Source organism: Taudactylus pleione, unplaced genomic scaffold, assembly GCF_031769625.1.
Source record: "Taudactylus pleione unplaced genomic scaffold, aTauple2 ptg000333l, whole genome shotgun sequence".
NCBI lineage: Eukaryota > Metazoa > Chordata > Amphibia > Anura > Myobatrachidae > Taudactylus > Taudactylus pleione.
Window position 1 is genome coordinate 9,736,566 of NW_028284734.1, and position 288,358 is coordinate 10,024,923.

At 43.9% G+C, this 288,358-nt stretch overlaps 2 protein-coding genes and 1 long non-coding RNA gene across 4 annotated transcripts; 1 reads left to right on the forward strand and 2 right to left on the reverse strand.

The window, feature by feature from the left end:
• The first annotated feature begins 2,763 nt into the window (after positions 1–2,763).
• FAM151B (family with sequence similarity 151 member B) lies at positions 2,764–70,599 on the forward strand. Its single transcript, XM_088443783.1, has 7 exons — positions 2,764–3,006; positions 10,281–10,406; positions 12,057–12,216; positions 41,146–41,363; positions 68,170–68,305; positions 69,913–70,097; positions 70,178–70,599. Exons 1-6 carry the CDS (start codon positions 2,769–2,771, stop codon positions 70,076–70,078), a joined length of 1,044 nt encoding a protein of 347 aa, XP_088299909.1. The 5' UTR covers positions 2,764–2,768; the 3' UTR covers positions 70,079–70,097; positions 70,178–70,599.
• Positions 70,371–115,287, reverse strand: LOC148509041 (uncharacterized). 2 transcript variants are annotated; one of them, XR_015869502.1, is made up of 4 exons: positions 115,038–115,287; positions 100,960–101,138; positions 79,692–79,843; positions 70,371–71,145 (listed from the first exon to the last, which is right to left on the reverse strand). It is a non-coding gene; the product is annotated as an uncharacterized LOC148509041 (long non-coding RNA). The 2 variants fall into 2 exon arrangements; XR_015869501.1 differs by lacking the exons at positions 70,371–71,145; positions 79,692–79,843 and adding exons at positions 79,979–80,076; positions 81,822–81,949.
• A 59,420-nt stretch (positions 115,288–174,707) lies between these two features.
• ANKRD34B (ankyrin repeat domain 34B) lies at positions 174,708–176,282 on the reverse strand. Its single transcript, XM_088443710.1, has one exon. The coding sequence runs from the start codon at positions 176,280–176,282 to the stop codon at positions 174,708–174,710; it is 1,575 nt and encodes a 524-aa protein (XP_088299836.1).
• Between the last annotated feature and the right edge of the window lie 112,076 nt (positions 176,283–288,358).

Consider the following 288,358-nt stretch of genomic DNA (forward strand, 5'->3'; position numbering starts at 1 on the left):
TTGTCTCCCTGTGGACTTCGAAGAATGAGTTAACCAAGGTAAGTTTTACCATAACTTTCCTTTTTTAATTAATGCTAAAAAATATGACAAAATACCTCAAAATATAATTGTGTATAACACATTTCTTCATCTCAACATAACCCAGTTAAAATCAGGATAATCCCTACCACCAATGTGCACACTCTTGCATAACCACTCCCATTTTCTGATGTCACACCCATTTCCTGGTCTGCAATCAGAGTGGTCATGTCTACATCGGGACAGATGGGAGCATTATTCCAACCTGTGCCCAAAGGACCAGCAAGAAAACATTACAAGCCATTGAGCATAAGGGAGACTTTTTCAAACAAAGAAAACAGCAGACTTTTTAAAGCTTATCAACACCTTACAGTAGTTTTTGCATGATTTAAGTATCACTGCAATTTACCAAGTATCAAATATTTCTCCTGCATTCAGTTAAGTAATTCAGGATACCATCAGGTGCAGATTGGGATGGAAAACCAGTCTGGTAAATTTCTGGAAGCAGTCCTAATGGAGATGAGGTTTATCAAAGGGAGTGGGGTATTCCCTCCTCAAAAGGCCTAATTCTGAGCTGAACTCAGTCATGGTCTTCCTGACATCTTTTGCTGCAGTTGTCTGTGACTTTGTGCTAATGCTGCTACAAAGCTCTTCCCTGGTGTACATCCGTGTGTCCAGCTGAGACGTCCAATTTCATTGTCCACAGCTGCTGCAATCATGCTTTGTGCATCTTTAGACCCCATTGTGGGTTACACCACAGGTTCTCAAACTTGGTCCTCAGGATCCCAAACAGTGCATGTTTTCCAGGTCTCCTCACAGAATCACAAGTGAAATAATTAGCTCGACCAGTGAACCTTTTAAAATGGGTCAGTGAGTAATGAATACACCTCTGCACCTGCTGGGTGACCTGGAAAATGTGAACTGTGTGGGGTCCTGAGGACTGAGATTGAGAATCACTGGGTTACACCATTGAAACTTGCACCAGCCCATTGCTGACTTATGTTACTGCATTATTCAGGTATTGCAGTACTTTTTCAATAAAAACAGTTGTCAGAAACTTGCACCAGCCCTATGCTAGGTGCAGATCATCCGTCTGGGTATGTGTGGCCTCCAATGTGAGTGATTCAGCATCTCTGGAGGCAATCACTCTCAGCAACATGTCTGTGTAACTTCAATAACATGCCCATACTACATTACATCTGCTTCTGGTTAGCCAACCCTCTCCCAGGAACGCACAACACATTTCTAATAAACTTTGTGCATCCATCTGAATCTGTACTGCTACTCTGTTTGAACGACATCTGGACACATGTGCGGTGCATACCAGACTGAATCAGTATGTAATACCGCCGGCCGCATAGTTCTAATCCCGACAGCGGAAGCCCGGCAGGGGTGAGGATCCCGATCGGTAATTAAGGTAAGTGCTGCTAACCCTACTCCCTACCCAAAACCTCCCTTAGGGGTGCCTAACCACCCCTTCCCCTAGCCTAAACCTAACCCTCCCAGGAGGGTGGCCTAGCCCTAAGTTCCCCCGGGAGACCTAAATTCTAACCCCCCCCCACGGCTGTCCTTGCTATGCTTACCTTCAATCGGCATGCCGGACGTCAGGCTCCCGACGTAGGTCTAATAACAGGCTTCGGGATTCTGACGCCTATCATTAGCATACCTCCCAACATTTGATGGGAGGGAGTCGGGACCTGTGTGCGCGCCCGAAAAGGGTGTGTGATCTAAACGTAAAGGGGGCGTGGTCAGATGACACGCCCCTGTTTACATCACTAATGGGGCGTGCCCAGCATCTCCGAGATGCTGAGCAGCCCCTGGGCTTCCCCCCGTACTCTCAATAGGTGATCATAGCTCCTAATCTACCTCTGCATACACACTGCTCTGCATAGCAGAGCAGCGTGTATGCTTCCCCCAACTTTCCCCCCACCGTGGAACACTGCAGCCTGCGGGCGGGACAGTCCCAGAAAAACAGGACTGTCCTGCTAAATGCAGGACAGTTGGGAGGTATGCATTAGTACCTTGCCGGGATTTCACAGTCGTGAAGCCAGCGGTCTGCATTTCGACCGTCGGCTTCCTGACTGCATCCCTACCAGACACGTGCAGGCGAAAAAAAATCACACATGGCCACACGTCACGGGGGCATGGCCTTGCGTGGTTATGCTCCACCTAAGCATGCAGGTTGAGCCGAATGCCAGGAGGCGAAGCATAACCAGGTCATTTGCCCGAATTGCCAAAGGGCCAGTCTGGCCGTGCTGAGCATATGCACAGCCTTCTGGCAGTCTCAGAAAACACAGTAATGTAATAGTAATACCTATTCCTTCCAGACAACCTCTTTGCTGGGACAGGTTCCTATCACAGCTGCTGCCCTAACTCTAGTTTTTGATAAATAATAGCCTCAAAACATAATTAGTAATTGCTGCAGCAATATGATACTCTCCCAAGTTGTATAAATCTACTCTAGTAAACATTTTGTTAATTTGCTTACAAATTAGTCATGTATAAATAGAAAGTTTATGTCCACAGTGCATAAAACCAGCACTACTGATAAGTAATAATGGGTTACATGGTGAATTTCTGAGAATTTAATGAATAACTTTATAAACATTGTTTGACTATCACTAGATTGTATGTGGGGGAATTACATGCAGCAGGTACTATGTGTGCACAGCAGGGGGCGTGCCTCCATCTTACCTGTACATTATGCTTGCTGCGTCTTGCTGGGACAGAAGCTTCATGATTGGAGCCTTATGCTAGGGAAGCAGCTCGGCTCCTCTCTCCTCCTTCCTTCCTGGTCATCCTGTCACATGTGTGTTGTTAGAAGAAGCCGAGTGTGTGTTTGTACTTGGATGAGAAAGTCTCTGACATGCAGAAAGTCCTGCACTTGTGTCACTTGCATTGTGATCACTGCAGCAGTCGCACTAATTACTTACTACCAGCTGTGCTGTGCAGGTCCCTCGGGTGTAAATATGGACAGGAGGAGACATGGTAAGCAGTATATAAATAGCTAGTGATCTGCACATTCACACTACACTGCGGATGCTGTCCTGCTGCCGTGCAGATAGATATAAGCGGCTTCTGCCCTGTTTCTGGTTCAGCTCTTTCTAAATATATAAAAAGCCAGAAATAGAATGCCCCCTACACCTGGTTCCTGCAGTATTGCTGCATAATCTCCAGGCAGTGCTGTGCTCCATTCCAACATTATACTTGTGGATTCACTCTATATACTCACTCCCAGTATACACACTACACTACCAGTGCTAAATGTTTGTTTCCAGCTTCTCTGGGGCTCTAGAGATGGCTACTGAGTGAGTGTCTCGCCACAATGACTTGAATCATTTAGATGTTTGAATTATTCGAGTCATTCAATGTTTGAAGTGTCAAGACAGCCACCCCTTTAGCCTCTGTCAGACACCGAGGGAGCCGGGCCGGGGGTGACTCAGTGAACTAGCCAGTATTATTATTTTATTACCAGTTATTTATATAGCGCACCCATATTCCACAGCGCTTTACAGAGAATATTTGGCCATTTACATCAGTCCCTGTCCCAGTGGAGATTACAATCTATATTCCCTATCACATGCGCACACACACATATACACTAGGGATAATTTGTGTTGGGAGCCAATTAACCTACCAGTATATTTTTGGAGTGTGGGAGGAAACCAGAGTACCCGGAGGAAACCCACGCAAGCACAGAGAGAATATACAAACTCCACACAGTGGGTGTGGAGTGAGTATCGAACCCACGACCTCAGTGCTGTGAGGCAGTAATGCTAACCATTACACCGTCTGTGCTGCAGTAGAATGTATAGCAGCACGTGTGGGTCTGGCGGGGGGTGGAGCTGGCAGCGACTTACTGAGTCACACTGCTGGGCCCTGTAGGATGTTCTGCAGTGTGTGGGTCTGGTGGGGGGCGGAGCTGGCAGCGAGTCGATTCACTCGGAGTCACACTGCTAATGTCGGGAGAGGTCGGGTCTGTGATTGTGCACTGATCTGCAGTGCTGGGCTGCGGGGTGGAGGAGCTCACTTCGAGTCAGCGGCTCCCCTGCTTCCTATTGCTGCACTGTATGTAAGTGAGCCCTATCTCGAGACACTTGACTGAGCTGAGCCATGTGGCTCAACTCAGAACACGGAGTCACTCTGCCCATGACGATAGGGCTCCATTTACTAACGAGTTTCAGGGGTGCGAACTCGTTTGTGAGGTAAAATAAGTGTGAATGTTATTTATTTTTGCATGGAAAGTGTCCTACAGAATCGCTCTTTTTTTTTCCCCGTTTCTCCCTGCAATCCAGTTGGCTACCCTTATTTATGAATGAACGCTATTGCTGACTTACGTTCGTTTCCTTAATTTGAACTCTCCATCTGCAGGCTTCTGTTAAACAACGCTGTGGTCTCCCCAGTGTACAGCTGCAGCACCCGGCGCCCCCTTCCTCCTCCGTGGATAGCACCGGCGCACTTCCTCCCGCAGCAGCCAGCGTACCCCTTCCTCCCGCAGCAGCCGGCATACCCCTTCCTCCCTCCTTCCCGCTGCAACAGATGGCCACTTCCCCCCCTCTTCTCCCTCCCGCAGAACCCTAACATAGAGACCTCTCCATCCCTGCGACCAGCCTCCCTCCCAACTCAGCAAACAACACGCTGGGCTGGGAAGGGAGATTGGTGCCGCTGCTGGGAAAACAAGAAGGGACCCAGGTCTCACGGTGCATGCACCCATTCCAAAAAAACACAAAAACTTCCATTTGTCAGCGCTGTTTGGAGAGAAAATACAACGCTGACAGGATCTTTAGCATTACCGTTCGCCGGGGTGCAAACAATTGATAAATTCAAGTAAAGAAAACCTAAAAGCCGCGGTGAGCGGTAATGCTAAATACCATTGCTGCACAAACTTGGTAGTATACACACTTCCAGTGCTAAATATTTACCAGCATCTCTAGTATACACACTTCCAGTGCTAAATATTTACCAGCATCTCTAGTATACACACTTCCAGTGCTAAATATTTACCAGCATCTCTAGTATACACACTTCCAGTGCTAAATATTTACCAGCATCTCTAGTATACACACTTCCAGTGCTAAATATTTACCAGCATCTCTAGTATACACACTTCCAGTGTTAAATGTTTACCAGCATCTCTAATATACACACTTCCAGTACTAAATATTTACCAGCATCTCTAGTATACACACTTCCAGTGCTAAATGTTTACCAGCATCTCTAGTATACACACTTCCAGTACTAAATATTTACCAGCATCTCTAATATACACACTTCCAGTGCTAAATGTTTACCAGCATCTTTAGTATACACACTTCCAGTGCTAAATATTTACCAGCATCTCTAGTATACACACTTCCAGTGCTGTGTGTTTGTCACCAGTATCTCTAGTATGCACACTTCCAGTGCTGTGTGTTTGTCACCAGTATCTCTAGTATGCACACTTCCAGTGCTGTGTGTTTTTCACCCTCATCTCTAGTATGCACACTTCCTGTGCTAAATGTGTACCAGCACCTCTAGTATACATACTTCCAGTGCTGAGTGATTGTCACCAGCATCTCTAGTATACACACTTCCTGTGCTGAGTGATTGTCACCAGCATCTCTAGTATGCACACATCCAGTGCTGAGTGTTTGTCACCAGCATCTCTAGTATACACACTTCCTGTGCTGAGTATTTGTCACCAGCATCTCTAGTATACACACTTCCTGTGCTGAGTGATTGTCACCAGCATCTCTAGTATGCACACATCCAGTGCTGAGTGTTTGTCACCAGCATCTCTAGTATGCACACATCCAGTGCTGAGTGATTGTCACCAGTATCTCTAGTATGCACACTTCCAGTGCTGAGTGATTGTCACCAGCATCTCTAGTATACACACTTCCAGTGCTAAATGTTTACCAGCATCTCTAGTATACACACTTCCAGTGCTGTGTGTTTGTCACCAGCATCTCTAGTATACACACTTCCAGTGCTAAATGTTTACCAGCATCTCTAGTATACACACTTCCAGTGCTAAATGTTTACCAGCATCTCTAGTATACACACTTCCAGTGCTAAATGTTTACCAGCATCTCTAGTATGCACACTTCCTGTGCTGTGTGTTTGTCACCAGCATCTCTAGTATGCACACTTCCTGTGCTGAGTGATTGTCACCAGCATCTCTAGTATGCACACTTCCTGTGCTGAGTGATTGTCGCCAGCATCTCTAGTATGCACACTTCCTATGCTGAGTATTTGTCGCCAGCATCTCTAGTATGCACACTTCCTGTGCTGAGTGATTGTCACCAGCATCTCTAGTATGCACACTTCCTGTGCTGAGTCATTGTCACCAGCATCTCTAGTATGCACACTTCCTGTGCTGAGTATTTGTCACCAGCATCTCTAGTATGCACACTTCCTGTGCTGAGTGATTGTCACCAGCATCTGTAGTATGCACACTTCCTGTGCTGAGTGATTGTCACCAGCATCTCTAGTATGCACACTACCTGTGCTGAGTATTTGTCACCAGCATCTCTAGTATGCACACATCCAGTGCTGAGTGTTTGTCACCAGCATCTCTAGTATGCACACATCCAGTGCTGAGTGATTGTCACCAGCATCTCTAGTATGCACACTTCCTGTGCTGAGTATTTGTCACCAGCATCTCTAGTATGCACACTTCCTGTGCTGAGTATTTGTCACCAGCATCTCTAGTATGCACACTTCCTGTGCTGAGTATTTGTCACCAGCATCTCTAGTATGCACACTTCCTGTGCTGAGTCATTGTCACCAGCATCTCTAGTATGCACACTTCCTGTGCTGAGTATTTGTCACCAGCATCTCTAGTATGCACACTTCCTGTGCTGAGTCATTGTCACCAGCATCTCTAGTATGCACACTTCCTGTGCTGAGTCATTGTCACCAGCATCTCTAGTATGCACACTTCCTGTGCTGAGTCATTGTCACCAGCATCTCTAGTATGCACACTTCCTGTGCTGAGTCATTGTCACCAGCATCTCTAGTATGCACACTTCCTGTGCTGAGTGATTGTCACCAGCATCTCTAGTATGCACACTTCCTGTGCTGAGTATTTGTCACCAGCATCTCTAGTATGCACACTTCCTGTGCTGAGTATTTGTCACCAGCATCTCTAGTATGCACACTTCCTGTGCTGAGTCATTGTCACCAGCATCTCTAGTATGCACACTTCCTGTGCTGAGTCATTGTCACCAGCATCTCTAGTATGCACACTTCCTGTGCTGAGTCATTGTCACCAGCATCTCTAGTATGCACACTTCCTGTGCTGAGTCATTGTCACCAGCATCTCTAGTATGCACACTTCCTGTGCTGAGTCATTGTCACCAGCATCTCTAGTATGCACACTTCCTGTGCTGAGTATTTGTCACCAGCATCTCTAGTATGCACACTTCCTGTGCTGAGTATTTGTCACCAGCATCTCTAGTATGCACACTTCCTGTGCTGAGTATTTGTCACCAGCATCTCTAGTATGCACACTTCCTGTGCTGAGTCATTGTCACCAGCATCTCTAGTATGCACACTTCCTGTGCTGAGTGATTGTCACCAGCATCTCTAGTATGCACCCTTCCTGTGCTGAGTATTTGTCACCAGCATCTGTAGTATGCACACATCCAGTGCTGAGTGTTTGTTGATTGCTCCCCTAAGAGAGTAGTGAAAGAGAGTTCTTAGGATTTGGGTACTGGAGGCCAACCGTGATTATAGGGCCCATTTCTTAATAATCACATTTGCAATTCGATCTGGGTGCAATCTTGGCACCCATGATAGCATTGCAGAATGCGATCATAACACCCGAGTGGACCAAATTGCAACCCCAGGGACAGGGGCTCTTAAAAGGAGCCCGTCCCGGCGATGTGCTCTGAGTGAAGCAGTGTCTTCACTCCTGTGCCGAGACTCCAGCGCATTTGTGAACTACTGACCCCACATGTGCGGCGGCCATTGCTGGGGTAGGTTCCCATGGAACCCTCTCCCGGTAATCTTTGCAATGTGTAGCCCATATGCTACAGCGGGCTACCACCATCTTCACTGGCGTAAGTTGCGAAGACCAAGTTCCGGAATGCTGCAAATTTCGAACTTGATAAATCTGCATCGCATAGAAACCTACTATATGGGTTTTTTTTAGCTGTTGGCGGCAAAGGAGGGACAGCAGCAGATAACTCCAATATCTGCTCCGTTCCCTCCATGATACGTACATTAAGAGGATACTAAATATTTGCGGGTATCCCCAGAAAACGGGTGTCCAGGCATGGCTGAAATGCATCTTACAGTCTTTCACCTGTGCAGATGAAATAACTTCAATCATACCGGTAAGCATTTTAGCCGCGTTAGGATCCCAGCTCCGGCATAGTGCGGTCGGCATTGTGACTGGTGACATAGTCCTCCTGACCACATACCGTTCTTAGAACAGGGGACCTGATGCTACATTAAATGAAAATTCACCATAGATTCTCTCCCTTTACCTGGATGGAAGTGAATGCAAATTCGCCCGTATGTAGAGTTGTGAACACTTTTATAGTTCGCCTCATCCTTACGCTTGGATTGCTACTCGTCATCCTCAGTGCAGAGTGTCGCCAGTCTATAGTTGGTGCAAATGTTATCCCTGGAAACAGGAATATTTTTATGCTTCCGTACAACTCTGCATGGCTTTCAGCTGACATGACAATCCCTCATTGAACTATACCTACATGAGAACTCATTGTGCTAACCCAGTTTCGCTTTTGCAGTCTCATGTGGAGATATGACTGAATTGTGGACCACACTGCATTGCCTACATTTTCATACGCCCAGTCCTGGTGCATGTGCAGTGCGAAAACCAGCAAGTTACGCTCTGCAGACTGGGATATGTCCAATTCAGTATCCGGCCCAAAATGTTTATGCCACGGTTTAGGAGCAATGGGCCTGATTCTGCTGGACGCAGATTCCTGATTGACAGGCAGAAGCATTTAAGGGGCTGTGCGTGGGCGGGGTTGGCCGACATTCCCAAAAAATGGGAGCGTGTCCGCCCCATATTCTGAGAGTGACTAGCCCAGGATCTGCATTGATCAACGCAGTGCCCTGGGCTCGCAAGCTGGCCAGTCTGAGTAAGCTGAGGCTTACTCAGCTGGCTGGAGGCCCGGCGCCATCCACCATCACGACCACCAATGGTCGCTATGGTGATCCCAGCTCGCAAATGCAGCAGGGGGTGTCATACACCTCCTGCTGTATTTGCATAATAGCAAGTATCGCAATTGCAAAGCTGCCTGCGTACACTACAGTATATGCCTCCGTGCAGCTTTGCAATTGCGATCCTTGCTGGATCAGGCCCAATATGCGGTGCTTTCAGTTAGCTGCATGGGATATAATTTGTTATAAAAAAGGAGCAAAAGAAAGAAGATGAACTTGGAATAGATTTGCATCATTGGGAATTTACTAATTGTGCAGTTCTAAATTGTGGTTATTTTTGTGTTCGCCAATGTCTGCCGGAGGATGATGATGATAATAATAATAAATAATAATTTATTTATATAGCGCTTTTCTCCTAAAGGACTCAAAGATACATATGAATCGTGGCTGGGGCATTGCTGATGTGTTGAAGAATACACGTCCCTGATTCTGATGTTCTGTCGGTGTAATTTTTTATTTTCTACTTATGTTATTTTGTGCTGTGTACATTAAACTCCACATAAGTTAAACCATAGTATGGGCAAAGGCCGATATATGCATTTTGATGAGCACAAGTACTCAGCACATTATAGAACAGACCAGTTGCTGTTTTGTTAGGATAACTTAATTGTATATAGTTTAATTACACTGGACTTTTGAAATAAAAAATCCTTTTGTTCAATGTATATATTTACTATTTAGTGAATATTAGGTAAAATCCAGTCATTATGAATCAGTGGAGGACATGAAGTGGGATAGGTTTTTATATAGTTTTTGTAACCGGTTTAGCTTCCTCTGTAGACGTTTTGGACTAAATGTAACAGGTGTGGTTTGGCAAAAGTGTATATATTTTTTTTTTATAAAGGCAATACCAAATTGATTTGCCTTTTAAAAAAATAAATAAATAAATCCTGTGATTTAAATTATGCTGCAAAATCGCCGAAAAATCAGCAATTTTGCCGAATCGCACCCTTTTACATTAGGCCCTCTACTTTTTTTTTTTAATGACTCTCACACCCACTGACTGGATAATCGCTGTTCCTGGCTATTGCTGTGTGAGATATCAGGGCTGGATGGACAACTCATTCTGTTTTATGTTGCATCAGGTCCATGGACTGAAAATATATTGGACTATTTCTTGAGCAAAGGTCTCATAAAAGCCAGAGATGGAAGCGAGATAGTCTGGGACCATGCTGTAAACAGCCAGGAGAAGTTACATGGAGCCTTGCAGAGTGAGTATAGTGACATGTAATATCATTACACACCTTTAGCCTCCTATATCTGTAACTAGAATAATACAACCCTATTCAAAATGTAAACTTACTGTAACTTACACCTTGGAAAAGCTGATCTAGAAGTAGGTGTAACACAGTTTTAATGACTTAACACCGTTATAATTGCAGACACTTGGCAGAAATGAGAAGTACCAGAATCCCCACAGCACAGATTAACCTCTAATGTGTAATGTGTAACTTTGACTTAATACATTTTTTTTTCTTTGTGGCTTCCTTATTCTGTGTGCTGTCTTTATAGTCAGTTACTTGTTTGTTTTAGTTACCCCTGGAAACAAGGTAGTTGTGTGCAGTCGCATTTAGAGAGCAGCTTTGGTTCCTGTCTCAGGCGCCAGAATTAAGCCACCCTGCATGATCACATAAGTACATGACTAAGATGCACAGAAGGAAGGTAGGAAGAAAAAGACTGGGTACACAACAGAACGACGGCCAGTCATGCAGATGATCGGGGCGATTTCCCTTCATCACGGACCATCACAGATTGGTCATAAACACTACACGGTTTAATGAACGACGGAACAATACCATGTTCCGACCTTCATTAAACTGCACAGCCCCGCATACGATATCGTCTGATTGGGCGTGCCAAACAAAAGATCTTGTATGCGACCTGCGGGAGTGCGCAATTGAGGGTGCACACTAAACGATGTAGATGATTTGTTATTCCAATACAGCAAATCGTCCCGATATCGCCCTAGTGTGTACCTGGCCAAAGTGTTAAGTAAAAGTTGCAGGAGGGTGAACATAGAAAAAAATAAATAATACAAGGTGGCATAGTCAGAATCATACCTACCTTGGTTTGGTATAACTGCACAAAGAAAAGTCCGTTGTATTAAAATCTCTTCCTGGTTACCACAGAGTTTCAATGAATCCCTTTAACGTGAATTACACAGGTTCTGTAGCTGTTCCGGGTCCTGTAGCTGTTCCGGGTCCTGTAGCTGTTCCGGGTCCTGTAGCTGTTCCGGGTTCTGTAGCTGTTCCGGGTTCTGTAGCTGCACGATAGAGGCTTGGGGATAAATTTACCAAAGATTGGTCAGTTAGAATCTACCACACATCGCTGGCAGATCTGACCAACAAACCATGGAATGTGTTATTGAGCCCTTTAGTTAAATTCCTGTGTGATGTGATGATTACCTGAAGTGTACATCTCTCCAAGTTATGCAAATTAATTGGTATGGTTAAAAAATGTATTTAATTAGTACGATAATATGTGTTTCAGCTTTAAAATGTTATTTAAACACATTTTAAATGAACGTAAAGTATACAAGTAATGATGAGCTGTAGGGCATTTTGTACCTTTGTGTTGTCTACCCCCTAGCTGGCACAACAGTATTATACATAAATATTGATGGCATGAGAAATATTTGGCTAACAACTTACCCATGTTGTATAACTGTCACAGTTTAGAACTCCAATCACTGCTGAAAGCTGCTCACTAGGTGATGAAATAAACTGGTGAGGTCCATACCCACATAAAGAGTAGTTAGGAATATTTCTTTTGGGTATATCTTTAAAAAAAAACAGTTAAACATAAGTCATAGATCCCATGTTCCTTATAATTTGTAATCTGTTTTTACGTCACACGCACAGGTGATGTCCATATGATTGAGGCGGATGTCCTTCTCCGCGGATCAGCTGACAGAGAGCCAATCATGGCGCATCCTCCGGAAACTGACAGTGACATAAGTCTAAAGGACTTTCTGGCTGCGATCTCTGCATCTAATAAAGGCATAAAGCTTGATTTTAAAAGGTAAAATGTTCAAAACAGGCATATATAAGCTACAGTATATTCTTAGACACTTACTGACTATTTGGTAACATATCCCCCCTAAGCAGCTGACCCAGGCCCCTCCATCAAACCCAAATACCCAATCCCAAGCCCCCTTCACTCCTTTCTGTGCCCCTGCATACAGATAGTAATCCCAAGACTGGAACTCATTTCTAGATTTCTATATTATAAGACTTGAATACAGTCAGGTCCTTGTGATGTTTGCTTAGAGCATAATGGCTGTGATTCGGAATCCTATGAACATAAAAGGCACAGGTCTAGCACTGGGCACACTCTGGTTCCTCTGTGGTTAGATTAGGCAGACGTGCCCTCGTACGCTTCATCACACCAAACATCCCCTCTTTGTGTGCCAGGTCCTAGGAGACTCAGCCGGGCCGAGCATCTCTTACGCTCAAAATCTGTATCGCTTGCACCAATAAAACAACTGGAAGTGACAAACCTACTTTGCTAGATGCACTGATCACTTTGATGTGTGACTGTGGCCCTGATTCAGAGCCGCTCGCTCTGACCAGAGCGCTCGCTATGAATCAGGGCCCTCCTCCATTAAAATGGAGCGGCCTCCTGGACGCTCGTATAGCTGTGGGTCACCACCCACAGCATATACGAGCGTCTAAAAAGATGATCGCGATGGTCTTGACCATCGGACTTGCGAGGGAAACTGTGCGGTCGGGTTTCCCAGCCACAAGCCCTGGAGTGATTTTGGCTCTATCAGAGCCAAAATCACTCCCACTGACATCACTAGTGATGTCAGTGGGGCCGGCTTCAGACGGTAGGCATTCCCATGGGAACGCCTCCGTCTGGCCGCCAGGCCCCCGTCACGCCCACCAAAGGGGGCGTGCTGTCAGTCACCATCGACAGCACGCCCCCTTTGGTGCGAGACCCGGAGCGACAGCTTGGCTGTCGCAGTCTGGGTCTCGCGCATTCGCATGACGGAGCTCCCTCCGTCGTGCGCATGCGCAGTGGGGACCATCGACCCACTTGCGAGCATACTGCCGCTTGCGAGTGGGTCTGAATTACCCCCTGAGTCTTAATCTGTATACAAAGTGGTACGATACAGCGGCAGCAGCTTTCTCTCACGCCAAATTCCATTGTGCTATGACAATATGTTTATCTATGTTTTAAATAATAATAATCACATTTTGTCTGTTCTATTTTGGCCCAAGCTTGTGTCACATACAGTGTGTCCCCCTGAGTTCTGCTCTCTGGAATAAAATTACAGATAAGTTACATTGAGGCTTCTGTGTGCCGTATATCTTTTTCCTTGTGTGGTTGTTGTCCCCTTTCTTATTTTGGAGTGCTGATTTAATTGACCAGTTTTCCCTTCACTTATCTCTTACTTATATATATTTATGTTTCTTCACTCCCATAACATATATATTTTTTAGCCTAGCAGCAGTACCTCCTCTCAAGGCCTGTTTTTAAGTGTCCATTCAGTAGATTGAGATACTATAGGTTTATCTAAAATTCTGCAGTCTTCAGATCATAACCTTAACCTATTTCCAAATCTCAGGATGACCTAATCCACACTTATTCTATGCTTTACATATATTTACAGCATTGTTAAAGAAATATTGATACGTCTCTGGGTCTCCAAATGTACTAGGTATGTGGTTGATGATGCTACTGTGGTAATCCTAATAATAATATTATGCAGTGTACATAATGGGAGTAGTACTGTGCAGTACACTGGTTATGCACTACTGATACCCAGAATTCCATCCAGCACAGAGAACAATAGAAGTGGTAGTGGGCAGAATTTTATGGGTTGGGTACGCGATCCTGACGTCGGCATCCTGACTGGGTTAGAATGCCGACAAATACTGGTAAGTGCCCTACCCCTAAACCTAACTCTCCTTCCCCACAACCTAACCCACACCCCAGCAGCCTAACCTTCCCCCTAACCCCATTACTTACCGTCGGGATGCTCGCGCCGGGATTCCTGCACCAGCATCCCGAGCACCGGGATCATCACTACATCCTGTATTTTATACAGTTTGAGAGAGTTTCCAAAACTAATTGTCTGCTAAATTGTTTTTTAGACACATTGAATTGTACAGACGAGAGATTAATTTATTTTATTTTCTTTATGTAACAATTAAGGTGTGTACACACAGGGCCTGATTCAGAGCCGGACGCTATTTGCGCTCGCTCATTCAGAAAAAGGGGCCGGCTATTTAAATTGAGCGCTCGCTCTTTGCGGTCTGTTGACACCTCTATGTCTGAGCGAGCGAACGAAACATGCACTCGCTATTTTGTAAAGATGCCCCCTGGCCGCTCGCATCATACGTCATCGCCGCTATTTATTTGATTAATCGAGTACATCGAAAGGCATCTGAACTGCTCGCAGTGCTTGTGGTAGGATTTTCCTACCGCAATCATGCGAACAGTTCAGGCTAAGAAACAACCAAGTGACGTGGTCGATGACTCTGCTTTGTTAATTATGCACACCCTTAAAACGCCCGTTTTGACCCTTTTGGCACGCCTGCGTTCGGATCACCACTCCCCGTTTTCAAGCACCTTCCCCTGTTACCACCCACAAACGCCTCATCCTGTCACTCAAATTAGCAGGCACTCGCTATTTTGCGAGCGCTCGATTTCCGACCGCAATGACTGGTTGGCGCATGCGCATTACGACCCATACGCATGGGCAGATGTGCGAACATCGCTCGGAGCGAACGAGCGGCTCTGAATCAGGCCCACAGTACGATATCTATGAACAATAACGATATCGTTCAACGATAAATCGTTCATACCGTTCATTTTTATGCCGCGAGCGACCAACGATGCGCGTTCCGTACATGCAGGCCAACTTGGACGATGTCGTCAAGAATTGCCTGTTCAGAGATGTGGCAGGATGACTTCACTGAAATATATATATATCATAAGTTTCTTTCAGTGTGTAACACCCAATTTCTTCTTCAGAGTCCATAGGCTCCACAGGGAGACCTTGGGGGGTATAGCTGGATCTGCATCCCGGGCACTGTTTTCGCAGTGGGGCTGATTAGAAGCCCCAAAGCTGATTTTATTTTATTATTTAGTAGTTTTTTTATCATTTTCAGAGCAGGCAGCAGCAGACTGTCCATAGGATGTCTGTGCTGCCGCTCCATTACCCCGCCGGCGCAGCGACGCCAGTACCGATCTGGGGATCCCGACGAGACCCCGGGGTCTGTGCTAGCCGGGCCCCACAGGACATCCCGGACTGCAGCCGGACGCATGGGGACAGGTAAGGCGGCGGTCCTAACCTCCGGTCTCAGGGGACAGACTGGAGGCACTGACGGAGGAGGCAGGCACACAATACCCTACGCTCCACTAGACCACCATGGACTTGCAGTTGGTAAGGGAAGCCTTTCCTCTGAGGTCTGGCTTTGCTGAGCTGTTTCCTCCTGTCGACCATGCCCCCTTTGAGGTCTCTGGTGGCCATTTTCTTTTGGTACATCGCAGATCTCTCAGGACAGCGTGTGGTCCAGTCCCCCTGCATACCTCTCTCTTGGGTCAGTGTTTACAGCACTATAGCCATCCCAAACACTGAATCTGGGCAGTTGATAGTGCCAATTTGCAGTATAGGATATATATTTCTGCATTGTATGTGGCTCATGCTAGCGCTGACTGTCTGTGTATTTTCTCTCATTTGTCAGTTTATATCTATCCCTTTCCTTTACTACCAGCCCTAACAGGTGTAGTTAGGGTGGTTCTCTGTTCTCACATATATAAATTACAGTACTTGTGAGGTCTGTCACATACGGTTGTGTGCTGCATGGTGCCATATTGTTGGACCAGTGAGTTGCATACATTGTGAGTGCCCAGTATAGCGCTTCCTGATTTTCCAATATATATTGTCAGACATGTCTGACAAAAAGGTCGAGTGCAATGCTGCACCGACTCTGCTCTCCTGCAGGCTATGTGCTGCAGGGGTGAGTAAGGAGGATTTAACTCAGGGTGGGGTATGTGTGAGGTGCTATCAGTTGCCTTGCCCCTCAAACCCCCCAACAATGGGACGAGATCCCCTTGGGCATTTTTTTCTCAGATCCTGGCCTCTATTGTGGGTCGCCTGGCGTCCCGGCTGTTTTACCCCATATGGGGTTACCTCAACAAACCATCCCTCCCTCTCAGGGTATCCCATATTGTTTGCAGTCTATTCCTGTACCACAGACTGTCTCTCCCTACCAGGGGTTACCGCAGTATATGCAATCCCCTTCGGTACCACAAAAGTCTGTCATTCCCTTGCAGGGACTAACGCAAGCTGTACAACCACCCTGGCTGGATGTTTTATCTAGTTCAGTTTAGAGTTTGGCAGCTTCATGTATGGCCTTTCAGACCATGTTGCGGAATGAAAGACCTAAGAAGGCATCTAAATGCCCTGTATTGTCATCCCAGTCTACACAACTATCAGACACAGACGTGTCATTGGTTGATGGGGAAGTGGCTGATGCTTCTGATTCCCCCTCTCAGGAGGAGGAATCAGGAGCCTAAATCAAATATTAATGTTCCAGCCTTGGTGCTGGCAGTCCGATCCATACTAGATATAGAGGATGACGTTCCTGCCCCTAAATCCAAATACCCTCAGTTTAAACAGGTTAAGGTTACTTCGGCAGTTTTTCCTCTTCCTGACCAGCTGGTAGACCATATAGCGGAGGCTTAAGACGTATCCGCTGCAAAAGCGTTTGGCCTCATGTTATCCATTCCCTGAAGGGCACTGTAAGAAGTGGGAATCCCCTCCTGCGGTGGATTCTCTTGTTACTCGCGTAAAATGTGAAACATTACCCATGCCTTCCATTTTTTCATTGAAGGATTCCACGGATAGGAAGGTGGAGACGTGTGCCTGAAATCTATTTACTCTCTCACAGGAGCAGTTGCCCATCCATCCATGGCTATATCAAGGCAATTGAAGGTTGGGCAAATATCCTGGAGGACACTTTACCTGAGGAGGCTCCTGAAACTTAGAGGTCTTTGGTGGGACACATTAGAGATGCGGCTGCTTATACTGGTGAGACTTCTTTGGATGCCAGTCTGCTGACCTCTAGAGTCTTGGCCTCGGCTGCGTCTGCTCAGCGCTCCCTGTGGCTACGCTCCTGGAGGGCGGGCGCTGATTCTAAAAAGGGCCTAGAGGCCTTGCCCTACAATGGGGAGATGTTATTTGGCCCGCACTTGGACAAAATTCTAAACACACTGGCAAATCTAAATCCGCATTTCTACCATCAGCATCTGCACCTTCCATAGCTAAAACCTCTTCCTTTCGGTCCTTTCGTCCGCAAGGAAAACCCAAAGGGCAGTCTTTCCCTAGACAATCGGCGACAAAAACTACCACTAAGCCTAAGAAATGCAAGACGCCCTGCTTCCTGATGGGACGGGCCTCCCTCTGGGGCATTTCCAGAGTGGGAGGCCGACTTCTTCAGTTCGCCCAGTGCTGGTGTCAAACCACCAAGGATGCGTGGGTAAAAGAAGTGGTCTCTCAGGGGTACGCTCTCTCATTCCGGCAAAAACCTCCCCACCAATTTTTCTGCACATGCCCTCCTTCCGACAAGAACAAGGTCTTGCAGATCCAGGAAGCCATAGAGCCCTTGCTGAAAGCAGAGGTAATTGTGCCAGTTTCGCTATCACAACGTGGGACTGGTTATTATGCTACTCTCTTTCAGGTTCAGAAGCCGAATGGGTCTCATCGGCCTTTTCTCAACCTCAAATCTCTGAAAAAGTTCCTCAGAGTGCCCAAGTTCAGAATGGAAACTTTGCGTTCCATCATACTGGCTATGGAACCCGGGGATGACATAGTATCTCTGGACATTCAGGATGCTTACTTGCATAACCCCATAACGTCTTCTCAACAGCTTTATCTACTACATAGTGGAATATGCTCAGTTTCATTCAAGGCCCCTGCAGGGGCTGATCCTCTTCAAATGGAACGGCTTAGCCCTCCGAATCAAGGCTGAGACGATGGTGCTCTCTCCGGAGGTGCGCCTGTCTCTGTCTTGGTGGCTCCTGACACCTCCTCTCCCCAACGGTCACCCCTTTTGGATCCCGGGCTGGGTTCTCCTCATGACGGACGCCAGTCTTCGGGGCTGGGGCGCAGTGACCGGTCTGCACTCATTTCAGGGCCGTTGGACAGCAGTCGAAGCAGCCCTGCCCATCAATGTATTGAAACTTCGGGCAGTGTACAGGGCCCTCAGGATGGCAAGTCACATTCTTCACGGAAAATCCGTGCAGATTCAGTCCGACAACGCCACCACAGTGGCTTACATCAACCATCAGGGAGGCACTCGAAGTCTGGCAGCAATGACAGAAGGGTCACGCATTCTGACGTGGGCGGAGTGCCACCTCCCTGCAATTTCGGCAGTGTTCATTCCAGGAGTTCTCAACTGGGAAGCGGACTTCCTCAGCCGTCACAACATGCATCCGAGGGAATTGTCTCTTCACCGAGAGGTGTTTCAACTCCTAGTGAACAAATGGGGCCTCCTGGAGGTGGACCTTATGGCCTCCCAACACAATCACAGTGTACAGGTTCAGAACAAGAGATGCCGAAGCAAGCTTCGTGGACTCTGTCAGTAAAGTGGATCTTCCAGTTTGCGTACCTCTTTCCTCCAATATCCCTGCTTCCAGTCCTACTGGTGGCTCCAGCTTGGCCTAGACGTCATTGGTACTTGGATCTTCGAAGACTTTCCATCGACACTCTATTCCTGCTGCCTCAATGTCCAGACCTATTGTTCAGGGTCCTTGCCTTTACCCGACCCTGGATCTTCTGTCTTAGACAGCGTGGCTCTTGAGTAGAGATGAGCGGGTTCGGATTTTACTCGGATTTACTTGGTTCTCAAAATGGCATTTTATTGGCTATCGGCTATCACGTGTTTTGGATAGCCAATAAAATAAATCCGAACTAATCCGAACTTGCGGTAAAATGGCGATAAGAACCGAGTAAATCCGAACCCGCACATCTCTACTCTTGAGACATCCATCCTAAGGTCCAAGGGATTCTCTAGTTCGGTTATCGGCACTTTACTCCGAGCACGTAAGCCTGCTTCGGTCAGAATATACCACAGGGATACATATTTCCAGTGGTGTCGCTCTCGGAATTACGACCCTCAGGTGTTTCGTGTTTCCAGGATTCTGGCATTCCTTCAAGCAGGATTGGACCTCGGCCTTCTCCTGGCTTCATTGAAAGTACATATCTCCGCACTGTCAATGTGGTTATGAGGAAACATAACCACACTGACGAAGGATAGCTCCGCTCCTGGATATCCACACCTTTCTACAGGGTGTTCTCCGGATTCAACCTCCCTTTGTCCCCCCGGTGGCTCCTTGGGATTTGGCGGTTGTTCTTCAGGCCTTCCAGGGTTTTCCATTTGAACCACTAGATTCGGTGGATCTCAAGTGGTTAACGGCTAAGACTCTCTTTCTCCTGGCAACTGCTTCTGCCAGGAGGGTGTCAGAATTGGGGGCGCTCTCCTGTCATCCTCCCTTTCTGATATTTCACCTGGACAGAGCTGTGCTTCACACTCGCTCTGAATTTCTTCCTAAAGTGGTTTCTAATTTTCATATTAATCAAGAAATTATTTTACCGGCATTTCAGTCACCTGCTTTCTTGGCAGGATGTGGTCCGTACTCTCCGGATTTATGTGGACTGGACCAGTTCTCTTCGGAAATCAGGCTCCTTGTTTGTGCTCTATGGATTTCACAAGAAAGGATGGCCAGCCAATGAACAAACATTGGCCAGATGGCTTCGTATGACTATCTCAGAGGCTTACACACAGGCAGGCTTGCCTGTACCGGCTTCTGTTACAGCTCATTCTACTCAGTCTGTGGGCCCCTCGTGGGTATCTCGCCGTCACGCCTCGGCTGTTCAGTTTTGTAAGGCGGCCACGTGGTCTAACATTCAGACCTTTCTAAGGTTCTATGCATGTGATGCCTTCGCTTCTCAGGATGCTTCCTTTGGGCATCGGATTCTCCTCTCAGCACAGAAGTGTCCCCACTCTTAAAAGGACTGATTTGGGACATCCCCAAGGTCTCCCTGTGGTGCCTATGGACCCTGAAGAAGAAAATGAGTTATGGTAAGAACTTACCTTTGTTAACACTTTCTTCGAAGTCCATAGGATCCGTAGGGCACTCGCCCTAACACACCTGGCTTCATAAGTATGACTATATAGTGATATTTACAGGGTTCATCTAGCCTTCGTTAATATCTCACTATTCTAGTCCAAATTAGACAATTTGACAGGTTTCTGGTCCTTAATTTAATATTGGAAATAAAGGTGGATCATTAGGGAGAGAGTGTAATTCTTGTTTCTTAATCCTTCATTACTATTCTCCCTGAACATAATAGAACCATTGATTGCATTTGTTTACATAAGGGTCCCATTATACATTTGCTGCTGTTACTCTTTTTAATTGTGTGTGGTTTTAATGAAATAGTTATTAGCTGAGGGTGCATTGAATATTTTTAGACTCGACTGAACGTAAATAATATAACAAACATATCAGTTTATGCACTGTTGTGTATTGTAGCATATGTGGTGGTCACGTTTAGAATGATGTAATATTTAAATGACTTGCATCGTCGCTGATAGTCTGATATTAAGGTTAGTGTTCTGTCTACAGTTTCAAGTCTTGAGATGATGTACTGTATATACAGAGTAACTGCTAATGAGATCCAGTAGCTGTTTCCCAGTCTTTATGGGCCCCCTGCCAGTGACTGCCCATAACCTTGTAGTTGAAATTATTTGATTTTTCTCCTCATCCTGAATCCGTGCTCTACCAGGGCCTGTACTAATCTGATGCTATTATACTAGAGCTCCCAGGTGTCCTGGTTTAACAGGTTAAATTTTTTAACTTGCACATATTATCTCATAATGTAAACTGATGACCCCAAATTAAGATGAGACGTTGCTATGGGACCTTATTTGAGACTTCAAGGAAACCATGGGGTACATTTACGGCCTGAACCAGGACACGTGAAGGCAAATGTGGGCAAGACCAAGAAAAAGCAAGACGTTAGTCCAAAATAAGTGGTATCTAGGTGAAATGCGAGATGAACTCATAAGTGCAATTTACCCATGTTATCATAGAGATTTCTCAATGGCCATATACCAGAGGTTTACCCCCCCCTCATGCCCCTTATGTGCCATCAGCATCTCCACATGCCCCTTATATGCCATCAGGTGTCTTCACATGCCCCTAATATGCCATCAGGCTTTTACATATACCACTTATGTTGTCAGGCATCTCCACATGCTCCTATGTATCTACACATGCCCCTTATATGCCATCAGGTTTCTTCACATGCCCCTTATATGCCATCAGGTTTCTTCACATGCCCCTTATATGCCATCAAGTTTCTTCACATGCCCCTTATATGCCATCAAGTTTCTTCACATGCTCCTTATATTCCATCAGGTTTCCACATACCACTTACGTCATCAGGCATCTCCACATGCTCCTATGTAATGTATCTGCACATATACTTATATGCCATCAGACGTTTCCGCCATGTTTATGATGTACATATGTGCTTATTAGAATCCACCTCATCCCTTTCCCATTTTTTGAGACTTGAGCCCATTCAGGGAGATGGGACAACACATTTCCATCATCTGGCCCTTACTGGAGCATACTGGCTCTGAGACAGATGCTGTGTGCTGAAGTGTTCCGCACGCCGCGCCTGCTTGCCAACACCTGCCTTATACAATGAGAACATAATGAAATAATAAAATTCATATAAAATGTGTTTTATTATTTAATGAGACAGGCTAAACAAGAGTCCTCCCATTGCGTAATTTAATCACTCATGGCAATATCACCATTAATATCAACACGTTATGTGGTCAAGGGGTCACTTGATGTATGTAGACATTTTAATTTAAAAATGTGTGTTTCCCAATTTAATCTTCTTGAATATATTCTTTTAATTATAGTCCTGATCATTGCTAATTCTAGATGATTATTCTTTTTTTTCTCCTTATTTGCATTGCGTGTAATGTAGATCTAAAACTTGGAGCCAAGGCAATGAGATCATTGGACCAGACCCTCTCATTCCCACTCGTTATTGTGACGATCAGAATGGAGATCAGCCCACGTTAGGAAGTCTGTCCCACAGGCAAGATAACACAGATGCTGCCTGTAATAACAGCTGAGGCATTCTAGGAAAGCGGTGAGAGTGGCAGCCAGAACACGCAGATCCAAGATACTATACATACACTAATGGTTTTATCTACAGAATGCAGCACATTCATTGCCCAGAAACCCAACACTGTCACATTTACAAAAGATTGTTCCTGAAAATGAAAGAAAGAGGTAGTTTTGAGGTAATCAATTTCTTATGTCTCTACACTGAACATTTCACGGTTGTTACCACCAATACATGTCATTATACCGGGTCTTAGAGGCCTCCTATCCCCATTGCGGTCATGTGACTCATCCAAGTGCAAAGCAATTCTGGTCCTTGCGGTAACAGGGGCGAAGGTGATCATATAATGAGTAAAGAAAGCCCCGACAGCAGATTCAGCACTAGTATCTAATTGGGGCTTATAGCAACTATTATTACCAGTTATTTATATAGCGCACACCTATTCTGCAGCACTTTACAGAGTATTTGCCCATTCACATCAGTCCCTGCCCCAATGGAGCTTACAATCTAAGTTCCCTACTATATGTACACACTAGGGGTTAATTTTTGTCAGTAGCCAATTAACCTACCAGTATATTTATGAATTGTGGGAGGAAACCCACACAAGCACGGGGAGAATATACAAACTTCACACAGTAAGGTCTGTAGTGGGCATCAAATCCTGGGCCTTAGCGATGTGAGACTGTAATGCTAACCATTACACTATCCGTGCTGCCCAAACTATTAGACCAATTTCCATGTGTATTGTATATGTATATTTATATAGGTTTGCATGGCAGGCCTGATTAGTTGATTCTGGTCTCCCATGTATTAGATAGTATCTTTCTACCCTGTGAGGAAATGATCATGGGCCCCTACTTCCATTAACTGCAGGGATACTGGCTTCCATGATGACCCTGCAGCATGTGACCACCGGTTGGTTGGCAACATGTTACAGCATCCTTGGACCAAACCACTGCTCAAGCCATCGGCCTCAACCACAGTTTTTCATTGAACATTTTTGTTTTATGTTTTCAATAGAACACAGAACCTCATACGCCACAGCTCCCTGCAGTACTGTGCAGTGAGGAAAATAGTATGTACATAAAACAAGGACATTCAAAATAAATGCAGATGTGTATATTGCGAGCGACTGATTTTATTTCCCTCCAACTGTTCTATTTCCTCCAAGTGCATTGAAGCATTCAAGAATACTGTCACTGAGTCTGAGGTACACGGTTACTTGCTCTGTCTTACTCTATTCCCAAATCTCTAACTGGCCCTATGTAAGGCGCTGTGGGACCCCTTTTGGCGCCATATAAATAGAGGCTAATAATGCTTCTCATAGTGAAGCACCACCTGTATTTTATAATTTATATTGACAGGGTCCCGATTGTAATGTTGATCACTGAAGTCTGAGTTCTGGGCCGCTAAGCTGGTTCTGTGTTTGGAAAACTGGTACCATGGTGTTTAGGTCATCAATTGTGACTCTGCATTGTACAGTGAATTGTGACTCTGCATTGTACAGTGGTTGAATTGTGACTCTGCATTGTACAGTGGTTGCACTCTGTACTAGTCAGTTGGTGCCAAGTTGTACAGTATTTCGTTATAGCTATTTGAAATTGCACATTTTTCTAAATTTCATTGATTGGCCCCCTCATCACACCTGAAGTTTGCTCACATGCCAGGTTTGAAAAGCCAGAAGACCCCCTAACTTCAGTACTGCTACCTTGATGTACAGTCATGTGCATAACTATTGGGACATTGACAGAATTTTCATATTTTGGCCTCTATTCACCACCACAATGGCTTTGAAATGAAACAAACAAGATGTGCTTTAACTGCAGACTTTCAGATTTAATTTGAGGGTAATTACATCCAAATCAGATGAACGGTGTAGGAATTACAATGGTTTCTATATGTGCCTCCCACTTTTTAAGGGGCCAAAAGTATTGGGACTATCAACTCAAAAGTTATCTCATGGACAGGTGTGGGCTATTCCCTCGTTATTTCATTATCAATTAAGCAGGTAAAAGGTCTCGAGTTGATTCTAGGTGTGACATTTGCATTTGGAATCAGTTGCTGTCGACTCTCAATATGAGATCCAAAGAGCTGTCACTATCAGTGAAGCAAGCCATCATTAGGCTGAAAAATCAAAACAAACCCATCAGAGAGATAGCAAAAACATTAGGTGTGGCCAAATCAACTGTTTGGAAAATTCTTAAAAAGATAGAACGCATCGGAGTGCTCAGCAACACCAAAAGACCCGGAAGATCACGGAAAACAACTGTGGTGGATGACAGAAGAATTATTTCCCCGGTGAAGAAAAACCCCTTCACAACAGTTGGCCAAATCAAGAACACTCTCCAGGAGGTAGGTGTATATGTGTCAAAGTTAACAATCAAGAGAAAACTTCACAAGAGTGAATATAGAGGGTACACCACAAGATGTAAACCATTGGTGAACCTCAAAAACAGGAAGACCAGATTAGAGTTTGCCAAACAACATCTAAAAAAGCCATTACAGTTCTGGAACAACATCCTATGGACAGATAATACAAAGATCAACTTGTACCAGAGTGATGGGAAGAGAAGAGTATGGAGAAGGAACGGAACTGCTCATGATCCAAAACATACCACCTCATCAGTGAAGCATGGTGGTGGTAGTGTCATGGCGTGGGCATGTATGGCTGCCAATGGAACTGGTTCCCTTGTATTTATTGATAATGTGACTGCTGACAAAAGCAGCAGAATGAATTCTGAAGTGTTTCGGGCAATATTATATGCTCATATTCAGACAAATGCTTCAGAACTCATTGGATGGCGCTTCACAGTGCAGATGGACAATGACCCGAAGCATACTGCAAAAGCAACCAAAGAGTTTTTTAAGGCTAAAAAGTGGAATGTTGTGCAATGGCCAAGTCAATCCCCTGACCTGAATCCGATTGAGCATGCATTTCACTTGATGAAGACAAAACTGAAGGGAAAATTCCCCAAGAACAAGCAGGAACTGAAGACATTTGCAGTAGAGGCCTGGCAGAGCATCACCAGGGATGAAACCCAGTGTCTGGTGATGTCTATGCGTTCCAGACTTCAGGCTGTAATTGCCTGCAAAGGATTTGCAACAAAGTATTAAAAAGTGAAAGTTAGATTTAGGATTGTTTAGTTTGTCTCATTACTTTTGGCCCTTTAAAAAGTGGGAGGCACATATAGTAACCATTGTAATTCCTACACCGTTCACCTGATTTGGATGTAATTACCCTCAAATTAAATCTGAAAGTCTGCAGTTAAAGCACATCTTGTTTGTTTCATTTCAAAGCCATTGTGGTGGTGAATAGAGGCCAAAATATGAAAATTCTGTCAATGTCCCAATATTTGTGCACCTGACGGTATGTGTACTGTTTACTAGTTATAGTATAGTATAAATTATATTATAAGATATGTAGCTCATGCGTGGAGGTAATGTTCTACACCCATGATATTGCTTATTAATTTAAATATCATGTACAGATCAATACACTTTAGTCCCCTAAAAAGTAAATACTAGGGGCCCGATTCAGAGTTGAAGCAAAAATGGAGCAATTTGCACCTTGGCAAAACCATGTTGCACTGCAGCTATGATATTTAAAATGTGCAGAGAGGTTTATAGTTGGGATGGGCATGTCCTGCCTTAATTCTAAATCTCAGTGTAAATACAAAGTTACACAGTAAGTGTTCGCTGCATGCAAATGCAGCCATTATTTCCCCTGCATGCAAAATAGCAACATGGTTTGTTCTGGGAATTTCTCTTTTGGTATTTGCTCTTGAATGAAAGGAGCTGTCCATGCACTGCAGTATGGAGAGGAAGAGACGGTCCCGGGCCCTGCACAATGGATCTGGTGGGTGCCGGGACAGGTGCATGCGCAAAACACCGGCTTTTAGGGACTGATTCTGCTGCAGCCCCTAAAAGTCAGGAGGGCTGCCCGAAAGGCAGAGGAGTGACTTCCCACTGAAAATGCTGTCTGCTACTCGCAGCCTGGACTGGCGGTCCCAGGAGAAGAAAACTCCTCCCCCTGGGACTGCCTGACCTCTGTGTGATAACCAGTTAAATGCTTTCAATGGGAAGCCTCACTGGGGGAGGGGGGACTGCACAGGATGCTAGTAGACCTGGGGCCGTTCCTGGTTATGAGGCACTTTCCAACCCCAGGGCATGACAGTGGGCCCCCTCCCCTTGGCCTCTGCTGCAAGTGTACGTGCGGTTGGCTACGCAGCAGTGCTGACGCGGTATGTCTGTGAACGACGTCGTTCACAGACATATCGCTGGTACACACTGGCCAACGGGCGCCCGATATATTGGCCAATCAATTGATCAGCCAATATGTCTGTCAGTGTGTACCCAGCTTAAGTGTGCTGCTTCCGCCAGCTAAATTAATCCCATGCCACAAATTGCAGTGCAGTTTTACAGCTTGTGCTCCTAATTCAGTAAGATATGTTCCCTGCCACGCCCTAGTTGTTACAGCTGGCGGCCCTTTGTGTACATACGCTTCTCTACTCTTATGTTTCCACGGAAACAAGTGGGATTTTATTTGCAACCCCTGTCTTTTTTTCCTTCCATATCCCCCATATATCTTTTTGCTGAAAATTCTAATAAAAAAAACATTTCCAGAGAGCAGCATAACTGAGGAAGCATAAAACTGTAGTAGTCGTTACGCAGTATCTTTATCAAAAAACGGTAACATTCATTTTACCGTACACAATTTATTGAAATATGATATATTGATGGTACTTCCCTTTTACCACAAAATACCAATAATCATCATCGTTTATCTGTATCGTCCTACAAATATTCACACAGATGCAGAAAAATCTTGATAAAAGAAGTATAGTAATGGCACAGGGTAATTATTTCATTATTATTTGAAGCCACTAAGTTGCGCTATTTTCTTATCTTGTCCATTCATAAGAGGCTCTCTGGATCCGAAAGCTGAAGTGAAAGATGAAAGGTACAGCAATCTCAATAAAGAGTTCTGCTGCTATTTCTAATCATCGCAGTGCCTTGACAGGTTCCTCAAGTAAAGAATATGTGGGCTGAACGAAATCATCTCGCAGAAAGTGTAGGCGTTTTGTGAAAGTTTTTTAGTCAAAAAAGCAAATGTCACTTTTGAAATTAATCTACTAGAAGTTGCCTAGCGCTCTTAATAGACATTATGCAACTCCGAATTATATAGTGTTTAAATTTTGATCAAAACTGCAGCCCACATTCATCAGAGCCTTGTAGCTCAATATATAGCACCACTGGCTGTACTAAAATATAACTAGTGAGCGTCAGTCTCTGATTGTGTCAAACATCTGAAAAACGTGTGTTATACAGTCTGAATGGGTTTGAGGTTGTCTACGCGATTTCTCAGACTGCTATTTATTTTTATTTTTTTACCTTTTCCTGGATGTCGTAATTTTTTTCTTTTTTAGATGTCCTGTTGATGATAAACCTTATAAGACCTTCATACCTTGTGGTGGAGGTTGCACACCTATAGATTGCATTATTGCATCGTCTTTTCCAATCTCTCCTGCAACTGTTACTAAATACACAGTATTCCTCTGTGGTTCTTAGCTATGCATTTAAAGCATCCCTCAGTACTGTTTAGTGTCGTCTCCCTGGGATAGGAGACCGTTTTGCTGTTCTCGCTGATTTGTGTTGTATATCTGAGCAACATAGATTAACAACTTTACATGCTGAAATGTAGACATGACTGAAAAGCACAGAAATATACTGCAGTGGATTTAGTAAAGGTCATAAGCGGGCATTTACATTCCAATAAGTAATCATAAATTAGCAAAACCATTTAACAATGACAAGTCTTTTTATTATTATTTTATTTACTTTATTATCAAAGAGCATGTTCCCTGCCTGTGCTGGAGTTACTGACCCTTACCAAAGTCATTGGCTGCTTCTTTTCAATCGGTAGAGCTGGTCGCACCCTGCTCTATAGCAGCCGATCTCTCAGGATGTGGCCCTTTAATGGCTGCTGTGAGGATGTCCTGGTAATGTTTATCTGTTTGTGACCTGCCAGACAGCTAGGTTAGAGTTGTGCCTCACCTCTGGCTTTCCCGGTTTCTCGACTTGGTTACATAAATCACATAGACAAAGAGTGGGTGAAAGATGCATCCTTTTATTGTATAATAACACACAACACAAAACAATAGCAGAAATGCGACAGTACCAGGGGGTTCACCACAATGCAAAATACACACACTACTAAACCTCAGCAGGAATGTATTATCCACACTCAGGGCCGTAATTAGGGTGGTGTGACATGTGCCAGGATACAGGGCACCGCAGAGCAGGGGGCACTGTTCGGGCCTGTACATTTTTTTGTTTATATTCATTCTCATTTGTATCTTCCTCTTCTTTTATCCCTGGCATCCCCTGGGCACCCCTAGCTCCTCTCTGGCCACAACCCCAAGCACCTTCAGTCACATCCTCTTTTATTTAACACACACAGCTTTCTGCCCCACAATTTCTGATGGTAGCCCTGAACAGAGCCACTGATTTCTGACCCAGGAGTATCCTTGCCAGTGAGTTCAGCTGCCGCATGGTTGTTCTGATGCAGGTGCAGCTTCACCAGCGCTCTCCTACCTCTACAGCTGGTGAGTTATGCTGCATAATTATTGTGTATCATCACTGCAGTCATTCTATTCACAATGTATTTGGCAGTGACACCTGAATAATAGTGCTACAACATGATCAGCCCCCCTTCATCATCGTAAGGGACAAATCAGATATGTCATGGCCATTACCCATGAGGCCACACCCCTTTTTCGGGCTTGCATCTTATGTACCTATTCTATGTTTGGGTTGGCGCAACATTTGTTCCGGGACCTGCCTCCCCCCCCTCTTCCCTCCTCCCTCTACCTGAGTGGCAGCCACGGATAGTTAGGGGCTGTGCTTTATAGCAATAGGCTGCATGGCCCATGCACTGTGCGAAGGAGGAGGTGTAATGTGCAGTGCTTGGGCAATAGCCATCTGTATACAAGCACCGTGACTCCCTGGGCCATAGCCCTCTATGTATACAAGCACCGTGACTCCTTGGGCCTTAGCCTTCTGCATATACAAGCACCGTGACTCCTTGGGCCTTAGCCCTCTGTGTGTCCATAACACACAAGTACTGTGACTCAGTAGTGAGTGGCAATGTTTCATAGATGTGCTTTAAACTGCGGTGTCTGTCGCTTAGTAACCAGCCAGCTCACTGCAGCCTTTGGCCAATAATGGTGAAAACAATATTGTGAGGTGGTCTAAATTGACTGTAAATGACTGGAAATTAATGTTATTGGGGCTAATAATACTCTAGGAACAAAAAAAAAAGATCAAACCATGTGATTTTAGCTTTTTTTAAACCAAATTTTGTAAAAACAATCCAAAACCAGTCACGGCAGGTTTGGCAAATCCAAAGCCAGATGACAAATCAGAAATGGTCCGCTGCACATCCCTAATTCCTATAACTAGGGTACATTTGCCCTTTAACGTCACCCCTCGTAATTTTCTCAGGCGTCAGTGAACCCTTCTTAGACATTACCCCCAGGGTAATTAAGAGCTGTCTTACTGTACAATAGTCTGTCAAAATCAGAGAATTTCATGTAGGGTTTTCAGTCCCCTGTGAGACCTTCAGTCAAAGTATTTGCATATTAATGTGTCTCTTATTTCCTTTATTTATAGTCCTATTTACTTCTCAGCAAGTGTGGAAGTGTAATGGGAAAACATTTTAGGCTATTTATTAATGGAGTGTAAAGGTCTGCTGGCTTTCAGCAGCCAATCAGAATTTGCTATTTGTACTAACTTGCACAACCTCAGTCAAAGCTAATTGCAGATTAGTTGCTGTTAGTTACCCAATACTTTGTTAGTAAATAATTTTGTAAACCTGCGCTGGACAAACTGCATTTAGGTGGATGCTCTGAATAACTGTCCATACTACTTATAAAAAAAAAAAAATCAGTGTGTTTAGCAGAAATTCTGGAAAGCTCCCATTTTAAAAACTTCCTACCTTTCTATGACTCTCTTTAATCTGCAAAATAACAATACTGATGTATAAATGACAGGTTCTGGTCAAATATTTTGTTTGCAAGAGCTGTTAAATTGGAATATGGTTGACACGGTTGGTAAAGCAAATTAAATGCTCTTTACTGTTCTAAATATTTAGATACTTTTCTCCTTCATCTATGGCAGGGGTTCCCAACCACTGTCCTCAAGGCACACTAACAGTCCAGGTTTTAAGGATAGCCATACTTGAGCACAGGTGACTTAATTAGTACTTCAGTTATTTTGATCTAACCATGTGCTTAAGCATGGATATCACTAAAACCTGGACTGTTGGTGTGCCTTGAGGGCCGAAGTTGGGAATCACTGATCTATGGGGACACTGGAGAGACACTGAGCATAGGCGGTGCTGGAGAAGTCGGGGCAATAAATAGGTAAAACTTGACAGCACAGGCTCCTCCTCCCCTATCCCCTGCCCTGGGCAGACAGTTCCTATTGCCCTAATATGTTGGGAATGTTTTTATCAGCTGTTGCTTCTTTTTGTTTTTTTTATTTTGAAAAAGGGTTCATTATATTGTACAGATTTGACACCTTTGCCTCTAGAGACGCCTGCCTCGGGCGAAGGGTCCTACACACAACACTGGACAATTCCCTCCTCTAGGGGGCAGCTTTGGGATGTTCCAGTGTCTCTGTAGTGTCCCCCATAGATGGAAAAAGATTGGAATTTGGTTCTTGCATGATAAATTCTTCTTTTCTAAATTCCATGGGGGACATTGGTTGCCGACCCTTACGTTCCTGTCTTTGCGTGGGATTGTTTGTTGGGTTTTGGTTCCAGACCCACTGGCTTTATTCTGTATGCATGTTTGTGTGTCTGGTTCGCCTCCTCTTCTCGTACTACTGTGGATGGCCATCATCCATCGATAGTTAAGAACCTTCGCTGGTCAACTACCAATGGGCGATGGTTTTTTCATCGATGGTAAAGATGCAGTGGTTCCCTGCCATCGATGGCAGACTGGAAACTGATGTTATTTTTTCTTGTTCACGACGGCACAGAGCTTAGTCCAGCCCCCAGGTGCCCCTCCATCCGATTCTCATTGGCCTGCAGCCCACCGTGCCCCCCCAACAGCGGTGGCCATCAAGGGTGCAAACCATTGATACTTCACCGTAGATGGTTTTGTGACATTGACGATAATCACCAATGGAACCATCAATTACTGTCATCGATGGGCAGCCCACCGACGGCTATCCCTACCTACTACTGTGTGTCCTTTGGGGTTGTTAGTATTAACTGGCTGTTCAGAGCAAGGGGTGGGGTATAGGGGAGGAGGAGCCTGTGCTGTCAAGCTTTAACTATTTAGTGCCCAGACTCCTCCAGCGCCACCTACACCCAGTGCCTCTCCCATGTCCCCCATGAATTTAGGTAAAAGGATTTATCAGGTAAGAACCAAAATCCCATATTAATGACGATTATTACTGTATGGTCTTTAATTATATTATCTTTGTCTCTAGAATGGAGTGAAAACATGCAGATTATTCCTGACTTATCCCTTGTAGCCAAAGCCATCGGATAATTGTTGTGTATAGTTTTGAAGGTGTTAAGAGTATTTAAGCGAATGTATATAATGTATAAGTGTATATAATCCCAGAAAATATATCAAAGTTTTTTAGAGCGATGGAGAAGTACCAACCAATTAGCTCCTAACTGTCACTTTAAAGGCTGTGTTTGAAAAATGACAGTTAGGAGCTGATTGGTTGATAATTTATATCCGTCCACTTTATATATCTCCAAGGCTTAGTACAGGGGTCTATGTACTAAGCTTTAAGGAGAGATAAAGTACCAACCAATCAGATCCTAACTGTCATTTTTCAAACACAGCCTGTAAAGTGACCGTTAGGAGCTGATTGGTTGCCACTTTATCTCCGTCCACTGTTTCTCTCTCCATGGCTAAGTACATAGACCCCGCAGCTTGTAAAATGACAGAAGCTGATTGGTTGGCCACTTTATCTTTCTCCACTTTATCTCTCTCCAAGCTTTGATAAATCTTCCCCTAGTTGTTGTTTTAATGTTCTGGTAAGATGAGATCAGAGGCTGATATATAACACTGACAATGGATGGAAAAGGAGTGATTATACATTTTGGGAGTATCAGAAGGATGGCAGAAACCTGTTATGATTTATATTTTTAGTGCAGTTATAATCACATATTTTAACCATCTGCGCAAATCACTGATTAAATAGAATATGACCTATTAACAATTCGTTACCGTAAATATCAATATCTCTTGGAGTCCTGTTCTCACTTAGCAGCCAACGTACTTTAGATTTTATGATTGGACTGTTTGGCTTTCTGTTCCAGGACTGTCCCTGCACAGACGCTACATCATGTCTACACTGTGCATGGCCCCACCTGGGAACCAAAGCTGGATGATGTGGGTCTTGCCTTTCTAATTGAGATGTGAAGTAGCAATGTATATTAATTTAATCTGATATTGTCCTTCTATATATACACAGAGCAACCCCCAGACTTTTGGGGAATTAGCTCCAGATATTAGTGCAGTTTTAAAATAACCTTAAGAGATCTTGGGAGAGATGTACTAAGCCTCGAAAAGTGATAAAGTACCAATCAATCAGCTTCTGTCAGTTTTCAAACACAGCCTGTAAAGGTTAGGAGCTGATTGGTTGGTACTTTATCACTCTGCATTTTATCACTTTTCAAGACTTAGTACATCTCCCCCCTTATTCCTTAATTTTACAATCTTATTGGCTTAACTGGCAAAATAATACCTCAGATAAGGTCAGATATACCAAGCCAAGCCATATGGACAGTTGTATGCAGCTAATGATTCTCTACGGAAGAAGGATGGGGGAGTCTGGATATCAGGGCTGGAGGTCTTCTTGGCAAAAGATTTATAGGGGTATTCAATATGGGAGCGAAAACATCGTTTTTGCGTTAATATCGCACTTTTGACGTCATTATCGCAGGTTTGACTTTTACACCGTATTCAGTTTCAAAGACTTATCGCAGGTTCGAAAAGTCTTTGATAAAAAACGGGGATAACTTTTCACCATTGAATAGGTGTCAAAAAAAAGTGCAGAATTGGGGTTTAGGGGTGCAGGCTTAAAAAAAATAGCCTGCACCCCTGGGAATGACATTTAAAAAAGAACTGTGTCAAAAAAGTTAAAAAAAAAAAAAAAAAAATAGGGACACCCCAAAAAGTTAATTTAAAAATTGTGGTGAAAAAAAAAAAAAGGGAAAAAATTGTTTAACAATAGGGAAATAGGTTCAGGGCTATTCTGCATGTATGCGGCAGGTGTTTTCTAGAATAGATTTATAGCGGCAGGTGCACAAATTTACTTTAGGGACTTAAAAATATGCTAGTACCCATTTTCATGTACCCCAAATTTGATGGGACCACTTAAAAAAAATGAAAAATATAACCTAAGTGCTCTTCTGCATCACTTCTTCAATGTCGGGAAAAAACTCCTGCTGCGGCTATTTAAATCCCCGACTTTCAATTACAGGCTAAAACGGGGGTACCCATAGTGATCCCCCATGTTTTTACAACTTTAGGGGGGTCCTACAATTATTTTAAGGAAAAATTCGTAACTTTACGCAAATCCAACTGCGGAGTCCCCGTTTTCGTTAATTTCATATTGAATACGGGGATAAGCGGGCGCGCGCCCGATACTTTAAAGCAGGTAAAAACTCCGATATGAAACGTAAACTTCGACAGCGAAGTTTACGTTTCATATTGAATACCCCTCTTAGGGGTCTACTTACTAAGCAGTGTTAGGAGACAGAGTGAAAAGTGAAAAGAAAGTGATAAGGTGCCAGCCAATCAGCTCCCAACTGTCATCTCACAGGCTGTGTTTGAAAAATGACAGTTGAGAGCTGATTGGCTGGCACCTTATCACTTTCTTTTCACTTTTCACTCTGTCTCCTAACACTGCTTAGTAAATAGACCCCTTAATGGTGATCAGGCCTCAAAATGTATGTACAAACTATAAGAATTATTCCTCCCAGCTTCCGTTGCTCCACAACTATCTCTTGTTAGCATCACATTCCATATAGATCAGATAGAGTAATATTGTTTCCACTCAACCATGTGATGATTTCTACACCTTATCAAATCCTATTATACATTTTGGATTTATCACACTTAAGGGCGGCATCCACTTAGCAATTTAAAAAAGCGATTGCACGATAACGACGTCGTTATCGTGCAATTGCTTGCAAATCGCGCATGTTTTGGTCGGAAGCGACCAGCGATGCGGTGTGCCCGCTGGTTGCTTCCGACATCGCCCGTACATGCTGGCCAACCTGACGATCTCGTCAGGTTCAGCATGTTCGGGGATGAGGGATGTGCCTGGACTGAACGAGTGAACGTTCAGTCTAGGCACATCACTAGATATACAAACGAGAGCACGATTGCAATGTCGTAATTGTGCTCTCGTTTGTATATCTATAAGTGGATAACCGCCTTTACTATTATTACTTCAAGGAAATACTCAAAATACTTGATGCCTGAACTATTGTGAACTGTTTCTTTTGTAAAGCATTTTGTTTCGTTCTTTCATAGGATAATAGATGAATTATGTAGCAACAAATGGGTTTGTGACTGGAGATGTTTTAATAAAACTATAACGAATACTGTAGATGGTGTTCTTTAAGGTGTACCCATAAATAACAGTACAGTTGTTGCTTTAGAATGTCGGTAGAATGGAAATGTTCCCTACCATTTGCTTTTAATGTGCCAGGATCCATATAATCTTTCACTGTGAGGTTACGGAGATGCTAGTGGGCTGTCCCAGTGGCATCACTGGGGTCGGTGACACCTGTTGCGCCAAATAGTCCCCCTGCACACACAAGTGGCCTCGTGGGGAAGGGGCATGGCCTCGTGGCACACCTCCGGTTCTATCACTTTGGGGGCGTGCCAAGCACTTCCGGAGATGCCGGACTGCCCCAAAGACTCTCCCCGCACGGCTGGCTCCTGAGTTATTCCAAAGTCTCTCTACTCGCTACATCTAATGCTGTGTGACTGGTGTTGCCATGGTAGTCAAGAAACATAAATTAATAGCTGCCTAAAGGGAAAAAAATCCCATGGGACTGCTGCTTTAAAGTTTAAACTAATAAATAATGAGGAATTTCTGTATTTTAATCACAAATATGTTATTTTGTCGGTGATGTTCATGTTAAGCTGCCTTGAATTTGAACAAGAGATGTTTCAGATTATTAGGATGGGGCACAACAACACAGTATTCTATATTTGTTCTGCTGGAAATTCTTTCTCATTACACTGCACTGAAATGATCACAGTTCATAAAGGTTAATGCATGTATACATTACTGTAAATAAAAACTCTACATTTTTAGCAATTATTCAAGAAATGTCATAATCTTATCTTGCACAGACTGTTAACTCCTCTGAGTAGCATACGGTTTATGCTCCCGGGATGCTGCTTGTTCTCTGTCAGGAATGTCCCTCTCCAATTAAAAACTGTCATGTTACTTTATTTTATTGATTTATAACTGTGTCACTTTGTATGTTTAGAGTTTTCAGAAAATGGATAAAGTCTGATGTGTTGCTCAGGGTTAGTAGATGCCAGACAGAGGGGATCATTCACACCCGGTCGCAAGCACTGAGCGATCGCAACCGGGTCGATGTTTTCCCACTGGGCACGCGCACGTCGGAGCCGACTCCGACGTACGAATGCGCGAGACCCGGCTAGCTACGGGCGCTCCGTCGCTACTTGGTCTTGCAACAAAGGGGGCGAGCTGTCGATGGTGAGTGACAGCTGGCCCCGTTTGGGAGGCGGGCAGGGGGCGTGGGCGGCCAAACGGAGGCGTTTCCGACGGAACGCATGCCGTTTGGGGTCGGCCCCACTGACATCAGCAATGATGTCAGTGGGGAGCTTCCTGCTTGATCAAAGTAGGAAGCTCCCTGGGGCTTGCGAGTGCCGAGACCCAACCTTAGGGTCTCGTCGCAAGCCACCCGATGGTCGCGATGGTCTTGACCATCACGACCATCACCCTGGTCGATTGCAAGAGCTGTGGGTGGTAACCCACAGCCTAGCGATCGACCAGGAGGCGGCACTTAAAAAAGTAAGCGGCCGCCCTCATTCAGAGCGATCGCTTGCAGCAAGCGATCGACTCTGAATGAGGTCCAGAGTCCTGTTCATCTATAGCTATAGAATGATCACTGCTTTTTCAATTTCTTAAATTCATGTACAGGGCAGCAAACATCATTAATGCAAAATTATCTTTCCTTCCATATAAAATGCAAGTTCCATGTTCTTCTAAAATGTGTAAGTAACATTAGTGCCAATACATGGGGGTAACTACCATAGGTGCAAGGGCTGCAGTTGTTATGGGGCCCAGAGCTGAGAGAGGCCCATTTCTTCCCTCCATAGGAGACACAGGCTTTACGCTGGGTATAGGTTGGTGGAAAGGAGTCTGGGCACCACACAGTTAACTTTGTCAGGCACAGCCCAGGCTCCTCCTTCTCCCTATATCCCACCCCCAGGCCACCTCAGTATTTTGTGCTGGTGCCTGCGATGAGGTACACTGTGGAAACTGTACTAACAGCTTCATAGGTTTTTACTTTTCTTTTTTGCTATTGAGTAAGCAGCGCTAGGCTTCCTACAGGACGCCCGCACTGCTACTCCATCACCCCAGCCAGCGACGCTGGCGACGTGCCAAGGTCCACCGGATGCTCCAGTCTCGGTGGAGCTCCAAGCCGCAGCCGGCGCAGTAGGGGAAAGGTAGTTGCGGCTCCCTGTTTACAGGAAGCTGCGGGATCGTGGCTTATTGGTATAGGAGACACCAGCGGTGCAAGCAGGAGGGACCCAGGTTATTTCCGCATCCTCCCTAGACCACAAGGGCAGCGGGGCCCTAAGGTGGCCATTGCCCTGGGATCTATGTCTGAAGGGGGAAGTAGGTTATTGCTCCTCCTCTCTCTCCTCACAGACACTGGGCAGCCATTATTTTAGTGCCTGCAGTACGGCTGGTCTTTGAAGAGTACAGGCTCCCGACCTCCCTGTATTCCTCACCCTCACTGATCAGGTTATACATATTGCTCCTGCCTCCCATGTTGGGGCTGGTTTGTTGAGGGTTTATTGCCTTTTATTGTCTATATTGCATTGAATGTTCTGTACGTTTCACTATTAATGTATTTTGCATAAGTCAGTCTCTGCATAGCTCCACTTATTTGTTATCTGTGGTGCATTTACATTCTCTGCTTTAAAATGCTTTTGTAAAGTTTGTGCTGCTGTGGTTTCTACACCGGTTCCAGACCATGATGGTCTCTGTGTTCGATGTTTTATTGCTTCACAGAAGGGGGCCCTCTCAGCTGTGACTGCTAGAAAGGAACCTACTTGGATTCCTCACTGTGATAGGTAATGCTACAAGTAGTGTATAGATTCTCAGCTCCTGAGGCCCAGGGTTTTAATGCGATGTTGTCCCAGTTGCTTCCTGCTGCTATGGAACCTCCTTGAATGCAGTCCTTTACGCAGTCCATTCAGGGATTAGCACAGGTGTCTGAGTCCTTTAAACAGATGCTGGATTTGGAGCGCACTATTAAGCATAGGCCTACTAATAGGGACAGGTTTACACCATTGTCTGATATTGAATCTGACTCCTATGTTCCTTCTGATCTGGAGGAAGATTTATCGGTGGTTTCTGTTGGGGAATCTTCGTCTATCCCAGAGGATTCCCAGCCTCAGGTGAATGTGGTTTCCTTGATTAAAGCAGTTAAATCTGTTTTACTAATCAAGGATGCGGAACCAGCCCCTTTATCCAATGCTCCAGTATTTAAACGGCAAAAGAAGGCAGTTGCAGAATTTCCTTCATCAACGCAGCTTGGGGATCTTTTGGCGGAAGCTTGGTTTCACTCTCACTCACCGTTTCCCAGTTCCAAGCGCATTCCTACTTTTTATCCTCTGCCGGCTGCTGATCGGACTAGATGTGAATCTCCTGCCCAGGTTGATGCGCATGTTGTCAGTTTGGTTAAGAATACTACCCTTCCTCTTCCTAAATTGGGATCTCTTAAGGAATCCGACGGATAGGAAGTTAGAGAATTATCTGAAGTCTATTTACTCCAATGCGGGCGATATAGCTCACCCAGCCCTTGCTTCTGCATGTTGCTAATGCCATTAGTAGCTGGGTTGACGCCCTGGAGGTTGGCCTTACCTCGGGTGCCCACAGGAATGATCTTTTGTTTCTTGTGGATCATGTCCAGGAGGCGGCTTCTTATCTTGGGATGGCTGCTATAGACATTGGTATATTTACCATTCAAGGTGTCTGCCTCTTCAGTGTCCGCCAGGAGGGCTCTTTGGCTATGTTCCTGGTGGTGAGAGTCTAAAAAGGCCCTTGAGGCTCTCCCCTTTTCAGGGGATGTCTGCTTTGTTCCAGAATTGGACAAAATAGTTGCTACAGTAGTGGTCGCGATCTTCTCATTTTCGGTCCTTTAGTCTGCAGGGTAAGACCAAGGGGTGGTCGGTCTCTAGGTCCCAGGGTTCCTCTGCCAGGGATTCTAAACCAGCAGGTAGGCAGCCCTGGGCCTCCTAAATTAGCTGACAAGCCTTCTGCATGACAGGAGATTCTAGCCCGGTGGAACAAATTCCATCTTCAGCTCAAGTCCCAGATGATTATTCTTTCTCATGAGATTCATCATTCCCTGTTGTAGTGGCTCCAGGAGTCCCATCTGGTCAAGAGACATCCCTTTTGGGTTCAGGACTGGGTCCTCCTCACCACCGATGCAAGTCTTCGAGGGTGGGGGGCGGATTCCTCTCAGCAAACCTTTTAGGGTCTATGGTCTGATTTGAATAGTCGGTTGCCGATCAACGTTCTGGAACTCCGAGCGGTTTTCAGAGCTCTTTGTCGGGCCTTGCCGCGCCTGCGGGGTCGCCCAGTGCAGGTACAGTCCGACAGCACAACGACTTGTCGCCTACATAAATCATCAGGGAGGCACTTGTAGTCGCGCCGCCATGAGGGAAGTCACTTGCATCTTCCGTCGCTGTCAGCAGTTTACATTCCGGGAGTGCAAAATTGGAAGCGGACTTCCTAAGATGTCAAGACATTCATTCGGGCGAATGGGCCCTACATCCGGATGTCTTTCAACTCCTGGTTCTTCACTGGGGTTTGCCAGACATCGACATGATGGGGTCCTGGCACAATCACCAGGTTCCGAGGTATTGCTTTTGCACTAGAGATCCAGAGGCCTTTCTGGTAGACGCTTTGGTGGTCCAGTGGACCTTCCTGCTCCTGTACATCTTCCCTCCAAACTGATTCCTCAGGTCCTCCACAAATTGAAGTTGGAGGGAGGCAAGGTGATCCTAGTAGCTCCCAATTTGTGGAATGCAGACCTACAGAGCCTCTCGGTCGATGCTCCTCTGCATCTTCCACTGCGGCCAGATCTTCTGTCTCAGGGCCCTTGCTTGCATCCGGATCTGACCCGTCTCGTTTTGACGAGGTGGCTCTTGAGACATCCATCTTAAGAGCTAAAGGATTCTCCAGGTCAGTCATTAACACTATGCTTAATGCCCATAAGCCCTCTTCGGCTAGAGTTTACCTTCGAGTTTGGAGGACTTAGATTGACTGGTGTTCAACTAAAAATCTTAACCCAAGGTCATTTTGACTTTCTCGAATTCTTTCTTTTTTGCAGGCAGGCCTAAGGTTGTTTCCAGGTTTTACATCAATCAAGAGATTGTGGTTCCTGCTTTCCAGGTTCCGGATTCTTCTGCGGAGGAGGCCTCTCTGGATGTTGTGTGGGCCCTTCGGATTTATGTAGATAGGGCAAAGGACCTGTGTAGGTCAGATGCTCTCTTTGTCGTGTATGACATTCGCAAACGGGGCTGGCCAGTGACTAAGCAGACACTGGCCAGATGGATCTGTTTGACTATTCGCCACGCTTATGCTGTGGCGGATATTCCTGCACCGTCCATGGTGAGGGCTCAGTCAACCCAGTCAGTGGGAAATTCGTGGGCAGTACGATGTGGTGCTTCTGCAGAGCAGCTGTGTAGGGCAGCCACGTGGTCTTCTGCCAATACGTTCCTGAAATTCTATTCCTCTGATACCTTTACCACACCTGATGCGGCATTTGGACAAAGGGTTCTTAGTGCAGCCCAGGAGCATCTCTTCCATTAGGGGATTAGCTTTTCAACGTCCCAGTGTAAAGCCTGTGTCCCCTATGGAGGAAGAAGAAAAGGAGCTTTATGTGCTTACCTGTTAAATCCTTTTCTTCGATTCCATAGGGGACACAGGGCTCCCACCCTGACGCACCTGGCTTGTGGAGCTTGCTCTGTTTTTGGTTGTCTTTTGTGTGCCTGAACCTAAGTGCGTGCCGGTCTTCCTTCTTCTCCTCCTTGTTATGGGTGGGATATAGGGGGAAGGAGGAGCTTGGGCTGTGCCTGACAAAGTTAACTGTGTGGTGCCCAGAAGAACAGGATTTAACAGGTAAGCACATAAATATCCTTTTTCCTTGTCAAAGTTATGTTTTCTTATATATTTTTTCACCATTGGGTGGTACATAGGGGCCCTTACAAACATTTGCTATAGGTCCTTCAAATACCTAGTTACGCCCCTGTGCCACTATGATAACATTTATTGTATTGTCATTTATTTAATCAGAAATAAAATATTCAGGACTGCAAAGTTTCATTTTCATTTCAACTAAATGGTCTCTCTGTTAGTACAGATATGGAGAAAATAACATTCCATACATATTTTCCTCTGGTTATTTGCTCTGGTTTAGGACTGTAGACCTATATATTTATTATTCCCTGCCCCCTATTTAGTTTGGAAGCTGTGTCACCCTCCATGAAGATCTTGGATACGATGAAAAATAAAATTGAGCAACCTGTTTGGATAAATGCTGACATACTCTCAGGGCCCGGAGGAACCGCCAAGGCAGTGGATGCTGGAGAATTTCTGCAGATGGTTACTTCATCTATCCCAGATGTGACTTTATCATTGGGGTGGACGACTGGATGGCATCTCAACAAAAGTAATGAAGGTAAAATAATAATATAATCCACACTGCTATTTCCCTTTACCAGTATCCAACTATATACATATTTTCTTCACTCTCCTGCAAGTTAGACTAATAAATACAGAATAGGTAAATTACAATAATCATGCTATTGTCATGTGCAAAGCAATATAGGTAGAAATGTTATAAAATACAGTAGCTATATAGACAAAAACCCTTGAAAAATATGTGCCCCGGGTTTCTGGCTTCTGTCTGGCGGCCTTGATTGTCAGACCACTTGTGAGAGGCTGATAAAGGGTGTGTCAGTATTACCATACTTGCCGACATTCTGGCAGCCCCCTCCGGGAGGGGGCTGCCAGGTCAGTGTAGCGGGTGGTGTGGGGTTGGGGGGGTTCTAATTACTCAGAACCACCCATCCTGCCTGCACCACTGAATTCCAATGTCAGTTTTTAATATAGCTAATATTTCACTGTTGACCTTTAACCATCACAGCACTAGAGAAGTGTGCATTTGAGATTTTGTCTAGACTTATTATTATTAATAATAATCATAATGTTTATTTTAATGTCTCTTTTCATCAAAAGTACTGAATTCACTTTGACTGTATTTTATTACACACAGCTACTATACTATGGTTCTAATAGAGTGTGCTGACATGTCTGAGTTTATCAGTGTACTAATAGCAGGGGTTGACCCTTCTTGAGATCTGCATTCCTGCCTTTCTGTGTATCTCCACCAACTGCTACTGTCTTCTTAGTGACTGTCATTTGGATGACCCCCAGTGTCATGGGCTTCTTGACTTTTGCTTACTACATTATGACGCATAATATTTTCATATCCATCAGTGAATGGACACCGCAACTCCAGGATTTTTTAAAATTAGCATCCAACAGAGTCCTCTCCCCCTGTCTATCAGAGGCATAGTATACTATTCATTATTAACAGGGGTCAATACTACTAAGGCTCATTTACAAACTCTGGATCATCACTGGACTTATATTTGCCCAAATGTATGTCTTGATCTGATAAACCTAGTTAAAGTTGGACACACCACACATCTGAAAATTCTGCCTTCAGTGGAATTTAGTGAGCATAAGAATATTACTGAATACTAAGTACCTATGGTCTGGTGTACATTGTGCTCCGGCATACACACCATAAAAGTCCACTGACCCTCTCCTTTTTCTACAAAACACACTTTGATGTCAGTGCCTAGTTCCTGTGACTTCCCGGTAACAAGAATGGGAAGCACATACACAAAAGGGACTTTAACAACAGCCTGGTGCATCCAGAAAGTATTCACAGCACTTCACTTTTTCCACATTTTATTATGTTACAGCCTTATTCCAAAATGAAATAAATTCATTTTTGTCCTCAAAATTCTACACACAATACCCCATAATGACGATGTGTAAAAAGTTTTTTTGAGATTTTTGCAAATTTAATTAAGAATAAAACTAAGAAATCACATGTACATAAGTATTCACAGCCTTTGCGTGAAGCTCAAAATTGAGCTCAGGTGTATCCTGTTTCCACTGATCATCCTTGAGATGTTCCTCCTGCTTAATTGGAGTCTACCTGCAGTAAATTCAGTTGATTGGACATGATTCTGAAAGGCATACACCTATCTATATATATGGTCCCACATTTGACAGTGCATGTCAGAGCACAAACCAAGCATGAAGTCCAAGGAATTGTCTGTAGACCTCCGAGACAGGATTGTGTCGAGGCACAAGTCTGAGGAAGGGTACAGAAAAATATCTGCTGCTTTGAAGGTCAGCAACCGTACACAGTGAGCAATTTTTAGCTGTGTGTGATGACTTCAGACGTCTTCAACGGGATTGGGAGGTTGGGACCGAGATAGCATGTGTAGCACATCAGATCCTGTCCTCCCGATCTGACCGCTGCAGGAGTAATTATGTCACCACTTATTTTGGGAAGTAATGACTCCTGTAAAATATATATTTCTATTTAACTGAGCAGTAATGTCAATTGTCACCTAAGTATAGAAAGGTCAGTGCAAGTAGAAAACCTGATAATATGGGTAACCTAATACATAATAGTATTACGTTCCAAATTGACACTAGTGTATTATAAGTTATTTAGTACAGGTTGAGTCTCCCATATCCAAATATTCAGAAATACAGATTTTTTTTTTAGCCTGACTGAGATGGTGAAATTTTTGATGGTTCAATGTACACAAGCTTTAAGGCACAAAATTATAAAAAAAATATTACTAAAGAAGTTGTCCCCTCGCGGGCTCGCTGCGCTTGCCAATCTTCGGGTTCGGTGGCTCGCTACGCTCACAACAAGGTTATATTCCCCCTCTATACCCACTTCAATGGTAGGGAATGATGCTGGACACTGGGTATGACGCTGGACACTGGCTGATGACATCAGGGTCCTCTCCGTGAAGGGGATTTAGGCATTACCATGATTGATAATAATGAGTGTAGGACACTTGGGTTCTCTCTGCAATGAGTCCGTAAAGTACACAAGTACCTAAAAACCTTCTCTTGTTTCTGCCTCTCTAACCATCTGCTGCACAGTTCTTCTCACATTCACTTCCGAATTTCAATAAAAAGGAACTTTTGGGTTTCATGCCGATTGTCCTTGTGCTATTATATTGTGGATATAGTTCCCCTGCACTATATATTATCCTTTCTTTACTCTATGGGGGAGATGCACTAAGCCTTGAAAAGTGATAAAGTGGAGTGTGATAAATTACCAACCAATCAGCACCTAACTGCCATTTTTCAAACACAGCTTTATCACTCTCCACTTTATCACTTCTCAAGGCTTAGTGCATCTCGCCCATATAGGAGTCTACTGTTCCCATTATAGTGACTGAGCACTCATGTGAATTTCCTGTTTGGCGTCTAGAGAGAAGTGACACAAATACAGTAATTCTGACCCTGAACATTCTATTCACGCTCTGTCTTTCAATACTTCCATCAGGGATTAATTCAGAGAATTCCATTATGCTAAAAGAAAGACTGTACATATTCACTTGACACTATATGTATTATTGAGTCTCCTAACAGATGCAAATGTATGTTCCCTGTTACTGGATGCAGAACGGCCTTGATATAAAGAGCAGAAAAGGTTGAAATGACGTTAATGATGATGATAGGAACATGGAACTTGCATCAGCTGAAGGACAAACATTCTCTCTTTCTCCAAGTTCATAGTTGTCAAAGTGAATCGCTTTCCTGTGCATGTAACCATGGGTAACAAGGAGAGGTTTAATATTTCAACTCATGAACCTCCTGAGTCCAGCAAAAAAAGCAAATAAAATGGATTCTGCAATTTGTAACATCTAGTTGATATATGCTGTGGCCACAGTGAAGCATATCTGTCTCTGTGACCTTTTGGGGTGTGCCAGCTCTCTAACACCACAACTAACATCCCTCTCTGACACTGCAACCATCCATGTGACTAAATTAGAGTGCTGTTGCAGTGTCCTAAGTAGAAGGCCCGTGCTGAATAAAAGTTAGGTTCATTGTCTAAAACCACCTGTAATTGCATTAGATGAAATTGTGGAGCTATTGACAATCTATGCTAGTGTCTAAGCCGGATAATTGGCTGAGACAGGATCGGTTTAAAATTAAATCTGCGCGACGCCATTTTTGCGAATGGCAATGAGACGCCATTTTAGTGAATCTCGCCCATTATAAGTACATACGGCGATGCTATTATTTTGCGGCGTGCGATTCCCACGCAATAGAAAGAAGTTAAAAGTCCTCACCATGTAAATACAGACAGTCATTAAAACATATAAAATTATTAACCCTGCAAAACACGTACCATGGTGTAATCCACAAAACACATAGTCGCACAGCGCTAACTAGCGTCTTTTCTCAATTCCCCAATACTTACACACTGCACACTTACATAAAAGGTTCCATAGCATTAAAGTGTAATATTCAAGGTTTAGTCAGTAATTATTAATGTTGTGAAATAAAGGTTATTTGATATCTAAGGTTTAGTACATGGTAAGCAGACCGTGTTTGGTGTTGTACTGATCCACTGTGTCTCAACAGATTTCCGGTATCATCGGTGAGAAGATCGCAACATGCGTCTGCAAACTATGGACTATAGAGAGTTAAAACATTAAAATGTACACTGTAATGTTATCAGGTTAGATTAACATGCAGCGGGAAAAAGGACACAAAGGGCTGTTGGAGGCTGACTTGTGTCCATTTGAATTGACCTATGAACTATCCTGTAATAGAAGCACCTTTAAGAAGAACCAATGGAATCATGCCAAACTTGTCTATTTATTGCCTATCTCTGTAAAGAGTATATATGTGGGCTCTCTGAACTCAGACCTCAGTCTTCTTGCTGTGATGTTGACTGAGTTTTCTATTGCTGATGCCGGTACCTGGGTCCAGAGCGCGTGCGTATGTAACAACTGTACCTTGGGTCTGTATGATTTACTTGCGCTAATTGTATTTAGATCACAGCGTGTAACCATCTGTTTTTTTATATTGAATAATATCTTTTTGTGCTTTGGAGCCACACTCAAAGTCTGAAAGCATTTATTTCTTGTGCGACTTATAACGCTGAATAGTGACAAATTTAGAAGGTATAGGAAGGAATATTGTTAGAATGTATAGGCAGGAATAGATTGTTAGAAGGGATAGACAGGCAGGAATCGATAGTTGGGGGCTCGCAATGTGAAATCACGCTACCGGTCACTAGGTAACACTCTGTAGCGATCTCTCAGCAAAAAGGTGCAAGCGCCATATCAGGGGAAAGCATTGTGCCTTCGAAATCTGCTACCACTTTGTTGCTGAGAGTCCGCTACCTGATATTGTGGCTTTAGGAGCGCTGATTAAGAATCCAGGGACGAGGGAGAAAAAAGTTTTGTTTTCCTTCGATAGTTTTTGTGTGTTAAAAAGGGGAAGTCGCACTATTGTGTATGCGACCAGTTGCACTATAGCGTAAAAGTTATAATACGTTTTGTGTAGTGGTCGCATTATTGTGTATGCGACTAGTTGCACAATAGCGTATACGTACTTCTGGAAGTGCTGCCACGTGTCTTGAACGAAGCCGTTGAGAGTGCATTGATAGCATTGTTGTAAGCATCTTGATCAGTGTTGCCATAGTCTGGGAAAACGTGTATTTTTTTCTGCGCAGGAAAAGGGTGTGTAATAGTGAGTATTTGTTTGTTAGGGGTAACTTGTTCCCTAGTTAAGGGTATCGTAGGACCCTTAAGTGCTAGGCGCCTGTTGTCGGCCTAGTGGCTCGGTAGTAGATACAGTTCTATACACATAAGCAGGTGTAGTTGTTGTCTTTGTTGTAGTTTCGGCTCCCAGTGTGATTACAGTATTCAGTGACCAGTTAGGGTTATTTGAGCATTGTATTTGAACCGCATAGTTTTGGCTAAATTGTGATTGTGAACTGAGTAGAGGGTGGACGAAATCACTGAAAAGAGTAGGTGTTATTGGAATGCCTACATGCTAGCAGTTGAAAAGGGATTAGGTGCGTGGAAGCAGCCTGGTTATTCTTCCATGGGTGTGTGGGCGCATCCTGTTAATATCGTCCGCAGGTATTGAAAAGCTTAGGGTTCTCCCAGAATGGGGGCCAAGCAAACGGTAGAGAAGTTAGGTAATGTGCTGCTGTTGGAAGCGCCGCTTGGATCGGCACGGCATATTATGCATACTAAGTACGGTGCTTATGCAACTAGGTACTGTGATGTATGGTTTAAAATGACGATGAGGAGTGTTAGACCTTTCCCCAGAATTGGTAGCTTTGATAAGGAGGTATTGAACAGTGTCCGAGATAGTATCTGTATGGTGCGTTCTCGAATGAAAAAGGTAAAATATAACGAGTGTTTAAAGTTATGGCACCATGAGGGGAATGCGTGGTTTAAAGGTGTGCACGTGACGCAAAGTAGCGTCACGAGCACGTTACAGGAGAGTGCACCCGCAGTGCTAAACTGCGGTGCGTGCGCGCTGCGAAATGGCGCGCACGTGCAGCAAGGTAGCGTTGTGGAAGGTATTGCCAGTGGCTCAAGCGCACCACCTCCGCCCTATGCGGATGGGGGTGCAGGTACAGTTGTAGTAAAAACCCATAAAAATTTAACAAGTAACTTGTACCCTCTCTTAAGTAATCACAAAGAAAATGTTTATGATGTGGATGATGAGCCTATTGTTATGTCTGCCATTTCCCATGCTGTACACATGTTAGATGCTGCATCAGAACAAGCACAAATGGTGGCCCCATCTTCATCAGTGACAGTACAGGAAGTGTTAACATCCCCTGCACCCGTACATGAAGTTGTTAACCATATACGTAGCAGTAATAGACTGAATCCCCCAGCCAGGTAACAAGGTCAAAAGTAGCAATGCGGATGCGAATGGTGTAGTGCCCACAAAGGAAGTAGCAATGCATTGTCCTTGGACAAGAACGGAGCTAAATTCCATAATACATGATTTCCCTGACCCTAAAAAAGAATTAGCCAAATGCCAAAGAGTTTTAAAGAATTTGGGTAGTACTCACGAGCCAAACAAAATAAAGATTGGCGAGTGGTGTTAAGGGCTTGTCTTCCACGCAATACAGACGTAAAAAAGTTTATCACGGATTGCGTATTGGATGGAGATGTTCCCTTAACAGACGAAATTAACCAAGGTAACATTACCCGCATTATAACTCAGTTGGGTGTATATTTTTCAGTAATAGTTAATTGGAGCAAAATTTTCACCATAAAACAAAAAGAGTGAATCTGCAGAGGATTATTGTTACCGAGCTTTGCAGGCTATCACCCAGTACACTGGGTTAGAGGATATTAAAGATAGCACTCATCACAGGGGAATGATCATCACTGTACTTATGGATGGTCTAAAAGAGAATCTAAACACCCAAGTTCAGACCTCACTACCTGGCTGGAGGGGAGTCACAGTAGACAACCTCATAGAATCCGCTATTGAACATGATAAAAAATCCTTAAGAGACCCAGAGCGAGAAGCTAATGGCTATTAGTATTCAAGCTCTAGAAGGAATGACTGTGACATCACAGCTAACAGACACACCTGTACCTGTACAACTACATGTTCTCACCAATCCTGTGCCACCACAAACACAGCCCTACCCCACTTATCACACACAGCCAAAAAACCCATACTACCCACAACCACCATATTACCCACAAACTCCTTATCCACACCCACAATCTTTCCCTACTGCTCAACCCACACAACAACCCTTTCACCCACCCTACTCACGAAGGTGCTTCAACTGCAACCAAGTGGGACATATAAGTAGGAGCTGTAAGGTGAAGAGGGCAGGACCCCCTAACCAGGGAGTACCTGGATATCCTCATAAGGGATATACACAGAGTACAGGGAATTTCCTGCAGTCACCAGCTCCAATTGTAGCCGTAAATGCTGTATTGGAGGGTGAGAGTCAATGCTAGGGGTCAGGTCATACCTGTAGTCTGCAGATAGTCAGGTTAACGGGAAGTACTATGGAAGAACCGGTGATGATGGTTGATGTAGCTGCTACTAAATATCCTTTTCTTGTAGACACAGGGGCGACCAGGTCAGTGATAAAATCTCCCGCTAACTTACAGGTGACCAGCGAAACAGTCCCAGCAATGGGTGTAATGGGTAAAGTGCAACATTATCCTTTAACAAAATCCACAGAGGTCACTATCGGGCCACTGCATTCCAGGCATTCTTTCCTCCTGGCAGCAGCGGCTCCTACTAAATTACTGGTAAGGGATTTGTTATGTAAGATGTAAGGCTATTGAATTAGAACCTCTATACACTCCTGCCTATACCTTCTAATATCCTGCCTATAAACCTCTAAGGATGACGCTATTTTGCGTACGCAGTCATATAGTAAATAAAGACTCCAGACCTTGTGGTTCCAAAGCACAAAGTGATATTTCAAGTAAATGTACAGTCAGTTACACGCTATGATCTAAGTACAATTTAGCGCAAAGAATTATACAGACCCAAGTACAGTTATACATACGCAGCACTCTGGACCAGATGTAGGCATCAGTAAGAAACCCCTGTCAATCAGCATTCAGCAAGAAGACCAGACACCCAGGGTCAGAGCACACATATTTATACCCCCCAGAAATAGACAACACAATAGAGAGGCTTGTCGCTGATGCCATTGGTTCCCAAGGAGGATGCATCTGTTGCAGAGCATTTAACAGGTTGATTTAAATAGACACAGTCCAGCCTCTAACAACTGGTTGTCTCTGGTTTCCTGCCTCATGCACATCCTAACAGTTGGTCATATAATGTACATTTCGGTGCTTTAAGTCTCTGTGGTCCATAAGTTGAGAATGCATGTTGCGATCTTCACACCGACGATACCGGAATGCTGTTGAAAGAGGGCAGATCAGTATAATATCAAACATGACTTACTTATCATGTATTAAACCTTAGCTACAAAATAACCTTTATTTCACAGCAATTATAATAAATGAACAAACTTGAATCTTATACTTTAAAGCTTATGAAACCTTTTATGTGAATATGTACTGTGTAAGTATTTGGGGTTTGATATAAAGGCGCTAGTTAACTTGGGGCAGATGCATGCACATGAAGCTAATAAACAGCGTTTTCATACAGGATCTTATGCATTCACTAATATGCGACTAGTTAACAGCGCAATTGTGCGTATTAATGTGTGTATGAGAAATGGTGAAAGATGCAATCGCATGATGCTAATAGTAATATCGCCATATGTACTTAAGTGTGAGTTTACCTAAAATGGCGCTTGGGGCGGCCACTCGCAAAATGGCGTCTTGCGATCTCATTTTCTAAAATGGGGTCTTGCGGCCTGTCGCAAGATGGCGTCTTTGCGATCTAATTTTAAGCTGATCTTGTCTCAGCCAATTATCCAGCTTCGAAAGATGGGATGTGTCATATATGGTACCCCTGATGGTTTATTCCTAGATATCCCAGAGAGAGTTGCGCACGAGGTGAGGGATATATTGGACGCTCCCCAAAGGATACTGTATCACTCTACTAATACAGGTAAAAATCCATCTCAGGTAGATCAAATGTTATCCCAAATTCCAGATTCACTTTGGACCAAGGATTGACAGGACACTGGATTAATGGCAAACGTAAGTCCCATAATGGTAAATCAAAAGTGGTAGGCAAGCTCCTAAAATTCCCCAGTACCCATTAAAACAGGAGGTAGAATTAGGGGTTTATCCCATAATTGAGCGATTATTACAGCAGGGAATTTTAGTCCGTACAGTAAGTGTAGCCAACAGTCCCATCTTTCCTGTAAAGAAGAGTGGTGGGAGAGGCTATAGGCTGGTACAAGACCTTAGAGGGGTTAATAAGGTAGTAGAGAGCCAATTTCCCGTAGTGCCAAATCCAGCTGTCATTCTTATGCAGATCCCACCAAATGCAACCCATTTCACTGTCATTGACCTCTGTTCTGCTTTCTTTGTACCTCTTCATCCTGACTGTCAGTACCGATTCGCTTTTACATACAGGGGTGTATAATACACATGGACACGATTTCCCCAGGGTTTCATAGCCACAGTATCTTCTCCCAGGGTATACACGACTGTTTACAGTCTTTTCAACCTACCAATGGATCTGTTCTAATACAATATGTGGATGATTTATTGTTATGTTCTGCTTCGTTTATGTCATGTTTAAATGATACTAAACTGTTATTTATTCATCTCTCACAAACAGGGCACAAGGTTGCTAAGGACAAACTACAGCCATGCCAGTCCAGGGTTAAATACTTGGGACATTGCCTAACCCAGGGGTTACGACATCTCACAATTGACAGAATCCAGGCCATACAGAACATGACACTGCCGCAGAATCAACAGCCAATTCGTACCTCCTTGGGAATGTGGATCCCAGGTTTTTCTATTTTGGCCTTGCCATTACAGGACTTAGGACCTCATTCAGAGGCGGTCGCTCGGGAGCGATCGGTCGCACCCAAAGTGACAGAGAATATGCAAAACGAGCGCTCAGTCGCAAAGCACATCGTATGCATGGAAACACCCACAACAATGAAAGCACACCTATCTCTATGGCCTAATTCAGAGTTGGTCGCATGTGGCAACCTACGTCAGCATGATTAACACCTGTTACATTGTTAATTGCCTACAAACATCGGTTGAGGTAGTAACCATCGCCAGCACTCGCAATGCTTAAGGTAGACCCTGGGCTACCCTTAGCTCTGCGAGCAGTAGCGTCGTTATTGCAGTGAGATGACGTATGTGATGACTCGCTCAGTAATATATGCACACCCTTAAAACACCCTTTTTAACGTCAACCACGCCTGCGTGCGCACCACCACACCCCCGTTCACAAGCACCTTCCCCTGTAACCACCCACAAACGGCACGAAATGTCAATTACAGCTACGACCTCGTAGTGACTAGCGAGCAAGAGGATTGCGGTCGGGAAGACAGGCTTGCGCACGTGCACTGCCAGGTACATGCATGCGCAGTTGAAAAAAACATCGCTCGCTACGTCCAATCGCTCCGTGCGACCGCCTCTGAATGAGGTCCTTAGTCTCTTCCTCAAAGCCCGATCATGTCATACCCACAGAGGAAACAGAGCAGGCTTTCCTTAATCTTAAGGATAGTCTGACAAGAGCACCTGCATTGGGAATACCAGATTATGAAAAACCTTTTGATTTGTATTGTACGGAAGCCGATGGTTGTGCAGCAGGTGTCCTCACACAAAAACATGGTGATGCCAGTAGGCCCGTAGCATACTACAGTGCACAATTGGACACTGTGGCAAGATCACTCCCAACGTGTTTAAGAAGTGTAGCAGCGACTGCTCTATTGGTCAGTAAAAGTGAGGATGTGGTACTAGGCCATGATATGATTGTCTATACCCCCATGCTGTATCTGCTCTGCTTAACTCTGCCCAAACCAGACATGTCTCCTCAGCTAGGTTCACAAAATGGGAACTGGCCTTAATAGCACCTGCAAACATCACCATAAAAAGGTGCAGTACGTTAAATCCAGCTACGTATTTACCATATGTGCAACAAGATGCACAAAGGGTGGAGAGAGGTGAGCCGTTGGCGACAGGTGAGTTCTGCAGGTATATTGATGCACATGATTGTATAGAATATCTGAATCAAACCTTTACTGCAAGACCTGACATACTGGATACACCTTTAGAAAATGTAGATGTGACATTTTACACAGATGGGAGTTGTCATAGCAAAATTGACACTGGAGAGTTATGTACAGGTTATGTTGTGGTAAATGACGAAGACATCATGGAAACCGAACCATTAGGCCCACCACACTCAGCCCAAGTGGCGGAACTGGTGGCACTAAAGAGAGCGTGCAAATTAGCGGAAGGTAAATCTGCTAATATCTACACTGACTCTAGGTACGCCTTCGGGGTAGTACACGATTTCGGTGCCCTGTGGCATCTGAGAAAGTTTATGACAGCAGCAGGCACACCAATTGCACATTCCAAACATATAAAAGGACTATTAACAGCAATCCAATTGCCAAAGGCAGTGGCAGTAATAAAGTGTAAAGCCCATACATTTCAGGATGATCCGGTGTCACTGGGCAACAACAGGGCAGATGAAGCTGCAAAATGGGCAGTAGGGTTAAAAATGAATGTACCAACTGAACAAATTATGACTTTTCAAATAATTGACATGCTGAAATTAATTGAGATGCAAAACTTGTGTTCTACCCAGGAAAAGGCAGCCTGGAGGTCCAAGGGATGTGGGCAAGAGTCTTCTGGACTCTGGAGAGATGGACAAGGTAAGCCAGTGGCTCCCAAGGCATACTACCTAAGCCTGGCTGAGGCAGCGCATGGTCTTACTCATTTGGGAAAACAAGGTATGTGCAAATTGGTGAGCATACTGCTGCACACCAGGTTTTTCTTCTCAAGCAGAGATGAGATCAATGTCCTGTCTGACCTGCTTGAGGAAAAACTTTGGAAAAACGATCCCTACCGAACCATCCCACATTCCTCTGACTGATGGACCTTTCCAGGTAATACAAATTGATTTCATCCAATTACCACCCTGCAGGAATCTCAAGTATGTATTGGTGTGCACTGATGTATTTTCCAATTGGGTTGAGGCATATCCAGCTGCCACTAATACTGCTGCGTTTACTGCCAAAAAAATTGTTCAAGAGTTTGTATGCAGATACGGTATCCCTGAAATTATTGAGAGTGACACGGGTACCCATTTCACAGGTAATGTTTTCCAAAATGTGTAAACTGATGGGTATTAATAGTCGACTTCATACCCCCTACCGACCGCAAGCCAGTGCCAAGGTGGAGAGGATGAACGGTACTATTAAAAATAAATTAAGTAAGATCATGGCAGAAACTGGACTAGGATTGCCAGAAACACTACCGTTGGTCCTACATAGCATAAGGACCACTCCTAGACCCCCTCTAAATCTGTCCCCTTTTGAAATACTGTTTGGTAGACAACTTCATTTGATTATAAGTCCGCAGGAAGATTTGAAAAGCAACAACGAGGTAACTGTAAGGTATCTTATATCAATGAGTAAACAGTTAAAACAGCAACAACAGAAACTGAAATTGTTTTCCCATGATGTGCCTGAAACAAACTGTTATGATGTTGAACCTGGAGAATTTGTTATGATCAGAAATTTCTTGCATTCAGGTTGTTTGACAGATCGGTGGGAAGGTCCGTATCAGGAGTTACTGACGAGTACAACCTCATTGAAGGTGGCGGAGAGAGATACCTGGGTCCATTCCACTCACTGTAAAAAGATCAACCAACCGGTGGAGAAACAGGGCGGAGACGAGGCAGATAACGTGGTCCTGTTGATCGCGAGCTTGTTTTTCCGGGAGAGTTAAAAGGTTGCAGTGAGATATCTGAACTAAAGAAATTTGCAGGTCCTTGCTACGGCAATGGACTGGTCTGCTGTGCTAATTTTTGTATTCTCTTCCAGAGTTTCCATCATCCTGGTTTGTTTGGGGATTTCTGGTTTCTGTGACGGGAGACCGATGGAGGAGATGGGAGCTAATGGCAGTATTGATGGAGTGGAGTTGAGAGGAGGAGTGCTATGCCTATCAGGGGAGTGTCTGACCAATCTTAGTACAGTAACTGTTAAGAGATCTGCTATTTTGGATACTCGGAGACAGTGTGAAGGTTTATCGTCTGAGGATTATTGTATGTGTGAGTTCTATGGGTCCGTATTTGATGAGAATTGCATCCAACGGTGTCAACCTAAGTTTAATCAATATTGGGATGGGTATCCTTTTGAGGACTATCACACCATGGTGGGCAAAATTTTGAACCAAATTGATTGTTGGGTGTGCTCCCACGTACTTCAAGGACAGCATAATGTAGGATTAGTGCCATTCCTATTAAATGTCTCTGAAATTTTAGAATCACAGAGAGGGCATGCACTAGATGGAAAATTTCTTAATACCAAACCACCCCATTTTAAACTCCACCAGTACCAAGTAGATAAATCACTTTTATGTTTAAACATCACCAACTCCAATGATCCAGAAAGTTGGAAGGTGACTGGGAATAATCAGACGAAGACCTTCTCACAAAGAGCTGACCATGAGCCTATGAATTATGAACTGTTACACACAATTAGGTCGAGTGGAAGACACTACCGGTATAAATATACACTGAGTTCCACCAAAGAAATGATTGGTATGGTTCCAGAAAGGTATTGTGCCAAGATATTACAACGAGAAACTTGTATGAGTCAAATGGGATAACCTGAAGTAGGATCACTTGCCAGGGAGATGTGTAAGACGATAATGATGTTTACTATTCATTATGTTCTCCCCGATGATGTATATTTTATATGTGGAAGGAAAGCGTATAAGTGGCTCTCTCCGAGTTCCGAAGGTTTGTGTTATTTGGGAAGAGTAATTCCAGAAGTTATGACCCTTACACATGGTGAAATGCTTGGAATTCATAAAGACACAACATCACCATATCTTCACACACAGTATGAACACAGAGACAAAAATATGATACCTGGTGGCGTGCATAAGGCCACACAGTTAATTAGTGAGACAACTAGCTTTCAAGTTTTGGTAGCATTGGATCCCACCAGGATCGCTCGGGGTACGCTAAATTTTAGATAGACATATCCGCTAAATTAATAGATAATATCACAGAGATGTATGATGACACATTCAGGTATACAGGTAGGGAATTGCAAGCGTACAAGAAAGAATTGGTGCAACACAGACTAGTCTTAAATTCTTTAACAGCTGTCACTGGAGGGTATTGCGTAACTTTGGCCACCCAATTTGGAGTAAAGTGTTTCACTTACATTACAAATGATACCAGCGATGCCAAGGAGGTAATAGACAGGAAGATGGACGATATTCTGCAGTTAAAATGGGAATTTCGAAAGAACCATACTGCTTCAGTGGCTGAAGTAGAAGAGAAGGTAGAGGAGTGGGTTTCATGGTTGAACCCAGTGAAATGGTTCTCAGGTCTAGGATAATGGGTCCAGGAAATGATTGCGAGCATAGGTAAACTCCTGATCCTCATACTGGTTGTCATCATAGTAATTGGCTTATGTGTCAGGTGTGTTCCTACTGTGTTGAAATGTGGAAAATGTAAAGATAAGGTGAATCAAAGGAATGAAATTATGATGGTGGTCAGTAGTAACAATATGAATACTGAGGTAAATGTAGGACTGCATTACAACCCTGGACTAGAATGTACCATCGTATAATGTATAAGATTTAGACATGCATAAAATGTATTATTAAAACGTAATTTTAAAACATCTTACATAATGTAAGTCCCTATACCCCGCCAAGACTTTCTTTATAGGATTGGTGCATCCCCACATCTTTCCCATGATCTTCCAAGATCCGCGGTGTGTATAAGGGTAGTTTTATGTCCCCTCCTAGAGACACATTATTGATGGTTTAAGAATCACCTTGTGCCATCCCATAATATAACATTAAATAATATGTCATAACGTAAACCTAAATTAATTTTAAAATCAAAGTATGATAGCATGTTGTTTGCAATGAAAGGGTGGACTGTCGAAGTCGGATAATTGGCTGAGACAGGATCGGTGTAAAATTAAATCTGCACAACGCCATTTTTGCGAATGGCAATGAGACGCCATTTTGCGACTGGCCGCCCAGCGCCATTTTAGTGAATCTCGCCCATTATAAGTACATACGGCGATGCTATTATATAGCATCGTGCGATTCCCACACAATAGAAAGAAGTTAAAAGTTCTCACCATGTAATAAGTCATTAAAACATATAAAATGATTAACTCTGCAAAACACGTACCATGGTGTACTCCACAAAACACATAGCCGCACAGCGCTAACTAGCGTCCTTTCTCAATTACCCAATACTTACATAAAAGGTTCCCTAGCATTAAAGTGTAATATTCAAGGTTTAGTCAGTAATTATTAATGTTGTGAAATAAAGGTTATTTGATATCTAAGGTTTAGTGGTAAGCAGACCGTGTTTGGTGTTGTACTGATCCACTGTGTCTCAGTAGATTTCCGGTATCATCGGTGAGAAGATCGCAACATGCGTCTGCAAACTATGGACTATAGAGAGTTAAAACATTAAAATGTACTCTGTAATGTTATCAGCTTAGATTAGCATGCAGCGGGAATAAGGACACAAAGGGCTGTTGGAGGCTGACTTGTGTCCATTTGAATTGACCCATGAACTATCCTGTAAGAAAAGCACCTTTAAGAAGAACCAGTGGAATCATGCCAAACTTGTCTATTGTATTGTCTATCCCTGTAAAGAGTATATATATGGGCTCTCTGATCTCAGACATCAGTCTTCTTGCTGTACTGTTGACGGAGTTTTCTATTGCTGATGCCATTATCTGGGTCCAGAGCGCGTGCGTATGTAACAACTGTACCTTGGGTCTGTATGATTTACTTGCACTAATTGTATTTAGATCACAGCGTGTAACCATCTGTTTTTTATATCGAATATCTTTTTGTGCTTTGGAACCACACTCAGGGCCTGATTCAGAGCCGGACGCTCTGACAGAGCGCTCGCTCTGAATCAGGGCTTGCCTTCTGTTTTTTTAGAGCGGCCTCCTGGCCGCTCGCATAGCTGTGGGTGACCAGCCACAGCTATAGCGAGCGGCCAGGAAGATGGTCGCGATGGTCTGAATCAGGCCCTGAAAGCATTTATTTCTTGTGCGACTCATAACGTTGAATAGCGACAATTAAGGAATATTGTTAGAAGGTATAGGCAGGAATCGATTGTTAGAAGGTATAGACAGGCAGGAATTGATACTAGCAGTAAGTTCCATCAACACCACCAAAATAGGAGAGATTAAGGTAGCCAGCATAGAGGGTTACATTTCATCTGAAAACATTATTTTGTGGGAAACCAGTGATCCCCACTGGGGAGTGAGACATAACTGTATGATACATATGTTAGGCACATGTACTGAGTATGGGCCCACAGTAGGTTGGGCATGTACTGGCCACATGTCCATATGTTGGGCATTGGTCTGGTTATATGGGTAATTGAATGGAATTGGTATGATTTACGTCCAGCCGTTGGAATCCCGCAGTGGCTGCCCGACATGGGTGAAAATCCCGATCGTCCCTAAGGTAAGTATAGACTAACTAAATCCTTCCCCTAACCCTCCCTTAGGGGTGCCTAACCCTAATCCCCCGTCTAAATACCTAAACCTATCCCCATCCCTACCCCGCCGCCTAAACCTAAGTTCCCCCAGGGGTGCCTAACTCTCCCTAGCCTAACCCTAACCTCCCGGGGGGGGGTGCCTAACCCTAAATCCCCCCGGGAGCCCTAAACCTATAGCCCTCCCCCCCCCCCCCACCCGCGGCTGTCCGCGCCCAGCATCCCTTCAATCTAGATTTAGATGCCTGTCATTTAACCCTCACCGATATAAAGCAGCTGGGAAGCCGGCTATAGGGATTAGGTCCGCCGGCTGCCCGACTGCATACTAATTGGATACATACAAGAAGCATTGGACAGTGATAGGCATGAGATTGTTACGCTAGACATGGCTGAATATCTTGGTAAGGATGATTTATGCCATTTATAAAGTTTATTCCTTTTTTTTTTTTCTTCGGAGTATAGAATTTATAAGCTGGCCAAACACCTACACGACCAGCATAAGATCCAATTCATCATACGATTTCCCTCCGACTCCCCGGAGCTCCCTGGCAGTCCCGGCAGCATGTTTGCTGTTTTTCTTAGCACAGGATCTGTCGTATGATCGATCCTGTGTCTCACAGGCTCATTGGGAAACAGTCATTGAAATGACTTGAATTTCCACATGATGGATCGCATGAACAAAATAAACGGCACGATCTGCGCACGATACGATGGACAAGATGTGTTGCACATCTGATCAAAAGATCCGATTATAGGAGCTGCGGGAGCGCACATCGGATTTTATCTTACTAAAATAATACACGATTTTCACAAGATCCTTATGACCCTTCGAAAATCGGGCAGTCGGCCCAAAATCGTGCAAGTGTATGGCCAGCAATAGGTTGCTTGTATTGGGCCTTATACATACAGATGTGGTATGTGAAACTTGTTCTGTGTGCGACTGAGTCTATAAACGAAGCTCAGTGGAACTGGGCGTGGAAAGAATCTGCGGCCGCTGCATTGTAGTACTTCGTATACAGATTTAGAGTCAGTCACACACAGATATACGTATAAATGTTGCATATCTAATTAATCAGTGCAGCCACCTGGTGCATCCTGGCTTAAGAAGAGCCGCACAGGACCTGGCACGTCAAGAGGGGATGTTTGGTGCAACTGCAACAATTGTACTCATCTGTACATGCATGTTTCAGAATATTATGTATAAAAGAAATTAAAAGTTGTAATGGCTTTTTCTATCTTCTTCACAAAGTATGACATGCACTATATTTTTCCTTTCTCAGTTACTAGAATACATGTAATCCTCTAATCCTGATCATTCAGCCCGTTTGTTGAGGGAGTATGTCAAATGTAAATGGTTAAATTAGCTCAGCACTCCTAAAATAACATTTGCAATTGAAGGAAACCACTGTAGGTGCAGGTGTGGCTGCTTATAGGTGTAAGAACTCTGCCGCTGTCAGGGAATAGTCCATGCCCGGATCAAGAAATACAAATGTGTAAATAGATTAAGACAGTGCTGAGTTATTTGCACCAATTTAAAATACTAAGTAATAGAAAATAAAATGCTAAAAATGATTAAGTAGACTTAATCAATAATTAATAACTTTTAATAAACACACATTAACTATAAAAGTTATTAAATGGAAATAAACAGGTAAGTTTAAAAATCTACTCTCTCCAGTCAACAATTTTTTGCCAATATTATGACTCATATAAATGTTTTCTTTTTTCATACTAGCGAATCCACAGCAGTTAAATTAACAGAGATACTACAAAGTCATGTCCTAGAGGTATCCTCAGTGGTTAAGTAATATCGTTATTGTATACAAACACAAATCCCTCAGTGCATGGAAATGTACAGTGGGTGGGTTAGCAGAATTGGCTGCAGTATGTATGCTAGGAATATTCACAAGTGCTTAGGAATTAGGTGATTTATGTTGAGGCGTGGACATGATAAATCAAGGGAGTATGTTTTCCGGATGGCGAGCAATTTGCAAAATGTTGTAATAAAGGGCACACAGTGGCACAATTAGCTTTAGGTCGCTGCCATTGTTTGTTTACACTGGGCTTCATCCTGGTTGTTCGGTTTCTTTAGACAATCCATAAGCATGATAGTTTACTCATAACTAGGTTTGTGCTGCATAGAATTTAGATTTTATGATTCACTGGTTAGTGGCAATAACACTCCTCCTTGCTCTCGATCGCTTCCTCGTTTTTCCTGGCTAGTACTTGGGTTGTGTACATAAGGGACTAGGGTCCCACGCATGCACGGCTGACAATAGCTGAACACTGGTGTGATAATATGGTTGTGCAGAGCAAACACAAATGTCACAATGACTGAGTGCCAGACCATCTCTTGTATTCTTGTATTCTTTTGTATTCTCTCCTGCACTTAACTTAAGTAATGGATGCATTAAAGAGTTAAACAGAGATAATAGGATAGGTCCATCCCCTTACCTCCTGCACAGTAGCTAAGTTGTAGTGATTGTATAGCATATAAGTGATGTACTTCTCACTCTCTTGGTGTCACAACCGGGAACTAGGGACTCCTCTGTTGAGGCCAAGAACTGGAGGGTTAGGGTGGTAGAGCAACAGCAGACGAGGTGACAGTTAAAATGTCTTCTTATTGCGGCCAAACCCAGGTTTGGCTAGAACTGCCCAGAGGCGCAGAGTCTAATCCACTAGGTGGTCTTCACCAGTGACCCCTCCTATTGGGATTTGGGTTTTGCCGCACCAAGTGAGCAGGTCTCGACCCTCTGGACAGGTACTTGGGAGTGACAGAAGACAGGGATATAATACTAGTAAATAACACTGAATTATTGGAAAATGTAATAACACTGGAAGTTACTGAAAGCTGTGGTAACACTGGAGCTTACTAGCAATGAGACAAACTGGAGATTATTAGAAATGGGATGGCACTGGGAAACACTGGAAATAGAGTGGTACTGGAAATGAACCAGATGCAGGCTTGCTCTGGGAGACACGGAAGATCCTAAGACTGACTCGCTGTAAGGAACACAGGGAATGCAGACACAGGGATGCACTGAGAATTGATAGAGATCTAATTGCAGGCTTGCTCTGTAACTATGTGAGAGGTGAACATGTAACTCAGGAAAATCAGCATGAGAAAGGAAACTCTGAATACTGTTAATCAGCTTGACAGCTGAAGCATGTAACACAGGAAGAGAGCTGGACATGTGACTCAGGAAAATCTGCATGAGAAGTGAAACTCCAAATACTGGTAATCAGTTTAACAGCTGAAGCATGTAACACATGGAGAGAGCTGGAGAGCACACCTGAATTCAGCATGAGAGCAAATACTTATAACTCAGGGAATAAGCATGAATAGCTGAACTGCACACTGGAGAGAGAATCGCTGGAAAACACTGGAAGTTGAAAACAATCGGGAGCCTGGAGTGAAGAAGTAGTCTCTGGAACACTGAAGACTTGAAGTGATTGAAGAGATTAAGTTGATCAAGCAACTTCCTGTTCCTGGAGTCAGACCTAAATACCCTTAGGTAGATGGTCATTGGATCAGAGGTTCAGCTGAGTGACCACAGGACTACCATTGGACGAGACTAGTCGGGTGATATTGACCAACATGGCTGCGTCCATGCCCGCTACCACGGGAACCAGGATGCACGCATGGAAGCCCTTGGAGTCACTGGGGAGAATACTCAGTCACCACTCACCTCCACTGTCAGCAACTGAATACCTAAGCCCAAGGTCGCCGGTGCAGAGGTGAGTAGCGGATGATCCCAGGCTGCATCCTGACACTTGGGTTATAAATAAGCTTGACCAGTGATGACACAAAGGGCCTTCTGCTCAGTTGGATGGAGGTACGCCCAATTACATAGCAGAACTCAGATTTGTTCTGGTCATGCACACTAACCAAGCTGTGTGTATGCAACGTTACAGGCACCTACACTTGGTGGAGAGGTGACGGGTCAGTCTTTCTGCACGTGAAGAATGGGATTTTTGAACATTGAAATGGCTGCTTCTTTAAGATGTCATGCTCTGTATTGCTCTAATACATAGTTCTATGGAACATATTTTCAGTGAAGAATTTATTGGCGAGAAGCTCTCTGCTTTTTATTGAATCTACCTATTGCATTTGTGTTGGTTTGAGGAGACACAGCCCCTCCTGTAGGGAGAATGTGACTGAAAGTCTCTATAGCCACACTTTCTCTCTTTGGGCTGACAGGTGCTTCTAAAACACAAAAAGGATACCTAGCGCTTAATAAAGCAGGGGGATCAGACAACAATGCCGCAGAAAAATAAGGTAAATGTCAACCTTACAACACAAATAGGCAAAGGAAAACTGCGCTTTAAAGTCTGTGCTGGGACACCAGAAACGTAAATAAAAAGAAAATTATATAGATATGAAATAAATTTAATAAGCTGAAAATCAGCACAAAATGACACATGGATACATAAGTAGGAGTTGATCAGACTCATAATTAAAAAGCCAAAGGGATAGCATAAAAAACATACAATAAATGTATCAAACGGAACAACCTTGTACCAATTGAAGTATCCTAATTGAACACTGAAGGATATTGGGTAATGACCCCGTAGATTCTGTTTACTGCAGTAAATATATAAAAATAAACATACATAAAAAGGAGTAATTTGAGAGGTGGTGACGATCTCACTGTCACATCGGTGTAAATGAATAGACTGTTTAATGGTGGTCGCTTATATAACAAACTGTTCCTTGTAGTATAAAATTAAGAATAACAGTCTCGTAAATAGCACCTGCTCAGAAGGGATAATATAGGGTCAGGGATTGGACTGACTCCCCAAATTCTAACAATACATCAAGGGTAACATGTCTCAGTAGTTGGTAGAGGGAATCACTTGTAAAGTCAGTGCAATGATGTAAGAGTTACCTTATAACAGGTCAGGACGCTGCAGGGGAAACACAGCTCCAGATGGTGATGTAGCCACTGAGCGCCTGCTAGAAGCCGTATCCAGAACACGGTGGCTAGATGGCAAAGGGGTGAACGGTGGCTCTAATGTGTAGAGCACGGAGATGGATTCCTCTCCCGTACCTCAAGTCGCCGGAATGGTGCAGGACAGGAGCTTGCCGTGAATGAAGGCTAGCCACAACGATCCAGCCGCTGAGCATCTCAGGTGAGCAGCGTGGGTGATGGAGCGGTCAGTATTAGGACCGGAAAGCCAGGCGAGCAGGCGAGGTTAGCTCCCGTCTCCAGGTGGTTGGCAGTGGACAAAACTGCAGCAGATGATGATAATGTCAGCTGTCCAATGGTGTAGATAAGTGGAACAAACGCTGACTCCAAATACACTCCAGTGTTCAAGGGGAAACAGCAACGCGTTTCGGCTACCACTGTAGCCTTTTTCAAGCCAGAATCTATGGGGTCATTACCCAATATCCATCAGTGTTCAATTAGGATACTTCAATTGGTACAAGTTTGTTCTGTTTGATACGTTTATTGTATGTTTTTTATGCTATCCCTTGGGCTTTTTAATTATGAGAGCCTGATCAACTCCTAATTATGTATCCATGTGTCATTTTGTGCAGATTTTCAGCTTATTAAATTAATTTCATATCTATATCATTTTCTTTTTATTTACGTTTCTGGTGTCCCAGCACAGACTTTAAAGCGCAGTTTTCCTTTGCCTGACAGGTGCTTCTAGCCAGGGACCTTTCAGATGATCTAGTTATAGGTCATTTTCCTTTCTCCTCAGGGACTTTGTATGATTATATATGTTAATATTCAGGAAGATTTGGGGTCTATTCTATTGGCATTTATTATTGGTACCAATTAGTTATTACTATATTGCTACTTTTTATTCAAATTTATTAATATATATTCTTATATTTTAATATTGACATTCTATTGGGTATAATATATTTTTATTATGTTTTTTATATATATATATTTTCTATCTTTTTATTTTTTATAGTTATATATTGATTACCTCAGAGCTATCAGGTCCTCCCCTTTAGATCCTTTATTCAAATGGTTTAAAAGCAATGTATTATTCATTATTAATTGCGATTTTATATTGTCATTTATTATTATGTGTATTTTTTATTATATATCTGTTTGACAGTTCTACATATATATATTTATTTATTTTTATTTATATTTATTTATTGTTTTCTGTGTCTTAATATCTCCAATTGACAAATTAATCAAGTTGGAGATATGTGCTTAATTGGTCTGGATTGTAACCTGCTGTTTAAGCTCTCTCTCTCTGACACCATTGGCCAGTTAGCACTTTAAAGAAGAGACACTTACTATAGACCATTATTGCTTTTTGAAGAAACCGCTTTCTTGCTGAGAACGCGTCAAGCAGCACTACCTTCCTACACCAGCCCAGGACGTGCAGTCACGCTGATTCAGTGATCCTTCCTACTGCTCCATTGGGAGCTGGACTCACCTTTAGCGGCATACACAGACTGGTCTGCTCATTGCCGCGGCTTCCGCCTCCAGAAGCTGGACACCGCACAGTATACCTGTGGGAATCTCTGTGCCTCTAGTCCTCAATTTGGTGCATTGGGAACACCAAGGTTTATCAACCTACATTGCATCGGGAGCTGGGCCCGCTAACTAACAGCGTCTTCAGACCGGACAGCCACCTACCGGGATCTCTGCACTCCGGCAGCTACGGATCATCCGAGGGATTCCTCCGTGCCTCCAGCTCCCTATTTGGTGCACCGGGAATTTGTATGTCTGGCGGCATTTACCCGGATCCTGTAGTCATTTATGCCTCCAGCTACACTTGTTGCTTATTGCTGGATACCGAGGACGCTGCGGAGGTGCAAGCTTGCGGGGTCTCCTTTGCCACGGCTCCATCTGTAAGGTACCTTACATACACATAATATCAAGGTGGAGATTCAATTAACTTTTGTACTGTCTCTACATTTACTGAAGGAATCGCTCCTGCATCTTAAAGAATTGGAGATCTGCAACTACTAATGTGTCAGTACATATGGTCACCAAATTCTGAATATATCAGATACATTGTACTTTTTAGAGACTGAAACTAATGGTTACATCTCTGAGTTTCCTACATGGCACTTTTTTGATTCAGTCATGCTGCTTAAAGTGATATATTTTAAAAGCTGTATTTAAATGCTCCTTTCTAGAAGGATCTGATCACTGGTATATTCAGCTGCATATCCTTGGCTGTTATTGTTTATCATTTGCTCCATAACTTATTTGGTTTTTATTGTCGATTTTCATCCAATTATTTATTTTTATTGCCTCTATATTTTATGATTTTTTTCTACATTAAATTAACCAATCAATTTACCAGTTGTACTGCACTTCTTTTTCCCTATTTTCTTCTGAACCTTCTAAGGTTTTTTTGTGAGGCTCAGCACCTCATATATTGTTATTTATATCTGTATCTCAGCACCCACAATCCATTGGCGCCCCCTTTTCTGATTTCTCTTACCTTTCAGATGTGAAGGACATGAAGAGTGACTGAAATAAATGCTCTGACCCAGGAACATAGGAAAACAACTGTTCTACTCCAGTGTGGTTTTCTATGGCATAACAGTTGCCTATAGGGTGTGATAGTGAATCTTAGTAAATATATATATATATATATATATATAAGAATGCAATGTTTGCTTTTGAAACACCACTGTACTCCCAATACATTTCTGTGGTGCAGTATTCTCCACTATCTGGCAATGTTTGCGTATATTATCACAGGAAAACAAGACATTCTTGCCTAATGACTGCTTGCTACACAATGCCTATTTACTCTTATTTACGTCAGTCCCAAGGACAACACTTGGCTGTGTCAGTCCTCTTCATAATCTATTCTATGTATTTGTTGAGCCAGGTGAGAATAAATGTAAAAATACACACAGAAAAAGTAGGCGGCACCTTTTAACACATGTCGGGGAGTATTAAATATCCTTTATTAAAATATCATAAATCTGAGTGTGAAAATCATCCAAAAGCATATAATAAAACTCCCGGGGGTATAAAAGCATATAAACAACATGTACTAAATAGAACACAGAATATCAGATCAATAGTGTCTATACACAAATGAACAGATTAAATAGAAAGTTCTCTAATAGTTCTCAGCTGGTGGGTATACACCTAACTAATGAATCTGCACAAACGTGTCTTAAACCAAGTCAAAAAGGACCCAGTTAACAACAATGTATCTGGTCACCGAGAGTAGGCAACAAATGTAGCAATAATGAATTGAGAGATGAAAGGCCCAGTGTAACTAAATGGCTTACAATGTTCCACAGTGCACTTTGATGTACACTTCCAGTATTTGGCTGTGTAATGATATAGAGTGAAGATCACTCAGTGCTCCGCTGTACTCACTCTCCTCCTGTCAGTCCCGCTGCTCCAGCGGCTTTCAAGTGCTGATGGCTCCTGCAATATAAAATTGGTAACCGGCACCAAGCAAAGCCATCCCTCTCTGTGAGCGCTCCGTCCACAGCCCTCCAAGTGTCTCACTCCCAGGAATCTGCGCGGGTCACATGGGGCGTCAGCTGCTGTAGATGTGCAAGCCGGGAGAGTTTGTGAGCATAAATCCCAGGGAGTATTGATAACTGGGCTCAGCTCTCAACTGATGGTCTATGTCCTCAACGCGTTTCTCCGCATATTGGCGGCTTTACCAAGAGGCGGAAATGTCGAGAATAAATGTAAAAATGATGTTGGACACAATAATGTTAACCCATTCCTTGCCACGGGACTTGGCACTGGTATAGTGTGATGTGAACTTATCCTTACAGCAAAATGGACACTCTTTGAACTTATGACCCCTCTCCGTGGCTACCCGCAATGTGTGGGAACATTTTGTCCTATAATGTATGTACTGACATACATGAACATGCCAACGCTTCCATGGCTTACATACACATGTTAACCTTCTATTGAACAAGATTACTGAGATACTGAGGTAATTTCTCATAGTCGCTGTGTATGGCAGCTGGCATCAGAGGACCCCAATGCAGGTATACTGCCTTTAATCTCTCCATGCAGAGATCCCTGGGCAGAAAAACATTCTGGTCTCTGATTTTTGTAAGAAGGGGGAATGCTGGGACAAAGTGAGGTGCAGTGGAAGAACCAGGAGCCGTCCCTCTCTGTGAGCGCTCCGTCCGCAGCCCTCCAAGTGTCTCACTCCCAGGAATCTGCGCGGGTCACATGGGGCGTCAGCTGCTGTAGATGTGCAAGCCGGGAGAGTTTGTGAGCATAAATCCCAGGGAGTATAGTATAGTATTTCAGAAAACACATTTTTACATTATTATTACTTTCTTTTTATACTGATCTGCCCTGTGTGTAGCTCCAACTCTGATGTTGGTAGAAACTACAAATGAACAAATTTAGAACCAGTTTATCATATTTCACTGGTCAATTGTCTCAAACATGTATGCGGCATAATCGGCAACGGACTTCAATTTGAAATTGTGGTTCAGGATTTCCTGTGTATGCTAGAAGTGACTTGTATACGTATATATCTACATCAAAGTGCATCATTTCAGTAAGGCTAATTATTATTTCACCTTCATGTTTAAGAATAATTACTGTATATCTGCAACTTCATATTTGCATATTGTTAGTTTTTTTTTCTCCTGACTATTTTAATAACTTATGCTGGGTACACACTGGTCAACATATCGGCCGTATCAATTGAACGGCCAATATATCGTGTGTGCGTCGGTCAGTGTATATAGACGATATGTTTGTGAATGGCGTAGTTCACAGACATATCGCATTGGCTGTGCTGCACATCAGCCTATGCCCTATATATCTGAAGATATATTGCTGCATCGTGCTGCATATACTGGCTGCCAGATGACCGTCCGTACACTTGCTGTACAGGCTGGTGGGGAGTGGGTAGGAGGAACTCCATGCGACCCCCCGGCCAGATGGCAGTGATGGTTGTTTAGTGTATATGAACAACCATCATCTGCAGATATATCTTTCAGTTGTGTACCCAGCTTTAGACTAGAAGATATAATATCTGTATCCTCACTTTTCTTGGTATACAAATAGGACTATTCTTTTATAATGTTTCCATTGCTGCCCGTTGCCTGAAACACATTTTTTAATCTGATGTTTTTGTAATTTTATATTCATTTGAAATCCTGTCCAATTGTGAATGATTCTAATTATTAAGGTTTCATTGATATCATTTTGCATTACATATATTACCACCCTCACATTTGTGGCTGAGAAGGGTGTTAGCGGCAGTATTATATCTAACATTCGTTGTTCTTTCAGGCTACAGCTGGGAGATGGTGCAGGAAATGGAGAAGATCTGTAAAACTTTAAGCCAGCCAGTAACTTTCCCAGTGAGAGCGGCCTTAGTAAAACAGTCGTGGCCTCAGCTCCAGTGGCTGTTGCAGACATCAGAGAGGTAAATCAGTGATAGACTATTAATATATCTGTAAGAAATATTGTCTATCCAAATCATTGCAGTAATGAGAAGTAGTTATTTTATCTACAGTCAATAAGTCGGCAGCATTATACCGACGGGAGAATGCCTACACAGTTGCAATTCTATTTAAAGCATTTTAACCGTGTCGGGATTATAACTGAAAACATGATTCCTTACGACTATGTTTTAAGTTATAATACCGACAGAGTTAAAATGCTTTAAATAACATTACAACTGTGTCGGCATAATGCTGTTGACAACATTAATGTCGACAATCCGTGAGTATCCCAACAGTAATTATCAGTACAATTAAATATCTTACTCTAACGTTTTATTTGGGGATATAATTTGTTTCTTCTGTCATTATGCATTTTCGATTTCTCAGATATTGTAAAAAAAAAAATAATTAAAAAAATAGCTGAAAACGTCAAAGATAAACTAATTTATGTCTGGTAATATGGATACTGAAATCCATAGCCTTGACTTAGTTTTTAAGTCACATATCGCTGTCATCCAAATGCTTATTTCCTCTTTTTGGGAATGTGTATAGAGGACTGAAGGTGCGTACACACTAGACGATGTGCTCATGATGCGATATTATGAACGATTTCCCTTGAATTTTTCCCCGGCAGCTCCCCTGTACTCCAGGACAACATATGGTGCTAAAAAGTGTCCCATCTGACCAATGATCTATCGTGCTCCTTAACGATTTCCAGTGCATCGTGTAGGAGATTGGCAGAACTTGCCTGCTTTAGGCAAGATCTGAAGATGCGATGTACGACCCGCGGGTACGCGCATCGACATTGTTATCGTGAGTGGACACTCACGATTTGCACATATTTTGCACGATTTGTCTTTCCGATTCATGGAAATCAGGCGAATCGTGCAAAATATCGTCTAGTCTGTACGCACCTTTACATTACAGCCTCCATAACACACTGTTTTACTGTTGTATTCAGTACACGGGTCTCTTCAGTGTTATTAATATCAGTGCATTAGCTTTGCATGTCTTTTTTACACTTTCCAATCAGTATATCTAGCCTTGGGAGGAATTCAAACATCCGCACTTCCCTCATTATCCTACTTATCAGACTAGCTTTGTCTAGCATTATACCACAGTGAGCAGTGGCTGTTTCCAGTACACAGAAACTTAAAGCTTCATGAATCTGAATAATTGGTACATTGCCTTTTAGACAACCAACATTACTTTTACAAATGAGAGCAGGCAACACACAGTTCAGGCATCCGTTGCATCCAATATTATTTACATGGGAGAACCAACATTGGCGTCAGAGTACAGGATGGGTTAAAATGAATTCTGCTTGCAATAAGATTAGTTTGGCATTTACCAAGATTAAATAGGCATGCCTTGCGTCATAAAGATCAATTGTTATGCACCTGCAGTGAAAGTCTCCTTATCTGTCGAGTGAAGTCACTAATCTGCAATCAGGGTGCTTACTGCGTTTCAGATTAAGACCTATCGAACAATGTATATTTTTAGAAGCAAGTCATAATATGGTTCACTCACTGTCAACAGCTCAACTTCAGCTCAGAGACTGATGATCAATAATATTGGCTCATTGCAGGTACAGTCTGACTGTCTGGGCAGGAAAAGACGACATCTATCCTGTGGGTGACCTGTTATATATCCGAGAACATTCCGAGGAACACAGGATATTTTATGATGTGTTTGAACCTCAAAAGAGCGAATTTAAAAAGGCTGTGTATCAAAAACATACCGCAGAAAAGTAACACAACATATGTGATAAAAGTATGTTTAGGGTCTAAGATTTGTGTGTATTAAATTAAGTAATTTGTTTTCCGACCATTAACGTATTTTTCATATTTTAGATTCAGTAGAATGGTCCTCAAGATAATGAAAAATATTGTGGTGGCCTTATCGGGCACCCCATGCTTTACACGTCCTTGCTCTGCGAATGGGAGCAGAGTGTCGCCATCTGTGATCTAGAGAAGGCGATGTTCCACAACCGAAACAAGAACTAAAGAAATAGACACTTCTAAAGGAAAGCTTTTTATTCAGGGAATAGGCATGGGAACAGGTGGGCAATGGGTCTGGGTAGGTATAGGGTCACGATTGATAATATACATTTAATTAATTGTACTGCATAAAAATGAGTTGATAATGGTCAATAACTGACAATACGTTCCATTCTCAATCTCAATTCTTTAAAATTCCATTAAGGCAACTAAATAGTCTTTGTCCATGTTCATGACTTCTAATACTGTTCTTTGTATTTCATTTTTGGTTAATAAAGGTGAATTAAATTCTACTCTGTGCTTGTATAAATTTGCAGTCACAGGGAATTAAGGTGCAGGATTACAAGAAGTACCAGCTATTAGCAATGTTGGAAAGTAAGGTTCAAATTTGAGCTCAGCAGTAAAGCGGTCCCATTTCAGCTGCTTAGACTTGCATAACAAGTAATTGGTTTGTGGGGTGAGCACAGCGGTGTGATTAGTTTGTGCACATTTATATATCTGTTCATCTGGCCAAAGTCTGGTCCTCCTGAAATAAGTGGCACCTTGCATATTCCAACTTGTGATTATTTCCGTCTGTCTCTTTTCCGCTTGCTCCTGTAAGTTTTCTCTCTCACTGCCCTTCCCTTACTCCAGTGGTTCCCAAACTGGATGCCGTGGCGCCCTGGGATGCCTTGGGGTACTTGCAAGGGAGCTTCGGGTTGGTGGTCCAGAACCATATCAAAATATACATGGTGAATGTGATAGGAAAAACCAGTGCTGGTGGCCGCCAATCATATGTGGGCAAACAGAGCAGAACCCTGTCCACCACCACATAACTGAGCCTAAGAGTAACCGGTAAACACAATTTATTGAATTTGAATAATTTTTGTTAAATTTCTCAATAAGAAACTATTAGCTTAGGGGGTGCCGTGAAAAATGTTTATGGGGCACCACGATTCAAGAAAGTTTAGGAACAACTGCCTTACTCCATTTCCTATGTTCCCTTGTCAGCTCATTATCCCTATATTTCCCACTTTATCTTTCCTGATGCTGCCTGTCTCCATCCCTTCTGCCAACCCTCTGTCCATACCACCTTCTCCCCTTAGCCTCTCCTCTGCTCCTTCCTCTCCTATTTCCTTATGTTCTGTTCCTCTCTCCTCACTTTCCTATCTAAGGGCCTGATTCAGGGGTGGAGGCAAATCCCGTCGCGGCTGCGATCCGTACGCAGCAGTTATGTGGAATTATGTAAATGTCTCAGCTACCAGGATTTGTATTGAGAAGCCCATCAGCTGCATACAAAGAGGCGCCATCGGTCGCAGCATCGATGTTCTGAGCAACCCTATGGTCACTCAATGTCCATTTCAAATAAACCGTCGGAGCCTTAACCACTTCGTACAAATTTGCAGCCACAGACACGCCCCCAAAAATGGTCGCAACATGCCTGCGATTCAGTCGCCACCCTTCGCCCATTACCTCCCACAAACACTCCCTGAGAATCACACTGCAACCTCCATGGGTAATGAAACTTGGCGCATGCACAGTGTGACTCATATGCATGCGCCAACATCGGCATTGCCTCCACCTGTGGATCAGGAATGAAAGACTCCTCACCTTTTCATTGTAGTTATGACGCCTCCTCTATGGCTGTCCTACATCTCCTTTACTTCACCGTTACTTCCCCAACCTGTCCCTCTCCTCTCTCTTATTCCTTGTGCCCCAGTTTTGGTTGCCCTGTTGAATCCCAACAAATGTGAGATATTTGGGGTCACCTCCCCACTTCATTACAGGTAATTTAACACATGCCCACTTTACAGGAGCAGTGTTATAATAGTATATGAAGATGTCAAAATGCTGATACTCTAGTATTTTGAGTTGCTGTAACATTAGTGCCCCCTCACCCCCATGTATGAATCAGTCTATGCACACAGTGGGGGCAATGCTGTAACATTAGTGCCCCCTCACCCCCAGTGTATGAATCAGTCTATGTACACAGTGGGGGCACTGCTGTAACAATAGTGCCCCCTCACCCCCAGTGTATGAATCAGTCTATGCACACAGTGGGCAGTGCTGTAACATTAGTGCCCCTCACCCCCATGTATGAATCAGTCTATGCACACATTGGCGGCAATGCTGTAACATTAGTGCCCCTCACCCCCATGTATGAATCAATCTATGCACACAGTGGGGGCAATGCTGTAACATTAGTGCCCCCTCACCCCCGTGTATGAATCGGTCAATGCACACAGTGGGGGCAATGCTGTAACATTAGTGTCCCCTCACCCCAGTGTATGAATTGGGGCTGAGCGGGTTCAGATTTCCAAAATCCGAGCTTCCCCAAACTGAGTCAGGCTCGGGTTTTCCCACCTGACTCGTATCTGAAATCAAGACAAAAATTGATCATCCCGCTGTCGGATTCTCGCGGGTTTTGGATTCTATAAAAGGTCCCGTGATCGCTGCCATTTTTCATTCCAGCTGTGAGTTAGGAGGGAGCTGAGAGCTCATTGTGTTAAAAGGACTGTTATAAAAATAAAAAATAATAAAGTATGTCTGGCTACTGTGAAGAGGGAGGGAGCTCTCGCTGACCATAGGGGCTGGCTGGCTACTGTTGTCTTTGTCCATATAGGGGGCTGGCTGTTGTCCTGTCCATAGGGGCTGGCTGGCTGTAGTGTTGTGTTGTCCAGGGAGTGCCCTTTGTGCTGTAGTGTACGCTCTTACAAATCTTTTTTACAGGGGGTGCTCTGTCTACTGTAGGGTACACTCATACAAATAATTTTTACAGGAGGTACCCTGTCTGCTGTAGGGGTACGCTCATACAAATACGGAGTGGCAAGGAACGGCTAAGGTCCTTCCCTATGTTCATGACTAGTGGTTCAGCATCACATGACGATGAAAGTCCTCCTACTCCCACTAGAAAATGAAACGAGTTAACCTGGCAAAAGCACAGCAAAGAACTGTGCGTTCTAAGAAGATATCACAAATCCCCAAGGAGAGTCCATGTGTGGTGGCGGTTGCGATGCCTGACCTTCCCAACACTGGACGGGAAGAGGTGGCTCCTTCCACCATTTGCATGCCTTCTGCAAGTGCTGAAAGGAGCACCCACAGTCCACTTGCTGATATGCAAATTGAAGATGTCACTGTTGAAGTACAACAGGATGAGGATATTGGTGTAGTTGGCGCTGAGGAGGAAGTTGACTAGGAGGATTCTGATGGTGATGTGGTTTGTTTAAATCAAGTACAAGGGGAGACAGGTGTTGTCCATGGGATGAAAAAGCCCATCACGGTCATGCCTGGGCAGAAGACCAAACATTCCACCTCTTTGGTCTCTAAATATTTCAGTCCAAATCCGGACAAGTACTGTCTCGCCATATGTTGCGTATGTAAAGGTGTAATAAGTAGGGGTAAGGATGTTAACCACCTGGGAACATCCTCCCTTATACGGCACCTGCAGCGCGTTCATAAAAAGTTACTGCCAAGTTCAGAAACTGTGGCTAAGACCATAAACAGTCCAGGGACACCTAAATCCCTTTGTCCTGTTGTATCCAAGCGCCTGCAAACCACACCGTCAACTCCCTCCTCGTCAATTTCCTCCTCAGTCAGGATCGGAAGTAGTCCTGTAGGCCATGTCACTGGCATGACTGACTTCTCTCCTATGCAGGACTCCTCCGGAGCATCTTGGATTGCTACGCCTACTGCTGCCGCTGCTGTTGTTTCTGCTGGGAGTCGTTGATCATCCCAGAGAGGAAGTTGGAACACCACTACTTCTTTTACTGAGCAATTGACTCTCCAACAGTCCTTAGCGAAGAGCATGAAGTACGACAGCAGTCATCCAGTTGCAAAGCGGATAACTGAGGCCTTGACAGCTATGTTGGTGTTAGACGTGCGTCCGGTATCCGCCATTAGTCAGTGGGATTTAGACAATTGATGGAGGTAGTGTGGTCCCGGTACTAAATCCCGTCTAGATTCCACTTCACTAGGCAAGCGATACCGAGAATGTACAGAAACGTCAGAAAAAGTGTCCTAAAAAATGCAGTTGTACCCAATGTCCACTTAACCACGGACATGTGAACAAGTGGAACAGGGCAGACTAAGGACTATATGACTGTGACAGCCCACAGTAGATGTATCGCCTTACGCAGCAGCAGTAGCCGCATCTCAGAAACGCCAGCTCGTTTCAAGGCAGGGTACGCTGTGTATCACCGGTTTCAGTAAGAGGCACACCGCCGACAACCTCTTAGAGAAACTGAGGGAAATCATCACCAAGTGGCTTACCCCACTTAGGGTTAAATTTACGAAAGTGAGAGTTTTAAAAGTGATGTTGCCCATAGCAACCAATCAGATTCTAGTTATTACCTTCTAGGAGGTGCTAGTTAAATGTTAAGTAGAATCTGATTGGTTGCTATGGGCAACATCACTTCTAAAACTCACTTTTAAAAACTCTCACTTTAGTAAATTTACCCCTTAGACTCTCTTGGGGATTTATGATATCTGACAATGCCACCAATAATGTACGGGCATTACATCTGGGCAAATTCCAGCACGTCCCATGTTTTTCTCACACAATAAATTTGGTGGTGCATAATTTTCTGAAAAACGACAAGGGCGTGCAGGAGACGCTTTGGGTGGCCCGAAAAATTTCTGGCCACTTTCGCCATTCAGCGACTGGGTGCCGAAGATTGGAGCGCCAGCAAACACTATTGAACCTGCCCTACCATCACCTGAAGCAAGAGGTGGAACTCAACCCTCTATATGCTTCAGAGGATGGAGGAGCGGCAAAAGGCCATTCAAGCCTATACATCCACCTCTGACATAGGCAAAGGAGGGGGTATGCACCTGACTCAAGCGTAGTGGAGAATGATTTCCGTATGGTGCAAGGTACCACACGTGAAGTCAGGTCAGACACTGCCAGCTTGAGTCAGGTCATTCCCCTCATCAGGCTTTTGCAGAAGCAGCTGGAGAAAGTGAAGGAGAAGGGAAGACAGAGTGATTCCGCTCGGTATGTGGGACTTGTGGATGCAGCCCTTTATTCACTTTGCCAGGATTCCAGGGTGGTCAATCTGTTGAAATCAGACCACTACATTTTGGCCACCGTGCTCGATCCTAGGTTTAAAGCTTACGTAGTGTCTCTCCAGCGGACAGAAGCCTGCAGAGGTGCAAAGACCTGCTGGTGAAAACACTGTCAGCTGAAGTGGAACGTGACACGTTAACAGCTCCTTCATTTTCTCCCGCAACTGGGGCTGACAGGAAACGACTTAGATATCCTAAGCAACCCGCTGGCGGTGATGCAGGGCAGGCAGGTCCAAGTTTGGACATCTGGTCCGGACTGAAGGACCTGCCAACAATTTCTGACATGTCTACTGTCACTGCATATGATACTGTCACCAGAATGGTGGAGGATTATATCAGTGACAGCATCCAAGTAGGCATGTCAGACAGTCCGTACCTGTACTGGCACGAAAAGAGGCAATTTGGAGGCCCCTGTACAAACTGGCTCTATTTTACCTAAGTTGCCCCCCCTTCAGTGTGTACTCTGAAAGAGTTTTTAGTGCAGCCGGGAACCTTGTCAGCGAAAGGCGTAGGAGGTTGCTGCCACAAAACATGGAGATGATGTTCATCAAAATGAATTATCAATTCTTCCGGGAAGACCAACCTCCAGAACGTACAGAGGGTCCCGTGGTGGTTGATTCCAGTTGGGACGAATTAATACTCTGTGAGGATGAGGATGTACACAACACTGACAAGGGTGAGGAATCGGTGGATGAGGACGACATCTTGCCTCTGTAGAGCTAGTTTGTGCAGGGACAGATTGCCAGCTTGTTTTGTGGGGGCCCAAACGAACCAATAATTTCAGCCACAGTAGTGTGGCAGACCCTGTCGCTGAAATGATTGGTTTGTTAAAGTGTGCATGTCCTGTTTATGCAACATAAGGGTGGGTGGGAGGACCCAAGGAGAATTCCATCTTGCACCTCTTTTTGTTCTTTGCATTATGCACTCTTTGGGGCCTAGTTTTTTCTGCCACTGCAGTGTCACTCCTAGATGCGCCACGTGTTTGTGCCGCCCACTTGTGTCGCTTAACATAGTCATCCAGCTACCTCGGTGCAACCTTTTGGCCTAAAAACAATATTGTGAGTTTTTCAGAATAGATTGGAAATGAGAGGAAATGAATGTTATTGAGGTTAATAATAGTGTAGGAACAAAAAAAAAAAAACTAATTCTGTGATTTTAGCTGTTTTTATGCTTTTTTCCCAAACCAATCCAGATATAAAACACGAAGAAAGATCCAGATCCAAAACCAAAACACAAAACACGAAAAGTGGCCGGTGCACACCCCTAGTATGAATTCATCTATGCACACAGTGGGTGCAATGCTGTAACAATAGTGCCCCCTCACCCCCAGTGTATGAATCAGTCTATGCACACAGTGGGGGCAATGCTGTAACATTAGTGCCCCCTCACCCCCGTGTATGAATCAGTCTATGTACACAGTGGGGGCAATGCTGTAACAATAGTGCCCCCTCACCCCCAGTGTATGAATCAGTCTATGCACACAGTGGGGGCAATGCTGTAACATTAGTGTCCCCTCACCCCTGTGTATGAATCAGTCTATGCACACAGTGGGTGCAATGCTGTAACAATAGTGCCCCCTCACCCCCAGTGTATGAATCAGTCTATGCACACAGTGGGGGCAATGCTATAACATTAGTGCCCCCTCACCCCAGTGTATGAATCAGTCTATGCACACAGTGGGGGTAGTGCTGTAACATTAGTGCCCCTCACCCCAGTGTATGAATCAGTCTATGCACACAGTGGGGGTAGTGCTGTAACATTAGTGCCCCCTCTCCCCCAGTGTATGAATCAGTCTATGCACACAGTGGGGGCAATGCTGTAACATTAGTGCCCCCTCACCCCAGTGTATGAATCAGTCTATGCACACAGTGGGGGCAATGCTGTAACATTAGTGCCCCCTCACCCCCATGTATGAATCAGTCTATGTACACAGTGGGGGCAATGCTGTAACAATAGTGCCCCCTCACCCCCAGTGTATGAATCAGTCTATGCACACAGTGGGGGCAATGCTGTAACATTAGTGTCCCCTCACCCCCGTGTATGAATCAGTCTATGCACACAGTGGGTGCAATGCTGTAACAATAGTGCCCCGTCACCCCCAGTGTATGAATCAGTCTATGCACACAGTGGGGGCAGTGCTGTAACATTAGTGCCCCCTCACCCCAGTGTATGAATCAGTCTATGCACACAGTGGGGGCAATGCTGTAACATTAGTGCCCCTCACCCCAGTGTATGAATCAGTCTATGCACACAGTGGGGGTAGTGCTGTAACATTAGTGCCCCCTCACCCCCAGTGTATGAATCAGTCTATGCACACAGTGGGGGCAATGCTGTAACATTAGTGCCCCCTCACCCCCGTGTATGAATCAGTCTATGTACACAGTGGGGGCAATGCTGTAACAATAGTGCCCCCTCACCCCCAGTGTATGAATCAGTCTATGCACACAGTGGGGGCAATGCTGTAACATTAGTGTCCCCTCACCCCCGTGTAGGAATCAGTCTATGCACACAGTGGGTGCAATGCTGTAACAATAGTGCCCCCTCACCCCCAGTGTATGAATCAGTCTATACACACAGTGGGGGCAATGCTATAACATTAGTGCCCCCTCACCCCAGTGTATGAATCAGTCTATGCACACAGTGGGGGTAGTGCTGTAACATTAGTGCCCCTCACCCCAGTGTATGAATCAGTCTATGCACACAGTGGGGGCAGTGCTGTAACATTAGTGCCCCCTCACCCCAGTGTATGAATCAGTCTATGCACACAGTGGGGGCAATGCTGTGACATTAGTGCCCCTCACCCCAGTGTATGAATCGGTCTATGCACACAGTGGGGGTAGTGCTGTAACATTAGTGCCCCCTCACCCCCAGTGTATGAATCAGTCTATGCACACAGTGAGGGCAATGCTGTAACATTAGTGCCCCCTCACCCCAGTGTATGAATCAGTCTATGCACACCATGGGGGTAGTGCTGTAACATTAGTGCCCCCTCACCCCAGTGTATGAATCAGTCTATGCACACAGTGGGTGCAATGCTGTAACATTAGTGCCCCTCACCCCCAGTGTATGAATCCATCTATGCACACAGTGGGGGCAATGCTGTAACATTAGTGCCCCCTCACCACCAGTGTATGAATCAGTCTATGCACACAGTGGGGGCAATGCTGTAACATTAGTGCCCCTCACCCCAGTGTATGAATCAGTTTATGCACACAGTGGGGGAAATGCTGTAACAATAGTGCCCCCTCACCCCAGTGTATGAATCCATCTATGCACACAGTGGGGGCAATGCTGTAACATTAGTGCTCCCTCACCCCAGTGTATGAATCCATCTATGCACTCAGTGGGGGCAATGCTGTAACATTAGTGCCCCCTCACCCCCAGTGTATGAATCAATCTATGCACACAGTGGGGGCAATGCTGTAACATTAGTGCCCCCTCACCTCAGTGTATGAATCCATCTATGCACACAGTGGGGGCAATGCTGTAACATTAGTGCCCCCTCACCCCAGTGTATGAATCCATCTATGCACACAGTGGGGGCAGTGCTGTAACAGTGCCCCCTCACCCCAGTGTATGAATCAGTCTTTGCACACAGTGGGGGCAATGCTGTAACATTAGTGCCCCCTCACCCCAGTGTATGAATCAGTCTTTGCACACAGTGGGGGCAATGCTGTAACATTAGTGCCCCCTTACCCCAGTGTATGAATCAGTCTATGCACACAGTGGGGGCAATGCTGTAACATTAGTGCCCCTCACCCCAGTGTATGAATCAGTCTATGCACACAGTGGGTGCAATGCTGTAACAATAGTGCCCCCTCACCCCCAGTGTATGAATCAGTCTATGCACACAGTGGGGGCAGTGCTGTAACATTAGTGCCCCCTCACCCCAGTGTATGAATCAGTCTATGCACACAGTGGGGGCAATGCTGTAACATTAGTGCCCCCCCATCCCCAGTGTATGAATCAGTCTATGCACACAGTGGGGGCAATGCTGTAACATTAGTGCCCCCTCATCCCCAGTGTATGAATCAGTCTATGCACACAGTGGGGGCAATGCTGTGACATTAGTGCCCCCTCACCCCAGTGTATGAGTCCACGCACACAGTGGGGCCGATACAGAGTTGAATGTAAGACAGCTGTAATTGTACCTGCCCTGTTTGTATGTACAGATCTAAATGCTTCTGTTTGCCTGTATACTGAGTTGTACACATCTCTTTAAATGGACCATCCCTTTTCATACCATAGACGTCCTCATTATCAGAGCACACTTACACCAGTCCTAAATCTGGTGCACAATTTTGCATTATTTATAATTGCTTACGATCAGCTCTGGAGCGTGAACATTCTGAAAACACATAAGATACATCTCCAAAAGTGACTTGTGTTTAGTTTTGCATCAGCCCCAGTGTATTTCGGCAGAGCAGGTTTGCAATCCTGTAAGTCATTCTGTAACTGCTGTCAAGTTCCTAGATGCTGTAGAGGAGGGAAAACCAGCATTAGAGATATTCAGTGTGTAGTTAGATATACACACAGATGTATGCCATTCACCTCCAAAATAAACAACTTTTATAAATAACATTTGTACATATTAAAGAATCTAACCTTGTGTATCGAAACTAATTAAAAATGTGAAAATATGGATTCCAGTTCAGTAATCCTGAAGAGACCAGGTCCTCATTAATACAGAATGCTGATTCTTTTTTGCACTGGGTGCAGAAGAGACGTAAGAGTTGTTACATATTTTGTTTCTGCCTAATACACACATTTCTTAAACTGTCATCCATGCAAACATAATATCTGCCATTGACTATTACTTTATACTGGTCTTTTCCTTGACAGATTTGTATCCCTACAATCTATTTTCACAGCAGCAGATAGACTCCATATTTAGTGTCTGTACTTTAACAAAGTGGAATTAATTATGTCTACAAACACAAGCCATTATGAGAGGAGGCTCTATGTTTGCTGCACAGGTATCTGGATCCAATCTTAGAGGGTCTCCTCCAGATTCTGTTCCTAAAGGGGGGAGTGTAATTTAAAGACCTGCTACAAGCAGGCAGGGCTGGCAAGAGCCGGCACTGGGTAAAGGGGTGTGGTTTACTTGTGGGAAATGTGGCCATGCCCTCTTTAAAAAAAAAAAACATTGTGAGCCCCCCAGCCCAACACATATCGCTCCCCCCCACAGGCAGAGGAGACTGCTGCTCTGCAGCAGCAAGCAGTCTCCCTTTGCAGCCCAGCACACAGCAGACTGTGCTGAGCTGTTCAGCTGACAGGAAGGAGGGGGGCGGCGGCGGACCTGGGCCTCTGCCGGGCCTGGGTAATTAATACCCGCTCCCCCACTCACGGCGCCCCTGGCTACAGGCAGGGGGCAGTGCATTGTCAAAACTAAGGACAGCAACATGTGAGTATAAGCTGCAATACCAGCTCCAGATAACAGGTGGCAGTGCACCTTCAGCAATGACAACTGTATTTTCACTTACTGCAATAGGTAATACTAAAGGTCCAAGTCATTTAGGACTATGGGCTCTATTTAGTAAAATTATTTTTACTAAAATAAAGTGAAAAAGGGTGTTTTCACACCCTTTTCACATTATTTTAGTATCACCTATAGTTATTACAGGGCAATTGGAGTAGAATTCATAAAATTCTACTCCAACCCCTAAGTATCACTTATTTTTAGTAAGCAGATCGCATTTCCCATAATTGTAAAGGGAAATGTGATCCGACCAAAGTTACTAAAAATAAATAGTAAAAAAATACTGAGGAAAGCCCTGTGATAATAATGCCACCTGGAGGTGGCGTTATCCAGGGTCTACCCCGATTACCGGGCTCCTACTCTGCTCTAAAAGGCAGAGCAGAGCCCGTAGCCGGTCACAGTGATCAGCTGTGTGGTCTAAACAGACCGCAAGCTGATCTCTGCTAAAATAAAAAAAAAAAGTAAAAAAAAAATTTACTTACCTGACTCCATGGACCAGTGATCGGGACTCAGGTGATGTTCTCCCTCCGGTCAGCTGATCTCCCATGGTGGACTGCGGCCCGGTCATCAGGTGATCGGGTCCCAGTGCAGCATGGGATATCAGCTGACTGGAGGCACGGAAGACATCACCGGAGCACCGATGACTGCAGGTAAGTGCTATTATGGGATGGGGGTCACAGGAGAGTCCGCAATCGCGGGGGGTGGTGCTTAGCGCTGGGGGAGTAGCAGCGGCGGCCGGTTGGCGCATGCGCGGGCACTTTGTCACGGTATTTTTTGCGAAAATACCGTGACTAGTGTGCGGAGTGGATTCGCAGGGACAGAGCTTTATCGCAAGCTCTGTCCCTGCAAGGGATTTGTAGTAAATCCCTGTGATATTGCCTGAATTCGCAATGCGAATTCAGTCGATAATATCACACTACAATCTGCATACAAATGCGGATTGTAGTAAACAGAGCCCTATGAGACCTTACTCACGTGTATGCAGCCTTTATAATGTCCTCATTCGTACCGATCTTTGCACAAACAATGTTGAAATGTTGTTTCTCTGCTGATACTTTCTTTGTTTTGTTCGTCTGTTTAGTAATTTTTTTTTTGTAATCTATCTATAATTTGATAGAAAATACAACACGAATATTATCATGCACAAAACTTATTTGAATAATCTACATTTCAAATATATCAAATATTTTTTTCCCAGAAAAATAAACTACACAAAAAAAATACACATCCATAAATTTTTTTGATTTGTAACAAAAATACAAAAAACAATAAAAAAGAGAAATAAAAAAATATATCGGGCAACTGTCTATGAAATGCAGAATACCAAGGGTCCCAGGTAGCATGAAACTTATTCACTGAATCATGGAGGAGTGCAGTGATGTATTCCATAGAAGTCAAATACCAAATTTTATTCAGCAATGAGGCTATTGCCTGGGCTTCAGTTTGTGGCGATCAACAGTTTAGCAGCATTATAGATATGGCCACAAAGTTTGTTCTGGGGTTTAGTAAGAGAGCCAGTGGGTTTACATAAAACCATGTGTAGAGGGTCTCTAGGGGGAGAAACACTGAGCACATTAGACACCAAAGACATAACTACATTCCAGTATTTGGATATCATAGGGCAGTCCCACCACACATGGAAGTAGGAACCTATTTGGCCACATTGTCTCCAACATAGGTCCGAAGACCCTGGGAAAATCTGGTGTAGTGTTTCAGGGACCATGTACCAGTGAGAATAAACTTTAAAGGAGTTTTCCTTAATATTAGTGTTAATGGAGGACTTAGCCACCCTTTGCCTGATATCTGCCCAGTCGTCGTCCTCCAAACTGATCCCTAGGTCTCGTTTCCAGGTCTGTTCAAATGGTTCCCTAAATTCAAGGGAAGGGGGAGCTAACATTGAATACAAAATAGATATCAATCCCTTGTTGCCAGGGTTATAAATACATTTACGCTCGAATATGGTAGGTTCTCGCAATTTGTGAGGTTTACTGAGTGAGCGGATGAAGCTACAAATCTGTATATGCAAATTGAGAATTAGGGGATAAACCATGTTTTTCACTTAGGTCTGCAAAATTTTTGGGGGCAAAGTCACCTAGAACATGCATAAGTCTAGTTAACCCAGCCGATATCCATGGATGCATATAAGAGTACACGCACCCTAATGGGAAGTGAGGATGGCGTCATAGTGGCATCAGAGGGGATGGGTATGGTGTAGGCGTTTATTCAGTTTGTCCCAAACCTGTAGGACAGCTCTTACACAAGGAACTTCTCGAACCGAGGCTGGTCTCAAGTTAGGGGGTAGCCAAGGAAGGTAACTAGCCAGGTGCGTGCCCACCAGTTCAATTTCAAGTAATGTTTAGTAATTTTAATGTAGTCCCAATATTTTGTATTCTCCAAACCATTGACTTCAGCTTTGTTCCTTTCAAGGTTACAGCTTGTGATGTGTATCTGATAGCTATCCCAGCCAAGTTCTCTACAGCCAGCAATGTGCCAGACACCATGGGGGGGATTTCAATTTGTGGTACTTTACACCCGGCTAATTGATTCCCCGTGGCCACACACCCCTAAAGCTGCATACACACACACAATGATTTTGTTACCAACAATTTTATGAACGATTTTCTGTCACATTTTTTAAAGTGTAATGAACGATTTTTTGAACTACAAACGATTTTTGCATATTCCCTTAATGAAAATCGTTGAGTTGACAAGTCTGACTAAACTACAAACGCATGAACGATTATCATTCATCGTTTGACTCACAAAGTGAACAATTTATTCAAACGATATCGTTTAACGATAATCGTTCAAAAAATCGTTGCGTGTGTATGCAGCTTTAGAATTAAATAACGCACTGAGGAGGGGGACTCTAAGACCCTTAGCCATGGGCAGATCCAGGAAGGCCACGATCAGTGTGATCGCACCCCCTCACCCACGCAGAGGATGGGAGATAGCTGCTCAGCGTCAGAAGTCTCCCTCATCCCACTGCAACCCAGCACACAGCAGTGTGTGCTGGGCAGCTGACAGGAAGCCGGAACCAGTGAAAATATTTTGCTCGCTGGAAACAAAACCCTCAATAATTGCCATTTTTTCCCGGCCGCGATCTGAAAAACACATGGATCCTATGTGTTTTCGCCTGAAAACGGGACATTTGTTGTGCTGTAAAAATGGAGGGTAATTGAATTGACCTGGAAAAAAAATTGTGGTAGAGTCCCGTTTATACAGCACGAGAAATTAGCAATTGAATTCCCTCCTAAATGCTAAGTCAAAACTGGGGTAAAATGTCATAGTAGCTAGCTGATAATCCATCTGTGACTATTTCAAAGCTGACATCATTGTGGCTGTAACTTCTGAATTTAAACCGATCAATTTTTCATGTGTAAAGGCACACATCCACTACACGATTAAAATGAGCGATTAAACAATGACGTTATCGTTCACTAATCGTTCATTAAAATATATAAAACAACCAGCGTTGCGCGCTCCCGCTGGTCGTTTTAGACATCTCTCATCGGGCAAACATTCTGAACAACCTGACGATAACGACAGGTTGAGCATGTTAGAGGATGATTGATGTTCCTACACTGAAGGACTGCTCCTTCAGTGTAGGTACAGCACAGACTGACAAACGACTGCACAATTACAACTTTGTAATCGTGCAGTCGTTTTGAGGTCTGCTAGTGGATGTGTGCCTTAACACGTGACAGCTGACAATGTGAAAAGTAATCCTTGCACTTCCCTACATATAGGAAGAAGCCAACAGAATACAGCAGAGGTTCTCAAACTCGGTCCTCAGGACCCCCACACAGGTCACGTTTTGCAGGTTTACCCAGCAGGTGCACAGGTGTAGTCATTACTCTCTGGCACATTTTAAAAGATCCACAGTTGGAGCTAATTATTTCATTTGTGATTCTGTGAGGAGATCTGGAAAACATGCACTGTTTGGGGTCCTGAAGACCAAGTTTGAGAACCTGTGGAATACAGCATGGTATAATAGGCACAAAATTCTTTAAAAATGTATTCCAGATATTAAACAATCCAGAGCTGGTCTTAGTAGCCTTGATGCACTCTAGGAGTAATTTGTCAATATTGAGGATGCAAACGTGTGTCACTAATATCATTATCTTTTAATTCAGTAAGAAGTTGATGTAGTTTTGTAAGTCTGTTTTGTTTGCATTGTGAGACATATTTAATTCCCCTCTACTACGGTTTTATATGCTGCCTAGATTATACCAGCAGCGAGATCTTCTGAAAGAATTTTCAATAAAATATGTCTCCAGAGTATCATTAATAGCTGAAATCACAGAGGAGCCTGATAATGGTGACTCATTTATAGCCATGTTATAGGAGGATGAATCTTCATTAAAACTTATTTTGCAATAAGGTATTTCGCATTCCTACAGTCAGAGAATAAAATGTAATGAGTTTAGGATTTGGGTAGAAATATCTCTAAGAGTTCATTAAGTTACATTTACAGAATGTGTAATAAAAAGCTCTGAGGGACAGCTAATACACAACTGTGTGTGGGGAAAGAGCGACTGAGACTCAGATAGCGGAATGGAAAGCCCACCATATAACCCGTTATCACACAGCGCTGGTGGCAGTATTTGCAAAGCGTTCTGAATATCTGACAGAAGGAGTGGATTAGTTTAACTTTAGTATCAAACTACAAATCGGTGGCGTATCTATAATGGGTGCATTCATTAGCATAAGGACGCAGTCAGTGAGTTTGCATTCATACAAGCATTAATGACCAGATCATGAATAAGACAATGCATTCATATAACCAAACACACAATTTTTAATCCCACTATAGGAGACAAAAATAACAACAGTGAAAGAAATCAGTAGAAAAATCCTGATCACAGTGGAAAAAGTCTGCTAAATCTCCACAAAATGAACAACGCTTGTGTCTTGATAAGCTTATGGATGGGGTTGGAGTTAGCATCTGAGTAATATCTACACTATGTAGACAAAAGTGATTGGACACTGACAATCAACAAGATTTTATTGACATCAGTACTTTGTAGGTCCACCACGTGCAGTGATTACTGCAGACGCCCTTCCTGGCAAACCGGCCACAAGTTACTGGACAATAGCAGGTGGTATGTTTTGCCATTCCGCATTAAGGGCCTGATTCAGACCCACTCGCGAGCGGCTGTCCGCTCGCAAGTGGGTCGATGTTATGGACTGAGCATGCGCACGACGGAGGGAGCTCCGTCGTGCGCATGCGCCAGACGCGACGAGCAAAGGAAAGTCCTTCGCTCGTTGTGTCCGATCAAAGGGGGCGTGCTGTCAATGTTGATTGACAGCACGCCCCCTTTGGTGGGCGTGCCGGGGGCGTGCCTCCCTGACGGGGGCGTTCCCACGGGAACGCCTCCCGTCAGAAGCCGGCCCACTGACATCACTAGTGATGTCAGTGGGAGTGATTTTGGCTCTGATAGAGCCAAAATCACTCCGGAGCTTGCGGTTGAAAACCTCAACCGCAGGCTCCGGCTCGCAAATTCGATGGTCGCGATGGTCTCGACCATCGCGACCATCACAATGCACGCTCGTATAGCCTGTGGGTGGTGACCCACAACTATACGAGCGTCCAGGAGGACGCTCCATGAAAATGGAGCCCGGCCCTCATTCAGAGCGTGCGCTCTGCTCAGAGCGTACGGCTCTGAATGAGGGCCTAAGTACAGTGACCAACTGTGACGCTGAAGAAGGTGGAGTCGGAATAGAACGCACCCGTCACTCCAATTCAACCCAGAGGTTCTCAATGGTATAAGAACTGGACTCTGAGCTGGCCAGTCCGTCCGGGTTACCGAATTTTCTTTATACCAGTCCAGCGTCGTCCTGAAAACATGACATGGCCATTGTTGTCCTGATAAAAACATTTGTTGTTTCCGTAGAACTGCAGGTTCATGGACCTCCCTACGTAGTGTTCTTGTCGAAATCGCCACATTAGTGGCCATTTGGAACTTGTGTGCCATGATATGCATGGTATGTATTTTGCTGGCACGGTGGTGTCCAATCACTTTAATCTACATAGCGTTCAAACAGAGAAAAGCGGTAATGCAACTTGGAGTAGGTTTTAAGATGCTAGCTGCAGACTCTTCTTCCAGCCATTCCCCACTGCTTAATTCTGGGATCCCATCATATTGCACACTCAGCAGCTACACAGTGTCAGAGATAATGTTCAAAGACTCATTGATAGTATACATACCCCTAAAATGATGACTTACAGGGAAAACAAGCGTTTGCTCCGGGTTCCCAACTTTTTTATTTGCATTTTATCACAGCCGTGACTCCAGCAACAGACTCCCTATGTCATACGGAAGTGAATGGAGACTTAAAACTAGTGCTTGTAGAGTGTACAAAAGCTAGTATCGAGTCTCCATTCATTTCTATACTTCAGTGCTTTATCGATATAAGCTCCATTTCTTGGAAGCCAGCATTTTTTTAATACCTTTTTATTGAAGCATCACATCACATTACACACATCAAGCATATAATCAAAGACTTGAACAATAAAAATAATAAATCAATTAGGGATGAAGTCGGCATCCTGGCTCCAGAATCCCGACCACTGACATCCCGAGGGTAAGTATTAGGGTTAGGCAATAGCCTATTGCCTAACCCTAATACTTACCGTCGGGATTCTGGCGCCGGGATGCCAACTTCATCCATAATTGATTTATTATTTTTATTGTTCAATTCTTTGATTATATGCTTGATGTGTGTAATGTGATGTGATGCTTCAATAAAAAGGTATTAATAAAATGCTGGCTTCCAAGAAATGGAGCTTATAGTGATAAAGCACTGAAGTATAGAAGGGTTAGGCTGCAGCAGGGGAGGGTTAGGGTAAGGCTGCGGGAAAGGTGGGTTAGGGGTTAGGATACTTACCTAATCCTGTTAGGATTCTGTACCGCTGTCAGTATTCTAACCGCTGGCATCCCAACCGCCGGGAACATGTACCCACCGCATCAATTTAATGTCTACAATTCCTTGTAGTAGCGTAAGTAATTATTGACAATATTAGCACACCTTGTTTACATGTCGAAAATCGTGTATTATATAGGTAGTCATTCAAAAGAAATAACCCATTTATAACGCAAAATAGCAGATCCCCTCTTTCAAGGATAGGAAGAGCCCGGAACTGAGAGGAGCCACAGTATTCTAAAGCATCATTATCAAGTACTATGGGAGGCTCACCACGTAGTATCCTAGTCTCATACCATTACGTATTTTTCAGGGATTTCCTAACCCGTATCTGAAAGTCCACTAAAAGAATGGTCACATAGCTTTCCCAAGAATCAAAAAATTTAGAAGCTAGTTTCTCTTTGTCTAAAGTCGTTTCTAGAAGCCAGCATTTTAATCACGTGTATGATATTACACTTAGGGTCCTATTTATTGATCAATTCTCCCTTTAAAATTCATTGGAAACTGCTTTTCTGCATGTTTAAGGGCAGAATTCGGAAACCCTAAAATGTACCAATATAGATAGCAGGAGATATCTGTTACCATCCGTCAGCCCTCCCTAACTTTTTTATGTGGATGGTATTCAACAAGATCCGCAAAACAAAACTTTACGGATCTTGCATGCATGGGCTAACGTCGTCTTGAGATCGTATTAGCCCATTACCTTCAGTGGGGCCACCCTGCCAGAGAGGGAATTTGAGCTCCCTCTCTATAGGATTGCAGGTGATCCCCTTGCGTGTCTCATCGTCTTCATTGTCCATGAGCAGCTGTAAAACTGTGCAGAAACCCGCTTGTTATCCGAACGTGGACATAATGGGGCATATTCAATTGGGGGCGAGAATAGCAAAAATCCCACACCCGCAGGTTCGGGATTTTTGCTATTCAATTAGGAGCAGGGTCTTTGATTTTGTTTGAGCACCTCCAGACTACGATCATTTTTTCCTAAAATCCTCAATTTAAGGAAAAAAGGTTGATAAATGCTCTGGGACCCCGGCGGCACCCCTCCTAATGACTAATTAAGCAATTGGAAGTTTCCAATTAGCTTACTTAGTCCTTAATTACTTCTGCAGTGCTGCATTCTGCATCCAGCATTGGGTCTGCAGCAGCGGTGAGTATGCAGTGTGTGTCAATGTTTGTAAGTGTGTATGAGTGTGTGTGTGATCCGCGGTCTGTGTGTACCTCCCCAAGTGTATGTGTACCCCCCGTAATGGGCGCTGGGAGAACTTTATCTCCCAGCAGCCCTTGTGCCTCCCTGGAGCCTACCAGCAGCCCCTTCCCAGTGAGAAGATGGAGGGGAGGCCACCAGGAGCCATGGAGACCTGGGGGCAGGTAATTGTGATTTTTTTTCTTAAATTCTTGTATATGCTGCGCAGGGTTTTCAGAGCTGATAACCCAGCGACCACTTTTTTTAATTGGATACCGCGGATATCGGGAGCGCGCATACCCATGGTAATCCAAAATTGGGGCAAGGTTTTTTTCTGCGCTAAACCATGCGCTCAATTGAATATGCCAATGTGATCACATATGCCGGTGTCCCGGCGAAGTACAGTAAGTTAATACATTTGAACGAAAAAATAATCTTTATAGCTGTGATATGCCTGGGACTAGCCACGAATTATAATAAATATGTTCAATAGAAACAATATTTTCTAGTGCAGCTTTATTATTAAATAATCTCTACTTACATTATCCAGTGACAAATTATGATGCTTTAACTAAACTCTTATAGATTTTCTTTTGCTGTGAGATAAATACAGTAGTTTTATTTATTTCACACCAGTTATGACAATATGCAGCGTAACTTGGGTAAACCAGTTCATATAGAGCAGAATAGGGTTGTGCACAATTAGATTATCCTTGCTAAGCAGATACATTTTAATTGTACATAGACATTCTAGGATGGTAGCCATGGTTACTCGTTCTTATCCAGTGTTTTTTAAGGTTTGTCAGTTGATAGTAACTCTGCATTAACACATAAATGATAGCTTTTTTTCTGATACTATTGTGCAGTGAATAGTTTAGCACTGCAATCCTATTGAAAAAGAGACTCATTAGAAGACTGGTCAATGGTAATTTCTATTCTGTGTCCACGATGGCACCACAGTGTTGTATTTTCATAATAAAAAGGGTTTTTTTTTTATTTGCATACATACAGTAACTAAAGTGTTTGTGTTTTTTTTTTTTGTTAGGTTTTTCTAAATATATTGCACAATGGTTTATAGACATGAAGCTTTAGCGGAGATGTATCAAACCTTCTAAAGCAGGGATGGGGAACCTCAGACCCGGTGGCCGTATAAGGCCCGCGGAATCATTTGGTCTTGCCCTCGGACCTCTTTTCTGCTAGCCTCATCTGGCTAGCAGGGTGTCTAGAATGGCACCCTGCAGCCAGAATCTATGCAACAGTGCCGCCTGGAGCATCCTTAGGACGCTTCAGACGGTCACACCACTGTCCTTACAGCTCCCTGGAGCATCCTCAGGTTGTTCTTGGCATTGCTGTAATCACTGGCGATTGTGGTCCCGCCCCATCTGATGTCACATTGGGGGGTGTGGTTAATGTTATATATCATAATGGCCTTCGGCAGAAAAAAGGTTCACACCCCTGTTCTAAAGAGTGAAGAAGTTGTCCATAGCAACCAATCAGCTTCAACCTATCATTTTATACATTGTACATAGTAAACGCTACCTAGAAACTGGTTACTATGGGCAACTTGTCCATTATTTTGGAGATTTGATACACTTTGAACTTACTAGAGTGAAAAAAATTAGTATACTCACTAATAATATTTTCATTTGCATTTTAAACGTATATCCCACTTGTCTCACTTGGCTCAAGATGATCAGATGCCTGCGATTTTCACCATCTTCATGCTATTTTGTGAACCAGTTTCTTTGCACTGGAACCTCTGAGGAGGCAACATAACCCCTTTTATACCGCAACTAAAACCCGGGTTATTGCCAAGTTAACATGGGTTGCTGCTCAGTGTAAAAGGGGCCAGGGTTGGATTCCCGGGGCGAGTGACTCGGCAATCCATCTAGGGTAACTTGCAGGGTTTAACACAGGAAGGACCTGTGTAACCCTGCAGCGTAATTGGGTAACCTGAGTCGTCCAACCCGTGTCCCGTTTACAGCATGGGGAGATCCGGATTTCCCGGCGCTTGGAGATGATGTCATCTGCAAGCACCGGCGTGCAGTGTGGACGCCACCAACCCGGGTCCAAGTTTGGAATCATGGGGGTAGATGTATGAAGGAGTGAAAAGAGTGAAGAAGTGTGCCAGTGGTGAAGTCGCCCATGGCAACCAATCAGCTTTGAGGTAGCATTTATCAAGTACATGCTATGAAATGATAGGTAGATGCTGACTAGTTGCCATGGGTAACTTCTCCACTGGCACACTGCTCCATTCTTTTCACTGCTTCATACATCTACCCCCATGTTCCAAATCCCGCATCTGAAACTGGCACTTAGGGGTAAAAGGGGTAAATTCTGTACCTATATGGCTCCTGCACAAATACCCCGTAATTCCTCCCAGCTAAGACTACAAGCAAAGCTAGTCCTGACTAGTGGCAGTAACTTCGGGGTTTCTGAACCCAGCGCTCTTATCTCGGCACTTGCATTAAAATGGTCGATCAGTCAGCTTTAGGCTGTAACAAGGGCTGACGCCTGTACATTAGCTAGAGTCTTCCTCAATAAGAGACATGTATGTGTTTGTTTCTTACTCACAACCAGGGCCAAAGACAATGAGGAGAAATACAGTCCCTGCGACCTTTGCTGTCTCTTCCCTAAGCTAATGTAGAGGAATGTACAATAACACCAGCCTGTTCATTGCCAATAACGTGTCCCTTCTTAATCTTCCTTCCCCATGGGCTTCTCATGTATAAGTTACACACAGTTGTGCTGAGGGTGTCCAAGGGATGAAACTACATTTTTTTAATTTTTTTTATTATTTATATAGAACTTTCCTCCCTATAGGTCTCAAATCACTTTACATACAATATTTACAGTTGGTGAGTCAGCCATTTTGGGCACGCTCATTTGTATTCATTCTTATCAGTGCCTGCCCCATTGGCAATAACGTACCTAAAATGGCTGAAGGGTGTGCAGTGCACCCGGGCCCACACCGCACACCCTGCACCCATGTTCTTCAATATTTACCTCCTGTGTCAGCACAACTGGCCGTTGTGGACATTTTCATGGCAATTTGCACCTGGACAGTAAAAAAAATTATAAAATTATCATTAAAATGGCCACTGCGCAGTTTTTTCAGAGATCGCATCCGCAGTACATTCTGGCATAGCGACAGATTCTACTCACTTGCACCGACAGTTAGAGAAGAGGGGTCCAGATGGAAACTGCACACGGGCCCCTTCCTGTCTTAGGGGTCTATTTACTAAGCCTTGGATGGAGATAAAGTGATCGGAGATAAAGAAACTTATTTATCAACGAGTTTTATCACCCAAAGCGAGTGAGATGTGTATTGTAAATGATGCTCCAGCCAATCAGCTCCCAACTGCCACCTGTTTGAAAAATGATAGTTGGGAGCTGATTAGCTGGAGCACCATTATTATACGCATCAAGTTTTATCACTCGTTAATGATAAAACTCGTTGATAAATGATGCCCTTACGGTTTAGATTGCCAGCCACACACTAGGGTTACTTTTTGTCAGCAGCCACTTACCTAGAAGCATGTCTTTGGACTTTAGGGGAGGAAGTCCAAGCAAACATAGAGGTGAACATGCAAACTCTACACTGAAATGGTCTCCTTCTGAGCTTGCAATGTTAACCACTATGGCACAAAGCTGCTCATTTGTGTGGAGAGAAATGAATGTGTTAAGTGAAAACCTTATAATTTCTTTGGCAAAATTCTGTTCCTTTATTTTGACAATAAACAAATTCTCCTTTGATGTAATTTCCTATACTAGAGTTTTCTTTCTTCCTCCCCCACAGAGGTTATATGAGACTGACCTTGCCAACCCCCTCAAGAAATAATCACTCACAGTGCCATTCTACGGTGCTTCTGATGCATTAAACATGTAATTGATAGAAAAAAAATCCATGCCTTATGACTAAGTCCCTAAAGAAATCACAGGAACGTCACGCTGCTTTTCTAAACAAAATGCCAGGCTAACACCTGCGAGCCTTGTGTTGATTTGCTATGTAATATAATGAGCTATTACAATATTTATGGATAGCACTCACTATAAACCCAGTGACAAGTGATTATGGATAACATAAAGTGCTGGATAGGATTTAGATGAAACAGCGACTATAGGCAGACAACCATAGCCCCACACCGTCCATTAACTCTTTCAGGGTTCTGTAACAGGACAGTATAGCAAATCCCAGGACGTTTGAAGCCCATATGTCATATATGCTGACCCACAATTCCTCTCATTAACATTTTATGTTATTATGAGAACTTACCCCATTCAACCACCGAACGACACCACGTATAATCTGGTGTGAGTCCTGCCCATATCTACAGTATTTCACACTGCCAGGAGGATACCCTGTGATGGCCTCAGGGCCCTGGATGACTGCACCATTGTGTAGAGGGAACAGACAGTGGAACATAGACACCTCCATCTTCCACCAACATCTTCGGAGGGTGCACAGTTGGATTTGGCTCAATGGCAACTGTGTTCTTGCCTGCAGTGAGGCACATTGAAGTATCTATATTGGGTGCAGAGTGTGTTGTGCCCACTCTGGTGCAATGCCAGAATCTACTGCACCACAGAGAGGAAAATGCCCGTGCTGTGACAGCTGCCACTTTGCATGACTGTGGCATACTTGACAACTCTCCCTCAATGGGTTTTTTAATCAATATCTTCTAGTGAGAAGATCAACTATCTCATCTGTGATCGGATATAGTTTAAATTATACGTCTGTTATTGATCCATATCTTGGATCTCCTATGTGAACTCCCACAGTATATAATTTGTATAATCTATAAAATTTGTAGATTATACTCCAAATGTTGCAGATTCAGCTGCTTCTATAATATCGGCACCTTCATATCAATTAACATTTACAAATTATATTCAAAACATCGATGTTATGCCGATTAAATCATTGGTCCAATTATCGCTATACTAATGTTTTGGGTTGCCACTATAAATAGGCAAATAGATCCCTGATGTTGCGCAACGCTTGTACGTCGATTAATACCTGCAGATTATATTACTGCAGTCAAAAAAACAAAACAAAAAAACACTACAGCCACTTTATCATAAATCTCGATAAATAGCAGTATTCAATTTGAATCTCAATATTACATATTCAGTTGTTGAAATATCAGCAGCTTTGTATCTTATATAGTATCAGCCGTTTACTATCAATTATCGTTTGAGAGTTGTATCGCTGAAATAAAAAAATCGGTGTTATGCCCATTAAATCATTGGTCCAATCATCACTTTATTGGTATTAAGATTACCTTTATGTATAGGCGAATACGTCCCTGATATTTAAATATCTTTATAGAGCTGCTTCTATACTATCTGCAACTTTATATCACTTAAACATTTACAGGTTATATTGCCAGATTCAAAACATCGATGTTATACCGAATATATCAATGAACCACTCATCACTATACTAATATTAAGGTTGCCTCTGTATGTAGGCAAATAGATCCCTAAAAATGAGCAACATTGATACATCGATTCATCTCTGCAGATTATGTTGCTGCAGTAAAAAAAAAAAAAAACTACAGCCACTTTGTCATAAGTCACGACAAATGGCAGTGTTTGGTTTGAATCCAATTGTAGCAGATTCAGTTGCTTTTAAAGTATCAGCAACTTTGTATCTTCTATAATATCCGCAACTGAAAAATCGATGTTGTGCCCATTAAATCATTAATCCAAATGTTGCATTGTTGGTATTTGAGTTGTCTTTGTATGTAGATGAATGTGTCTCTGATATTTAGATATCTTTTTAAATAAAGTTTTTACATCGATCAATCCCTGCAAATTATCTTACTGTGGTCAAAAACATCGATGTCACACACCAGGTACTGATAGCAGTCCAATAAGCTATCATTTTAGATTACCTGCACGTTTAAGCAGAAATCCATCAGTATGTTATTTGCTACATAGAAATAACATACTGATGGATTTCTGCTTAAACGTGCAGGTAATCTAAAATGATAGCTTATTGGACTGCTATCAATACCTGGTGTGACATCGATGTTTTTGACCACAGTAAGATAATTGATTCCATTGACACACAAAGGTAATTCAATATTGCTACATAGAAGTAACATATTGATAGATTTCTGCTTTAATATGCAGGTAATCTAACATGATAGCTTATTAGACTGCTATCAGTACCTGGTGTGTGACATCGATGTTTTTGACCACAGTAAAATAATTTGCAGGGATTGATCGATGTAAAAACTTTATTTAAAAAGATATCTAAATATCAGAGACACATTCATCTACATACAAAGACAACTTATATACCAACAAAGCAACATTTGGATTAATGATTTAATGGGCACAACATCGATTTTTCAGTTGCGGATATTATAGAAGATACAAAGTTGCTGATATTTTAAAAGCAACTGAATCTGCTACAGTTGGATTCAAACCAAACACTGCCATTTGTCGTGACTTATGACAAAGTGGCTGTAGTCTTTTTTTTTTTTTTTTTTACTGCAGCAACAGAATCTGCAGAGATGAATCGATGTATCAATGTTGCTCATTTTTAGGGATCTATTTGCCTACATACAGAAGCAACCTTAATATCAGTATAGTGATGAGTGCTTCATTGATATATTCGGTATAACATCGATGTTATACCGATCTGGCAATATAACCTGTAAATGTTTAAGTGATATAAAGTTGCAGATAGTATAGAAGCAGCTCTATAAAGATATTTAAATATCAGGGACGTATTCGCCTATACATTAAGGTAATCTTAATACCACTAAAGTGATGATTGGACCAATGGTTTAATGGGCATAACATCGATTTTTTTATTTCAGCGATACAACTCTCAAACGATAATTGATAGTAAATGGCTGATACTATATAAGATACAAAGCTGCTGATATTTCAACAACTGAATATGTAATATTGAGATTCAAATTGAATACTGCTATTTATCGAGATTTATGATAAAGTGGCTGTAGTGTTTTTTTTTTTTTTTGACTGCAGTAATATAATCTGCAGGTATTAATCGACGTACAAGCGTTGCGCAACATCAGGGATCTATTTACCTATTTATAGAGGCAACCCAAACATTAGTATAGCGATAATTGGACCAATGATTTAATCGGCATAACATCGATGTTTTGAATATAATTTGTAAATGTTAATTGATATGAAGGTGCCGATATTATAGAAGCAGCTGAATCTGCAACATTTGGAGTATAATCTACAAATTTTATAGATTATACAAATTATATACTGTGGGAGTTCACATAGGAGATCCAAGATATGGATCAATAACAGACGTAGGGCTAGGTTTAGGGTGCGGGGAGGGGCGGTTAGGTTTAGGCACTAATGGGAGTAGGTTAGGGTTAGGCACCACTAAGGGCAGGGCAGGGAGAGGAGAGGGTTAGGGTACTTACCTGCTGCAGTCGGGATTTCGATCCGTCGGCCTGCCGCTGTCAGTATTTGATGCTGGCATTACATACTGATTCCATTACATTTGCTTGGACGCCAAGAGGGGGGAGCTGGTACTAGTTACCCGGGCCCGGTCTTGTTGCAAACGCCTGGCAGGCCCAGGTCCAAACGCGCTCCTCCCTCCCTCTTACCTGTCAGCAGCCCAGGATACGCTGCTGTGGGCTGGGCTGCAGTGGGAGACTGCTCGCTGCTCCTCTGCCTGTGAGGGGAGCAATCACACTGATCACGTCCCCTCCTGGATTTGCACTGGGCTGAGGTGCTCACAGTGCCCCCCTCCCCAGTGCAGCAGCGCTGTAAATAGTTATTTTTCTTTATTACCCCTAAGGGCGCATGGCCCTTCCCCCGGGGCCGGGCTGGCTCTCTACAGCCCTGTACATCGGCCCCACCTGCAGTTCAACATGGTTTTACCAGGGTGCAATTTTACTTGTTTTTTTTGCTTTGCTGATAACTAGAATCAGCCCCTATTGGGGGCAAGGTTTAGTGAGGTAAAAAACCTTGCGGCCCTCGCACCCAATTTTTTATTACGGTACCTTGAGCATGTGAGCTCCAGATACCCGCGATAACCAATTTTAAAAAAAGTGGTATGTGAATAAAAAGAAAAAAATTATACTTACAAGCTTGTCACTGAGGAGGGGGCTGCTGGGAGGCTTCAGGGGTTCTGGGAGGTGCAAGAGCTGCTGAAAGATATAGTTCACCCAGAACTTGTTACGGGGGGGGTATACACTCACATGGGGGGTCACACACACCGGGCGTCACGCACACTCACTCATACACACTTACAACCTCATACTCACCCTGCTGCAGATGATCCGGTTCCCAACGCTGGATGCAGACACCGCTTTGAAAGGTGAGCAAATAAAGACTAATTAAGCTATTTGGAAACTTCCAGTGGCTTAATTAGTCCTCAGGGGGGTGCTGCCAGGGTCCCAGGGTGCAAGAAAAAAGACACGATGATTTCTAGAAATCACCACGTCCCATTTTCAGTCACCTTACTGAACAGCAAAACACAATGGGTGCGTGAAAAACCCTGCACCGCAGGGTTTTATCATTTTCACACCCGCAATTGGATATGCCCATATATAGAGAGAAATGGTAGATAGTGTCAGGACTCACAGTGCCGTAAGTAGTGGTCCCGGACCCCGGGGCAGACCACAACCCTCCACGTAACTTCATACGCTGGGGATGGGGCACAATCACTGGGAATTACAGCAATGCCCGGAGCATCCTCAGCACTGTGAGGCAGCAGTGTGCATGTTTGCAGCGTCCCTGCTGGGTGCAGGGGCCGTGGGTGAGTGGCAGTGCTGCCAACAGAGCTCTGTAAGGTGGCACCGCTCACACACCCCTAGTTACAGCCCTGACTGCACATCACTGTTTATTGTTTGTTATAAAAGGGCATATTTTGTAAATGGAATCTAAACACTCTGCTGCACATTTAGACAAAACTCATGCATGGCTGGGAGCTTCTCTGGCATAGGCAAACACAGGGTCGGTTTCCGGTTGCCTGGAAACCCCCCTCCCCAGCCCATAACCACAATAGAAATTGTAATATAATAGAATTTTACTGAATGTTCTTCTCAAATAAAATAAATAGCACCCCTTGTTGATCTTTTAATATGTGTCAGCCAGTATTATATACACCTGTGCACCAACTAGGAGATCTGGAAAACATGCACTGTTAGGGGTGCAATGCTACAGACCATCAATAGGGTAAATTATTAATACAGTATAATACACTATTTAGTGCATAAGAAGACCAATATGTACATATATGTCCAGGGCAGTGCTAGGTTCTTCTGCTGCACCCCCAGACTCCCGGACTTGATCCAATGCTCTGGAATGGAGTCCACATCTGAAATAAAAACATTTAGCTCAGGCAAGATGTCCCTACTGCCAAATTTAATGGCTTACTGTGATTGCTGGCCTTGGATATGCTGGAATTATGACACACAATACACTATGTATGATGCATATTAAAGCTGGATAATTCTACCCTCTTCATGGACTGGCCACACTCACTCTAAAATCAAGCATTTGGAAACCCCCCTCTAAAAATCCTGCGTTTGCCACTGTCTGGGGTCTACTCCTGTTGACCCGGCTTCTTCCTTCCTCATCGTCTTCTTCAACAGGCGTGGATATCCTCTTCTATCGACGGCTTCCGATGACTGAACTCCTTTGCGCCGAGTGCGGTGGCTTAAATAAGTTGCCACAAGGCCATCTGGGATTGATGACACAGCAAGCCTGGATAGACATGCCGCTTTGTCCAGTGATGACATGACGCATGAAGTGGAACAGTAGCGGGGACCGGCACGGATGTACAGCAGAGACTCCGGTGACTTCCCCTGTGGAGGAGCAGATACAGATGGATCCTGCCCCTCCACACTACCAAGGACAAGATAGAAGAGGGACCTCTGCACTTTTACAGATCAATTCCCTTTCTGACATTCTGTTCTTGATGGTGTTGGACTGTTGGTTAGATTTCTGCATGAAACAATATCATTGTTGTGGTTATGGGCTCTATTTACTACAATCCGCATATTGAATGCAGGTTGTAGTGTGATATTAACGACTGAATTCACATTGTGATATCACAGGGATTTACTACAAATCCCTTGCAGGGACAGAGCTTGTAATAAAGCTCTGTCCCTGCGAATCCCCTTTGGAGCCTTATCACGGTATTTTCGCAAAAAATACAGTGACAAGGTGCATGCGCCGACCGGCCGCCGCTGCTACCCCCCGGTGCTAAGCCCCGCCCCCCGGCGCTAAGCCACACACCCCGCAATGGCACCCCCCTAATTTTTCAAAGGGACATAATGCACCCAAAATAGGGCCATAGCTTCATGGGGAGGGGCCATGGAAGAGATAGGAGAGGCCAGGAGATGCTGGGGATGAAATAAGAGAATGCTACAAGCAAGAATGATAATAAACAGAAATTTGACAGACCCAGACAGCGCCCCCTGACCTGTGGTGCCCAATGCGATGGCACCGGCCACACTACCCTAGCTACGGCCCTGATTGCAGCCACCTGTGTTAAGCTAGGTAATTGATGAGACAGGTGTTTCAGCACAGGTGTCCGCAAACATAAATTAAGAGGGAAGTCCAGGAGTAGAGCATTTTGGGGTCTATTTACTAAGTTGTGTTAGGAGATAAACTCCTAACTGCCATTTTTCAAACACAGCCTGTGACATGGCTGTTAGGAGCTGATTGGCTGGTACCTTATCACCGTTCACTTTATCTCCTAACACAGCTTAGTAAATAGACCCCTTTGTAGATAATGGAACGGGTCACATTGGAGGGTCTGATTATGTAGCAGTTTGCCAGCTGTATAATATGTTTGATGTGAATTGATCCCTTAGCAGAGTGTTTCCTGCTGTCCCATACTCCTGCTGAAATTCTCTCTCTCTTCCAGCTGATGAGTCCCTCACTGCTGTGGCACTGCTGGCTGTTCCACTTATGGCAGTCCCCAGTACAGAGTGTTGAGCTGGAGGCTCTCGCAAGGCATAAATAAAATCTAAAATACATTGAAGTATTTATTGGTGAGTATGTTCCATGGTTATGGTTGTTTAGAATTGTATTACCCCAGAAAAGGACACCTGAACTACAAATATCCTTTAATTAATGTAATCTGTAACCCCTAGGCAGGTGAGAAAATACATTGATAGATAAAAAAGAAGAAAGGAAGGGGAGAGAACAGAAGGTAACAAAAAAAGGTGTAAGCGATGAGCACAGCAGTTACATCCTACTTAAAGTAAATGAATGCAGGCAGGGAAGGGACCAGGGGGCCATATAACATATCTTAGTGGATCCAATCACCTTATATATTTTCTCCCGCTCAGTCTGAGAGAGGAAATAGATAAAACACTTCCCACCTTTCTCAACATCCGTAAGACTCTTGACATCTTGCAGGGGCGTATCTAGGGGTCTGAGCGCCCCTGGCAAGCTAACGGATAGCGCCCCCCCCTACCTCTCTTGCATATTCCCCTACCACACAGTAGAGCGGGGGTGGCTTAAGAATGAACCCTGACTCCTCCCATATCTACTTATGACTCCTCCTACTTCCAATCCTGACCCCTCACATTGTATTGTTAATCGTATAGTTTATTTTTGATTAAGTTTTTTGTCCCCCTGCAACTTTTCACTAATATGGATAGTTAATTATTTTTTGTTGTTACCCTCACCCCTTCTCTTATTTATAAACAATGATCCCCTATTACCCTTCACATTCACTTACTGTATACTGTATGCATGTGTGTGTGTGTTCTGTTTATTACTGTTTTGTCCCCCTCCTCCCTTTTACTTAAATTTATACATATGCTCAAAGAATTTCTGGCCCCTCTTCACTTGTATACTTTTCTTGTGTGTGTCCTCCCTTCACCACAATATATATATATATATATTTATATATATATATAAAAGTCCTCAAGGGTGCCAAATGTACAACATGCAGGTGCTCCTTCACAGCATTTATTGCAGCCCCTTTATCAAGGTAAAACATTTAAACAACATACAACAAATACGTTTACTCACATAACACCACGTGAAGTCCGTACTGTGCGATGTCCGGGGTCGGGTCACACGCTGATGATGTCATCACACCTGTCCCTCACACCGGCGCTGTTACCGCGTCAGAACTAGGATAGTGGAGCCGCCCTCAGCCTGGATCTCCGTTACCCCGGCAACGTGCAGTGTCCAGACATAAACAACAACTAAAACATGTCAGATACAGAAATAGATAAGTCCATATAACATTTGGAACAACACTTCATGGACATCACATAAAGGGCTAGCTATTAGAAACTTATAACATTATCAAGAAAATACATTTATCTAGAAAGGTGGACATTCGTGGACACGGGGATATAACCTTTGTCTCCCCCTATAACCTAAAACATCCTCATAATTAAATGCATATATGACTCTTCATATGATAAGCAAACTAACACCTCGAGTTATAATAAATATGTCAGGTTCAACCTAATATTGATAGCATATCACCAAAAATCTGAATGTAGAGCCAATGATAATAAACCTAGACCATGATTGAAAAGTTTTAAAAAACTGACAGTTTGAAGAGCACATATAAACTCTACACACATATCAGTCTAATGTTTTGGTAATAGATATAACCTGTAGAGTACTGTCCGGACTCCAAGTTACACTGTTTTCTCTGAAAGTACCCTGACATAGTGAAGCCATTGGACATTAAACTTGGAGTCCGGACAGTACTCTACAGGTTATATCTATTACCAAAACATTAGACTGACATGTGTGTAGAGTTTATATGTGCTCTCCAAACTGTCAGTTATTTTAAACTTTTATATATATATATATATATATATATATATATGCAATAAATAGAATAGAACTGTGGCGCTGCCCCTAAAATTGTTCAATCACACAGGAAGATGGTACTATTAAGGAAGTCTCTTTCCTCCTACTTATATTAAGTCACACTATACTCCTTTTTGCAAACAGGCAATCACCGACCAGACTGTTGCAACCTTTTTGGAGCAGAATACTTTGCTTTCATAGTGTGGTATGTGTAATAAATACTAAATTTTAATTCACAAAGTACATATATCACACATAATACAAAAATGGTAAAAAGGTAGCTTATCTTATGAGTCACAAAAGGTCTGTTCCTGTTGGGGTACGTCTAGATGACGTCAGTATAAGTCCACTCAAAGCTCATATGAGGTAGGTATATATGGTAAGTAAGGATGGTGTGTCAAACCCAACCAACGCGTTTCGCCTCTCAAAAGGCTTCCTCAGGGGATACACATAGCATACATACAAACATGACATACTTACAAACACACACAGCATACATACACACATGACATACTTACAAACACATACACAGCATACATACACACATGACATACTTACAAACACATATGCACATAACATAAACACATGACATACTTACAAACACTCAGCTTACATACACACATGACATACTTACAAACACATACACACATAACATACACACATGACATACTTACAAACACACACACAGCATACATACACACATAACATACATAACATACACACACCACACAACATACTTACAAACACACACTACGAGACTGACCTTCTAACCCACCCCACCCCCTACCTGGCCAACACTAACAAGAGATTGACATGTTAACCTCTCAGTGCCATGTCAAACAGCTCCTCGATGCCTTGCACTAGGAGTTGAGTCACTGGAGAGACTGGAAAGCCAGTGCACCATGCGGGAGCCAGGGGAGGCTGAGCTCACAGGCTCACAGCAGGGTTGTGGATAGATCCCCTTCCATAGATGTACCTACTGAAGGGGATCTATACACAACCCTCACAGCAGTCAGGACAGCCGGGTGCTCCGCTGATATACATCACAGCGGGCACCCTTAAACAGAAATTGCAGCAGCGTCCGGTTCAGGTGTGCCCCTAGAGCATTCTCCACTCTGAGTTCCACCCTACCTATCCTTTGCAGCGGGTGCTTAGCACACCATACCCGTCCACTGCGGAACACATGTATTGCTATAGTGGCACTGCCGGGTGGCGTCCCCCTGGCGGCCAGCACCCCTGGCAAGTGCCATCCTTGCCAAAGTATAGATATGCCCCTGACATCTTGAGTGCTTCTTCCAAGGTCTGTCTTCAGATTATCTTGCTTCAGGAAGCAGGCAAGTGTTGGCCCACAAAGAGTTGCCCTGGAAAACACTTTCCATGATGCAACATAAAAACAAAACTAGTGTGGGAGACAAACAGCAAAGCTTACATTTATTAACAATGGGATACAAGTGGCAGAGCCATAAATAGACATTCTGGTGCCCTGTGCCAGAAAGAAAATTGGTACTTTTCCCCCCCAGTTCAAAATAGCAACAGTGAGCGTCAAAGGAGCGTGCAAAAAATATAAGGCCGTGGCCACAGAGCAGAACCAACTAACATTGCACCGCACAGTAGTGTTCGTTAGTCACAATACACCACACAATAGTGTCTATTATTCACATGACACCACACAGTAATACCACTTATACACGTTATGCCACACAGTAGTGCCCCTTATAAACATTATGCCATACAGTAGTGCCCCTTAAACACGTTACTCCACTTTTACACATTATGCCATGGTAGGGCCCCTTATACACTAATACCATAGAGGAGCCTCTTATACACATATTCCATGGTAGAGCTAGAGCCCCTCCACCTCATTCCTTCTCATCATTCCTCCTTCTCCTCCTCCTCCTACTCATTCCTCCTCATCATTCCTCCTTCTCATCATTCCTCCCCGTCCTCCTCCTCCTTATTCCTCCTTCTCATCATTCCTCCTTCTCCTCCTCCTCCTCCTCCTCCTCATTCCTCCTTCTCATCATTCCTCCTCCTCCTCCTCCTCCTCCCGGGAGCAGCTATGCAGCTTTCCTTTGTTGTTGTGTGGATGTGCCCAGCAGCAGCAATGGAAAGGATCATGACTGTGCCCGGTGGAAGTCCAATCCCTGCAGACACTGCAAGAGACAGTAAGTTGGGGGGTGGAGCCCACAGGGAAGGCAGCTACAACTCCGCCTGCTGTAATGTATATTAGCAGCGATGCATCCGGCAGAGAAGCTGGGCTAACGGCTACTATTGCACATTAATGGGGCCAGCGGACAGTCAGAAGCCGGGTAGCGCACACATACAGTACACCGTTACAGTAAGTATTTGGATTGGGTTCCGGTTTTTATTTTGCCAAGACCCCTGGATGATACGGAGACCAGCGCGAGGATGGAGGTGAGTATAGGATCTTTGTTCCAGGTACTCCAAATGGATTCTACGAGGAAAAGGGGACAGACCAGCTGGCAGCAGGTAAGTATGTGTGAGTGAGGTAGGTAGGTGTGTAATAACGTTTTACTGTATACGGTGTGTGTGTGTGTATATACTGTGTTTTTTTAACTATTTATTTTACAGTGGAGGTATGGGTGCTGATCGACTGCTGGCACTTGTAGTTCTACAAGTGCCAAAGGGCAGGCATGCTGGCACCTGTAGTTTCACTGTAAAATACAATAGTTTATAACTATTTAAAACATTATTGCCCCCATACCCACAGCCCAGAGGTGCGGGTAAGACCATGCCTTGGGGGGGTCCCCACCTCCCCTGAGATCTCCGGCTTGGGCTGACTGGCTTGGGGTGTGAATGCTTTGGCCATGGAGCCACGGTGATAGGGTCTCCTGGCTGTGTCATTACACCCTGGTCGGTTTGGGTCCGGTGCTGGTTTTAAATATAGGAGGACCCTTACGCATTTTTTTTCCACCTATATTTAAAACCAGCACTGGCCCTGCAGCCAAGTGCTGGTTCCTAAATTACGGTGGAACCCTACTCATTTTGTTCCCTGTAATTTTAGGAACCAGGACTGCCTGAGCAGCCCGGGGCTGGTTATGCTTTTGCGGGGGGACCCTACGTCTTTTTTATTTTTTTTTATTTAACCCTTTTTTTTACTATAGGTTGATTCTCCCAAATCCAAATATTCCGAAATACGGAATATTTTTAGCATGACTGAAATAGTGAAACCTTTGCTTTTCCATGGTTAAATGTACACAAACTTTGTTTAAGGCACAAAATTATTAAAAATAAAGTATAAAATGACCTATAGGCTATGTGTATAATGTGTATATGAAATTATGAATCAAAAGTGAATTTCATGTATGTATACAAACTTTGTTTGAGCCACAAAATTATTGAAAATATTGTATAAAATTACCTTCAGACTGTGTGTATATGAATCATAAATGCATTCTGTGTTTAGATTTGGGCCCTATTTCTAAGACATTTCAATATAGTATGCAAATATTCCAAAATACGGAATATTCCGATATCCAAAATACCCCTGGTCCCAAGCATTTTGGATATGGGAGACTCAACCTATATATACATGCAGAAACATACATGGATCACACTGATCTGTTTCTGACAAACTCGCAGCTCACAGGCAGGTGAATTGATTTCACAAATGTTTAAGGAGTTTTGTCCGTTCTAATGAGAGTTTAGAAACTCTCATCTTGGTAAATTCCCAAATCTTATCTTCACTAGAGAAAAGTTAATCGAGTTTGGCCGATGGTGAAGTGAAGAGAGTTTGCTAACTCTCCAGTAGTTTCCCGTTGCAAAGGAGATCTCTCTCCCGAGTTTGTCATTAGTAAATATGCGAGTGGAAAAAAATGCCCAAACTCTCCAGAGATTGCTAACTCGACCAAACTCGAATCTTAGTAAATTTACCCCTTAGACCAGTGGTCTCCAACCTGTAGCTCACGGTTTTAATTTTGGTAGCTTACCTAGCTGCAGTACTGCCGAGTCAACTAGGAGGAAGTGACCTCTGACGTGTGCTCCCCTGTGGTGTCGATGCCATGGGTGGGGCCACAGGGAAGCACGTCAGGTGATTGCTGCAGCCTCTACAGCAATCACCTGACATGCTTCCCCGTGGTGTCACCCACAGCGTCTACGCTACGGCGGAGCAAGTGGTTCCTGTCCAGCCCTGCCGGAAAATCACACAGCTGCCTTGTCTATATCTTTTGCTCCTCCTTGGAGCCGGTAATTAACAGTGAAATATGCCTGTGCTTAAATTTTATTTACAAACTACAACAATATCACTGTAATAATTAAATGCATTTTTATTTTCTATTACATATTTTTTTCATTTTCATTAAATGACCTTCAATTGTTCGATTATTAGCCAGATTTTTTTCTCTACAATTTTAGTAGCTCCTCAGGAGGTTTGATATTTCTAAAGTAACTCACATCTCAATCAATCAAGGTTGGTGACCACTGCCTTAGACTGTATTATAGTCAGTTGTGCTGTCAATACACTGAGTATGCAATTCAGTCATGTAATGACCTGGGGTTCCCAGGACCCACCAAAATGCAGTAGATTGCTGCTGCTGCTACTGCTGCTGCATTTGTTCAATATCTTTGTCTTAACCTTGTCCCCTTATACCATAGCTGTTGTGTCCTCCTCACAAGGCATTTTATATATTTTTTTCAACATCCTGCGCTCTGTGAAGTTGCTCCGGCTGCACCATCCTAGTTACGACCCTGCCCATAATCACTTACCAACTTCAATAACAGAGACCCTCAACTCACTAGCCCAATAAAATGTTAACTGTGTGTAGTGCAACACAAAATGCACAGAAACCAAACAAAAGTACAGGCTTCTATCACAGTACTAGTTACCTGCCTAGCCAGAGCTGGACAGCCCTTTTCTATTTCTGGGGTTATGGCAACTGTTGTGGAACAAAGGCTATTTAGGTGGGGGCCTGGCAGCCCTCCACTTGAGGGGAGATCACAAACTAATGTGTGGAACTGGACCGTCCCTCCACACGGGATATGACTGGAGACGAGAGCCTAATACACAGCGTCACCTATGACGCTTAACCAGTTTGCTGGGCCAAACATTATATGGGGGCAGGTAAAGTCATATTAATGGAATGATCTGGGCTTAGGGCACTGGAGGCCTGAGGCTGTTGCCTGACTAACTGGTGGTTGATCTGGTGACCCGGGCCTAATACCCGGTCACCTATATAGGGCAGTTGCCTGTCTACTTATTAATAAAGTGGTCTTGGTCTAATGCCCAGAGCCACTCATGATGGCTCAGACTTGATGCCTGCCTACTAGACTTGAGGGAACTTGGGCCTAAAGCCCAAGACCCCTTTGTATAAGGCTCCAGTCTTACAGCCTACCTATTGGGACCAAGCAGTGACTTGGGCCTACAGCCCAAGGTCACTTTATTCCTTATGGGGCTCAGGCCTATAGTTCTGCCTACAATAGGGCACAGGCCTAATGCCTTACTGATGACACAGGCCTTGTGCCTGACAACCCTGGGGTCTAGGGAGGATTTAAATATAAGTAGTGGTGACCCAGGATTGCCATATCGCTATGTTGGGAGAGGCTGCAGTGGGGAGCTTTGCGTACAGCTCTTTTACTTCCCTCCACTGCAGCATTCCCCGGTCCTCAACCTCTTTCATCTGCTGTTGCTGGTGCCGGCTCCTCTTCCCCGCTTCCAGCTGCCGCCAGGCATTTTCTTGACCACGGTGTCTTCAGGCTTCTTCCGTGCAGGACCGGATCTATAAATATGCATGGTACACAGCTGAGTAGGGCGACACATACAGCAAAGGGCGCCCTGGTCACCACCATACTAATTTATTATTTAACAGAAGGCAGCCAGAGGCTGAGTTCGGGGCAGGCAGCCTGTGACACAGCTGTACCGCGCTTGTAATGGGCGATGTGAAATTTGGGGGAAGATCGGCGGCCATATTCCTACTATCAGTACTGCGACGACAGAACAGCCTACCAGGGCCGCTTGTGAAGTTGAGGTGGGCGCAGTCAGAGGAGCAGCATTGCCCAAGGTCGGCTTTTTAATTACGCCAAGTGCACTGAGGAGGAGGCGCTGAGTAGAGGGAATGCCCCCTGGCCGGGAATCTCTCCCGCTCGCCCTGTCTTTCTGATTTGCTGCTGCTGCTGGCTGCTCTTACCTTGGGATTGTACAGGATGGGCCAGGGTTCAGGGTGGCATTTGCCCCCCAGGCTGGTAGAATTTTGGAACTTTGGACTGCAGTAGTAGCCGCAAGGCGCGGGAAGCCTTTGGATGCCCTCTTCATGCCTGGCATCGGGAAGCAGGTAAAGAATGAGCCCAACTGCTCAAATGATGTGTTTTGTGTTATAAACACAATCAGAGAGACATTCTGTTGTTGCTCTTGTCGGTATGAGCCAGGCTCCGCTTCCGATTGGAGTCCTGTGTCATACAAATTATTAACAGTTACTCACATACTGATTAGTGGATTGCTTTGGCCATTTACCAATCACTGTGGTCTTTACATACTGATTAATGGATGGCTGTAGCTATCCACCAATCAGAGTGCAGCTAACTGCAAGAAACAACAAGCAGTGCCAGAGACTGCAGGTTGCAGGACTGGAGAGGTCAATACCAATAACCCTGATGTACTGGTAAGGTCTAAAGGTGCCCATACACGTTGCGATAAAGCAGCCGAACCAACGGATTGGTATGATATCGCTGCTACGTACCATGTATGGGCATGATATTGGATAGTGCGCGCACCCGTGAGGTGCTGGCATATCGGGCGGTCGTGCGTGGGGACCACCTGATATGTTGGCCGTCGGATCCCCATCACGTCGCATGGTGCTAATCACACCATGTATGTCCGGCTTTAGTCTTACTGCTTTTTAAAATGCATTCAATGTAGGCTTTAAACCATATTCCTAGTGCATACACTATATGTAAAAGAGCCCTTAACTTTAAGTATTCTGATGTTGGAATCAGACCAGTGGCACCCCTCCCTGCAGTGACACCCGATGTGGGGAGGGATGCCATATGCGCTGAAAAGGGGGGATGACCTCTGGGGGGGCATGGTCTCGGGGAAGGGGCTTGGCCTTGTGGCCCGAACCCCGTCCCGTGGTTATCACTGGGGTGGTGGGGGGTGCCGGAGGTGCGGAGTGCCGGCTCCCTCACTGTGACCGGGGCAAAATGCTGCACTTCATGCTACAGTGCAGCACCTGGCTCCTATCACTGAGGGGGAGCCGGCACCTTGGTGTCATACCTTGGTGGGTGACACCCGGGTGCAGCCTGTACCCCCCTTGTGACGCCACTGGATCAGATCCCAATGGTCAAAGTTCACTAATTTATTGTCTCAGGTCCCTGATTCCCTGATTCTTATATTAGACTGGCCCCTACACCTGCTCTGCTCCATTATTTTGCCCAGATTTTCCAGATATAATAAACTACCTTGTGTCCCAGACGTTGCCTGTGTTTGTTTCTCCTCTGTCTGTCTTTCCTTATAGTCCTTTCTTCCCTCCCTCCTCATCTCTCCTCTCTGGTGTCTCTTTTTCTCCTCTCTTAGACATATAGGGAGATGTATCAAGCAGTGAAAAGAGTGGAGAAGTTGCCCATAGCAACCAATCAGCTATTACCTATATATATATATATATATATATATATATATATATATACACACACACATGGATATCCAAAATAGGAAGAAACAGCACGCCAAATTATCACCCGAAAAAATATAAATTTATAAAAGCATGTAAAAAAATCCTGTTGTCCAGGAGCCAATTGCAGTCACATATTAAAGTGCATTAAAGTGCATAATTTCTATGTTTACTTATCCAAGATGCTTGTGTCGCTCTCTGGCATCAGATATAAATAACAATCAACCCTAGTAAATGGACAGCCCGACAGCCGTTTCGGTGCTTAGACACACCATCATCATGGGGCACCTCGTCAAGTGAGGTATAAAGCCCATAAAGCAGGCAGATATAGGTCAATAGGACACGACTCCCGCGCGATTACGAACAATCAAAAGACACTCACCTGTAAAAAATATTGAACATCCCGGGAACACTGTGAAATGCGCAGCTATATGGAAGTCTGTACTTCCGGGAATACCACGTGTGCACACAGAAGCGCACCCAGTGGCCAACATGCGTTCCAAAAGGGAGGAAGTTGGATGTCAGCTGTATGTGCTGTGAACCGCACAGCTGATATCTGCGTCATGTAAATAAACAATGCTGCACAACAGTCATCTCTGTCTCCGACAAACACAAGGAACAAGATTACTCTGGTGAGGGTCATGATTGCTAGCATCACGCGGAAGGATTGTCCAACAATAAATCAATATGACATGCTCAAATGTATAACAAAATATAATCAGTGAATATATAATCAGTGAATATACCCAAAACAAGAAAAAAAGAAAAAATGAAAGAAATGCTAAGCGAATTCTATAGTGCATAATAATAATATCACAAATAAACAAAAAAATTACAAATAAACAAAAAAATTAAAGAAAACAAGAAAAGTTTAACTCTTCATTTAACCCTGCTGGCGCTAAACAGTTTAAGTCATAAATCCAGCTTGTCTCTTTCTGCAACAGAAGTTTTTCCCGATTACCTCCTCTTTTTAACGGAGCTATGTGGTCAATTGGCATGACCTTAAAGTCCAATAAATTATGGCCTTTAGCAATAAAATGTTTCGCCACTGGAGGAGTATTTGCATCCATGATAGTGGAAGCTTTTTTGATAGATGATCTGTGGAGGGCAATGCGCTCTTTAAGCATTCGGATAGTTTTTCCCACATAGATCTAGTTACATGGACAAAGAATAGCATAGATGACGAATTTGCTTTCACATGTTATACGGTGACTGATTTTGAATGAGCGGCCAGATTGGGGAACACGAAAGCTGTCCCCCGTTAACATAAAACGGCAGTTAATGCATCCAGAACAACGGGAAGACCCCGGTCTGAGGGTTAGCCAATTTATCGGAATAGTGTTTCCCATCTCTGAGGACGTTATCTCATCCTTGATGTTATTGCTGCGTTTATAGCAGAACAGGGGTTGTTCTTTACTCAGTTGTCCCAAAATAGGCTCTGTTTGTATAATATGCCAATGTTGTTGAAATGCACGTTTAATAATATGTGACCCAATTAAAAAAGTACTGGAAAAAATAAACCGTTCAATCTTTTTGTCAGGCTGACATTTTAACAATAACGTTTGTCTGTCCAACTCTAAACATTTGTTTATGGCTTCCTGGATATCTGTTACATCATAACCTCATTGGCGAAATTTGGTGCCCATGTCCGATAAAGCTTGAGGAAGGAGGGACCGGTCCGAAGTGATTTTTGTCACACGGACCATCTGGGAATAAGGCAATCCCTTCTTTAAGGGTGCCGGATGGAAACTGTCAGCTGCCAGCAGGGTATTTTTATCTGTTTCCTTGGTGTAAACTGTAGTAACATACAGACCTGTCGAAATATCAATAGACACATCAAGATAATTGATATGTTTATTGCTATAATTAAGTGTGAATTTAATCTCATTGCTCACCTTATTTAATTCTTCAAAAATATCAATATCACAAAGAAAATCTATTTCCCCATGGTTTCAGAAAGAACCAGCCCACAATTGGGCGCAGTAATAAGAATGTCTGTTGTGAGTGGTGTATGATACTTAACCAGTGCTCTTTTGATTTAATGATCTTAGTCATCAAATAGGTTAATGCTGACATTGGTGTATTAGAGAATGAAATTAAGTTGTGTGAGACTACAGGTGTACAGACACTGTCTACTGATACTGAAGTTGATTGGTAGAAAAAAATGGAATCTACCATTACAACTTTTAGGGCAGATCTATTGGCGTTTAAAAAGAATAAATACAAAAGAGTCCGTGAGGACTATAAGGAACATGAAGTATATCAGTGGGTGCTAGGCAATGATTCCCGTCGTCCTTGGAGATCTATGCAAGGTCCAAGAAAGAACAGAACGTATAGAACTTATACGGATCTGGACTCCCACACATCACAAAGTGACTCTGATAGCTTATTAACTAGACGTCCTTTTTTAAAGGAACCCCTAACAACACGCAGCAATATAAAAAAAACAGGGGAAAACCTTGCAGAAGAGGTGGGATCAAAGTCAGGCATAATAGAGTCAAAAAACAAACAGAAAGAGAGAAAGAAGTAGTTGTTTTTAATCTATCTTCTTATGTACCGACTCCCATTGAATTATCTGTTCTGTCAAAGGGCTTGACTTTTGTGAAGACTTTGTGACAGAAAGCCTTCGATTTGGAGGTGGAATTGTTCAAATTCGAAAGACAATTAAAATTAAAACATTATTTTGGTTCTAAACCTACTGTCACTACTAACATCAATTTTTTTAAACCCAAAAGCAATTTTGTTCCAGTTGTGAACAATTGCTATATTGACACGTTTATGCAATTAGTTAGAAGAGACACTTTGTCTTCTATTAAACATCAAAAAACATTTTTTCATAATCTTTCAAAAGAACAGATTGAAGCCATTGATTGCTTGAAAACCAATAAGGACATTGTCATCCGCCCTGCTAATAAGGGTGGGGGCATTGTCATATTAGATAAATCTGCCTATATTCAAGAGATTTATAGGCAACTTACTAATACTCAATGTTACCAAAAACTCTCTTATGATACAACCACCAAATATAAGTAAAGAAATCGACAATATTATCCAACTAGGCTTAAACAACTCTTGGATTGATGAGGGTACTGCCTCTTTTTTAAACCAGCAACATCCAGTTGTTCCTTATATGTCCATTTTACCAAAGGTGCATAAAACCTTACACAACCCTCCCGACCACCCCATAATTTCTTCAAGGGGTTCTTTGTGGCAAACTTTATCACAGTATGTCGATTCCCTTCTACAACCGATGGTCCAAAACACAGATTTTTATTTGAGAGATACCACAGACTTTTTGCATAAATTAGAAGGTTTATCAGCTCCATCTTCTGAATGCATATTAGTGACACTTGATATAGTTAATCTTTATACCAGCATACCGCATGATATGGGGATGGATGCGGTACGACAAATTGTGACATCTAATCCATTTTATGTGGGTCTGCCTGTAGATTACCTACTTCTGTTAATCAATGTCATTTTACATAAAAATTATTTTTTATTTGACAATACGTTCTTTTTACAACGCCATGGTACTGCCATGGGGTCATATATGGCCCCTACATACGCCAACCTGTTCATGCATTTATTTGAGAAATAACATATTATGACACATCGATTGGCAAAACATATTTAATTTTTTGTTCGATATATCGATGATGTGTTTCTTGTATGGACAGGTGGGCAAGATTTGCTCATCATGTTTTTTGAAGAATTAAATAAGGTGAGCAATGAGATTAAATTCACACTTAATTATAGCAATAAACATATCAATTATCTTGATGTGTCTATTGATATTTCGACAGGTCTGTATGTTACTACAGTTTACACCAAGTAAACAGATAAAAATACCCTGATGGCAGCTGACAGTTTTCATCTGGCACCCTTAAAGAAGGGATTGCCTTATTCCCAGATGGTCCGTGTGACAAGAATCACTTTGGACCGATCCCTCCTTCCTCAAGCTTTATCGGACATGGGTACTAAATTTTGCCAATGAGGTTATGATGCAACAGACATCCAGGAAGTCATAAACAAATGTTTAGAGTTGGACAGACAAACGTTATTGTTAAAATGTCAGCCTGACAAAAAGATAGAACGGTTTATTTTTTCCAGTACTTTTTTAATTGGGTCACATATTATTAAATGTGCATTTCAACAACATTGGCATATTATACAAACAGAGCCTATTTTGGGACAACTGAGTAAAGAACAACCCCTGTTCTGCTATAAACGCAGCAATAACATCAAGGATGAGATAACGTCCTCAGAGATGGGAAACACTATTCTGATAAATTGGCTAACCCTCAGACCGGGCTCTTTCCGTTGTTCTGGATGCATTAACTGCCGTTTTATGTTAACGGGGGACAGCTTTCGTGTTCCCCAATCTGGCCGCTCATTCAAAATCAGTCACCGTATAACATGTGAAAGCAAATTCGTCATCTATGCTATTCTTTGTCCATGTAACTAGATCTATGTGGGAAAAACTATCCGAATGCTTAAAGAGCACATTGCCCTCCACAGATCATCTATCAAAAAAGCTTCCACTATCATGGATACAAATACTCCTCCAGTGGCGAAACATTTTATTGCTAAAGGCCATAATTTATTGGACTTTAAGGTCATGCCAATTGACCACATAGCTCCGTTAAAAAGAGGAGGTAATCGGGAAAAACTTCTGTTGCAGAAAGAAACAAGCTGGATTTATGACTTATGTTTAGCGCCAGCAGGGTTAAATGAAGAGTTAAGCTTCTCTTGTTTTCTTTAATTTTCTTGTTTATTTGTAATTTTTTTGTTTATTTGTGATATTATTATTATGCACTATAGAATTCGCTTAGCATTTCTTTAATTTTTCATTTTTTTTGTTGTTTTGGGTATATTCACTGATTATATTTTGTTATACATTTGAGCATGTCATATTGATTTATTGTTGGACAATCCTTCCGCATGATGCTAGCAATCATGACCCTCACCAGAGTAATCTTGTTCCTTGTGTTTGTCGGAGTCAGAGATTACTGTTGTGCAGCATTGTTTATTTACATGATGCAGATATCAGCTGTGCGGTTCACAGCACATACAGCTGACATCCAACTTCCTCCCTTTTGGAACGCATGTTGGCCACGTGGTGCGCTTCTGTGTGCACACGTGGTATTCCCGGAAGTACAAAAATCTAAGTTAACTGCGCTTGATGATACATAATAATCCAATGAAATGAAAATAAATATGAATAAATCAGTGTTTGCTTGGTATTCTGGACACAGGAGGCTTGTTTAAAATGCAATAATGTTCAATCACAAAAATATATCTGAATGACATAAAAATATATAGAAGTGCATAAAATATATATATAATCAATATAGCAGCATAATATAGAATACTAATGAGCTCATAAATAATCATATAATAAAAATAGGCTGCTAAATGAACTGGTCATAAAATGCTGTTCAATCGCCACTTGTATATAGGAATAGTCAGTGTTCACAGCTGAATGAATGTTGCTACAAATGAATGTGTCAAATAGCTTGAAATAAGTAACCAATTGTTACAATTGCAGTATCCTCACAGAGCAAGCCTGTGGCTAACTCTCTGTGTTAAACAGTGATATACTGGCGTCCCAGTTAAATCACATAATTCTGCTGCTGGATAATGCAGTGTTACCTCGGTCCAAGTAGGCTGGTGTATAATCACCGTCTGAGGTCTCCAACTCCCTGTAAAAGCATGGCCACGCTAAGATATTTTGAAGCCTGGTGAAATCCCCTGTGTAGGGCAATCAGCCTCTGTTGAAGGGCAGAGGTTGACGCTGTAAATGTGATGTGAAGCAGCCGCTCTTAGTCACACTCCGGTGGACTGGATGTTAAAGTCCATGCAGAGACAGCAGGCAGCAGGGAGGGAGAATAGTGCTGCTCACGGCAATAGTGTTCAGCGGTTACTCAGGCTTGTCTGGCTCAACAGTATCCTGGAGGGTAAAGGTCAACGCGTTTCATCCCGTGGGATGCCGGGACTTTCTCAAGACTTGAGAAAGCACCCCTGTCATTTGCAACCCAGCCCACCAATCATACATGGGGGAGAAGCGCGCACATAATGTGCTCTGATGCCACTTCGGTGGTTCATACATCTCCCTCCTTATGCTTAATATGTCGATTAGAAGCACCAACAACACTGGTTGATTTAGCAAATAATGTAACAATGGACAATTCAGAATATTCTTATACAGATTTAGAGGTTCATGTGTCTATCAATATCCTACCTCCGCTCATAGTATAGAAGAAGCCATAGAAGGACCTGATTGGGACCAGAGATGTTACAATTATGCCACTGGTTCCAGGAAGAAGTCTTTGGGGCTGAAAATGTTGGGGCACACTGAATCTGCCCATTTATTTTCCTTATGGGCCCTTTTTGTTTGGATTACAAGTAGGAAATTTAGACCATTATGTTTTCCTAAAATAAAAATCTGGAATAGTATTAAATCTGATGTGATCATCTGTAGGTGACGCATTAGCCCACCCTTCCTTATACAATCTTGTTCTAATCTTCCCAGTGTTTGCCGTAGGAGCTGGAAAATATCAGCCCAGCATGCATTATAACATTATAGATCATTAGTAAATGTATGGGGGTGATCTCTACTTCTTTAAGCTAGTAGGAGTCTAGGGAGCAGTCTGCAGAACTGGTTGTTCTCTACTTCTCTAAATAAGTATAATGTACTTAGGTGTCAATTCTACTCACCAGCTATAAGTAATGACATCACTACTCACCAAAATGAAATGACAATATTTCTTTATTTATATTTAAGCTATTAAGGCTTTCAGGAGATATATAACTGTGCGCCTGCATTGCTTTAATCATTAAAAGGCAGTTTTTCGATCATAAGAAACACTGTTGCATAGAAACTAATCTTTAAACACAATTACCCTTAGGCCTTTTAAAACATCCCCAAACTCTTTGTGTAGTTTTGATAGATTAGTCTCTGTACTTACTGTTCCATCCAACCTACTTGATATTATCTCAACACCTGCAAAACAAAGAAGTGAATTAAGCAACTGCTTGGGCAGTACTTAGATACCCAGGAATTCAGATTTCCTTTCCATTTGGAGATATATTTAGCGTGTGAAGTTTATCTGCTTCTAACTCATTTACTACATTACTGATAATGTATAACCCTCATATGTACACATTAACTGGTGACAGCCTCTTTTTTTCCTGTCATCTCTCAACTGTCTGAGGCTTCACTAATAAAATTGCTAAATGAACTGCAAAATTTGCAAATATATCAATATGCTACACACTTTCCACTTCCACACCCTGCTTTATTAAAGCTTTATGGAACACTTTACAAGGGTAGTGTTGTGTTTTTTTTTTGTATAAATCTTCCCCCTGATCACAGGAAGGTGAGGTATGGTCACTTGGACTATTATATATACAACATTCCATTTCCAAGTGGAGCACTCAAGAGCAACACTACCTGATTTATTTGCAATGGCTTCATAAGTGAGATAGTTGCCAAAATGAGCAGACATTCAGGAGGCTTATTTAGTGTATTATGATATATAAATAAGGGGATGCTGTCGGGATCCCGGCACCAGTATCCCGACCGTCAGCATAGGCAAACGCAGGGGGGTTTCCGGTTGCCTGGAAACCCCCCCTCCCCAGCCCACATTAGAAATAGTAACATAAAATGTTACTAGTGCTGCATGTTCTTCTCACTATCACAAATTAAATAGTTAGCACCACCTGTGGATCTTTTAACATATGTCAGCCAGTAATAAATGCACCTGTGCGCCAATTAGATCTGGAAAAACATGCACTGTTAGGGGTACACTGCTATGTATAGACCATCAATAGGCTTAATTATTAATACCATATAATAATACACTATCCAGTGCATGATGAGACCAATAAGTACATATACTGTATGTCCAGGGCAGTGCTAGGTTCTTCTGCTGCTCCTCCAGACTCCCGGACTTGCCCCCATGCTCTGAAATGGTGCCCACAACTGAAATAAAAACACTCAGCTCAGGCAGGATGGCTGGAGTTATGACTCACAATACACTTTGTATGTCGCATATTAAAGCTGGATAAGTGTTAATTATGCCCTATTCATGGACTGGCCATACGCACTCTAAAATCCAGCATTTGGAAACCCCCCTCTAGGAATCCTGCGTTTGCCACTGGTCAGCATCCCGAAGGTAACTATCGGGTGTCGGGGAGGTTAGGGTTAGGTAGCGGGGTTAGGGTTAGGCACTAGGGGGTGTGCTGTGTGCTGTGAGAGTGAGAGAAGGGAGGGGGGGGGCGGCGCCGGACCTGGGCCCCCGCTGAGCCCCTCATGAAGCCCAGGCCCGGGTAAACAGTACCCGCTCCCCCCCCTCTCGGCGCCCCTGTTAATGGGCATAACTATAAGGAGGAAAAATTATAATGTAAACTGTCTATGGGGGATGGAGGCGCATTTTTAACTGTTCGCACTGGGAGCAAATTGCCTAGAAACGGCCCTGCACTAGAGGGCGCCAAAAACTTTTTTGGGCAAGAGCAAAATGTATAGTTATGCCACTGCACGGCTGCGTTCCAACTTTAGTTAGGCACAGTTTTTCCGTCTAAACATGACCTCTGTAGCTGCGGCTCTGAATCTGAGAACACAGCAGCTCTCACTGATGACCCCACAACACTCCCATAACATGCCCATGACATGAGATCAGGGCCGCCAACAGGGGGGGACTGCGGGGACTCCAGTCCCGGGCCCGGAGAGAGAGGGGGCCCGGGTAGCGGTGGTGTGAAGTGCAGTGATGTGCGCTACCGCACATCACTGCTGGAATGCACCGGGGGCAGCCAAAGAACTAAAGAGACTTGGTGGCATTTAATACATAGAGCCGTCCGCAAGCCAATCACAGCAGCTCGCGGAACGGCAGCCAGCCAATCAGCAGCGGCCGCTGCTGATTGGCTGTAGTTCCGCGAGCCAATCACAGCTCGTGGAACAACATCCAGCCAATCAGCAGTGGCTTGCGACCGGCTCCATGTATTAAATACCACCGAGACTATTCCTCTTCTCTGGCAGCTGCCGGTGCATGCATTCCACCAGTGACACGCGGTACCGCACATCACTCTGCGCTGACTGTCCTCTGAGCTTCCAGAGTCACGAAGATGGCAGAGTGTCCAGGTAAGTATATATATATATATATATATATATAAACAGCACTTACCCACATTTATGTGTGTGATTTTATATATATATATATATATATATATATATATATATACACTGTATATATACTATATATATATATATATATATATATATACACACAGTATATATATAGTGTGTATATATATATATATAGTATATATACAGTGTGTGTGTATGTATATATATATATATATTCCATGTCTCCTGCTCAATGGAGCAAGAATAAGCGGCACTCATCCGGACTTGGTAAAAAAGTAAAGGTTTTTAATCCAGCGTGAACCGACGTTTCAAGGCCTCAACGGCCTTTTTCTCAAGGTTTTCTCAAGAAAAAGTCAGTTGAGGCCTTGAAACGTCGGTTCATGCTGGATTAAAAACCTTTACTTTTTTACCAAGTCCGGATGAGTGCCGCTTATTCTTGCTCCATTGAGCAGGAGACATGGAATATACAATATTATAGCTGGCACCACGGCATGTCACATTTACAGTGAGTGCCTGTCTACATGCATCTATATATATATATATATATATATATATATAAAATCACACACATAAATGTGGGTAAGTGCTGTTATATTACTTGCTGTGCTGACACCTACATGCTTTTAATTTAATATAGCTACGCAGCACCAAAAAGTCTAGTTACAGCTCTGTTTGTTTGTGTATGTAATATATATATATATACACACACATATACATACACACAATACATCTTGTGCTTAGATATATTAAATTAAAAACATCCAAATAAAAATGTCAGCACAGCAAATAATATAACAGAATTTACGAACGATTAATCTGTGCCCCTAATAGGTCCAGCCCTCCCTGTCTCTCACCCCCAAAGTAGATCCACCCACATCCACAGCTCCGCCCACTTCTGCCCCATATCGCGGGGGAGGGGGGCCCTGCCTAATTTGTCAGTATTGGGCCCCACCATTTCTGATGGCAGCCCTGCATGAGATACTCTTTTTACGTTCACTTCAGGTCCAAGAACGCCCATCACTCTGCCGCTCCATTTTCAATACCATCTGATCCGATCGCAGCAGCATCATTGTGTGTACACTCAGGTAACACATTTGCCGTACTGGCTTTCTGAAGTTCTCACACATGTGCACTTGCTAAAAATCACATTGTGCAAGTTTTATGATCAGATGCCTTGTTATTTATATTAATTATTTTTATTTATATTAAAAGACTTGAAGTACACAATAAAGTGTATGTTGCAGGCTTATCCTGGTAAGCCTTTTTTGTCATTGGCTCTGTGAAGAATTATTTAGAAACCCCTCTTTCAAAATTCTGCGTTTGCCATTGGGTTGGGAAAATACCTATCATGTGCCTATGGATGTCGGGATTCTGGCTGTCGGGATGACGCAGTCGGTATTCTGACCAGTGGCATCCCTACAGCCGGGATTTCATACCCAACCTATAAATAAGTATGTTTAGTATTATCCACAATTAAGAATGAAGCCTATGCAATTGAAATTCTGTTCAACACACATTCTAATCATTGGATCATTGGCTCTGAATCTAATTTAATATATTATCTGACACTTGAAGTTGTTGCTTAATCTCAGTACAATAATCAGACTAGTGTTGGAGCATAATGGCTCCTCTTTATCTGCTTCAGGAATAACAAAACAAGTCTTCTTGAAAAGGCACTTTAAGGCTTACAGTCAGAGGCGTAACTAGGGTCCATGGCGCCGAGGACAAATAAAAAAAATGGCACCCCTTGAAAATTCCTATATAGTATGATAATATGATAGATGCCCAGTTTGAGTCTGGGAGTTTAAAACTGGACACAATGCCCTGGCTGGAAACGAATCCCTCTACCGGGCCTGCCACAGCACCCAGGACACGTGCCACGCTCTTCCCGATCTCGTTACGCCTCTATTTACAATGCACCTGCTGCTCTCTCAAGGAAAAGAGAGGGAAAAGGGAATTTGCAATATAAACAATGTTATTAGTGTTAGCAGGGCCGCAACTAGGGGGGGGCTGGAGGTGCAAGTGCACCGGGTGCGCCGCTGTAGCCGGTGCCAGTGACCTCCAGCCCGGCGCTGCAGAGAGGCTCCAAGCCGGACGTCCGCTGGTAATACGTCGCCCGGCACCTTCTCTGCAGCGACGTGGTGTACCCGGAGGCTGGAGTTCTCTCCCGAACTCATGCTTCTGGCTCCCCCACGGGCACTATGTGAGAGACGTCATGGCGTTTGAGCAGCCGGTGGACCGGACGTGACGCTGAATGCAGGAGCAGGTAGTATGGTGACAGTAGATAGCAGCAGAGTGGAATTGTGACAGAAGATAGTAGTAGAGGAGTATGATGACAACAGATAGTAATAGCAGAGTAGTATGGTGACAGCAAATAGTAGTAGCAGTGTAGTATGGTGACAGCAGATAGTAGTAGCAGAATAGTATGGTGAAATAAGATAGAAGTAGCAGAGTAGTATAATGACAGCAGATAGTAATAGCGAATAGTATGGTGACAGCAGATAGCAGTAGCAGAATAGAATGGCGACAGCAGATAGTAGCAAAATAGTACGGTTACAGCAGATAGCAGAGTGGTATTGTGACAGAAGATAGTAGTAGAGGAGTATGATGACAGCAGATAGTAGCAGCAGAGTAGTATGGTGACAGCAGATAGTAGTAGCAGAGTAGTATGGTGACAGCAGATAGTAGTAGCAGAGTAGTATGATGACTGCAGATAGTAGTAGCAGAGTAGTATGGTGACAGCAGATAGTAGTAGCAGAGTAGTCTGGTGACAGCAGATAGTAGTAGCAGAGTAGTATGATGACAGCAGATAGTAGTAGCAGAGTAGTCTGGTGACAGCAGATAGTAGTAGCAGAGTAGTATGACGACAACAGATAGTAATAGCAGAGTAGTATGATGACAGCAGATAGTAGTAGCAGAGTAGTCTGGTGACAGCAGATAGTAGTAGCAGAGTAGTATGATGACAGCAGATAGTAATAGCAGAGTAGTATGGTGACAGCAGATAATAGTAGCAGAGTAGTCTGGTGACAGCAGATAGTAGTAGCAGAGTAGTATGGTGAAAACAGATAGTAGTAGAAGAGTAGTATGGTGACAATAGTATCAGAGTAGTATGGTGAAATCCAATAGAAGTAGCAGAGTAGTATGATGACAGCAGCTAGCAGTAGCAGAGTAGTATAATGACAGCAGATAGTAGTAGCGAATAGTATGATGACAGCAGATAGCAGTAGCAGAATAGAATGGCGACAGCAGATAGTAGCAAAATAGTATGGTTACAGCAGATAACAGAGTAGTATGGTGACAGTAGATAGCAGCAGAGTGGTATTGTCACAGAAGATAGTAGTAGAGGAGTATGATGAGAACAGATAGCAGTAGCAGAGTAGTATGGTGAAAGAAGATAGTAGTAGCAGAGTAGTATGGTGACAGCAGATAGTAGTAGCAGCAGTGGCGTAACTAGGGGGGGTCGGGCCCGCCCTAGTTAGCCACCAGTGTAGCGCCGACCGCAATGAGTGCGGACAGCGCTACACATTTACACAGGACCAGCGCTAGGCTTCCAGCGCCGGTCCTGTGCTGCACGCCTGAGCCTGTTCCCTCCCCCTGAGCACTTGCCCAATAGCGCCAGGAGGCAGGCTCAGGCTGTGCATAACATACGCATCGCCGCCAGCGTTGGCGGCGATGCGTGTGTTAAACGGCAGCCAATGAGAGTCAGATAGACTCTCATTGACTGCTGCAGCACCCACTGCAAGAGCCGGACTTCCATCCGGCTCCTGCAGTGGGTAATGGGAGAGACGTCATGACATCATGACGTCTGTCCCATTATGCTGAGGAGGACTGGCGGGCGGCGGCGGCGGGAGCGGCGTCGCGGACTGGAGGAGCAGCAGCAGCGCACGCACATATCGGGGTGGTAGTGGTGGTGGTGGGGGCTCCCTTTTCAAATTTGCCCTGGGCTCCAAATACCCTAGTTACACCACTGGATGTGACATTTTTATATTATAAGTAAGCTCTAGTTAGTGTGCAGATATGTGAGCTACCTGGCTCCATGGGAGCCAATGGACGTTGTGATTCTGGAGGCTGCCACTAGGTGGAGCCATTATACCACAAAACAAAGAAAAGCTAGCAGCAGAACAGTGACTCACTGATCTGGCCATGCGCACTGTTAGTGGGTGACTGGCAGTGGGTGACAGGGAGAGATGACAGGCAGAGGGTGATAGGAAGAGGCAGTGGGTGACAGAGAGATGGTGTCAGAAAGAGATGACAGGCAGTGGGTGATAGAGAGGCAATGTGTGACAAAAAAAGGGTGACACGAAGAGCTGACAGGCAGTGGGTGACAAAGATGGTAACAGGGAGGCAGTGATTGACATTGCGAGGCAGTGGGTGACAGGGAAAAGTGACTTGCATTGGTTTACTGGCAGTGGGTGACTAGCAGAGGGTGACTGAGAGGCAGTGGGTGACAGGGAGAAGTGACTTGCATTGGGTTACTGGCAGTGGGTGACTAGCAGAGGGTGACTGGGAGAGGCAGTGGGTGACAGGAAGAGGCAATGGGTAGCAGGGAGAGGTGACAGGCAGTGGGTGACTGGGGGAGGCAGTGGCTGACAGAGAGAAGGTGACAGGAAAAGATGACAGGCAGGGGGTGATAGGCAGAGGCAATAGGTGATTGGGAGAGGTTACACGATCCCAGTTTAAGCATAATTATACGTGGTGCAAGGCCCAGGGGCACATCTATAATGGGTGCATGCTGTCCGGTGACCCTCCATAGCATGCACTGTCTTGTTGTTCTCCAATAGAAATGCTGCCAGCCTCCCCATCTCTTCTTTTTCCTTCTATAGTTCTTCTCTTAGGTCTACTACTTCTTTCCTGGATTTTATTTCTGCCTCTGTAATGAGGGCGACATGCTGGGAATGTTCTCTCCTTCTTTCCAACATCAGGCTCAGGTCAGTGATCTCCCTCTGAATGTTCTGCAAGTCATTAAAAAATTGAGATTATAACCAAAAAGTGATGTTTATTCCTATAGAATATAGTTATTTTACCTCTATTTTAAGCACATTTACCTCCATCCGTTCTTTAAAAGTTATTAATACTGTAAATACTGCAACATTATTTATGTCCAAATAACTCCCTATATATAATTACCTGCATCTGCATGGCACTAAGGGGTGCTGCATCAGTACTAGGGCTTCTGGGTGCGCCGGGCCTCTCTCTGCTGAAGAACTTGCGCACTCTCTGTAAGAGAGTACACACACTATTCCAGAGCAGCCTCCACCCATCCCAGGTGCTGGGGATTTGGGCACAGCGAGAAGTAGATGGATTAGTCTGCAATACAGGCACAGAGAGAAGGGGAGGTAGATTGCATCCTATCAATCTAATTGGAAATAACATTATTGCTGAGGCATGAGGCATACAATTCCTAGGGGCCTATTTATCAAACTTACTCTGTCCTTAAACATACGAAAATGGCTCTGTCTCCTGCCTTGTGAGTAACAGCGTTGCAGTAGTTTTCTATAGGGAAGTGTTAAGGGGTATATAACAAGCTCTGAAAACCTTAGCTTGTGTAAGCCCATTGTCATTGTCCCCCCTCCACATTATTGGGAATATTGGTAAATAGGCCTCCTCGGGATAAATTGAATGGCTGCCTATACTGTATGCAGGTGATGACTTACTGCCAGAGTCTATACATTGTTACATAGTTACACCTAGACAAATGACTTACTGTCAGTCTATACATTGTTACATAGTTACATCTAGACAAATGACTTACTGCCAGAGTCTATACATTGTTACATAGTTACGCCTAGACAAATGACTTACTGTCAGTCTATACATTGTTACATAGTTACGCCTAGACAAATGACTTACTGTCAGTCTATACATTGTTACATAGTTACATCTAGACAAATGACTTACTGCCAGAGTCTATACATTGTTACACCTAGGCAAATGACTTATGGTGCGTACACACGGTACGATAAAAATGCACCATATGAACGATAATGATATCAGTCAGATCATTAAATTTTTGGTGCCCTCCAGCCCTCAAACGGCCAGCGATGCGCATGCACGCATGGATGATAACGATATAATCCATCAGCCATGCATGCAGGCCAACCTGGTCGATATCAACCAGGTTACACAGGGCCCGTCGTTGGTGGGTTGGTGGTGTGCTGGATGAACGATATCAATCATCCAGCACACCGGGAAGGTGCAGGGAGATCAGTCAGCGATATCGTTATCGCTGACTAATCGTACCGTGTGTACGCACCATTACTGCCAGAGAGTATATACATTGTTACATGACGGAACAAAAAATACCCTTTCAGTTGGTCACTTAGGATGGAAATGATGCTATAAAGCTGCTCTGCTGCTGCCGACGCTGGGCCAATGGTGTCTGCAGCTCCTCATTGTCGGTCTGCAAGAAAAGATGGAAATTCTTAGTATGAACTTTGCAATAACCCCTAATCTTCAGCATAAGTCTACACCCAACCAGCCGTATGGAAGTGTCACACCTGTGGGATTGCAACATGAAACACTTATGGGAGTGACAGAAGATAATGATGTTCCCTCATCTAATGAGTAAATCCATCACCAGAGTAAAACAGAGACAGTAAAAACTCAGTGACAGCCCCAATCTAGACAAATAGAAGTTCAGTTACACTTATTGATGAATACAGACACATTTTGTACTAATATTTCAGGGCAGGGGTAGGCAATGTGCAGCACTCCAGGTGCAATGGAACTATACATCCCAGCATCCACAGTTTTGCTGTTAGGGCATGCTAAAGCTGTGGCAAGGCATGCTGGGATGTGTAGTTCCACAGCAGCTGGAGTGCCCGGCGTTGCCTATCCCTGATGTATGGGATAATGACCCTGGGTAGATTTACTATGCCATGGTTTATCAAAGCCACCGATGATCCACAGCTTTGACTGATGGATTTAAATTGGCAATAGTAATAAATGGCAAATCAGGCTGGTTTAGCATATATAAAAGAACACAGCGCTCAGAATTCAAACATGAGAATTTAACTGAATATGATAAAGTTTAATATCATTAATATATGTAACCACAATGAGAAATAATAAATGATAATTAAAATGATAATTATAATTATAAAATGATAATTATCAGTAATAATGATAAAAAATAATAAAAATAAACCACATATAGAAAAGAAATATCATTTTGTGAGAAAAATAAAAAAACTATTTTAATTAATTTATGGCCGACTGTGTAACCAACTAGGCAGCTGGTAAACACCATGCTGCCATGATACTAGGCCTATTTTTATGTGGAGACTTCGAGCTGCAGCTCCATTTCCCCTTTGTTAATCTGACCCTGTATGCCATGCCGCTGCTCAAGCATTAGTACATGTCCTGGCACCATACAACACAGAGCTAATTCTTGTCACCTTGCTAGCTGCTCTCCATGCACAGCGCACCTGCATGGAAGCACAACACAACTTACTAACCTCTATGCATTTACCCTAACAGTGTACCCACCCAGCTAGTCAACTACATAGCACCTCAACTAGTCAGCCGGCTTAATGTACATACAAGCCTGGGTATGATGCACCCCCTAAACTACTAGCAACAATATTCAAGGAACAAATCCTGCACAGAATATCAGACACACCATAACAGAGCATGCAAAGCATAGTGCAACTCACACAACAAGGATATTAAGATAGAAATGTGTCCAATCCTGGCTTAAACAGTCAGATTCCTGGCAAGAGGGAAGGATGCACTTAAAGGGGACCCACATCAGGACCGCTGCAAACTCCCTCCCACAGGAAGATCACGGTAAGATGACCACAAGTTACCTGACATGGATCTATCTACAATTTGGAGCTAATTATTTATAATCCTCATACCCTCAGCTTCTGCTATAGGTATGATATGAAGACAGACAGAAGTCACAGACGCCCCTACCCTCATCACCTCTGTGCTGATGTTCGCAGAGCTATAATTCTACAAATATTTTTTTTATTATCACAAAAATGGCTGCAGCAGCTATAGTAACTCCAGTCTTGAATTGCCAGAGGAATGTCAAAAATTGCAATTCAATGACAATCTGCTGCAAACAACTTTTGCTCATTTCACCCATCACAAGAGCCTAGTGAAAGCACAGCACTGCAGGATAGAAGTAGGCCTAACTAGTGTCTTTACAAGATTACAGCTGGAACGGAATACTTCTCTATGAGCCACACACAGAATCATTAACACCTGACTACATTCAGGGTATAAACACGTACCCCACATTAGAATAAGAAAGGGCACAATATGATAATAGTTTCCAAACATTCAAGCGTTCTCTGAAAACTCACCTCTTCAGACAAGCTTATCAGATTCCAGGACCGCCCACCTAACCTTTTATAGCTCCCTATCTAACTCTCTTCTTATAGTAAACACCTATCACATCTTCTCTTTCTTCAATTTAACATCCTCCTAACCCTAGGCCAACTTTCCAGTGTGATTGGATTATACAGCCCACCAAGAACATCTACAATCGGGCTGGACCAATTTGCAATATGTAGCACCTATCCTTGTGTATCAACACCTATTTCCCTATAGATTGTAAGCTTGCGAGCAGGACCCTCTTACCCTTATGTATGTCTTTTATGTATGTATGTATGTCTTTTACAACCCAGTATAATGTTAATTCACATTGTAAAGCGCGACGGAATTTGTTGCGCTATATAAGAAACTGTTAATAAATAAATAAATAATAATATATTGCAAAGTATGGTTTGGTAGTGAAGTTAATGTCTACAAAGGTTAGAGATTTTCATTAAAAAAAAATGTATGGTATTTTTATGTCGTTAAAAAAAAAACAAAGTAAGTAAAATACTAGATAACATACTCCTGCCTAATAGTCACCAAGTTACCAAACTGAATGCAATACTTACTAAAGCCAACAAACTAAAAAAATGGCAATCCTATCCTTAAGGGGTCCTTAAAAATGGTACTTAAACCACTCATAACCCACTCATTGACAAGTACAGATCTTTATCAGCTAAAGCATGAAGCCAAGCCCACTCAACTGCCTATTTATTATTAAGGCTTCTCAAACAATTTCATCCATATGACTCTGGAGAATGCTGTTGGAACTGAACAACACTACACAACTGTTACTGGAGATTAGACCGTATTCTTTCTAACACGTGGTTCTTACATAAACAAAAACAATACTTCTCCAAGGTCTATGATATCCAGACTGCTCTGATATGTCTCTATGGGGCATATTTATTACAATCCGTATCTCAGATGCAGATTGGCTGTGATAAATTCGGCCAATATCGTAATGTGATATTTGAATACATCACAAGGAAGTATAAAAAAATCGCATGCAGGGACAGATCTTGCAATTATGCTCTGTCCCTGCAAATCCACTTCACACACTTCTCACTGTATTTTTCACAAAAAATACAGTGAGTATGTGTCCGCGCATGTGCCGCCGACTGCCGCGGAAATGTAAATAGGAGAGTGTGATAAGTGTGAATTGGGTTCTGAAAGGAAAAGGGAGCCAGTGTAAGGCGTGTAGGAGATGAGAGGCACATGTAGTACATTTTGAGAGGAAGCTGAGCTGGGCAGCAGCATTGAGGACAGATTGGAGAGGAGAGAGAGGTAAGAGACAGGTAGGCCAGAGAAGGTTATAGTAGTCTACTCTGGAGATGACCAGTGAGTAAGTTAGGATCTTAGTTGCCTCTAGGGTAAAGATCTGATCCTGGAGATTTTTTTTAGATGGAAACGGCAGGACTGCAAAAGGTACTTAATATAAGGCTTGATGGAGAGAGAGGAGTCAAGGATAACTCCAAGACAGCGCATTTGGGGGCTAGAGGAGATGGTGGTGCTGTCTATAGATAATGAAATTGTGGGAGATTAGTTTTTATTGGGAGGGTGGGAAGATGATCAGCTCATTCTTAGACATGTTAAGTTTAACAAAGCGCTGGGACATCCAGGAGGAAATAGCAGAAAGACAGCTGGATACATGAGTGAGGAGAGAGGGGGAGGTAGATATGAGTGCCATCAACATGAAGATGATATTTGAGGAAAAAAGAGCTGGTGAGCTCACATAAAGATGATGTATAAAGAGAGAATCGGTGAGCCCCAAGGACAGAACCTTGGTGGACACCTACTGGTAGATGAAGTGGGGGTGTAGGGGAGGAATGAGAAGTAACAGAGAAAGAGCAGTCAGAGAGGTAGGAGGACAGGCAGGAGAGGGCAGTATCATGCAGACCGAAGGAGTGAAGGAGAAGAGGGTGGTCCACAGTGTCAAAAGCAGCAGAGAGATCAAGGAAAATGAGCAGAGTAGTGGCCCTTGGATTTGGCAGCAAGGAGGTCATTGCTGACTTTAATGAGGGCAGGATGGAGTGGAGAGGATGAAAGCCAAACTGAAATGGGTCAAGCAGGGAGTGGGAGGAAAATTAGGCGGTTGTAGACAATCTGCTCAAGAAGTTTGGAGGCAAAGTAGAGGAGAGAGATGAGGCATTAATTAGAGAGTGTCAGGATCAAGGGTGGGTTTTTTAAGAATGGAGGAGACAAGGGCATTGCTTGATTGCGGAAAGGACTATATCTGAATGCAAGATGGGAACAGGCAACAGGAGAGAGAGCGAAAGAGACAGTAAGGGATAGGGTCATGGGGCCGAGAACTGGATTAGGGCCATAACGTAATCTCCAGATACTTTGAAGAATGAAGAATGAAGTCAGTTTGTACATTTTAATGTATATATAAGATATTGTATAAAGAACATTTCTGTAGGTAATCCTAGTGGATGCGCAGAGTATTATTTACAATGTTTGTTTGTGTGTTTTAAACTATACTTAAGATGACCCCTTACACCTTAAGATTAACTGTACAACTATCCAACTAGTTGGCTGGTTGGAACATAAATCTGGTAGTGTATGGGAGAAAATGACAATCAACCATTTGCTCCCAAACGCCAGAAAACGTACAAAAACGGTAATTCAGACAAATTTTGCTCTTACTCTAACAGGCCTGGTGTATTTATCAGATGGAGAAAATAATGATTGCCAGTGAAAACTGGTGCGTGTAAGCATTGTATATCTCCTGAAACATAAATTCCCTTCGGGCCGTACTCAATTAGAAGTGAAAAGCCGAGATCCGCGAAACAGTATTTCAAATTGCGACTTTTCGCCAGTCAGAAACTTAACTCCATATTCAAATCTATCCGCTTTTCGCGTATGCAGAAAGTCAGTGCAATGTATTAGGTGAAAAAGATTCGCCTCTGAATAGCAGGAGAAAATAATTTTTTATTTAGGGGTGCAAAGTTGTGGAAACCACTCAGATTCCTTGGGACAGCCCCCTAAAGGATTACTTCATCAACAAAAAAACCTTAAAAAAGTGAGGAAAACCCCAAAAAAGAACTTTGAATTTGGCGGCGAAAAATCTCAAAGTGGGGGGACAAGTTCGCCAACTAGCGAAATAAGGTTCTGGGGGTGCTCTAAGAAGGGGTCAAGACTTTTTGGGATTACAGGTGCTTTTATGAAGGAGGAATTTCACTTTTATTAAAACTACACTTTAGAGACATTAAAAGATGCTAGCACCCATTTCAGGTACCCCAAATTTGTCAGGACAACTTATTTTCACCAAAAAATACTGCTTTATGCCATTCTTCACCACTTGTGCAAAGACGCTAATTAGAGGCAATTGTGCGAACTTAAGTATCCCAAACAGTTTTATTAGGACTAATCGGGCACTACTATGTTGATCCCCAATGTTTCTGCATCTTTTGGGGGTGTTCAGGCTGATTTCCCCGATTCTTTTTGCCTGTTCTGACTTCGTGAGTCGCCGTTTTCACATCTTTTGGAATTGAATAGGACGAATACCGGGTGCGCGCACGATAAGTGGCTAAAATACGCGATGTAGGCGAAAAGTCCGGCATGCAAAACTTTATCGTGGGTGCAAATCTAATTGAATACCACCCGAAGTAGGAAAAAAAGAATTCAATATGTACAGTACCTTAACTATCCAGTTGTCGCTAAAATGCCAAAAGACGCTCTATCGTAATAATCCACACCTTCTCCTTAAAGTTAAACAAAATTTCAAACAATCATCCCCATTTTGACATCTTATTAGCATATATTAAATAATTAGATAATATGATATTCCCCCAATACCTTTACCTGTTTGCACCGTGCATATTTCTATTTTTTTTCAGCCAAGAAGATGCTCAATATGTTTGTTTGGAAATAGTGTCACCCCATATGGCAGCTCCAGACTTAAGAAACTATTACTATGTGCTAAGTCCGTGATTTTCAACCTTTTTCAACTGGAGGCACACTGAACAAAATGTTAAAATTGCCATGGCACACCATCAGTTTTTTTTAAATCAAATGTAATATATAATAACAAATATCAACATATATTTAATATATGTCCAGGTTTTTCTGAAATATACATGTATGTGTTACTGAGAATGTCACCCAGCATGTGGTAATGACATAGAACATGTCACCGCTCAGAGGTGCAGTTTTCACCAATTTGCAATCCAACAACCAAAATAGGATTTTTTCAATAACTAGCTTTCAGATAGTCAACCAGGATCACATAGCACAGGTGCCATCTTATTTTATAGAAGAACTATAAGCAGTAGCAAGGAGGTGTGGGGGGTGCGGGCCGCACCCGGGTGTCGTCCGCCGAGGGGTGACACCAAGGTTCAGACTTCCCCTCAGTGACAGGAGCCAGGTGCTGCACTGTATAATTAAGTGCAGCACTCGGCTCCTCACACTGTGAGGGAGTAAGCTGGCACTGCATGCACCTCCAAAACCCACCCCTGCCTCCAGGCTCCCAGTGATATCGGGACCACGGGGGTTCAGCTGCGAGGCCACGCCCCTTCACCCAAGGCCACGCCCTTTCCCACAAGGCCACGCCTCCTTTTGCCACTGCACGTCCCTCCCCGCACCGAGTGACACCGTTGGGAGGGACGTCACTGTATAAGGCAGATAATACATCCAATTGGCATATTTTGCCAATATCATTAGTTCCATGCTAACCAAAGAAGCTGCAACATCACTCTTACTATGTATACCCATTACACACTATTACTGTATGTCACACATCGCACGGCCTGTGCGGAGAAACACAGAAACAGTGTCCTGACACCTAAGACAAAGCCTAAAGTTCAGTGATGTGATATACATGTGATAGATAGTGCCAGACTACTATATAGCCAGATGTGCGCCACATAGGTCAGCAAGAGTACACAGAGCCCACCTCTGGGCCTTTCATATGCGACCTCTCATCTTCCTAGATGTCCCCGTTGTTGCCGCCGTTTAGCGGGAAGCTGAGCTGCTGCTCGGGCTTTGGAAGACAGCAGCGGCAGAAGGAGTGACGGCAAGGATGCAGCTTCGGCTAACTCCCTACACACGGCTTGTTCACTGCACACGTATTACTGACACCGAGGGAGAGAAGGACAAGGAGGGAGCACATACCAGGTAAGGATGCAGGGAGGGGGACACCGAGGTCATGCGATCTGGAGAGGGAGCAGACACCGGGAGAGAGGATGGCGAGGAGGGAGCACATACCAGGTAAGGATGCAGGGAGGGAGACACAGGGGCAATGCACTACGGGGAGGGAGCAGACACCGGGGAGAGGAAAGGGGATGGAGAGGAGACACTGGGGGAGAGAAGATGCGGGAGGAAGCCCTGATTCAGAGCCGGACGCCTTTTTTTTTTAATGGAGCGGCCTCCTGGCCGCTCGCATTGCTATGGGTAACCACCCACAGGTCATGCGAGCGGCCAGGATGATGGCCGCGATGGTCAAGACCATCGCAACCATTGGGCTTGCGACGAGACCCTTGTGGTAGGGTCTCGTGGCCGCAAGCCCCAGAGAGCTATCGGCTCAAACAGATGTGATGTCAGTGGGGCCGCCCCCAGACGGTAGGCGTTCTCATGGGAATGCCTCCACCTGGGCAGCAACCCCCCCGGCCCGTCCACCAAAGGGGGCGTGCTGTCACTCAACATTGACAGCACCCTCCTTTTGGTGCGAGACCCGGAGCAACTAATTGCCCATCACTATCCGGGTCTCGCGCATGCACACGACGGAGCCGGCTCCGGTCGTGTGCATGCGCTCTGGGCCACCATCGACCCGGTTGCTAGCACTCAGCACTTGCGACCGGGTCTGAATCAGGCCCTCTGTGCAGATGATACAGAGGAAGCAGTTGAAATATTTCACACTTCTGAAAAAGCTGTCTCCGCAAAAAGAGCAGCTTTTTGGAAGTGATGCACAAACCCCGACCTTCCCAGCTGGGGTTTGTGCATAATTCCATTCCATGATGTTTACAAATGTTATAGTAAACTTCCTTCTGCATCAAAATGTCTTGAGACCCTTCTTTGTATACTAGAGCAGTGGCGTAACTAGGGCAGGGTGAGTGGGGCATGTGCCCTGGGCGCTAAGGGACCGGCAGCGTGGGGGTGAGGGGTGCCGCCGGCCATGTTGCCGGCCCGTCCTAGTTACCCAGTGTAGCGATGACCGCAGTGAGTGCGGTTAGCGCTACACACTTATACAGGACAGGCGCTAGGCTTCCTAACGCCGGTTCTGTGCTGCAAGCCAAGCCCCTTCCCTCCCCCAGAGTGCCTGCCTAATAGCGCCAGGCGGAGGGTGGGAGACGGGCTCAGGCTGTGCATTCTAACACACACATCGCCACCAACGTGGCGGCGATGTGTGTGTTAAACAGCAGCCAATGAGAGTCAGACAGACTCTCACTGACTGCTGCAGCGCCCACTGCAAGAGCCAGTCTGGAGCTCTCTCATGAGCTCTGCCTTCCGGCTCTTGTAGTGGGTAATGGGAGAGATGTCATGACATCTCTCCCATAGTGCAGAGCGCACCAGCCCGGGAGGGCTGATGTGGGGACGGCGGCGGCAGGAGTCGGAGCCGGAGAATGGATGCAGGTAAGTTTTATTTTCATTTTATTTTTTTGCTGTGTATTTGGGGAGGGCACCTATACTTGGGGCACTAATCGGGGGGACTACTACTGGGGGCACTAATCGGGGGGACTACTACTGGGGGCAGTAATCGGGGGGATTACTACTGGGGGCTCCACTGCGGGGAACCTCTACTGGGGGCACTAATTGGGGGGACTACAACTGGAGGCACCACTGGGGGGACCTCTACTGGGGACACAAATCAGGGGGACTCCTACTGGGGGCACTCCATCAGGGACCACTACTGGGGAGACTATATAAAGGGTACTAAATAGGGAGGGCACTAAATAGGGAGGACCACTACAAGGGGCACTGGATAGTGGGGACCACTACTGGGAGGCTGCATAAAGGGGATTACTACTGGGGGCACTTTATAAGGGGCACAACTGTGGGCCTGCATAAGGGGGACCACTACTTGGGGTACTGTATAAGGGGAACTAATGGGGAGCTGCATAAGGGGGACCACTACTGGGGGTACTGTACAAGGGGCACTACTGGGGACCTGCATAAGAGCCACCACTACTGGGGACATTGGATACTGGGGTTACTGTACAAGGTGTACTACTGTGGGCCTGCATAAGAGGGACCACTACTGGGGGCACTGCATAGGGCGGACTGTATAAGGAGCACTACAGGTGTTGAGGTGCATATGGAAAGGAATGTTAAGAGTGACGAGAAAGGGGTATATGTGTCCTGTTGACACGCCCCATTTTTAAGTGACCCTGCCCCTTGTGACCACACACATTTTTTCACGAATACAGGGGGGAGGGCTCCATTTTAAAATTTGCCCTGGGCTCCAAATACCCTAGTTACGCCACTGAGTAGCAGAGTAGTATGATGACCGCAAAGTAGTATGGTGACAGCAGATAGTAGTAGCAGAGTAGTATGATGACAGGAGATAGTAGTAGCTGAGTAGTATGGTGAAAGCAGATAATAGTAGAAGAGTAGTATGGTGACAATAGTATCAGAGTAGTATGGTGTCAGCAGATAGTAGTAGCAGAGGAGTATGGTGAAATCAGATAGAAGTAGCAGAGTAGTATGATGACAGCAGCTAGCAGTAGCAGAGTAGAATAATGACAGCAGATAGTAGTAGCGAATAGTATGATGACAGCAGATAGCAGTAGCAGAATAGAATGACGACAGCAGATAGTAGCAAAATAGTACGGTTACAGCAGATAGCAGAGTAGTGTGGTGACATTAGATAGCAGCAGAGTGGTATTGTCACAGAAGATAGTAGTAGAGGAGTATGATGACAACAGATAGCAGTAGCAGAGTAGTATGGTGAAAGCAGATAGTAGTAGCAGAGTAGTATGGTGACAGCAGATAGTAGTAGCAGAGTAGTATGATGACCACAGATAGTAGTAGAAAAGTAGTATGGTGACAGCAGATAGTAGTAGCAGAGTAGTATTATGACAGCAGATAGTAGTAGCAGAGTAGTATGGTGAAAGTAGATAGTAGTAGAAGAGTAGTATAGTGATAATAGTATCAGAGTAGTATGGTGACAGCAGATAGTAGTAGCAGAGTAGTATGGTGAAATCAGATAGAAGTAGCAGAGTAGTATGATGACAACAGCTAGCAGTAGCACAGTAGTATAATGACAGCAGATAGTAGTAGCGAATAGTATGATGACAGCAGATAGCAGTAGCAGAATAGAATGGCGACAGCAGATAGCTGCAAAATAGTACGGTTACAGCAGATAGCAGAGTAGTATGGTGACAGTAGATAGCAGCAGAGTGGTATTGTCACAGAAGATAGTAGTAGAGGAGTATGATGACAACAGATAGCAGTAGCAGAGTAGTATGGTGAAAGTAGATAGTAGTAGCAGAGTAGTATGGTGACAGCAGATAGTAGTAGCAGAGTAGTATGATGACCACAGATAGTAGTAGCAAAGTAGTATGGTGACAGCAGATAGTAGTAGTAGAGTAGTATGGTGACAGCAGATAGTAGTAGCAGAGTAGTATGATTACCACAGATAGTAGTAGCAAAGTAGTATGGTGACAGCAGATAGTAGTAGCAGAGTAGTCTGGTGACAGCAGATAGTAGTAGCAGAATAGCATGGTGACAGCAGATAGTAGTAGCAGAGTAGTTTGATGACAGCAAATAGTAATAGAAGAGTAGTATGGTGACAGCAGATAATAGTAGCAGAGTAGTCTGGTGACATCAGATAGTAGTAGCAGAGTAGTATGGTGACAGCAGATAGTAGCAGCAGAGTAGTATGGTAACTGCAGATAGTATTAGCAGAGTAGTATGATGACAACAGATAGTAGTAGCAAAGTAGTATGGTGACAGCAGATAGTAGTAGTAGAGTAGCATGGTGACAGCAGATAGTAGTAGCAGAGTAGTATGATGACCACAGATAGTAGTAGCAAAGTAGTATGGTGACAGCAGATAGTAGTAGCAGAGTAGTATGATGACAGCAGATAGTAGTAGCAGAGTAGTATGGTGACAGCAGATAGTAGTAGCAGAGTAGTCTGGTGACAGCAGATAGTAGTAGCAGAATAGCATGGTGACAGCAGATAGTAGTAGCAGAGTAGTATGATGACAGCAAATAGTAATAGAAGAGTAGTATGGTGACAGCAGATAATAGTAGCAGAGTAGTCTGGTGACAGCAGATAGTAGTAGCAGAGAAGTATGGTGACAGCAGATAGTAGTAGCAGAGTAGTATGGTGACTGCAGATAGTAGTAGCAGAGTAGTATGGTGAAATCAGATAGAAGTAGCAGAGTAGTCTGGTGACAGCAGATAGTAGTAGCAGTGTAGTATGGTGACAGCAGATTATAGTAGCAGAGAAGTATAATGACAGCAGATAGTAGTAGCGAATAGTATGGTGACAGCAGATAGTAGTAGCAGAATAGAATGGCGACAGCAGATAGTAGCAAAATAGTACGGTTACAGCAGATAGCAGAGTGGTATTGTGACAGAAGATAGTAGTAGAGTAGTATGATGACAGCAGATAGTAGCAGCAGAGTAGTATGGTGACAGCAGATAGTAGTAGCAGAGTAGTATGATGACCGCAGATAGTAGTAGCAAAGTAGTAAGGTGACAGCAGATAGTAGTAGCAGAGTAGTATGATGACAGCAGATTGTAGTAGCAGAGTAGCCTGGTGACAGCAGATAGTAATAGCAGAGTAGTATGATGATAGCAGATAGTAGCAGAGTAGTCTGGTGACAGCAAACAGTAGTAGCAGAGTAGTCTGGTGACAGCAGATAGTAGTAGAGTAGCATGGTGACAGCAGATAGTAGTAGCAGAGTAGTATGATGACAGCAGATAGTAATAGCAGAGTAGTCTGGTGACAACAGATAATAGTAGCAGAGTAGTCTGGTGACAGCAGATAGCAGTAGAAGAGTAGTATGGTGACAATAATATCAGAGTAGTATGGTGAAATCAGATAGAAGTAGCAGAGTAGTATGATGACAGCAGCTAGCAGTAGCAGAGTAGTATAATGACAGCAGATAGTAGTAGCAAATAGTATGATGACAGCAGATAGCAGTAGCAGAATAGAATGGCGACAGCAGATAGTAGCAAAATAGTAAGGTTACAGCAGATAGCAGAGTAGTATGGTGACAGTAGATAGCAGCAGAGTGGTATTGTCACAGAAGATAGTAGTAGAGGAGTATGATGACAACAGATAGCAGTAGCAGAGTAGTATGGTGAAAGGAGATAGTAGTAGCAGAGTAGTATGGTGACAACAGATAGTAGTAGCAGAGTAGTATGATGACCACAGATAGTAGTAGCAAAGTAGTATGGTGACAGCAGATAGTAGTAGCAGAGTAGTATGATGACAGCAGATAGTAGTAGCAGAGTAGTATGATGACAGCAGATAGTAGTAAAAGAGTAGTATAGTGACAATTGTATCAGAGTAGTATGGTGACAGCAGATAGTAGTAGCAGAGTAGTATGGTGAAATCAGATAAAAGTAGCAGAGTAGTATGATGACAGCAGCTAGCAGTAGCAGAGTAGTATAATGACAACAGATTGTAGTAGCGAATAGTATGATGACAGCAGACAGCAGTAGCAGAATAGAATGGCGACAGCAGATAGTAGCAAAATAGTACGGTTACAGCAGATAGCAGAGTAGTATGGTGACAGTAGATAGCAGCAGAGTGGTATTGTCACAGAAGATAGTAGTAGAGGAGTATGATGACAACAGATAGCAGTAGCAGAGTAGTATGGTGAAAGCAGATAGTAGTAGCAGAGTAGTATGGTGACAGCAGATAGTAGTAGCAGTGTAGTATGATGACAGCAGATAGTATTAGCAAATTAGTATGGTGACAGCAGATAGTAGTAGCAGAGTAGTATGATGACAGCAGATAGTAGTAGCAGAGTAGTATGATGACAGCAGATAGTAGTAGCACTAGAGTAGTCTGGTGACAGCAGACAGTAATAGCAGTGTAGTATGATGACAGCAGATAGTAGTAGCAGAGTAGTCTGGTGACAGCAGATAGTAATAGCAGAGTAGTATTATGACAGCAGATAGTAGTAGCAGAGTAGTCTGGTGACAGCAGATAGTAGTAGCAGAGTAGCATGGTGACTGCAGATAGTAGCAGAGTAGTATGGTGACAACAGATAATAGTAGCAGAGTAGTCTGGTGACAGCAGATAGTAGTAGCAGAGTAGTATGATGACAGCAGCTAGCAGTAGCAGAGTAGTATAATGACAGCAAATAGCAGTAGCAAATAGTATGATGACAGCAGATAGCAGTAGCAGAATAGAATGGCGACAGCAAATAGTAGCAAAATAGTATGGTTACAGCAGATAGCTGCAGAGTATTATTGTGGCAATAGATAGTAGTAGCACCATAGTATGGTGACAGCAGATAGTAGTAGCAGAGTAGTATGGTGACAGCAGATAGTAGCAGCAGAATAGTATGATGACAGCAGATAGTAGCAGTAGAGTAGTCTGGTGACAGCAGATAGTAATAGCAGTGTAGTATGATGACAGCAGATAGTAGTAGCAGAGTAGTCTGGTGACAGCAGATAGTAGTAGCAGAGTAGTATGGTGACACCAGATAGTAGTAGCAGAGTAGTATGGTGACAGCAGATAGTAGCAGCAGAGTAGTATGGTGACAGCAGATAGCAGTAGCAGAATAGTATGGTGACACCAGATAGTAGTAGCAGAGTAGTATGATGACAGCAGTAAGTAGTTGCAGAGTAGTATGGTGACAGCAGATAGTAGTAGTAGAGTAGTAGGGTGACAACATATAGTAGTACAGAGTAGTATGGTGACAGCAGATAGTAGTAGCAGAGTAGTATGGTGAAATCAGATAGTAGTAGCAGAGTATTATGGTGACAGCAGATATCAGTAGCAGAGTAGTATGATGACAGCAGATAGTAGTAGCAGAGTAGTATGATGACAGCAGATAGCAATTGCAGAGTAGTATGGTGACAGCAGATAGTAGTAACAAAGTAGTATGGTGACAGCAGATAGTAGTAGCAGAGTAGTATGGTGAAAGCAGATAGTAGTAGAAGAGTAGTATGGTGACAGTAGTAGCAGAGTAGTATGGTGAAATCAGATAGTAGTAGCAGAGTAGTATGGTGACAGCAAATAGCAGTAGCAGAGTAGTATGATGATAGCAGATAGTAGTAGCAGAGTAGTATGATGACATCAGATAGTAGTAGCAGAGTAGTATGGTGACAGCAAATAGCAGATAGCAGAGTAGTCTGGGGACAGCAGATAGTAGTAGCAGAGTAGTATGGTGACACCAGATAGTAGTTTCAGAGTAGTATGGTGACAGTAGATAGTAGTAGTAGAGTAGTAGGATGACAACATATAGTAGTACAGAGTAGTATGGTGACAGCAGATAGTAGTAGCAGAGTAGTATGGTGAAATCAGATAGTAGTAGCAGAGTAGTATGGTGACAGCAGATAGCAGTAGCAGAGTAGTATGATGACAGCAGATAGTAGTAGCAGAGTAGTATGATGACATCAGATAGTAGTAGCAGAGTAAAGCTATCACAGATCATACTTGCTTACTTTTGAAAAACACTTTCAGGGAGAATATATCTCTGCCATACCACACACACATTATTAGATCCCCTCCACACACACACATTACTCGATCCCCTCCACACACACATTACTAGATCCCCTCCACACACACATTATTAGATCCCCTCCACACACACATGCACACGCACACACAGGTTAGTGTACTCACCTTGGGACCGGGCACGTCTCCTCCTCCAGCCTCTCCACCGAGCTCCCAGACCCAACCACCACCGAACAGCGCCAGACTAGAGCCTCTCTCTGCGCCGGGTCAGCTCCAACAGGACTCCTCCTCCACCATGTCACAGTCCCCGCGGCTCCCATGTGCAGGTAGGAGAGAGGGATGGATCCGCTGCTATGGCCACTGCCGCTGGAGACAGACACTGGTGTGTGGTCTGAGTCTCCATGCAGCTGCTCACAGATGCCCGACACCTGCGCTGCTGTCCCGATCAGGCTCCACCCACTGCTGCTATCGCGCCCAAGCACACTCTGTATAGTGACGGCCACCGCTACCCACGGCTGCGGTGAGCGACCTTTAAGTAACATGGCATCACGCGTCATGGCGTCCACCCGCAGGTCCCACGCCCGACATTTTCAGAATCGCGCATGTGCAGTCCAATGACTTTCAAAAACCGGGTGTTGAAGTACAATTTGCGGGGGAGGAGGAGGCTTCATTAAAAACCGGTAGCCTCCCACTGAAATCGGGAGGGTAGGCAACTCTGTCACAGATATGCGTAGCAGGAAAACGTTAAACCCAGGTACGCACGTATTGGCCAAGGTACTGATGGTGCTGTGTTGTAATACATGTGCTGGTACTGGTGGCGGTTAGGTGGTATGCCTAACCAGTTTCTAGATTTATTGTAATCTGGTAGAACAGCAAGTAACAAATGACACAGGGATATCACAGGTGTAACACGTGGCAGCCCTGGTATCCTACCATATGTTGGTGGTTGTATAGGGTATGCTGAAATGGCTCTGACTGTGGCGAGAGTCCCAGAGTCCGTCCTGTCCTCTTGGACATAATCAAGTAAAGACATGTGGAAACTCTGTGCATTAGCGCATGTCAGAGGTTGGACCCCTTCTGACTGAGCTTCGGTTGGTCGTAGTGACTGCCGACACAGTGTAACTAACAGGATGCTGGAGAGAGGCAAAGCAGGAGTGCACTCCTTCCAACAATTGCTAACAGAACACTAGCAATCTATGATCTACACACTAGCAATCTATGATCTGCAACAGCTGATGGGTTAGGTGCAAGCCTCCCGACGATCGCTGAGAAGGAAAGTGAAAAAACTTTCATATACTTTCTCAACAGCCGGGGAAACGGGGGCAGCTGCGGATACCACGGGTCACGTGCGCGCACATATAAGCAAACTAGCCCGCCCCCTGTCAGATTTCACAGAAGTTTACAGATGACAATCCTAAATTGAACAAGATCGCTAAGGAGATTCCAACACCATAGTTCTTCTAGCACAGTGGCGTAACTAGGATATTTGGAGCCCAGGGCAAATTTTAAAATGGAGCCCTCCCCCCTGTATTCGTGAAAAAATGGGTGTGGTCACAAGGGGCGGGGTCACTTAAAAATGGGGCGTGTCAACAGGACACATATACCCCTTTCTCGTCACTCTTAACATTCCTTTCCATATGCACCTCAACACCTGTAGTGCTCCTTATACAGTCCGCCCTATGCAGTGCCCCCAGTAGTGGTCCCTCTTATGCAGGCCCACAGTAGTGCACCTTGTACAGTACCCACAGTATCCAATGTCCCCAGTAGTGGTGGCTCTTATGCAGGTCCCCAGTAGTCCCCCTTGTACAGTACCCCCAGTAGTGGTCCCCCTTATGCAGCTACCCATTAGTTCCCCTTATACAGTGCCCCCAGTAGTGGTCCCCCTTATGCAGGCCCCCAGTTGTGCCCCTTATACAGTGCCCCCAGTAGTAATCCCCTTTATGCAGCCTCCCAGTAGTGGTCCCCACTATCCAGTGCCCCTTGTAGTGGTCCTCCCTATTTAGTGCCCCCAGTGCAGTGTCCCTTGTGCCTCCAGTAGTAAGCCCCTTATATAGTGCCCCCAGTAGTAGATCCCCCCTTATGCAGTGGCTCTTTATAGTGCCTTCAGTAGCAGTCCCCCCATGCAGTGCCCCCAGTAGTGGTTCCCCTATGCAGTACCCTTTATATAGTCTCCCCAGTAGTGGTCCCTGATGGAGTGCCCCCAGTAGGAGTCCCCCTGATTTGTGCCCCCAGTAGAGGTCCCCCCAGTGGTGCCTCCAGTTGTAGTCCCCCCAATTAGTGCCCCCAGTAGAGGTTCCCCGCAGTGGAGCCCCCAGTAGAAGTTCCCCCGAATACTGCCCCCAGTAGTAGTCCCCCCGATTACTGCCCCCAGTAGTAGTCCCCTCGATTAGTGCCCCCAGTAGTAGTCCCCCCGATTAGTGCCCCAAGTAGAGGTGCCCTGACCAAATACACAGCAAAAAAAAAAAATGTAAATAAAACTTACCTGCATCCACGCTCCGGCTCCGACTCCCGCCGCCGCCGTCCGCACGTCAGCCCTCCCGGGCTGGCACGCTCTGCACTATGGGAGAAACGTCATGACGTCTCTCCCATTACCCACTACAAGAGCCGGAAGGCAGAGCTCATGAGAGAGCTCCAGCCCGGCTCTTGCAGTGGGCACTGCAGCAGTCAGTGAGAGTCTGTCTGACTCTCATTGGCTGCTGTTTAACACACACATCACCGCCACGTTGGCGGCGATGTGTGTGTTAGAATGCACAGCTTGAGCCCGTCTCCCACCCTCCGCCTGGCGCTATTAGGCAAGCACTCAGGGGGAGGGAAGGGGCTCGGCTGTGCAGCACAGGACCGGCGTTAGGAAGCCTAGCGCCTGTCCTGTGTAAGTGTGTAGCGCTAACCGCACTCACTGCGGTCAGCGCTAAACTGGGTAACAAGGACGGGCCAGCAACATGGCCGGCGGCACCCCCCACCCCCACGCTACCGGTCCCACAGCGCCCAGGGCTCGCCCTGCCCTAGTTACGCCACTGCTCTAGCATACAAAGAAGGGTATCAAGACATTTTGATGCAGAAGGAAGTTTACTATAACATTTGTAAACATCATGGAACGGAATTATGCACAAACCCCGGCTGGGAAGGTCGGGGTTTGTGCATCACTTCCAAAAAGCTGCTCTTTTTGCGGAGACAGCTTTTTCAGAAGTGTGAAATATTTCAACTGCTTCCTCTGTATCATCTGCACAGAGGGCCAGATTCAGACCCGGTCGCAAGTGCTGATTGCTAGCAACCGGGTCGATGGTGGCCAAGAGCGCATGCACACGACGGAACCGGCTCCGTCGTGTGCATGCGCGAGACCCGGATAGCGATGTGCAATCCGTCACTCCGGGTCTCGCACCAAAGGGGGCGTGCTGTCGATGTTGAGTGACAGCATGCCCCCTTTGGTGGACAGGCCGGGGGGGTGGCTGCCCAGATGGAGGCATTCCCATGAGAATGTCTACCTTCTGGGGGCGGCCCCACTGACATCACATCTGTTTGAGCCGATAGCTCTCTGGGGCTTGCGGCCACGAGACCCTACCACAAGGGTCTTGTCGCAAGCCCAATGGTTGCGATGGTCTTGACCATCGCGGCCATCATCCTGGCCACTCGCATTACCTGTGGGAGGCCGCTCCATTAAAAAAAAAAGGCGTCCGGCTCTGAATCAGGGCCAGAGTCCATGCTTCCTCCCGCATCTTCTCTCCCCCAGTGTCTCCTCTCCATCCCCTATCCTCTCCCCCGGTGTCTGCTCCCTCCCCGTAGTGCATTGCCCCTGTGTCTCCCTCCCTGCATCCTTACCTGGTATGTGCTCCCTCCTCGCCATCCTCTCTCCCGGTGTCTGCTCCCTCTCCGGATCGCATGACCTCGGTGTCCCCCTCCCTGCATCCTTACCTGGTATGTGCTCCCTCCTTGTCCTTCTTTCCCTCGGTGTCAGTAATACGTGTGCAGTGAACAAGCCGTGTGTAGGGAGTTAGCCGAAGCTGCATCCCTGCCGTCACTCCTTCTGCCACTGCTGTCTTCCAAAGCCCGAGCAGCAGCTCAGCTTCCCGCTAAACGGCGGCAACATCTAGGAAGATGAGAGGCCGCATATGAAAGGCCCAGAGGTGGGCTCTGTGTACTCTTGCTGACCTATGTGGCGCACATCTGGCTATATAGTAGTCTGGCACTATCTATCACATGTATATCACATCACTGAACTTTAGGCTTTGCCTTAGGTGTCAGGACACTGTTTCTGTGTTTCTCCGCACAGGCCGTGCGATGTGTGACATACAGTAATAGTGTGTAATGGGTATACATACTAAGAGTGATGTTGCAGCTTCTTTGGTTAGCATGGAACTAATGATATTGGCAAAATATGCCAATTGGATGTATTATCTGCCTTATACAGTGACGTCCCTCCCAACGGTGTCACTCGGTGCGGGGAGGGACGTGCAGTGGCAAAAGGAGGCGTGGCCTTGTGGGAAAGGGCGTGGCCTTGGGTGAAGGGGCGTGGCCTCGCAGCTGAACCCCCGTGGTCCCGATATCACTGGGAGCCTGGAGGCAGGGGTGGGTTTTGGAGGTGCATGCAGTGCCAGCTTACTCCCTCACAGTGTGAGGAGCCGAGTGCTGCACTTAATTATACAGTGCAGCACCTGGCTCCTGTCACTGAGGGGAAGTCTGAACCTTGGTGTCACCCCTCGGCGGACGACACCCGGGTGCGGCCCGCACCCCCCACACCTCCTTGCTACTGCTTATAGTTCTTCTATAAAATAAGATGGCACCTGTGCTATGTGATCCTGGTTGACTATCTGAAAACTAGTTATTGAAAAAATCCTATTTTGGTTGTTGGATTGCAAATTGGTGAAAACTGCACCTCTGAGCGGTGACATGTTCTATGTCATTACCACATGCTGGGTGACATTCTCAGTAACACATACATGTATATTTCAGAAAAACCTGGACATATATTAAATATATGTTGATATTTGTTATTATATATTACATTTGATTTAAAAAAAACTGATGGTGTGCCATGGCAATTTTAACATTTTGTTCAGTGTGCCTCCAGTTGAAAAAGGTTGAAAATCACGGACTTAGCACATAGTAATAGTTTCTTAAGTCTGGAGCTGCCATATGGGGTGACACTATTTCCAAACAAACATATTGAGCATCTTCTTGGCTGAAAAAAAATAGAAATATGCACGGTGCAAACAGGTAAAGGTATTGGGGGAATATCATATTATCTAATTATTTAATATATGCTAATAAGATGTCAAAATGGGGATGATTGTTTGAAATTTTGTTTAACTTTAAGGAGAAGGTGTGGATTATTACGATAGAGCGTCTTTTGGCATTTTAGCGACAACTGGATAGTTAAGGTACTGTACATATTGAATTCTTTTTTTCCTACTTCGGGTGGTATTCAATTAGATTTGCACCCACGATAAAGTTTTGCATGCCGGACTTTTCGCCTACATCGCATATTTTAGCCACGGAAACTTATCGTGCGCGTACCCGCTATTCGTCCTATTCAATTCCAAAAGATGTGAAAACGGCGACTCACGAAGTCAGAACAGGCAAAAAGAATCAGGGAAATCAGCCTGAACGCCCCCAAAAGATGCAGAAACATTGGGGATCAACGTAGTAGTGCCCGATTAGTCTTTGCACAAGTGGTGAAGAATGGCATAAAGCAGTATTTTTTGGTGAAAATAAGTTGTCCTGACAAATTTGGGGTACCTGAAATGGATGCTAGCATTTTTTAATATCTCTAAAGTGTAGTTTTAATAAAAGTGAAATTCCTCCTTCATAAAAGCACCTGCAATCCCAAAAAGTCTTGACCCCTTCTTAGAGCACCCCCAGAACCTTATTTCGCTAGTTTGCGAACTTGTCCCCCTACTTTGAGATTTTTCGCCCCCAAATTCAAAGTTCTTTTTTGGGGTTTTCCTCACTTTTTTAACGGATATTTTGATGAAGTAATCCTTTAGGGGGCTGTCCCAAGGAATCTGAGTGGTTTCCACAACTTTGCACCCCCAAATAAAAAATTATTTTCTCCTGCTATTCAGAGGCGAATCTTTTTCGCCTAATACATTGCACTGACTTTCCGCATACGCGAAAAGCGGATTGATTTGAATATGGAGTTAAGTTTCTGACTGGCGAAAAGTCGCAATTCGAAATACTGTTTCGCGGATCTCGGCTTTTCACTTCTAATTGAGTACGGCCCGAAGGGAATTTATGTTTCAGGAGATATACAATGCTTAAACGCACCAGTTTTCACTGGCAATCATTATTTTCTCCATCTGATAAATACAGCAGGCCAGTTAGAGTAAGAGCAAAATTTGTCTGAATTACCGTTTTTGTACGTTTTCTGGCGTTTGGGAGCAAATGGTTGATTGTCATTTTCTCCCATACACTACCAGATTTATGTTCCAACCAGCCAACTAGTTGGATAGTTGTACAGTTAATCTTAAGGTGCAACTGGTCATCTTAAGTATAGTTTAAAACACACAAACATTGTAAATAATACTCTGCGCATCCAGTAGGATTACCTACAGAAATGTTCTTTATACAATATCTTATATATACATTAAAATGTACAAACTGACTTCATTCTTCAAAGTATCTGGAGATTAAGTTATGTCCCTAATCCAGTTCTCGGCCCCATGACCCTATCCCTTACTGTCTCTTTCGCTCTCTCTCCTGTTGCCTGTTCCCATCTTCGTTTCAGATATTGTCCTTTCCGCAATCAAGCAATGCCCTTGTCTCCTCCATTCTTAAAAACCCACCCTTGATCCTGACACTCTCTAATTAACGCCTCAACTCTCTCCTCCACTTTGCCTCCAAACTTCTTGAGCAGATTGTCTACAACCGCCTAACTTTCCTCCCACTCCCTGCTTGACCCATTTCAGTTTGGCTTTCATCCTCTCCACTCCATCCTGCCCTCATTAAAATCAGCAATGACCTCCTTGCTGCCAAATCCAAGGGCCACTACTCTGCTCATTTTCCTTGATCTCTCTGCTGCTTTTGACACTGTGGACCACCCTCTTCTCCTTCACTCCCTCGGTCTGCATGATACTGCCCTCTCCTGCCTGTCCTCCTACCTCTCTGACTGCTCATTCTCTGTTACTTCTCATGCCTCCCCTACACCCCCACTTCATCTACCAGTAGGTGTCCACCAAGGTTCTGTCCTTGGGGCTCACCGATTCTCTCTTTATACATCATCTTTATGTGAGCTCTTTTTTCCTCAAATATCATCCTCATGCTGATGGCACTCATATCTACCTCCCCCTCTCTCCTCACTCATATATCCAGCTGTCTTTCTGCTATTTCCTCCTGGATGTCCCAGCGCTTTGTTAAACTTAACATGTCTAAGAATGAGCTGATCATCTTCCCACCCTCCCAATAAAAACTAATCTCCCACAATTTCATTATCTATAGACAGCACCACCATCTCCTCTAGCCCCCAAGTGCGCTGTCTTGGAGTTATCCTTGACTCCTCTCTCTCCATCAAGCCTTATATTAAGTACCTTTTGCAGTCCTGCCGTTTCCATCTAAAAAAAATCTCCAGGATCAGATCTTTACCCTAGAGGCAACTAAGATCCTAACTTACTCACTGGTCATCTCCAGAGTACTATAACCTTCTCTGGCCTACTTGTCTCTTACCTCTCTCTCCTCTCCAATCTGTCCTCAATGCTGCTGCCCAGCTCAACTTCCTCTCAAAATGTACTACATGTGCCTCCCATCTCCTACACGCCCTACACTGGCTCCCTTTTCCCTTCAGAACCCAATTCACACACCTTTCACACTCTCATATTTACATTTCCGCGGCAGTCGGCGGCGCGTGCGCGGACACATACTCACTGTATTTTTTGTGAAAAATACAGTGAGAAGTGTGTGAAGTAGATTGCAAGATCTGTCCCTGCATGCGATTTTTTTATACTTCCTTGTGATGTATTCAAATATCACATTACGATATTGGACGAATTTATCACAGCCAATCCGCATCTGAGATACGGATTGTAATAAATATGCCCCATAGAGACATATCAGAGCAGTCTGGATATCATAGACCTTGGAGAAGTATTGTTTTTGTTTATGTAAGAACCACGTGTTAGAAAGAATACGGTCTAATCTCCAGTAACAGTTGTGTAGTGTTGTTCAGTTCCAACAGCATTCTCCAGAGTCATATGGATGAAATTGTTTGAGAAGCCTTAATAATAAATAGGCAGTTGAGTGGGCTTGGCTTCATGCTTTAGCTGATAAAGATCTGTACTTGTCAATGAGTGGGTTATGAGTGGTTTAAGTACCATTTTTAAGGACCCCTTAAGGATAGGATTGCCATTTTTTTAGTTTGTTGGCTTTAGTAAGTATTGCATTCAGTTTGGTAACTTGGTGACTATTAGGCAGGAGTATGTTATCTAGTATTTTACTTACTTTGTTTTTTTTTAACTACATAAAAATACCATACATTTTTTTTAATGAAAATCTCTAACCTTTGTAGACATTAACTTCACTACCAAACCATACTTTGCAATATATTATTATTTATTTATTTATGAACAGTTTCTTATATAGCGCAACAAATTCCGTTGCGCTTTACAATGTGAATTAACATTATACTGGGTTGTAAAAGACATACATACATACATACATAAAAGACACACATAAGGGTAAGAGGGCCCTGCTCGCAAGCTTACAATCTATAGGGAAATAGGTGTTGATACACAAGAATAGGTGCTACATATTGCAAATTGGTCCAGCCCGATTGTAGATGTTCTTGGTGGGCTGTATAATCCAATCACACTGGAAAGTTGGCCTAGGGTTAGGAGGATGTTAAATTGAAGAAAGAGAAGATGTGATAGGTGTTTACTATAAGAAGAGAGTTAGATAGGGAGCTATAAAAGGTTAGGTGGGCGGTCCTGGAATCTGATAAGCTTGTCTGAAGAGGTGAGTTTTCAGAGAACGCTTGAATGTTTGGAAACTATTATCATATTGTGCCCTTTCTTATTCTAATGTGGGGTACGTGTTTATACCCTGAATGTAGTCAGGTGTTAATGATTCTGTGTGTGGCTCATAGAGAAGTATTCCGTTCCAGCTGTAATCTTGTAAAGACACTAGTTAGGCCTACTTCTATCCTGCAGTGCTGTGCTTTCACTAGGCTCTTGTGATGGGTGAAATGAGCAAAAGTTGTTTGCAGCAGATTGTCATTGAATTGCAATTTTTGACATTCCTCTGGCAATTCAAGACTGGAGTTACTATAGCTGCTGCAGCCATTTTTGTGATAATAAAAAAAATATTTGTAGAATTATAGCTCTGCGAACATCAGCACAGAGGTGATGAGGGTAGGGGCGTCTGTGACTTCTGTCTGTCTTCATATCATACCTATAGCAGAAGCTGAGGGTATGAGGATTATAAATAATTAGCTCCAAATTGTAGATAGATCCATGTCAGGTAACTTGTGGTCATCTTACCGTGATCTTCCTGTGGGAGGGAGTTTGCAGCGGTCCTGATGTGGGTCCCCTTTAAGTGCATCCTTCCCTCTTGCCAGGAATCTGACTGTTTAAGCCAGGATTGGACACATTTCTATCTTAATATCCTTGTTGTGTGAGTTGCACTATGCTTTGCATGCTCTGTTATGGTGTGTCTGATATTCTGTGCAGGATTTGTTCCTTGAATATTGTTGCTAGTAGTTTAGGGGGTGCATCATACCCAGGCTTGTATGTACATTAAGCCGGCTGACTAGTTGAGGTGCTATGTAGTTGACTAGCTGGGTGGGTACACTGTTAGGGTAAATGCATAGAGGTTAGTAAGTTGTGTTGTGCTTCCATGCAGGTGCGCTGTGCATGGAGAGCAGCTAGCAAGGTGACAAGAATTAGCTCTGTGTTGTATGGTGCCAGGACATGTACTAATGCTTGAGCAGCGGCATGGCATACAGGGTCAGATTAACAAAGGGGAAATGGAGCTGCAGCTCGAAGTCTCCACATAAAAATAGGCCTAGTATCATGGCAGCATGGTGTTTACCAGCTGCCTAGTTGGTTACACAGTCGGCCATAAATTAATTAAAATAGTTTTCTATTTTTCTCACAAAATGATGCAATTTTTCTATATGTATTAGGTAGTGTATGTAGTGTACATAGTCATGTAGCTCTGGCCACACCCACACAAGGGGCATGACTAGGTACTTGAAGGCCCCATAGCAAAAGTATGTAAGGGCCCCTATGTACAACCCAAAGGTGAAAAATGTATATAACACATGTAACTGTGACAAGGAAGATGGCTCCCCCTCAGCTCTGGTCCCAATATCAGCTGCACCCCTTGCACCTATGGTGGTTACGCCCATGAACTCGACCTTCTGGAATCAATCTATTGTTTTATGAGTTTGTTTCTGCGAGTTCTGTGTGACTTTACAAATCGCAAACCTTTTACATCCGGAGAGGTGTATTTTTAACATAGAAAATATCTGGATGGCGGGTTTGTCCGGTGCAGGAATGGTTTTGTAAAAATTGCTGTATGTAACCACAGACCACCATTCCCGCCTCCCCTCGCCGGTCTCTGTCCGCCCCGCCGCCAATGTCTGTCCCAGCCCTCTATCTGCCGATGTCTCCCCCTCCTTCCCGCATCGTTTCACCTCACCTGTCTCCTCAGATCCCGGATGAAGCTTGGATGGGAGGAGTATCTGAGGTGAGGCAGTGTGGGTAACAATGGGCTGCAGTGCTGCCGAGGCTCTGCACATACTGCAGGGAGGGATCTGAATAGATCCTCTGCTGGCTGTGCTGCAGAGGCTGCTGTGTAAATCTTCACATGCTGCCATGTAAACAGCAAACTGTGAAGATAATCGGGGGTTGTACGCCATCTAAGGATGGCGTACAGTAACACCACCAAATGCTTTTTCGGAACTTGATGAATGGCCCTGACATTTAATCTATACAAAAGTATGTGAAAATGTTACATTTCACCTGCTTTTGTATAAAGTAAGTGTCAGTGTCACGGTAACAGTAGTCCCCACTTATTTTTCTCCTAACTCCCATTTATCACTAATAAAACCAACCACTGGCCTGTCATAAGACACTTCCAAATGTCTGTTCCAGGAATCTCATCCTGCTGGTGTGCAAGCTGTGTAACTTACTTCCAGCATATTCTCGAGCTGGGTATTACAGTACAGGAATTCTGTTACACATAAAGTATAAATGCTAAATAATACATCAGGAAAACCATACAGATACACCCATTGATAATTTATACTGTACAGTGAGATACACAATATATAGGTAGAAATGCATTTACCAGTGAAGGAGAATACAGGGGGTAGATTTACTAGGCCATAGATTATCAAAGCCACCAGTGATCCACAGCTTTGACTGATGGATTTAAAATGGCAACAGTAATATATGTTAAACCAATATAAAAATAAACAGTCCCAAGTGGAAGCTGATGAGGCGCTGCTCAATGGGGTGAGTATCCAATGTGAAGTGAGCTGCTGTGAAAAAACAGGAGGATGGTCGGCCCTTACATACACAAGAAAATACATTATAAAAGAACACAGCGCACAGAATTCAAACATGAGAATTTAACTGAATATGATAAAGTTTATTATCATTAATATATGTAACCACAATGAGAAATAATAAATTATAATTAAAATGATAATTACAATAATAATGATAAAAAATAATAAAAATAAACAACATATAGAAAAAATATATATATAAGTAAGCTGTATCAATGAATAAATGGATAAATCCAGAATAAAAATAACTTTAGGATAAAAAGTCACCCAATCCACAGGAATAAAAAGAATGTCCAGATAGTAACACTTGTTCAGGAAACATCTATCCACAGAAAGTTCTTTGTGATAAATGAATGTTGCTGAGTGAAAATATTTTGAAAGGTGTCCAGCAGGAAATAATAGTTACCGGTTGTAGTGTCCAAGCAATAGTATGGGGTCCTTTAGCAGTGCCCGCATGGCTTTGCAGTAAATAATCATCCCATAAGGCACAGATCCGGGCCGCTGGTTATCTAGACAGCTGTCTATGGCACTCGTAGCAGCGTTAACGATGCTCCTGATAGGTAGTGTGCAGTGGAGGGTGAGGTAGCCAGTCCTCAATTTCTCATTGTGGTTACATATATTAATGATATTAAACTTTATCATATTCAGTTAAATTCTCATGTTTGAATTCTGAGCGCTGTGTTCTTTTATATATGCTAAACCAGCCTGATTTGCCATTTATTACTATTGCCAATTTAAATCCATCAGTCAAAGCTGTGGATCATCGGCGGCTTTGATAAACCATGGCATAGTAAATCTACCCAGGGGCATTATCCCATACATCAGGGATAGGCAACGGCGGGCACTCCAGCTGCTGTGGAACTACACATCCCAGCATGCCTTGCCACAGCTTTAGCATGCCCTAACAGCAAAACTGTGGATGCTGGGATGTATAGTTCCATTGCACCTGGAGTGCTGCACATTGCCTACCCCTGCCCTGAAATATTAGTAAAAAATGTGTCTGTATTCATCAATAAGTGTAACTGAACTTCTATTTGTCTAGATTGGGGCTGTCACTGAGTTTTTACTGTCTCTGTTTTACTGCGGTGATGGATTTACTCATTAGATGAGGGAACATTATTATCTTCTGTCACTCCCATAAGTGTTTCATGTTGCAATCCCACAGGTGTGACACTTCCATACGGCTGGTTGGGTGAAGACTTCTGCTGGAGATTATGGGTTAATGCGAAGTTCATACTAAGAATTTCCATCTTTTCTTGCAGACCGACAATGAGGAGCTGCAGACACCACTGGCCCAGCTCCGGCAGCTTCAGAGCAGCTTAATAGCATCACTTCCATCCTAAGTGACCAACTGAAAGGGTATTTTTGTTCCGTCATGTAACAATGTATAGACTCTGGCAGTAATGGTGTGTACACACGGTATGATCAGTAAGCAATAACGATATCGCTGACTGATCTCTCTGCTCCTTCCCGTTGTGCTGGATGATCAATATCGTTCATCCAGCACACCACCAACCCACCAACGACGGGCCCTATGTAACCTGGTTGATATCGACCAGGTTGGCCTGCATGCACGGCCGATGGACTATATCTGATGTTGGAAAAGAAGGAGAGAACATTCCCAGCATGTCGCCCTCATTACAGAGGCAGAAATCAAATCCAGGAAAGAAGTAGTAGACCTAAGAAAAGAACTGTAGAAGGAAAAAGAAGAGATGGGGAGGCTGGCAGCATTTCTATTGGAGAACAACAAGACAGTGCATGTTATGGAGGGGCACCGGACACCATGCACCCATTATAGATACGCCCCTGGGCCTTGCATCACGTATAATTATGCTTAAACTGGGATCGTGTAACCTCTCCCAATCACTTATTGCCTCTGCCTATCACCCCCTGCCTGTCATCTTTCCCTGTCACCTTCTCTCTGTCAGCCACTGCCTCCCCCAGTCGCCCACTGCCTGACACCTCTTCCTGTTACCCATTGCCTCTTCCTGTCACCCACTGCCTCTCCCAGTCACCGACTGCTAGTCACCCACTGCCAGTAACCCATTGCAAGTCACTTCTCCCTGTCACCCACTGCCTCGCTATGTTACCCTCTGCTAGTCACCCACTGCCTCACAATGTCATTCACTGCCTCCCCCTGTCACCCTCTCTCAGTCAGCCACTGCCTCCCCCAGTCACCCACTGCCTATCACCTCTCCCTGTTACCCATTGGCTCTTCCTATCACCCACTGCCTCTCCCAGTCACCCTCTACTAGTCATCCACTGACAGTAACCCAACGTAAGTCACTTCTCTCTGTCACCCACTGCCTCGCAATGTCACTCAATGCCTCCTCCTGTCACCCATGGCCTGTCACCTCTCCCTGTCACCTACTGCCTCTCCCTATCACCCACTGCCTGTCAGCTCTTCATGTCACCCTTTTTTTGTCACACATTGCCTCTCTCTATCACCCACTGCCTGTCATCTCTCTCTATCACCCACTGCCTGTCATCTCTCTGTCACCCAGTGCCTGTCTTTCTCTACTAGTCACCCAACACCAGTCACCTCTCCCTGTCACCCACTGCCTTTCCCTGACACCCTCTGCCTGTCATCTCTCCCAGTCACCCACTAACAGTTACCTCTGTTTGTCACCCACTGCCTCTCCCTGTAACCCTCTCCTTCTACCTCCCCCTTTCACCCTCTATTTCTCTCTGGCACCCTCTGCCCATCACCCTCTTTCTCTCCCTGTCATCCTCTTCCACTACTTCTCCCTGTCACCCTCTATCTTTTCCTGTCACCCACTGTCTGTCATCCTCTCCCTGTCAACCCACACCCAATGCCTCACCCCTTCACCCTCTGCCTCTCCTCCTCTCCCTGTCACCCACTGCTTCTTCCTGTCATCCTCTGCCTCTCCCTGTCATCCACTTCAGTGTGCCATATTATGAACTTGGGGTGGGGCGAAGCAGGGAGGCACACTGATTAACAGTTCTCAGTAGCTTTCAAACAAATCTCAATAGCTCTGCAGGAACATCTTCCTTTTACAGCTCACTGCCTCCACAGACCTCAGCTATGGCTGCCAGTGCTGGTACACTGGCTCAGGCTCTCAGTCTCACTCTCAGCAGGCATTTTTGCAGCAGTAATTCAATGAGTACCCACACCATAACTGTGTACTCATTGGCTTCTGTCACCATCACCACTTCCAAGATAACACTTGCCCAGTCTCTTGTCTCTCAGACCTGTGACACATCACCCCGCTCTGCATCCCGCTCCTCTGCATCACCCAGTCTCAACTGTGCATGCCCAGATCATTGAGTCACTGTTCTGCTGCTAGCTTTTCTTTGTTTTGTCATTTAATGGCTCCACCTAGTGGCAGCCTCCAGAATCACAACGTCCATTGGCTCCCATGAAGCCAGGTAGCTCACATATCTGCACACTAACTAGAGCTTACTTATAATATAAAAATGTCACATCTGAGACCAATTCCCAAGGTGGAGAGTAGGACTTGTCTGTCTCAATGTAAAGACGCAATAGTGGTCACAATTGCCATAGTGGGCTAGGGGCCAAACACTGTAGCTGTACAACAAATATAGGGGACTTTCATATTGTGCCATCATATGGCATCAAAACATAGTACCACAATAGTTTGAAAGGCTATCATATGTCCAGTACAGACTACCCTGGAACTAAAGGACATGTCCTTGAGTAGCACAGTGGTTGGCATTGTTCTCTCACAGTGCTCTACTTGCCAAATGTCCCAGAATTTTTTCAGTATGTAGTAGTTATACAGTATAAGGGATAATAACTGTAAAAACATAGATACATAAAATAGTAAATGGGTGGATGTGCTGGTTGAAATTGAAGCAGGCTTAATGTAAGAGCCTGGGGGCTTCCTGAGGTGTTCTCGATTTAACTGCAAGACTAGAAGTTGCTGTTTTTTAAAGGCAAAACCAACTGAAAGTGACAAAATCTTCTCCCGTTCCATAATAAGCTCCTGTTACAGTTGATGTTTCAAAATAATGTGTGTAATGGCAAAAATCTATTTGTGTCTTATCATATGTCTCTTTCTTCTTCTTTTCCAATGTTTGGCTCAGTTTTCCTCTTCTGCTAGTTCTTGCTGCTCCTCCTGCAGTTAGCAAAGGTGAATCCGGTATGCCCACGTGCTTGGTTTCCGCCGGCTCCGTTCCATGGGCACAGCCAATTTCTTCCTGGTCACAGCAATGGTGTTCCAGCTTTAGGTCACCAGTCTCTAAGCACCAATCAGGAGAAACCAAGCCCTATAAAAGGACTCCCTGGTGCACTGACTGATTGCCAGTACAATGTCTTGGACACCCAGCGTCCTTTGGCTACTGAGAATCTGTTCCAGCTCTCTGCATCCACAGTTTTGCTGCCTGAATCCAATTTCTCTGTGCCGGTCACAATCCAGTAACTTATCCAACTGGTCCCAATTCGAAATTCTGCTCAGCCGGTCCTGGTCCAGTAACTTCTCCAGCCGGTCCCAATCCGGAATCATGCTGAGCCGGACCCAGTCTGGTAACTTCTCTAGCTGGTCCCAAACCGCAATTATGCTCAGCCGGGCCCCCTTCCTGTAACCACTGTACTCCAGCAGCCCAAATCCAGAATCCTGTTCAGTCGGTCCCAGTTCGGTAACTACTTCAGCCGTTCCCAGTCCGGAATCCTGCTCACCAGTTTTACTCTGGTGATTTATCCAGTCAACTCAACTCATTATCCCATCCAGTTGTCCAATAATTTATTAACCGGTACATTTTTCACTTACCTCTAGTCCAGTGATCAGCTTCAAGAATTGGAGACTTTATTCAGTTCCTAGTCAGTTGCCTTTGTCCTCCCATGTCCTATGCTTCATTCCTACCTATCGGTGCCTGATCCCAGCTTAACTCCATGTGTAGGAACTTCATCAGACCACCAAGTTTCTTGCATTCAGTGTCCTCACCAACTCCAGAACAAAGATGCAGTCTGGGAATGTTATTTTGACTTCTATTTTGTCATCTCGGCAATTTTTCTGCTTTGTGTTTTGTGTCTTACCTCATTGTCTGATCCTGACTTATTACAGACTCTGATGGCAGAAAATGATTTGTATTCCACAGTGCAGGTCTATCCAGGTATTTGCATACATATAGGTTACAATTATGTAGTAGTAAGTTGAATACTATTTATAAATAATGTTAAACTGTATATACTTGCCAACATTTACATATGCAGAGACTGGACAACATAAGCCCCGGACCAATCCGACCCTAACTTCGCCCAGAAACTACCACTTTTGGGTGAAACCACCCTCTTCTGTGTCTACTCAGAAGCTTTTCAAAGTCCACAAGCAAACAAAGGCGTACTCATATAATACAGACTATTAGAATATTTTTCTGTAATCTGATTGGGATGTGGTCGGCATCCTGACAGTCAGAATGCTAATGCTCACTATACCAGGCGTGTGATCCTGATGGGTCAAAATGCTGACAACTTCAAACGACAGGCTGCAGGAGGGGACAGTTAGGAATAAGGTGTGGGAGGGGTGAGTTAGGGTTAAGGTTAGCCTTAGAATACTTACCAAATATCACCAGCATTTTCACCATCAGGATTCCGCTGCTGGCATTCTGACCGTCGGGATGCCGTACTCAACCCATCTAATCAAAAGGTTCAGACCTGGCATAAACCTAGTTATTGCCTGTCGGGTCTCTTAGGCGTATTAAAGAATTATATGCAAGGCCTGGGAGTTGCAAATTCCTCTATGGCAGTGGTTCCCAAACTTTTTTGAATCACTGCGCCCTACAGTATCAGCATTGTTTTCACGGCACCCCTAAGCCAAATGTTTGTTATTGAGAAATTCAGAAAAAAAATGTTGTAAATTGTGCTTTCATGTCATCTTGAGGTTCAGTTATGTGGTGGTGGACAGGTTTGCGCTTCTGTTTGTCCACATATTTAAATTACATTGACCATAAATATAGATTTTGTGCTAGACCACCAACCTGAGGCACCCCTGCAATTGTTCCGAGGCACCCCAGGGTGCCTAGGCACACAGTTTTGGAACCACTGCTCTATGAGATAATCAGATGCTATTATTTGTCTTGTGCTGATAAGAAAAGTCTTTAGACAACAACTGCAACACCAAGCAAGTAAATGAAGCCAGACTGTGTAGTTTAGAAGTCTTCTCCAGGTGGATTGCGTACAGCAGTAACATGCTGCTAATGGACTAATACCTCTTCCTGCTAACCCATCTACTGTATCATTTTCATAGACTTTGCTTCTTTGGCACCATGAGTTTTTCCTTCACAAAGCTAGGTAACATATCCCAGTACTATTGCAATGTTTTAAAACACTACTTACAGAAAATCTGTCAGCAAGTTTGAGTTAATGCTGTGGCCCAATGTGTTTCAAAACCATGACAAATACACTGTCACACGGTGATGAGCAATAACTAGGGTGCAGCAGTCTGTATATATTCTATCTCAGAACTGGATCTTCTAATGCTTTGAAAAGTGTTACCATGCAGATTTCTTTTCTTAGAAGATTGTTCTCCAGAATTCTGCTCCCAACTCTGGATTGTTCAATTTAAACCAAAACCACTCTTTTCAAACAGAAGTTGCTAACAAAAGGAAGTGCTGGTGCACACTGTAAGCAGCCTGGGCCTAATTCAGATCTCCGATGTTTGCAGATCTGTTTCTGTGATGTTGCTAGCAGTGCCCCAAATCTGCAGCACGATTGACATGCTGTTGGCATTTGGGGGCAGCGCCGAGCAGCCTCCAGAAAACAGGGGGTATCGGCCCCATTTTCTAGGCATGCCTAAAGCCAATGGCTGCATCCTTGGATGCAGCTTCACTGGCACTGGCAGTGTAATTTCACCAGACACCCGAGTGACCTGAGGGTTCCCCAGATGTCCGATAGTCATGCAGTTGATCCAATGCTGTTGTAGTTACGGGTGCATTAAACTTCTGATTTGGCCCTGTTCACCTGTTTTTGGCATAGTAAATTCCTGTGTTTGTAAATATGGCAAAATACTCCCATTATTGCAATCTTGTACCAACATGGAGCTTAGTAAATTTACCCCTTAGTTTCTACATGCTAGAAATAATAATGATAGGAACTTATTTGACTTAAAGACACCTGTACACAGATAGGTGTAATGCCAGCTCAATAACCTCCACAGTATTTTCCAGTAATAGGGATTTGGTCTGCACTACCAATGTATCAGATATATGGAAAGGTGCTACACTGCTGTGCCTGACAATAGAGCATACACACCAGGAGGCTGGGGCACACTTTGGTTCTGAGTGGTGTGCCACGGCTGCTGCTGCCACTTTATCATCTTTAGCTGTAGTTGCGTTTGTAAGTGATCATGCTTCTGAGTTTGCAGTCCTGTGACATGCTCGCGGCAATCCCATAACACGTACACTTCAGTGCATTTGAGTAGTCACTGCCCAGAATCCCCCAATACATTTCCAATACTTTCCTGAGACCGTTCGCCTCAATCACTACTGCGTCTCTGTGCATACACACCGATAGTCACACACGCTGTGTAACTATTTAGCGTCTTAGACACATGTGCAGTTGAAAAATGTTTGCGTGCGACTCGGAATCAGTCCTTTTAGGCACTAAAACCAGGTAGCGAAGTTACTTACATTGTGGCGTTTCCTATTAGGAAGCCCTGGTTTGGGCCTGTGCTTTGAGGGAGTGTGAGGGTTACATTGTGTGCAACATTTTTATCAAATACGTTCACCTATTAGTGTTTAATGCTTCTGGCAGTGTTACTATAGCTGCCACTCATTGTCTATAAGTGGCTGGGAAATATTTTGCACTTCAGACATGGCATTTGTGCCACACACACAAATTAATGATGTTTTTGGGTTTTTTTAAGCAGAGAATTGACTATAAAACTGGAAGACTTTATTGTCCTTTTGCTAAAACAGCCTTGTACCTCAGATAAAGAGGAGGTACACCGCACCTCACCCTCCTATTTATCTTCCCACGCACCTTCAAATGGGGAACACGTGCACTTGGGAACTGCAAAGCTCACTCTTGTAGTGAAGCACTAAATAGAACAAATAAAGTAAATTCCTTCTGGCAGTTTCTCTTTCATATACTGTAAGGATATATGGACCACATTTGCCATCTTTGTCAAAAGCAGCTTTTACCCCATGCACATCATGATTCAAGATAGTCCCGTCTACCTCTACTGCCCTTTCCCTCAGCCCCCACATAACTTTTCTTTTCATGTAACCAGTCTACTGTTACTGCTGTACCAGAGTCTGCTTTGCATGAGCAGGTCTCCATGAAAATAGCACAGCGGTCATTTTCCCGCCCATTTTTCACTACTGCACATGCACAAAATGCCGGGAAAATGGCTGCCGCACCTTTTTCCCGGTTATTTGTGCAGCACTGCCACTGCTGACGCGGGACTCCGGAGATGTGAGTATTGAAGAAATGGGTGCAGTGTGGGCCTCCTGGACTCAGGGGCCCGTGTGCACCCTGCACCCATTATAGATACAACACTGTATACAAACATATATGAGTAAAAAACATTTGTTTGGCATGATATGTAACCATTTTTTATTCTCTTTTGAAAAAGAAAAATGTTAATGAATGATGGCAGGTTTCTCTTATAGACGCCCAGACATCTCATTAGAGTTGTACCCACAGAACTTTTGAAAACACAATAAAAACTCCACAAGCAGAAAATGTAAGCAATGTTATTTATTCGTACATTTAGTAGATTACATCAACATTTAAAATGTCAAACAATTTGTAATACTTTAAGTGCAATTCACATACATGACAATTTTCTAATAAGAAAATCTTAGTTTATTGTTTCAGAATCTTAGGATGCCATTTTCTTAAACAGCAATATAGAAGCAGGCATTAAAGTGACGTGATACGTACAGTATATCATTTATACATGTGATTACAGTAGCATAATATAATGTATGTTTCTGTATCTTTATTAATCTATATGTGTGTAAAAGAATTACACACAGTAGATGTTGTAGCAAGTTTGTCTAAAGATAAAATAATAATATGTCTGCAATGGCCTATCTGATACACAAACCTTCAAAAGGGTCGCAATAAATCTGCCAGTAATATACTTTGTATGGACTGCTCCCAAAATGCCTTTCTTTACTAAAATGTAAAAAAAGCCCTCAAAATGACTTACATGCTCCCACATGCCATTAGACCGGCACTTACCACTAAATTCCTAATGTGCCCTCAGATACCAAATGTCCTCCTTCAGTCTTCCACACATCACTCAAAGCCCCCATGTGACATTTAGACCCTCCCACATGCACCCACCCATCACTGCTAATTACCTAATGACAACTTACTTAACTAATAACTATTAATGGCCATAATTAAAATTTGATTACCACTAATTAATACTTACCCCTTACCCCTACTCCATACTGCCTACTTTTGAAAAAGCATTTCAGGGAGATTGTGGGCCTGGTTCAGCAAGGAACGCACGCCAGCAGACGCACGCACCTGTCCGCTGCGGGAATATGCTAGCGAGTACAAGATGCAGATGCCCAGCCACATATTAAGCCACACATCTCCCTTTACTCACAGCCTGATCAGCACGCAAGATAGCGTAAACATCGGTAACATCGGGAAACATTGGATCCATTAGCATAATAGTGGTTGACCTGACCTGCCGCAGGAATTTGGGCGCTTCCTGAGTACAGCTTGGTATGGCTGCGTATGCCGCCGCAATGCCTTAATTATGTACGCCCCTATAACGGCGTTATAACGTTGGCGTTCGACCTGACCACCCCCTGTCACCACCCACAAATCGCACTTCCTGTCAATCAATTTCGGAAGGGTCTACATACACACTGTGTGTAGTCTGCGTGCCATAATCTGATCGCACTGGATAGTTCGTGCACGCGCAGTGCTATGCATACGCATGTGCAAAAACATCGGCCAAGTGCATGCATTCTCTCCTGTGCGTTCCTTGCAGAATCAGGCCCTGTGAAAGCAACACCTATGTGCTCGGGGGTAAAGTGGACGTGTAAATGTAAATGAGCCCCAAAGCAGTTAGTAAGATCTACTTGGTAATAAAAACACACTGATACTTCTCAGAAAATGCATGTAGCCATAGGGATCATTGTGCCTTATAACCAATGCAGGGAAACTATACTAATGATTCTATTTCAATGTATATATCTCTGAGTTTTTGTATATATACACAGTAGCAGCTTCATAATGGGGGTAAGGTGCAATCAGGGAGATTGCTAGACTCTTCAGGGAGTCAGGGAGATTGCTTCTATTTCAGGGAGTCTCCATGACAATCAGGGAGCATTGGTAAGTATGCCCTATACTCCCTACTGCTCCTCTGATATGCACTCCCTCTTCCTCCTCCTGCTTACTGTGGCCATATGAATTTGTGCTTCACACATGGGCCCCACATGTGACTTATTCAATAGCAGGCACAGCATGGCTACAGGCTGCCAATGGAAGCTTGCCAGTCTGTCTGTTACCCAACCATGTTATAAGTCACCTGGGTGCTCCATGCAGCTTATAAGGGAATAGGACAATAGCTCTATATAGGTTAGGGTGTAAATATTATTTAATAGTTTAGCAAAGTTTTAACAGTGTTCTGATTATTGAATACTTAAAAGGGTCACTAAACCGATAACACATAGGGGCATATCCAATTGTCCTCAAAGTTTTCCTTTTGGTACCGTGGATAATGTTAACGCAGACATCTCGACTGATTTTAAACATGCGCTTTGCACATTGAGGGCAATCCAATTGAAGTCAAGTTTCCAGCGTAATTTGCATACAGATGCGAGAGATGGGCTGTAACTGTCGTCATAGATATATAAGCCTCTCCCGCATGCTCAGAGCTGCCATTTTGGCTGCTAACAGAGAAGGAAAACCTTAGCTGATCTGGATTGGTGATCTAAAGCAAACATTCACACAAAACACCCATCCCTACCACCGCACACATACACCTCATGCAGCACATTTGTTATATATTTTTTTATGGTTGTTAGTAGTTTGATTGTTGTTTGTATGTTTGTAGTTTAGAACACTGCCCCCCACCAACACACATCCCACATAGCACAGTTGTTATACCTTTTGTGTTAGTTTATTAGTTCATTGTTAGTAGTTCGTCTTTGCCCGTTTGTAGTTTATCTTGTACTTAGTTGTGTAAGCTTAGCTAAAGTCTTGTTAGGGCCTATTTATAAATTATTATTTGCGGAATATCAACTACGGGTGTTTTCGAGGGGTACTCGCAAATTTTAAGTTTCCCCTGAGTGTGTCTACAAGGGACTGCAGTCCTGTGTTTGACTGCAAAAGAAGCCCCCGTAGAAATCTATAGGGGCTGCTTTGTTGCCGAATTTGCCAAGCTCCGGAATAGGATGAAGATGCCGTTATCCATTGTAGGCTATAGGCTACAGATCGCAAACAGCACCGGAAGAGGGATCCATAGGATCCCAGCACTCACCACTCAAATACACGTGGTCAGCAGACTGCACATGTACACCACCAATTGAAAGTAAATGCGATCACTTTACTTTTACACAATACCTATCGGAGTCCCTGTCCTTGCATGTGAACTATAGTACATCCTGGCGGTAGATAATTTCTTATTTCTTCGAATAGCGGTGATAAGAAATTATAATTATTGGGTCAAAACCCCGATAATTAGTAAACGGGTCCCTGAATTCTTTATATAAAGAAGCCATTACACATATGCACACGCATCTGTTTGCTCACCCAAATTTGTAAGCTTGGTGTGGGGAGGGGCAATAATAGAGGAACCAACAAAATATATATATCTTAGTGCTTCAATGTTAGAATTTATACTGTTGGGTTCATAATTAAAAAATAGAAGGTAATGGAGGAACTGTTAATGCGAGATCTGGAAGACCAAGACAAATAAGAGATAGAACTAGTTAGATTTGCAGAGCAGAACCCACATGTCACTACAAAGTGCCTGCTGGAAGGTTTAGCGGAGTAATGATACACAGGTTCACTGGCCAACGTTGTTATACTAAAATTATCTGCTTGGAAGAGTTGTCAGAGGGAAACCTTCCCTTCCACCGGATCACAAGAAGTCAAATCCTGAAGTACATGCAAAATAATAATGACATAAACTAGAAACATTTTGGAAGAAAGTGCCGTGTGCTAGTGAAAGTAAACTCAAAGCTTTTTTGAGACTGAAAAACAGCTGTGCCACGAGCCCGATCACTACTACTCTCACCGCTAACTAGTCACAGCAAAAGTTTACACTGCTGGCCAGTGGTAACTGCTCTTGCCTGAAATGAGGAAGCTGCGGGATCTGAATGGATCCCTCTTTTGCACTCAAGAACTCCTTCCAATAGGAAGATGGGGGGCTCAGATGGTTAACTCCATCTGAATATGTTGTTAGGTTACACACCATAAACTTTCAGTTTGCGGAACTTGTTGAATGGACAGTGCCTACATCCAGGCACTAATCGTGACTGGTCCTGTAAATGAAACATGTGTCAAGTGTTCCTCTTGTATAACTGGACCGTTCACCTTAATGAATTGGACACAAAGTGCTTAGAGGAGCAAAAAGAAACTCTGAAAGGGAGATGTCAAACATGAAGTAGATGTTCGAGAAGAAGTCTGAGAGGGAAAACCCCTAGAGCAATAAGACAACTGTTAACAGGCTACAAGAAACGATTGGAAGCTTTGATGTCACTAAGTTCTGACCGAGGGGGTACCCAAACATCTGCACATGAACCCTTCAGTTTTATCTTATTGTTTGTTGTAGTTGAGGAATTCCAAAGCTATGGGGTAGATGTACTAAGCCGTGGAGAAAGATAAAGTACCAACCAATCAGCTCCTGTCATTTTTCAAACACAGCCTGTAACATGGCAGTTAGGAGCTGTTTGATCGGTACTTTACCTCTCTCCAAGGCTTAGTACATCTACCACTATATCCTCCTATGCGGAATATGGAACTCGCAGACACACATTATTAGAAGAATACACAGATATTTATTAATATTTCTGGATTTAATATTTTAACAATAACATTAACATCCCCCACAACCACCACCAACATCCACTTCTCCACACTGCAGAAATCATTCCTATTCCTCCTGTCACCCTCAGTAACAAGTATCCGTAGCTACCGACCATGTAATGGAATGCTCTGCATAGTAGACATGCTTGCATGCTGCTCAGACAAGTGATGAGGTCAGTGAACATGGCGAAGTTCTGCTGTATTCCCTACAGAATGGTAACTTCATCACTAGCTACAAGACCAAACAATTCGAAAAAGGGGAGGCCACTATAATGTATAATATGCGTATTATGTTTGTCTCTTCAAATATACTTATTCTCTAAGGCTTTCATTCAGAGCCGCTCGCTATTTGCGGTCGTTCGTTCTAAAACAAGGGGTGGTTATTCAAATGAACCGTTCGCTAATTGCGGTCTGTTCACGCCTCTAAGTCTGAACGAGCGAGCAAAACTTGCGGTTGTAATTTTGAAAAATACGCCCCCTTGCCGCTTGCACCATACGTCATGTCCGCTATTTATTAGATTAATCGAGTACATCGAACAGCGTATGAACTGCTAGCTATTCTTGTGGCTGGTTTTTTCAACCGCTATTTTGCGAGCAGTTCTGAGTAAAAAAAAACCAAGTGACGTGGTCAATGACGCTGCTGTATTAATTATGCACTCCCTTAAAACGCCCGTTTTGACCTTTAAGCACGCCTGCGTTCGAATTCCACACCCCCGTTTTCAAGCACCTTCCCCTGTTACCACCCACATACGCCTCCTTCTGTCACTCAAAATAGCAGGCATTCGCTATATAGCGAACAAACGATTTTCGGCCGCACTGACTGGTTCGCGCATGCGTATTAAAATCCATACGCATGCGCAGATGTGCGAACATCGGTCAGAACGAACGAGCGGCCGCTTACGAGCGTCTCTGAATCAGGGCCTAAGTCATTTGTGCCATATTGTAAATGTGATATCGGATGTCTCTATTTGTAATTGCCTCTGTTGGACGACACTATAAGTAACTGTCACTTATCGCAGTATTATAAAACCTCATCAGTGGATTTCAGTGATACACATGTGGAAGCAGAACCATACTTACATCTGGAGACAAAACAGTTAATTCAGTCTGCCGCTCATTTTTATTACTTTGAGAGATTATAATTCTAAACAAAGAATACAAGACAAAACGTAATGTACAGGAACTATTTTTGGTCACTTAGCAACCAGTCTGGCGAGAACAGCAATCATGGTAAATACGGGTTTTGTTCCAGCCGAGGCAGTTGGATCGCTCTGGTCTTTTTTCACATTTGCTTGTATAAAAGTTATTAACTTAATGAAAGTTATCCACAACTGCAAACAGCATAAGATCCTAAAGACACTAATAGCTGAGGATCTATATCAGTTGTCACCCTAAGTGCTATATAACCCTTAGTTCAATTTAGAAGAGAACACGGGATGCTGTTTACTTATTTAAAGGGTACAATCTAAATGTTCTAAAGATTAATTATTAATATCGCAAACACAAATCTAGATCAGCATTTACATTTTATGAAGCTTCAGGCCACTGTTCCTGAGCCTCCCCAAACTCCCAACCCTCCGTCACCATAGCTTTGCATAGCCCTAACCTGTATAGCATCTCATGTTTCAAAATAAGGTCAATAGATATCATTTTATAAAAAATAGTAATTCAGATTAAATCAAGTCTTAATTATTGAAACAGGAAATTATTAATGTACGAAGTAAACAATGAGATGCAAAGTGGGCATATTACCTCTTTTGCAATCCTAATTCCTTGTGCCCAGCCTATGTGGCTTCTCTGCCTGTCTAACCAAGCAAAAACATTTGGGTTTCAATGAAAGCTGCATTTCACAGCCACCGGTTTTGCTATATACTGACATTCAAGGGACAATAGCAGATCACTTACAATATCTGCCCCCTCAACAAAATTTTTAAATACTTTCAAAAGTTGTTCACGGTCAACATATATTTGCCTAAACATATACAATGCGTGCAACAAAATATGCAACACAAATCACCAAAGCAAATAAATATTGTGAACTTTTAATGTTAAAAATATATATTTCAAGTACAATATTATATACACTGGTCTTAAAGTGGACCTTACACTGCCAAATAAATCCATATTTGTATTTTGTAAATCACAGATAAAAGTACAGTCCGAAAGGTTAATTTTCATTATATTGTGGTGCAAAATTTGCCCCAAAACACCACAACAGCCAGTGGTAAAAGGGATGAAATTAATAAAAGGCATATTAACAGTAAAGACCTCATTTAGTGGTCTATTTACTAAGAAGTTAGAGTTTTGTCTATTTATCAAAGGCTACCACTGGCAGCAACTGTCACAGAATATAGCTAGAGGTAGAACAGAGGAGGTAAAAGTACTGCCACTGTCCTCCATTACTATCGTCATCTCAGTGAGGGGCGGTAATGGAAATAATGTTCAATAAATTTGTATTTTTTTCGTCATTTTTAGCAGTTTATTATTTAGCTATGTTTTTTTTTAAATAGAACTTGCTAGCCCAGACTTAGACTTCCAGTGCAGTATGCATGTGTGATCTGGCAATCCCAGGTCACGCTTGCACAAAGGGGATCGGGACTGGCCTGCAAACTGCTAAGTCCCTTCTTACTGAGCTGCCAGACAGTATCGCTGGGGAGCTGAGCTTCATCATTTTCGTTACTTTATTATATTGTGTACAAATAAGGTAATTTAACTTTAACATTTACTAATAACACTGTCAAGTGACATCTCTATACTTTCCATATGTACAGTATGTTCCAAGCGCAAATGTCTTCAACGAAACTGGGCATATTTTGTAAAAAAAAAAACAGTCTGTGAATGTTTTTAATGCGCTATTAGCTTAGGGGCTAATTAATTATTCCACGTACACTAAGTGCAATGCTGAACGCAGATTTCCAATGATCAAGAATCTGCGCGTGCGCTGGATCCGTTCTGTGAATATGCAGCACAGGTCCTGCGTGATCGTATACAGCACCTGCCTGATTAACTAGCAGAGACCTTTAAGGGGCGGGGACGGCCGGTGTTCCCGGAAACGGGGGCCTGTCACACACCTCCTGCTGCATTTGCATATTAGACGGAATTGCAAAGCTGCTTGCGTACAGTTTTACAATTCCGTAGTGAGCTGAATCACAGCCTCAGACCAGATGTAAACAACCAGCTGTACACAATTCCCTTTCATTCTAAGACTGAAAGAATATGCTGGGACTTGTGGTTCCATGACAGCTGGAGAGCAAGTAGTTTGCTACCTCTAAGTTAGGTAATATTAATTAGTGGTATCAGGGTCATTTTCTGTTTGTACACAGTGGTTGTCAGTCCAGAATAGCATATTATAGCCTCACAGTTGTATAAATCTCAGTGAAACCTGAAATAATAATTTAATATTTACATTTAAAAATATAGTTTCCTTTATAATTTACATATAATTCTATATAAACCTGTAATTTGACTCGCATGTGTTATTTTTGATAATGTCTCTAGTAATGAGGTCTCTAGTGAACTACATCCTATGATCCTTCAGACTGGGGTCATGCAATGTTTTTTCTTTGGGTGCCAGTCATTCAACATTACAAGTAAAAACATTTTCTGGAGTGCCATCGGCACTACATGCACACTCATGTTATTGGCTTTCCTGTCTTTGCTTTTTGAAGCTAATTTGATTAGGTTAGGTTTATAATTTGCAGTCTTCATCAAAATGTTGTACTATTTATCAACTGTGAGCAAGACAAACTGTCAGGATTCACACCCCAGCATACTTGCCTACTCTCCCAAAATATACGGGAGACTCACAAATGGGTCTCCTGTACCCTGGGCATGTCTACTGGAAACAGCTCCTTGCCATCTGCTGCTGCCACTTCCTAAATTATTTGGGTGATTCAGGGGCTTGATGCTGCAATTTGCACTGAATAGCGTCATAATGGACCTGTTTCCCTGGTCTATAAGTGTGGAAATTGCAGAGGGGGCCAAGATGACAGGCCAATTATTGGCAAATATCCTCCCCAGAGGCCCATGCTCCATTGCTTTTGAAGTCTGCACTTGAGTCCTCCAGTTTGGTAAGGAGGTGCTAGCACACCAAATAGGTCTAATCTATAAAAGAAAGAGGTGGAGCAGAAGGGAGCAGCAGCAAAGGGTGTTTAGTAGGAGTGTGAAGGAACCCACAGGTATCAACTCAAAATATCTAGTACCAACAGTTACCTACACCTGCTCTAGACTGTAAGCTCTACCGAGTGGGGAATCTCCTTTGCCAACCTCGTATGCAGAGGTACCACCACAGGGTGGTGTGGGCCTTGTCCTGCCAAGGAGGCATAACCACATCTCCAAGATTGTGTGGACACTTCTCCCTTCTAAAGCTTCTTCAAAGAGCACTGGTATTCACTACGTGCTTGGCCCTGACCAATAGTATCGGAGCCCAGGTAGAAGCGATACCTAATTCAGTCAACACAAAGTTTAACCATTGGGGGCAGGTTGCCATCTACCAGTGAAAGTTCTCTGCATTTTACCTCTATGTTATCATTTAGTTCAAGCTTCTGGTCCTGGACACTGTCACAGAGCCTACATGATGTAGTGGCCCAGATGCACACACAATGTCATGACATTGCGATGTACCTGAGCAAGTCCTCCACTTTGATCAGGATGGCACTTGCTAGGGGCATTGGTCAAGGTGTGAGCGACACCCCGCTCAGTCACCCATAAACCTCCTGGGGCCTGCTACTACCTGAAGCTGGGGAAGGCTCTCCGCAAAATACACCTGCCTTATCTTTTAGTCCAAGCTTCTGGTGCTGGACTCCGTCACAGAGCCTACATGATGCCGTGGCCCTGAAGGTAAGCATGCTTGATGTCATGACATTGCGATGTGACTGAGCAAGTCCTTCACTTTGCCAAGGGGTATCTGGACCCCTAGATACACTATTATTGTATGTTTTGTTACACTGACCATTGGGTACTGCAGAGTTTTGTGGTGCTTTACAAATAAACAGTGATCATTCTCTTGATTATTGGTTATGCCCGCCATATGGCTTCCCCAGTTGTGTGTAGCTGATAGGTACAATTTAACAGTGGTACTTTAATAAAATAGAGGCGCACGCTTTTCACTGATAAAGGAAAAATCTATCCATAGAAAAAGATTCACATATTAATAAAAAAAAACAACATATGTACTGTAGCATATAATACTATCCAACAACACAACCACACTTTTCAAGGCTATATGATATAAAAACAAAATTTTCATCACAGGTTCTCTTAAGAGATGTCATTGGTCACCTTGAGTCAATCACTCACACAGTGAGTGCTTAAGGCAGGTATCTGCTTCTATGTAATACTGGTTTACTAGAGGCAATAAAATAAATACAATTGCATTGAAAACTATTATTTACACATAAAGGATTTGTACTGTCAAAATAAACGTAAAGTATAAATTGACAGTATTGCGTACATCAGTTTTCAGTGTGCTCTATACAGGCATAGTAAATACACTAATAAGCTACACTTCTCACATAACACAACCTATGTACAAAATAAGATCAACAAGCAGTGAAGGAGAATAAACCCGATCTAACCAATTATATAATGGATACCATTATTATATATATTAATTGTGCTAGGTAATCATGGGGTAGTGTCCATAGAGTTAAAGTAAAAAAATAGTAGACCAGCTGGTGATTACGTGTAGTTTCCCCCCTACTACTCAGGTACTGTTTTCATCAAATCTGTAGATCAGCCTTCTACAATTGACTGGCAGATGGATGTACAGTACATTCATTTACAGGTGAGAATGACACGTTATATGTAACATTACTAGTAAAGTCACTGCTAATTTGAAGGAAAATAACTGAATAGGTTACTTGATATGTACTATATTAACCATTTGGCTATTGTATTTAGGCTGGTTAGGTAAGGAAAAGATTGAAAGTTCTGGGGTTTAAAGGATGAAAAATAAATATACTGTATATACAGTCCCTTTAAAATCCTCCTTTTCCTAACTGATACATTCACAATTTGTTCTACTCATCAAGCTGGACTGTAAATGCAATGTTTTTGATATTAGTATTTAACTTAAGGCAGGGGGTTGTTTTTTTTGGAGGTGGGGGGACTAACATTTGTGCATTGTGTATTAAACAACCATGATTACATGCGTATGTATATGTATGATGCTTATTCTGGTCTGCAGACCTAATTGCTCCCTGTATTCCTTGTATGAGAGCTCCATATTTAAAAAATAAATAAACAAGTTACAAGGAAATCTCAACCAAATCCATAGCTAATTTGAATAATAAACTAAAAATTATAAACTTATACTTAAACATTCGGTGTCCTGGGTACTAAAATCTGTGTTAAATCAGCAAGTGAGTGCCTTTGTCCTAATGAATTGGCTGAACCTAAAGGCATAGGAAGAGCTTTTGGGCACCGGTGAAAAATCACAACCCGCCCTCCTCACATTGGGGTAGATTTACTAAAGCTTCTAAAAATGAAAAGTGGTGGTGTTGCCCATAGCAACCAGATTCTAGCTAGCATTGCTCTATTGCATCCTAGAAAATTATAGACATAATCCAGGCTTGCCTACCCTCCCGATTTGGCCGGGAGCCTCCTGATTTTTGGGTGCCGCTCCCGGCCCCCCGGAAAGGCAGGCAAGCCTCCCGGAATCCCCCAGCCCTCCCGACCTCCCCCAAGAATAAACTTGAAACCCCCGCAGCAGGGGGGCCGGTGACGCGATTTGCGCTGAATCGTGTCATCGTGGCCCCGCCCCCTGCTTCACAATGCCGATAATAACGGCATTGTGAAGAGGGGGCGGGGCCACGGTCACACAAAATCAAGTGGCTCCACCCCTAATGTGATGTCAGTGACCGGCCACGCCCCCCGCTGTTAGCCGACAATCAGCTCCCTCCCGGAAGGAGGGAGCTGATTGTCGGCAAGTATGCATAATCTGATTGGTTACTATGGACAATACCACCACTTCTCATTTTTAGAAGCTTTAGTACATCTACCCCATTGTATCCTTAGTAACAGCCACCAAATAAACGTTTTACCATCTCTGGGGACTCCTAAACTAGAAAGTCTCTTATATGTGCTAAACATATCCCAGTGCGTCGACTGTCACAAATACAAGAGAAAAATATGGAGCCATGCGTCCTTGCGGCAGTCTAGGCCCCCAAAGACTTAGGGCTGGTACGCAGGGGCGTAACTAGGTATTTGAAGGCCCCATAGCAAAAGTTTGTATGGGCCTCTATGTACCACACCAAAGGTGAAAAATGTATATAACACATGTAACTTTGACAAGGAAGTTGGGTCCCCCTCAGCTCTGGGCCCCATAATAGCTGCACCCCTTGTACCTATGGTAGTTACGCCCATGGCTGGCAGCTAAACCTCTGACTGAATTCAAATGTTGCTAATACCTTTAAGACTTGACTGAACACTTAGACAAATCCTGGATTTGGTGTGTTTAATTACATTAAAATTAATTATAATGTAAATACACCAGATTAAGTTGGAACTTAATTAAAAATCTATAAAAAAAATCAAGGCAACTATGAAATACTGTAATGTAAATCTGATGGATAATAACCATTTACAGATCAAATCAAATATCACTTTGGAATATGTGCTGTTTGGTCCATTAAAAACAAGTCCAGAATAGATTGTATCCACTGTGGGACACCTAGGGCTGTTTCTGAGGTGCATGTAGTGGATAGATTTTTGGCTACTGCCAACGTTTGGTTTGAGACGGCAGTCGCACCAAGAATTTTTTTTTTCCACAAAGTACAGTAAGTGACAGGTGATCAGCTTTTTGGGGGAGGTAACAGGGGTGGCTACAAGAGTCCGGGCATGTGTGGACTGTTTTCTGAGCCTCCGCAAATTCGTACACAACTGCAGAGGTCCCGGCGGCGTCTCAGGCGAGAAAAAACAATCTGAGACAGCATAGGGTTGCGCAGATGTTCGATGTGCGACCGATGTTCCAGATGTCTTGTCTTTTGTACGCAAGCCACGGATGTGAGACGCCGAAAGTGGGCGTCTCTCTGCACAAGACACCAGGTAAATCATTAGCATATACGGAATCGCAGTCATGAGGGGATTTGCGCACACTTCTGAATCAGGCCCATAGTAACAGAATGAGGTCATATAACCAGCTGTAGAGTGCTACAGACCATGCTGGCACTGACTATATATAAATAAATGTTAATAATGAGAGTACAGCAGTAAGTGCCCAGTTTAGTTCAGACATATGTACAGATTTCAGGTGATCAAGCAGGACAGGTGCTTTACACTTACAATACTCCTAAACAGCAGCAGTTTTAATTCGTAATTAATTGTGCTATAAAACACATACTCCCTAAAGCCTACACAGCTAAGAAGTTGAACTAAGCACTTATATGCTCTACATAGAGTATTATACATTAACTGTGCATGGCTAAGCTCTTATAAAGTTCTAAGACTAATGACCAGTTTTAATTTCAATGAAGTTAATATTAATAGCTCAGATCTGTGTTATACAGATTCTCAATGGTTCTACAAATACTGTAAGACTCATTCATCAATAAATAACATTTTACATAGAAATAGAATATTAAATAATGCACATGTGCTAAATACCACATATATATAAATAATCTACTTAAATATATATGTTTTTTATATTATATATACAAAAACACCACTTTATGGCGCTCATTATACCCCATTATAACATTACCCCTTAGGGCCTTATTTATCAACGAGTTTTATCCCTCAAAACGAGTGATAAAACTTGCTGTGCGTGATAATGGTGCTCCAGCCAATCAGCTCCCAACAGCCATCTGTTTGAAAAATGACAGTTGGGAGCTGATTGGCTGTAGCATCATTTATCATACACAGCGAGTTTTATCACTCGTTTTGAGTGATAAAACTCGTTGGTAAATAAGGCCCATTTTGTAATACTTTCCTAATATTAGAAATAACTTTCAGCAAATGCAAACAAAGATCCTACAATCAGCTCTGAGTCGTAACATTTTTACCCTAATTGCACAGTGCTATTTTATGGATCTATTTACAATTTAAAGGCCTAACTAATAAACTACAGGCAATATGTATCATGGTAGGTCAATAAATTAAATAATAAATATATATACTGTATATATATAGATCTATAATATATGAAGACAAAGGCTGATAAAAACAGGCCCAGATTTTGTGGAAAATACAAATTGTCAGCATCAAAAGGTGCATTTGTCACTATAAACTTCAATAATAAGTTACAAACACTGTTGCACATTAATGCTTAATTTGCCATTAAAGACAAATGAACAAATAATAACATTTATGATCCGCAAAATACTTACTTTAAAAGATTAACATTTTCTACAAACCCCAGTTTCTTTTCCACGCCCTCCACTATGAAGCTAAACTGAGCTCTCCACTATACATCATGTCACCTTTTCACCGACTGGTACTAATATAATCATTATATATTTGGTATTATGTATCCATTTCATTTTTTTAGCCCATTCAAACGTTCTTTGGCTTAAAACCCTTCACTGCACATGTAATAGTGTACCACACCGCAGTGTTAATTGTACTTGCAGCTTGTTAAGACTGGCTTATTTGTATGTTCACAGCGCTGTTGATTGTACCGTTACAAATTAATGACACAAATGTAAATATACAGCATGATGCATTGATTACCTTGATTAGGCTTCTGCACCATAAAATAACCCTTACATTTCCACTAGAGGGCATTTTTCCTAACACCGTATACATTTTCACCATAAATAAATATTGAGTTTCTTCCTTTCTAGAGCATAAGCAGTATTTTCTCCAGAAACTCTGGATACTAAAATCAAGGCACAACATAACGTTTTGCTTCGTCAAATACTCTGTATCCATTTCAAAACACAATAGAACAATTTCCCCATCAGTACTGTTCCAGTTCAACTGGTCCCAATCTCACATTAGGTTAAAGAAAGTTGCAAAAAGTCATACATCATATAATATACAGTAATACCAAGTAATGCATTATACTTAACCATTAAAATATGCCTCGTCCGTGCATGCTCCAGCTTGGGTCAGCAATAGTCATTGTTCTGCTTAAGTGGTCACCAACCACCTTTATACTTCCTAATAACCAAGTGTTTATTCATGAATACAAGACGTCATGTCAAGTCAGGTTTTAAATTGCTTGAGTTCAGTAAGTAGTAGGCTTTCATAGAATAAATATATTTTTCTAATGTCAAAAAACTCAGGTGTCGTTACTCTAGAGGTAGTAAAAGTCCACTATAAATATTCAGGGTATTTCCTGATCAAATATCACATTCTTGTATAAAGCACAAGCAGTGCACTCAATGAAGGCAGAATAGGATTAAAAAGCAGAAACTGCACGCTGCAGCGAATAATGAACAGGGTGTAATCATCACCTGAAAAGTATCTCTGAACGACAGAGGTCCAGGTGATAGGATGGTTCAGTCCAAATCTGTTTCTGTAGCTCCATCCTCTAATTCATTATATCTCACTCCCTTGAACCCGAGTCACTAGTGACTCCGTACGCCACTGGCGTTCCTTTTGCCCTGCTGTACTGAAATAAACTGCAAATGTAGGACAGCTTTTCATTTATAGCGTAGAGAAAACTGTGATTACTGCTAACTAGCAAGCATTGTACCGCTTGAATAATTTATCCAGCATAAGCTGAACGATGGGTTTTCTTTGCAGAAAAGGTCTGAAGCATTTTGTGTAGCAGGTACTATCTGGAGAGAGCGCTTGTAAGACACTTTCAAGACGTGTGTTATGAAAGCTTGCCTTAGCCAAGAATCTCTTCAAAGTTAACAAGTTGTTTAATCTGTTCTGTGTGCATAGAATGCCTCCGGAGCAGCATCTTCTTGCACTTCGACTCTTTCGGAAAGAGAGGCGCGGATGGGACAAGTGGCTTTGTGCCTGAATAAAGGACATTGGATATTTTGCTGTGGCCACTTATGTCTGGTATTGGAGGATGGGGATTAACATTCAATGGTGGAAGGAAGCCTGGCCTAGTTTGACTAATGTGATCTAGCAGCAAGGCCCCAGAACCACGCCTCTCTAGAATGGCATGATTCCTCCTACTTAAAGGTGTGACAGACACGCTTTCAAGAGACTCTCTGGAGCCCGATAACAGGGATGGAGGAGAAAACATTTTCTTTTTTTCCAAAAGAGATTTGCTGTCCTCTGCCACAGCCGGACCGTGCTTCCTAGTAAGCTGCGAGTCAGAGCTGTAATGATTTGCACCTAAATTCCTCCGTTGAACAATGCTCCTTAAGCTTGAAACAGATATTGCGTGCATTGAATCAGGGTCTTGGTCTACTGGAATGTCTGGCCTACTTGGTGTTCCTTCCGTGTAAAGTGATAGTGAATGTATCTCATCATAGGACAGCTTCCTGGGGCCAGATGGGTCAAATGTTTTCAATAGTTGTGTAGCATCTTTCACATCAATACTCTGATGTCGAGTGAGATAACGCTTGGAATATACCAAGCCATTCATCTTAAGGGACAGTTCTTCCTCGGGGGTGATATCCTGTAACTCCTCTTGCAGAGAAGATACTCTGTGCTGGTGAAGCAGAGATGGTGGAATCTTGAGCCAGGGCTCAGAGTGCAACCTTTGCAGAAGTGGTAACTTTGCTCCAAAATTAATCGTATTAGGCTTTTTTATTGGCGAACCCGGCTCTGAGGAACCTTTGAATTGAATTGAGGTATCAGCCTCCTTAAAGTTAAACAATTTTTGCTCTGCTTCAAATGCATTTGATATGGGTGTTGGAGATGTTTGAAGCTCAATTTCAGAAGGTGACGTACAGGGACTAGGAGAATTGTGAGCATCAATCCCTGGAGATGGTGGGACATTTAAGTACTGCCTTGTAGTCTGTCTTCCTGATGGAGACTTATCAGTTGTAATGATGATAACTTCTTTACCCTTTGCCTTGCAAGCATTAAGTAGAATCCGTAGAGTCTCTTTGTCTTCTGTGTTAACTGCATATACCAGGGCCGAGAATCCTGTGTGATCCTGTAAACTGGGGTCAGCTCCACTCTCAAGAAGCATGGAGACCACTTCAGCCCCTGCCCTCTCCTTGCATGCATGCATTAAAGCAGTTTTTCCAAATTTGTCTTGAATATTTGGATCTGCATTGTTTTCCAGAAGATATTTTATCATTTTGACTTTGCTTACACTTTGGTGGTCTACGTGCTTAGTTTTACATGCAATCATAAGTGGGGTTTCTCCACGATCATTGCTCTCATTAATATATGCTCCTCCTTCCAAAAGAAGTCGCGTGAGACGTAGCCTGCTCTGGTACACTGCTTTAATAAGAGAGTTTCCTTCAGTTGTGACGTCAATGCCTTCATCCATCATTAATAGGAGAGTTTCAGGTTTGTCTGTTGCACAACTGTAGAAAAAAAGGATAACAAATAATATTACTACACCAAGCATATTGATAATATTTATTATACAACAAGTACTATCTCAACATTGGGGCTGCACAAACGGTGTAATGGTTAGCCTCACAGCACAGAGGTCGTGGGTTTGATTCCCACTATGGCCCTGTGCGGAGTTTGTATATTCTCCCTCTTCTTGTGTGGGTTTCCTCTGGGTACGCCGAGTTTTCTCCCACACTCCAAAAATATACTGGTGTGTTAACTGGCTCCCAACAAAAATTATCCCTAGTGGAGTTTACATTGTAAACTCCACTGGGGCAGGGACAGATGTGAATGGCCAAATATCCTCCGTAAAGTGCTGCGGAACATGTGTGCGCTATAGAAATAACTAGTAATAAATAAATATTAAATAACATTATATGTATACTGTATATAAAACACATGACCCTCAAAACTTTATAGTCCAATTTTGTAAAATTTCTAATTAAAAGCCTCTGGTGAATGTCCAGGATTATAATTTCACTCCTCAAGTGTGACTACTGTAATTGCCTCCAGGATCTGGGAGGCAATTACAGTATATTTATAAGACTCCTGGATATTCCATGAGTGTAATCATGTACAGTACAAACTTTGTATAATATAGAAGTACATTAGCTACCACTGTCTTCTGACTAGTCTGCTGTACTCAGTTTTCCAATATTTACATTGGTTACATAGTGGCCTAGCTCCTCCCACTACAAATGTCTCCGCAGATGGTTACTTGAGGTGAATGGCCTTAAATGCTCTGTGCTGCTAACATGGTTATGGATTTTGCCCATTTCATCTCCTACATGTTTTTGTGCAACCAGTTATGAAGAACAATTACAATACTCTGATTTAATTCAAATGCACCTAAACTAAACTGCCTGCATATTTCAACACTGTGGTTATTAGTACAAAGGAAAATATTTATCATGATTTGCGCATTTCACTGTTGAGCAATTTTGTCTTCTATGACAACAGGACATTTCACTCACTTGTTTCCTGGGCTAGCCAAACATTTCAATATGTACACCCCCAACTCCCAAAAGTTTCACCTTTAATCTGTGTAGAACCTATTTACGTAGGATTTCAGTCGTAGGGGTCTATTTACTAAGTAGTGTTAGGAGACAGAGTGAAAAGTGATAAGAAAGTGATAAGGTGCCAGCCAATCAGCTCCCAACTGTAATTTTTCAAACACAGCCTGTGAGATGACAGTTGGGAGCTGATTGGCTGGCACCTTATCACTTTTTTTTCACTTTTCACTCTGTCTCCTAACACTGCTTAGTAAATAGACCCCACAGTTTCAATGGATGGAACATGGAGGATTAGGATTTGCATACCTTTGTGGTGCAAATGAACGCAGCCACACAAAGTGGCACAGAAGCAAGCATGAGACTGTTCTATACACGTGTGCACTATAAAATGGAGCACAAACAATTCCAAGATGCACATGAAATGTATGCACACACTCTGTTCTGTTAACGGAAACAGGATTTGTGTTTGTGCCCAGTTCTCCTACATGCTGTTTTGAAAATGCACCATCTGAGCCTGCTGCCAAAAATAAATATTGTTTTCTACATCACTCTATGTAATCTGTGCTGCTATAATGTTTTAATAAGCCAGAGCCGTGCAAATGCTGGGGACACCTGCAATAAATGAACAGTAAAACAACAGTTGTGACTGTCAGAAAATGAGTCTTTCTTGGGATGCAAAATCCTTCGTTGTGAAGTTATAGGAGCATGGAGGACACTAGTAAAACATAGCAGAATAGCCATACCCTCATTTTAAACCTAAAGGCACATGATTGCAAACCCCTGTGTAAGGACACAGGACCTCATTCAGAGTCGGTCGTTGCGGCTGCACAGTCGTAAGGTAAAAGGGGCCGGATATGCAAATGAAGCGCTCACAAGTTGCGTCGTTAAGATGGGATCGTTAGCTGGACGAGCGAGGGGAGGATGCGGCCATAAGCCTAAAAAAACGCTCCCTTCTCGTTCCCATTACACGTCATCTCTGGGCATATAAGGATTAATCGAGACCATCGGGAACCATCGGAGCTGGTCGTAGACCTTAAGGTTGACCATACCCTCTCTTAAGCACTATGATCAAGTCAGTGTAAAAACCTCCCATGTCACATGTGCCATGACAGTATTTAGTTAATTATGCACTCCCATAAAACGCCGTTTGCATAGTCAGGCACGCCTGCGTTCGGATCTCCACTCCCCCGTTCACAAGGACCTTCCCCTGTTACCACCCACAAATGCCTCATCCTGTCACTCAAACTAACGATGTGGCCAAAGTTGAAGGAGAGAGCAATTTCTGATCGTAATAGCTAGTTTGTGCACGCGCATTGCGAATTTTACGCATGCGCAGTTTAGCGAACATCGGTGGCGTACGACCGTGCGGCCGCAACGACCGACTCTGAATGAGGTCCACAGTGATGTGTCCTGACAAAAGGCTCAATGTGTACAATTATTTACAGCTAACAAAGGGCATTTCTTAGGAAAGACATGAAAAGTGCATTATATATGTAAAAAAAGAAAAAAAACTAACCAGAAAGTAAAAAGAATAAGCTAGATATAGATAAATAAAATGAACGAGAAGCAAAAATAAATTAATAAAAGCTGAATAACAAAAGTAATAAAGGTAGATCTGAAACGTAAAAATGCATATAAATGTAAATGGATAGCTATCCCCACTAATTTTGGAATGTACAGTATCTGTTAATATAAAGGTAGACCTGAAATGTGGAAATGCACAGAAATGTAAACGAATAGTAAAATCCCATGCATTTTGGAATGTATCGCTTAATATAACAGTAATAATAAAGGTAGACCTGATATGTTGAAATTCATACAGTAGAAATGTAAATGGATATCTAATACCTACACATTTGGGAATGTATCTATTAATATAATAGTAATAATATAGGTAGACCTGAAATGTAGAAATGCACAGAAATGTAAATGGACAGCAAATCCCCATGTATTTTGGATTGTGTCTGTTAACATAATGGTAGACCTGAAATGTTGAAATACATAAAAATGTAAATGGATATCTAATACACACGCATTTTGGAAAATATCTATTAATATAACGGTAAAAATAAAGGTTGACCTGAAATGTGGAAATGCACATAAATGTGAATTGATAGCTTTTTGGAATGTATCATTAACTAATTTGGTATAAAAGGTCTAATTTTGTAGCAAATTATTTCAGTGTCATTGTGGTCACACAAATATGATCAGTAGGTTTGTTCTCTGGTTTAGCCATGGGTCGTGTGTTACAATGTAACAAGGCCAGCCATGGATCTGGATCTAATCTGCTTCCAAAAATGGCAAAGACCACAGAGAAATCATTATGTGGCTGATGCGAGTTGAACACAAGTCGGATGTGATTGCTCCCGAAATGCTCCACAATTGGACTTACACACAGCTGCACATCTACCCCTATGCTGTTCTGTATGTACGGTAACTCTCCTGTTTTCCTGTGACTTGACAAGCTTAGTTTTAATGAAGTGAGGTGCCAATAAAAAGAAAGTTTATAACCCTTATCTTTAAAAACCCAATTCATCTTTACGTGTTTGTGAAGAATGGTTTTTACATAAGAAATTGGTTGCTGTTTATTTTCCTAAGCATGGGATATGAAAGTGAAATGTGTTATAGCCATGACAGTACATGCCTGGCCAGTGAGGAAGAAGTGCCTTGTTAGAGGACAAATATTTTTGGGGAATATGGGTCTGAATCAGAGGTGCACGCAGTTCATGTGCGGCTGCCAATTCTCACGGATTTGCAAGTGCGAAGATAAGCGAGTGTCAGTTTAATCATTCCTCGTGTACTTCCATGTAACAGACTGAGCAGACCCCGCTACACTACTTTGCATATCTGAGCAATGCTCAACTGCACTGGTGGTTCCGATCACTCCAACATCGATGCAACATCGACTCCTTGAGCAGCACCTGCCTGGCACAGAGTCTTCCATAAAACATTCTTAAAATATGGCAACTGAGACTGCGCTGCTGCAAATGAGCACAGCCACATGCAGCAACACGCCCAAAACACGCCCATAACATGCCCAGGACACTCCCATAACACTCCCATAACACGCTCAGGACACTCCCACGACACGCCCATAACATGCCCAAGACATGCCCAGGACACTCCCATAACATGCCCAGGACACACCCATGACACTCCCATAACACGCCCAAGACATGCCCATAACATGCCCAGGACACTCCCATAACATGCCCGTAACAAGCCCATGACACTCCCATTACACACCCATGACACTCCCATAACATGCCCAGGAAACCTCTGCTTTTTGTGATGACTTTAGTTCACCTCCCAGTCTCCACCCACAAACCCAGAGATTGTAGATGTCATCTCAAGTAATAGTGATGTTGTATGACACCTTGGTTCGTGTGTGTGCAGCAGAGGTGTTTCTAAAGAGGAGGGTGCCCATGTGCAGTCTCCAACATGGGCCCCCTCCTCTCTGTCCGGCGGCCGGCAGCACACTGAGCTGTGTGTAGACAGCGCCGGAGTTATAGACTCTGGGCACCCAGAGTCTATACAGTATGCGCAGATCACCGGGAAAATGGCTGCGGCGGCCATTTTTCCCTGTACTGCGCATGCGCAAATGACGGGAAAATGGCCGTGGTGATCATTTTCCAGTAGTTTTTACAGCGCTGGACCCCCGTGCCGACGTGGGACTCTGGAGAGGTAAGTAATACTATGGGTGCAGGGTGTGCGGTGCGGGGCCCCCCTGGACCCAGGGGCCCGTGTGTCCCACACACCCTGCACCCATTATAGCTACGCCCCTGGTGTGCAGTAAGGGTTTTCGAAACTTTTTGCACATGTGCAGTAATAAAACATCGCTCAACTGCAAATATCGGCACAGCATGCTCCCCTGAATCAGGCCCTGTAAGCTCTCCTATAATTGCTCTACAAAGTTGTATTCGATCCACAATGACCTAGAAATGGATTGGATCTGAACTTAAGACCCTGGGCCTGATTCAGAGCCGGACGCTCTGACCAGAGCGCTCGCTCTGAATCAGGGCCCTCCTACCTGTTTTGGGAGATCCTCATGGACGCTCGCATAGCTGTGGGTTACCACCCACAGCTTATGCGAGCGTCCATGATGATGGTCGCGATGGTCAAGACCATCGCGACCATCGGGCTTGCGACGGAGACCACTGCAGTAGGGTCTCGCTGCCGCAAGCCCTGGAGTGATTCTGGCTCTATCAGAGCCAAAATCACTCCCACTGACATCACTAGTGATATCAGTGGGGCCGGCTTCAGACGGTAGGAGTTCCCATGGGAACGCCTCCGTCTGGCCGCCACGCCCCCGGCACGCCCACCAAAGGGGGCGTGCTGTCACTCACAATCGACAGCACGCCCCCTTTGGTGCGAGACCCGGAGCGACAGCTTGGCTGTCGTAGTCCGGGTCTCGCGCATGCGCACGATGGAGCTCCCTCCGTCGTGCGCATGCGCAGTGGGGCAACATCGACCCGTTTGCGAGCGTCCTTTGTTCGCGAACGGGTCTGAATGACCCCCCCTGTTTGTAGGCTTAAACCAAAGAATGTGTGCAGTGAGGCTGAGATGTTACAATAAATTATCTCAGCTTATTAAATGCAGCTGGCATATAAATGTATCATATGCTTGCAAATGAATATAACTGAGATCTGTGTTACTATTATCATGTAGGATGTATGTCTCATTTGCTTGTTGATTCTGGTGTGCTGAGGGATTTTTTCCTAGTCTAGATGAACTCCTCCCTTACATGCAGCGGTGATGGACCAATAAATTGATATGAGAACTATTATTATGTACAAAACCCCCAACATTTAAGACTAGCCATTCGGGACATTTTGCGCACCATAGACGCACGTGCCCAAAAAGGGGGTGGAGCTGCAATGAAATGGGGAAGGGGCCTAGCAGGCACCCCCACTGACATCACTATGGAAGCGTGCCCAGCACTTTCCAAGATGCTGGGCAGCTCTCAGTATCTCCCTACACTAGTGAAGAGATGCAGTGCGCATGAGCACGGCATCTATTCTACCTATTCCTGCCCGCTGCTGTGCTATGCAGAGCAGCGATTTGTGCTGCCCCCAACTTCCCTCCCACCGCAGGACACTGCGGCCCTTGGGTGGGACAGCGGGACAGTACCAGAAAAATGGGACTGCCCCGCTGAATGTGGGATAGTTGGGAGCTATTTGTGTGTATCAGAGAGGCATGGATAGGATCAGTAGTTGGAAGGTATGATGATCCTTGTAGTGCCATATTGGAGGATTTTTGTGGTGCCTCCAGGTGAGTTGGCTTAATTTAGAAATAAATTAATGTGTGACTCAACGTCTGTGCTATTATCATGCAGCGTAAGACCACATGAGCAGAGACACCTGCTGTGGCTCGTGGCTTACCATATGTTTGTAACTGAGGGGGTGAAACAGCTGCGGATGCATATACTATCGCAGCTACTAATATGGTAACAGATGCAACAGCACTAATATGGTAATGCAGCAGGAGGGGCCATTACTGATCCAAGCTGCTTCCTTGGACGCAGCATCTGGTCATCTGCGTGACCACCATCCGCCTAAATGATCATGGGGTCACAGCTATTGCGAGCGGCCAGGTTGATGGTCGCGATGGTAGGGTCTCGTGGCCACAAGCCCCAGAGAGCTTCTGGCTCTAATAGAGCCGGAAGCTCTCCCACTGACATCACTGGTGATGTCAGTGGGGCCACCCACAAACGGCAGGCGTTCCTTCGGGAAGCCGGCTGCATACCACTGCATCAGTGGCCTTTTCACTCCTCTATCGGGACTCCTGATTAGTGGTTTGTTTCTTCACTCCTCTATCGGGGCTCCTGATTAGCGGTTTGCTAAGCATGCATGTGCAGCAGCCATTGCCAGAGAGGGGTTAGGGTTAGGCACTTGGGGGGAGGTTAGGGTTAGGCACCCCTGAAGAAGGGATAGGGGGTAGAATTAGGTTAGTTTATGCTTACCTTAAGGACTATCGGGATTTCCTCCTCTGTCGGGCTGCCACTGTCGGGATTAGAACAGCCAGCTAGCCAGCCGGCGGTAAATCATACTGATTCTCAGGAGAGAACAGTAGTACATTTCTATAAGTACAAATCAATTCAAAGATTTGTTGTCTTCCCCTTTAACGGATCATATTGAAATATGCTGTCTTGCCACACAATGATTGCAAATACCAATGTAGTAATGGTAATAGTTTTATTGGAGCAATGAAGTGGCTAGGTGACTGTGCACACCCTGGTCCGGCAACCCCTGCACCCGGCGCACATTATGCAATGAAAAGAGCTAGCATTTATGGCTCCTGTGTGCAGGGCCGCAACTAGGAGGGGGCTAAGGGGGCACTTGACCCGGGTGCTGGACTTTAGGGGGTGCCGGGGAGAGGCTGCCAGGAGGCTAGGTTGCTGCTGTTGTGGGTTTGGAGCCGCATCCCAGCCTTGAGAGGCACAGAGACACCATCAGTCTAATGTGTTGCCAGTCGCAAGCCAATCAGTACTCGCGGACCAACAGCTAATCAGCAGAGGCTGCCGATCCATGAGCTCCAATTGGTTCGCGAGCAGCACCACATTACAATGATGGCAGTACTGACAGTTCCCCAGCTTGTGGCAGCCCCGTCCCGCGCCACCCTGAGCTGGAAAGAGAAAGGAAATGGCTTAATGTAAAAGAGGCCTTACTGTGGCTACTGTGGCATGATGTGTAAGGAGTTACTGTGGCATAGGGGTCTATTTACTAAGCTTTGTTAGGAGATAAAGTGAACGGTGGTAATGTACCAGCCAATCCGCTCCTAGCTGTCATTTTTCGAACACAGCCTATAAGATGATAGTTAGGAGCTGATTGGCTGGTACCTTATCACCGTTCACTTTATCTCCTACCAAAGTTTAGTAAATAGACCCCATAATGTGTAAGGGGTCTTACTGTGGCATAATGTAAAAGAGGCCTTACTGTGGCATAATGTAAAAGGGGCCTTACTGTGGCATAATGTAAAAGGGGCATTACTGTGGCATAATGTATATGGGGCATTACTGTGACATAAATGTATAAGGGGCATTACTGTTGCATAAATGTATAAGGGGCATTACTGTGGCTTAATGACTAGGGGGCATTAGTGTGGCTTAATGTATAAGGGGCATTACTGTGGCATAATGGGGGAGATGCATTATAGCGGCACGTGAAGTGGCGAAGCAGGAAGCACTAACGATGAGATGTATGAACATCTCATCGGCTGGAGAGGGGGAGCGTTAACTCCCCCCTCCGGCGCTACCCGCTAGAGACCGCAGCGCATCAGCCTAGTGCTGATGCGTTGTGTCTCAGTCCCGGCTGACTTCACTGAGTATGTGCAAGATCTTGCAAGTATAGCGAGATCCTGCGTGCAGCCCTGGAGTCGGCAGCCACGGCAGCAGGGACAGCGCTGTAGCTGTCTATGGTGACAGCTATAACTGGCGGAACGGTCAGGCGATCTGTCCGTTCATACATGGTCCAGGCTATCGGCACTGCTCTCTTGTCGATCATACATCGGGGAGAAGGGGTATCAGCGCACCGCTTCGGCGCTTCTTACATCTGACCCAATGTCTTGTAAGGGCCATTACTGTGGCAGAATGTGTTGTAATGGGTATTACTGTGTTGCAGAAAGTGTTGTAATAGATATATTACTGTGGCATAATGTGTTGTAAGAACATTACTGTGGCATAATGTTTTATAAGGGACATTACTGTGTGGCATAATGTGTTATAAGGGGCATTACTGTGTCACAAAATGACACACCCTTTTCGTCCTCTATGTTGCATTTTTTTTGTGGCCTTGCCCGGGTGACAAAAATCCTAGTTTCGGCCCTGCTGTGTGACACCACCCCAAGCATCTGACACTCCCAGGTCTACTGTGCCTTGTCCAAAATCTGGTCATGACTGACATTTTAGCAAAATTGCTTCTGAGAGCTACCACTGAGCACAGTTTCTAATAGGAAAATTAAATTCATTACTATGACACAATACAATATTGTAAATTAAATTGGGTAAATACTAAATAGATGATCGTCCAGAATTTTCCATCACTGCAAATGACTGCTTTGAGGAAGCATTATATACCTTTACAAAATACGGATTCTGGTTAAACCTTAGCTACATCCATAGTTACTGACATCAATCTAGTGTGTCATATTGATCAAAAATAACAATCTTCACATTGTGTGACAGCTATTGCCCCCTGAAAATGAACAGCTCGGTACAGAGGAATAAGAGATGCAATAGGGAAGCAGAAATAAGATCCCTTACTACAACAAAAAAAAAAAGGTTAATTTTCGCAATTATATGCATATTAGTTTTTATAGTGCATAACGTGGAAGGTTTCCATATATCAGTTAATAGCATTCATTAGTGATATTGAGAACATTAATTATCATTAGCTTGGGCTCGCGGGTTCAGGCTGAGCTCTGTAAGCAATTGCTTCTCCACCGATTTCCCACTTGCAGTTAAAGAATGAACAGTTTCTAAATCTAACTTCAATATTTCCAAGTCTTACAAAGAATTAGTTTATTAATTGATATTCCATTTAATATTTAAATATATATTTTTTGTCTGTTTTAAAATAATTATTATTGCAGCATGTACAGCAATTTATTTGTGTGAAAAGAGCTTCGTTGTACAGATGTACTGAATTGGTGATTGTAACCCAAGTGTATCGTCAATGTTGGGAGTCAAACATATTTGACATCACATTGTATGCCCTAAAGTAAATCAAACATGCCTACTTTTGGGACTTCCTTTCTGCTTGAGGCCTCCTCTTCCTTCAGGCAGGTGACTACATGACATTACATGCGCTGTGGGCCATTGGAAGGTGCGATAGGTGTCTTCTCAGTGCGCTGAAGTGCCCTGGTACAGCACTGAACATCCATCCTGACCAGGGACATAACTATCAGTTTTTCAGAATGGCGCTTGCAAGGGGCGCCGGCCGAAGGGTGAGCATCGCCTGGATTATCCACAATATTGAATCCCTGAGGGGCATGTGGCTGCTTGTTGCCAAGGAGCCTCCATGATGTTGTGGCCCAAGAAGTGCAGCTCGTGCGATGTCTCAATGTTACATCGCAGCTGATCAATTCCTTCACTTTGCCAGGGCTGCCCGGGCCCTTAGATATGCTACTGTTCCTGAAAGCACCTGTGTTAAAGAAAAAGGGGCTTATTCATAAATGCATGCAATGCCCGTTGCTGCTGCGATACCGTACTCAGTGGAAAATGCTAATGACTGTCGTGCACAGTGCAGCTTTGTCACATGCACAGTAGCAAAATATCGCTCCTCTGCATCCCACATTGACATTGTATGCATCTCTGAATCAGGCCCAAGTGTGTGAGACAGTCCAACCATAATCAGGACGGATGGCAAACAATCTCTCTCCTAACTGCAGCTTTCACTACCTGCCTGGGTGCAAGCTCAGTTGTTGCTTGGCTGGAATCAGGAATGTTGGAGGCCTATTTGGACTGGAAATAGATACCAGGGCCGGCTCTAGGGGTGTTCGACCAGTGCGGCCGCACAGTGGCGCCACCCATAGAGGGCGCACCCCTCCGCAACATCACGATTTCAGTGGGACAGTACTGTCCTGCTGTTCCACCCGGAGTGGCCCGCAGGTGGTCAAATCGGGAGGTTGGGACCCCGGAGTCTGAATGGATGCTGCGCGCATGCACGCGGTATCCATTCAGTGACAGGAGAGGGCTGGGGGAAGCCCAGCTAGTGATGCTCCCCCCAGCCTGACGTTACTTGGAGGTGTGCCGTGCGGACATGCCTCCAAATAACGTCATGTGGGGGCATGGCCTATGGTATTTAGGCCACATCCCCATTTTCGGTTGCACGGCGGCTTCGCCACGGGCGATGTATGGGAGCCCTTTTAAGAGCTGGCACATGGTGCTCTAACCCCTGGAGCTGGCACCGACAGATACTATTTATCAGCAATACCCCTCATGTTACAGCAATCTTCAATGTCACTATCCCTGAGCATTTCCTTCAGCCGGTGAGAGATACGTGATATATACTCTGTCCTGTCTGGAACCCTAAGCAGCTACTGTCAATGAGGACTGAAAGGGAAAAAGAAGACAAGGAGCCAAGGCACAGGAATAGGAGGGACACGTGCATTCTGGGGAGGGGCCTCCCACCAGGAAGCAGATTCCAGGGCCAGCCACTAATAGGCCTGGTCCAGCTCCCCTTAGCCTGGGCTGCTCAGGGCCACACGCGCGCGCGCGCACACACACACACACACACACACACACACTAATCTAATAAGAACATTGTGTCTGTCTGTTTGTTCCAAGTTGCACAAAAACTGCTGAACTGATTTTCATGAATTCAGCATCATTTTGTAGTGGAATCTCCTAGAAATAACCTGCGCTTTGTTTCATCTCAATCCGTCAAGTTAAGGTTGAGCAATAACAAATACAAAGTGTATTGAAATCATCCATGCGAGAAATGGGTGTGACACCATGCGCGTGGTCGGTACGGGGTGGGGGAAGAGGTGCTTTCGGCCCGCAGTCACATGAATAGGATAGGCTACATAGCAGTCTGTGCACAGGGCACACAGTAACATTGGTGGGAATGGTGGGTGAATAGGATAGGCTACATAGCAGTCTGTGCACAGGGCACACAGTGACATTGGTGTGAGTGGTGGGTGAATAGGACAGGCTACATAGCAGTCTGTGCACAGGGCACACAGTGACATTGGTGTGAGTGGTGGGTGAATAGGATAGGCTACATAGCAGTCTGTGCACAGGGCACACAGTGACATTGGTGTGAGTGGTGGATGAATAGGATAGGCTACATAGCAGTCTCTGCACAGGGCACACAGTGACATTGGTGTGAGTGGTGGGTGAATAGGATAGGCTACATAGCAGTCTGTGCACAGGGCACACAGTGACATTGGTGTGAGTGTTGGGTGAATAGGATAGGCTACATAGCAGTCTGTGCACAGGGCACACAGAGATTTTGGTGTGAGTGGTGGGTGAATAGGAGAGGCTACATAGCAGTTTATGCACAGGACACACAGTGACATAGGTGTGAGTGGTGGGTGAATAGGATAGGCTACATAGCAGTCTGTGCACAGGGCACGCAGTGACATTGGTGTGAGTGGTGGGTGAATAGGATAGGCTACATAGCAGTATGTGCACAGGGAACACAGTGATATTGGTGTGAGTGGTGGGTGAATAGGATAGGTTACCTAGCAGTCTGTGCACAGGGCACAGAGAGATTTTGGTGTGAGTGGTGGGTGAATAGGATAGGTTACATAGCAGTCTGTGCACAGGGCACACAGTGATATTGGTGTGAGTGGTGGGTGAATAGGATAGGCTACCTAGCAGTCTGTGCACAGGGCACAGAGAGATTTTGGTGTGAGTGGTGGGTGAATAGGATAGGTTACATAGCAGTCTGTGCACAGGGCACACAGTGACATTGGTGTGAGTGGTGGGTGAATAGGATAGGTTACATAGTCTGTGCACAGGGCACACAGTGACATTGGTGTGAGTGGTGGGTGAATAGGATAGGTTACATGGCAGTCTGTGCACAGGGCACACAGTGACATTGGTGTGACTGGTGGGTGAATAGGATAGGCTACCTAGCAGTCTGTGCACAGGGCACAGAGAGATTTTGGTGTGAGTGGTGTGTGAATAGGATAGGTTACATAGCAGTCTGTGCACAGGGCACACAGTGATATTGGTGTGAGTGGTGGGTGAATAGGATAGGCTACCTAGCAGTCTGTGCACAGGGCACAGAGAGATTTTGGTGTGAGTGGTGGGTGAATAGGATAGGTTATATAGCAGTCTGTGCACAGGGCACACAGTGACATGGGTGTGACTGGTGGGTGAATAGGATAGGTTACATAGTCTGTGCACAGGGCACACAGTGACATTGGTGTGAGTGGTGGGTGAATAGGATAGGCTACATAGCAGCCTGTGCACAGGGCACACAGAGATATTGGTGTGAGTGGTGGGTGCATAGGATAGGTTACATAGCAGTCTGTGCACAGGGCACACAGTGACATTGGTGTGAGTGGTGGGTGAATAGGATAGGTTACATAGCAGCCTGTGCACAGGGCACACAGTGACATTGGTGTAAGTGGTGGGTGAATAGGAGAGGCTACATAGCAGTCTGTGCAAAGGGCCCACAGTGACATTGGTGTGACTGGTGGGTGAATAGGATAGGCTACATAGCAGTCTGTGCACAGGGCACACAGTGACATTGGTGTGAGTGGTGGGTGAATAGGATAGGCTACATAGCAGCCTGTGCACAGGGCACACAGTGACATTGGTGTAAGTGGTGGGTGAATAGGATAGGCTACATAGCAGTATGTGCACAGCGCTTCTGTCATTTACCGCCCAACCTCCCGATCATACATCGGGAAGAAGCGGTATCAGCGCACATAAAGTGCTTCAGGGTTTTTTACATCTCCCCCAATATCTGGAGACCAGTGAGAGTGTATACTGGAGGTATCAGGGGATACAATAGCATGGGAGCGTCATCTGGCAGGTCGCATGCCAGCTCCGTTTTCCCCTTTAACACACAACAATGGTTGGACACCAGTGGTGAATGACTGTATTGGAGCACACGGAGGTCGCAAGCCGGCTCCATTAATCATTTGCTTATATATTTACTAGCAAAGACTGCTCTCTAGTTTTTATTCATGTTGCTCTGGACTGAACTTAACATTATTGAGCCAACTATGAATAGATTCTTATATATACATATATTGCTATGTATATTGGTTGATGTAATTTATACGTACACTGCATGTCTGCAAATATTTTTATTGTACAGGATGCTTATGATTACAGATTAACAGAAGCACAGCTAGAAGCACTGTAACACCGGGTACACATTAGAACGATGGCCAATCATGTAGATGGACGGAACGATTTCCCATCGCCCTGGGCCATCACAGAATGGCCATACACAATACACGATATAATAAACGACGGAACGATTACCTTGTTCCATCCTCCATTAAAATGCACAGCCGCTCACATGTTATCGTTTGATTGACCAGCACAGTACGGTTAATCAACGATCTTGTATGCTGTCCGTGGGGGTGCGCAACTGTGCACACACATTAGCCGGTATTGACGTGCTGATTCATTGTAATGTCTATCAGGCCTAAGTTGGTTATTAGTTGATGTTGGGACAATACATATGCACAGTTACTTGTATATTTTTGTCTTGTTTAAATTGTTATAGAATGTTTTGCAGCGTCTCTGTCATTATTCAAGAGGTTGCTGTGCAGATAATGCCTTAGGAATCTTTCACTGTTATTTCTTCCTTTGATCATGTCCACATTCATTATTTTGGTGCTGATGACAAGTCGACATAATTAGAATGGCCAACAAAACAGTCCTGGTGGTCCAGCAGTGACTAACTTTGCTTGGCAGATCCGGCGGCTCCAGCGGTGTCTCCGGAATTCAGCGATCACGTGATGATGGCATCAGACAAAGAGCCTAGATAGCAAGCTGTGGACTACTCACTTCTAAATCTTCAGTGCTAATGTCAATTCCAACAACATTGACAGAGCCTGACTTACGATACGCTGCTAAACCTAGCCCTGCCCCCCACGCAGCCTAAGCCTAACCTTTCCACTAGGTCCTAACCCTTCCCCTAACCCAATGGTTCCCAAACTGTGCGCCGTGGCACCCTGGGGTGCCTCGGGACACTTGCAGGGGTCCCTCAGGTTTGTGGTCCAACACCAAATCAAACTTAAACTTAGGGATGACGTGAAAACAATGCTGCTACTCTAGGGCCCCGTAATTCAAAAAGTTTGGGAACCACTGCCCTAACCCCAATATTTACAGTCGGGGTGTCGTGCGCAAGCCCCGGATCGAGTGAGAAATTCACTCGCTCCGGGGCTCACTACAAGCGCGGCGGCTGTCTATGTTGATCGACAGCTCGCCCCGTTTTGTAGGAGGGGAGGGGTGTGGCTGGCCAAACGGAGGCATTCCCAAAGGAATGCCTGCCATTTGAGGGCGGCCCTACTGACATCACTAGTGATGTCAGTAGTGAGCTTCCGGCTCTATTAGAGCCGGAAGCTCACTGGGGCTTGTGGCAGACGAGACCCTACCACAAGGGTCTTGTCGCAAGCCCGATGGACGCAACCATCGCGACCATCACCTGGCCGCTCGCAAAAGCTGTGGGTGTTCTGAAATAAATTACATGAATGTGAAAACCAAGAAATGACATTTATTTAATGCACTATGCTTTAGGACTGCTGTTATACACTTTTCTAAGGCATTCGTGTCTTTTGAAACTAAACAATATATTTCACCGAATTCTACTACAGATATCATAGGCATTAAAGTGCACATCAGCCACACAGGCTGCCAATGCTATTTCTATCTCACATCAAACACGTTCAAACAGCAGGAGATACTAATATAAGCACAGAGCCAAGTAAAGGTCTTCTTGCCTTAAGTTCCATTGCAAATTCATCTTCCACTGATGCCCTAACAAAGCTCACTTTACAAGTAGGATTTATGCTTTATTGCACACCTGAGGGAAAGGAGACGCTCTCAGTCTGGATTAGAACACCTTTCCTTATTGGTTTAAAAGCATGGAGTCTGTTAATGTATATGCACTCTAGTATTAGGCACAATTCTAGGTAAGTCCTACAAGTTATATACTGTAGTGCAACTTTGGTTCGTTTTTGGGGCGTGGGTCCCCCTGGATTGCTTTGGTTGATCTGTTTCAGGGCACCGGATATAACACATTTTTCTTTGATAACACATTTTTACCCTTCACTGTTTGTTTATTATACATGCACTTCACTTTTTTATATTCATTCTTTATATGCAGCTGTGGCTGCTCTCAACTATCTCTTTTACACTGCACTTTTCTTACTATGGTGGTGCCCTGGGGCGGCTTAGCTGGCTAGTTTGGGGGTGTACTGCGCTCTGGATTTGAACCCTAGTATGTTAGGGACCTACCCTAAAGAGGATACCTGGATATGGTGGGTAGGCCCATAACCTTGGCCATGCTTATGCTAAAAACCTCTATTGATTGCAAAATTTTATTGTATTTATATATTATCAGTAATTTGGAGTTGTGCACCTGAGATTTGCCTGTTGATTCAAATTTAACCTACTCTGATAATAACTGAAATTCTCACTAAAAATGAAGGTTCTCTGGGCCTGATGCAGATGGGGACGCAAACCCGATATTTACGTAGATTGAGCGATTGTTAGCCATTGCGCATGTGTGAAAGCTGCACTGCGCACTCACAGTGATTGTTTTACAAGTACGCTCACATAGAGGAGTTATTCGCAGAGTAACAGGTACTGTAGTCAGCGTTTGCGGGAGGTAACGGGAAACACAGACGTATCTGACCGTTTGGAATAGCAAATACAAAGTGATAGCGCCAATAGTCTAACCTGGACCAGAATGATACAAGCAAATTGATAAACTGCAATTTATTTGTATAATAGAAGACAAAACTGTATTTTGTATCAATACAGGTCCTGAATTTATGACAAAAATAAAGTGCATATGTACATTATAAAAATGACCAATTAGTATATGGAGTTCCACAAAATATATCACAAAAATTCACTAAAACAAACTAAGACAAATGCAATAAAAGTAAAACAATAAACTGGACAGCAATATAATTGTCATATGTATGGGTGTAGTAGGTATTACCACTGGCCGCATGGCCGGCGGTTCAAATCCAGACAGCAGAAGCCCGGCAGGGTTGAAGATCCCAAATGTCAAAAGGTAAGTATTAACTAACCCTATTCTACCCCCTAACCCTCCATTAGGAGTGCCTAACCCTAACCTCCCCCCAAGTGCCTAACACTAACCCCCCTCTAACGGCCTAAATCTAACCCCCCCCTTCCCTGCAGCCTAACCCTAAGTCTCCTGGGGGGTGCCTAACCCTAACCTCCTCCCGGGGGTGCCTAACCCTAACCCCCCCTTCCCCTAACCTAACCCTAACCTCCCGGGGGAGTGCCTAACCCTAAGTTCCCCCCAGGAGCCCCCTAACCTAGCCCTCCCACCCCCCAGCGGCTGTACGCGCCCGACGCCCAGGTTACCTTCGATCGGTAAGCCGGGTTTATGGCTCCCAGCGTAGGTCTAATGACAGGCGTCGGGATTTCGACACCTGCCATTAGTTCCACGCCGGGATTAGAAAGTCGGGAACCAGGCGGTCGGGATTTAGACCGTTGGGTTCCTGATTACATCCCATATGTATGTGCGCACAAAAGAATATGAATAGTAAATATCAAATCTAGTTCTCCATAATCTCTACTGTATGAAGCTGAAAATGGTGACTAAATCACGTCATCCCTATAGGTTTGGTGGATTTGCTGATGATCTAAGGAAGTCCAAACAGAGAGTATGTAGCAAAACGAGGGGGTAATAAATGGGATAAAATGTTGCGTATCAAACTGAGCTGCAATTGCAATCGGGGTGCACTCCGGGCTCTGTGGAAAAGATAAAGGTGTATTTTTCCCTGGACATACGATCAGAGTGCAATTCACTGTGCTTGAGGAGCGCTCCGCAATCCTCCAATAAGTAATCATTAGTCTGCACAGTGAAGGTATCTGTATGTTATCACAATAGCCGGCTTATTGTGTGAGTGGCCAAAGGGCCGATGGTGTAAGTGTTCTGCTCACCTGATTAGATTGTAACACCCAAAGGCATGCTCCGTAATAGCCTCCCTCAGTCAAAATGTCTCCTTGACTGATGCCAATGCACACCAGCTACCCGTGCTGGGACGCTGGACATATACCACCGGAGCCGCCCCTCGTGTTGCGACAGCGGATGTGCAGATATTCACCTCTCCTCTCTGGTCTCTGGACAGTCTCTAAGGAGGAAAGCGAGTACGGGGTGGGCAGATGGAATGAAGTTCGTCCCGAAGCAGGTGTTTGACAGAATGTATCAGATTTAGGTTACAGACTTCCAGGGAGTTTCCTTTTATAACATCAGTGTTGCAAGCTGGAGACAGGGACACCCTTAACGTGTTTCTTTCTCTGGGGGCGATTCAATTCAACGCGAATTGAATAGCGCCGGGAGCGGGCTCCCGGAGCTATTCAATTCAGTGTGCTGTGTGGTCAGAGAATGCCAGTTATCGCGCCTTAACAAGGGTGTTAAGGTGCGTTAACCCGGCATTCTCTGACCAAAGTGCCGGGCGCGCGGCTGTTAGCACCGTGCAAATCAGAAAAAGAAAAACTTCTGGGTGTCCAGCACATTGGTCAGATTTCTCCTCGCATCCCCAGGGGGGGTGCGAGAAGAAATCCTTAGCGCGCCCAAACAGCGCGGTGTATTGAATAGCTGTGGGAGCTCCCTCCCACGGCTATTCAACATCGCATTGAATTGAATTCCCCCTCTGTGAGAATTTCTTCAGAATGATGTCAAACAGCAGGAAGGTGTCGTCTTTTAAAGGGGATCCCTTCCAATCCTAATCATTCATTAGTGCAGACACCACCTGCAAATAGTATATGTCCCTGTCTCAGCTCAAATTACACTAGCTGTAATTAAGAGAAAATCCAACCTAGTATTTCAATCAGTCCCCTTGTGTTATGAAATACTTTTACTTGCAATTTCTCAAGAACAGATTTACACCTGAGAAATTTGCATCTCAATGATCAATCCATAAAACGATGGAATACCATTACATATACAGTCAGGTGCATAAATATTGGGACATTGACATAATTTTCATATTTTGGCTTCTATTCACCACCACAATGGCTTTTAAATGAAACAAACAAGATGTGCTTTAACTGCAGACTTTCAGATTTAATTTGAGGGTAATTACATCCAAATCAGGTGAAGGGTGTAGGAATTATAACGGTTTCTATATGTGCCTCCCACTTTTTAAGGGGCCAAAAGTAATGGGACTATCAACTCAAAAGCCATTTCATGGACAGGTGTGGGCTATTCCCTTGTTATTACATTATCAATTAAGCAGGTAAAAGGTCTGGAGTTGATTCTAGGTGTGACATTTGCATTTGGAATCAGTTGCTGTCAACTCTCAATATGAGATCCAAAGAGCTGTCACTATCAGTGAAGCAAGCCATCATTAGGCTGAAAAATCAAAACAAACCCATCAGAGAGATAGCAAAAACATTAAGCGTGGCCAAATCAACTGTTTGGAACATTCTTAAAAAGAAAGAACGCACTGGAGAGCTCAGCAACACGAAAAGACCCGGAAGACCACGGAAAACAACTGTGGTGGATGACAGAAGAATTATTTCCCTGGTGAAGAAAAACCCCTTCACAACAGTTGGCCAAGTCAAGAACACTCTCCAGGAGGTAGGTGTATATGTGTCAAAGCCAACAATCAAGAGAAGACTTCACAAGAGTGAATATAGAGGGTTCAGCACAAGATGTAAACCATTGGTGAGCCACAAAAACAGGAAGACCAGATTACAGTTTGCCAAACAACATCTAAAAAAGCCATTACAGTTCTGGAACAACATCCTATGGACAGATGAGACAAAGATCAACTTGTACCAGAGTGATGGGAAGAGAAGAGTATGGAGAAGGAAAGGAACTGCTCATGATCCAAAACATACCACCTCATCAGTGAAGCATGGTGGTGGTAGTGTCATGGCGTGGGCATGTATGGCTGCCAATGGAACTGGTTCCCTTGTATTTATTGATGATGTGACTGCTGACAAAAGCAGCAGAATGAATTCTGAAGTGTTTCGGGCAATATTATATGCTCATATTCAGTCAAATGCTTCAGAACTCATTGGACGGCGCTTCACAGTGCAAATGGACAATGACCCGAAGCATACTGCAAAAGCAACCAAAGAGTTTTTTAAGGCTAAAAAGTGGAATGTTATGCAATGGCCAAGTCAATCCCCTGACCTGAATCCGATTGAGCATGCATTTCACTTGATGAAGAGAAAACTGAAGGGAAAATGCCCCAAGAAAAAGCAGGAACTGAAGACATTTGCATTAGAGGCCTGGCAGAGCATCACCAGGGATGAAACCCAGCGTCTGGTGATGTCTATGCGTTCCAGACTTCAGGCTGTAATTGCCTGCAAAGGATTTGCAACAAAGTATTAAAAAGTGAAAGTCAAATTTAGGATTGTTTCGTTTGTCCCATTACTTTTGGCCCCTTAAAAAGTGGGAGGCACATATAGAAACCATTGTAATTCCTACACCGTTCACCTGATTTGGATGTAATTACCCTCAGATTAAATCTGAAAGTCTGCAGTTAAAGCACATCTTGTTTGTTTCATTTCAAAGCCATTGTGGTGGTAAATAGAGACCAAAAAATGAAAATTCTGTCAATGTCCCAATATTTATGCACCTGACTGTATATTATATTTTTTTAATAAATAAGGTTCTTTACCCATATGTATTTGTGAATCATTTTCACCACTATAGCGCTGCTTATAATCTACCCATTTGCAGCTGCTTATGGTGGTGTACAGAGATATCACTACCTCCCAGCACCTAGTGTAATGCTGTGTTGTACAGCCTGTAAAGTGACAGTTAGAAACTGATTAGTTAATACTACAATTTATCTCTCTCACGGGGTGGGGGGGTCTCACACACCGAGGGTCTCACACACACTTACAAACACTCACGCTGCTGCAGAAGATCCGGCTCCCGACACTGGATGCAGAAGACAATGCTTCGAAAGGTGAATAATTAAGGACTAATTAAGCTAATTGAAAACTTCCAATTGCTTAATTAGTCCTCAGGGTGGGTGCCGCCGGGGTCCCAGAGCAAGACCCACTGATTTTTCCTACAAGTAACGATTTCAGGAAAAATCTGACTTCTATAGAAATCACAGCATTCCATCTTCAGTCCCTTAATTGAATAGCAAAACCCAGCGGCTGCGGGAAAAACCCCGTCTACAATTGGATATCCCCCTATATATCAGCTGGAATTTCTCATTTAGAATTTTACCTCCTACCCTCTGAGGGCCTGATTCAGACCCGGACGCTATTTGCGGACGGTCGTTCCAAAAAAGGGGTCGGCTATTTAAATTGAGCGCTCGTTCTTTGCGGTTTGTTGAAGCCTCTATGTCTGAGCGAGCGAATGAAAAATGCTGTCGCTATTTTGTAAAGACGCCCCTTTGCCGTTCGCAGCACACGTCATCTCCGGTATTTATTAGATTAATCGGGAACATCGAAAGGCATCTGAACTGCTCGCAGTGCTTGTGGTAGCTTTTTCTTACCGCTATCACTGCGATCAGTTTAGGCTAAAAGACAACCAAGTGACATGGTCGATGATGCTCCTTTACTAATTATGCACTCCCATTAAACGCCCTTTTGACCGTTTGGCACGCCTGCGTTCGGATCTCCACTACCCTGTTTTCAAGCACCTTCCCCTGTTACCACCCACAAACGGTACATTCTGTCAACCAAATTAGCAGGCACTCGCTGTTTTGCAAGCGCACGATTTCCGATTGCAATGACTGGTTTGCGCATGCGCAGTTGTGCGAACATTGTTCAGAGCGAACGAGCGGCCGCTTACGAGCGGCTCTGAATCAGGCCCTGAGTGCCTTCCTGTTATGTTTTTTTTCATAATATATGTGGAAAAAATGCTGCAAAGTAAGAATGGTTTCAAAAATAAAAGTGCTAACAGTTTATTTTTATCAATTAACAAAATTCTAAGTGAATGAACAGAAGATAAATCTAAATAAAATCAATATTTGGTGTGACCACCCTTTGCCTTCAAAACAGCATAAATTTTCAGTTCTTCTGGGTACACTTGCACACAGTTTTTGAAGGAACGGTACAATAATGAGTGTCTGCAGGCAACAGTGAAGCATGGTGGTGGTTCCTTGCAAGTTTGGGGCTGCATTTCAGCAAATGGAGTTGGGGATTTGGGGCCTGATTCAGACTTGGGAATAGAGTGAGATATCTCTCTCAACTGATCATCTTGGTGAAACCATGCTGCACTGCAGGTTGAGCAGATTTAAAATGTGCAGAGAGATTTAGATTTGGGAGGGAGGTGTCCAAACTGACATGTAAATTGTAGAGTACTAATAAAGCTGTGCAGTATTTGTAGGCTACATTCAAAAGCAGCCAGTATTTACACTACATGCAAAAAAATAATAATATGTATTTACACCCCTTGCATTGCAATATGGTTTGTTCAGGTTCCCAGTTGAGAGAGATATCTCACTTTATTCCCAACTCTGAATCAGGCCCTTGGTCAGGATTAATGGTGTCCTCAATGCTGAGAAATACAGACAGGTACTTATCCATCATGCAATACCATCAGGGAGGCGTCTGATTGGCTCCAAATTTATTCTGCAGCAGGACAACGAGCCCAAACATACAGCCAATGTCATTAAGAACTATCTTCAGCCTAAAGAAGAACAAGGAGTCCTGGAAGTGATGATATGGCCCCCACAGAGCCCTGATCTCAACATCATCGAGTCTGTCTGGGATTATATGAAGAGACAGAAGATCTATGGGTTAGTTCTCCAAGATGTTTGGAACAACCTCCCTGCCGAGTTCCTTCAAAAACTGTGTGCAAGTGTACCTAGAACTGATGCTGTATTGAAGGCAAAGGGTGGTCACACCAAATATTTTTTATAGATATTGCTTTCTATTTATTACAAAAAGGCCTATAAAGGTGCGTACACACTGGGCGATATTACTGATCGACTGCACGGTTACGACATTGTAATCGTGCAGTCGCTCAGTAATCGTGCACAATATCGTGCACTTTTATGTCAGAAACGACCAGCGATGCGCACTCCGCGCTGGTCGTTTGCGACATTGTCCATCGCCTGAACATGCAGCACAATCTGCCGATAAGGACAGATTGGCATGTTCAGGAATGATGGACAGTGCCTGCACTGAACGACTGATCGTTCAGTGCAGACACTACAGGGGGATCAGGAACGACGGTACGATTACGATGTCGTAATCGTACTGTCTTTCCTGATCGCCTAGTGTGTATGCACCTTAAGGGAAGTTTTCCTTTCCCTTTAAACAGTTTTCATTAATGCAGTAAAAAGCACAAACCATAATTGTAATATTGTTTCTTAATTTGTGACAGTCCATCCACAATTTATGAGAAGAAAGTAACTTGTATTCTATTGTGTAAGAAACCCTGACTGTTTATGTTGGACTAGTGACTAGTTGTAAGAGCTTTGCCATGATGAACACACAGTCACTCATTTAGAAGCTGACTTACATGAACCTCAGTTCTGTACAGTAGGTGAATTTGCTATTTTGCCAGATGTTTTGGTTGGATGATTCAGTGATTTTTAAATGAGAACAATGTAAGGAAAAAAGGAGAAATGTGGAGGCAAGTGAAGGAAGTAAGATAAAGATCACACTATAATGAGACAGTGGAATTATAGCATTTAAATTATCATGGCACAACGATCCATTCCATTTATAACCCATGATAATATCATTTATGAGAGCACCATGAAACACATTTATGAAACCTGCACATCAAGATAACAGCAGAGAAATCATACAGTTATGGCTTGCTTTTAATTTCTACAATATTTTAATCACATATCTGTGTTTGTCTCCTGATTTTGCCATCCTTGTGCTGTGGTTCTCCATGTAAGGTAAAAGTGTGTGTGACGTAAAATGATTGAAGTTCAACTAGGGAGGATCACCCACCTAGATTGCGAGAGCACTCTCTGGAGGTGGGCACATGTGGAAGACCCAGGGCGCTGCTCTAGGCAACCAGGTATTTACTGCTGTGTCCATTGGTAGTTGGCCCTTTCCCAGGACCAGTCAATAATGAGGTGTTCTGTGGGCCAGTGATCCATTCCTCCCTGTCCTTAACTTACCCTCTTTTCCCATCTGCAATTCTATCCTCACTGGGAGAGGAGGAGGTGGGGTATTGTGATCAAGTTTGAGGGGGCATTGGCGTATTGGGGCAGTTGGTAGGGGAATTGATGGTATTAAAAAGAATGTAATGTATTGGCTTTGGGACTATTACATTGGGGGAGATGCAATAAGTCTTGGAGATTGATAAAGTGGAGAGTGATAAAGTACCAACCATTCAGCTCCCAACTGTCATTTTTCAAAAACAGCCTGTAACATGACAGTTAGAAGCTGATTGGTTGGTACCTTACCCCTTTCCACTTTATCTCTCTCTAAGGCTTAGTGTATCTCCCATTCAGTGAGGTTCGTAAGTGTGTGGGTTTATAATATATTGTAGGGGCTATTCAATCAATGTGGGATCTTTAGTAAATAATAGTGTTGGAGTCCGAAGTTGGCCCTGGGGGTGACTGCTGATGCCAGAACCACATTACTGCCAAGTTCCTGCCCATGTTTTTCACAATGTCCTTAAAGAACTGGTTGACAGCAGAGTGGTGGGACTCTCCTTGTTTGGTTACGGGAGGGACATTGTCCTGCACCAGAATAAAGAAACAGCAGTTTAAGTTAAGTGGGAAACTTGAAACAGCCATACAAGGAGGAGCGGAGTGGCTGAATCACGCCAGTACAATGAACAAGTACCTATACTATCACTAATCCCTCCATTCATCAAACCTTTGCGGATCTGGAAGACTACGCATCAGAAAACTAGCTGTGCAGATAAAGATTGCTGGGTTGGAGCTGAGGCAGGCAGCAGGATGTAGTAGTACCGTGTGCGTGTCTCTAGAAAATGCATGTTTGCAGGGACGAATTAGAGGAGGTGGCAGTTACAATCTTTATCATGTCTAATGGAGCCCTGTGAGAATGGCAATCATGGTTAGTATTAGTATTAGTATCACCGGTAGTTGCTAGGGGTGTAAATAGTTACAGTTGCCTAATGTACTGAATGAGTGACATGTCCTCACTCCTCCAGTGTTTTGAATACCGCCACAGGGCACACACATGAAACGCAGGCCACTGACATGAAGAAATAGCCAGCAGCTTCTTACATGTGATGTCACAGCCAAGTGCCCAACTCCCAAAACCAAGGATGCCATCCTCACCTCCCATCTGAAGAAGGTAAGAAGCAGAAAGTGTAGCACTTGAGGGGGACACTGCCTAAAGCCGCCCTCGGGCGCACACTGGCCTTTATGGCCGCAAGGTCTGTTCCTCAATGTCTCTACATTTTTATTTGAATATAATATTGTGGATAAAACTATTATTATTGCAAATCTATTACATAATGCTGTAAATGGAGAATGTCTCACTGGCAGAACATCAAAGAGAACTGACACCACTGGGAGAAAGGTGAGCAGGTCAGATAAAGGGAAAGGGGTAAAGAGACAACAAAAGGGGCAGATAGAGAGGGAGGAGCAAAACGGGTTTGTTGGGGGTAGAGAGATGGAACAAGAGGGGCAGATGGTGAAGAGGGGGAGAAAATGGGAAGGTGGGAAAAGAGAGAGAATAAAAACATAAAACTGCCATGTGGGGCACAATATGGCAGCCCGACCGATAACGGGTCCAAAATACTAATTGAAACATAATAGGATGTTTAATAAAAAAATAAAATAAAAAAAAAAGCACTAAATACATTTTTTATGGCTGGTAAACGGAAAATCAAACAATTCCAAATTTCAATTAAATACTTTGTAATTGTTGCATTTAGCATCAGTAGACACATTTTCCATCTGGACCGTGAGTCTACAGTAAATCGCTTCATCTGCCTTTTTGGGGGTTTTGCCTAAAAGCAAGTATGTGTCTCTCATTCATTAGCATTCATTAATATGACTGTTACAGTGTTTCTAAAATGTTTAATAGGTGATAAAAATTTGTTACATTTGTGAAATTTGTAGTTTCTTTAAAAAAACAATATTGATAAATCTGAACTTCCTTCTGGGGGATAATTAGAATTTCCATTTTAAATAACTTAACAGTCACTGCCTGCATTAGAAAATCATTTATGACAGCATTTAATAAGACAGAAGTTGATGCAAAACATTTAGAAATGTCTGCCATAATAAATGAGGGTGACTATTAAATATATTTTGTATGGTGTATAACAGTCTGAACTTACATGAATATCAATATGTAAAAAAAGTATTTAGTGTATATTCATTGATACCTTTAAGATAATTTGTTTATTAACTTTAAGGTATCAATAAATACATAAATAAGTAAATATACAAACAACAATTCATTACAAATGGTAACCTAAGAGGATTAAAAGACAAAAACAGAAGAAACAATATGGGACCTGATTCAGCACCTGATTGCAACAGCGTACGCAGATAGGCCGATGGTGCATCCTGCGCATGCACCGCAGTGTGTGTGGCGGCCAGTATTGCGATCGCACTGCAATCACATATGCAGATACAAAGCGATCGCAGAATGAGTGATGGGACGTCAGCATTTGGGGGTGGTGACAGGGGAGAGGTTAGAGAAACACAGGCGTGTCTGTCCGTTTGAATGCCTTTTCCTGGGCGTGCATAAATTAGCACCCACAGCTATATATAGACCACTCACAGCTATAGCGAGCGTCCAGGAAGATGGTCGCGATGGTCAAGACCATCGCGACCATTGGGCTTGCGACGAGACCCTTGTGGTAGGGTCTCGTTGCTGCAAGCCCTAGAGTGCTTTCAGCTCAAACAGAGCCGAAAGCACTCCCACTAACATCACAAGTGATGTCAGAGGGGCCGGCTCCAAACGGTAGGCATTCCCATGGGAACGCCTCCATCTGGGCAGCTGCTCAGCGCTCGCGAGCGGGTCTGAATCAGGCCCACTGTGTGAAGGTCCGATGTTACTCGATGTTATTGATGTATACGCAGGATTGTGAGGTTTTACGGATGTGGGTGTTTCTATGCCGACTGAGCAGTTGCAAAAATTAGTTTATTTTCGCTGTGTGTAATCACAGCTGCGATCGCAATAACGATTTAGAATGAATCAGGCCCATGGTCTTGACTCAAGTAAATACTGACTTTGTAACCCAAAATAGGGAAACAAAGGTGCCTGAGGAAGTAGATAGAGGATCTTATAATGAGTGGAAGAGAAGCATTCTATTTTATTTTTAATTCTATATATTTGTTATCCCATTTTTTTAAATTTCACTGCCTAACAGTATTTTTCTAATGAATTTGTATATTTAATGGGAACTTAAATAATAATCTAATATTGTTATCATTAACTATCAATTATATAAAAAAAAAGTATAGTATATTTTTGTTTCCCTAGTTCAGGTAAATGAGTCAATATGAACTCAAGTCAAGACCACCTACCATTTCTCAGGCTATGAGACACATCAGTAAAATGAATGTCCAAGGCTTGGCTTTTGCTCAGTTAAGGTAGATGCAATGGAAATATTTATTCCCAACCAAGCATGCATGTAGCTTGTAGGAAAGCAGTGTAAAGAGTGATGTACTACCTGACTGTCTGTCCCTGCAGTTATGGCAAAGTCCAGAGAGCGCAAAACAGTGACACCACAATTAGGAGTCTGTATCCAACCTATTCCTGCAATTGTCACTACCAGCTACTGTCTAAGGGGTCTATTTACTAAGCTGTGTTAGGAGATAAAGTGAAATGTGATAAGGTACCAGCCAATCAGCTCCTAACTGTCAGGTCACAGGTTGCATTTAGAAAATGACAGTTAGGAGCTGACTGGCTGGTACCTTATCACCATTCACTTTATCTCCTAACACTGCTTAGTAAATAGACCCCTTAAACTCATAGCTTCATGGCTGGATTCTGTAAAGTTGATGCTATTAATCAGCAGGGAATGGGTACAGGTTGTCGGCGCTCAGCATCCCGTCACTCAAAATCCTGATACTGGAATCCAGACTAGGTGAGAATGCAGACACTGGGAGGTATGTATCCTAACACTAACCCTACCCCTAAACCTCTAGCCCCCCTGCCTACACCTAACACTCCCCTCTCGTAGCCTAAACCTAACCTCCTCCCTGCAGCCTAACCCCAACCCTCACCTCCCCCACGCAGTCCCTAAACCTAAACCTCTCCCTAGTGCCTAACTTTAATCCCTAACCCTAATCCATAATCCTCATATTTACCATCGGGATGTCAGCGGTCGGGATGTTGGTGCCGGGATTCTGAATGGTGCCGGGATTCCTGCGCCTTCTGAGCATTCTGTGCACCGGTATCCTCACCGCTGGGCTGCCAAATAAATCCCATCAGCAGGACCCAGGGGCGGATTTTCCGCAAGGCAACATAAGCGGTTGCCTAGGGCCCGGCGAGTCCCAAGGGGTCCGGCCAAAACAAGATAGCATATAGTCGGAAATCCTCTACAGAGATAGCCTCTGTAAGCCGTTCCCAGAGGAACACAGCGCGCCGCGCACTCCCACAGTGTCTGTACTCTGCACCGCAGTCTGCAGTGCATTGAAGGGGGAGTGTGGCTTCCTGGCTTCAGTCTGCCCCAGACGGCCCTGCACCCACCTGTTACCAACATTATGCTGCCCGTGCTGTGTGCAAGGACCTGCTCTAGGAGCCCCAACACCTTGGCAATCAGAGAGGGAAAGAGGACAAGGCTACTGCCTACGAGGAGAGGTTAGCAACGACCAGGTGTAGTCTGGGAGGTGGGGGGAGGAGCCGCAGGGGGGGAGGGGGGAGGTTGTGTCTCTTCTTGTGCTGTGTGTAGGCATAAATAATGAATAAGTCTTTGACAGTAAGTGTGAGTGTGTCAGTAAGTGGTGTCAGTAACTGTGTGTGTCAGTTTTAGTAACTGTGTGTGTCAATAAGGGGTATCTGTGTCAGTAAGTTGTGTGTCCGTGTGTGTCTGTAAGGGGTATCTGTGTCAGTAAGGGGTATCTGTCAGTATGTATGTACTGTATAATAATGTACCATTCAAGTAGTGTCAGTAAGGGGGATCTTCAGTATTTGGTATCTGTGTCAATAGGTGTGAATGTCCGTAATTGTCTTTATTAGTAAGTTGAATCTGTCAGTAAGGGGTGTCCATGTCAGTAAGGAGTGTCTGTGTGCCTGTGTCACTAGGTGTTTTTTGTGTCAGTAAGCGGTATTTTTGTCAGTAAGTGTGTGTGTCAGTAAATGTCTTTATTAGTAAGTTGAATCTGTCAGTAAACAGTGTCCATGTCAGTAAGGAGTGTCTGTGTCACTAGGTGGTGTTTGTGTCAGTAAGCGGTATTTGTGTCAGTAAGTGTGTGTGTCAATAAGAGGTGTCTGTGTAGGTAAGTGTGTCTGTGTCAGTAAGCAGTATCTGTGTTAGAAAGCTGGGTCTGTCAGTAAGTGTGTTTGTGTCAGTAAGCTGTCTCTTTAGGTAAATGTGTATGTTAGTAAGTGGTGTATGTGTCAACAAGTGTGTGTGTGTCACTAAGTGCTTGTGTCAGTAAGATGAGTGAGTGACTGTCAGTAAGGTATGTCAATAAGTGTGTTTGTATCACTGTCAGTAAGGGGTCTGTGTCAGAAAGTGGTATCAGTCAGTAAGGGGTGTTAATGTCAGTAAGGCAGTGTGTGTGCACAGAGCTACTGTATGGGGGCAGTGTTTGTGTGCAGCTATGGCGGCCGTGTGTGTGAGCCTATGAGGGCCGTGGGTGTGTGAGGCTATAGGGGCAATGTGTGTATGAGGCTATAGGGGCAGTGTGTGTGTGAAGCTATAGGGGCAGTGTGTGTGTGTGTGTGAGGCTGTAGGGGCAGTGTGTGTGTGAGGCTGTAGGGGCAGTGTGTGAGGCTATAGGGGCAGTGTATATGTGTGAGGCTATAGGGGCAGTGTATGTGTGAGGCTATAGGGGCAGTCTGTGTGTGAGGCTATAGGAGCAGTGTGTGTGAGAGGCCAGAAAGGCAGTGTGTGTGAGGCTATAGGGGCAGTGTGTGTGTGAGGCTATAGGGGCAGTGTGTGTGTGAAGCTATATGGGCAGTGTTTGTGTGTGTGAGCCTATAGGGTCATTGTGTGTGTGTGGGGCTATAGGGGCAGTTTGTGTGTGAGGCTATAGGGGCCGTGTGTGTGTGAGGCCATAGGGGCAGTGTGTGAGGCCATAGGGGCAGTGTGTGTGCGTGAGGCTATAGGGGCAGTGTGTGTGTGAGGCTATAGGGGCAGTGTGTGTGTGTGAGGCTATAGAGGCAGTGTGTGTGAGGCTATAGGGGCAGTGTGTGTGTGTGTGAGCCTATAGGGGCAGTGTGTGTGTGAGGCTATAGGGGCAGTGTGTGTGTGCCTATGAGGGCCGCGTGTGAGGCTATTGGGGCAGGGTGTGTGAGGCTATTGGGGCAGTGTGTGTGTGCGGCTATGGGGGTAGTGTGTGTGTGGCTATGTGGGTCGTGTCTGTGTGCGGCTATGGGGGCCGTGTGTGTGTGCGGCTATGGGGGCCGTGTGTGTTTGCGGCTATGTGGGCCGTGTCTGTGTGCGGCTATGGGGTCCGTGTGTGTGTGCGGCTATTGGGGCTGTGTGTGTGAGCTGCTATGGGGGCCGTGTGTGTGTGCGGCTATGGGGGCCGTGTGTGTGTTTTGCTATGGGGGTGGTATGTGTGTGCGGCTCTGTGGGTAGTGTGTGTGTGTGTAAAATTGTATGCAGTAGAGGGGGTGGGGCCAAACACTGATCTTGCTTAGGGCCCCATGAGTTATAAATCCACCTCTGGCAGGACTTCCCACATTCACGAATCAGTAATTCCCCCAATTTTACAGCAATGAGCAATTGCCCAACATTACAGCAATCAGCAATGCCCCAACATTACAAAAATAAGTACAAAAACTAAATTTTTCAGCAAACCCCCCTCATAATACAGCAATGCCCCCCCCCCTTTCCACACACACATACAATATAGCAAATACCTCCAAATTAAATGTCAAATTAAAGCAAAACTTCTCCGTGGTACAACAATACCATTGAGCCATTCCATATTGCAGCAATAACATCCTCCCGTCCACATTACAGCAAAACCCCCACCTCTCCAATTTACATACTACTCAGCCCCTTCCAATTACAGAAATACCAGGGCAGCTCTAAATTACAGCAATACTAGGGATGGATGTGAAAAGCCTTGCATCAAATGGTTGCCGGGCTTCAGACATCAAATCAAATCATGCAATGGCTACTACCTATCGCATAAAAAACATTCAATGGTATAACCATCGATGGTTACTATGTGCGCAGAAGCAGTCGGAGGTTTGTGCATGCACACATAAGCTGAGCTGTGCACACCACGTTCGGTTGTCCACAGCTGCATAGAAGGCTGTAAGTCATCGTTTGGCCATTTAAAAGCTGCATCCAATGGGTGTCAACAAACGAAAATCCGCAATTTGTTAAGTATTTCTGATGTTCATCCCTAAGCAATAATTCACACCCCTTCCCGTTACAGCAAGCAATGTTATTTAGTACTTTAGACAACACCAATACATTTTCTGCAGGAACTGTCCTAATGGGTCTGTACAGAATACTGTATATGCATATTATATTCAAGTGAAAGGCATAGTGCAGTACATCCTCAGCTGGTTTTAGCTATAGGGGACAAGCTCTGAAAAGACATGCTTTTCAGAGCTTTAGAAAATCTTTTCAATTGGCAGTCCCCGTTCATGACAAGTAGACTGTTGTATTCGCCATTAGTTAGTATAACTCAATAGATAGCTGTAATATCTCCTGTATTAGGCCTTTGTTAACTAGCCCCATAAGTTAAACATGTAGAAACATCTATGTTTACATGATGTAAGCAGTGAAAACACTTTATTGATAGAATTCTTAGTCTTTGTCCTAGGACATTAAGTATATTTCAGTGATTCCACATACAGTAGAACATAGTATATGAATGTTGTATGCAGAACACTGTCACTGTGCTAGATGGAGAGGTGCTACCTTGAGAGCTAAGTCCTTTCCCTGAGCATTATCTAGTACCAAGTTCATCTGCACAGCCCACCCCTATTTCAATGTTATAACCTCTCCTGCACTCACTGTCCCTAAGCCATGCAGTCACCAGCTGAGCTGCACAGAAGATCACTCTCTTCATCCAGTGATGGATACATTCTGCACATTGTGCTCTGGCCCTGATACAGAGCCGGACGCTCTGACAGAGCGCTCGCTCTGAATCAGGACCGGCCTTCTTGTTTTTTAGAGCGACCTCCTGGCCGCTCGCATAGCTGTGGGTGACCACCCACAGCTATAGCGAGCGGCCAGGAATCGGGTTTGCGACGAGACCATTGTGGTAGGGTCTCGTTGCCGCAAGCCCCAGAGAGATTTCGGCTCTCAAAGTGGGGCCGCCCCCAAACGGAGGTGTTCACATGGGAACGCCTCCGTTTGGGCAGCCACTCCCCGGCCCGCCCACCAAAGGGGGCGTGCTGTCACTCAACAATGACAGCACGCCCCCTTTGGTACGAGACCCGGGGCGACGGTTTGCCCGTCGCTATCCGGGTCTCGCGCATGCGCACGATGGAGCCGGCTCCGTCGTGCGCACGCGAACTGGGCCACCATTGACCCGCTTGTGAGCGCTTAGCGCTCGCGAGTGGGTCTGAATCAGGCCCTCTGTCCCATATCAATGTCCCCTGAACTAAAGACCTATGTAAGGTGCTGTTAGGAGACGCAGCACCATGCACTATGCAGAGCAGGGCGGCGCCAGGTCCCTAGGTACTTTCTAATATTAATATGAACATTTATTAATTTAACTTGAGAAAGAAGTTATTCATGAATATTTAAATGTAAATCTCACATATAATGATCTGACAATAACTTTATAGAGTCCATTATTTCATTATTTTTTTTTTTTTTTTTTTAAAGTACTCTACCTTACATTAGTATACTGTAGCCAGGGATGCTGAGAGGGGGCGAGTGGGGATTAATTACCCGAGCCCTCGCTTGTTGGAGGGGCTTGGGGCTGATGCTACCCCCCCCCCCTCCCTCCTACCTGTCAGCAGACCAGCACACGCTGCTTGCTGGGCTGTAGTGGGAGACTGGTAGCTGCTGCTGCAGTCTCCTCTGCCAGTGGGGGGCGGAGCGATCACACTGATTGCACCCCTTCCTGGATCTATGCCAGACTGAGGGGCTCATAGCACCACCATCCCCAGGTTCTCTACAGCCCTGACTGTAGCGCGGTATTACGAATGAAAATAGATGAAGATCTACTTCTGTTGTCAACTTTGATAGTAACTTAAGTTAACTTTGAAAAAGAGAAAAAAACAAATCCAGCAAATGCACGCCATCTGAGATTACTGGATTCATTTTATTTAAAAAATAATAATAAAAAATAAATAAATCAGAAGACATTTGATGATTGCAAATATTGTTTTTATTATCTTCTGCGTTTCTCTACTATCTTCCTAGTGATCACAGAAGTCTTCTTACAATTCTCTGAACTCATTAAAACCCTCCGAACAGCATTTGAATGAAGCAAAAATAAATTCCCTGTTGTGATGGGAAAATATATTGTGGTTGAAGATTGAAATCAAGGCGGATGAAGCATAATGAAGAGAAGTACATTCATGATCCATTGTTCTTTATTAGGACTGATCTAAGCGACATTCTTACACATGCTCTCCCCAAACCACTACTCATCTGTATTCCACAGGTGCAAATGAATCCCCAGCTTAGACTCCCAAGTGTATTTATAAATTAGGTAAAAGAAAATAAGGCCACAAATCAAAGTGCTCTGTGTCTTATCATACATTCTCAATGCGAATATCCTAGCACAATAGAGAGAAATAAAATATAAAACAATAATTCAAAGGACATAGCAACAAATATCTATGCCCACTCTACATATCTATGCCCACTCTACATATCTATGCCCACTCTACTAAAACTATTATAGACATATATACACAATGGAGATAACAGTCTGTGGGCTGCCCCAATATCATATTTGCCTACTCTGTCTATGAGATTCCCAAATTTTGGGGAGCTTTTCGGGAATCCCGGGACTGTATCCCAGCCTCCTAGATTTGGCCTATGTCCCCAGTGAAGTGGGTGGTTCCAGCACTTGATGACGCAATTCATTGTAGCATTGCACCCCGCTGCACACTGAGACACAGTGTGATGATGCGATTCACACAACCACTCCCCATGCACCACCCACCTAGATGTGCCCTGTAGGATCTCCCCGAGGGGACATTAAGGGGTGCGGTATGATATGTCGACATTCATCATGTCAACATGAGAATGTGGACATTGACCATGTTGACATCATGTAGCCAGTGATGACATGTGGACAAGTTAGAAAGTCAACATATCGTCTCTGGTAGCCCAGTGGTGACGTAACTCCTCCTGATGGCTTCAGTGGCTCCAGCACAGATTCCAGATCCTGACAGTTATGTGACCGTCATATTCGGGTCAGAGCTGTGATTCTCCGGCGTTCTGGTAAGTATTTCTCCCCTAATCCCTAACCCTCCCTCTAGTGCCTAACCTTAACTCCCCTCCCCCCGCAGCCTAACCCTAAACTCCCCCTTCAGCCTATCTCTCCTGCCCACAGACTAACCCTAATGTCGATATTCTGTCAATGTAAACATTTAACCTGTCAACATTCTGAGAATGTCGACACATTGCCGGATGACATTTTAACAATGTCGACACAACTGTTGACATTGTGGTGTCGACATTATGATTGTCAATATTGTCATTGTTGACTTTTTGACTAGAAGTGTGCCTAATATTTACTAGAAGCCAGTGACATTCTTGAGGCACATTGTCATGCATATATTGTCTAAGTCCACAAAATGGCTGCCTCCTCTATGCATGTCATACAGGGCATACACTGACAGATAAAATGTGTGCCAGACTGACAGCCTGACACCCAGCAGATATCATGGCCGTGCACTGTGATATATGTCATAGTATATTGGCCATGATATCTGGCTTCCTTCTCCTCCCCTGTGAAGGAACAGGGGAAATATCCGTCGGTAGGCCATGGCAGCACATACTCTGCCCTATGCGGCCGACTTGCAACTTCAAAATATTGCATTGGATGGACATGCTGGATGATACACAGTACAATTATCTGGGTGATGCAGTGATATCAGGCAGATTGCTAAGATAATTATATAGTGTATGCCTAGCAGTAGTCTGCTTTACCACAGCTGTCTAAAAAAAGCCTGCAGTGTCTTCATAAAGACATCACATGATAATGGCCCATTAGTACAAATAGATAAATCCATTGGTATTAACCCCTTTGATTGGCAGACATGACATGACAAGAGCAGAGCAATATTTTGTTTCTATGAAGATTCAAAGAAGGCGAATGGCAGCAAATGTATTTATAGCTCTCTTCAATTCAACCATTTCACAAACTGCCCTGAAACATGAAGGGTTGTACGAGCAGCTTCATAAATCATTTTACCAATAGTATAAAATATTGTTATCGACCTTTGGTTGAACACATTTGCTCACAGGAATGGATTAAGGTTTGTGGGGGTCCCAAAGCAACTAACTTGTGGGGGCCCCTACCAATAAAATTGTCAATATGATTTCCTGGTGATGCTGTTAAAAAAGGGTAAATATTCCCAGCACCACAAATGTGTTACACACACTGTAGTGCCCCCAGTTCACATATGCCACAGTGCCCCCACACTGGTTATGTGTGGGGGTCCCCTGATGTATGGGAGTTCCTGCTCACTAAACGATATGCAGGCAGTTAAGCCAAAACTGATTTATTTGTCCAATCTGATCTGTAAGCGTGTACCTAGCTTTTATCAGGAAAAATGCATACAAGCATATATGTACAGTATACCCTGGGGTGTAACTACAGTGTGGCAACAACTGTGAGGCAGCCAATGTGACCCAAAAGATAAGGTGTGGGCCCATCAGCTGCGGGGCCCTGTGTAACACGTTACTCTGGTCTTTCATCCAACATGCAGTGTCCAGTATTGAGCCTAATAAGCAAAATCTCACATTTAGCCCCCTAAGCTTTAGATACACCCCTGCTAATACCACAAGGGATGAATGGGGCAGGTTTGGAGGTAGGTTCAGTATATCACTCTATTATATTTGTAATTGCTTAGAAAACATTTACTCTTTATACTGGAATACTGAATGTTACCTGGAATCTGCTGTGCACTACGATACGATATCTGTAAGGATCCAGCGATGCACCCCTTTCAGATATTTTTAGTTCTCCTTCTCAGCAAATGTCCTATGCCAGTAGAATTCCCAGGGGGAGGGGCATTGACAACTGTTTCGAAAAGGAAAGAAAAGTACATTAGTGGACCAAATCAGACATTAGGGGCCCTGCTGATTATGGGAGAACATAAACCCCCAGAAAAATAGCATACAGTATAACTTATTGAACTCCATCTATATATGAATTTTTATTTTATTTTAAGTGGGTTTATCCTTTAAGGTAATGTAGAAATGTGCAGCATAAAACAGATCTCACTGTCTGTTCAAGAGTAGCACATTACGCTCTACAACTACCCAACTACAATGCACAGAATTGTGTCTGATGGAACCTGCCAGTCTAGGAAGGTAAATCCTTGCCATATACACTAATTCGTATGGTCCATCGGTCCAACCCTCAGTTAGTTTGTGTGTTTCATGTCGGCTACATGTATGTCAAACATCTGCACAAATCACAACTTATAAAGTAACAGCTTTCCCATAGGTTAAGCACAAGAGAGCACAAATTATTAAAGTGTGGATATACAAAAATGTAGGCGTTGCTCATAGCAACCTGTCAGATTCTGCCCATAATTTATCTGGTACAGTCTACAAAATGACAGCTAGAATTTGACTGGTTGCTGTGAGAAACACCTCCACATTTGTAAGCCCACTCTTTAGAACATTTATATTGAAATAAATAAACAGAAGGACTAAAAAAAAAAGTCAGATGGTTACAAGAGTAACAAAAAAGTATGTATTAACAATAAAACAATATAAGAGTAACACTGTTGCAACTGTTTCCTAGATCAAGCGGCAATCATCTACTTTCCATACACTGATAGATTAAAAAAACAAAACAAAACACAGGAATATTGAAGGATCTAAACGTGGCATCAAAAACAATTACAGATCACACTTAAAGACAATTATATCTATGTACCAGCCCAGTTCTGCCGGTTGTCAGTATAGATGAGAAATGCAGAATGCCCATATGTGCATTTTTGGAGCATACAGAGGGCCTGATTCAGAGATGTGTGCTAACCCGATGGTTAGCGTACATCTCCGATGTTTAGGGGTCCTCGCAGGACCAATTCTGCCCATGTGCAGATCAGGTTCTGTGTTCTCACTCTGTACCTCAAGCCGCAGCATGACTGATGTGCTGCAGCATATGGGGGGCAGATCGGGGCGTGGCTGGCCACCGTTCCCGGAAATGGGGGCGTGTCAATCCCATTTTCCAGGAGGGCCGAGGCCAGGGACTGTGTCGGTATATGCAGATTTGCTGGCCTTGCAAGTAACCAGGCACCGGCCAGGCTGAGGTAAGCTTCAACTTACACAGCATGGCCAATGGAGCAACCATCTGTCGCGATGGTGATCTGAGGCAGTATCTACGGACACTGAGCTCAGATCACAAATGCAGCGAGGAGGTGTATATTTCTTACACACACCTCCTGCTGTATTTGCAATTTGTTGGATGCTATCGCACAGCTGCTTCTGCGCGGCTTTTGCAATACCGTCCATCTGTGAATCAGCCCCAGAGTGCGATTTCATGCAAGATATGTGCTGCAAATGAGCTCCCATTCAACTCTGCGTCAGCCCTAACATGACTGTGTTAAAGATTACTTATTTTCCATGTCTTATCACATGGTCTAATTGTTCGTGTTCGTCAATTCATCTTGAGAGCAAGAACAGATGGGCACACCCAGAATTTCACATGTGTGTAAAGCCATAATGTTAATCACACACAAATCACAGTATTTACACGTTATAACAGGGCAGACGGGGCGGTCACCACGGAACCCCCACACAATGGGTAGCCCCCACACGTAGCTACATTCGCAGTGTGGGGGGGCACTGTGGCAATTGTGAACTGGGGTTTCTGTGTGGTGTAATGTGAAATGGGGGCACTACAGCGTGCTTAACAAATTCATGATGCTGGGAGACTTTACACTTTATACTTTTTTTAAATATCGCCAGCATATCTTCTTAATACAGGTTGAGTCTCCCATATCCAAAATGCTTGGGACCAGGGGTATTTTGGATAACGGAATATTCCGTTCTTTGGAATATTTGCATATCATAATGAAATATCTTGGAAATGGAACCCCAATATACACACAGAATGCATTTATGTGTTATATACACCTTATACACATAGCCTGCAGGTAATTTTATACAATATTTTTAATAATTTGTGCCTTAGACAAAGTTTGTGTACATTGAACCATCAAAAATCAAAGATTTCATTATCTCAGTCATGACAAAATTATTCCGTATTTCGGAATATTCCGTATTTCGGAATATTTGGATATGGGAGACTCAAACTGTACAATTTTATTGGTAGAGGCCCCCACAGCTTAGTTGCCCTGTGGCCCCCACAAACCTTAATCCACCCCTGGACTTAACATTGGTAAAATGACCTTTTTGCACAATGTAGGCGCACTCATCACACAGATGTTGCAAAAATTTGGGAGAGAGGTTTTCAGGTGTTTGACAAAACATGTTATAATATATGTTAGTGAGTGTGTGTTATATGTTAGTGTGTGTGTATATAAAAGAATCTCGTGTCCAAGTCATCTCAGTACAGGCTACATCATGATCATTGCTACTAAATATGAGTGTGAGACAAAACCTCTGAAGATGTAGGAATGCCAGTTAGGTCTCCTATTATCAGTGACTACTGCTTAAAAGCAAAAACAAAAAGGTGAATAAGTGGATTAAGTAAAATGTATTTTCACAGCCTCAAACATTTTTTGTTCTGGGGAACAGTGCTTTTAAAGTCCCGAGATCCTGTTACCATGGTTTCATCATGATTTCTTGTAATACACTGTACACATGTGTATGTATGGGGAAAGCATAAAATCAAATGATTACTTTTCAGAAAGTGAGAATTTTACAGCACGCGTTTCCCTTGCTGATAAACTGAGAGTATGATATGAAATAACACCTGACACTAAAGCTGCGAGCAGCCCAAGACTGTAAAGAAACACAGTTAAGTGGGGGTGTAGCAACTGTGCACAACTTCACATAATTAACATTAATGAAAACAACAGTAAAATCACTTAAAACATTTATACCAAGGCTACAAACAGGCAATTTTACCAAAGGACAAGAAAGGTAGGAGAACAAAGAAATAAAATGATTCCTGACATCATATTTTATTCTCTTTATATCCTTATTATGCCATCAGGTATTTATTTATATCAGGCCTGGCCTCCCTGTGGCTCTCTAGCTGTTGTGAAACTACACATCCCAGCATGCCCTGACACAGATTTAGCATTTTCTAATAGGAAAACTGAGGCAAGGCATGCTGGAACTTTTAGTTTCACAAAAGCTGGAGCGCCATTGGTTGGCCAGGCCTGATTTATAGCATCATGCTCAACAATAACATGTTACCGCTATCTATATACTATGATAATATCAGTGGACGGCAGCTGACGGCATGGTCTAGTCATTTCTAATGCTAGAGTTCCACAACTGAATGCAGGTTCATTGCCGTATGTGAGCCAGGCATTGATTTTTCACAATACAAACTCTTGTTTGCTTTTTTCGTAGTACTAATAAAGTTATACATATGATCTTTGCTTTGTGTGGAAATGCATATTATTACACTTCTTTGTTCATGTATTGATGTTTTAATGCTCAGAGTAGTTATGTGTTAGCCTATAAGCATATGTACTCACTCATACTTAGTCAGTATTTACTGCTTTATGATGCAATTAGTAGTTTTAGCTAAATGTTACCAGAAATTAGGATGTTTTGTAGTTATTTTACTGTTATATGTTATAATAAATTCAACTGCGAGGACCCCGTAGTTTTTTTTGTATTTTCACTGGGGTCCTCAAAGCTGTAGTTGAGCCAATAAATCCCATTTCAAACTTTCCTACACATGGACACAAGAAGTTGACTTGACCAGGCTGAAATGGTCTGTGCTGCTTTAAACATTCCATTGCTTACATTATTTTCTAGTCCCATGCGATGCACTTCATACCCTGAATGTCCTTTCTTCAATGATGAACACAATGGTTGGTTTTGCCTCTTAAAAGATTGCTCCTTTAAAACATTGGGCAGACTCGCGGGGAACTCACCGATGCCTGCAACTCGCTGGCTATTACATTTACCCCTGTACTCTAACCATAGGGAAATTAAACCAAAATTCGAAAATAAATATTTGCTTTAAGAGCATATTAATCATCTGTTAGTCTTGGTATGTTGCCTACATATGCATACTCTCCAAATTCTACATACATGTATAAAAGCAGCTAACAAACCCTAGGAATGTTAGCACTTTCAGCAAGAAGCAGAACACGACTATCTGCTGGGCTAGGTAACAATGATAGACAAACTTTCTGTCTATGGAAGATTCCGAACACCTAGGGGTATATTTACTAAAGTGCTGGCTTTTGGAAATGGAGATGTTGCCCGTAGCAACCAATCTACTTAACATTTGTCTAGCACCTTCTAGAAGATAATAGCTAGAATCTGATTGGTTGCTATGGGCAACATCTCCACTGCACTTTAGTAAATATAACCCCTAGGGCAGTGGTCGGGGAACGGGGGTAAATTACCCCACATGGGGTAAAAATGAAATTCCTGGGGGTAATGGACGGACAACCGGGCATGCATATGAATCATTCTGTAATATAGACTAGGGAGACATGTATAAACCTTCTAAAGAGAAAACATGGGGATGTGCCCATAGCAACCAGCTTCTAGCTATCCTTTATCTAGCACAGTCTTGGTTGCTATGGGTAAGTTCTCCATTTTTCTCTTTATGGTGCCCATTTATCATGAACTATTTGCAGCATATCGCCCAAAACACCATTTTCGGGGTATAACTGCAAATAATTAGTGTCGCCCAGATGTATTAAGAAGGGACCATAGCAGTTATCTCTGATATTTGCTGCAGTCCCTCCATTTCCAACAGCACCCCATAGGGGGTGCCATGCTGTCGGATTTACCAAGTGCATTCCGGAGCTTAGCCCCCACAGCTAATGCCATCTAAAGATGGCATTGTGCTGCTGTAGCCTATAGGATACACATCGTAAAAATTACCAGGAGACGCGGTCACTACACTCCAAGCACATTGCAAGAATGGGGTCCTTTCGCAGCCCCTGCTCCTGCAGGTGCTCTTTAATACATTTGGCCCATATGATGGCATACTGCAATGTGATTGTGGATGCGAATATCATGTCCCGATCGCATTGAGTAAGTGATCAATGATAAATAGGTCCCTAGGTTTGATACATCCTAATACCCGACTTCTCTTGTGTTAGCCTCTGCCCTATGCTGACCATTCTCTGATTGTTATATAGGAGGTTTTACAGGTAACTTGGAGAATATTTACTAAAGTGCGTGTTTTTAGAGGTGGTGATGTTGCCCATAGCAACCAATCAGATTCTAGCTATTATCTTCTTTAAGGTGCTAGATAAATGTTAATTAGAATCTGATTGGTTGTTATGGGCAGCATCTACACTTCTAAAAACACACACTTTAGTAAATATACCCCCTCGTGTCTGTGGTTCTGTCCATAGTGGTTCGTTTTTCACTACTCCAGTTAAAATATGTGACAGATCATGTACAAAGTGGGTAGTTTCAATGTTTGTTTATACCAACACGGCCGAAAAAAATAAGCAAAATATTTGTTTTTTAGGTATCATATAGTGGGATGTCAGCATTCTTTGTCATTTTATTAGGTTTGTGCGCTGAAGAGGACTTCTGTTAGTTCAATCAATAATACCTACTCAACACACAAAAAGTGTCTTAAATGTAAATTCAAAATGCATATAAACTATATGTCCGGAAAGATTTCTGCACAACCCTATTTCATGGCCCCAAATGTATTATTAATATGTATTTACTATTTTACATTGAGCATTATAAAATGTTCAGGCACATTTCTCACCTTACAACAATGCTTGTGTCTGGGACAGTATACATATGCATGCAAAGTGACTTGTCCAATGTGTGTATCAAAGCTTGCAGAGAGATAAAATTCTGAGAGATAAAGTACCAACTAATCAGCTTCTAACTTCCACTTTACACTATGTGTTTCAAAAATGACAGGAGCTGATTGGTTGGTACTTTATCTCTCTCCAAGCTCTGCTAAATACCCCTAGCTTAGAATATAAACACATATATGTGTGTTTGTATGTGTTTGTATGTGTTTGTATGTGAGTAATTCCATAACGTCCACAATTGCCCTATTTTGATTTGCAGAAGAATATACATGTAGTGTAGCTTCGGACATCTCTTCCTTCATATGCTGTGACTCTCCAACAGAGAGAACCAGGGAGTACAGGCAGAGATCGCTCCACATATTCATACTTTTGTCTTTAAAATAAATATATAATACACAATTTTGGAACAGCCCCCATTAACCCTTTGTACATTGTTTAAAGGAATACTTAGTTCTGTGTGATCTAGTTCATTGTAAAGTGCTACCTGTTATGCACCTCTGCTGAATATGCTGACACTTTAGAAGTGCACAATATTAAAAATTATCCCAAGGGATTCAGATGCAAGAAAAGGGTGTTTTTGTTTGTTTGTTTTATTTTGAAAGATACCAATTTTTCCCCCGATATATTTATATTCTGTTTCTACACATTCTGAAAAATTCTATACAGTATACCTACCAAATATTATATGGCTATGCCTTGCTTTGAAAAAAAGTCTACAGATCACACTGGTTTGCAAGAAATGAAAATGACAATTCTATATTTTTCTTTATTTTTGTAACAGAAGTTGTGCAGAGGTGGTGTCTGGGCACCTGTAAACCCCTCCCCTGTGCGACTTAACTATCTAGGCTAACTGCGAAAATACTGTAATTATTTGAGATATGGACTAAAATTTAGCAACATTTATGATTGCAATAGACATTGCTCATTGCACATTTGCAAAGTAAACTCATGCATTGATTTGCTGTAAACAGACTACTGCATGAATGTAGTGAAACAGCAGTGAACACATGAATTAACCTTGTAAACAAACTGAACCTTCCTCTCTGCCAAGTATTCGTAATATTAGTCCCTTCAGCTCTACTGTAATTGTATTTTTAATCTTTAATGTTTTTATTGTTGCTGTTTCTCAACCACTGTACAAGGTATTAATAAATGTCACAAACTCCCCAGCATTAGAGGAAACAGATCATATATACCTCACAATTTGCATGCATAGAACAACAAGACAGAAGCATTTAATATGTTCAATTAGAATACAGACAAACAATGAACTTGAAGACTTTTCATTGAAGCCAGTGCTTATATTTATAGAGCCTGTAGTAATTAAACACGTTACCTATTAACCTGCACTTGTAACTATATAGGTAATATATGGGGACTATACAATAGCATACTATAGCCACATAAAATCCAATAACAGCTAATAATAATAACTGCTAATAATAACTGATATTATTATTAATAATAATAATAATAATAATAATATTGTCTAATTTAGTCCAGAATAATAGTTAGTAGCAAGAAGAGCACAGTTGCATAATAATAACTACTAAAATGTTGTTCATATGAACCTGCACTGATAAAGAGGATGACAATCTGGGTGCTGTTTGCATAGGGAGATGGCTATTGCAGCCGGCCTTGCACATTTGGGTGCTAACATAGTATCTCTGTCCAATGCTGTACACTTTTCATGTAGTTTGGAGAAGGGCATACACAGCCTACAGTATGACACATATAGCCAAATACAGGTCTAAAGTTTAAAAAAAGCATAATACCATCCCACCTGCGCTAATAGTATTACAAAAGTCCTGAGTGGCTGTAACTATTCCCATTACAGGTGCAAAGTTTATAAATATGCAAGTCGTACAGTCATACCTGTGTATAGATGTCAGGTCAGTCACAGGAGTGGGGTCAGTGCAGCACAAGACATGAGGCAGAAGTGCTCTTACATTTGGCTTTCTCCTGTAGAGTAGTAGTGCAGGAGTTTGCAGACAGACAGGATGGATAGATGGAGTTTGGTAGCAGTAGCAGCAGTAGGCTGTGTGCTGGTGTAGTGACTAGGGCACCACTCTGTACATTGCAGTGGTGACTAGCCTCTCTCTCTCTCCGCCTCCGCTCTCACCTCCGCCTCTGCAAGCCTACTGTGCATGGAAACCTGCTGCAGCAGCGTCTCACAAGTAGCACAGCCAGGGAAATCTCTCCTTCCTCCCCCTTCTTCTCCTGGGGATGCAACAGGGATCTGGGGGCGGCACAGCCAGACAGAGGCGGTCAGAAGCAGCAGGCAGAGGAGGGTGACTTACTGTAGACTCTCGCCCCCATTCCTGGGGCAGCTGCAGATATGGATTACAGTAGCTGAGGATAATTGTACAGTATATAGCCTGCAACTATAAAAGTGCTACAGTAGGAGCCCTCATAGTCCTGGCTAGTAAGGATCTCAGCAGTGTAGTCCAGGAACAATTTACTTGGGAGGCATCTAATGCTAGTGATCTGTGCTACAGAATGTGTAGTTACCAATATCATTTATATATTAACATTAACATATATGACACCAGCCTATTCCGTTGCGCTGTACAATTGGAACAAAACTGTAATACGTTTGCACTTTAGGGGAATATATTTGTTACCATCCAGTCGTGAGGTGATCAATTAAGCCCTAACTCATAAAGCGAAAACTAATATTTTAAAATTTTTCAATTTAATATATTTTTCGAAAAAGCTCTGCCCAGACGAAGGGTTAATAGTAAATTGATACTAACTACCTGCTATCAATTTTCTCCTGAGTTCGGACCCAGCGAGCGTACTGTGCATGAGTGGCCATCCGCCTGCGCATGCGTCAGTAATAACTGACATAGAGGGATCCGTAGTGTCCTTTTCTGAAAAACAATGCAATCATAGGCTACTGTGGACATGGGATGCATGAAGCATCGCAATTTACATGTGATGTATCCCATTGCTCATCGCATGCATACGCCGTTAATAACTCCGGTATGTATGAATAAAATCACAAAGGACAGGTCTCCCAGTAAGAGCTTTCCTTTGCGATAGAAAGACTTCCGGGTCTATGAGCGTAGCGTGTGCGTCACTCTTCACATGCATCGAGTGACGCACACGCCACGAGGGGGGATGCTCGGAGGGATCTTACTGAATCCCTCCCAGGGGGAGTAGTGAGTAGGAGCCCATAGGCTTATATTCATTCCACCACATCCATGCCCTGGAATGTATCACAGTGCTTCGTGTATATGTGGTGAGCGGCCAAACCTCCGGAAGGGCCATTTTCGGAGGTGTGACCGCATTATCTGCAATAGTGCACCCCTGTGGGCATTAGGTGCCTGGGCCAAGCTTGTAGATCTGACAGTTTATTGGCGCCCTAAGGGGTAAATATGCCCCTCTGTCCCTTTGTTAATACATTGCAACTCTGAAGCACCAGGCTAACTGCTATATCATTGTATTCTCTAGCCAGATCTACTTGGTTAAACTGAACACGTCTGGAGAGTGAGATAGATTCCAGCAATTAGTTTTCAGTAATCAATGACTGACCTTTAATCGGTATCACAAGCAGGGCTGTAAAATAAGATCTGGATTTTTTTTTTAACAAATCCACATAACAGGTACAAAAGCATGAGCTTAATGGTGATTGTGGAACTACAGGTTGCAGCATGCCCACCCAGCTAGAGTTTGACATAGTGATAGCAGCCACTCAAAATGTCAATTATTTACAAAGAATATCTATTTAATATGCAATTCTAGAACAGGATACCTCTATTTTAAAGCATCCAGATGATTATGTCATTAGATACTCTCACCCTGGTAATCTTGACACTTACAGCTATTATGTTAGTAATGACACTATTGGGTCAATGGACTGCATTCCAAAAATATTGACTTTATTTTTTATTAGAATCCCAGTAAAATATCTCTTGGCTACTATATTATATTTATGTTTACATCAAAATAGTGCTAATAAGAACACTCCATTTACCTAAATGGATAACGCTAAAGATCTCTGGGTGTGTTTGTGTCTGTGGGATAAACGTTAATCTTACAGGGAATCCTGCAAAGGCAGGTCGTCAGGCCAGGCTTGTTAAGGTTTAATTCATTAATTAAATGTCATTGTACATTAAGCAAAAAGACACAGCCGAAGGGGCTCATTCAGATGGGTATTACAAGACTCTGCTTAGGCTGCATTACAAACTGACCGAGACAGGAGTAAATTGCTTTGAAAATTGAATAGGCATTGGTATCATTGATCCCACTGCCCACACTCCTCTGCTTTTCAAACGAGCAACAATTAAACCAATTTGCTCACATCTCATTCCATTCTGAACACCGTGGGCGTAATGTAGACCTATACCCCTTTCAAATCGCAATGCCGGTTCGCACCCGGGATTTTGTACACAGGTCCATCCCAGGTGTGACCTGGCTGAGACCCCTTTCAGACTGGAAGCTTATTGCCGGGTCGATGATGTCACTGCCATCACGTGCTGAGCCGGCCCATGGAGATGAGATCATCTCTAAGCGCTGGCTCTTCCTATGCTGTGAATGGGACCTGTGTCGCATCAACTCGGGTTACTGGTTCACACTGCATTGCAAGCCGGGTCGAACATGTGGTTTTCAGATGGCGCTTGTTCTCATAGCCCTGCTCCTTCCTATGGGAAGGAGTTCCGTGGAATGCGAAAAGGGATCTCCTCACTGACTCCCCAGCGGCTTTGCTCATGAGTGACTTCAGGTCACGGATGTGTAGAAGCGGCGGTGGGGGAAAGGTAAGTAACGCAGCTATTTCTGTAGCTGCGCTACTAATCACGGGGACTGCTGCTATTCGGAGCAGCGGTCCCAGCACTGGAGCAATGGTGAATTGCTCCGCTGTTAAGTATCCTCCGCAGCGAGGTGCCATAGGGCCCCTGATGATGAATAGGGCCCCTTCCCTTTTAGAACCCAATTCAAGGTTCTCACACTTGCTTTCAAAGCCCTCACTCATTCCTCTCCCATTTACATCTCTGACCTCATCTCCCACTACTCTCCTGGCCGCCCCCTTCACTCAACCAATGCACGCCGCCTCTCATGCCAACTGATTACTTCCTCCCACTCCCGCCTCCAAGATTTTGCCTGTGATGCTTCCAACCTTTGGAACTCTCTCCCACTCCCTATCAGACTCTCCACCTCTCTACAAATCTTCAAACGGGCTCTCAAGACCCACTACATCAAAGCCTTCCAGCTCCCATCCTAACTTGCTGCAACATGCTCCTTCCTACGTTTACCCCATCTGTGTCACACCTGTTTGTCTGCCCCTCCCCTTTAGAATGTAAGCTCTTACGAGCAGGGCCTCTACCCTCTTGTGCTTCTCCTTACTTTACTTTCACCTACTTCTTACCCCCACCATGGCACCTAACACTTTGTTGCTTACGCTCTGTTGCATATCTAGGTGTTATGATCACTTATGTATCAATGTCTATTATCCATGTCCTTGTCCTATTTTGTACTGTAAGTCAGTTGTCAAATTATTTGTTTATGTACTTTGTAAGGCGCTGCGGAACACTTGTGGCGCCATATAAATAAAGGATAATAATAATAATAACAAGCAGCATGAGTTAGTGTAGTGGTTGTCAAACTCGGTCCTCAGTACTTCAAACAGTTCACGTTTTCCAGGTCACCTAATTGGTACACAGGTGTATTCATTACTCATTGACACATTTTAAAGTTAATTCCTTAACTTGTGAGTCTGTGAGTAGACCTGGAAAACATAAATTGTTTGAGTTTGAGAACCAATGAGTTAGTAAAAACTGCAAGAACAGGTAAGGCTAGCAAATGGGTCGAGCGCTCGCAACCGGGTCGATGTTTGCCCACTGGGCATGCGCACATCGGAGCTGGCTCCGACGTGTGCATGCGCGAGACCCGGCTAGAGATGGGCGCTCGCTACGGGTCTCGCACCAAAGGGGGCGAGCTGTCGATGGTGATTGACAGCTCGCCCCATTTGGGAGGCGGGCAGGGGGGTGGCCGGCCAAACGGAGGCGTTCCTGACGGAATGATTGCCATTTGGGTGCGGCCCCACTGACATCAGCAATTATGTCAGTGGGGAGCTTCCTGCTCGATCAGAGCAGGAAGCTTCCTGGGGCTTGTTCTTGCCAAGACCCAACCTTAGGGTCTCGTCGCAAGCCCCGATGGTCGCGATGGTCTTGATCATCGCGACCATCAACCTGGTCGCTCGCTAGAGCTGTGTGGTAACCCACAGCTTAGCTAGCAACCAGGAGGCCGCACTTCACACCACAAGCGGCCACCCTCATTCAGAGCGACCGCTTGTATCTAGCGATCGACTCTGAATGAGGGCCATTGTCCCATTGCAGAGATAGTTGGGAGGTATGTCCTTCTTCACACTCCTCTGCTGGTAAAGACAGTAGTGCATGGTTGCCGACATTCTGGCTGCCCCTTCCTGGAGGGAGCAGCCAGATCAGCATGGCAGGGGGGTGTGGCCGATGCAAGGGGCAGGGCCAGACAGCTTACTGCCATTTATGGGCGGAGCAGGGGGCGTCATTATGGCCTGCCCCTGCTACACAAGTCCGATATTACAGACATTGTGAAGCAGGGGGCGGGGAGAAAATGACGCGATTCAGCGTGAATCGTGTCACCACCCCGCTGTGGGGGTTTCTCAGGGTATTGCGGGGGGGGGAAGGGGAGCGGCAGGCAAGTATGCAGTAGTATAAAAAGACAAGGGAATATATACACGTGCACACTTATTATGACAATATTTTGTTTAGCCTTAAATTAAGTATACTTCTTATCAAAATTCCAGGTGGGGGTGCTGCCAATCGACAAATAAGTATGCAGTAGTGCATGTTACAGTGTCTGTGTACTTAACAACAGGTGTTATCGCTTGTAGTAACCCTATATAAAGGCAAAGAAAAAACATGACCTTTGGCTTGCAAAACATTTTCTTGAACAAAAGGACTTTTTGCCCTTTCTTGTATCAGACTTTCTGTTATTTACCTAAGGCCTCTTCTAAGGATGGGCCACTCCACATCGGCTAGTGGTGTGCGTTTGCTCCCGGCTAAAATTTGCCAACCAGACCCTAGCTAGGAAACACCCCACCTATCCAGAGGCATATTAAGAGAGGAGGGGGCCTGTGTGCAGTCTCCATCTGGGGCCCCCTCCTCTCTTCCCAGCAGTGCACTGAATGCTGACGGTTCTAGGGGCAGGCTAACAGGGCCATCGCCCGGGCGCCGGCCCCTAGAGGGTGCCACTGAGTCCCCAGGAGAAAAAAAAATCTCAGGAAAAAAAAACAAAACAGCGCCGGTCCCCCCCTTTAGCCACCGTAGAGAGGCTCCATTTGCCGGGCGCCCCCTGATATTTGTTATCAGCGGGCACCCGGCTCCCTCCCTGCAGCAGCAGTCGAAAGCCGAAGCTCACTCCTAAGCTCCGGATTCCGGCTCCCACAGAAAGCACTATGGGAGGGACATCATGATGTTGTCTCTCCCATAGACCCAAGGAGCCGGAGCTCACACCTGAGCTCCGGCTCCCACAGAGAGCACTATGGGAGGGACGTCATGATGTCTCTCCCATAGATCCATGGTGGAGCCAAGGTCGGACCGGACAGCAGCGGACGCAGGAGCGGAGCTTAAGGTAAGTATTGTGTTTGTTTTTTAATTATATATTTTTTTCAGAAGCACCAGCACTGGGGGCATGGCTATAGGGGGCATTACTACTGGGGGTATTACTAATGGGGGGCATGGCTATAGGGGGCATTACTACTGGGGGCACGACTATAGCTATAGGGGGGCATTACTACTGGGGCATTACAACAGTGGACACTACCAATGAGGGTTTTAATTAATGATTCCTACCTATCTATACACTCTAAAAATGTTGCTATTTAGCGTTATGAGTTGCACAAGAAATAATTGCTTTCAGACTTTGATTGTGGTTCCAAATGACAAAAAGATATTATTCACCAAAAAGCAGATGGTTATACGCTGTGATCTAAATACAATTAGCGCAAACAAATTATACAGTCACAAGGTACAGTCGTTACATACGCATGCGCTCTGGATCCAGATCCCAGCATCAAAGATGAAACCTCCGTCAACAGCAAAGAAAGGATGACAGGCATCTAGTTTCAGAGAGCCTGCATATATACCCTTACAGAGATAGGCAATACAATAGAACAGGTTGGCATGATTCCATTGGTTCTTCTTCCTAGTTCTTCTGTTACAGTACAGTTCATAGGTCAGTTCGTATGGTCACAATCCAGCCTCCAACAGCTCTTTGTGTCCATTTTCCCGCTGCATAACAAATCTAAACTGGCTGCCTTACGGAGTACATTTTAATGCCTAACTCTCTATGATGCATAATTTGCAGACACATGTTGCGATTTCTTCACCAATGGAACCGGAAATCTGCAAAGACACAGTGGTTTAGAATGACACCAAACACGGTCTGCTTATCATGCACTAAACCTTAGATATCAAATAACATGTATTTCACAACATTACTGATAATGAATAAAACCTTACATATTAACCTTAATGCTAGGGAACCTTTTCATGTAAGTGTGCAGAGTGTAAGTATTGGGATATTAAGCAAAGACGCTAATTAGCGTTGTACATCTATGTGTTTGTGAAGTACACCGTGGTACGTGTTTTGCAGGGTTGATCATATTATATGTTTATATCAATGTATGCATTTATATACTGGGGACTTTTAACATTGTTCTATTGCATGGGAATCGCACGACACTAAATAATGGCATCGCCGTATGTACTTATAATGTGTGAGATTCGCTAAAATGGTGCTGGGCGGCCAATCGCAAAATGGCATCTTGCAGCCATTCGCAAAATGGCGTCGTGCAGATTTTAGTTTTAACAGATTCAGTCTCAGCCAATTATCCGGCTTCAACAGTCCACCCTTTGATAGCAAACAACATGCTATCACACTCTGATTTTTTTTTTTTAATTTAGGCTTACATTATGACATATTACTTAATGTTATATTATGGGATGGCACAAGGTGGTTCTTAAACCATCAGTAATGTGTCTACCCTTATACGCACACCGTGGATCTTGGGAGATCATGGGACAGATGTGAGGATGCACCAATCCTATAAAGGAAATCTTGAAGGGGAATAGGGACTTACATTATTTAAGATGTTTAAAACTAACATTTCATAAAACATTTCATGCATGTCTAAATCTTATACATCATCTGATGGTACCTTCTAGTTCAGGGTTGTAATGTAGTCCTACATTTACCTCAGTATTCATATTGTTACTTCTAGCCACCATCATAATCTCATTCCTTCGATTTACCTTATCTTTACATTTTCTACATTTAAACACAGTAGGAACACACCTCCATCACAGAAATGAGATATCCCAAGACAAACTAAAATGAGAAAAACCCAGGAAGAAAGACCCCCCATAATCACAGCCCGCCACTCCATTGCTGGAATAGTGGTCTGTATATTTCTCTAGCTCAGGTGTTCCACTGCAGTCACCAACTCTCCCGGAACAGGCTCGCAATCAACAGGTCCACGTTATCTGCCTCGATTCCGCCTTGTATCTCCTTCGGGTGATTGACCTTCTTACAGTGAGTGGAATGGACTCAGGTATCTCTCTCCGCCACTTTGAATGAAGTTGTACTCATCAACAACACCTGATATGGACCTTCCCACCAATCTGTCAAACAACCTGAACGCAAGAAATTTTTGATCATAACAAATTCTCCAGGTTCAACATCATGACAGTTTGTTTCAGGCATATCATGTGACAACAATTTCAGTTTCTGCTGTTGCTGTTTTAACTGTTTACTCATACCTTACAGTTACCTCGTTGTTACTTTTCAAATCATCCTGTGGGCTTATAATCAAATGAGGTTGTCTACCAAACAGTATTTCAAAGGGGGACAGATTGAGAGGGGGTCTAGGAGTTATCCTGATACTGTGAAGGCCAAGTGGTAGTGCTTCTGGCCAACCCAGTCCAGTTTCTGCCATGATTTTACTTAATTTGTTTTTAATAGTCCTGTTCATCCTCTCCACCTTGGCACTGGCCTGCGGTCAGTAGGGGGTATAAAGTCTACTATTAATACCCATCAACTTACACATGTTTTGGAAGACATCACCTGTGAAATGAGTGCCCCTATCACTTTCAATAATTCTCGGGATACCGTATCTGCATACAAACTCCTGAACTATTTTCTTAGCAGTAAACGCAGCAGTATTAGTGGCAGCTGGGTATGCCTCAACCTAATTAAAAAACACATCAGTGCACACTAATACATACTTGAGATTCCTGCAGGGTGGTAATTGGATGAAATCAATTTGTTTTACCTGAAAAGGTCAATCGGTCAGAGGAATGTGGGATGGTTCGGTAGGGATCGTTTTTCCAATGTTTTCCTCAAGCAGGTCAGACAGGACATTGCTCTCTTTTCCGCTTGAGAAGAAAAACCCGGTGCAAATCAGTATGCTCTCACCAATTTGCTTTCCCAAGTGAGTCAGCGCACGGTGCGCTGCCTCAGCCAGGCTTGGGTAGTACACCTTGGGGCCACTGACTTACCTTGTCCATCTCTCCAGAGTCCAGAAGACTCTTGCCCACATCCCTTGGACTTCCAGACTGCCTTTTCCTGAATGGAACACACATTTTGCATCTCAATTAATTTCTGCATATCAATCATTTGAAACATCATTTGGTTAATTGGCACATTTACTTTTAACCCTGCTGCCCATTTGGCAGCTTCATCTGCCCTGTTGTTGCCCATTGACACCGGATCATCCTCACATGTATGGGCTTTACACTTAATTACCGCCACTGTCTTAGGCAATTGGATTGCTGTCAGTAGTCCTTTTATATGTCTGGAATGTGCAATTGGTGTGCCTGCTGCTGTCATAAAATTTCTCAGATGCCATAGAGCACCGAAATCATGTACTCAGTGTAGACATTAGCAGATTTACCTTCTGCCAATTCACACGCACTCCTTAATGCCACCAGTTCTGCCACTTGGGCCGAGTGAGGTGGACCTAAAGGTTCGGCCTCTATGATGTCTTCGTCATTTACCACAGCATAACCTGTACATAACTCTCCAGTGTCAATTTGTCTATGACAACTCCCATCTGTGTAAAATGTAACATCTACATTTTCTAAAGGTGTATCCCGTATGTCAGGTCTTGCAGTAAAGGTCTGATTCAAATATTCCATACAATCATTTGCATCAATATACCTGCAGAACTCACCTTCCGCTAGCGACTCACCTCTCTCCACCCTTTGTGCATCCTATGGTAAATACCTTGCTGGATTAAACGTACTGCACCGTTTGATGGTGATGTTTTCAGATGCTATTAGGGCTAGTTCCAATTTTGTGAACCTAGCTGAGGAGACATGTCTGGTTTGGGCAGAATTCAGCAAAGCAGATACAGCATGGGGAGTATAGACAATCATATCATGGCCTAATACTACAACCTCACCCTTACTGACCAATAGAGCAGTTGCTGCTATACTTCTTAAATACATTTGGAGTGATCTTGCCACAGTGTCCAATTGTGCACTGTAGTATGCTACGGGCCTACTGGCATCACCATGTTTTTTTGTGAGGACACCTGCTGCACAACCCTCAGCTTCCGTACAGTACAAATCAGATGGCTTTTCATAATCAGGTATTCCCAATGCAGGTGCTCTTATCAGACTATCCTTAAGGTTAAGGAAAGCCTGCTCTGTTTCCTCTGTGTGTATGACACAATCGGGCTTTGAGGAAGAGACTAAAGGCCTGATTCAGAGCCGCTCGTAAGTGGCCACTCATTCGCTCCGAGCGATGTTTGCACATCTGCGCATGCATATGGGTCATAATGCACATGCGCCAACCAGTCAGTGCGGTCGGAATTCGTGTGCTCGCAAAATAGCGAATGCCTGCTAATTTGAGTGACAGAATGAGGCGTCTGTGGGTGGTAACAGGGGAAGGTGCTTGAAAATGGGGAGTGGTGATCGGAACGCAGGCGTGCCAAACGGTCAAAACGGCGTTTTAAGGGTGTGCATAATTAACAAAGCAGCATCATCGACCACGTCACTTGGTTGTCTTTTAGCCTGAACTGTTCGCATGATTGCAGTAAGAAAATCCTACCACAAGCACTGCGAGCAGTTCAGATGCCTTTTGATGTACTCGATTAATCAAATAAATAGCGGAGATGACGTAGGATGCGAGCGGCCAGGGGGAGTCTTTGCAAAATAGCGAGCGCATGTTTCGTTCGCTCGCTCAGACATAGAGGCATCAACAGACCGCAAAGAGCGAGCACTCAATTTAAATAGCTGGCCCCTTTTTCTGAACGAGCGAGCGCAAATAGCGTCCGGCTCTGAATCAGGCCCTAAGTCCTATAATGACAAGGCCAAAATAGAAAAACCTGGGATCCACATTCTGCAGTATCCACACATTCCCAAGAAGGTACGGATTTGCTGTTGGTTCTGCGGCAGTGTCATGATCTGTATGGCCTGGATTCTGTCATTTGTCAGGTGTCATAACCCCTGGGTTAGGCAATGTCCCAAGTATTTAACCCTGGACTGGCATGGCTGTAGTTTGTCCTTAGCAACCTTGTGTTCTGTTTGCGAGAGGTGAAGCAATAAAAGTTTAGTATCATTTAAACATGACATAAACAAATCAGAACATAACAATAAATTGTCCACATATTGTATTAGAACAGATTCATTGGCAGGTTGAAAAGATTATAAACAGTCGTGTAAGGCCTGGGAGAAGATACTGGGGCTGTCTATGTAGCCCTGAGGCAATCGTGTCCATGTGTATTGTACACCCTTGTATGTAAAAGCGAATAGGTACTGACAGTCAGGATGAAGAGGTACAGAGGAGAAAGCAGAACAGAGGTCAGTGACAGTAAAATGGGTTGCATTTGGTGGGATCTGCATAAGAATGACAGCTGGATTTGGCACTACGGGAAATTGGCTCTCTACTACCTTATTAACTCCTCTAAGGTCTTGTACCAGCCTATAACCCCTCCCACCACTTTTCTTCACTGGAAAGATGGGACTGTTGGCTACGCTCGCTGTATGGACTAAAATTCCCTGTTGTAATAACCATTCAATTATGGGATAAACCCCTATCTCTACTTCCTGTTTTAATGGGTACTGGGGTATTTTTGGAGCTTGCCTACCAGTTTTTAGATTTACCATTACGGGAGCTACATTTGCCATTAATCCAGTGTCCTGTCCATCCTTGGTCCAAAGTGAATCTGGAATTTGGGATAACATTTGATCTACCTGAGATGGATTTTTACCTGAACCAGTAGAGTGATACATTAACTTTTGGGGAGTGTCCAATATATCCCTCACCTCATGTGTCACTCTCTCTGGGATATCTAAGAATATACCATCAGGGGTACAATATATGACACATCCCATCTTACATAACAAATCCCTTCCCAGTAAGTTAGTAGGAGCCACTGCTTCCAGGAGAAAAGAATGCCTGGTATGCAATGGCCCGATAGTAACCTCTGTGGATTTGGTTAAAGGATAATGTTGCACTTTACCCATTACACCCATTGCTGGTACTATCTCGCTGGTCACCTGTAAATTAGCTGGAGATTTTATCACTGATCTGGGTCGCCCCTGTGTCTACAAGAAAAGGATGTTTAGTACCAGCCACATCAACCATCATCACCGGTTCTTCCCTAGTACTTCCAGTTAACCTGACTATCTGTAGACTACAGGTATGACCTGACCCCTAGCATTGACTCTCACTCTCCAATACAGCATTTAAGGCCACAATTGGAGCTGGTAACTGTGGGAAATTTCCTGCATTCTGTGTATATCCCTTATGTGGATATCCAGGTACTCCCTGGTTAGGGGGTCCTACCTTCTTCACCTTACAGTTCCTACTTACATGTCCCACTTGGTTACAGTTAAAGCACCTTCGTAAGTGGGGTGGGTGAAAAGGTTGCTGTGTGGGTTGAGCAGTAGAGAAAGATTGTGGGTGTGGATAGGGATTTTGAGGGTAATATGGTGGCTGTGGATAGTATGGGTTTTGTGGCTGTATGTTATAAGTAGGGTAGGGTTGTGTTTGTGGCTGAACAGGATTTGTGAGGGTGTTTAGCTGTGCAGGTGTATATGTGTCTGGGGGCTGTGATGTTACATTCATTCCTTCTAGAGCATGAATACTAACAGCCATTAGCTTCTCGCTCTGGGTCTCTCTCTTTTTGAGGATGTTTTTATCATGTTCAATAGCAGACTCCCTGAGTGTGTCTACAGTAACTCCCCTCCAGCCAGGTAGAGAGGTCTGGACTCGGGTCTTTAGATTGTCTTTAAGACCATCCATAAGTACCGTGATGACCATTTCCCTGTAATGGGTGCTATCTTTAATGTCCTCTATCACACTGCAGAACCTGAGAAAACTTACCAACAGTAATATATGAACTACTTTTCTTGTATATTCCCCATTAAACAAGAACCAAATTAAAATATGCTGGTGTCAGGTTAATACTATCTCCCATACACATTACCCAAATTATACTGAAACTGCGAGTATTTTTGGCAAACTACACATTATAAATATTGGGTATCATATTGAATACGTGTGAATGACCGACGACAGGTGGGATTTTATATCACTTAATCATTTTTTCTTACATATGTATACACACTTTCTTTATATTCTTTTATTTTAATCATATTTCGCCTTTATTTTTGGACATAGCTTTTATTTTAATAAATCTAAATAAAAGTTATATTTTATATGAACCTTGAGCTACGATAGAATATTAGGATATTGGGTATCCCATCAGTGCACCAGATAAAATCTTATCTTTTCTCTTGTCTTTACCAATAAATGTTACTATAAGATTTCTGGTAGCACCTTCATATATATAGAATATTTCTTATATGAAACAGGTGAAGTTGATGGGTTTTGAAAGATTATAAGGTACTATTTTGTCGTAACTTATATATTGATATATTGACTATTGGTGCAAGATTATACCTGTTGTTTATTTTCATGTTTATATCAATGTATGCATTTATATACTGGGGACTTTTAACATTGTTCAATTGAGTGGGAATCGCACAACGCTAAATAATAGCATCGCCGTATGTACTTATAATGTGTGAGATTCGCTAAAATGGTGCTGGGCGGCCAGTCGCAAAATGGCGTCTTACGGCCATTCGCAAAATGGCGTTGTGCAGATTTTTGTTTTAACAGATTCAGTCTCAGCCAATTATCTGGCTTCAACATAATATAGGGAGCATTACTACTGGAGGCACTACCATAGGTGGCATTACTACAGTGGACACTACTAATGGGGACATTACTAATGGGTGCATTACTACTGGAGGCACTACTATAGGAGTCATTACTACAGTGGACACTACTAATGGGGGCATTAATATAGGGGGCATTACTACTGGAGGCACTACTATAGGGGGCATTACTACAGTGAAAACTACTAATGGGGGCATTAATATAGGGGGCCTTACTACTGGAGACACTACTATAGGGGGCATTACTACAGTGGACACTACTAATGGGGGCATAAATATAGGGGCATTACTACTGAAGGCATTTACTATAAGGGGCATTACTAATGGGGGCTTTACCACTGGAGGCACTACTAATGGAGGCATTACTACTGGGGGCACTACTAATGGGGCATTACTACTGGGGGCACTACTAATGTGGCTATTACAACTGTGGGCACTATTATAGGGGGTATTACTACTGTGGGCACTACTATTTGGGGCATTACCAATGGGTGCACTACTATAGGGGACATTACCAATGGGGACACTACTACTGGGGTCATTAACACTGTGGGCATTATCAATGGGGGCATTAACACTGTGGGCATTACCAATGGGGGCATTACCACTGTGGGCACTACTAATAAGGGCACCACTTAGGGGGCCATTGTGTAAGGGGCACTACTACTGTGGACATTGTATTAGGGGCACTACTACTGTGGGCCTTGTGTATAAGGGGCACTAATTTGGGCATTGTTTAAAAGGGGCACCACTGTGTGTCATAACATGAATAAGGGACTACCGTGTGGCGTAATTTGAATTGGGGATAATGTATTATAAAGGGAATTACTGTGTGTGGCACAATGTATTATAAAGGAAATTACTGCGCGTGGCATAATGTGTTATACAGGGCATTACTGCATGTGGCATAATGTGTTATAAAGGCCATTACTGTGTGTGGCATAATGTGTTATAGCGGGCATTACTGCATGTGGCATAATGTGTTATAAAGGCAATTACTGCATGTGGCGTAATGTGTTATAAGGGCATTACTGCGTGTGGCATAATGTGTTATACAGGGCATTACTGCGGTTGACATAATGTCTTATACAGGGCATTACTGCATGTGGCGTAATATGTTATAAAGGGCATTACTGCATGTGCATAATGTGTTATAAAGGCCATTACTGTGTGTGGCATAATGTGTTATAGAGGGTATAACTGCGTGTGGCATAATGTGTTATAAAGGGCATTACTGCATGTGGCATAATGTGTTATACAGGGCATTACTGCGTGTGTCATAATGATATTATACAGGGCGTTACTGCGTGTGGCATAATGTGTTATACAGGGCGTTACTGCGTGTGGCATAATGTGTTATACAGGGCATTACTGCGTGTGGCATAATGTGTTATAAAGGGCATTACTGCATGTGGCATAATTTGTTCTAAAGGGCATTACTGCAAGTGGCATAATGTGTTCTAAAGGGCATTACTGCATATGGCATAATGTGTTATAAAGGGCATTACTGCGTGTGGCATAATGTGTTATACAGGGCATTACTGCGTGTGGCATAATGTGTTATAAATGGCATTACTGCGTGTGGCATAATGTGGTATACAGGGCATTACTACATGTGGCATAATGTGTTATAAAGGGCATTACTGTGTAAGACATACTGTGTAAAGCGCATTACTGCACATGGCAATTATTTGCCATGACGGGAGAGCTAGGGGAAAGCCCAGCACTTTGTTAGTGCTGGGCATGCCCCACAGTGTGATGAATTGGGGGTGTTCCGCAAGGACACGCCCCCTTTCTGGAAGCGTGCGCGCAGAGGAACGCCATCTAAAAAACTGGGGATTTTCGCCCTGAGCTCCACAATGTCTAGAACCGGCCCTGTATGTAACGCAGCAATACTAACCAGTATGTTACCCTGATGCGCATTATATGAATACTTATGACTAGATAATGAATAATTTGCAGATCTTTTGCACTTATGATAGGTGTAGGGGTTACATTTACATGTTACCATTAGTACATATTTGGTTGTCCTATCACACTTCATAAACATGTTTAAGCAAGGAAATATAGTTTTATCAGTTCTGAATCAAGGATGAAAATAATGGTGTCACATACATTACACTCTGCTGCTACAGTTTCCTTCTACTACACGCCCCAACATTCAGCCTCCTTCTACTTCACGCCCCATCATTCAGCCTCCTTCTACTACACACCCCATCATTCAGCCTCCTTCTATTACACGCCTCATCATTCAGCCTCCTTCTACTACAAGCCTCATCATTCAGCCTCCTTCTACTACACGCTCCATCATTCAGCCTCCTTCTACTTCACGCCCCATCATTCATCCTCCTTCTACTACACGCCCCATCATTCAGCCTTCTTCTACTACACGCCCCATCATTCAGCCTCCTTCTACTACACGCCCCATCATTCAGCCTTATTTCTACTACACGCCCCATCATTCAGGCTCCTTCTACTACACGCCCAATCATTCAGCCTCCTTCTACTACACACCCCATCATTCAGCCTCCTTCTACTACATGCCCCATCATTCAGCCTTCTTCTACTACACGCCCCATCATTCAGCCTCCTTCTACTACACGCCCCATCATTCAGCCTTATTTCTACTACACGCCCCATCATTCAGGCTCCTTCTACTTCACGCCCCATCATTCAGCCTCCTTCTACTACACGCCCCATCATTCAGCCTCCTTCTACTACACGCCCCATCATTCAGCTTTATTTCTACTACACACCCCATCATTCAGGCTCCTTCTACTTCATGCCCCATCATTCATCTTCCTTCTACTACACACCCCATCATTCAGCCTCCTTCTACTAGCCGCCCCATCATTCAGCCTCCTTCTACTACAAGCCCCATCATTCACCCTCCTTCTACCACACGCCCCATCATTCAGCCTCCTTCTACCACACGCCCCATCATTCAGCCTCCTTCTACTACATGCCCCATCATTCAGCTTCCTTCAACTACATGCCCCATCATTCACCCTCCTTCTACCACACTCCCCATCATTCAGCCTCCTTCTACTACACACCCCATCATTCAGCCTCCTTCTACTACACGCCCCATCATTCAGCCTCCTTCTACTACACGCCCCATCATTCACCCTCCTTCTACCACATGCCCCATCATTCAGCCTCCTTCTGCTACACGCCCCATCATTCAGCCTCCTTCTACTACATGCCCCATCATTCACCTTCCTTCTACCACACGCCCCATCATTCAGCCTCCTTCTACTACACGCCCCATCATTCAGCCTCCTTCTACTACATGCCCCATCATTCAGCCTCCTTTTACTGCACGGTCCATCATTCAGCCTCCTTCTACCACACGCCCCATCATTCAGCCTCCTTCTACTACACGCCCCATCATTCAGCCTCCTTCTACTACATGCCTCATCATTCAGCCTCCTTTTACTGCACGGTCCATCATTCAGCCTCCTTCTACTACACGCCCCATCATTCAGCCTCTCAGCATCAGCAGGGTCCAAGGTCAGCAGGGCCGTAGCTAGGGTAGTGCGGCCGGTGCCATCGCACAGGGCACCACAGGTCAGGGGGCGCTGTTTGGGCCTGTTACATTTCTTTTTATTATCATTCTTGCTTGTAGCTTCCTCTTATTTCATCCCCAGCATCTCCTGGCCTCTCCTATCTCCTCCCTGGCCCTTCCCCATGAAGCCATGGCCCTTTTTTGGGTGCATTATGTCTCTTTGAAAAATGAGGGGGGACGCCAATGCTCTTTCTGGCACAGGGCACCAAAAAGTCTAGTTACGGCTCTGAAGGTCAGGTGTTACATACACACTGCTGCAGTCTAATTCTTCTACTACATGCCCCATTATTCATCTCTGAGCAAAAAGGGACAGGCTTGGCCGACACCATGTGCTGCACAGTGATCTGACACTGACTGGGGGAAAGAGGTGTTACAGCACACTATGGGCCTAATTCAGACCCAGTCGCAAGCGATATGCACTCGCATGCGGGTCATTGGCCGGGCATTGTGCACGCGTGGCGTGCGCACTGCACATGCGCGAGCCCCAGAGCGAGCGAGAAATCACTCGCTCCGGTGCTCACATCCGCCTGTCGATGTTGATCGACAGCCCGCCCTGTTTGGTAGGTGGGTCGGGGGGGGTGGCTGGTGGCCAAAGGAACACCTCTGAGTGATGTCAGTGGTGAGCCGGGAGCTCACTGGGGCTTGCAGCAGACGAGACCCTACCACAAGGGTCTTGTCACAAACCCCGATGGTCGCGAAGGTCGCCCACAGCTTAGCGAGCGGCCAGAAGGCTGGCAAAAAAAAAAATGCTGCCCTGATTCAGAGCGAGCGCTGTCAGTGCCAGGCTCAGTGTGACAGTACATGTGTGGCAGTCTGATAATGAACTCACACCTGGAGCCCAGCAGCTCAGCTCTCCCCCATGCTGCTGCCTGTATGGTGTGACTAAGATGTGACTTCTGCAGCTGCACCGCATTGTTCTATCTGCTGGTTACTACAGCTGCCCCTAAGGAAGCGACAATCAGCAATTTAGGGGCACCAAAATTAAATGGTATATTGGCTCTTCCCTTCAACCTAAAAATGTTGTGGTGGCCCCGGGCAACACCTTTCCAAATATAACGCATATGAGTGAAGGTATTTGGTATACCGGCAGCAGAATTCCGATGGTGAGTATTAGCGGGAGGGTTAGGATTAGGTTGCGGTAAGGGGATAGTTAGGGTTAGGATGCCGAAGGGGACGGTTAGGGTTAGGATGCCGAAGGGGACGGTTAGGGTTAGAATGCCGAAGGGGACCGTAATGGTTAGGCTGCCAAAGGGGCCGTTAGGGTTAGGCTGTGGGAGGGGTGGGTTAGGGTTAGAATACTCGCTAAAATTCGTCTGCTTTTTGGCCGTCGGGATTCCGTTGCTGGTCTTGTGACTGTTGGGATAGTCACCCTACTCAACCTGTATCTACAGTTCTTTTCCTGTTGATCCTACAGCCTTGCAGTCCTGTTCTGCTCAACTCACCTGAGCGGACAGCCACAGCTCTGATTTGTAAGTCACCGCAGCAGTAGTCATTAACGCCATCTCCAACCACCAGGCAGACTCCAGTACTCTCTGCTGTTACAGCTAAACAGCCCTGTCTCTAACTACCAGCGCAGACTCCAGTACTCTCTGCTGTAACAGATAATCAGCACTGTCTCCAACTACCAACGCAGACTCCAGTACTCTCTGCTGTTACAGTTAAAGACTCCAGCTCTGTCTTCAACACCTAGTTCTCATCACTGCTACAGCCTCCAACACTGAATGCTATATCCAGCCTTTCTTGTAGGTATCTTTGCTAAAGTGCAGTGTAAACAGTATTCAATCTGCTGCCTTCCCTGTAGGACCACTCCCACTCGTGGCCCTCCTCCTCAGTAAATCTGTACCAGTAGCTGCTCTGTTCTCTCTCTCATGAGGAGTAGCTTCATAAAATCTGCAAACTTCCTTCACTTCACTCCAGCCAACCTACAGTCCCCGTACTGAGTTTACCAATTCTAGTGCCCGGACACTGCTCTATTGAAATACTATGTGAAGGGTCACCAAGACATATTCCTGTCCGATAAAAACATTGCCTGTAAATGTAAACACTGCTCTTGCAGTTCTGTGCATGCTGAGTGGAGTGCTGCTTTGCCTCAGTGGCTAGCTTGGGCCCGGGTAATTAGAACCTACCCCACTCCCCTCTAAGCACCCTTGGCTATGGGGCCTGGAGAAACATTGATCTGACACTGGTTCTATTGATAAAGCATAAAGGCCCTCATTCAGAGCCACTCGCTAGCGGCAGTACGCTCGTTCCGAGCGATGTTCGCACATCTGCGCATGCGTACGGTTTTTAGTACGCATGCGCGAACCGGTCAGTGCGGCCAAAAATCATTTGTACGCAATATAGCGAGTGCCTGCTATTTTGAGTGACAGAATGAGGCGTATGTGGGTGGTAACAGGGGAAGGTGCTTGAAAACGGGGAGTGGAGATCCGAACGCAGGCGTGCTTAAAGGTAAAAACGGGCGTTTTATGGGTGTGCATAATTAATACAGCAGCGTCAATGACCACGTCACTTGGTTTTTTTTAACTCAGAACTGCTCGCAAAATAGCGGTTGAAAAAACCAACCACAAGAATAGCGAGCAGTTCTTATCCTGTTCGATGTACTCGATTAATCTAATAAATAGCGGACATGACGTATGGTGCGAGCGGCCAGGGGGCGTTTTTATCAAATAAACGAGCGTATGTTTTGCTCGCTCGTTCAGACTTAGAGGTGTGAACAGACTGCAATGTGCGAACGGATCATTTGTATAGCCACCCCTTGTTTTTGAACGAACGAACGCAAATAGCGAACGGCTCTGAATGAGGGCCTAAATCTATTACTAAATGTGTAAATTTGATTTTAGCAGTTTTACCTTTATTTGGGTGGGGGTGGCTAAATGGATTTTAGGAGCACACTGGGCCATTAAAGGGAAAATAAGAACTCTACCACAAAGGGGACTCTTATCTAATCTGTTCTTAGAAGAAACATTGCTTAGGAGAATATAGTATCAGTCGTCAATATTAAGTTTTTCAACTTTTAGTTTTAATTACATAAACTTTAGAGAGCAATGCAATGTATTTATTTTATTGTAGCAAACACAACATTAATAATAGAATAAGCCTACTGATGAGAACTTCACAACTGACTCACTCCTCTATTATTTTTCCAGCCTCTGTTATTCCTTCCTAATGAATCCACAGAAGCTAGAGCAAGCATACAAGGTACAGATGAGGACATCAGCGATGAAACAAAAACAGAATACGTGCAATCAGGCTCATATCCAGGGGCGTATTTATAATGGGTGCAAGGTGTGTGGTGCACACGGGCCTCTGGACCCAATTAACTATACTTTTTTTTATTAACATTTTTCCAATTTTAAACATATACAAAATAAAACATACACACAATAAACAAAAAAAACATACAAGTAGTTTAAAATAACATAAGGAAATCATGTTATAAACCAAAATTAAATCAATCACATAAATTATAGCTATAGCTAAGTCTGAGGGGATGCATTTCTCGACTCTATCCATCTTGTCCAAATACGGTCAAATTTAGACTCTGCTTTAAGGGCAAGGTATAAATATCTCTCATGTTCCACAGTAGCATTAACCAAAGAAACCCACTCCTGAAATTCAGGCACACTGGGAGCCATCCATGATCGAGCTAAGCAGACTTTTGCCAGAGCACATAAATTAATCGCAAATTGAGTGCTATAATGGTCCAACTCATCATCTTCCCTAGCCCCCAAACTGCAGAATTTCGGAGTAAGTACTGAAATAGGAATACTGGTGTGAGACATAGCAGCCCTTACCTTAGTCCAGAAAACCTGAACCACCGAACATCCCCACAATAAATGCCAAAATGTGCCCTGAATAATGCCACATTTAGGACAGAGATCAGACTGCCTACCTCCAAAACGTACCAATCTCACAGGGGTTAAATATGCTCTATGTAAAATAAATAGTTGTATCTGCTGAAAACGTACAGACGCTGTAGCCTTGCATGGAAACCCTAAAGCTGACTCCCACTCCTCAACACTGAGAACAGCGACTACAGATTTCTAACCTCTGCGCAGTTGGCTAAACCATCCCCATGATGCGATGACATATTATAAGAATATACAATTGACACTGACTTCCGAGGACCTAAAGATAACACAAATTCTTTCACTGGAAATTTGGAAATAGAAGGAGGAACATCCTGAAATTGGGCAGTTAGGGCATGGCTGAGTTGCAAAAACCTATAGAAATATGTAGCCGGAAGAATAAATTCTTCCTTCAGTTGATTAAAAGATTTCGAAACCCCATTTAAATATAACTGCCCCACTGTACCTATACCTCTTTTATCCCAAACCTGTCTAACAGAAAGAGTATCCAAGTCAGAGAATTGACACGAACACCACAAGGGGGTGTCCAGATCAATCCCATTTTGTATGTACCTCTCGCCATATTTTAATTGCTTGAACAAGTAGGGGAGGACTACTCCTGGAAATATTACCACTTAGCAGGGCCTGCAGTGGGGTGTGTCCCCGGCGTTACCGTCGACACAAAGAGAGTAAGTAAGGAGTCAGCATGACTGTCCTGCAACCAAGACCGAACATGAGCCAACTGTGCAGCATAGTAGTAGAATCGGAAATGCGGAAGGGCCATACCACCATTCACCCTGGATCTAGTGGGAACATCAATTTTCAATCGAGGCCTCTTACCTGCCCAAATAACAGAAGAAAGCGTACTATTTAATCTCCAAAATATAGATGCAGGAATATGTACAGGGGACTGTTGCAATATATTGGGTTGCAACACCATTTTTATCAGGTTCACTCTACCCAGGGCCGGATTAACGGGGGGGGCAACAGGGGCAATCGTCCCTGGGCCCCCACACGTTAAGCGCCCCCACACCCATCGGGGTTAAAGTGGACCGGAGGAGGCGGAACCAGTTCCTCCTCCTCTGGCCAACCTAACCCCGGCGCCGCAGGGAGGCTCCTTTTACCAGGCGCCCGCTGCAAACAGCGGGCGCCCGGCTCCCTCCCCACAGCGGCAGCCGGAGTTGGAGGCTTGAGCTCACATGAGCTCCAGCTTCCGGCTCACGCAGAGCACTATAGCAGAGACGTCATGACCCTGTCTCGCACTGCGAAATAATGAAAATGGAGGGGAAATAAAACCGTTAACAGATATTCTAGCACTGGGTCTATCATATATAAGTTGTACCCATTTGAGGAAGACAGGCCCCACCCCCATACACCGCGTAACCTCCCACAAATAGGGTCATTCGACCGAGTCAAAAGCTTTGCCACATCTAATGAGTCAACGACTGAAGCCGTTGCCTGCTCATGAGATGCCTGCAAATGAGTGTAAAGACGTCTAATGTTTATTGAGGTAGATTTACCCGGCATGAAACCGGTCTGATCCGGATGCACTATAAAGGCAATAACCTGGTTAAGTCTCAGGGACAATATTTTTGCAAGTATTTTGGCATCGGTGGGGATCGGTGATATTGGTCTATAGGCATCAGGGAATCTAGGATCCTTCCCAGGCTTTGGCAAGGCAATATTGACAGCCTCAGACATAGAGAACGGAAATACATCTTGCTCATACAAATCATTAAACAACTGAAACAATCTATGATTAAATATTCCTGCATGTTTTTTATATAATCCAATCGGTATGCCGTCATTACCCGGGGCTTTGCCACCAGGGAAGGACTTGTTAGCAACCTCTATCTCCTCCAGGATGAATGGGGCATCAAGAAAGGCTTGTGCCTCCGACGACAATGAAGGTAACCTAATATTAGCCACATAAGATTGCAGTTCGGCCATGGAACAGGACAACCTAATACTATATATATCCTTATAGAAAGTGACGAAAAGATCAGCTATATCTGGAGTAGTTGTAACAACCGTACCATCAGGACTCACAAGCTCAGCAACATTTGGAGATGGACGATCAGCGTGTACTAGGTGTGCTAGAGAACTCCCTCTCCTATCTGCATTCACATAGTATGTATGCGATTTAAATAATAGACTACACATATTCCTATCAGAGATATAAGCTGTCCACGCAGACTGAGCTGCCAACCAATCGATCCTAGATGTATCCAATTTCTCCCGCAAATAGACCAGTCCCAATCGATGGGACTCTGATTCAAGTTCAGCTTCTCTCCTTCTATAAAACAGCTTCAGTTCAGCAACACGCTTAAGCAGAGTACCTCGTATATATGCCTTAAAGGAGTCCCACACAACTGCCGCTGAGGCAGAGCCAATATTATCTGCAAAATACCCATACCACAAAGCCTCTAACTCAGAACCAGCTTTCATTTAAATAAGCCAGAAGGGATGTAACTTCCAAAATACTTGACCTCTAGGACTATCTACCTCCAAGGACATCAAGAGGGGACCAGACACCCCTCTGGCTTTATAAGTAACGTGACATATTTTGGGGATCAGACTGGGGGAAACCAAAGCCAAAACAATTCTAGAAAAAGAAAGATAAATCGTGGAGAAACCTAAGAACTGCTGTAAACCCGGATGTTTAACCCTCCAGGCATCTACCCACCCCAGGCTCTCTATAAAGCTAGCAAAACCCAATTTCCCTCTAACCAACTGTACATGAGAGGTAACGCAACATTTGTCCATACAGGGGTCTAGGAGATTGTTAAAGTCCCCTAAACAAATTATCGGAGTACTTGGAGATAGAGCCACAAACTCAGCTGCACGCTTAAGCACCTCATATGAAAAAGGAGGTGGGTCTATATACAGCTAATATATATAAAGGCATGGAATGTATCTTACAGTCAAGAAACACATATCTGCCATAGGGATCTGACTTAACTAAATTTAACACAAAGGAGACAGATTTTTTAATTAAAATCGAGACCCCCCTGGACGATGACGTGTGGGGGGAGTGGTATGCCCAGCCCACCCACGGCCGTCTAAGAGAGAGGAGTCTACTACCAACTAAATGGGTCTCTGTTAAATAAATATCACCGTTATATTGTTTAAGCATCTTCTGTACCAGAGAGCGTTTAACTTTATCATTGATCCCACGGACATTCCATGTAAGAAAATTTACCTTAGCCATAGCACAATGGAGTGCCCATAACTGCAAATTTCACATTTCCACCTCAAACCCAGCATATAGAAACACTGAAAAAATAACACCTAATATAGCACCAAATATAAAAATAATTAAAAAAAGAGAAACAAACAAAAACTCCCAAAACCCCCAATCCTCCGCTACCCCCCACCCCGTATACCACCCCCAACATCGGCATACCTATATCCCAAACACACACAAATTATAAAATTAAACTGATATCAAACCCACAAAGGAGCAATAGTGTGTAGCAGCTACCATTGCAAGGGAGCCCCCTGGCAATAAAAAATAATATAAAAAAAAACAGCACAATAGAAACATATAATTAAATCTATACCTCACACATCAAAGTTAGAAAAACAAAATCTAGAATGCTGGTAAATGACTTATATAGAACCTGCATCATCAAGAAAAAACAGAACTATTTTATAACAGCAATAAACACGTCGAAGTTTAGGTTGGAGCCAATTGACCCTCCATATCCAGCAATTTGTTTTGAATAGTGGCCATTTGTTGACTCATAGAAGACACCTTATCTTTCAGGGGGCCATGCAAATCCTCTAGGGTAGATATGCGAGTTTCCACCTCACCCACCCGTTCTCTGACTTGTTGCACATCCTCGCGCAGGAGAGAGAGAGCACATTGCACCTTTTCAATTTTATCCGAAATACGTTTCTCACTACCTGCAATGGCCTCCAGTACTTGCTGCAGAGTAACCTGAGGTGGGGCCCCTGTGTACTTGATCCCTGCGAGTCACCTGCAGCTTCTGGGTTAGAAGATTCGTTTTGTACCGGAGGATGCGGAGCCTGAGAGGAAGGTTGGCGAGCAAACTTCTCCAGCTTAGCTGCTGCGGCAGCAGCCTGCCCAGACTTTCCCATAATAGCAGCACTGTGAGAAGATATAATATGCAGATAGGGAGGAGTAGAGAAGGAGGCCGTCATGAACTGTGTTATTATATAATATATTAGCAGCACTCAGTCCCACAAAGAGCCAGGCAGGAGCTGTGTTAATATAATATGCAGGCAGGGAGGGTTGGAGGAGGATGGAGCCACTCAGAGACTGTGAAGTTATATAATATATTAGCAGCACTCAGTCCCACAAAGAGCCAGATAGGAGCTGTGTCAATATAATATGCAGGCAGGGAGGGCTGGAGGAGGTTGGAGCCCCAATTAACTATACTTACCTCTCCGTCAGCCAGGCGCCACCACGGCCCTTTCCCCGGTCATTCGTGCATGCCCAGTAGACATGGGCGCCATGTTCCTGGAGACCTGCTTATGCGCAGTAGACATGCCCCAGAAGCGCGGCACGGGCACCATGTTCCTGGTAACCTGCGCAAGGCAGTAGGCTCTGGCACAATAAACGATTGGAACCTGCACACGGGCCCCCTCCTATCTTAAAGCGCTTCTGTCCATATCTGCTAAGTCACATTCACCTTCAATTGATTTTCCAGCTCACTCTAAGTGAAAAAAAGCTTAACCACTGGCTGATATTTTTTCCAAAAACTGCTTAGAAATTGTCTGTTTTTGTTTTATAATTAATTAGTTCAAGGACATCTATTTAAAACTTGTCCAACACGATTTTATTAAAAAAAAAATATATATATATATATGCACCTTTTATTTAGATTTTTTGTTATATTGTAAATGGAATTGTTATATTTGTCTATTACAAACTTCTTTATGTACCACCATGTGAAATGCAATATGTCTCATTACATTTTGTCTACAGTGCCTCAGTAAAAATAAAAATAAAAAATTAATTATATATATTTTTGATAGTGACCGGCTTGTTTAAAATATATATATATATAAATATGACATATAGAAAGTGCAAATAAAATGCAGAACATAAGTATCAACCACAATGAGTTTATAAATAAAATTTTAGCAACTTATTAAACAGCAATTCATTAAATGAAAGAATATATATATATATATATATACTGTATATATATATATATATATAGAGAGAGAGAGAGAGAGAGAGATATAGGTGTCCTCTCAAAAAAGAGTCACATGCAATCACTTAGACAAAGTTTCAGCAAAAAAGGAAAATACAAAAGAATAAATATAAGTTTAAAAAAGGTTATATGCTTATCTGAATTCAAGAATGAATAAATAGTTCATGAGGCAAGAGATAGGAGCCCCCAATGTGTTTCATTACTTGTTTGTTTATTATTTATGTCATTTTAATTGTTTCTTATTATATTAACACTTATTGATTATCTTTACACACCTATACTTTACACTTAACTATCACCTTTTTTTCCCTTTTCGTGTGATGCCCTGTGGATGGTCCTTGGCTGGATTCTTTTGGGGTGCCCTGGGCCTCAGATGTGAACCCATGAATGTTAGGGATGCCCATATAGAGGAGCCTTGACACTGGCCCGGAGCTTAATCATTTATTTGCAAATGTATGCAACTAATACCTCTGAATTTCTATTATCATGTCGTATTCAAGTATTCTTGCTGATATTATTGCAGTGTGCTGGAGGGAATATCCTTTTTTTCTGTGGTTCAGAGTAAACCCCGACCTTTACAAGCACCTGTGCAATATCATTAAGATGATGTGAGCGACCACTATACTTTTATTTCCAACGCGTTTCATCCAGTCAGGACTTTATCAAAGGGATACTGCTCCAGTGGGGTGTCTCAATATTTATACCCCATTGATAGGAACTGATTGGAATCAATTTAGGAGTTGGTGGGCATCACTTCTAGTGCCCGCCTCATGTTACATAGTCCTCGTTATCTGGTTAAAAATCTGTGAATTCATATATTGTGGTGGATCAGGTAGATGTATGTAGAGTCAAATGCTATATAAAGAGCATGTTTATAATAGATTCCCCGTTATTTTCATGTGTTCCCTGGGACCGTCCCTTCCGGGTCCCAGCATCACTTCCGCCCAGTTGTGAAGCCCGGATTCAGCATCACTTCCACCTGGTTCCACAGGGTACTAACTACAGACACTACCATCTCAGGGACGCATGCCCAGGAACCCAGGCCATGCAGGCGTTGTTCAGACTCGCAGGCGTTGTTTTAGGACAGTGGTTCTCAAACTGTCCTAAACAGGACCCCACACAGTTCACATTTCACAGGTCACCCAGCTAACACATTTTAAAAGATTTAAAGGTGGAACTCATTATTTCACATGTGATTCTGGAGGAGACCTGGATAACAAGAATTGTTTGGGGTCCTGAGGACAGAGTTTGAGAACCTATATTTTAGGTGGAACTATCTTTTAATACCAAATTGTGGTTTAACTTGCTCTTTAAGCAACTTTATTTTTATGCATTCTGTTATACAATCTAGAGTATGATTTTTTTTTTGTTATGTACAGTGCAGCAGTCTCTGTGATAAGCTGGTTACTGTTATGAGCTGCTGCGGCTCGATCCATCCTGGAGTCCTGATCATTGCTAGGTGACTGGGACGTCATTCCACCGGTCGCTAGGTAATGGGGGCCGCCGTGGATTATGGATTGGCAGGTACATGCAGCTCTCCAGCTGCAAGAGATTTTCATCAAAGGGGGCTTGCCTGAATAGCTGGCCTCGGATATCCTTGTCTTCCTTTTATCTGGCAGTCAGCCTTGTCAGACGCTGCTACAGTCCAGATTCAGGGCCTGATTCAGAGGCGCTCGCTGTTTGCGAGCGCTCACTCTGAATCAGGGCGGCTTTTACTTTTTTGTTTCGGCCTCCAGGCCGCTCGCAAAGCTGTGGGTGACCACCCACAGCTACTGCAAGTGGCCTGGCGATGGTCGCGATTATCGTGACCATCGGACTTGCATCAAAACCCTGCGGGAGGGTCTCGGCTCCCGCAAGCCCGAGTGGACTTCCTGCTCTGATAGAGCAGGAAGTCCACTACTGACATCAGGAGTGATGTCAGTAGGGCCGCCCACAAAAGGCAGGCGTTCCTAAGAGAACGCCTGTGTTTGTGCAGCCACCCCCCTCTCCTCGCCTACAAAACTGGGTGAGCTGTCAATCAACATCAATAGCCACCCCGTCTTGTAGTGAGCCCCTGAGCGACAGAGCTGCCGTCGCTCGCTGGGGCTCGCACATGCGCACACCGGAGGCGGCGCATGTGCAGTGGGGGAACATCGACCCGCTTGCGAGTGCTGTGCACTCATGAGCGGGTCTGAATCAGGCCCTCAGTCCTGCATTGCTGGTCCTGCCATCTTCCAGCTAGAATCCGGAGTAGCTGGTCTGCTATGATCCAGTATTTTTCCTGAATTGCTGGTCCTGCCATCCTCCAGCTAGAATCCTGAGTAGCTGGCCTGCTATGATCCAGATTGCTCCTGTGTTTCTGGTCCTGCCATCCACCAGCTAGAATCCTGAGTAGCCGGCCTGCTACAATCCAGTTTCATTTCTGTATTGCTGATACTGCCATCATTCAGCTAGTGTCCTGCATTACTACATCGGGACAACCTCATTCCCTGTCTCTGTGCTAGTACTGAGTGACCCAGCCAGGGGGCCGTGACCTGCCCGGACACGTGAAAGTCCAAATTTCCTTGCTGGGGTCCCTGACAAAGACCGGCGGTGGGTTAGACTCAGCACCCCTGGTTTGGGTCTTTGCCAACACTCAGCGTTAGCTTATGAACTCACAGCCTTCTACACGTTGGGGACACCCAACGTATTAACCTGGCCTTGTACCCTAAGGGGTTGAAGACTCCTCTGGGAATTCATAACATTATAACTGGCCAAAAATGCTGTGAAGCATGTGAGAGTCGAGTAATAAAATGGATCCGTCTGTACAGAATCCTGCCCAAATCCTCGCTGGTCAGATTCAAGGACTGACTCAGAAACTTCAAGTACTCTCTATTCAAGTGGCCTCTCAGGAAAATCAAATTAGGGCGGTTTCTCCTGCTCATGGAGTTAAAGAGCCTAAAGTTAATCTCCCAGAATGGTACTTTTAATTTTCGAGAGAGCTGCCGATTATACTTCAAGCTCCGACCGCAATCATCAGGTACCGAAGATCAGCGAGTAGGAATTATCATCTCTCTACTACAAGGAGAGCCACAAACCTGAACTTTCAGTCTACAACCAGGTTGTGAAACACTTCAATCCATAAATGCTTTCTTCGACGCAATGGGACTCCTTTACACCCAGGCCAGGGTGGAACCATGCCAAAACTTATTGTACCGAATTTAGAAGATGGGCGGTGTATTCCCGGTGGAATGACCTAGCTCTTAAAAGTCAAATTAGGCTAGGTCTCTACAAGCCAATCAAAGATTGTCTAGTTCAATACCCCTTTCCAGAGACCTTGGACAGCCTTATGCAATTGGCCATCCGGGTAGATAGACGTTTCCATGAACGGAAGAGAAAGAGGTCGGGTTGTCACCTGCTTGTTCCTCTGGCTCTGACTTTTCTGAGGACTTGGGTGAACCTATGCAGCTTGGTGCCTTCCACTTGTCCACAGAGGAGCACAACAGAATATGTACTCGGGGTCTTTGTTTAAATTGCGGGGAACAAAGACATTGTGTTACTACAAGCCCTCAGAAGACAGTAAAAGACAAAGCGTAAGTGAAGTCGGGGGTATTCACTTAGGTTTATCAACCATCTCACCCTCCAGTTCCATCTTGATTCCATCCGAAGTTTTAATCCTTGGGAGAAGAGCAACTATTTCAGCCTTCTTGGATAGTGGTGCTGCCAGGAATTTCATGGACTCCACATTTGCCTCTTCTCTTAACATTCCCATTGAGCCATTAGAATCTGTTATCTCCATCTGTGGGCTCGATGGTAACTCTTTGACTAACGGGCAAGTTACGTTGCAGACCCAGCCGCTCCAGTTAACTGTTGGAATTCAGCTCCAATAGTTCTTGGCTTACCGTGGCTCAGAAAACATAACCCCATGGTGGACTGGAGATCTGGAGAGATTGTGTGCTGGGTGTCAGATTGTGGTTCTCACTTCCTCACCTTGCCTGTTTGGATACTGCAGCCTGTTTTCGAAACTCTGCCAGAGCCATTCCAGGCCTTCCAAGGTGTCTTCTCCTAAAAAAGAGACAGACGTACTTCCCCCACATCGACCGTATGACTTCCCATTGACCTTGTACCCAATGCTAAACTCCCTAAAGGACGATTGTATGCCCTCTCCATTCCTGAGATGCAAGCAATGGATCAGTATATCCAAGAAAATATGCCCAAAGGTTTTATTCGTCCTTCATGGTCACCTGTATGGGCCAGATTCTTTTTTGTATCCAAGAAAAACGGCTCATGGCATCCTTGTATTGATTACTGGAGCACCATAAAAAAATTCATACCATCTCCCTCTCATTTCTGTGCTTTTTGACCAGCTTTGTGAAGCAGTAATTTTCTCTAAAATTGATTTAAGAGGAGCCTACAATCTCATCCAGATCAGGAAAGAGGATAAATGGAAGGCTGCTTTTAATACTCATTCGGGGCATTATGAATATTTGGTGATGCCGTTAAGTCTGTCTAATGCCCCTGCAGTCTTTCAATAGTTCATAAACTACATCCTTCAAGAATACCTTGGCAAATTAATTGCAGTCAACCTGGATGACATCTTAATCTACTCTCGATCTTTGTTGGAACATCGTTGTCACGTGAAGATGGTCCTCCAGAAATTATGGGAACATGATCTTTTTGCCAAGTTAGAGAAGGGCGAATTTGAGGTGGAAAAGGTGTCTTTCTTGGGTTACTTTATCTCCCCTAGAGGCTTCTCCATGGCTCCTGCAAAACTCCAGGCAGTACTTGATTGGGCACATCCTTCTAATCTAAAAGCAATCCAATGTTTTCTAGGATTTGATAACTATTACCGGAGATTCATTTGTTCATTCTCCAAAATTGTGGCTCCTATTGTGGAATTAACCAAGAAAGGAGCAGATACACAACATTGGTCACCTCAAGCACTTCAGGCTTTTGAAAATCTTAAAAAGCATTTCTGTCTGCACCAGTTCTCTGACATCCTAATCCAGATGTTCCTTTTATTTTATGACTTATCCATATAGGCAAGGTAAGAATGCTTGTTAGGTAGCTCCTTGCATAAAAAGGGAAAAATAATTATAAATATAGTGGCTCAGACTGCTACAGAAATCTTCACCCCTGTATTAAAGAGGCCGGTGTGGAAATAGAGTCCCCGTTCCAGCCAACATTTCTCTCACCCCAACTCTCAGACACAGAGAACAGGCAACAGTAATAGAAACCAAGACAGTGAGGGTACCAGGGTCAAAGGACTAATGGAATACAGCACGAGAGTCAGTCAGCAACCTCTCCACTATACTCACGAGTCCTCAACCTCAGCTCCACACGTCAAGGCTCGTCTACCCACCTGGATAGCGCGTCCCTGGCACCAGGCTGAATCACATGGAAGCCGCAGCAGGCGGCCCCGACAGGCGGCAATATACAGAGGGGCTCAGCCATCGGTGGTAAGTGAATCCATCCACAGGAGCCAGCAGAGTGTGATAATGAAGGAAGGTGACATGCTCCGGAGGGTACAACGGGACCGCTAATGCCACCAGTGCGTGGCTGGAAATCCTGGCTCCAGACAGGTCAGTGGGCTGCAACCTGCAGCAATGTTAAAAACACCACCCGGCTCCATGAACCGCACCACCCGATGGTTGCAGGTCTTAGTTAGGCAGGGGGAGGAAGGAAGGGTCGCCAGGAAGGCTAGGTATGCCGATTTTAACAATCCTCAGCAGGAGCTCCAGCTACATGCGTCCATCTCCATTAACAGCTAAGCCATGCCCCCCCCCAGATATTCCTTTTCTTGTCAAAGCTAATGCTTCAGAAGTAGGAGCAGGGGCAGTCCTGTCACAGGGGGATCATATGGATTCAAAAGTCCATCCTTGTGCTTTCCTCTCCCGGAAATTTTCCTCTGTTAAGAGGAATTATTATGTGGGAAACTGAGAACTTCTTGCCATAAATGGGCTTTCGAGGACTGGCATCATTGGCTGGAAGAGGCTAAACATGTGGTTACTGTCTATACTGATCACAAAAATTTGTATTATATAGAAGCTGCCAAGAGACTGAATCCAAGACAAGCTCGATGGGCATTGTTTTTCACCAGATGTTTTTGTCATCACACTCAGACCTGGGCTAAAAAATGTTAAGGCAGATGCCTTATCCCGCAGTTTTCAGGCTGTACAGGATTCAAAGCGTCCAGACTCTTCTATTGTTCCTGCTTTTGTGATTCATCCTGGTTTAACCCAGGATCTGACATTCGAGTTTTGCCTGCCCAGTCACAAGCACCTCCAGTAACTCCTCCTGGACATTTGTTTATTCCCCAAAATTTGTGCTAGACAGTTGTGGTGGAATTCCATTCAGCTAAAGCTATTGGACACCTGGGAATCCTCTAGAGCTATTGTCACATGCAGTCTGGTGGCCAACGATGACAATACGCCCAAGAGTTTGTTCTAGCTTGTAGTCTGTGCCAAAATAAGACACCTCGGAAACCACCAGTGGGACAACTGCTTCCACTCTCTGTTCCCTGTAGACCATGGCTATGGATTTTATAGTGGATCTGCCACCATCATCTCAGTTTAACACCATCTGGGTAACAGTTGATTGGTTCAGTAAAATGGCCCATTTTGTTCCATTACACAAACTCCCAAGTGCCAAGGAGCTAACAGTGTTGTTTATTCAACATACCTTTAAATCACATGGGTTGCCTAAAGATATTGTCTCCGACAGAGGGACCCAGTTCTTCGCTAAATTCTGGCGGATGTCCTGCTCCAACTTGGGTATTCGTCTTTCTTTCGGCTATCATCCTCAATCTAATGGACAGACGGAGTGGGCGACCCAATCCCTGGAACAGTATCTTTGTTGCTTTGTGTCCAAATGCCATAATGATTGGTCCAAGTATCTGCCTTTGGCCGAATTCTCGTACATTAATTCCTGTCATTCCGAATCAAAGATTTCACCATTCTTTTGCAATTTTGGATACCACCCAAAAGCCAATGCTTTGATCAGTACAGAAACTACGGGTGACTTCCAGCTTGGTGGGCCATCTTAGAGGAATCTGGAGAAAAGTACATTAAGCTTTAAATAGGGCTTCATTTTGGTCAAAAAGGAGATTTTCATCAAAGGGGGCCTGCCCCCCAAAAATGCCTAATTAACCCATGTGAAGTCAATAAATCATCAGCACATGCTTAGATAAACCACATCTAGAGCCATTGCACCTCTGAGGGTTGGAGAAATGGACTTTGTACAGTCTTCATTGGAGCTGCATGTGTGTGGCCTGCTTTCTATGGAGGAGCTGCACAGGAGGAGGGTGCAGTAGCATCACCAGATCCAGGTCCCTATTGTGCTTCGTGGCAGGTGAGGATATCGACTAAGGATGGACCTGGACTCAGATCATGAGGTGGTTTAGTTATTTAGATTGAACCGCACAAACCTCATGACCCTATATGAGCAGGTGAGAGATGATGTGGACCCTTTGGCTGGTAGCAACTATGCAGTGCCTGGGCTGCATAAATGAATGTGTGCCCTGCATTTTTTTGGCACTGGCTCATTTCAATCAGTGAGCTCTAGAGTGCTTAGGATTACACAAGCCAATTTCTCTAGGCATCTATCTCCAGTGTTATCTGACTTGAAGAAGTCATATATCTCATTTCCACGTTGTGAGTCTGTGTGGCTGGAGCTTAAGGTAGCTTTCTATCAGCTCTCACCATTGCTTAATGTGCTGGGAGCCATAGACTGCACCCACATTGGGATCAAATCACCGCACTTGAGGGGGTATATCTATGTCAATAGACATGGTTACCACTCCCTCAATATGCAGGTGGTCTGTGATGCTAACCTCAAGATTATCAGTGTGGTTGCAGGTTACCCTGGGTCTTGCCATGATGCCTATATCCTGCCCCAGTCAGCCCTGTGGGAGAGGTTTTGATGAGGAAACATGCCGGAGGGCTGGCTACTTGGTATGTTATTTGTCAAGTTACCATTACTTTACACTAAATTTGGATTTGCTGTGTTTCTCTCTTTTGCTGTACTCATAGTATGTGTAAGTGTTAGCATAAGTTTTAGATTCCAAACAGGCCAGTAATGCAATTAGTACTGTGTTTACCTTTACATGTATTCAAAGTGTTTGCCTTGTTACAATGCTATTTTTTAATGTTGAAATTAAGTCATTTGAATTCCTCTTTCTTTATTTAGGTGACTCCGGATATGGGTGTAAGACTTGGCTCATGACACCTCTGTTGCGACCATGAAGCCCTTCACAGGACCAGTACAACAACGCACACATTGCTACAAGGTCAGTAATAGAGTGTACCTTTGGAGTGTTGAAAAGCAGGATTCGTTGCTTGGACCAGTGGGCTGGCATACTCTTTACGATGTGCATAAAGTGAGTGACATCATCCAGTCATCCTGCATGCTCCATAACATGGCCCTTGGGCAAGGCTATGATGACCTTGGGGACATTGCAGCAGTTGTGGAGGAGCTGGACCCTTTCCCATCAGAGGGCGTTGTCAATACAAAGAGCAGGAATGAGGTTTGACAGAGGATCATACAGCAGTATATTTCACGTAAGTTTTTCAGGACACAATGGAAGAGAATGTGTATGTGTATAGTTGTGTAAAAGTTGTATGCCTACAAACACATTAATTTAAATGTATGTACATAACACAGGGGTCTTAGCTAGAACCGGTTGGAAAACTATATGACATACCTTTTTTGCCCATGCGTGTATAGCAAGTGTTTTTTTGGTTAATTTACTTACACAATTACAATTAATATTGTATTTAATTGTTTAGGAATAAATGATTAGGGATTTGAAAAATGTAGCCTTTGTCACAGTTACTGCGCTGTGACATATTTGTATTTGCAAAAACAACAATATTGTAAATTTGTAATAATATGGGTAAACTCCGTTCACTGTGAACATTGACATTTTCAAATAAATATTCAAATATATATACAGTCAGGTCCATAAATATTGGGACATTGACAGAATTTTCATATTTTGTCCTCTATTCACCACCACAATGGCTTTGAAATGAAACAAACAAGATGTGCTTTAACTGCAGACTTTCAGATTTAATTTGAGGGTAATTACATCCAAATCAGGTGAACGGTGTAGGAATTACAACGGTTTCTATATGTGCCTCCCACTTTTTAAGGGGCCAAAAGTAATGGGACAAACTAAACAATCCTAAATCTAACTTTCACTTTTTAATACTTTGTTGCAAATCCTTTGCAGACAATTACAGCCTGAAGTCTGGAACGCATAGACATCACCAGACGCTGGGTTTCATCCCTGGTGATGCTCTGCCAGGCCTCTGCTGCAAATGTCTTCAGATCCTGCTTGTTCTTGGGGCATTTTCCCTTCAGTTTTGTCTTCATCAAGTGAAATGCATGCTCAATCAGATTCAGGTCAGGGGATTGACTTGGCCATTGCATAACATTCCACTTTTTAGCCTTACAAAACTCTTTGGTTGCTTTTGCAGTATGCTTCGGGTCATTGTCCATCTGCACTGTGAAGCACTGTCCAATGAGTTCTGAAGCATTTGACTGAATATGAGCATATAATAATGCCCGAAACACTTCAGAATTCATTCTGCTGCTTTTGTCAGCAGTCACATCATCAATAAATACAAGGGAACCAGTTCCATTGGCAGCCATACATGCCCACGCCATGACACTACCACCACCATGCTTCACTGATGAGGTGGTATGTTTTGGATCATGAGCAGTTCCTTTCCTTCTCTTCTCTTCCCATCACTCTGGTACAAGTTGATCTTTGTCTCATCTGTCAATAGGATGTTGTTCCAGAACTGTAATAGCTTTTTTAGATGTTGTTTGGCAAACTCTAATCTGGTCTTCCTGTTTTTGTGGCTCACCAATGGTTTGCATCTTGTGGTGAACCCTCTATATTCACTCTTGTGAAGTCTTCTCTTGATTGTTGACTTTGACACATATACATCTACCTCCTCGAGAGTGTTCTTGATTTGGCCAACTGTTGTGAAGGGGCTTTTCTTCACCAGGGAAATAATTCTTTTGTCATCCACCACAGTTGTTTTCCGTGGTCTTCAGGGTCTTTTGGAGTTGCTGAGCTCTATGGTGCGTTCTTTCTTTTTAAGAATGTTCCAAACAGTTGATTTGGCCACACCTAATGTTTTTGCTATCTCTCTGATGGGTTTGTTTTGATTTTTCAGCCTAATGATGGCTTGCTTCACTGATAGTGACAATTCTTTGGATCTCATATTGAGAGTTGACAGCAACTGATTCCAAATGCAAATGTCACACCTAGAATCAACTCCAGACCTTATACCTGCTTAATTGATAATGATATAATGAGGGAATAGCCCACACCTGTCCATGAAATAGCTTTTGAGTTGATAGTCCCATTACTTTTGGCACCTTAAAAAGTGGGATGCACATATTGAAACTGTTGTAATTCCTACACCGTTCACCCGATTTGGATGTAATTACCCTCAAATTAAATCTGAAAGTCTGCAGTTAAAGCACATCTTGTTTGTTTCATTTTTAAACCATTGTGGTGGTGAATAGAGGCCAAAATCTGAAAATTCTGTCAATGTCCCAATATTTATGGACCTGACTGAATATATATATATATATATATATATATATATATATATATATATCATAGAAACAAATTGTCAATTACAGTCAAAAGTGCAAAACCTGGTTTGTAAACATACTGTGACATAAGTACAAATTACTTTTTGTCCACTGAACCAACTGCACCTCTAACTTTGCATTTAACTACAGCATCATGTGTGCATAGACTGCACCTGGGTGGAGTGGTAGGTGTTGGACTTAGTGAAGTCGTATACACACTACATATAGTGGAACATGATGTAGGCTTTATTAGGGGTCTCTGTGCTACTAATTCTGTATGTAGGTTTATAAGTGCCTCAGTCTGTGACCGAATAGCCTGAGTAAGGTGAAGCAGCCTTAAATCAATATTGTGCCCCAATATGCGTGTGCCCTCTGCCACTCTGTTAGCATTTGAAAAAAATTTTAAGCACATATTTAATGGTTTCCATTTGTTCTGTTTGTCTCTCCATAACAAAAACCCTGCTTTGTTCTAAAACTGTCAAGGGACAAAGCTATCTCATCAACAGAAGGGGGTTTTGGAGGTGGAGGTGTAAGCTCTGTTGTAGTACAGGTAATTTGTGGTTGTTGTCATGAACCACTTCCGTATTTTCATCCACAACAATGACAGGCTCTACTGTGACTAATATAATTTCATGATCATCATCTTCTTCCAGACGATGTTGTTGAGTAGTTGGTGGATGTGGACGTGATGGACCTTAAAAAAAGTAAGGATTATTATTTTAGTGTTTGAAATATTGGGGGGAGGGGCTACACAGCTTTTTCGCTCCAGAATTAAGTTCTAATTTTGGCGACATGAGATACATGTGTAAAGTTTAGATGATTTACATCTTATTCTAGTCATCTATTGAAAGTGTGTTTGCTTTAGGGCTAATTCCTCATTACAAGCTAAGGTATGTGCTAATGCATACTTGCCAACTCTCCCTGATTGTCAGGTAGACTCCCTGAAATAGTAGCAATCTCCCTGACCCCCCTGAAGAGTCTAACAATCTCCCTGATTCATCTTATCCACATTATGTAGCTGTTATATATAAAAAAACAGAGATATAAACAATCACATGGGATCATTAGTATCATTTCTATGCATTGGTTATAAGGCACAATGATCCCTATGGCTACATGCATTTTCTGAAAAGTATCAGTGTGTTTTCATTAACAAGTAGATCTTACTGACTGCTTTGGGGCTCGTTTACATGTGGATGTAAATCAATGTTATGACACGCCTCTCAGATGTAGCAGTACACGCCCACTTTACCGCCACGCTCATAGGTGCTGCTTTCACAATCTCCCTGAAATGCTTTTTCAAAAGTAGGCAAGTATGTACTAATGTGCTGTGTTTCCTGCATTTGTATCTCAGCACATACCTGCAGCATGGTCTTTCACACATGCACAAGGCCTTTTTGAAGAAGAAAGCTTCCTCCCTGGAGCAGCTGCAGAACAAATCAAGACATTATTGTTTGGACAATTACATGCACATCTTAAATTTGGACACCAGTGAACCCAAAAGAAGGAAAGGACATTTTTAAAAAAAACTAAAAAAATTCAGGTTTTCAAAGAAACAGTGCAATGGCCCTTCTGAGCTAACTAATGTCACAAACAGGGCCGTAACTAGACTTTTTGGTGCCCTGTGCCAGAGAGATCATTGGCACCCCCCCCATAATATAGTGCACCTGAAAAAGGGCCATGGTCTCATGGAGAAGGCCTGGGGAAGAGATAGGGGAGGTCAGGAGATGCTGGGGATAAAAGAAGAGGAAGCTACAAATGAGAATGATAATAAACAGGAAAACTGACAGACCCAAACAGCGCCCCCTGCCCTGCGGTGCCCTGTGCCATGGCACAGGTTGGACTACCCTAGTTATGGCCCTGCTCACAAACATAATGAATGAACACTGGTACCATAGCATGTACCAGCACTGAATTTTCTTCATAGGTGAAGCACATATTGCGCCCACAGCGCATCTTCCCAGGCAAAGGACCAGCAGACTCAGCCTCCTTCACCTCCTCCTCTTCATCCTCCCCCTCATCTTCATTTTCCACCTCCACTTCTGTGTCATCATCCTCCTGCGCTTCCTGATCAGACAAAGCTGCCTCCTCCTGACTGTGACTCTGTCTGACAATCACCTCATGATCCTCCTCCTCCTCCAGCCTCTGCTGAGCTCCCCCAGCTCTCCTGCCTGCCATGCTGCATAGAATGTATCACAATTCCTCCTGTCTCCTGTCATGCATCCAGCTCCTTACTCCCTATCAAAGCACAAAATGGTGCGTCAGGGGCTTATATAGTGTGTGATGGTTCAGTCATGGGACTTTGCCCTGCCAATGGGTGAATCTGTTTGTGTCAGTATGCTTGGAGTAATGGAAATCGTATTCCGGTTGGTCTAAAACTTGCACCTTTTTCAGTGAGTTTCATCGCGAGACGTAGCTTGCGAACTGTGTAGGTAGCTAGAATATCGTTACCTATTACATACGTGAATTTACAGTCATACTCACAACTTTTAAAGGCACGAGGTGGTGCGATTCCATATGTGCGATTAAACTCACACCCTATTACATTTGGCCCCTGGTGTCTAATTAGACATTGTCGACCTTTTTACGGTCTATCTATAGTATGGCACCCATAATTTAATTCAAATGCAATATAGATTAAAACATAAGTGAAATAAATTAACTTAGACTTGATCAGATTGTGTTTGTTTAGGGGTTACAATACCAAATGAGGGGGAAAGTTTGCTTTTAAGGGCTTTTAGCCTTTATGTTTTTAAATAAAGATTTTTTGTTCAAACTAAAAAAAAATAATGATATGCAGTCACAGTTTATTAGCGTATATAACTTGTACTCTACTCACAGACAGGATTTTTAACTACTGCATACTTGATGTTAGTGTTTAGTCCAGAGGTTCCCAAATGCAGTCATCAAGGCACCCTTATGCTGGCCATACACTAGTACGAAGCGATTCATCATACGTTTTCCCTTGAACTCCCCGGCAGTCCCGACGGCACGATTTGGGGCCTTTTAACACACACGATCTGCATACGATTAAGATAAATATGATAGGCTACACATGATATGTTTTCAGAGCGGCGGGAGCATGCGTCGTATTGTATCCTACCTAAATGCTACATGATTTCAACACGATTCATCGTACACCGCATCGAAAATCGGGCAATCAGCCTGAAATCACGCTAGTGTATGGCCAGCATTACAGTCTGGGTATTAAGGTTATCCATGCTTGGGCACAGGTGACTTAATTAGTACCTCAGTCTATTAATTTAACCGTCTGTGTTCAACCATGGATATCCTTAAATTCTGGACCGTTAAGGTGCCTTGAGGACCTCGTTTGGGAACCTCCGGTTTAGTCAATAACTCATGTTCAGTATATTGTGCATATATAACGTCACAGTATGCTCTCCTGTATATGATTGTTCCTCACAGAGACACCTACTTAAGCATATATGACTGTTATATGAACAGCTACAGCCATTACTTTAAATACAAACAACACATCCAGGAATTTCAATAATGAAATAAAAAAAATGAATATGCATGTTTTATTCTTTTACTACTTATTACAAAGGAATTATCTTATACACAAAGGTTATCTTGTGGGATTTATGATAATTTTCTTATATTTAGATTTTATTGCTTCAAACAGAGCAGTTGTATTTCCAGCATCTTGTAGCTGCTGATCTTTATGTTGTGTTTATTATGGTAATGTGTAAAATAGCCCAGGCCCTAATAAAACTGCCTGCTATTAAACCATATACAACCACAGCAATTCCAGCCAAGAAATCTCATTGGGGTCAGCAGAGAACAATATCAGCAGCTCCTGAATATGTTGCAGAATGTCTTATTTGTTACGTGTTGAACAGGTTCATTTCCACTACTATTGGTATCATAATTTCAAAATGACTTAAAACTCAGAGCACTTAACTCCCATGTTGAATGGTCTGGCTTCAAGCTAAATGACTTTAAATGCGGTGTAAATTACATTATTTTCAGTGCAGTTGTTTTGATGCCATGCAAAATGATTTGGGGCAATTTTCTTTAATGTATAATCCACAAGTGTCTTCTGTTTCAGTGAACTCAGCTGCAGCCTGTCTGACTCAGCCTCGATTATCACTATCAATTTGTATTGCAGACACTAACTGCCATGATAACAATTTACTAGGATAAATGTCATAATATTGCAGCTTACATGATGGGCTCTCTCTAGATATTGATTTTGCCTGTACATTTCAATCTCATCCCCAAGCCAAGCTCCTCCTCAGGTTAAAGTAAGTTATTATGACAATATTAAAGCACACTGTGGGGCAGATGCAGACTACAATGTACACTGTATCTTGTGTGTTTTCCTACTATTGCATGCTCAAAACCTCAGCATACACAAGTACGGGTGCTGCAAACACCTATACACATTTCGGTCGCATCTACATTTACAACCTAAGGTGCGGAACTGGGGTGTACTAGGGTGTTTTAATGTAGGCAAAGTTCAGTGAGGACCAGGGCTGTCTTAACTGCCATAGTAGACTCTGAGCAAAGCAAAGTACTGGGGCCCTCACCCAGGGCCAGCTCTAGGCATGTTCCACCTGAGCGGCCGCACAAGGGCGCCAACTACAGGGGGGGCGCTGATTTTCTGCTGCCATTTTACCCTGGCTGGCCCTGTCACTGTGTGGCTGTGCTGCCTGTCACTGTGTGCCAGGATGCCCACACACCCAGCAGCCGCTCTGCGCTTTTGAACACTCCCACCACGGTGCTCCAAGATTGGGCAGTGCTGGGCTGTATGAGTGTAACGTCACACGCCATCCCTGCATGCGCAGTCTCTGATTCCGGTGGGCGGCGGCGGCCATGGACTAAGTGGAAGCCAGGCACTGGAAATGCAGCGTAGTGGCTCCTGCAGTGCTGCCGGCCGGCCACGTGACCTGCATGGCTCGTGAGGCTCAGTCGAGTCGCGTGTCCCTCAGCAGTGGCAGGCGGAGCAGCAGGGACAGCAGCCAGGCCAGCCGGGTGACAGGGGGTGAGTGATCTCTGCGTGTGGGCACTTTTGCAGCTAGCACTGCAACTATCTATTACTGTCCCAGTCTCCCAGAGCTTTTTTAAAAAAATGTGTCCGCTGTCACTGGTCGCTTGAGGTGGTGAAGGGGCTGTGTATGTGTACAGGTGGCGAAGGGGCTGTGTATGTGTACAGGTGGCGAAGGGGCTGTGTATGTGTACAGGTGGTGAAGGGGCTGTGTATGTGTGTAGAGATGGTGAAGGGGCTGTGTATAGGTGGTGAAGGGGCTGTGTGTGTGTACAGGTGGTGAAGGGCTGTGTGTGTGTACAGGTGGTGAAGGGGCTGTGTATGTGTACAGGTGGTGAAGGGGTTGTGGGTGTGTACAGGTGGTGAAGGGGCTGTGTGTGTGTACAGGTGGTGGAGGGGCTGTGTGTGTGTACAGGTGGTGAAGGGCTGTGTGTGTACAGGTGGTGGAGGTGCTGTGTGTGTGTACAGGTGGTGAAGGGGCTGTGTGTGTGTATAGGTGGTGAAGGGGCTGTGTAAGTGTACAGGTGGTGAAGGGGCTGTGTGTGTGTACAGGTGGTGAAGGGGCTGTGTGTGTGTACAGGTGGTGGAGGGGCTGTGTGTGTGTACAGGTGGTGAAGGGGCTGTGTGTGTGTACAGGTGGTGAAGGGACTGTGGACCTCATTCAGAGTTGGTCGTAGCGGCCGCACGGTCGTACGCATCCGATGTTTTTCTTTCTGCGCCTGCGCACGGCTAGCTGTGCGCATGTGCGTACGAGCTCTACCGATGCAAAATACTGTCGGTCGTAGGGCTTCCGAAACGGAAGTGGCTTGCGAAAGTTGATTGACAGCAAAGTCCGTTTGTGGGTGTATACGGGGGTGGTGGTCTGCAAACGGAGGCGTGCTTCAGCGTTTCCAGGCGTTTTAGGGGAGTGCATAAATTATCTGCTTCGTACGACCATGAATTGCGCATGCATGACAACGTCACTCTACGAACAGGATGATCGTCCAGGCTAAGGTAGGCAAGAAGCGTCCGTAAGCCACAACAGTACAATCGTTAATCCGATGTTACTTGTGATGTTTCTAATTGGAACCACACAAACCAAGCAGCTAAGATTGGTGCATTGTAATTATTAACACTGCTAATTACCTTGTAAATGATTTCACTTGCGTGTGTATTAGGGAATTCGTAACACAACTGTTTATTTGTGCTTTTTTAACTTATTTTTTTCGGGCATTTTTTAAAACATATAGCATTGTGTTTTGCGTAGCAGCCTTTTCAGATACCATACTTTTTAAACCATGTATACATTGATATAGTTAAATATAGACATTTTGTTAATAAAATTTTGTTTTTTTTAGGAAATTAGCCTTTAATCACAATTTTAGTTACAATTGTTAGGGCAACATTTGCCTATAAACAAAAATAAAAAATTAAAAACACAATTCTAAAATTAAAAAAAAAAAAAAAAAAGAGCTTGAGACATTGGTGACAAGAAATATGGGGACTGGACAAGAGGTGAGGGAGGAGATATCCAGGGCTACTTGCATCGTTTGGGCCAGCTCGGAGGAAGAGGTAAGCTACGGACAGCCGACTGGCGTGTAACCCGCCGACTGGCCTGGCCAGAGGTAGGTGGTATTTCCTCAGGCCTAGGCATAGGGCTCTCCATACTTGCAGGGGTGGCTGTTGGGCTTCCAGAGGTGGTGGTCCGGGGAGGGAGTCTCGCTCCATCATGGCAGGTGGGTTTGCCTGCTCCTGGGTATTGGCCCAACGATCTATGGCCCCAGCAATGGTCTCCAGGGCTACCGCCACCCTCACCAGAGTGGTCTCCATCCTCAGAAGAACACATCTGTTCTCCTGAGTTTGGGAGACCAACCTGGTGAGGAGAGGCACTGCTCATACCGATGGTTGCCCTGGAGTAGACTCCACAGGGTCCCCAGATGGAATACTTGGATCCTCCCCTGCAGAGTCTCCATCTGTGCTGGACCCAGACCTGACCTCAGGAGCAGGCACTACCTCCTCTGAATCTGGGGAAAAAAAAAAAACATTTGTATTTTTTATTAAAAAAAACGCATACACCTTTTAGCTTGATACTTTTTGGAGTCCAAAAAATATTTTCATTCTTGCACATGTGGAGCGTTGAAGTCGGCCATGTCAGTGTCCATAGTGGACACGCCGACTATCTCCTCTTCCGTCACACATCCCTGAGCCAACGTCTCCAACCTTGTCAAGGTCAGCTCCTCAGGGATAGGACCACCACCTGTCCCCGCAGCATGGTCCATCCTACTCCGTAGCTTCCTCTTCATCTGGTATTTGAAATCAGTCCATCTGACAATGTGATTTGGCATTTTTTAAGGGTTAGTTTATGTAATTAAGGTCTCACTTTTGCCTTCAGTACACTCACAATATCATTTTTGTACCTTTTTTGACGACTTTCATGGTTCTGTGGGTTGTCCCCACAGCGTTAACAGCCCTGGATATCTCCTCCCAAATCCTGTCTTTGGCTCCAGCCCCCATATTTCTTGGGGCATGGACAAGGTTATCCATTGTCATGGTCACCAATGTCTCAAGCTCTAGCCTTGAAAATGGTGGATTTCTGGGCCTTGGCCTGCTTGGCCCGCCTCCTCCTCCTCTGGTGGTGGTAGTGGATTCCCAGCACCTACAATATTTTTTAATTTTTATAAATTAAAAAATGCATTTTTGGAAGCTATGAACTGTTATTGTGTTGTTTAAAAAATGTGTTTAACACTTACCTGCCTCATTTGTCCTCTGCCCACCATGCTCCTCGCTTGCCATTTTCAAAACTTGTGAGAGTGCATGAAGAATAGTGCTTTTGATGACTATTTTATAGATGTGAGCGCATCCCTGGATTGGTTAACCGTGCATCCCTATTTGCCTACGTACAATGCACACCTTGCCTGCATTCCGTAATCACTGCGTGGGTTGTCCGAGATGTGAGCGCATCCCTAAATTGGTTACCCGTGCATCCCTATTTGCCTACGTACAATGCACACCTTGCCTGCATTCCGTAATCACTGCGTGGGTTGAGCGCATCCCTAAATTGGTTACCCGTGCATCCCTATTTGCCTACGTACAATGCACACCTTGCCTGCATTCCGTAATCACTGCGTGGGTTGTCCGAGATGTGAGCGCATCCCTGGATTGGTTACCCATGCATCCCTATTTGCCTACGTACAATGCACACCTTGCCTGCATTCCATAATCACTGCATGGGCTGTCCGAGATGTGAGCGCATCCTTGGATTGCTTATCCGTGCATCCCTATCTGCCTACGTACAATGCACACCTTGCCTGCATTATTCAATCATTGTGTTTTTTTTGGCATTATTTAAGGCAAAGCCAAATGTTCCCTTGTGGGTTGTCATTGGAGTGATTTGTGGTGCAGGAAGGGATTGCTAGTGTTTACAGTGTTTGGAGTTGTCTGAGTGGTGCTTGTGTGTTTTGTTTGAGTGGTGCTTGTGTGTGTTGTTTGAGTGGTGCTTGTGTGTGTTTTTTGAGTGGTGCTTGTGTGTGTTGTTTGAGTGTTTTTTTTATTATTTTTTTATTTTATTTTTTTGGTGGTGGGTTTTTTTATTTTTTATTTTGGGGCTCCCTTTTTTTGGGGGGGGTTTATTTGTTTTTTGGGGGGTTCCATTATTTTTTTTTTTTGGGGTGGGTTTTTTATTTGTTTTTTTTTTTGGTGTTCCATTTTTTTTAATTTTTTGTTTTCTGTTTTTTGGGGGTGGGTTTTTTATTTGTTTTTTTGGGGGGTTCCATTTTTATTTTTTTTGGGGGGTGGGTTATTTTTTTTTCTGTTTGTCCATAAATTTTACAAACCCGGTTACTTTGTGTGTTTGGGTGGATGTGTTTTTGGAGGAACACAATAACAACTTTCTTTGCAGACTCCAGTAAGTGTGCCAGCCTATTGCAAGCTGTTTTTTTATTTTTAGGAGTTTAAAACCAAAAAAAGGACATTATTCAAACAATTATTGTCATGTTCTATTGTTTTGTTTTAGGTGTTTAACAGTCCAGTTTGTACTGGATTCAGGTGTCTATTTTTAAAAACCTAAAAGATTGTCATATTTAATAATAAATTGTTTTATGCTGTCTTTTTTACATTTAATAATGCATTTGTGGTTTTTATTGATAAAACAATAATTATGTTTTAAAATTTTTATATTGCCCAATTTCAAAGTTAAGGATTGTTTTAACAATAATAGTAGTAATAGACGTGTTTTTTTTCTAAATATTATTTTCTTTTTCTTCCATAAAATAAAAACCTGTACACAAACAACACCTGTAGGGGTTCCCGAAGAATATGCACCATTATAACTAAGCTAAGTATTTTTTGAAAAATATTGAAAATTCTTTCTCAACACCACTTATTTTTTTTAATTCTAACTTTACAGAGCGATGTGGGCCAGCTAATAGTGGCCATGTTGCCCCCCACCAACCTTCCTCAGCCTCCTCCTGGGCGTAGGCAAAGGAGGTGTGCAAGGGCCAAGATATATAGAACACGTGTCACCCTTTTTGGAATGCCTGATGATGTGGTTGTAACCACTTACTGCCTGCCTCCAAATATTATCCTAGACACTCTTTCAATAATAAAGAATGATCTAGAAAGTCAGATTAACATTCCTACAGCAATCACACCACTTACACAGTTGTTGGCGGTGTTACATTTCTGTGCCTCAGGGTCCTTCCAAACCACTGTGGTGCTGGTGGGTGGCCTCTCCCAGCCCTTATTTTCACGGATCCTGAGGCGTGTGCTAGATGCATTCTTCAATCATATAGCACATTTTATTAGTATGCCTTTGGATACGGAAGCCCTTGATGTGGTAAAGCAGAAGTTTTTTGAGATTACAGGCTTTCCACACGTCATAGGGGTAGTGGATGGCACTCACATAGCCCTCCAGCCCCCTGCATGCAGGGAACAAATCTATAGGAACCGTAAACATTTCCATTCGCTAAATGTAATGGTGCTATGTGATGCCTCCCTCCAGATCCTCTCCCTGAATGCCAAATTTCCAGGCTGCAGCCATGATGCGTACGTGATCCAGCATTCAGGGATTTGCCCAAAATTAAGCTTAGGCTTCTTGGTAAGTATAAATCCAGTATGTAGCTATAGTAATAGTGTAAACATGTTTTCATTGACAATTTATGGATCTTTTGGTGTCCCATTTCCATCAGGTGACAGTGGATATCCTTGCACACCCTGGCTGCTGACTCCTTATTTGAATCCCACACCAGGGCCACAAACTCAATATAATGCCACATTTACTGCCACCAGGTGGAGCACTGTATCGGCCTTTTAAAGGGCCGGTTCTGGTGTCTCCATCACTCTGGTGGTGCACTCATGTACTCACCGGATATGGTTTCTCGCATTGTGGTCCTGTGTGGGATTTTACACAACATTGCAATAAGGAGTCGCATACCCATGCAGCCAGAGGATGCCTTGCTAGAGGATGGCCCCCCGGAGGAAGGTGTTGTGATGCTGTCGGGTGGGCCAGACGCAATTCTGTGGTTTCAAGATTTTTTAGGTAATAATTTTTTACTTTATTTTTAATTTTACACTTAGAGTTAATGTATTTTAAGGTGAACCTAATTTTTTTTTCTCAAAAATCAAAACACTTTCCGAAACTGAAAAACTCATGGAACCCATTGGCAATACCCTGTACTGTTTTTGGACAAATAACATAATTTTTCCGGATAAACCGCCACATGTTTAGTTAATTTTTGATTCAATTTTTTTATTTTGTCTGTTAAAAAAAAATATTATGTTTGAGTTTACCTTTTGTTGTTTATGTCTGACTAAGCAAGATATTTTATTTTAGAAAAACCTGAGGCCATTTTTTTTGTGTGATTCTCTGATGAAATGCTTTTTACAATTAAAAGCATGTTGACAACATGTTTGTTATTTAATAAATGTTTTACCAAAAAAAATGGTTTGGTGTAAATGTATTTTGAAACCCATTTTGAGGTGGATAATGTAGGGCAACCCCAAACAAAAAACAAAAAAAACATTACTGCAAAAATAAATTTTTTTGTATTAGTTACACTATGGAAATGCACCCAGCTTTGTTAAAAGTATTTGAAATGCAGAATTAAATCTTTTAATTTTTATGAAAAAAGAGGACAAATGTTTTTAGAACAAAAACTTTTCATGAAATGTAAACATTTTGAAATGTACAAAGGGAAAAAAAAAACTAAAACCGCTCCAGACTCCCCACAATCCACTGTAGGCAGCAGTAGGCCTCCAATAGATGGCCACTTGTTCGAGTGAGCTCCTCTCGTATTCCAACAAGTATGTTAGTTAGATCTGTGGACAGAAAAATTTATTTGTAGGTTAAAAACATCTAAAAAATGACCCACATTTTAACATTAAACATTATTCAATGTCCCAAACAGTGGGTAGACACAATGATGTTAGGGTGTGTTCTAAAGTTTACTCCACACAACATTATTATTATGTCTAAACTTTTATGGTGTAAAAACACTTTGAAACCCTAACTATGTGGCATAATCAAAAATACCCTAGGATGATTTATAAAGAACTGGGAGGTGTATTCTTAAGTCATGATGACCATATCCTTAAAACACACTGCACGTATTCACTTCTAGAATGTTCTTGATAATCCAAAACTACAATGTGTTTGTTTGCTATGGCTAACATCACTTTTCCTAATGAAGTTACATCTTAGTACATTTTAAACACAGTGTACACAACATTAACAAGGTTAGTCTGGTTTCTATCACCTTCCCAAGTTCTGTGACATGTTTTAATTAAATCTAAAATACAAATCAAAATGTAATCAATTTTTACACCAAAAAAAAGCATCTTGTAAACCACAAAAGGCATACATTTTTGGGCACCCCAAAAAAAAGGGCCCAGGCACAAAACATAACCACAAAATATTGAGTAACAGGATTACTGCGCAATGATTATGACCCCCATACTGTAAAAATGAAAACAAACACACAGCCAAAATATTTAAAAAAAAAACATGGATAACAACAACACTCAAAAAAAATAAAAAAGGCAAAAAACATAATATTAAAAAACACATACCATCAGAGCCTGGCAAGGAAGCACCTGATGGAGATGGTGCTGGAGATGGCAAGAGAGTTGGAGTTGATGGAATGGTGGGAGGGGAAATGGACTGGAAAAAATACAAAGGAGGGGATATTTGGGTTGAGGACTCGGGCACGGGAGTGGTGATTTGGGATGAGTGGGCAGGGGAGGGAGGAATACTAGGGGAGTTTTGGAAGAGGGAGGGAGGGTTACTGGGGGAGTATGGTGGTGGGGAGGGAGGGCTGGGTTGAGCGGATAGGGAAGGTGAGGGGGTGGGCTGCAGGTTGGGACCTGCATTGCGGCCAAATCTGCGGGCCCTTCTCTGTCTCCACTGTGTTTCTAAAATGTAAAGATATTAAAAAAATCTAAGTTTAGTTTTCACTTTCGGCTACACAATACAAGTACACTTTACACATTCAGGACAATAGGGACAACATACAGGAGGGTTTGTTTACATTTAATAAAAGAATTGGAAAAGGAACAGACATTTTTAACAGTCCACTAATTTAAACATTTATGCAAACGCATACTTACGTCTGCGTAATCACGCCCGCAAATTAGCCAAAAGGACTGGCGACCGGTGTCGCAATTCGAACCACCGCCTCTCTAGTTGCGCTATATTGCGCCAAAATCCCGCACGGCGAAGGGCTCTCCTCACCTCCGCATAGGCCGCACGCTTTAAGCGGTTGGAAATGGGAGGCTGGGCGTTTGTAAGCCGCCTGTCCAAAATATTTACAAGGATCGATAATTCCCGACGGGTAAAGGCCGTGGCTCTCATGATGGCAATAGCAGATTTTACAGAAAACATGAAATATACATGGGGTAAAATAAAGATGATTGGCTAAAATATTTACTCAGTTTCCTAAAAAAAAACCCTATTGGACAATCCTTTAATCATGTGACCCGAAAAATAAGGTCAGATTTGATTGGATAAAACACGCAGTGTGCAATTGCAAACATAAGAGTGCAAATGATCCTAACGCAAACTTCACATGCATTTTTAAGGTTAACACAATTAGCAACAGTACATTCACAGATAATAAACATTACTTTGTTTTGGAATTTTTTTTAAAAAACGAGAACGGGGAAAACCCACACAAAAAAAACAATAAAGTTTATTGAGACATTAAAAAAAAACTGAATAAAAAGAACAGCAAGAGTTAAACACTCTTAATTAGATAATTGACAACAAGCTAATAACAAGCTGTTTGATAGTCCATGTAAACATGACATGTGACCATCAATACAACACATACGGCCGCAACCATCACAACATAATTAGCATACAACGCCTGACTACGACTGTCTCGTTCGTTCGATCAGATCAGTCGGTAGCTAGAGGAGGTGCAGTGCTAACGAATGGGCGTCACTTTGTTTACGATCGACCAGCTGTACGATCGCTTCCGTTTATGATTTTGCGGCCATAGCCTGTACGACCGTGCGGCCGCTACGACCGACTCTGAATGAGGTCCTGTGTGTGTGTACAGGTGGTGAAGGGGATGTGTCTGTACAGGTGGTGAAGGGGCTGTGTATGTATACAGGTGGTGAAGGGGCTGTGTGTGTACAGGTGGTGAAGGGGCTGTGTATGTATACAGGTTGTGAAGGGGCTGTGTGTGTACAGGTGGTGAAGGAGCTGTGTGTGTACAGGTGGTGAAGGAGCTATGTGTGTACAGGTGGTGGAGGAGCTATGTGTGTACAGGTGGTGAAGGAGCTGTGTGTGTACAGGTGGTGAAGGAGCTATGTGTGTACAGGTGGTGAAGGAGCTATGTGTGTACAGGTGGTGAAGGGGCTTTGTGTGTGCACAGGTGAAGGGGCTGTGTATGTATACAGGTGGTGAAGGAGCTGTGTGTGTACAGGTGGTGAAGGGGGGCTAGTGCTACAGTGAGGGAGGATAAGGAGAGGTGAGTGCTACAGTGACGTGAGTGGTGTGAGGAGAGGTGAGTGCTACAGTGATGTGAGTGGTGTGAGGAGAGGTGAGTGCTACAGTGACGTGAGTGGGGTGAGGAGAGGTGCGTGGTCGTGTGAGAAGAGGTGAGTGCTGCACTGAGGGGAGGTAGGTGTGAAGAGAGATGAGTGCTGCAGTGAGGGGAGGTAGGTGTGAGGAGAGGTGAGTGCTGCAGTGAGGGGAGGTAGCTGTGAGGAGAGGTGAGTGCTGCAGTGAGGGGAGGCAGATGGGAGGAGAGGTGAGTGCTGCAGTGAGGGGAGGTAGGTGTGAGGACAGGTGAGTGCTGCAGTGAGGTAAGATAGGTGTGAGGAGAGGAGTCCCGCTGTAAGGAGAAGTGAGTGCTGCAGTTAGATGTGGGAAGAGGTGAGTTCTGCAGGGAGGTGAGGTTCGAGGAGAGGTGAGTGCTGAAATGAGGAAATATGTGCTGCTGTGAAGGGAGAGGAGCAGAGAAGGAGGAAAGAAGACCTCCTGAAGAAAAGAAGAAGGAAGAGCCAGCCACGGAAGAAGCGTAGGCACCGCTGGCCATGATGCAAGAAGCTAAGAACCAGAGAGCCTCTCCAAGCACCATGGTAGGCGACTTCAGCCACCTTTACTTATTTAACCCTCCCTAGAGCACCAGTATTATTGGATACTAGGTCCGTGGGCCCAGTCTGTTTGTCAGGCTTGTGGTGATTGGTAAGCGGGCAAAGAGCCTGTGTAAGTGATCCTAGGCATTAGGCCCAAGTCACTGTCCTAATGTTATGTCTATAGCAGTGGTCAAAGTGGAAATTTTGAAGTGTGGGTATGGAAATATCAGGGGGCTCAGGATTTCGGCCTGCCTAAGTAAAGCCCCACTGATATTTCCATACCCACACTTCAAAATTTCCACTTCGACCACTGCTGTAGACATAACATTCCGGGCCGCACTGTATGGTGTGATATGTGATGGCTCATTTAGGTGATGTGGAGTTAGTACCATGTTATATAACATCATGTATGGGAGGGATGAGTCATTCTGCCTCTTCTCAAGGGATGGTCCTTACACTGTGACACACTGGTAGGAAGTAGGATGCTCTTATGAGTCAGTACACACTATTACTGTACTGTTTGTGTGACATACCAGAGCTGCCTGCAGTCACCCATGAGCACATCCTATTATCTATGGAAAGACTACACGTGTCAGGGAAAACCATGTATATACTACACATAGTATGGCAGCCCTCAGCATGATTACTGTGCACAATTACTACACACAGGTTGTGTGACAGGGATGGCGTCCCTCAGCATGACCACTACACACCGGTTGTGTGAATGGGCTGGCAGCCCTCAGCATGATCACTACACACAGGTTGTGTGAATGGGCTGGCGGCCCTCAGCATGATCACTACACACAGGTTGTGTGAATGGGCTGGCGGCCCTCAGTATGATCACTACACACAGGTTGTGAGACAGGGCTGGTGGCCCTCAGCATGATCACTACACACAGGTTGTGTGAATGGGCTGGTGGCCCACAGCATGGTCACTACACACCAGTTGTGTGAATGGACTGACGGCCCTCAGCATGGTCACTACACACCGGTTGTGTGAATGGGCTGGCGGCCTCAGCATGGTCACTATACACCGGATGTGTGGATAGGCTGGCAGCGCTCAGCATGATCACTACACACAGGTTGTGAGACAGGGCTGGCGGCCCTCAGCATGATCACTACACACAGGTTATGTACTGGAGCAGACCATCCTCAGCCTGATTGCTACACACAGGTTGTGTGACAGGGCAGGCAGTCCTGAGCCTAATTACTTTGAATTTTTTAGAAATTACAAATATAAATGCAAGATTTATGATTGGAATATTGACTGGCCATTAATGTTTTTTTTGTAATGTTTACTTAGGCTCTACTACTGTGTGGCATAATGTGTATAAGGAGTATTACTCTGTGGCATAATGTTAAGGGGCTCTGTGTTTCATAATGTGAATGGTCTCTGTGGATTAAGGTGAATCGGCACTACTGGGTGGTGTAATGTGACTAAGGGACACTACTGTGCAGTGTAATGTGACAAAGGGGCACTACAGTGTGGCATAATTCAAATTGAAGTACTATTGTGTGGTCAGGCACCTTCCCAGGGAGACCACAACTGTTTTTTTCGGTGCGCTCCCCATGCTTCTAATATGGATGGAGCACCAATGCTCTTTATGTACACCTGGCACCGAAATGTGTAGTTACAGCTCTGCTGTACCGTACTGGTCTGGTATGTTAGAACGTAGAAGAGGAGCGAGCTAGTCACTCAGCTCAGCAGCATGCAGACAGTGACCATGCAGGTGGTGGTGCTGCTGTTGAGAGATCATGGGTGGGGGAATTGGGGATGAATGAACAGTGTGAAAGAGATGGTAATAATAACTAAGCTGTAATAATAACTATGCTGAGTCTGAGGTGGGTAGGAGGCTAGCTAAGGAGCCGTGTGTGCCTCTGACAGAGATATTGACTTAAGTGCGTGTGTGCATTTGCTGAGCTGTAGGGGGTGAGGGGGACTGAGGAGGAGCACTGTATAAGTGACTTCACACTTCAGTAGTCATTTGCTGAACTGAGTGGGGGTGGCTGAAGGGGGTGTAGTCAGCATCTCGGGATGTGGTTAAGTTTAGAAACTCAGAGGGGGGCTCCAACATTTCTCGCACAGAGTGCTGGAACACCTGGAGCCGGCCCTGCCCCACCAAAGTGTCACAGGAGTACAAATGGAACGGGACAATAAAATTAAACCTTTAGATTGGTACTTTCAACAAAATCAATGTTTAAACATAAAAAAAACATGATGTAAAGTGAGGATTATGGACTCCACCTCCCTCTTCTCAGTTCGTACTCTGCACTGCAGCTGTGATTAAAGTATGGGGTCCCCTGAAAGGGTGCCTTGGGGGGATGTAGCCCCTGTGTCCTTTCTTAATCTGGCTCTGTGGCTGCAGGCTGGGTAGAGCATGCTGCCTGGCTGCTCTGATTGTGTGTAATTTACAATCAGAGGGACCAGACAGCATCTTTTTCTGCCAGCCTCTGAATCGGCTGACCTATGCACGGAGCGAGCGACTGCACAGTCCATGTAAATGCCTCCTGTCCCAGCCGCACCTTCCTGAAAGCCCCTTGAATAGTGGGGCCCTGGCAGCTGCCCAGAGTGCCCATATGTTCATATGTTAAGAAGGCAGGTCCGTAACTAGGGTAGTGCAGCCGGTGCCATCGCACAGGGCACCACAGGTCAGGGGGCGCTGTTCGGGCCTGTCAAATTTCTGTTTATTTTCATTCTCACTTGTAACTTCCTCTTATTTAATCCCCAGCATCTCCTGGCCTCTCCTATCTCTTACCTGGCCCTTCCTCATGAAGCCATGGCCCTTTTTTGGGTGCATTATGTCCCTTCGAAAAATGAGGGGGGTGCCAATGCTCTTTCTGGCACAGGGCACCAAAAAAGTCTAGTTACGGCTCTGTAAGAAGGCCCCGGTGAGGATATATCGGCACAACTGCGGGCTATGCAGAGCTGGATGTAAACAAAAATGTCTGTATCCTTTGCATGTGTAACCCTGTTTACTCTGTTCTATCTTAGAAGTGGGTTACCTTATAGTAGATGATTTCTATGGTTCTCCGGTAGCGAATGCCTCCACCCAAGCTCCCTCTCTTGTATACTTTCCACCAAGGGGCTTGCTTGGGAAAACCACTAAGCCTAGGACATAGGTCTTATTTGTGGGAAACTATTTACCCTCAGTGTCCTATGTTTTCTATTTCTTAAATAAAATACCTGAGATCTGATTAACTGTGGTCACAGGAACACAAGTTTTATTATGCAGGATAAAGCAGCAATGAGAATTAAACTTCGCTGTCACAAAGTAAGTTAGCTTATTCCTAAAGGCATACCGTACATTTATATATTACATTTCAGCCAATGTAAGTGCCCTTATAGATTAGAACGAAATATGTTATGGTATTTTCTACCACATGCATAAATGGCTACTTGGAAATTTCTAACAGTTTGAGAAACAACATGTTATATCAAACTGTGCTAACTTGACTCCTTTAGGTTAATTTAGAGCTCTATCATTGACAATACCATTACATTTCACCTACATGAAACACATTTCAGATAATATACTGATACCCCACACTAATAACCATATTTGGCCAGTTTACTTGTTGGTGTACACATTTGATAGTTACAAACTGATGTTTGTGTTGGTTCTGTTAGGTTGTAATGCTACCCCTTAATCGCTATACCTAAATGTCGCTATTTAGTGCTGCAAGTCGCATAAGAAATAAATGCTTTCCAATCCAATTGTGGTTCCAAAGCACAAAAAGTTATATTATTCAAGGAAAAGTATGAAGCGCTGTGATCTAGACAATTAGCGCAAAAATCAAGTAAATACAAAGGTACAAGCCGATGCATACGCGTGCACACTGGTCCCAGTATACAGTCATCAATCCAGAAGCCTGCGGTCATCCAAGGAGAATGGCTGTATACTATAATTAGTACTCAGGTTATATACCTTACAGAGTTCAGCTCTAACAAAGAAACTAGTTGACAGATTTCCATTGGTTCTTGCTCCTAGACATTCTGGTACGATGCAGGTCATAGGTCAGTTCATACAGTGTCACTAGGGGTATGTCCCAGTTCCTCAGAAGTTGCTTTGTGTGGTTTTCCCACCAAAGAACTGGTTTAAACTAGCCAAAGACACTACATACAGAGGTATACATTCTAATCACTAATTCCCTATAATTCATAACTTGCAGACGCATGATGAAATCTCCTTGCCGATAGAACCAGAGATCTGCGAATAAACAGGGATTTAGAATGGTACCAAACATGACTTGTCTACTAGTTTCTGTACCTTAAATATCATATACATTACATTTCACAACATAAGCGTTTGCTAATAAAACCTCTAATATTAAGCTTAATGTGAGGGAACCTTTTTATAAGTGCGTGCATGTGTGAGTGTGAGAATATTGTGTAATTTCGCTAGTATGCGTTGTGCGTCTATGTGTTTTGTGCTCATCTGTAGGCTTTGATGTACAGCGCAAATGTGTGTTGTGCGTCTTGTATATTTTATATGTATTATCTAATGTGCATATTGGTTTTGATTGGACTTTCAACAATATACAGTAGTAAAACAGACGCACGACGCTAACAACCAAGTAGAGCGTCGTACACAATGGTATCGTGCTGACAACGCAAAATGGCATCGCCAGATATTAATTTAAAGGATTTGGTCTCAGACAATCATCCGGCTTTGACAGTTGTTTATTAAAGGAATGTTCCTTATAAAATTTGTCGGATTTCCAATATAATAGTACTAGCATCTGTACCATGTAACTGATGGTAATATGAAGTAGTTCCTATAACTACAGTGTTTGTGTAACACTTTGCTTTTCATAAAGTAGCCATATGCAAGAATATGTCTTCCACTTTCACTGCTGTAGTATTGCGGTAATCCCAGGGAGACAGAGTGCCGATAAGGATTTTTCTGTATAACTCTATATTAGAGCTGATTCTCCCTCAAATTGCCAGAGTTAATATTGTGAAATGCTAGAAAGTTTTGGACATTGCTAAATGTGGCCACCTCTTGACTACTCCTTATTAAATTGTTTCCAGCAGGAAAGGGGTTATACCAGGCACTTGTATGAAGGGTCTTCCTTTATTTGGCAAAAGAGCTTGCATTAATGAATAGCAGTATGCTTAGTTATATGGTTGAATGTCACTTAATGGGCTTGAAGTATATGTATACAGCTGTTTAGGTAAAGGTAGTCTGGGTCCTGAGGTGTGCTGAGGTGATAATTGTCATAAGAACGTACACACCTTGGTTTAGGTCTCAGTCAGGAATCTGGCTCTGGTCAGTACCTTGTTCCTGATCAGCTCCTGTACCCCAGGCCCCTCACAGGTCTGTCCTCTGGCTGTAATCAGACTTTACTCTGCCCGATGGGGTGCTGGTGGGATGTCTCAGGCTCCGTGACTCCCCTGATTCTATCTCACTGTGCTGTATAGCAGCTGCTGCTTCTGCCAGACTGACCCTGCACCTTCCTCACTGATAGGCTAAAGCACTCTCTATCCTCAATGTCTCTTCTCTCTGTTTCTCCTCACTGTCTCTCCTCAGTGCACCTTCTCTCTCCTTCAGGTAATCTCACTCTGTCTATATTGTTTGTGCTGTATGGGGCTTAACTCCAGCTCTCTGTCCCTTTATTGGCTCTAAAGGGATGCAACTTTAGCTTTCCTCCTCTCACTGTTGGCTCATCCTCTTCTTCTCATTTGTAACAGCTCCCCGCTGTCTGCCACCAGACCCCTCCACTCTAGAGAGCACTGGCTCCGTCTCTCTATCAGGTACCTGACATTACTCAACTCCCTCCTCTTTCAACCGTTACCTCAGGGCCACCCCCCAGCTCTCACTGGGGCAAATGTATTAAGCTCTGGAAAGTGATAATGTGGAGAGTGATAAATGACGAACCAATCAGCTCCTAACTGACATTTTTCAAACACAGCCTGTAGCATGACAGTTGGGAGCTGAGTGGTTGGTCGTTTATCACTCTGCACTTTATCACTTCCCAGAGCGTCATACATCTGACCCACTAACTCCTCCCCCCAACTGTCACTATTCTCTAATGTCCGTGTGCGCAGTCTTCAGCCCCGCCCCCAACTGGTTCCAGGCAGCCAGAACTCTCAGGCAGACTCTGGCCCACACCATCAGAAATACATGAAACCACATCTCAAATACATTTCCTGGGATATAGGGTAAAAAACAGTGTGCCCTACATAGTCTCTTTATGATCATTAACCTCTCACAGATATACTAAATACATATATATATATATGTTTACATTACTTGTTAGGATAGCTAATATACATAACATCTATTGGTCACACATATAATATAGGAAGGTACCAGTGCGCACAAGAAGATGACTAGCACAAGCCTAGCATAGACATAGGAATGGCCACATCTTGAGATGTAGTAGGGGCACTTCTTTGGAGCAACATACACCTAATTTACTTCCATCTCTACATAGGATTCACTGGTCGGCAGCAACCTGTGGCTCCCCACCTGCTGTGTAACTACAATACACAGCATAACAGGGCCAGTCTGGCCATCTGACACTTCTGGCAAATGCCAGAAGGGCTTATTGTCTGATAGACCTATCTGGCCCGAAAGCCTGGCCGAGCAGCTCTGCCTCCTCGCACTGTGTTCGGCTGGCATGCAGAGAGACAGAGGAGGGCCACGAGGGCACACCCTGTTAGGCATGGACATTCCCCTTCCCATACAATTGTGCTTATGGCAGGGGCTTATGACAGTGCCCCCCGTGGCCAGGTGGCAGTTACGCCCTTGCTGATGCAATCAGTTTCTTTAGCTCAGGGGGCTCCGCTGCCAACACACAGCCCGGCAGTCTTCCCTTAACAGGAACTACCTCCCCTGTCCGGGGGCAGCGGCAGCACATCCAGCTGGTGGGAGAACCTTCAGCTGACAGTCACGGTACCTGCTAGGCACTGACGACCAGAACGTGCCCATCGCATCTTTCTCTCAGCGAGACGTGATGGAGCTGAGGATTGCTTACCAGCCGCCAGCCACCAAGTCCTGGCCTGGAGCTGACTCTGCAGCTGGAAATGCAGGTGATGGTGCCAGAGAATAGGCTCTGCCCTTGTGCCTTCATGATTGTGGTGAAGCCCATTGTAGTGCCCTCCTCTGGCTGCTGGAGGGACAGTTCATGCCGTTGTCAGGTCCGGGCTCCGAGATGGACAGAGGCATCACTAGGGTTGGTGTCACCTGGTGCTGTAATGCACAGTGACCCCCCCCACCAAAAAAAATTTGGGAGCAAAGTGCGCAGCTCCACGAACTCTTCCCCCTTACCAGTCCAGCAGTCACACTGTGCTCCTCCCAGAATGGCAGGCGCACCCAGCAGGCGTGATGATGCCACGCCCGATATTATGGGTAGCAGTGCTTAAAGTGGTCCTAGAGACGTGGTGGAATGACCCCCCCCCTTTCTTCGACGATTTATCAATAAATGGACAGCATGCGCCTAAGGCGTTTAGCGCAAAAAAGGGTGAGTGATCTCGAAAGAAAGGTGCATGGTCATACAATACTATCCCAAATTCAAATTACGCCACACAGTAGCACAATCTTATCCACATTACACCGCACATAGTGCCCCTGAATCACATTACACCATAAAGTTGTGTCCCTTATTTATGTTCTTATACACAGTAGTGCCCATTTTACACAATGAACACATTATTGACCCTTATACACAATGCCCACAGTAGTAGTGCGCCTTATGCAATGCCCCCTGTAGCTGTGTCCATTATGCAGTTCCCCCTTTAGTAGTGCCCCTTTATGCAATGCCCCCTGTATTATAGCCCTTTATGCAATGCCTCCTGTATTAAAGCCCCTTACGCTGTGCCCCTTATGCAGTACCCCCAGTAGTGCTCCTTATACAATACCCCCAGGAGCTCCTTTTATGCATTGCCTCCAGTAGTGCCTCCAGACAGTAGTGCCCTTATACTGTAGCCCCAGTAGAGCTCTTATGCAGTGCCCCTTTTACAATACCCCCAGGAGCTTCCCTTATGCAGTGCTACCTGTAGTGCTCTTATGCAATGCCCCCAGGAGCTCCCCTTATTCAGTGCCCCCAGACAGTAGTGCCCTTATACTGTGCCCCCATACAGTACCCCCAGTAGGGCCCCTATACAGAGGCCCCAGAACAACCCCAGTAACGACCCTTATGCTGTGCCCCCTCCTCTGTGCAATACTACTTACCTCTCTTCACGATGTCCGTGCGCACACCTTCTTCTCCCTCCGGCGTGTTGACATCACCGTGGCCGGTGTCCAGAGCTACACAGATATTCTCTGTGTTCTAGGTCTGTGTGTGGCGCTGGACGCTGGCTGCGGTGAGAGGAAGTATAAAGAGACCCCCCGGCGGCAGTATGCAGGGCCAGCCTGCTTGGGGCCGGCGGGGGTGCGGTGGTGCCAGGGAAGGGGGTGTGGATGGGGTGCGGCCCGCGTGTGTGTGTGCTGTTCTCTTTGGTATCACCCCCTTGAAGGATGACACCCGGTGCGGGCCGCACCCCCCTTGTGACCCCACTGGGGATGGACAGCTTGGTGATCAGTGATGAGGACAACCTGCCTGATGTGAGACTGAGAGTGGTGGGAGGTCTCAGGAACGGGAAGCTAATCCTGGCACAGGGGGGCACTGGCAGGACAGGCGTTACATTGTCCCCTCAGCAGCTGCACTCTGGGCTGGCGTGCAACCTGTCATTGACTATTAATTAGGTCCGGGTCACTGAACCCTTGTAAGTGATCTGGGCATTAGTCATTAGATACACCCCTTGCTTAGGAGGTTGCTGGGGATATTTTACAGTCCCAGTCTAACCCTGCAGCATAACCTGCAGGCTCAATTTGTTGTAGGACAGTCCTGCAAGATAATATAATGGGACATTAAAGCCTTTCGTATGAGATACAGCAGTTGTCCCCGGCTTTGCCTGTGTTTTTTTTTATTTATTCTTCCTTTCCCAGTGGCTGCCCTGTCCCATTTGCCCACTCAGGCCCTGCTTCAGAGCCAGACGCTCTGACAGAGCGCTCGCTCTGAATCAGGGCCGTCCTTCTGAATTTTAGAGCGGCCTCCTGGCCGCTCGTATAGCTGTGGGTGACCACCTACAGCTATAGCGAGTGGCCAGGAAGATGGTCGCGATGGTCAAGACCATCGCGACTATCGTGCTTGCGACGAGACCCTTGTGGTAGGGTCTCGTTGCCGCAAGCCCTGGAGTGCTTTCGGCTCTATCAGAGCTGAGAGCACTCCCACTGACATCATGGGAACGCCTCTGTCTGGCCAGCCACGCCCCCAGCACGCCCACCAAAGGGGGCGTGCTGTCACTCACCATCGACAGCACGCCCCCTTTGTAGCGAGACCCATAGCAACGGCTTGCCCGTCGCTATCCGGGTCTCGCGCATGCGCACGACGGAGCCGCATCCGTCGTGCGCATGCGCACTGGGCTAACATCGACCCGCTTGCGAGCGCTCAGCGCTCGCGAGTGGGTCTGAATTAGGCCCTCGGTCTCTTTCTCTCCTGCACTTCGCTGTATTAGAGCAGGGATTAATGAGCAACATTTTATAAAAGCGTTAATATTTTATTCAAATGAAACTTTATTTTTGTCCCTATGAGAGGTCAGATATATGCAAATCATTAAACTTTCAGTTATTTTTGCAACTGGACTACAGCCACCGTGCCACAATTGCTTTTTAAATGCCCACATTATTTGCAAAATAAGTACCATTTAAGAATAATACCCCTTTAAATAAATTTTTGACTTAACATGTATTTGTGCCATGATACTATTTGATACACACAATCTTAGGAACAAAGGGCCTGATTCAGAGCCGGACACTCTTGAAGAACGCTCGCTCTGAATCAGGGCGTTTTATTTTTTTGTTGTTGTGGCCTCCTGGCCGCTCGCTAAGCTGTGGGTGACTACCCACAGCTTTTGAGAGCGGCCAGGTGATGGTCGCGACCATCGGGGCTTGCGACGAGACCCTTCTGGTAGGGTCTCATCCGTCGCAAGCCCCAGAGAGCTTCCTGCTCTAACAGAGCAGGAAGCTTTCCACTGACATTACTGGTGATGTCAGTGGTGCCTCCCACAAACGGCAGGCATTCCTACGGGAACGCCTCCGTTTGTGTATCACCCCCCCTCCCCGCCTACAAAACGGGGTAAGCTGTCGATCAACATCGACAGCCGTCCCTTTTGTAGTGAGCCCCGGAGCAAGAGAAATTCTCTCTTGCTCTGGGGCTTGCACATGCGCGCGTCGCATGTGCGCAGTACCCCACCATCGACCCGCTTGCGAGCGCGTCTGGATCAGGCCCAAAGTTCCTTATTTTCAGGCACTCATGTAAAGAAACCAATTTATATTAGCAGCAGTCACCTGTGAAGTCTGTGGAGACTTACTAGTGGAGAACAAACTATTCAAAAAAGAAAAATTGGTACTGAGCTTATAAAAAGATTCTACTATGGCAGAAATTACCGACACTAAGACACAGGTATGTATATAAATAAGGGAACAATTTTATTCCATCTAAAAATATATTATATAAATCTAATGCATATATAAAAAAGATTGCACATGAATTTTTCTAATAATCTATTTCTATATTCAAAAAAGACAGTACAATACACATTTAAATATTCCACTGAGAAATTAATGAAGAAAGAGTTCCATAAAAATGAATTATCCAGAAAAAAGATGTATAATAAGGAGCATCATTTATGTATCAACGTTCCATAAATGATCAATGGAGCCCAATGATGTGAACATAAATAGGAACTGTCCCAGTACATAGAGGGCTCAGCCGTTAGTAAGTAAATCCAACCCCGTTACATGCATTATTGTATATTGTCACAACCCTTTCCTATGCATCAACCAATCAAATATCTTGATTGTAATATATATGTAAGCACCTTCTTGTTAATGATTTTGTAATTTATGTAACTATTGTGTATAAGATCCCTTACTCTCTGGTACATTGCCAGAGAGATCTGCCTGATCCTCCTTATGCTATGCCCCACGTTACTCTGCACACAATAGTGGAGGTATTACTTTAATAAAACCTATATCTGCTTTATCACAAACTGACAGTTTATGACTTTTTACTCTAGCAATGGCATTCACTAACAGGCTGGCCATGGATCGGCACACACTGTTACCCGGCTCTCCGGAGCTAAAGGCAGTGTTCATCTGAGGTCTCCAGCCATCTGTTGTTTAAGGGCTTATCAGAGTGATGTCGGTGCTGTAGTATGTAAGTAGTAAAATCTTTAGCGTGTCAGTAGAAAATATATAGCCGGGGTCCTTTAGATCAGTCCACACAATAGAAGCAATGAAGTCCTATTCCTCTGACATGTTTCGCTCCTATTATGGGAGCTTTATCAAAGAGAATTTATATGTTGAAATCCATTTATCACAGCTTATGGAACATTGATACATAAAGGATTCTCCTTATTATACATCTTTTTTCTGGATAATTAATAGTCTTTTTCATTAATTAATTTTCATGAAATAGTAAAATGTGTATTGTACTGTCTTTTTTGAATTTAGAAACTTAGAAATTGATTATTAGAAAAATTAATGTGCAATCTTTTTTATATATGCATTAGATTTATATAATATATTTTTTTACGGAATAGAATTGTTCCCTTATTTATATACATACCTGTATCTTGGTGTCGGCAATTTCTGCCACAGTAGAATCTTTTTATAAGCACAGTACCAATTTTTCTTTTATGATACTATTTGAAACTGTCATTTGATTGAGCTAAGCACTATTACTCATTCTGGTATTTTGATATTCCTTTAACTGCTGGTTTTCACAGTATTGCTAAAGTTAATAATCTATAGCCATTGAAACACAATGCACATAGTTAAGTCTTGCTGACAGAGAGGCAGTGAAGCAATTTAGCAGAAGGATGGAAATGCTATCTGTGACTCATCTCTTTCATAATCTGTTCCTAGCTAGATTGAATAAAAATTTCACCAGTTCACATCTGTGACTGGCAGCTCTATATGTGAGCCTTCATCTCACCTGGATTTTCATTACACACAGTATTTCTGTTATTTGGTCAAATGGTGTGTCATATGAGCTGGCGAGATTTATGCATTATTATTATAATCCAGTACTTCGCATAGTGCCAACATATTATTCTGCACTGTGTAATGTTGTGAATTAATATAATAGAAATATATAAGTACTGAAACAAAAGATAAAAGGGTAGCTGCTTATGAAAATGTACTATCTAAAGACCCTTACCCACTAGCGTTTAAATGTTTGGTATAAAAGATCTACATTAAAAAGATCGACAATGCCTAGATAGATCCCATATGGTAGACAGGAACAATGGATGAAGATAGACTGGTACAAAAGGGCAACAGGATCAAACGGTTGGCACAAAAACAGGTGACAAAAAATGGTCGACACGTGTGTTTTGATGTTTATTTTTAACCCTACACCTTATCCTAACCCTCCCTTTGGTGCATAACCCTAACCCTCCCTCCTGGGGCCAAACCCTAACCATCCCTCCTAGTGACTAACCTTAACCCTCTAGTAAGTGTTAACCCTAAAAAAAATTACATAATGTGTTGACCTCTTTTGTGTCAATTTCATTTCATTGTCGACCTTTTCTGTCTGTCTTTATCCGTGTTGACCATTTGTCTGCTGACTTTTTGTCCCTGTCTACCTATTGACTGTTTAGCATGTGGTGTCTATCTAGACATTGTTGATCTTTTTAATTTAGGGCAATTGACTGGAACCCCATTCAAACGCTGAGTCTAACTTGCGTTTTTAACAATACTACAAAGATGCAAACACATAAAAATAATAGTAATTCTACAGTGGGAATGCAATATCCTCCGATTTAAAAAAAAAACTTGTTTGATAATGGTGCGTGTCAAGTCACCTTGTGTAATATAATACGAATATACGCAAAGTTTCCAGAAGCAATCCTGATGTGACAACAGTTGACATCCCTAATTTATTCATGTTAAACATACAAGTTGTCAGATGCAATAGGCTGCGACCTGCAAACTCGCCGAGGAAATCTCATAGAATAAAAGAGTTCCCTCTGGCTGGCGAGATAGCTGATATTGCCAATGGGGCGGAGGCGCCAGTGACAGGATGAACATAGTAACACCGCGGGAGCATCCTCCCCAAGCTGGGACTGTGGGGCAGCAACGGTGCCGCCCAGAGTCCTATGCTCTGTTTGGCGACACCGCTTGCAAACCCCTAGATATGGCCCTGGATGGTATAGTGATAAATCCAGCATAAGTTAGTTAAACAAAATAAGTTATGAAAGTAATATAAATATAAGTGATAAACTGGAACCAGGCACTTTAGAACGTAAGCTCCTATGAGCAGGGCCCTCTAACCTCTTTTGCTTCTCCTTACTCTACCTTCATCTACTTCTTTTCTCTCTACCAGGGCACCTAACACTTGGTTGCTTTGCATTGTTGCTTATCTGGGTGTTATGGTCGCGAATGTAGCAATGTATATTATCCATGTCCTGTATTGTATTGTATTGTACTGTACTGTAAGTCACTGTAAATCAACCTATTTGTTTATGTACTTTGTAAGGCGCTGCGGAACACTTGTGGCACCATATAAATAAACTATAATAATAATAATAATAATAAATATTGCCTTCTCTATGATGCTCTAAAATTGTTCTCGTTCTTCTTACCCTGAGATAGTCAGGTTTCAATTATACTGAGGAACCTTTTATTTTCATTCTAAAGGTTCATTCCAAAGGTTCACTTTTGCTTTTTTAGAATTGTTTAATGAATCCCATCAAGATTTAAAGTAAACATTTAAGCTCTGTTTTAAACAATTCCGTGCATTAAAAAAAATCTATTTCTGCTACCATATTGGTTGTATAATAAGAATGGGTAGAATTATGCCCCAGGATTCCTGTCTGTGCTATACAATGTCAGCTATCATTCACTTGTAATTTGCAGATTTCCAGGCTGGAATAGAAGAGTAGTAATTTATACTACATACTTTACATTGATGCTCTAGATTAGAGATATGAGAGGAAAGAGCAAGGGGCAGAACTATGGGAGACAATGGAGGCGCCTGCCGACGGGCTCCAGCTCTGAAGGAGCCCACAACATTTTGCCCACAACACATTCACCCCACTTAGGGCTGTAACTATGTACCCAGAGTGTATATCTTGCCTCCGGGTGTCTGGGATGAACTTACGCCACTGGAAAGAGCGATGTACAGTATACTGGCAGGGACGTGCAGTCAGGGTTTGGAGGGGAGGCAGAGATATAAAAATTATTATAATAATACAAAGAATATATTTATAACCTTTAAACATGTAGTTTGTTTATTGTAATCATTTTTAAAGTTAACACTCACCAGCTTTGTGGAGCTCCCTGTGACTGCAGGGAGACGAGAGATGAGGCAGCAACAGCTCAGCCTCGCTTCTGTATAGTCAGACACTGCTTGCAGAGCTGGGGCGGGGCTACACCATGGGCAGTAAGCTGCACAGAAAGAGAGCCAATAAAGGCATGACTCTGAGTATGGGGGGCATGCCTTAAGCACTTATTGACACCTTGGATCAGTGACGGATCTAGGGGGGTTGGCGATTGGAGTGATTGCCTCCCCTAGTGTTTTTGACTCTCTCAGCTCCTCCCCCTCCTGCTCCTGTGTCGGGGCAATGCATACAGATATGCACAGCACTCCAGTCCTCCTGACTAGGACACAACAATTTCAGAGGAGCAGCGGCTCCTTCCCCCGCCCTGCCTGTCCTTTGTATCAGGTGTCGGCAGTACTTAACACCCCCCCCCCCCTGAAAAATAATAATAAAATTTTACCCACATTCATAGCCCAGCCACTTGCAGCATTATGCCGCTATTCGCGGGTCTATGGGGAGGGGGCGGAGCCAACATGATTAGCATTTATAAGAACTGCATAATTTTAGTATCACCCACTCCCCTAGACTTGCGAATCGCGGGATTATGCCACGGGGGGCGGAGCCTAATGATGGAACTGGCCGGCATCTCCCCCATCAACAACCTGCTGCAGCATCTTAGAATAGGATCACAAAGTAAGTGAAAGTGTGTCTGTGAGTATGTATGTATGTATGCATATATGTGTGTGTGTGTATGTGCGCATGTAATATATGTGCGTATATGTGTCCTATGTAATGTGTGTATGTGTCCTATGTAATATATGAATATGCAATACTATATAAAATAAACACACACACGGACACACAATACACGCATGCAAGGAAAACCCCCTCACAAGCCGTCGCTCCGGGTCTCGCACCAAAGGGGGCGTGCTGTCGATGTTGGTTGACAGCACGCCCCCTTTGGTGGGCGGGTCGGGGGTTGGCTGCCCAGACGGAGGCGTTCCCATGGGAAAGCCTACCGTCTGGGGCCGGTGATGTCAGTGGGAGAGCTTTCAGCTCTGTTTGAGCCGAAAACTCTCTGGGGCTTGCGGCCACAAGACCCTACCACAATGGTCTCGTCGCAAGCCCGATGGTCGCGATGGTCTTGACCATCGCACCCATCATCCTGGCCGCTCACATTAACTGTGGGTGGCAACCAGGAGGCCACTCCATACAAAAAAAAACACGCCCTGATTCAGAGCGTGCACTCTGTCAGAGCATCCGGCTCTGAATCAGGGCCACTATCCAAATAGAAATAGATTTCCAAACACGCAAATATGTCTATGCTTGTGTGTATTTATGTCTATGCTTTCCATAGACAAACAAACTCATGGATTTACTAAGAATCGTATTTAAAAACAAATAGAACACAAGCTCGGGCCAAAATATTAGAATCAAATAATCAGCAGAGTGTTTGCAGAAGCACTGCACAGATCAGTGTGATCTGCGCAGTGCTTCTATGTGTTTTTGGTGAAAGAAAAGGTAAAAAATTTTGAGAGAAAAAAAAAATGCATTCAGAAAGAATAACCACAGCTAATGGTCATTATATGGTCAGAAGAAATATGAGGTTATATTTACTATCCAGGCTCTCCAACATTTACCAGAAAAATAATTATGAATAGGGCTTAAAGGGGTCTTTTTGGGCCCCATTGCAACATTTTCAAGGGGCCACAACTACAATGCTTCTAGAGCAGTGATTCCCAACCTCGGTCCTCAAGGCACACTAACACTCCTGGTTTTGGTGATATCTAAAGCACAAATGGTTTAATCAAAATAACTGAGGTGCTAATTAAGTTGCCTGTGCTCAAGTATGGCTATCCTTAAAACCTGGACTGTTAGGGCCATATTCAATTAGGGAGCGAAAAGTCTGTGCTGGACTTTTCGCTCCACATTGGAGCTTTTCTGGGGATAAAGTATCGGGCGTGTGCCCGCTTTATCCCCATATTCAATTTAAAAGGAGCGAAAACGGGACCCGGCGAATTTGAATCTACGAAAAAAAACGGGAATTTTTGGGAAATGTGTCTGGGACCCCCCTAAAGATGTCCAGACATAGGGCATGACTATGTGTACCCCCAATTTTGCCTGCTGAAGGAAGTCGGGGTTTGTAATAGCCGCAACAGGTGCATATTTACGGCTATGAAGAAGTGGTGAAGAATAGCACTTAGGAATAGTTATTTTTCCAAAAAAAACAACTATCAAATTTGGGGTACATGAAAATGGGGATAAGCCTATTTTTACGTCCCTAAAGTGCATTTTGAAAATTCTTCAAAAATGCACCTGCCGCTACCACCCGCATTCTTTTAACCACTTAACTGACAAATTCTTTTTCCAAAAACCGCTCCGAAATTGTAGGTTTTTTTATGATTGAATTAGGTCAGGAACAGCTTTTTAAAACTTATCCAACACGATTTTGTAAAAAAAAATAATATTTTTTTTAAACACTGGATACCATAAAATTGGTAATTTTTATGGTATATAGTAGTGATGGCCATCGATAGAAACATCGATTGTGACCACAACTGCCTATATTTCCTTGACATTGGCTGGGAGCTACCATCTATATACATTATATATATATATATATATATACACACACACACGTGTGTATATATATATATATATATATAAATATATACATACACATACACACATATATACATATGCACACATTATATATATATATATATATACACATACATACACACAAACATATATATAGGTGGAGTGAGGGAAGGACAGCGCTGAAAGCTCTGCCTTCTCTGCCCGGCGGCTGTTGCTAGCTGGACTTGGAGGGAGATAAGGACAGCGCTATCAGCGTTGCCTTCTCTGCCCTGTCAGCAGCCACTGGGCTGTGCTAGCCGCCGGAGGAGGGAGAGGATGACAGCG

Bases quoted from the DNA above. Each gene is read 5' to 3' on its own strand.
- ANKRD34B (XM_088443710.1), bottom strand. From the start codon at position 176,282: ATGATGGATGAAGGCATTGACGTCACAACTGAAGGAAACTCTCTTATT.
- FAM151B (XM_088443783.1), top strand. From the start codon at position 2,769: ATGCTAGGGAAGCAGCTCGGCTCCTCTCTCCTCCTTCCTTCCTGGTCA. The intron at 3,007-10,280 runs GTAAGCAGTATA...ATGTTGCATCAG, and splicing joins TATGGACAGGAGGAGACATG to GTCCATGGACTGAAAATATA. The intron at 10,407-12,056 runs GTGAGTATAGTG...TCACACGCACAG, and splicing joins GTTACATGGAGCCTTGCAGA to GTGATGTCCATATGATTGAG.